This window comes from Rhinolophus ferrumequinum, chromosome 23, assembly GCF_004115265.2.
Source record: "Rhinolophus ferrumequinum isolate MPI-CBG mRhiFer1 chromosome 23, mRhiFer1_v1.p, whole genome shotgun sequence".
NCBI classification, from domain to species: domain Eukaryota; kingdom Metazoa; phylum Chordata; class Mammalia; order Chiroptera; family Rhinolophidae; genus Rhinolophus; species Rhinolophus ferrumequinum.
Genome location: NC_046306.1, coordinates 11,297,989 through 11,586,346, shown reverse-complemented (window position 1 = coordinate 11,586,346; position 288,358 = coordinate 11,297,989). Strand labels below are relative to the sequence as shown.

At 45.1% G+C, this 288,358-nt stretch overlaps 1 protein-coding gene and 1 non-coding gene across 5 annotated transcripts; one reads left to right on the top strand and one right to left on the bottom strand.

The window, feature by feature from the left end:
- Window positions 1-51,308: 51,308 nt before the first annotated feature.
- On the bottom strand, window positions 51,309-51,412 carry LOC117016357 (U6 spliceosomal RNA). Its single transcript, XR_004421882.1, has one exon. It is a non-coding gene; the product is annotated as a U6 spliceosomal RNA (small nuclear RNA).
- A 3,779-nt stretch (window positions 51,413-55,191) lies between these two features.
- EYA2 (EYA transcriptional coactivator and phosphatase 2) lies at window positions 55,192-280,185 on the top strand. 4 transcript variants are annotated; one of them, XM_033095320.1, is made up of 16 exons: window positions 55,192-55,325; window positions 124,714-124,832; window positions 138,977-139,022; window positions 140,795-140,937; window positions 146,047-146,163; window positions 192,832-192,899; window positions 194,764-194,941; window positions 204,061-204,203; window positions 210,182-210,265; window positions 242,130-242,219; window positions 258,168-258,226; window positions 262,895-263,055; window positions 266,527-266,641; window positions 267,578-267,699; window positions 270,886-270,986; window positions 279,390-280,185. In XM_033095320.1, the coding sequence occupies exons 2-16, from the start codon at window positions 124,724-124,726 to the stop codon at window positions 279,468-279,470; spliced, it is 1,617 nt and encodes a 538-aa protein (XP_032951211.1). In that variant the 5' UTR covers window positions 55,192-55,325; window positions 124,714-124,723; the 3' UTR covers window positions 279,471-280,185. The 4 variants fall into 4 exon arrangements, with proteins under 4 accessions (XP_032951211.1, XP_032951212.1, XP_032951214.1 ...); XM_033095321.1 differs by lacking the exon at window positions 55,192-55,325 and adding an exon at window positions 55,416-55,553; XM_033095323.1 differs by lacking the exon at window positions 55,192-55,325 and adding an exon at window positions 81,283-81,304.
- Window positions 280,186-288,358: the final 8,173 nt, after the last annotated feature.

The following is a 288,358-nucleotide window of genomic DNA, read 5'->3' as shown; positions in this document are numbered from 1 at the left end:
AAGGAGACAAGAATGAAGAGACTAGCCAGACACTGGAAGCTTCAGAGCTGTCTTCTCAAATTTTCCAATAATCATCATGCAAGAAAGCCAGCATTTCCAAACATGAAAGCTATTTGCCATCCATTTTCTAAAATGCCCAATGCCTACTCCTTCTACAACGGGACATAGGCAACCATTCTGGTGTGTTTGTGATGCATTTTTGGCGTGCATGTGTTCCTGTACAATTTGTTTTATTTTGTATACATGTGTATTTTATCTTCTGTAACTGGCGTTGTGCTGTATCGCTCTTACTTCTTCCACGTCACACTAGGAAGGACTAGGTTCTTAGGATCCAGCCATGTGGTGGTGTGTATCCCTCATCTGTTGCCTTAACAACTGCTCACAGTGGCCCATAAGGGAATTGCACCAGAACCTTGGCGTTATTAGCACCACGCTCCAACCGAGCTAACCGGCCACCCCCCTTAACAGCTGCTCAGAACTGTGAGGGTGCAGGCACATTTTATCCGTCTACTCACCCCATCCACACTCAGGTAACCTCCCTCTCCACACTACCCCACTGATGCTGGAATGACAACCTGATACAGGTCCTCTCATGGACCCTCATGAGAATTTGTCTAGGATTCATACCTGAAAGAAGAAGGTTGAGTCCTACACTTTTGTGCGCATACTTAACTCAGTGGTATCTGTTTGCTCTTCAGAATGGCTGCATCAGAATACCCTCCCACCAGAAAATTTGGCTTTCTCCATTTTTTTATTACTTTTTATGATTATGTTTTACATTTAAGGTTCCATTGTTCAGTACACCAACAATTAAAGTCTCCTTTTGGTGGGGTTTTCTACTTGTTCACATGCAATTTCCCTCTTTGTCCTTTTCAGAGCTTTTCACCTTGAATTCTATTTTGTGAGGCCCCAGAGTCCGAGCACTTCCCAATTTTCTATGCTGTCTTTCTGACTCAGAACTCGTGCCTGCTAATCCTGTGTGTTCAGGATTAATGTCAGTGGCCATAGCTCATGCATGGCCATTGTCAAGATGGGATGATTCCTCTTGATGGATTCTTCAAAACAACAATCTTTTGCAGGCAAAGAAAAAGAGACTGTCCGGGAGATGTAATGGACATCTGTTGTTTACGTCTGCCCGGAACACATTTTTTCTTCTTCTGGCCATTGAACCCTGGTTTTCATTGGGGATCCATCTCTCCCCACTCCACATGGTCTATGTGGATCCATGTGTTCCCCATTCCAGGTCCTGACCAATCAGATTATCCCACACTCCCAGCCACAGTGATTGGCTCGGCAATGGCAGGTGACCCAGGCCATTTGATAAAATTTTGAGCCAGGATATTAGCTGGAATTTTCAGGAAGAAGTGTTCTTTTTCTGCAGAGGTTTCTAAGATTGGAGAGTAAAGCAGGGAAGTGTTGGAGGCCACCTTTGCCATGACAGGGAAAATCTGTCTGAAAAAGGAAACAGAGAGAGAGAGAGACAGAGAGAGAGAGAGAGAGAGAGAGAGAGAGAGAGAGAGAGAGAGAGAGAGAGAGGAGAGGAACAGGAGGAGGAGAGGAGAAGAAGGGGAAGAAGGAGAAGAAGAAAGAGAAGAGAAAAGGAGGAGGAGAGAATCAAAAATTCATCATGATATCAACATCTTTTGAGCTACTGGATTCAGCCATGCCTGCAGCCCGTTACCTCTGTTTTTGCTTTGTTTTGTTTTGTTTCCGGAAACATGTCCCAATAAATTCCTCTGTTTCGAATCAGACAGCTTGAGTCAGATTTCCATCACATACAACTGCAAAGGGCCCTAATCCAGGCGGTTTACCCCAGCGCCTACTGAAAACAAAATATCCCTGTCCGTCAGTTGTCTATTAGGTCCCTGCCCGCCTCTTGAAACTTATGTCCTATTTTACATTCCCTCACCTACTCTGTCCCAGCCATTTCAGTCTCCTGGCTGTTCCTGGAGCTCACCAGCTTATCTCACCTCAGGGCCTTTGCACTTGCTGTTCCCTCTGCCTGAAGTGCTCTTCTGCCTGCTTGTCATTCAACAGTTTCCTCCTCATGCTTCAGGACTCAGCTCAAATATTGACTCCTCAAAGGAACCACCTCAACGAGCCTATCTAGATGGTCGCCCATCACCCTGCTTTTCAGCTTGGCACTGCAGTCACATTTATGCAATGTCTTCCTGTTTATTTATTCCTTTACTTGGTTGCTATTTGTCTCCCCAGTATAATTAAGCTGTGTTTTCACCATCATAGCCCTAATGTTTAAAACAATGCCTGATGCATGGAAAATGCTCAATAAATATATTTGGAATAATGAAGGAAAGAAGGGAGGTTGGGAAGGAGGGAGGAGATAGAAAAGGAAGAAAGAAATGAGGGAGGAAAGAAGAGAGAGAGAGGGGAGAGGAGGAGGGTGGATTTATACAAATGCTCCAGGTTTAAAAGTCATTCCCTTTGTCTTCACACACTCAGATTTGATCCAAACCAAACTCAGAAATAAGAGCCTTTGAAATCCTATCTTGGAATGTCCCTCTGGCCTGCTACTTAATTAAATGACCCCATAATGAAATTTCTCCCCATTGAGTCTATATTTAATAATTAATTGACGTCTTCAGCCAGCCAGGCTTGGAGTCTCATCAATTATGCATCTCTCCCTTTTGCACTCAACCTCCCAGGAAAATAGGGCCCAAGTAGGAGAGGCTCTGAGTGGTTGGAGGCTAAGAGGGCCCCTCTGAGGGGTAAAGGTCCCCCCAAACATTGACCTCTGGGGAATGGATGGGGAGGGGTGGGACAGGGGCAGATCCAGTCTTGGGCCTGAAGCTTTTACTATTTGAGGGGCCCTCTTTAAGAAGACAAAATTACTAATACCAAATTAGGCATAAAAATAAATATTTAGAGAAAAGGAATTGACAACAAATTACTTTTTAAAAAATTGACATAAAATACAGCAAAAAAGAAAAAAAGAACACAATATTTTTATTAATTAACTGCCTCTCCCCTCGGCTTGTTGATGGCGGTCACCTCCCTCTGTCTTCACATGGTCCCCCCTTTATGTGTGTCTTTCCCAATCGTCTCTTCTTGTAAGGACGCCAATCCTATTGGATTAGAACCTACCCTGATCACCTCATTTTAACTTCAGTACCTCCTTAAAGAGCCGAGCTCCGAATACAGTCACATTCTGAGGTACTGGGGGCTAGGACTTCAACATGAATTTGGGGGAGGGAGACACAATTCAGCCCAGAACACATACATGTGTAGGACAGTTGTCACATTCGGGAAAACCACTATCAAGTTTCTTTCCTACATGAGCTAAAACATTTCAAGGCATTTCAAGTTTTCTAAGCGCAGTGACTCATTTCAAATACATACTACCTGATGAATGTCAACAACCGCTTTTCGACGACCTCCATCGTCATGTTGTGATGATGACTCTGGAGCCATAGTGAGCAGGAGGAGTTTTCTGGGTAACCATTCTTACACCTGGAGGACAAGCAATGACTTCACCAAGCACAGAGAGGGCGGTGAGTCACATGAAATATCTCATGTGGCCAACTGAATGCAATCCCAACCAAACTTCCCTTTGGCTGGACCCCAAACATGTCATCCCAACACGATGGTCTTAAATGATAGTAGTTAAAATACTGTTACTTGTGCACATTCCACAAACATATGGCCCCATAAATGTGGTTGGGGTCCTTCCCATGGTTTTGGAAGGTGCCCGGGCAAATGACCGGCCCTGAAGTTCAAGCTTCTACTAACTTCACAGGAGATCTGCCTCCAAGTGGGTCCAAGTTATGAGCTTCCCCTCCTCAAACCCCACACAGTCTAGACCAGAGTTCCAGAGAGAGAGAGAGAAAGCCAACGGGATTTGGGGGGAGGGTGTATTCTTTTCCTAGGGTCACTGCAACAAATTACCACAAACTGGGTGGCTTAAAGCAATAGAAATGTATTCCCTCCCAGTTCTGGGGGCCAGAAGTTCAAAATCAAAGTGTTAGCAGGTCCACTCTTGCTCGAGGGAAGAATCCTTCCTTGCCTTTCAGCTTCTGATGGCTCCTGGCATTCACTGGCTTTGGACAGCATCACTCCAATCTTTGCCTCCATCTTCACCGTCCTTCTTCCCTATCTCTCTGTATGTCTTCTTTTCTGTTCCTTAGAGGGACACCTGTCGATGGATTTAGAGCCCACTCTAATCCAGGAGGATCTCATCTTGAGATCCTTACCTTAATTACATTTGTAAATACCCTTATTCCAAAGAAGGTCACATTCATAGGTACCAGGGTTAGGATTTGGACCTATCTTTTTGGGGGGACACTGTTCGACCCACTACAGGGGAGGCTACACTGTCCTCACCAGTCGTAACCTTAGGAGAACGGGCCTAGGTCTCAGCGGTTTCATTGAAAAGGAAAGACTGTCTCCTCAGGACTGAAATCCCACCTGTGTGGCTCTTCTTGATGTCAGCCCTTACCCTTCACCACCTGTAGGGGAAGCCTCTGCTAGCAAATACTCAGGAGACAGGGTTTTCTCCAACACAGCGGAGTTGCTTAAACTTCAATCAGACTCTCTACTTTCTTGATGGTTTCCGTCTTCTGCACTCACTTCCACCACATTCTATTGGTCAGAACTCAATTGCAGGGTCATGCCCAATTGCAAGGGGTGCTGGGAAACATAGTGAAAGGGTGGGCTTAACACAGATATTGGGGAGAACTAGCAACAAACAAACAAATATATGGTATGTCCAATGGTGATGAGTGCTACAGAGACAAATAAAGCCAAAAACACTGGATAAAATTCTAGCGTAGATCATGATATTATTAGGTTGGTGCAAAAGTCACTGCAGTTTTTGCAATTATTTTTACCCTTTTAAACCGCAATTACTTTTGCACCAACCTAATAAGTAGCATGGCCAGGAAAGGCCCGACTGAGAAGGCAACATTAAACAAAGATTCCGAGCATATGAATTTCTAAGGAACAGCGCTGCAGGCAGTGGGAACAGCATGTGCAGAGGCTCTAAGGGAAGGGCAACTGGGATGACTCGGAAGGACGGAGAGTCAGCCCACTATTATAATTTGTTTGCTCCATGTCTGTCTCCCCCACTAGAATGCCAACCTTGTGAAGATGGGATTTTTGTCTGTTTCATTCACTGCTGTCTTCCGAGAGCCTAGAGCAATGCCTGGCACGTAGTAGACCTTTTATTGAGGAGTGCTGCCCGAATGTGGCAGGATGAGTACATAGCAGGGAAAGAGAGGTGTCCTTGCGCAAGACCACTCTGACCTGTGGGCTATGGTAGGGTTCTCAGGAGTGAAGGACAAGCTCTGGTTTTCATTTTGAAAAGATCACTTTTCAAAGCAGGAGGATGCCGCTGACATGGAGAATGTGGGTTCCATTCAACTGGCCTCTGGGGCAGCCAAGGGAGGAGGTGTTTTGAAAGGTGGGGGATGGGACCAGGGGGACCCCGTGTCCCTGAGTTGTACTGCTAAGAACGGCCTTCTATCAGGCCTTTGGAAATCACTTCTAAATTAGCTCTCCTCTCAGTCCCAAGGACCAGGGAGCAGCTGCTGACGTGAGGAGGAGGTGCAGCCCCAGTTGGACGCTCTGCCCTGTTACTGGCCCGCCCTGTCTGCGGGGCCCTACGGAGCCATAATTGTACAAATCACTCCTGTAAACATCTTAGGAAAAAGTACGATTCGATTGTACCTGGACTGGTATTTGGTGGAAGACGGATGTTCAGAAGGGTTAATGCAGTCAACATAAACAGGTAAGATGGAACAGAATTTGAAAACCCTGCCACAGCATTTCATATGTATGTGCCTGGAGTAGCAAACATTGTTAAACATTAAAATTAAAAAAAGGAAAAAAAGGAAGTGGAGGGGTCACCCAACACCACTAGGAGTCTCTTGGGGACAGCCCTGGACTGGGAATCGCTGGAGGTGCTACCACTCGCTGGGTGTCCTTGGGTGTGAGGCTGGTCCCACCTGACTTCAGTCTCCTCCAGTGAGAGAGGTTTCAGGAGCTAACACTCCTTGGAGATCTAAGGTCCTGGAAGGAAGACACTCTGGGTGCGACAAAGGGGTTAGGGGTTTCTCTCCCCGCCCCCTCACCCACCACCTTTCCCTCCATCACTTGCTTTCTCTCTCTCTCCACCCCCCACCCCACCTCCATGCTGGAATTCCCCGGGGAAGCCGCCACGGTAATGACCCCTCGACAGCTGCGCTCCCACTAAGCAGTCGCCCCCTCCCCGGCCCCCGCCCTCCCGCCCCACTGCCTCCGGAGACAGGTTCGCACCTGCTCGGGGCCATTTCTCATCAATTAGGCCTTGGCAGCGCCTGAATGGGGCCCAGCGAGGGCGCGTCCTGGCGTCCCCCCACCCCCCAGAGCCGCCCCCGGCCTCCCCTGGCGGCCCCGTGCACACAGATGGCAGCCCGGGCGCAGCTGCCCGCCCAGCTCGCGGGGGCCACAATCGGCCCAGTGTTCGCAGCCCGCAGGTTGGGCAGGGGGCCGGGCACACCTGCGCGGCGCAGATGGTGCTGCCGGCGGCAGCAGGCACCGGAGGATCCTCCAGGGACCGGGAGGCAGAACGAGAGTGGGGCCCCCTCACGGCAAGGCGGCTCTTTAGGGGCTTGGAATCTGTGTAAGGGGCCACCGAGAAAATTGTATAGGCGGTAGGACCAAGCCACGCCCCCGGCCCTTCACCTTGTCACAACACGTGCCCCTGACCAACTGACCTCCCCCGTCCCCTTCACTGCAAAAAGAGTGAGTCCTTTTGGGTAGCCTAAATGCTCAATAATAGGGGAATGACTAGAAAATGTGCGACAGCTCTGCAGGGCACTCACAAGCAACTGTGGGAAAATATACAAGAAAGGAAAACCAAGACACAAAGCAATAGACAGTATTTGGGATAATCCTATTGAATTCTGGCCCCATCACTTTGGAGCTTGCTTGGTCAGGCCCCTTCACCTTTTCTAACATCGGTTTTCTCATCTGTAGAATGGTTTAATAACAGGGCTGTTGCAAGAGTTAAGTGCCTTGAAAGTGCCTACATAGGATCTGGTACACAGGAAGTAATTAATATTTGTTTTGTTTCTTACTATAAAAATAACACATATGCTGTTGAGAATTCACACTTTATCAAATTATATGAGTCAAAACTAAAGTATCCTATACTTTCACCTCCACCTGAGATAACCATTAGTAACAGTTTCGTGTTTTGCCCCACGATTTTTTCTACCTTACATGTATGTACATATGAAAATATAGACTCTGAAGTCAAATGTGAGGCAGTTTACCTTAGTGGTTAAAATCGTGGACTCTGGGGCCAGACTGCCTGCATTAAAAAAACAAAAAACAAAACAAAACAAAAAACCTGATTCTGCTGTTTCCCTGCTGTGTGTTCCTAGGAAATTTACTTAACTTCTCTGGGCCCGGGTTTCCTCATCTATAACCTTTCAGGAAGTCTATGAGATTCACTGACCTACTGCACACAAAACACTTCAAACAGTGCAAATAGAAATGATAGCTTTCTTGTAGATATGAAGATGTTTCTTAGACATTTTTCTGTGCCAGAAAAGTCAAAGCAATCCTATTCGTTTTATTGCTGTAGAGTACACCATCCTATGGCAGACCATCGCGTATGTAAGCAGTCCTCTCTGAGGGGCTTTGGGGTTGGTTCCCCAATGCTACAGTGAACCCCACAGAATGCATGTCTTTATGCCCTGTGCTGTGAGATTTTCTGTAGTGTCAGGTCCCTAGCGGAGGTGTTTCGGGGTCAGGCTCCATATGGTTTGGCTCCACCAGGTTGGGACTAGGGTGAGGTGACTAAGACACTCATTCAGGCACAAAATTTAAGAGGACACCACAAAAACTCAGTAATCAATATAAGTCATATTCGAATGCCATATTTTTAAAAACCAAAGTTATTGTTAAAAACAATCCAGGATGAACAAAATATCAAAATTTTGCAGACAGAATTCAGCAGGGCCACACTGAGCTCCATGGAAGCCTGTAGGCAAAGGAGATGGGTGCCTCTATATACATATTTTTATGTATTCTTTAATGATAATTTTTTTCCGGAACATTAAAGTAGTTGAAAAAACATACTGAAAAGTTGAAAGGTAGGCATATTAAACTCACAACATTATTTCATGTTTAAATATGCCCCAAAGAGAATTTGTATCAGTTTTATTTTCCTGGCTTTCATGGAAGAAAATTCACCACTAATATTTTCAAAATTACTTCTGTAGAGAAATTAACCATGAAAAAAATTACACAAAAACATAGATATTAGGGATGCACATTTTTTCCTTTGGTCTCAGGCTCTAATGTGGCTGAACTAGACACTGGATGGTGTCAGCTTGCCTTTTCGAAGGGTTATAACAACTGACACTCCTACTGACAGTGGACTCAGTTTTTCAAGCATCTTTTGGGCTTTCGCTGTTTTCAGCAGAGAGCCATTATCACCACATTGGGCCCTTGTCTAAGAGAAGTCAGGAGCTGTTTGCCTACCTGGGCTGGCTTTCTGTCCTCACTCACTTGTGAGGAATACCCAGCCAGCTCTGCCAAAGCCTGGGCAGCTCAGGTTACTGCAGGCTCTGATGCTGCCTTATCTCAGATCTGCAAAGCGGTGCACAGCGACACTTCATTCTCAGGAAAACCTTTCAACTCTGGGGTAGACAAACTCTGGGAACCCTGGAGCTGCCTTAGGGGCAATGAAAGCAGCTCCTGCATTGATTAGGTCTGGGACCCCTGCTGACATCATCTCATTAATGTTCCCTTCCCTGTGGCCAGCAAGAGCTACTCTGTTGGTTCACTTCCTTAGTATTCCCTCAGTGGACACCCTGTGCTGCCGTTCTGCGCAGCCTCGAGTCCAGCCCTGGGACCAAGGCGGTTAGTCACGGCCTCTGGAGCTCAGAGGGGCAGACAGGAGGGTAAACAAAGAGTTTTCCAGACCCTTTCATGTCTATCATTATCTCACCACATTGTCCCTGGAGAGTTAGAAGCACTTGAGCCAGATATAATTGGATATCAAGGGGCATCTCAATCTTCCGTCCGAAGCGGTAAGAGCAGTAGAAGTAATAATAATAATAATGAAGTAATAACGACAACGATGATGACGATGACAGACTGTGTACCACACCAGGACCGTTCTAGGTGCTTTGCATATCTTAACACTTTCAGTCCTCATCAGGACCCTGTCCTCATCGGTACTTTTTAATTCCATCATACGGAGGAAGAAATCGAGGCATGGAGGCCCTTCATTCCTACAGATGATAAATGGCAAAGCTGGGACAGGAACTCAGGTGTCTGCTTCCACACTCCGTGTCCTTAACTGTTACACTGTGTTCGTCAATTCCTCCTTATTCTCCCTCAGTTTTCCGCATCTTGGAAAAATGGCACCACCAAAAAAAAACCAGGCATTCTTATTTCACTCTTACCAACTTTTCATTACTGGCTTCTCATCACTCAGCTATCAGAGACACCTGACATTTGGGTTTCCCCAGAAGCAGTCATTGAGGCAAGGATTTGAGGACATGTCGTTTATTTGACAGGTGATAGGTGATTGTCGATCAACAGCAAAGAAGGGCATGAAACCGGGGAGAGAAGCAGCCAGTACGACATGCTTTAGCAAGCCAGCGACTACGTGGGTGACCACAGCTTCCTCCCTCGGACAAATCCTGGGAAATGGTACAAAGAACACGCCTCAGAATTATTCTACCCGAGGGACGGGGGGGGGCTGGGGTGTTTATACACTAACTCCTGAGAGTCATCGGTTGGGAGCTGCTGGGGAGCAGTGTTAACTTGTGGGCACTTCTTACTGCCAGCAGCAAGGCTTCCACAGTTTCAGGGCAAGGAGCTCCCAGGCACAGATGCTGATACTGGCAGTTAGAAGCTACTAGAGCATCCAGGGACCATTTTCGTGTCCCTCCCGTATTCTTCATCCCTTCTCTCGCCAATGGGAGGGTATTTGGTGGGGGAGCCTATGGGAAGTAATTAGGTCATGAGAGCAGAGCCCTCATGAATGGGATTAGTGCCCTTATAAAAAGGGGCTCTGGAGAGGTCTCTCACTCTCTCTGCCAATGAGAAGTCTGTAGTCTGAAACCCAGAAAAGGGCTCTCACCAGAACCCCACCATGCTGGCTCCCTGATCTCCTGTGAGAAATAAATTTCTGTCGTTTATACGCCACCCAGTCTGCAGTACTTTGTTACAGCAGCCCAAATGGATTAAGACGTAAGAGTAGACAGAGAAGAGAAGGAAGCCAATAAAGACGGTTACCAAGCAGGTTACCATTGTGGGCAGACGCAGTGTTATCCCACTGGGGTGCTCTGGGAGGCAGCGCAGAACTCCTGCCTCCCACAGACAGAGGGACCAGAGAGAGGTATTTATCCTCCAGTCTCCATCTGTCATTGGGTAAAGGCTGCTTCTGGGGGCATTAACTCTTCAGCACCCTGGCTTGCCCCAAACATGGGCCAAGTATGCTGCTGGGGCTGGGGAAAGAGCCTCAGGTGAAGAATTGCAGGTGTCTATAGTGAGCATTGTTCAGTGAGAGGAGGTGAATGCAAGAGAATAGAGATAGGACTCCTACAATGGCTGCTCCAAATAGCGTACTCATCAGAGGAGAACCAGATGACAACCACCCTTCGTCAAGCACCTACTGCTGGCCTGGCATCACGCTCAGTGATTTCCTTGTCTAATTTCACTGCAAAATTTGCTTGTATTGTCCCATATGTAGACGAAGAAGGCAAAACTTAGAGAAATTAGGACTTTGCCTAAAGCCACATACCCAGTCACACATGGAGGATTCAGGATTAAAACTAGGTCTGTCTGACTTGCCAGACCCAATATTTTCCCCCTCATGCTGTTTCTCTGGATTTCCCTGCATCTCTGAGATTCGTGATTCTCACCAGTCTGGCCCATCAGGGTAAAATGTACCAAAGCTATATGAGTGCCGAAGTGAATAAAATGCTAATCCTCATCAATAGATTAAACTGAGAAATGCTTAAACCAGAGATCTGCCTGCAATAAAAGCAATTGAGTTTTTTCTTTGTAATTTGACTGCTCACATGGGCCCAGGAACCTGCCTTATAGCTTTACAAATCTGTGATAATTTCCTTCAACTTTTCCATTTTATTGCTGCCATTAAAATCCCGTTGTGTTCTTAAAACAAAACAAAAAAATGATTAAAACAGATGTGGCTCTTAAAGTTACAATATGAATTTTACAACCCCAGGTTTTATGATACTGAGAGAAATTTCAGCCACCAGGGTCAGAGGCAAGAAAAATGGGACCGGATTTCTGAAATGGGTTTGGGGCGGAGGAAGGAGTGGGGGCCGAGGGTTGTGAATGACAAAGACAGCCAACCGAGCTAATTTCCTGACGTTTACTTCTCTCTCCAAACCCTGGGGACCAACTGCAGAATGTCACATTTGCAACACTCTCTCTGCAACCCAAAGCCAAGTCCCCACAGCTACTGAGTTTGGACCAAACCACTTTTTCTCACTCCAGCCTCGCTTCCAACCCCCTCACCCCAAATCATACTTTCCAGTGAAATAGTCTGCAGTAGTCTGTTTTATTTTTCGAGGCAGCATTTTGTCGTAAAACGAGCATGAAGATCCAAGTTCTGATCCCTGATCGCCAACTCATGCACCTTTTCGTGCAAATCACTGAACTCTGTGCTTCAGTGTCTTCGTCCACAAAACCAAGAACTCGTACTGGAGCTCCAGGTTCTGTACCGGTCCACTACCCCATGACCTCATCTGCAGGAGCCCAGTGGCTGGCACAAAGGACGCTCTGAACATTTGTTGCCTGAAGAAATAAATGAATTCCCAAATTTGTCTCCGTTTTTCTAATGATAAGCAAGAATTAAAACAATCACGAGATGGGTTTCCCTTTTTGAAAAAAAAAACAAGTGATCAGATTGGCAAAGATTTAAAGGGCCGTACACAGTGCTGGCAAAAATATGGAGACATAGGGATCCTTCCATATTGCCGGTGGGAATGTAAATGGTATAATCATGTCCCCTGCCAAAACAAAAAAAAAGAGGTTAACTGGGCCTCTTTATTTTGGATATTTACATTACTTATTCCATTTCCTTATATAATCCATTCTCTAGAAACTCTGAAATAAGTGTAGACAGTAGCCACCCTGCCTTATTTCTCATTTTACTAGGCATGATTCATATTTCACGGTGTCATAGTATGTGTACCATTAGTTTGTAGTAATTATTTTTATTCTAGTCACATACTTTCTTTCTATTCTTGGTTTTTACGTAGAGAGGTTTCCTAGAAACAGCTGTAGAATTTTATCAAGTGCTGTTCCGGCATATTTTTATACAACCTCTGGTTTTCCTCTCTTAGCTTGCTGATGTAATAATGTAATAAATTATATTGTCAGATCTCAGGGTGAGCCACTCCCACCTCCTGAAACAGATGCTATACGCTCACGATATATTGTTCTTTTAATATGCCACTGAATTACATTTGCTGACATTTTGTTGAGAATTTTAGCATCTCTATTCACAAGTGAATATGATCTAGAGCTTTCCTGATTGTACTCGGATAGTCAACATTGGCATTGAGGAGGTTCTTTGCTTTGACAAATGACAGAGAGAGAGAAAGAGACAGAGATAAAGATAGGGAGAGAGAGAGAGAGAAAGAGAGAGAGAGATACGAGTATGGGAATTGGCTCTTGTGATTGTAGAGACTGACAAGTCCCACATAGTCAAGGTGAGACAACAAGCTGGAGGCCCAGGAGAGGGGACGGTTTAGCTCCAGTCCAAGTCTGAAGGCCTTAGAACCAGGATGGCCAAGGGTGTACTTCCAGTCTGAAGACCAGCGGGCCCGAGCTCCAGGAAGAGTTGAAATTTTAGTTTGAGTCCAAAGGCAGAAAAAAAGCTGACACCCCAGTTCAAAGCCTTTATGCAGGTGGAATTCTCTCTTACTTGAAGGAGGGTCAATCTTTTCTTTCTTTTTCTTTTTTCTTTTTTTTGCTAAGTCAGCTCTTCAACTGATTGAACGAGGCCCACCAATATTAGGGATAGCGATCTGCTTTACTTGGCTTACCAATTTAAATGATACTATCGTCCAAAAGTACTGTCACAGAAACATTCAGAATAATGTTTGACCAACTCCCTGGGCACCCTGTGGCCCAGTGCAATTGCCACATAAAATTAACCATCACATTAGCCAGCGTGCACATCACCTAGCCCAGGCTATACACCCCCTTCGTACACTGTGCCTCTCTACAGGAGCACTGGCCACATTTTATTTTGTTCTACTTTATGTTGGTTTTATTTGCTAGTTTGCTGTTAGTCCTCTCCCCTATCTTATGCATATCCTTTGGACAGGTTAAACTGGCAGGAAATAAGCCCTGCTCACCATTACTGCTTTATCATTTAAGTCAACATTTACGCATAGTACAGGTTAACAACTGACTTTGAACAAACTGATTTGCCCCCTTTATCACAACCTAATGTTTGCCATAATAAGCTGTCGATGTGTCCCCATGAAGGCAGAGGATTGTGTGTTATTCATATCGGTATCAATAGGACTGGCTCTGGGACTGGCACCCAGCAGGTACTCAAAAGAAATTTGTTAAAGCGAATTCATCTAAAGTCAAGGATTGAGTTGGGGTGAGAGTCAGTCTCTGCAGAGTGGCACGAAGGGGACGAGAACGATGACGATCTCCGTATGAGGCAGGATGTTTTCAGTTGCAAGAGATTGAAACTCATCTCAAAAAGATGTAATTTAAAAGTAAACAGATGGGGGATATTATTGGCTCAAATAACTAGAACCATATCTAGACAGGGAGTTTAGGCAAAGTGGAATCCAGGAATGACTATGATATCACGAGAACTCACTGTCTCTCCATCTTGCAACAGGATCCCTAAGTCTGAACACCAGCAGCTCCAACGCTTCCATTCTGAAAACTCAGCACACCCTGTGGAAACAACGCCATTATGCTCCTGAGTCATTCTAGAGATGCCTCACTTTAGCTCATCCCTGAACCTTTGGCCAAGACGGTGGAGTGTTCCAGGTGGCCAAGCCTGAGTCCTGTATCCATTCCTGGAAGCTGGGTACAGGGTCATACTTTCCTGAATCTGGCCTTGGCCCAGAGTGTGCAAGGGTAAGGGGAGCATTTTATTAGCCATCAGCACATGACATGGGATAAGAAACCAAGAGAAGCGTTTGAACTCCATATGTAGCCCGTAGACATCCATGAGTCCCTGTAATTAAGAACCAGTGTCCCATTTAGAGAAACATCACCCAGGCAGAAATATCAATCTTCCTTTCATGACGCTAACAAATATTTGGAGGCGGGGGGTCCTATTTAGCCAGTGATGACTCTTATTTCAATCGTTGTGTTCTACTGTTCTCTAGCACCCTGAAACTCTACCTCTCAGTAATTTCGTGTTGTACCTTCTGTTGGGGCATTCACCTCCAGTCTCCTCTGCCTTGAGAAACCACTCAAGCAGCATTGTCCTTTCTCCTCTTTGGACAGCAGAAGGACAAAGAATACGGTGCATTTTGTCACCTCTTGGTGGCAGCATACTTGAGAATAAAACTAACAGAGGAGAGCAGAACCATGTAGTCCTGTGGGCCTGAATTCTGCCCAGACACCCTCCTACCCTCTGGCTCTAAGGCTGACCATGTGACTCAGGCAGGGCCAATCAGCATAGTTTATTTTCTTGGCCCCAGTGATTGGTTCAGGGATGAACACATGACACACACCAATGGAATCAGACTCAATTCTTGGAATTTGTTTGGAATTTTTGAGGGGAAAAAAAATCTCTTTCCACTGGAGTGGTTAAACTGACAGGAAATAAGCCTGGAGCTACTGGAGGCCATCTGACCACCACAAGCTTGCTTGAGAATGAAGCCAGTACAGAGGGAAGCAGATCAGAAAAACAGAATGAGAGCAAATGCTTATGACCTCCAGTTAGCACCTGGATCCAACCAGGCCTGAAGCCTTTGCCCTTGTACTTATCCATTGTACGAACCAAGAGAAGTCAGGTTAAGTTGAGTTTCTGTCATCTACAACTGAAAGAGAACTGATTCACTCTGAGGAGCAACCTATGAGTTCATTACCAATTGATTTTTTTGATCCAAAGAGTCTCCTCTCTCTCTGCTTCCACAGCCTTCGATGCTTCCACCATTGTGTCCCTAATCCCAAGGTATGGTAATTACTTCTTCTGTTCTCTGTCTCCCCCAAAAGACTGCAGCTACTTGAGGTCATAAAGCTGCCTTTTTCATTCCTGTGTCCCCTAAGCCCAGTCTCGAGTCCAGCACCCACAGTTCCTGAGAGCCTACAATGTGGTCGGCCCATTCTCAACATTAATGCTCCCCACCCCCTTAGGAAGTAGGTATTGCCATTCCCAAGTAACAGGTGGGGAAACTGAGGCAGAAAGCAGACACTTTCTTAGAAATTTAATGACTGACAGACTCCAGATTTCAACCCAGACTTTCTGATTTCAAAGCATCACTTGCTGAATGCTTGCTGAATGAATGAATGACTCCACAGGCCGACCTTGTCATTGATCTGAATGAAATTTTAGCTTGTTCTCACCCACAGATCCTGACATCGTTGAACCTTCGGAATTTTGCCAGAATGTGCCATGGGATCTGGAGTTTCTTGGACAGCTGGTCCACAGCGGGCTCAGGACCTCCTTCTCATCACTTCTTCGGGGCCGCCGATCTGCAGCCCCCAGGACTGCTGTGCTGAACAGCTGCCTCCGATCACTGCCTTGCCTCAACACTGGCATACCTTCCTTCTAAAGCAGCTCTCAAGTTTTGTTTTGTTTTGTTTTGTTCCTTCCTAAATCCCCGAGACCTTAATGCAACTTCCTCGCCATCTAGGACTCCAGAAAACCTCAGCCTCTTTTCTCTGTGACCGTTTTTCAAAAATGCTGACCTGAGTCCCATGTTCCCTGACCCCTGTTTGATGCCTCCCTCCTTTGGGCTCCTCAGGACACACTGAATCTGCTTCAGTCCACTGAAGGCCATGCCACCTCTCACATCAAGGTCTTTGCAAATGCCCTGCTGTCCACCTGAAGTTCTCCTCCTCGCCCCAGAGCTTGACTCTGCTTGCTCTTACTCTCTATATATTTGGCGAGATAGCTGGCCAAACAAACCTCCACAGGGCATTGCCCACGTGCCCCTGATCCGGGCACATCAGAGTCGCCCCTGTTACCCACGCTGAATGCTTTGTAGTGCTCCTTAAACCCAACCAACACCCCTGTAATTACCAACCTTTCTAATGCCTGCATAGCTCTAGGCTGTGCACACCATGGCGATAAGGACGCTGTCCCACTCGTGCTCAACTATGTCCCCACCCCTAGAACAGGGCCTGACACACAGTAAGAACTCCATACATATTTACTGACATTGGATGAATGAATCAGATCAACAAATTGGTGCGCAGGTTTGGAGGATTCTGATAGGTTAATAGCCCCCCTCTCAGATTACATGCTCATCTGCATGGCATCAGGCACCTCCCAAATCTTCCCCTGGCGCTGCAGTCGTGAGCATCACAGCAGCACGACTTCTCTCCTGGTCTGGGTTAGCACAGGAATACCTGCCACACCATCCCACCCCAGGCTGCCTTCTCTCCTCTAAGCTGAGGCCACCCTTCTCGTCTGTACAAAAATCCCTGTCTAACCTTTGCTGTTTCTCCCCTGAAAATCTCATCCCTTCTGTGCCTTTCAAGGAATAATAAGGATATACAGACAAGGATAATAACAACAAGGGTTTATCATGTACCAAGTACTATGCTAAGCACTTAGCATGTTTCAGCTCATTTAATCTTCCCACAAACCCTATAAGGCAGGATACAATTATTATCTCCATTTTACAGACATGGATACTGAGGCCCAGAGAGATTAAGTCAGTTATTCAAGGTCACACAGCTGGTAAATGACGGAGCCAGACAGTCTGACCCCAGAAAAACCTCACATAACCACTAAACTATATAATAATAACTTCCCAACATTTTTTACTGTGACTCACAGTAAAAAATACTTTTTATATCATGATCCAGTTCACACATAGGCACTCACCCACAAAAGACTGAAACAAATGTTTCATAAAGCAATAATTACTTTTATTATCTGCTATGTATTTTATTTCCTTAAAAATAAATGATGGTCATGACCCAGGGCAATTATTGGTCGTACATGTTCAGTAGGTTAAAATCAGGTATATACCACATTGAATGTGCGATGCTTCTTTTTATTAGGTTTTTTTTTAATTACGTTTTAAATGAAAATACATTACCCCTTGATTTGAGCCAATAAGACCTATGTCAAACTTCTATCCTATAGAACTAAACGACAATAAATTTGTGTTGTTTTAAGCCACTGAATTTGTGGCATTTGTTACAGCAGCAACAGGGCACTAATACAGAAAATCAAGAAACTGGTAACACTGGTGCCTCTTGGGAAGGGGGAATAATTAGTTGAGGGATAAGAGTGGGAAGGTATAGAGTGAAAAGAGTGTACTGTTTGAATTTTGAATCATGTGAATGAATTATTTTAATGTAAATAAAATGTTTGGAATGTTTGGGAATTCCCTTTAAGACTCCCCTGAACCCAGTCTAGAAACCATTGATCCACTCCAGTGCTCCTGGCGACATCATGTGATTTTGCCTTCTTAGCATGAAATTTTTTCCCTCTAATTCAGTCTCACTTTCCTTTCAGAAAATCTTTGCCAGGACTCTATCCACGTGGTTTAGGTAGGTCTGCTGACAGACCTGGCCTCCACGGTTGGGCATGTGACCCAGGCTCAGCCAATCAGCATTCTTCATTCAGCCATAGTGATTGGTTCAAGAGTGGACACGTGACATAAGCCTAGCCAATGAAAAATATTTCCTCTCCCTGTGCACAATGAATGATTGAGGGACTGGCGTGTGATCCGAGAAGAAAGAGTACCCTGGAAGAAAGAATCAGAGTCAAATTCAGGAGATTTGCTATAAGTATAAAGGGACATATTGAACTAGTGGGAGATAAACCTGGAGCTGCTGGGTCCATCTTTGCCACCAGCTTGGAGAAAGCCTATCTGAGAGTGAAATCAAGACAGAGATGAGAAGAGACTCCTGTCTAGTGACAAAAACATCTGGATCCATTTGTGCCTGAAGCCACATAGAGTTCCATAGGCCAATGATATCCCTTTGAGACTTACTTCAGTTTGATTTGTTGTTTTTATTTGTTTGGTTGGTTGGCTTTGGTCACTTACAAACAAAACAGCACTGATATACTCCTTATTTTGCGAATGGGGAAACAGACCCAGCGAAGGTGCATGACCTGTCCAAGTTCCCATAAGGAGGCTGTGGCATGGCGGGGGACAGAGCTTGTTCCTAATTGTCTTCTTGTTTTTGCCTCCAGACCACAATTGGCCTTTCATCCCACCCACCTTCCCTGCACAAACACACATCATCCTAAAGTCTGATCTTTCCTTATCTGGATTAGATCTTCTTTCCATGGATAAGGGGAAGAAGTAAGACATGCCCCTTAATGTAAAACAGAAAAGGTTTTATGAGGCACCCCAAATCTCCATGTTCCGGGGGGGTGGGGCGAGATGAAGCTAATGTCCCAAAAACCTACCCAGTTCATACTCAACATGGATGTGAGGCCCTAAGCTTGGGTCTGGGTGAAAAATCGCACTTTGGCGATTGTGAAAATGTGTTCAACTGCTGTGCAACGGCCTGGACAACTCCTAAACTGGGCCCTAAGATGTGGGAGGGTTTGCTGGTACAGCAGGACCCTCACACGGCTCAGAATGTCAGGATAAGAGAGGGTCACTTGGAGAAAAGAAGACTTACAAGCAAGAGACATAGCCCCATTGTTTAAAAGCAAATACAGTTCAGGCATCGACTAATCAGAACAGATGTGGACAAAAACCAAACCCATCAGAGCCATCACCAGGCAAAATCCACTGACACCTAAGAAGAGGGCCAGGTTGAATCTTGCCACCTTAGATGTATGCTGGGGAAGACTGAAAATCGTCGTAGCTATGTTGAGTGAGTGCCTAGTTTGTGCCAGGACAGGGCTGTGCCTTTCACAGACTCCAGCCCAAACAATCTTCATTCCCAACAACTCTTTGAGGTAAGTGCCATGTTACACTCCTTTCACAGGTGAAGAAACTGAGGGTCAGAGACATTAGTCAATTTGTCCAAGTCAAACAGCTGATAGGCAATGGAGCTGGCCTTCCAACCCACGTTCCAAAGCCCCAGGCTGGCGTGGCTGCATAATTGCTGGGTCCGGTACAAAAAGAAAATGTGGGGGCCCTTGTTTAAAATTTTCAAGACAGTGACAGCAGAGCATTAACCCAAGTCCAGGACCATTCTAAGCACAGGCCCTGTGTGACTGTGCAGGTCACATCTGTGAAGCTGAGACTGGCTCCAGCACTTGTGCATGACTTGGAATGGCCTCCCGTAAAGTCCCAGGCCACCCACATTTGGAAGAGCACCACACTGGAGACAGGAGATGAGGGAGGGAGTGTGCCTTCTCCCCAAGGCTGGAGATCTGAGAGGAGATCTTGAAATAACAATAGTGTCTAGACCAGTACTTCACCATTTTTCATTACCTCCTCCCTAAAGGAGCCTTTTTAGATTCCCCCCTCCCCCAATTCCATCTCCCTTCCATGGAATTTTAATACCACAGATGTACTACCGTGGTTCCCTGAAAATAAGACCTAGCCGGACAATCAGCTCTAATGCATCTTTTGGAGCAAAAATTAATATAAGACCCGGTATTATATTATATTATATTATATTATATTATATTATATTATATTAATTATATTATATTATGACCCGGTCTTATATTATAGTAAAATAATACTGGGTCTTATATTAATTTTTGCTCCAAAAGTTGCATTAGAGCTGACTGTCCGGCTAGGTCTTGTTTTCAGGAAAACACGGTATATATCTGTGTTTTATATATAAAAGAGTAAGATTTTTTTTATCCCTAAGACAAAATTCCTCCCTACTCCCTGTTGAGTATGTGTGGTTAGGATGAAAAAAAAACCATACCCTTTTTATGTCTGAAGAACATATACATATACAGTACATAAACAGATACATGGAATATCTGTGGATTAAAATTTTGTGGCAGGGGATGATTAAGAAAAAAATATCTAAAAAGCTTCTTAGGATAGAATATAAAAGCTCCTTAGCAATACTTTTTAGAAGAGTGGGAAACTGGTCTACACGTGTGGTTTGGAATCGCCCAGTGAAGACTACATGGGATCAGAAGTGTTGCAAGTGTCACGCCAGAGCTGGGCTTCTTTCCCTCGGACCCTGGACACCCGCAGGAAGCCCAAAACTACCCTGTCACTAAAGCTGGGGTCTCAAAGTGGCCCGTTCACATGTCTGTTTGATCCACCAAACAATTTTTAAGAATTTGAACTCACTGCTAGTATTTAAAATTGGGAGGTTTTTACATAAAATATGAATTTATGGATTTTATGGAAAATCAGAAGATCTGACAACACTCTGACCACATTTCTGCATATCAGCAGTATGGATATGATATTGGCTGGAGTTCATTAGTGACTGCACCGTTCACAAATGCATAACCTCTGTAGTTTGCCACAGTCCACACTCTTCCTTAATGTGCTTCCTTAATGCTGAACTCAAGTGTCTGTTCCATTTGTCAATTTGTACAGTTCATCTTTGTTCTTTTAATATGACTGGCGTATTTTATTTATTTACATTCCCTGTCTGTCCCCAGCACTAGGGCAAAGCAAAAGGAAGGGACTGTGGGAAGGAAGGCAGTTTCTTTCACACCCTTATTTCTATTTATTAAGGAGTCTTCAGCAATTAATAATAACTTTTATCAAACACTTGCCATGTGCCAGATACTGTAGGAAACACTCTAATCTAATTCTCCCCATATCTCTATGGAGCATATACAATAAAATTATCTTAATATTCCTGATTAGCCAACCTGGGCTCAGAAATGTAAAGTAACTCAGCAAAGTCACACAGCAAGTTAATGGCACATCCTAATTACTATTCCTGTATAAGAAACCACCCCAAACTTAGTGATGTAAAGGAACCACCGTTCTGTTGTCCTGGTGTATCCTGTGGGTTGGTAATTCAGAAAGGGCACAGCAGGCATGGCTTATCTGTGCTCCAAAGTGCCAAGGGCTCATATGGGAAGACTCAAAGCCTGGGACTGAAGTCATTCCTTACACGTCTGGTACCTAGGGAGGGAGGACTATCTCATGCGCCACTCATTTGGGACTGCCAACCGACGACAGCACCTACACATGGCCTCCCCTTCTGGCCACGGCCTCCCCATGTGGCTTGGGCTTCCTCACAGCATGGCAGCCTCAGAGAAGTAGAACTTCTTATATGATGGCTCAGGGCTGCAGCAGAAATGTCGCAGCAAAAGGGAACATCATGGGCTTTCCTGACATAGCTAGGAAGTCCCATAGTTTCACTCTGCCATGTTCTATTAGTTACAAGCAAGTCACAAACCTGCCCAGATTCAAAAGAAGGGGACATAGACCCCGACTCTGGCTGGGACGAGGGTCAAGGTTATATCGTAGGAGAACAGGAAGGATGGAAGATATTGTGGCAGCCATCTTGGAAAAATAGAATCTGCCATAAGGCAGAACCAAGACGCAGACTCAGGCAGATGGCTCCAGAGACGTTGTTCTTAGCCATTACATGGTGCCTTGCTAGGTGGCTGTGAGAATTAAAGGACAGAAAACATGGAAGGTGCTCAGGAAGAGGCATAGCACGTTAAACGCCAAACTCAATCAATGTCGCTTTCCTGATTTTATGCACTCTCTTTGACTGCCTCAACATCTGTGTATTACTTCACCTATGACACACCTGGCTACATGCTTCTGGAAACCTGGCATTCATTGGTCTAACTCATGAGAAAGACTGAAGTCAGCCCACTCCTTACAACAACTCTGGATAAGAATTTCTCTGAGGTCTTACCCCAGAGGTGGCAGGGCCATGTCTCTGAAAACCCAAGCAGAGCCAGAGAGCAGTGCCCCAACCCCAGGCAGATGACCCAGGGATCTGAAGTTCAAAGTTGAAGAGTTCAAACTCAGCACAGTTCATGAATGTTCCTGGGCCCCAAAGAGTAACCTGAGAAATTGTTTGTATCAGAGAGGAATGACTTAACTCTTGGCAAATCCTGGAAAACAGCCTCTCTTCCTGTTTCTAGAGGCCTTCCAAAGAAAAGAAACAGTTTAGGTTTTGCTCAGCTCTGTGGTGGACTGTAGGCTCCCACCCCATTCGGCAAGGGGAACCTGTGGGTGAGGTCTCGGCTCCCGGGAGCAGCAGGAGGGAACATTCAAGGAGTGCAAACCAGACTGTTTGGTTTTCTCTGGCCAAGGGGGCCTCTGAGTCAGCTTCAGAGACCCCCGAGAGGTGGAAGGGTCTTCAACACTACTGATCCCAGAATGTCTACTCTTTACTGCACCTTCCAACAAAGCAAGTATGGTCTCCTCACCCCCGATCCACCTCACCCCATTCCCTTTCCCACCGCCTGGCCTTCGCACACGCTGACCCACCTTCCTGAAATACCCTCCCTCCCATGATGAAACAAACCCATCTGAATTTTCAGTAACCAGGTGGAGCTCTCCATCCATCATGGGAAACTTTCCCTGAGAACCACAGTGCAATAAAAGCTTTCTTTCTCTCCCTCAGCTTGCTACACCAGTTAATCATTTCTTAATCCAACAGATAATTTTTAAGAAAGCAGTACTCAAGGCTTTTGGCCTCACGGCCCCTTTACACTCTGAGCCATTAAAGCGGACCCCAAAGAATTTTTGTTTATGTGGGTCCTAACTATTGATTTTTACCATATTAGAAATTGAAACTGAGACAGTTTTAAAATATTTATTAGTTTATGTGAAAAGAACAAAAACAAACCCATTCCGTGTTAATATCAGGGGGATGACATCATCACATGTCATGTAACCACTGGAAAACTCCACAACACACTTGTGGGAGAAGGAGACTGAAAAGGCAAAAAACATCTTAGTATTGTTTTATCAAAACAAAAATAGTTTTGATCCTGTAGACTCCCTGGAGAATTTGGGGGAGCCCAGGGTCAGTAAAACACACTGTGAGCATTGCTGTCTTAGGGTATTTGGAGGCGCTAAGATCTCTCTCTCTCTCTCTCTCTCACCAAACCTTCGTATCTTTTATGTATCACAGGCTTTTTGGGGTAACTTCAGTGTTTATTTTACTGGCCCTGGTTAGCATTTTTCAAAGGTAAATAGACAAGGATAGGAAAGGAAAAGAAAGCAAAGGGAATGGAAGGAAATATCTGGGTGCAAAGCACAGATTCTTAGTAAAGACTAAGAAGTCTCATCAGTACCTAAGTATCACAAACACTTTTGTTATGCGTGTTTGCAGACACAGACCAGGATACCCATATAGGTATAGATGTGGCTATTGATGTGGGTTTGTATTTGTTACCATAGGTTGTGATCATAACATTTTGAAACACGGTCTATTTCAAGGCCTTCTGTGGAGATTCCTCCTCCGTGGAAGGCAGTGTTAACCAAAGGGTGGGCACTGTCCCTTCGTGTCTGGGAAATGTTGTTTGGTTGCGTACTGCACATGGATATGCTATTCAATAATACTTTATCACATAGTGATAGTATTAATAATTCCGGCTCAATGATCTTTCAGTCATTCTGATTACATCCAGGAGAAGGTCTCACCTGGCCACTAGGCTGTCCTTAACATTCTCTAACATTTGCTACTTTCTCTGTGTAACCAGGACAGAGATGGCTTCAGGCTCAAAGCTCTCAGCAGGCCACAGCAGCTAGATGGGACTAAACAATATGGTTTGAGTCCATTAAAAAAAAAAAAAAAAAAAAAAATATATATATATATATATATATAATATTACAGTTACTGTCTTTGTGTTACAGTGATGCTTTCTTATTTAAGTAAAATTATTGCAGTAATAAAATCAGTTGTTTCAAAGAAACACTTTTAAGAAATTAATATTGAGGTAGTGGTGTGCGTATCTGGCAAAACGTGTGAGGTGAAGGTGGGTACTGAGTGAGGGAAGTTCTGACATACTCGAAAGAGCTCTAGATGGACTCAGATATGCGTATGGGTTCAAATTCCGGCTCCACCACTCACTGGCTTTGTGACCTTGAGCCAGTCCTATTTGCCCCAGCCAGTCTGGGACTCATTGCTCCTTTGGGCTCTGCATGTTTTCAAGGATCAAAGATATCCTCAGGTGACATCAGATAACCTCAGGTGAGAGAAACAGCCCAACAATTAAGTCCCACACTCGTGCTAAATAAACACTTCACAGCCATTATCTCGTCTTGGGCTCACAGTAACCTTGAAATAAGGACTTTATTTCTACAGTTGTGGAAAGAAAGGCTAAGAGGAAGTGTGATGACCTGCCCAAGATCACACAAATGGAAAGCGCAGAAGTAAGAATTTGAACCCAAGTCCATCTGGGGGTGAAATTTATTTTGTTCCCACTGCACTGCCCATCTTCATGGGGACAGTTCCAGAAGCAGGAGTGGCCCCCTGGCCAGCACTCCCTCCATCACCCAGCTCTCTCTGCCTCTCCCTCTGCCGATGCTACTGAATGTGGTGGGAAAAGTCAAGCTCAGTTTCCTTACTTCTGCTATAACCATTGCTTGTTTGTACTTGCTTTAATTTATTAATCATAACTTAGTTTACACTTGGAAAAATGTGTTTTTTCCCCTCATAAGTCCAAGCGACTAGGAAGATCAGTGAACTCATTGTCACTGAGCTAAATATTAATAGGCTGGTTTGTAAATTCACACTCAAGGTGATGTTAAAAAACATATCGTTGAATTGAATTTTATGAGGGCAAGTTGTAGAATATGAATAACTTGGGTAGAAAAGAAGCTTCCCATCCACCCTGCTTATATTTACACGTAGGAAGACTTCAAGGTCTGACTTACAAACATCCAACAGTTTTCACTCTTATTTGGATAACCAAATGTAAAGGCTGGCTCAGTGCTTTGTATTCTGAAGTACTTGCATCAACAGTTCAAAATTTCTTTTTTTATTAAGATGCTATTAAAAATGTGTGGCTTCTGACTGTAAGTTTAACTTTATTCAAGACAAAATAAAAGAATTTGGGACTATCATTTTAATTGCTCTCAACTAACCGATGATCTTAGTTTCAAATTCAAATTCCCCCAAGACAGGATCATTGCTGGGCATGGCTTTTACATCAAGGCCATTTTATAGTGGGAAGAGCACTCAGTCAGAGGGACAAGATCTTGAGCTAAGAGTGACTTTACAGTAAGCAGCAGCCAGGATGCTGGGGTGGCTGGAGCTGAGGGAGTGGGATAACATGGGGTCAGAGAGGTGCTGGGAGTTGGGAGGGAAAGACCATTCAGGACTCGCTCCCCGGGATAAAGACTTTGGCTTTGACTCTGAACGAGATGGGAAGCAGCTGGAGGGTTCTACGTGAAAAAACAGGATGTTCTGTCTTAAGTTTTAATGGAATCACTCAGGAAACTGTGTTGGAAATAGATCACCGCAGGGGAACTAGTGAGGATTCTATACAGTGAGCCACGTGAGAGAATATTGGCTTGGGTCAGACCAGGAGTTAGTTTAGACCTTGGGAAGTCTGAAATGACCAGTAGACATATACTAGCAGATGTTGAGGGGACAATAGGGGACGGAATCTGCAATGCAGGGAAAAGTTTGGGCGAGAGGTCAACCCTGGGAGCTGTCACCGTAAAGATTGTATTCAAGGCCCAAAAAGTTTTCACTAAATGACTAAAGGTTGCCGAAGGAAGAAAACTTTTCATTGAAAAGACAATTTGAATGCTTAAGAGTCCTGCTATGTACTGAATGTTTGTGTCGCCCCCAAAATTCATAAATTAAATCCTAGGCCCCAGGGTGATGGTATTAAGAGGTGGTCCTCTGGGAAGTGGATTGGGATTAGTGCCTGTATAAAAGAGGTCTCCCAGAGCTCCATCACCCCCTCTGCCACGTGATGTCACAGAGAAAGGCACCAGCTATGGAGCAGGAAGTGGGTTCTCACCAGACACTGCATCTGCCGTCGCCATGATCTTGGACTTCCAGCCTCCAGATCTCTGAGAAATAAATTTCTGTTGTTTATAAGCCACCCAGCCTCTGGTATTTTGTTATAGCAGCCCGAACAGACTAAGACAGGCATCCATGCCAGAGCAAACCACAAGCCCTGGCTGCAGATTACACCAGACATGTCTCCCGGAATTATAACTGAATCACAGGCCTCTGCCTCTATTCTTTAGAGTATTTTCCCTGCGATTCTGCCTGCTTCTGGCTTTCCCTCCCCTTCTACCTCTTTCTTCCCGTGGATCCTGATCAAAACAGCTCACCTCTCATGGTGGATGGTTTAATGTCCACAAATTCCTCCCGTCCAGAAGGCATGCCCCTTTGCAACGTGACTGCTCTTTCTACCATCCAGAGGTAGTCTTTTTCTCCACCTCTTTGAAGCTGGGCTTGACCTCGTGACTTGATTTAACCGATATAATGTGGTGGAAGTGCCCTTGTGTGAGTCCCAGAGCTTGGGTCTTAAAGAACCTTGAAATTTCTGCTTTCACCTTCTGGGAACCTTGAGACTGCCGTGTAAGTCTAGCCTCCTGGGGGATGAAACACTCTGTGGAGGAGAATTGAAGTGCCCCAGTCAACAGCCAGCCAGAACTGGGAGGGAAACTTTGAGCCCTTTCAGCCCCAGCCAATCTCCCAGATTTATGTAGCCACTTTGGTGAACCCAGCAAACCAATAGAGAAACCTCACAGATTTTATGAGAAAAAAACAATTGTTCTAACATTTAGTTAATATTTTCTTTAAATCCTTATTTCTTTTTTGTTTGGATAAAGTTATTGTTAAAAGGAACTCCATGTACTAATAGAAAGGAAATATCCCTTTAAGATATCCCTTGTCTTACACAGAGGTAACTGAAAAAATGATGTTCAGCGAGAGCCAAGCAATGTTAATAAAGTCTAGCTAAGTGCTTTTGACCCCAGAGGCTTTTCCTCTGTATTACAAAAAGAGATGGGTCAGCATAAGAGAGGTGTTAAGGACAGAAGAGCACCCCAGGGAAATTTTATCCTTGAAGGATTGAAGGAAAATTGGAGATGGAATAAATTTCTCTCCATGTGAGTCAATGTCATATAAAGCCAGGTCCATATATACCCAAACTCGCGCTCACCTAAAATCATTTTAGCTTCATACATTACACTGTGGGAAATAGGGAGGTACAGAGCATTAAGAAATGTGACATTTGTTGCTCACCTGAGTTGGTGGCCTGAGATTGACACCCATGACCTATGATTGACAAAGTTCAAAAATAATCAAAAGAATGATCTGCACCAGACCCTGTTCTGGGCATTTTACATGCATGGCCCCACTTTCAACCAACCCAGCAGGCAAGGTTTATCATTTCCCCCATTTTTCTAACGCAGCAATAGAGACATCACTTTCCAGAATCCGCCACCTCGTCAGTAACAGATTCTGTGATGTCAACACCTTTGCTGACATTGTCTCTCTGCACACACTCTCCTCCCAGGCTACAGGGATACAGGTTAAGAAGAAAGTATCGGAGCAGGTCTTTTGGGGCTGTTTTGCCCATTTCTCCTCCTGACCACCTGCCTCCCAGCCCTGCTCCTAGGTTATATTCAGAAAACTCAAAATGTCCAATTGTAACGTCATAAAAGTTTCCAAATTTCCCCAGAAGACAAAAGATTTTTTTGATCTGAGTATTTCCCACAATTTGCAGTGATTTGCCTTTTGAGACGCCCAGAATTCTTTTTCTCTCCTGACAAGTTAGCAAGAGCCAGTTCGTGTCTCAGGAGGGCTGAGTTTTAACGCAAGAAAACACTTGTGTGTTTTGCAAACACCGTCCAAATCAAGCAGAGATGTTCCAATCTTGGTTTCAGCTTTTAAAAAATTCAATCAAGTTCTTAATTTGAGATTTTATTTATTACAACAACTTTAAGCTTCCCCTTCCCTCAAGAAAAAATAAAACCCAAAACTTCAGGCCTTTATTCCTTTTGCTGAAAACATACATACACATTTCTTCCTGGTCTTGTTTAACCATTACCCGTGTGTCATTTGTGGGAAGAGCAATATAGTTACAGTTGCGTGGTTTGCTTTTTTACACTGGATAAAATATGGTATACACCAGGGATCAGCAAACTTTCTCTGTAAAGGGCCTAATAGTACGTATTTTAGGTACCGAAGGCCCTACGGTCTCTATTACAGCTGCTCGAGGTTGTCACTGTAGGGCAAAAGCAGCCACAGATAATAATAAGGAGATGGGTATGGCTGTGTTCCGATTTTTTACAAAAATAGGTGGCCCGCAGGCCATTGTTTGCCAACCCCTGGTATATACTTTTAAAAATACAATACAGCCACATAGTTAGGAACTGAAAGCTTGGTGCCAAGGGGAAGCCCAAGTTCCAACTTGGGCTGTTCCAGCCCAAAGTATAAGATCAAGTCGCACAAATCACGTAACATCTCTTGGCCCCAGTTTCCTCGTCTACACAATGGGAATCGTAAGAGCACAGTGTGGATGGGATTAAATGAGTACTGTGTATCCCATACTTGGCCCAGCCCCTGGTGCACAGCAGAATCTGCAGAAACGGTGGCTGCTATGGTGACCTGCTACCCTGAGCCAGGCTTCTTGTTTGTCTTCCATCCGTCGGCATGTTAGTCCGTTGAGTAAATACACTTTAATCTCCTTCATTGTTTCTCCCAGACTGTCTACTTTAAAAATCATTCGACACCCTTGAAGAGTTGAGGATGATGAGGAGAAGCTGATTTTCATTTTTGGACTGAATGTCTGAGTAAATGTGTGTGTGTTTGGGGGTGGGAGGGTGTTTAAAGACATAACAGTGAAATATTTGTGCTTGGGAAGAATTTTCCTCCCCTTCCTCGCCTCAAGAACGTGTCCACTAAAAGACGTGAATGCATGGCAGAATTCGCGTAGGTTAGGTAGGCCCTTCATTGAAAGTAAGAGAAACTTACATAAAATTGCAAAGGGGGTCCTTGCAAACAGAACAAAGGAGTTTGTTACAGGGAACCAGGGGTGTCCCGTGGTTTCCAAAGTCTGATCCTGCAGGCTGGCTGCAGCAGGTACAAGACAAGAATGAAAAGCTTTCGGGGCCCAGACAATGACACCCCTCATTCTGGGGCAATTCTCTCTGCAATTCCCTGCAGAAATAGGTGCATCCTGATTCTGCTCTTTAAATCTTATTCTGTGTGCAGCCTCCTTCGTTGGATCAAGCCTTGAGACTCATCACAACAAAGGGACAAGGAATCACTTGACCGAGACAAGGAGAGAAAAGCAGACATCTGTATCTTAACTTCCCACCTTGGGTTTTGGCCAGGAGACAGGGGCCTTGCCTCAGGAGACAGGATTGGGGAGCCTAAGGAAAGAGGACCTCCGGTCTCAATCTCCGTTAGTAAGGCTCTGAAAATGCGTCCTCTCTCTGGCTCCATCTGGCTGGCTTGTCCACCCTTGGGAACCGTCACACGGAGGTGAACTTTGAGTGGCAAGTTGGTGAGGTTGAGGGTGGCCTTGGCGTTTTTTGCTCTCCCCTGCTATTTCTGGTTCCTACGCCGCAAGGACGAGGCCTGGCAGTCCCTGGGGCTTTATAAAGTAAGACTCCGATGGCAGCTAAGTCGGGATCTGGCTCATCTGTCATGGGGTGGTAAGAGCAGCATACCTCACTGCAGAGCCTGGAATGGAAGGTGGACTGTCCCGGCCAGAGGGCCAGTGGAGGGTGTAGCAGCCACCAGCTGGTGGGGCAATAAGGATTGGCTCAAACAGCCCCAAAGCTAAGGACAGAGCGAGTTAGTGGTTGGGTTCTGGCTGAGCTGGGGAAGAACAGATGTCCAGCTACACCAACTATCAGCTTCCACTGCAGAGGCCCCAGGGCCCCACATCAACCCAAGGAGTCTTAGTAGCAGAACAAGGACACACCCCGCCCAGGCTCCATACCACTCAGGCCACCTGTGCTCACCCTGCCCCCAAACACCCAGAGGTCATCTTGGCAGAGCAGACACAGAACCAGGGAACCCGATTAACCCAAAGGCTGAGTGTTACTTAGAAGAACTATTTGAATTACTGAATTAGACTCTTTAGACTCTTTTTGTAAGAAAGATTTTTGTAAGAGAGATTTTTTTTAAATTTCTTCTTTAATGTGATATTTAAGGGGTCAGCAAACTTTTACTATAAAGACCCAGGTAGTAAATATTTAGTTTTCCAAGCTATATGGTTTCTGTTGCAAACACTCAATTCTGCTCTTATAGAGTTAAAGCCGCCATAGACATTTGTAAATAAGTTGAATGTGGCTAAGGTCCAATTAAGACTTATGGGCACTGAAATTTCAATTTCATGTAATTTCATGTGTCATGAACTATTCTTCTTTTGATTTTCTTCAACCATTTTAAAATATAAAAACTATAGCTTGCAGGTTAATCAAAAACAAGCCACAGGCAGATTTGGCCAATAGGCCATAGTTTGTGGGCCCCTACAACGTATGATTCATACAAAAATTATATGTAAAATATATGTTATAAAGAATAATCATGAATCAAAGACCTGTGAACCCAGCAGCCAACTTAACCCTCAAAATGTTACTAATACTATTGACTATATTCTCTCTTCCCTCATCACCCTGCCTCCCCCACCATCCTGCCCACAAAGGGGCCACCTTCTCAATTCTCCGTTTATCTTTCAGCTTTTTAACAATAGTTTTATTGAATATGTATGTCTCCCTAAGCAACATTTGTAAAAATTTTGCTTGTGTGGGAGCTTTATAAAAATAATATCACGTTGTCTGTAATTTAAAGAGACTTGCTTTTCAAATGTGCCATTTTATTGCTAAGATTTATCCATGTTGTTTCATGCAGCTGTGGTTCATTCATTCTCACTAGACAAAGTTTTAACCAAATAAAGATAAGAGTAAACATTTTTTTTTCAATGGAAGGAGGCGCACTGGTTCAGCAGTTAATTAAAAAATAAATAAAACTTCTCTGTACATCCACGCTCATGACCCACTGCCTCCCGTGCCCACCACCTGCGTCTGCATTGTTCCCTCTTTCACTTGCAGCTATGCTTTCCTTCCCCAGCAGGCATGTGGGCAAGCACGGCCACCTCCAAGCCTCCAGCCTCTGCACTGTCACCACTGACATCTTGGACAGTATCATCCTCTGCGGGGGCCTTCTTGTGCATTGCAGGATGTTAAGCAGCATCTCTGACCTCCACCCACTAGATGGCAATAGTTTCGATAACCAAAAATGTCTCCAGACATTGCACCCGGGGACAGTGTCATCCCAGGCAAGACACATTCGCTTGTTTTAAAATTGAGCAATAGCAGAGACCACTCAGTGATTGTGTGTCACATGTTCTAATTCCCTGGAGGGTAAATCTGATTGGCCCAGTTTGAATCAGATGCCCAACAATGGCCAAAGACAGGTTCATATGGTGAACACTTGGCCTCAGGGCTCCATACACCTAGGTCATTAGAGGCTGCTCTCAGCAAATGGGATTGTGGGCTAGGTAGATAACTGTAAAAGTGCATGTTACACCCGTTGATTTTATCAGTAAGTATCCACTCTCATATTTCACAGAGAGAATTTAGTGCAGGGGATTGATTAGTAAGGTGTTGGAAGGCTGGAGAAACAAGAGGGGGGAGTGAAGTTGCCAGAATCCATAGGTGTGGTGCCTTTGAGTCTGCTGCTGATTTGAATGAGCTGCCTGAGCAGGATCAGAAGCCACATGTCACCCCTGCCACCACTGTTGCTCTTGCTGCGGCCACTGTCACCTGTCAGAGGCATCACCAGGAGCTGGGGAAATGCCTCTGCCTTCACTTGCCTTCCACTGACCCATCAAGGCCTCTCCTTGGTAGAATCTGTAGGAAGCCAGACAGCAAGCACATCTGGGAATGTAGTTTGCAGCTTTCCAGCCCCTGCAGTAGAGTATGGCAAGTGGGGCTGAGAGCAGCCTACACTGCCCAGCTCACTCGCTGATTTCATTCATAGGAATTCTTGAAGCCTGTTGCTTATTTCATTCTTAGGAATTTTTGCAACCCTTTGATTAGTACAATAGCTTGTTCTCACAGATGTCACGAAATAACACTTTCATGGTATTAGTCAGGGTTCTTCAGAGAAGCAGAACCAGTAGGATAGAGATAGAAAAAGATAGATAGATAGATAGATAGATAGATAGATAGATAGATAGATAGATAGATAGATATTATGACCAATTGGATCACAAAATTATGGAGGTTGAGAAGTCCCCAATCTGCCATCTGCAAGTTGAAGACCCAAGAAAGCCAGTGGTATGATTCTGAATTTGAGTCTGAAGGCCTGAGAAGCAGGGAGCCTATGGTTTAAATCTATCCGAGGGCCAGAGAAGATGAGAGGAGATGTCCCCACTGAGGCAGGCAGGCAGAAAGCAAAAAAGAGGACAAATCCTTCCTTCCTCTGCCTTTTGTTCTCTTCAGGCCCTCAGTGGATTAGATGATGCCCACCCACTGTGCTTTACAGAGTCCACCTATTCAAATACTAATCTCATCCAGAGACAACCTCACAGACACACCCAGAAATAATGTTTAATGTGGGCACCCATTGGCCAGTCAAGTTGACACATACAATTAACCATCACAAGCATCAAGTAGGAAGTGCAGGAAAATGTTTTTGCATGCCTTTCTTTTTGTCTTTCCTAATCTATAAAATGGAGGAAACCATCCCCGGCCTTTTCCTCATTAGGCCACGGACAAGTGCTGAGAATGACTAGACGGTTACAGTATGAATCTCCAGTTTATCACTTTGAAAGAAGGTAAGTCTGTCTGCCAACAAATTATTATTGAGCAATTGTGTGTCTGATCCAGAGAAGTTAGTAATGCTTGAAAAGCCAAAGGTCTGATCCATGCCGTCAAAGAGGTTACAATCTAATTAAAGAGACCAGATATCCACTTATGGAACAAATAAAGAGCAAATAGCAATAATTCAGGGATAATACAAACCAAAGAAGGTGGTATGTGGCAGACATGCAACAACTCTTCATTTTCAGACCTGTGACAGGCATCACTAATCGACTGCAGCACTTTTTTCTTGATGAATCTGGATTCAATCACACAACTCTCAACACAGTGATTCAGACATCGACTCAGTCTCTCAAAATTGGTAACTGTAGCCTCCTAGATACTGGTTTAATGATTTTAATTAAATAAGTAATTTATCTGATTGACAAAAATTGCTCACAGCCTACTATACACAAGGCACAGAGCTGGCCACAGTAGTAACTACCATGGGAAGACACTCATACTTATGGCTCAGAGTCTAGGGAGAGAACCTAAAACATAAATAGGAAACAACTGTGCAGTGGTATGAGTATTAATATGTGGAAAATACAGGGTTCTGGGGATGTACAGAGGAGAGACCAGACCAGATTGGAGAATCAGGGAGGTCTTGAAGCTGATATGTGAGGGATGGACAAGAGTTAACCAAATAAAAGGGAGAGGGTATTCTTGAGGAACTGTTTAGTTGTAATTGACAGAAACTTAGCTCAAATTGCCTTAAGCAAACAGAGAAATACATTGGCTCATGTAACTGAAACACATTTGGCTCATGGAAATGGGAAATCCAAAAGTACTTAGCTTCAGGTATGGCTAGATCCAGCTGCTCAAGTCATCAGGAAGCTGTCTCTCTCTCTCTCTCGGATCTGCCCTCCTCTGTGTGGCTTCATTTTCAAGCAGGCTCCCGTCTCATGGTGGCAAAGATGTCCCTGAGCAGCTCCAGGCTGACATTCTATCTATTCAGAACCCCAGTGGGAAGGTACCTTACAACAATGTCAGCAAAATCCCTGACGTGGACTCTAGTTTTGTCACACTTACCCAAATTCTGTGGCTATTGTGCTTGGAACACTCTGATTGGATCCTCTTGAGTCACATGGTCCTGAGGTAGGAGAGGTGGGGCCATGAAATTGGCGGCCCCTGTGTGGGAGGACGGAAAAGAATGTTGAGTGCACAGAGTAACAGATGTCTCCTACCAAAGTCTTCAACACAATGGATGTGAATGCCTCCTGTCAATGCCTTTCAACTGAGAAACTTTAGAATCACATTTGTGAAATGGGCCCCTTTCTTACTCCAGGGAGGTTAGAGCAAATTCCATAAACCAGTCATTTCCAATCTTGGCTATAAATCAAAATCCCCTTGGCATGCTTCCTAAAATTACAAATGCCTGGACCCCTCCCCAGACCTAAAGAAGCAGAATCCCAGTGGGTGTGACCAGAGAGGGTATATAAAATTTGACATGCAGAATGGTAATAATTTTTCCCAGCCAGCATACATTCCCCTTTCCTCTAGAAACCCCAGTTTTCCTTCTGAAACCCCCTTCACCAAGTTTCAGTTCATGCCGTTTGGGGGTTGGGGGGTATGATTCCCCACCTTAGGTGAGCACATGACCTAGGCTTGGCCAGTCAGAGAATTTGGTCTCTCTGTCCACAGTGATTGGTTCAGGGATGCACAGTCAGTGCAACCTGAGCCCGTGAGCCCCAGTCCCAGCATTTTATTGGAAATCGTGGGAAAGAGAAGTCCTCTCTCTCCGTTGGAAGCATTAGCTGTGAAGGTGACGTGAACCTGCAGTGGCCAGGGACCACCACGTGGTGAGGGCCTACCTGACAGTGAAACCTTCAGTAGGCACAATCGAGCTGAAAAGGGAAACAGGTGATTCTAGAGATTCTTGGGGGGAGAAGCCCAAGAATGGGCCAACATTTAGAAGACCCAGAGAGCTGGGACTACCACAGGAAAAAAACGAGGCCATTCTCCTGTAGCCTGCTGCACCTCCAGACTTGCAGTTAGGAGAGCCTCTAACCTCCCTGTAGAGAGAAGTCCCTTTGGGTGGTGTTTTCCTATTACTTATAAACAGAGGCAAATCCTTTATTCGTGTTCCAAAGTTTACTCATTCATTCAACGACAGTTTGTTGAGTGTCTACTATGTGCTCAGCATTGTCGTAGACACTGAAGATACAGTAATAATCAAAACACACAGACTCCCTGTCCTTGTGGAGCAAGGAGGGTTGACAGGCAATCAATAACATCTATTTGAAACATGCATAAAACATCAGTAAAAATAGCCTATCAGGCGGAGACAATGAAAGCAGGGGAGGAGGATAAAGAATGCCAGGGGTGTGGGTGGGATAAACAGCGTCATCAGGGAAGGCCTCGCCTCCAAGGTGACATTTGAGCAGAGACTCAAGGAAGTAAAGAAACGAGCGAAGCAGATATTGGGGGAAGGAGGGTTCCAGACTGTGGGAATAGCTAGTGCAAAGGTCCAGACATGAGAGTATCTTCTAGGAAGAGTAAGGAAGCCACTGTGGTCCAGGGAATGTGGGTAAGGGGCACATGGGGATATGAATAAAGTCAGGGACATCATGAAGGCTGGATTGTATGTGTGTGTGTGGGGGGGGTCTTCAGAGCACTTGTGAAGACTTTGGGTTTTTTCCCCTGACTGAGATGGGGGCCGTGGGAGGATGCTGAGCAAAAGAGGGTCATGGATTTTGTGGCTTTGGGCAAAATGCTTCAGCTCTGTGGGCCTCGTTTGTCTCATGTATGAAATGTGGGTGAATCCCATTAGGCAAACACCCCAGTAATAATTGCTGCAGGCGAGATCCACCCACGAATGCTAGTATCAGTGGGCAAAAGTAGGCAGAGAAACAGGATACTCACATACCCTCAAAGTATCACCCCCAAGATATTTATTAATTACAAAGGGAAACATAGTAACTGTACAATGGTAAGACCCAGCAGACACCACCTTGACCGAGTGATCAAGGTTAACATACCCAGTAATGACACACTGACATCACCCAGCCCCTGACGAGAAGCCCTGAGGGTGCAACTTCACTGCTGTCCTGCTGTTCTTGCCAAAGATGCACAACCTCAACTTAATCATGGGAAAACACCAGGATAACCCACATGGAAAGACCGTCTTCAAAAATAACCAACCACTACTTATCACACATGTCAAGGCCATGAAAAACAAGGAAGACGGAGAAATTGTCACAGATTGGAGGAGACTAAGAGACAAAACATCCAAATGCAATGTGGGTTTCTGAAAGAGTGCCTGAGTGGGAAAACTGGTGAAATTTATATAAGGTCTGTAGTTAATAGTATTGTGCCGATGTTAATTTGAGATTGGAGCTTGGAACTTGATTCTTCTCCTTGTACTATGGTCATGTAAATCGTTCACATTAGGGGGAGCTGGGTGAAGGTATATGGGAACTCTATACTACTGTTGCTACAATTTTTCTGAAAGTCTGAAATTATTCCAAAATGTGACATTTAAAATTGGGGTGATTAGTAGTTCTTACTGTATAGGATAGAATGCAGATTGAACACCCAAAGTCCACAGTGCCCTGTTGGGTAAGGGTTCTATAAACGATAGTGATTTTTACTAGCTCCTTTCCATCTGTTATCAAACACTTCCATAGTGCCAACATGCTCACCACTGCTTGATGGTTTTCACTGTCTCCAGCCGTCAGCAGTGACTTCTCTGTTTGGGACGGAGTACACGGGATTCCTCAGATCAGTCCTAAAAATCAAGAGCTTAAACAAAAGCAAACTGTGCCTTCTGGCTGCCTGCATCACTCCGATTATGAAATAGAAAGCAGAGGCTCCTGGGTGCTGAAGGCAACAGACTAACAAACCCGCCCCCACTGCCCCCCCGGAAGCAATGGCATAATTTATTTGAAAAGGTCTAAGAGGAAAAATGAAGAAAGCATCCACTCTCGGACCGGCCTGCTGAAGTGTCGATGACAAAGGGAACATGTTTTGTTTTATCATGGATTACATTCTACCCTAAAGCAGTGGCCTCCAAACTTCTGATCAGGCAAAATGTTTTGCAACAACTCCTTCAATACTTATTTATTTACTTATTAAGTATGTATATATACTACTGTTTTTAAAATGCTCTCTCCATTGTCCAATTTTCTTTGAAAAAGCAATCCATTTCTCTCTCATTTTTCAAGTGCCACCTTTACCCTGAAGGCCCAGAGTAAGTGTGTGGCTGACCAAGCGCGTGCTGCGGAAGGAATGTAAACTCTGCCCTCTTCCCGTGCTCGCATTATTCCCATCATCTCCCCAAGGGATCTCTTTGGCCACTTGTCCATTGCCACTTGGGAAGGATTAGTTCAATTAAAACTAGAATAGCCACCCATCCGGTCCTCCTCCAAGGTGGCCTCTTCAGGGGGAAGAAGTTGGCGAGGTGAAGGGGATGCACATGCCCACCGTTCACACTCCTCTCCCAGACTGTGCACCTTGGGGTCCTGAAATTTCATTCCAGGGCTGTGTGAGCTGCTTCCCCAGGGCCATCCTCCCAAGAGCAGATTGCTGCAGCAAGAGACACACTCTGCAGCCCCATGGGGGGGCGCCAAGGGAGTGGGACTAAGCTTGGACATTCAGGCTTGTATGTGCAAACACGTATGCAAAGAGCCCCTGGTGGTAAGATGGAGCTGGAGGCAGACCGAAAAGGGAGGTGGGCTATGGGCTGGGTTACATTCTAAACAGAACACGGTAAAGTCCAAGAATTCCAAACCTGAACTTGTCTTTCCAGGGCATCATTTATAAAAGGAGGAGGCTAGAACATATTTAACATTTGGATATTTAGACAGTTGGATATGGTGCGTGGGCCTCCATTTGTGTCGTATAACTGACTGTCCCACAAATCGATGGGGAAGCTGATTGGGGGAAATTGGTGTCACTCATCTGCCTCCTCTACGTAGGCAACCACTTCAGAAGGCCATTCAATGGGGCTCTTTTCCCATAAGTGTCGGGCAAACTCTAACTTGAGATCTTTTTGTGAGAGGTCTCTAGGCAGCTGTTGGCCTGCAACGAGACAGTGTACCAGGATTGATGCGAGAGACCAGGGTGCCACCCCACTCAGGGAATGGTGGACAAGCATGGCTCGGAAAGCCTGGGCCTACTACCAAAATGAGGCGATTCTCTTTGGGGAGCTGGAAAAGAGAAAAGTTCTCAGCTCCTCCCAAAACCTAGCAACCCGTTGCAAGGGCTGCTCTAATGACTTCCACTGCCGACGTGAAAGACATTCCAAAAATAAGGGAGGAAATGAAAAGTTGTCTGAGAAATAGAGAGGGAACACATGTAATTTCTTCACAGCATTTGCTGATCTCTAAGTAGCAGAAGTTAATTGACTTAACCTTCAACACATCACAGAGGTAAATGAATGAGTGAAAGTGTGTGGCTGGCTCCCAACCCGTCGGCCTTGGCAAAACTCCAGCTCTGCCCTCTGACCGTCTCAGACACGCTAAGGGACTCAAGACATACAGTCAGAGGGGAAACCACTGCCAACTGGAATATTAAGTATTCATAAATCTGAATGTCTTTCTTCCTATTTTAGATTAAAATGACATATTAGAAATAGAAGTTCTTTTATTGTCTTTTGGGTCCCAGTGGATGACCTGCCCTACCTTCTCCACCTTGGTGACACTGCCCTAAATCATGAATTCCAATTAGAGGGAACTTGAAAAGCCTCAGAGTGGACTTTCTGCTCAAACAGATACCAAGCAGTTACGAAGAAGACAATTCCATAGTCCATTTTAGTCACATAATTGGAAAGAAATTTAGAGAATTTCAACTCCTAGTGATACATGTAGAACAACAGAAGCAGGGTCACAGCAGAAAGAGAAATCCCTTAGAAGTCAAAGAGTACGAACTTCCAGTTAGAAAATGGATAATTTCTAGGAATCTAATCCACAGCATCGTGACTAGTTAACAATATTGTATTATGTACTTGAAAATTGCTAAGAGAGTAACTCTTCAATGCTCTCACCACAGAAAGAAATGGCAATTCTGTGATGTGATGTGCGTTAATGCTACTAGGGTGGGTGATCGTATTGTAATATAGAAGTGGATCGAATCAATACATCGTGTACCTTAAACGTACACAGTGTTATATGTCAATTATACCTCAATAAATCTGGGGGTGGGGAAGAAGTCAGGATACCAGGAGCTACTTCAGTTCGGCCTCTACGTCAGTTTTCACAATTGTAAAATCGGAGGGTTAGACTTGATGTCCTGCAAGTTGAAAAGCTTAGATGTGCATCCAATTAAAGGCTGCGAATTCAAATACCTACAGGGGCTGGGGAGTGAAAAAAATAAATGAATGAAGAAGTCCCCGTGTGAGACGACAGGGAGTGGTGAAGACTGTGGTGAACTGGAGAGAATAACCACCACTCCGTTCCATCAACTGATGCCATTTAGGCAGGAATACAAGCCTAGTATTGACGGCAGTTCCAATTTTTCAGGAGATGCTAAGAATCCTCATGTTATATGAAAATGTCTTATCATTAATGATGACATCTAATTAAAAAAACTTTTTTTTTGGAGCCCTGGGACAAATAGTTTCATACATAAAGTTATATTTCAACTTCACTGGCAACAGTAGCTGGAAAGCACTTTATTTTGCTCTGTCCTAACACCATCAATGTTTACTTCTGCTGAAGATGTTTATTCGCCTGAGAAGTGGCTCCCTAACCGAAACATTTGTTTTAACTGTTGTGGCAAATCATCCATTTGCTGGGAGGCAAAGAACAGCAAAACCTTCTCCCCCAACAAACATTTTCATTAGGCCATTTTAGGAAAGCATTTGCAGATTTGTTTGTTTCCCTTAGCGAAAGAGGCTTGCGTTGGCTTGGGATGGGAGGACGCGCGCCTGTACAGATAGGGTGCAAGTTTACATTACGATGGAAGTTCCACTCAATCCTAACACTCACCTGTTCATGTGAAGAGCAGTTCTCCTCCCTGCCTCTTTCTTCCATCCATCTTTATTATCTGAGTCTGCTCCGTGGTTGACATTGCCATATTTTTTAAAGGATATCAGGTTAATTCCTCTCCTCCTTGCTTCACACTATTTCATGCAAATGATCTCAGCCTAAATGCACATTGCAGAGGGACTCGTTTTATTTGATCCTTCAATCTTAACTTTGCCCTCCAAGCATGCCAGAGTCACCCAGTACTCGATTTTTAATAGGGTTGTGCAAAAAAAAAAAAAAAAAAGGGGGAAAAAATAGAATCCAAATGATGGACTTGATTTTTTTTTTTAAATATTCAGGCAGGAATTAATTTTTCAGAATAATTGTCTAGAGGTGATTCTATTTCACATGCTCTTTAAATATGTATTTTTCAGTGCTCTATGGCTTGAAGGAACGATTTAAAATTAGTGTAGATAGTAGGCTCTGAATCATAAATAAAAATTCTAGCAGTAAAGCTTTGTCATCTTTGCTGCAAAACTCCATTTTGGAAATGAAATTCTACCTTCCTGATAAGTCCCCTTTCCTCCTCCCTACTCCACTTTCTAAATAATTTCATCAATGGAAAGATAGAAGATCGTTTGTTTTTTTTTTAAAGGATTGCAACTTAGAGATGTTGTGGCAGGCAGAATTCTAAGGTGGTCCCCATGAAATCCGCTTCTTGGTGTCAATGCCCTGTGGAATTACCTTCCCTAGTGGGGGTGGGGGGCACTTGTGACTTGCTTCTAGCCATGGGGATGTCAGTCCCTTAATTAGGTTACTAATGTAACCTATGGCAAAGGTGAAGGGAGTCATTCCTGTGATTATATATACTGATGTATATATGATTTGTATATATATATATAATTTGTATATATATATATAATTTGTATATATAATTTGATATGTATATAATTTATATATATATAAAACATATATTTACATATATATATCACAGGAATTTTATACATAAGATATGTATGTAGATTTTATATACATATGTATGTGTGTGTGACCCTGTCTTGCTAGCATGTACTAGAGTCAAGAGAGATTTTGGCCTATAAGAAGCAAACAGCTATGTGTGAACTCCTATGGTGAGTGTGAACTGCCTTTGGTGAGTGTGAATTGTCTATGGTGAGTTGAACTCCCTATAGTGAGTGTGAGCTCCCTACGGTCCGTGTAACTGTCTATGGTGAGTGTGAGCTCCTATGGTGAGCGTGAACTGCCTTTGGTGAGTGTGAGCTCCTATGGTGAGTGTGAACTGCCTATGGTGAGTGTGAACTGCGTATGATGAGTGTGAATTCCCTATGGTGAGTGTGAACTCCCTATGGTAAGTTGAACTCCCTATAATGAGTTGAACTCCCTATGATAAGTGTGAGCTCTCTATGGTGGGTGTGAACTGCCTTTGGTGAGTGTGAATTGCCTATGGTGAGTTAAACTGTCTATGGTGAGGACCACAGGGCAAGAAACTGCAGGCAGCCTCTGGGATCTGAGGGTGGCCTCTAACTGATGACTTTCAAGGTGGCCTCCAACTGAGGGACCCTCAGTCATATAGTCGCAAGAAAAAGAATTTTCCAACAACCAGAAAGGGCTTGGGGGTGGTTGCTCTCCTAGCTGTTAAGCCTCCAGGTGAAAACGCAGCCTGGTCATGCCTTGACTGCAGCCTGGAGACACTGTACAGAGGACCCAGTGAAGCCCTGCCTGAACTCCTGACCTACAGAAACTGTTATTAAATGTGTGTTAAATGTGTGTTATTTTAAGCCACTTTGTGATAATCTGTTACACAGCAATAGAAAACTAACACAAAGTTTATTGGTGAGAACTTTTGCAAAATGTGTCTAAACTTAGAATTTTAATGCTGAGAGAGACTTTAGTCCAACCCCTTCATTTTATAGAGAAGCAACTGGGAATCCGAAATGGGAACAGTCACAGAGCAAGTTAATAACAAAGCCAGGAACCTGGAATCCTGCCTCCTGGGAAATTGATTTTGTCAAAAATCACTTACCGAAAAATAGAATAACAATAGCTAGCATTTCATTATGTGCCAGATCTGTGCTATGTGATGTGAATATATTAGTTCTTTTAACCTAAAATATTTTCTCTTTTTAAAATAATTGGTTTTACAATTTATTTTTAATTATCCCAGTAATATATTAATACATTATCATCACAAAAAAAATCAAAGAAAATAAATAAAGTAAAGTCATCTTGACCCCACTTCTACTCTTCCTCTAAAACGAATACCCTTCCCTTTAAGTGATCACAGGTATTAGCTTTACGTGTACATTTCCAAAATATACGGAAGGAAGTGAAGGGAGGGAGAAGGAGAGAAAGATGTGTTTCGTGGGATTTTTTTTTACATAAATGGGACCATATTTTACATATTTGTCTTGTAATTCCTTTTCATTTAATGATATATCCTGGGAAGTTTTTATGAACATACACCTCTAACTCTACTTCATTCTTTATAACTGCTGCATAGAATGTTTGTACCCTAATTTATTTAACCAATTCCCTATTGGTTTAACTGGTTGGCAATTTTTTGCTATTATATTTTGATGAAGATGCTTAAATATGCCTCCTTGTGCCCCGACATGACTAACTACATGATATTAATAGAAGTTAAATTTCTAGGCTGAAAGGTTTGCACACTTTAAATTTATATGAATATATAAAAATTAGAACATAAAAGAATACAAATATATATAAATTTAGAATGTAATAGATACATACATATATGCATATATTTTATTGTTGAACTTTCTCCTACTGTTTAGGGAAATAATTTGCGTATCTCCTAATACTTTACGAGCATACCTGTTTCTTTACAACTTCATCCAAACTCATTATTACTAATCTTTTTCATGTTTACCAACCTGCAGGTACAAAAGGATATTTTAGTGTGCCTTATTTTGTATATTCCTGATTTTTAGTGAAGTTGAGCATGCTTGTTGGCTATTTCTGTTACATGGTTTGTTAATTGCATAGTCATACTCTTAATTCACTCTTAATTATACTGGGTTGTTTGTCTTTTTCTTACTGATTTGTAGGAATGTGATAAATGTTGATAAATGTATTCTGAACTATGAATAGTTTATCTGTTTCATCTTTAGCAAATGTTTCTTGTGCACTGCCCTTTATCTTTTAATTTGGAATTTGTTTTGATGACTGAAGAGAGGTAAGTATTCAACTTTCCCAGTGGAGAGTCATTTGTTTCACCAGAGTAATCCATGCCTTCCTCATTGAGTAAAAGATATTTGCATAAGTATGCGTTCGTGCCTAGACTCCATATTCTGCTACATTGATCTATTTGTCTCTTTATGCCAACACTTTCCAGTTTTAATTATTATAACTCTACTATCTGTTTTGATATCTGGCAAGGTAATTTGTTATTCATTTTCAAGATGTTCTAATCAGATATTTCCTCTTTCCGATGAATTATGGAATCAGTTTATGACACTCAAAAAACAGATGTAAGTGTCTGGATGTATATATGCACGTGTGTGTGTGTGTGTGTGTGTATGTATCTTGTGTGTCTGTATGTGTGTAATGTCTGTATGTGTTTATGTGTCTGTACATGTGTGTCTGTATGTGTATATGCATCTGTATGTGTGTGTCTGTATGTGTATATGTGTCTGTACATGTATGTCTGTATGTGTATATGTATCTGTATGTGTGTGTCTGTATGTGTGTAAGTGTCTGTATATGTATGTGTATATAGCTGTTTCCACTGAGGGCACCTGAGTACAGAGACACAACAATAACACGAGACAAATTAGCACCCAGATCTTGGTTTCTTAAAATTATTTTCCACTAAAAGGAACCAGAAATTTTTGGAGAAATAGCTAATTCCAGGACTGGGTCAAAACAAGAAGTTAAAACTGAACATCTTCTTTTGACAGAAAGGAAGAAAGTGCTCAAAAAATGATGGGGACATGTCAAACGGACACAGGAGCCAGCATGAATGGCTCCCCCTGGCCCAACCTGGGACAGTGTGGACGTTAAAATAAATAAGATATTAATGGATTATTCCCATTGAATGAAAGAGTAGAAATAAGTTAATAAATTGAAAGCTTGATGAGGAACAGGATATGTATATAGTCTCAAAGTGTCTCCCCACAAAATACTTATTAATTACAAAGGAAAAGAGTAACTTGATAGTGGAGAAGCCTGGCAAACACCACCTTACGTACTAAAGTTAATATAGCCATTAATGGGACCAATTGAAAACCTGTGATACACAGCACACCTCATCACTTCTATGGTGTTCTTGCCAAAGATGCATAACGTAAATCTAATGAGAAAGCATCAGATTAATTCAAACGAGGGGTATTCTGCACATAAAAGGAATTTTCATAGTAAATGATAAATAATACTATATTGTAGTATATAGTATTTTATATACTATATGTGGGAAAAAATAATTATTTTCTTTTAAAATAAATATTTTATATGTGTATATGTTTTCTTTTTTCAGATATAAATCCTTCTTCATCTTTTTAATATACAACTCCTTCCAGATAGTTCTCTGAATATTTACAAGTACATGTGCATACACGTGTATTCTTTCTAAATATGTGAACACTGTCACTTCTACTGTTTATGACATTCTACAAACTACATTTCCCATACGTATAGATTCACCTCCTCCTTAAGTAGCCAGTATGGCTGCAGAGACAGATATATCCCCAAAGTGGCTATTATTTGATACTTTTTTTTTCTCACTTAAAAGTCTGGGTAGGCAGTTGATGGCTGGTTTGGTAGCTCCACAATCGTCTAGGATCTAAGGTCCTTTTGTTTTATTGCTCTGCCATCAACAAGTGGCTTTGATTTTATAGTCCAAGATGGCTGCCCTAACTCCAGTCATCACATCTGCATTCCAGCAGCAGGAAGGGGGAAAAGAGCCATAGGGCTCCCTCCTTTCTCCTAAAGGAACTGCCCAGAAGTTGAATATATCACCTCCATTCACATCCCATTGACCAGAATTTAATGATTAGCTGCATGGGAGTTTGGGAAATGTAGACTTTATCTACGCAGACAGACAGTGCCAAGCACAAAATTGTATTACCCTGCTTCCCCAAAAATAAGACCTAGCCAGACAATCAGCTGCAATGCGTCTTTTGGAGCAAAAATTAATACAAGACCTGGTATTATATTATATTATACTATATTATAAGACCTGGTCTTATATTATAGTAAAATAAGACCAGGTCTTATATTAATTTTTGCTCCAAAAGGCGCATTAGAGCTGATGGTCCGGCTAGGTCTTATTTTCGGGGAAACACGGTACTGCAATAGGAAGTGAGAACAAATACTGAGCAACAGCTATCAGTCTCAGCCACATTCAACATTCAACCCTACAGACCACTTAGTTGTGTGTGCATTGTGATTTCTCTTGTGAAATATTCCTTGCAGGCTCAAACTGGTATGAACATTTAAGAGAGAAATTTTGAAATACCCATTAAAATGTAAAGTATGACCCAGGAATTCTATTATCCACCTTTTTATCTCTCGACAAACACATCAAGTAGTCTGCAACGAGCACGTGCAAGAAGATGTTCATTGAGCCTGTTTATAAGAGTAAAAAGATGGAAACAAATGGCAATCAAAGAGAAATAGCTAAGTGACCTGGTGTACCCATATTTGATCCTAAATAATACATTCACTGAATGCTGAAAGAGAATTATCTGGTGAGCAAAGAAATCATCTCAATCATTTTATTTGATTTTCCAGTAATTCTGCAAGGAGGAAAGTTTGTATATTGGTATTTAACTGCCATTAGCGTTGTAGATTGTTAAAAATGCTTATTGTAAGACTATTTTATTCCCCTTGGGAATTTTCTACACTGCTGGAGAGGGCAGGCCAAGGGATTCAGCTCTGCTGAAGGAACCAGGGGAAAATGCTGTCCAAACCAACTTGGGTTTTGGCAATGAATGCACATTTGTTCACCAGTTTAGCATTTGTTTAGATTTCACTGTTTTGAAAAATTAAGTGGTTCAGTATTTTAAATTTGTTCCTAAGCCCAGTGTAATAAATGACCTTTCTTCTTCTTAGGTCACTGAAAAGAATTTTCTTGTGTTTGTGGCTAATTCCTCAATGGCAGGGGCCCAAATAAGGGGACAGGAGGGACACTTAGGTCAAAAATAAACACAGGATGAGAGAAGGATCCTGGATTTCCACTGGTTTGTTCCATTTTCAATCATCCATATCGTTATATGTGAGTTTGGGTGAGTTTTGTGTGCAGAATAAGCTGTACACAAATTCTAGGAAATAATTTTGAATTACTAAAGTTACTATTTACCCAACCTAGTTTTCCCCTTGAGTTTTTAAGTTTCCTTTTTAAATCCATTGTTCGATTTCTAAGAATAAAAGAACAAAAATTAGCCATTGTTTTTAAGGAAGTCGTTGATTACTATTTGGTCCCATTTATAAGCTTAGCTAACTAAATACTTTCAAACATTGTAAACTGCATTTCTAAATTTGATATTCTGGATTTTCTTTGCAAGCACTTCAAGTGCCCAACATTTTTACTTACTCAATCCATTCTTATGAATCTAATAAATCACGCTTATACAGCACATTTGGACTTCTCCTCAGCATTCCAGTGATTGCTTATAAACTTAGTAAGACTTCAGTTTAAAAACTGCCTGTGTAAGCCATGATTCAATTACATTTTAAATTATAACCAACTAGTCTGACCAACATGTTACCCTAATAGTCCTACATCTCTTAAACATAAGTCTCTTAAAGTATGCAAATTACTAAATATGAATAGATTCCTTCTTAATGAAAAGATATGATGATGTTGAACCCTGTCAAACAGTTCTACATTGATTTCTGAATCTTACATCAGTTAAAATATGCTTACTGATAAAATCGTTTTCCCATTTTGCACATTTTTATAATTAAATATTCCTGGGCTTAGAGATGCTTACCTTCTAGGGAGATTATTACTTTCATTGTAGCTAAGGTTGCTACATGGAAAAATAGTATCTTTATTTTCACCTCTAACTGAAATTTAGCGTTCCCTTCAGATATGAATATGGCCACAAACCACAGTAGTATTTGCAGGACCTGTGACTCTATCACCAATAGAAATCACAGGTATCATCATGTCACATTATGGCTGTTACAAATACCTTAAAATATCTTTTATACTCAGCATTACTTTCAAATTATAAATTGTTAGGCTTGCTGCTAGGTCATATTTATTTAATGCATTAATAAAGAAACTCGTATGACTATATCACAATATTTTCATGTATTATTGAGACACAATTAAAGTATATTAAACTGGAAATAATTAAAGTGTTTCTTTAGGTAGGCCTTCATTGCTATGAATTTCCCCCTTAGGACTGCTTTTGCTGTGTCCCATGGATTTTAGGTCATTGTGTTTTCATTTTCATTTGTTTCAGGGTATCTTTTGGTTTCTTCCTTGATCTCATTGTCAACCCATTCATGATTTAGTAGCATGTTATTTAGGTTCCATGTGTTTCTCAGTTTTTTTTCTTGTACTTGACTTTTAGTTTCATACCATTGTGATCAGAGAAGACACTTGATATGATTTCAATCTCTTAAATTTATTGAGACTTGTTTTGTGGCCTAACATGTAGTCTGTCTTGGAAAATGTTCCACGTGCACTGGAAAAGAATGTATATTCTGCTGCTTTAGGGTGAAATGCTCTAAAAATATCAATTAAATCTATCTGGTCTAGTGTGTCATTTAAGGCCTCTGTTTTTGTGTTGATTTTCTATCTGGAAGATCAGTCCATTGGTGTCAGTGGGGTGTTAAATTCCCCTACTATGATTATGTTACTGTGGATTTCTGCCTTTATGTCAGTCAATATATATTTTTTATGCATATACATTTAGGTGCTCCTATGCTGGGTGCACACATGTTTACTAGGGTTATGTCCTCTTGTTGGATTGATCCCTTTATTATTATGTAATGTCCTCCTTTGTCTCTTATTATAGTCTTAGTTTTAAAGTGTATTTTGTCCAACATAAATACTGCTACCCCAGCTTTTTTCTCCTTTCTATTTGTGGGAAATATATTTTTCCATCCCTTTACTTTCAGTCTGTTTGTGTCTCTCGATCTGAGGTGGGTCTCTTGTAGACAGCATATGCATGGGTCTTATTTTCTTATCTATTCACCTGCCCTGTGTCTTTTGATTGGAGCATTTAATCCATTTACATATAAAGTGATTATTGATAGGTACATAGTTATGGCCATTTTATTATTCATATTTTTGGTCTTCGTTTGTTTGGTTTCTCCTTTCTTTCCGCTTAAAGGAGTCCTTTTAACATTTCTTGTAATACTGGCTTGGCGGTAATGAATACCTTTAGCTTTTTCTTGTCTTGGAAGCTCTTAAACTATCTTCATTTCTTTTTTATTCTTTTTTCTTTTTGCTGTTCTGATTGGGTGTTTTAGGCTACCTTGTCTTCTAAATTGCTGATCCTATCCTCTGCTTCATTTAATCTGCTGTTGATACCTTCTAGTGTATTCTTCATTTCTGTTATTGTAGTCTTTATTTCTGACTGATTCTCTTTTATGATTTCTATGTCCCTTATGTTTACTATCTCTTTGTTGAAATTCTCACTAAGTTCCTTAAGCATTCTTATAACCAGTGTTTTAAACTCTGTTCTGATAGGTTGGTTGCCACCATTTCATTTAGTTCTATTTCTGGAGGTTTCTCCTGTTCTTTTATTTGGGACATGTTTCTTTGTTTCCTCATTCTAGCTGCTTCTCTGTGTTTCCTTTTATGCATTAGGTAGATCTCCTGTATCTTTCAGCCTTTGCTGGGTGGCCTTATGTAGTATGTGTCCTATGTGGTTTAATGGCACAATTTCCCTGATCTCCTGTGCATGTGCTCCAAGAGTGTTCCTTGAGTGTGATGTGTGTATTTTCCTATTATAGTTGAGCCTAGAATGCTTTTGACATGTCAGTGGGTGGGATTGACCCCAAGCTGACTGAATGAGGGTTGGTTTCACCCACAGTGTATGAGCTGCTGTGTGGAGGCTGACCCCTCCAAGTGGGGTTCATCCCCATGGGCTCTTGTGCCTGTTAAGTCCACCCTTTGGGTGTGCTGCTTGTGGGGCCAACCAGGTAGTGCTCTGGTGTGGTCTGAAGCCAGTCTCTGGGTGTGTGGTCTCTGGTGTTTTTTGTGAGAGGCTCAAGAAACCTATTTCAGCCTTGCCTGTGACCGGCCCGGTGCTACCTGGTAAAAGCTATGCAGCTATATGTGGTGGGTTGCTGCCTGTGCTGAACCTGGAGGCATCACTGTGAACCTGTGGCCTCACTGTGAACCAAGGCCAGCTGCTACACAGTATTGGGCTTGGAGCAGCTTAGCAAAAGGCCCAGGAGTCCCTGTGCCTGTTGCCACCTGCCAGCTGCTCGTAAGGCTCAGCCATTAAAAAAGACTCCTTAGGTACACAGGACAGGCTGGCTGACCTAGTGTCAAGACTGCCCCAGCAGTGCAGCCTTAGGCGGGCAGGGCTGGATTCCAGGGAGTTACAGGGTATGGGCAGTGGTTTTTACAAAGTGAATGCACTTTCGTTTCTTGCACTGGTGCCGGGGCTGCAACCACTTCACGAAAACAATGCGGCAAGCCACCACTTGCCTCTGGCTCATAAACCCCTGAGAATAGACCAAGAGTGGCTATAGTGCATGTTTGGGGTCACTGCCCAGCACCAAAAGTTGCCCGGACTGCAGCAGGCCATCCGCTGCTATAAAAGGCTTCCAGAGCTCTTAGGCATGGCTAGCCACTCAGTAGCCAAGAGTGCCCCATCCCTACGCCCTGCGTGTGTTGGAGTACTAGCTGTGCTGGGCAGACACCCAGGATGTCACTACCGTGATGTGCGTGGGTGGATTTTACCAGACCAATGTGGTCTCAGATTTGGCCCTTTGGGAGAGGTTTCAACATAGAAAAGGTGGTCCCATGAGGCAGGCTACACAGAGGGACAAAGGCTGGTCCCTCCAGCCCTTGCCAAAAGCCACACAACTCAGTATTTCCCTGTATGTCTCTGGCACCTTTCGAATTGCTGCCCCTCCACCAGAGACCAGGTGAGTGTTTGCAAGCAAGTGAGTCTATGTGCGGGCCCTCTAAGAGGGCGCCTGGGTTTCTAGCCGCCTTCAGTCTCACTGGGACGGACGGGGTACTTGCTGAATTTCACGGCCAGATGTTGTGGGAATTCGTCTTCCCAGTGCAGGACCTTTGAGCTGAGGAGCCCGGTGTGGGGCTCGGAACCCTTCCTCCATTGAGGGGTCCCTCCCAGCATTCAACCACATACTATCTGTGGGTGTGGGGTCAGAGCCCATTTCGCGTCTCCACCCCTCCTGCCAATCTCTGTGTGGTCTCTTCTTTAGATCCTTAGTTGCAGGGGTTCTGTTCAGCTAGTCGTCAGATGATTCATGAGGTTGATTGTTCAATAATTTGTTTGTAATTTTGGTGTGATCCTGGGATGCAGCAGGCATAGTGTTTACTTTATCTGCCATCTTGGACCTTCCGATTTCTTGTGATTTTAAATAAAAATAAAAAAATTATAATGCATGACATATCAACCCAAGCCCCCAAATAATTTTCTAAAATGGAACTAAACTCTTAAAATACTTAGCAAGTATCAAACTAGCTTGTTACGTATAAAATGCTTAAAGCATGATTTTTCTAGTCACCAAATGACTACTCAAGTTTTCAACAAATAGTTGATGTGTGTGTGATGACATGCTCACATCCGATTGCATGTCCCCTTCTTCGCTTCTTGGTGCACTTTTCAAAATGGGGTTCAAGTGTTCTCTAAATAGTCGTTGAAAAGTTATTTTCCCTGTGTGTTATTTCGATAGAAATGGTACATCGAGTTTTGGGGATACAAATAAAACTTTTTCTTTATAAAGACTGGTCTAAAAAATTGTGAGAAATATGCCTTTATAAAGTTTGTATTAAAAACAAAGAGGCAATCTATTGGGAAACTATTTACTAGAGAGATGTTCAATATATGTTTGCATCTGTATTCTTGGGTTACAGAGGATGTGAGATATATATATATATATATATATATATATATACACATATATATATATATACATATATATATAATACATATAAGTAAATATATAATAATATTTGCTTATGTTTATATATGTAATATATAATAAAAAATATTTCCTTTTTCTTGGGTGAAGGAATATTGTATATTCCATGTATTTGCAAAAAGTCCCACCCCCACATATATACTGCATGACATATTACCTCTTCTATAAATACCCATGGGAAAACTTCTCTCCTGTACCAATATCAAGAAAAATCTGATTTATTCAAGTAGTCCTGTTTGTTTCTATCATATGGACATTGAGAATCATGAACACAGTGAAGCACTTTGAAATCCATGGCTTTCAATCTTGGCTTTGCAGAGCTTTCGGGGTTCCTTTAAGACACTTTACAAGTACCCACAGGAGAAAGGGGTAATGCATGAGGTTGGGGCTAGGATCCTTCACCTCCTTTTTTCATACTGAACTTCTGTGCCTTTTTTTTTCTTTCTAATTCATCTATAAAAATATGGAACAGTTCAAGAATTTGCATGTCATCCTTGCCAAGGGGCCACGTTGATCTTCTCTGTGTCATTCCAATTTTAGTATAGAAGCTGCTCAACACAATGTGGTTACTTTTGAATAAAAGAAAGTTTGAAAGCCACTGATGTAATTGATCACATTTTCCTCTTTGAACTGGCTGCCAGGAAGCTCAGTATCTAATCCTTAGTCCACCACTGACAAGCGTTCAGGATCTCTCAGCTCACATTTTGTGTGTAAACCTCACCCTTGACTTTCATTTCTTTTCCTCCCCATGTTTCCCCTTCACTGTTTTTCTTGTAGTCTTTTTTCTGCTGCTATATACGTGTTTTTGCATGCTACCTCAAATCCGTTTTGGGAAGAGCCAAGGTTTAAATGAATGCATTTTAAAAATGGAGTCCTTTTTTCTGTAGAGGAGATCTTTGCAGGTGAGAAAGAAATGTGTATAGAAACAAGGCATGATTTGACATGGAGAATACACGTGTGTGTTTGTAGAATATGACTATATGTGCTGGATACATTGTGAAGTTTGCAGTTTTCAAGATTCCTCTGATCTTCTGGCTTCAGAGGAAATTCACTTGGACGACTCAGGGGGGAAACAGTGTTTTATTCCAGGCCAGGCATTGCCTGTGCTCTACACTCCAAAGAATCTGCTTTAGGGTTTAGCATTTTCAGATTTTGTCTGATCGTATTATGCTAGGTCCTTGTAAAATGAGCCCAGATACTTACCAAGAAGAAATCAAGGTACAGAAAGGGGGCACTCCTGCCTAGGAAGGTGACTGGATTTTAAGCAGTCTTGAATAAAAATTGGGAGTCTTAAATCTTATTTCAATTTCTACCTCATCTGCTGTGAACCTGGGGTCAAGTCCTCATTCATCCCAAGACAGGGCTTCTACCCTCTGCTGCACACTGGGATCACCAGGGGAGCTTTACAAATATACTGATACCTCAGTCCTTCTTCCAGAGTCTCGTTTAATTGGTCTGGGGTGGGACCTCAGCATGGGGATTTTTAAAAGCTCCCCTGGAGATTCTAATGCACAGCCGGAATTGAGAAAACTGCTCTGAGAGAAGGAAAAAAATAAAATTAATAAGTACCTGCCTCCTGTTGATCTCTCAAGGGGCCATGGGGTGTGGCTGTGATGTATGAGAGAAGGAGCCAGATTCTGATGAAGGAGTAAAATGGTTCAAAGGAAACAGATTAACCCTTTGATTCCATACCCTTAGTTAATAAATTTTCTTCAAATTTCCCCCATGATCTGCAAAAAGAAACACGTTTCACGTCCTGACCCTGTACACACACACACACACACACACACACACACACACACACACGCACACACACACTTAATGCACAAAATTCATTTGGTATTTTCTATTCCAATCTATTCCATTCTATTCCTTTAAGAACAAAGTTCTGCTTACTACCCTGTTTCCCCGAAAATAAGACCGGGTCTTACGTTAAGTTTTGCTCCAAAAGACGCATTAGGGCTTATGTTCAGGGGATGTCATCCTGAAAAATCATCCTAGGGCTTATTTTCCAGTTAGGTCTTATTTCTGGGGAAACACGGTACCACTGTTTAAACAAGATTATATTAAGGCTCATGGGCCAAGATAAATTAAACACTTCTGAAGAGCATTAAGACGCTCAATTGATAATGACTTGGAGCCTTTTGCAAAGATGCGATGGGAAGTGAAGTTGTATGTACACTAATAAAATTTGTTGAGTAATTGCTAGTGCCGGTGACAGTCATAGTAGAAAGTGTTTTACAAACATAATCTCAGTGAATTGTCACAATAAGAATAATATAATAATAAGAATAATAATAATACAAGATGGGTGCTGTTATCTCCATTGTAGACATGAGAAAATCAAGGCCAAGTACCGATGTATGTTCTGCATCTAGAAAGCCAAAGAGTCATCTTCATCCAGAAGCAGCAGGTCTACGGCTTCCCTGACCCATGGGAGGACAATTGTGCTTACTGAATACATTTGATTGTCTGAAGTTTTGGGAGTAGAAAGGGGATGGAATAAGCGATGAGCAGAGGTGGATCCCGGGATAGTGAGGCCTGCTGCGTACATAATTTGGGGACGTTATTTAAGAAAAAGAATGCAAAATTATGAGTCTAAAATTAGGTACAAAAGTGAATATTTCTTTGAATTCAGAAAAAAGCTTCACAACAAATTCAGATTTTAAGAAGCTGAAAAATACCACAAACATCACAACGTCCCAACTCAACTTTCCCTTGTCTGGATCCCCAAAATGCCACTCCACACCACCCTATCTATGCAAGGTCAAGTGCTACAGTGGGGACTCCAAGTGAAAAGAGACCGTGGTCTCTGCTGATTGCTGCTAAATGTCAAAAGCAAATGATTTTTGTCAATTTGACATCAGCAAGCAACCATGTGAACACATTTCTAGACCCCTGTCAGGGCCTTAGAAAGTGGCCCAGCAAACCAGCGCCCCAGGAGCTTAAGTTTCATCAACTTACCAGTAACTCCACAACTGGAGTCAAAGGCTCCCTATTATATCTCAATATCAAGGGCTTTGGAGACAGCTGGACCTGAACGTCAGCCCTGGCTCAGCCACCTTCTGCCTTCTTTGAACTGAGACTTGATCATTTGTAAAAGCTTCTACCTTTCCGTCTCTTTGGGGGATTTAAGGAGATAAGGAAGGGTTGGGCTTCAAGTTGCCAGATTTAGCAAAGAAAAATATAAGACACCCAGTTCAATTTGAATTTCAGACAAACAATGAATACTTTTTTAGTATAAGTATGTGTGACCGATTGCAGAGGACACACTCATACTACACCTTATTCCTTGTTTCTCTGAAATTCAGATTTATCTCGGCACCCTGTGTTTTATTAAGCTTAACAAATGGCAGTGGTTGATATTGGTTTTGGACTGAAGCATCCTGGGCGTCCCACAACAGGGTTCATACACATTAGAAAGTGGGTGAGGGAAGAAATGCTGCATAGAATCTGTTCAAGACAGTTTTTTGTATGTGTGTGTGGAAGGTTGAAAGAGGTGGATATGACAGAATGATGTGGGGTGCCTTAATTTGAGGGTGAGTGTGGAGGGGCTTATACCAATTAAGTTCTCGGAACCTCAATTTCCCTATTTGTAAAATGGGTGCAAGGAGATCCCTGAACTCTCCTCCACCAGGAAGGGCACTTACTCATAATACAGGTGTCACCTCCTCAGAGAGGTCTTCCCTGACTGCCCTCCCTAAGATCACTTTCCCTTTGCCCCTGCACATGATTTCCCCCTCCGTAGTAATTGTAACTGTCTGAGATTGCCTGGATTCTTTGATTGTTGTGATATGTCTCCCCACGTGAATGTTAAGTTCCGGGAGGGCAAAAAAACTAGTCTATCTTGTTTTAACTGAATATCCCAGGTGCTGTGCCTGGCTCAGTAGATGTGCGATGTATGTTGCATGAATGAATGAATGAATGAATGAATGAATGAATGAATAGGTGGATGAATGAATGAATTCAGTGTAATTGCTGAGGTTCCTTCTAAGCAATAATTTCTTTCTCAGGGGCCGTAACTGGGTTACAAGGGGAGGAGGTGTGGGGTGTCGGTGGGTGGGGAGGAGGCTGGGCCCTCACCTCCTCCAGGACAGGCAGGAGCGAGCGTTCTCCGCTGGGCTGCAGGCGCAGAGAGCAGCGCGGCGGCAGCTGCAGGGCCCGAGACCCGCGCCCCGCGTCCAGCCTCCGGGGGTGTGCGCCCGCGGAGCCCAGCGCCGCGCCTCGGCGCCCCCACGCGCCCACGCAGCGGCGCGGGGACCCGGGCGGGGGCAGAGGGAGGGCCCGGCCCAGGGAGGGGAAGGGGCCGGTCCTCCCCGCGCAGGCAGCCGCGGCGGCAGCCCAGGAGGCGGAGGCAGCGGCGGCGGCAGAGGCGGCAACGTGCCAGCCGCAGTCGCCCTGCCGCGTCGGACCCGCGCCCACCCGCCAGCCCGCCGGTCTGCACCGCGCCGGGGCACCCTCTCCACTGCGCGCGGTGAGTACCTCCTGCGGCGCCCACCCCTGGCTGCCCACCGGGATTCACCCGGCGGTGGTGGACGCGGACCCCCTCGCCTTGCGCCTCTCTCTAGCACTCGCCCCGCCCGGGCCTCCGCAGCTTTCGGGGCGCTCGGGGACGCACGGGCCGGATCGGGGCTCCCGGGGCTCCCAGGACGCCTCAGGCACGAGGGCAGCGGGGACAGCAGGCTGAACCTCTTTCGAGAAGGTCCGTCCCAGGCTCCGGGCCTCAGTTTCCCCGTGCGTTTGGGGGTGGGGGTAACGACCATGAAGTTTACACTTCCGCGCGCGGGACAAGTGCATGGCGCGCAGGAGGTGTAGACGCGGCTGGGTTGATTACGTTTGGTTCGTTTTATGGCCGAGGTGGTTAGCGACGAGGGGTGCTTCCCCGATCGGACCGAAGAGGCGCCGGGAGCCGGATCCCAACTCACGCCCTCAGGCGCAGTTTATGGGGTAACCAAGGAGCAAACTCTGGGATCCCCGGGATGGGGCTGGAAAGGCCCGCTGAGCCTTCTCCCTGTTGCTGATTTCTTTTTTAAAGTCCGTCTGCGCTCGGCCTGCGCTGGTCCAGCTCTGGGGGTTTTGTACGCTTGCTGAAGTTGGAGTTGAAATTACAAAAACTTTACATCCAAAGGATGCTTAGAAGGAGGCGAGGGGTTTGTTGTAATGGGAGAAAGTGGAGAATGGAAATGTTTTTTAGGCATGCAGTCTGGAGGTTAACCGGCAGTGCTGGCCCTAGCTCTTTAAGTATATTTCCTGCCCCCAAATAAATAGTTTATAAGCTCAAGGAATACTAGGAGAGCTTGACTGGTAAAAATACTTGCACCACAAAATCCTCAATGCGCATTTCTCAGCTGTTGAAAGTGAAGCGCCTCGGCGGCGCGAGGTCCCTGCTACCCCCCAGTGAAGCCTCAGCTAAGAGTAACAGTGGGTAGGTACACTGCTGTATTCTGAATTATTTTTAAAAAGCAAGGTTGATACCGCCTTTTATGGATACCATTTTCTTTTCTTCCCTCTTTCCCCGAAATGCTACGTAATCTTTAATTACTTTTTTTATGACGTTGAGGTATAAATCACTCCTGGTGGAGGTACCTTTTAATTATGAGGTGCAGTGAAATGAGTGAACATCGTCCTGGGGAGTGTTCGTCAGAGCAGAGGGGAGGTAGAATGATTTACAAACATCAAGGAAGAATTTGAGTGCTGAATTAGGTTTGAGTTAGGGAGCTCCCTTCCAAAGGAAATTATGAGCAGCGGACAATTGTTGTATTTCAAACCGACTGTATTAATTTCATGAGCCCTTCCTTTCTTGCTTGAGTGAAATTTCTACTACCAAAGTACGAGTACCACATTACCAGTCGATGGCCCATTTGCAGAGAGAAAGAGAGGAACCTCCTTTCAAAAATAATCTTTGTGCAAAAAATCTTCCGGAAACTTTACCTAAGAAATGTTCATTTTTCCCCCCCCCACTTTTATCTTCCCATCACTTGAACATCTTGAACTTTGTACTTCCTTGCATTTAGACATACTCAGACGAAGGAAAGTTAATAATAAATTTATATAACAAAGGGTGATGGTTTGAATCTTGCTTTTGACTAAGCATAAAATGGTGTTTGTATTCAAAATCTCCTTGCTTTGGGAGGAAACTGTAAATTTTGCAGTTTCAACCAATGGGGCTAGATTTGAAAGGACCTGAACTTTTTTTTAATGAGTTCATGTGTCCCATACATAGTTAGTAGTTACTCCATTCTTTTCTTGCAACTGAAAATCACAATATTATTCTTTTATCTTAAAGGAATTAGCATTTTTCCTCCATCTTAAAATAGCTCACCTAGTGTAATGGCTGTGTGTATGAGAATATTGTAAAAATATACAAATTTCTTCCTTAATATTAAATAACTAAAGGAAGTAAAATAAAATACAACAAAAATGTTATCCCAATACTTGGGGATTTTCAGAAAACAGATGTTTTAATCACTTAAGTTTTAGAATCTTCTCTTCGTGCCTTTTGTGTTGTATTAAACACATCATAAAGAGATATGATTTGTTGACTTGTTACAGGATTACCATTTGGCCAAAACACCCAAGACATGCTGTTCCAAATCTGTGGTATTGCTTCTGCTTTAAATTGCATGTAAGAGATCGCAAGCCTTGTTCCAGACGGATAAATTGATAAAATGCTAGCTGCTGTGGGGAGAACAAAAAAGTCCTCAGCAGAAACGCTCTGTGGTGTAGCTAAGAACATTTTGAATTAGGTTTGAGCAAGCTATTGAGATCCCGGTAGCTTGTGAAAAAAAGTATACACAGTTCAATCACGTCCACTTTAAGACGAGTTGGGCTTCCCCATGACAAGATGAGTCCTTTCCCACAAAGAAGAAACCGTTTCCTTATTTTTTTTCAGTTACTTTTCCAAAGATAACTTGTGTCCAATGCAGGAGACCAGAGTTATGCAGAAATCCAACCGTAACCCGCTCAGAACGAGGACGCCTTCTCTCTCCTCTCACCAGATGTTTTTTAGGTGTCCTCAGCTGGAATGCCCAGTTTGAAACTAATTAGGCTAGCAATAAACTCCTTGTATAATAAAATTGCAGGCCGTTATGGTGCATAAGTGGGGTTCCCAACAGCTCATGACAGATGCCTCTCTCAGCAGAGAGAGAACCTGAGGCTGTCAGGACAAAATGAAGGGACTGGAGATATCTTGTTTAGACATTTACCCTTCCCTAAATATCCAGGCACACAGCAACAGCACATTATCTTCTGTAAGAAGATGGGTGGAATTTGCAACTGGGGTAGGGTTTTGTCTTTGCTGGGCCGGCGTCCTTAACGTAAAAATGCTTGGGGAAGAAGTAAAAGCACAAGTATGAGACAGTGGCCACAGGTCAGAGGTGCATGTGGTATGTGTTTGAGCATAGGGTGTTATGTGAGTGGGAGGGGGTGTGTGAGAAGGGGGGTGGGATTGGATGCGAAGGCCGCTTCTCACTTAGGCATAGATAAAATCAAAGTGGTCTGGCCTGACATGAATTCCTGGGGGAAGAGGGGACCCTCTTCCCCCAAAGATTTTATATAAAGGGGGAATTCGCCTAATTATGTCATTGTCCTTATCTGTGGGGTTTGTGGAGGTGAAGTGGCTGGTGATTCGGTTACCTCCAAAGGCTGAACCTTCCGATTCTTGCCAAGATTGAGTTTTATTGGTGGAAGGAAACTTTTTTTCTAGCTAGCTGCTCTGAAAAGGGAGTTGGTGGACTCAAACAGAATCTATTTACAGAGAATTAACCCTAGAGTTGAGAAAACACAGCCTGTTGACAGAAAACACAGATACACACTCACACATACTCCCCACAATGCCTTGCCCACTCCCCACCTTCCTCCCTGATCCCCACCCCCCAATATCATAACAGCTTTCTGAATGGCCCACTTGCCTCCCACCCCCACCCCCACCCCCACGATTTGTGGCAGTTCAAACAGTCCCTAACACACAAAACAGAAAGAAGATTCTGGAAGGGAAGCAATTAGTGGAGAATTCGCTTGAGACAATGCTTCATTTTTGCTATTTGAAGATCTTAACTGATCTAATGGTGTTTGACTAACACCTCTTCTAATCCGAGGATAACCCCCATCCCCCACCGCCACCCCCACCAATCAGGTGGCAAACACTTGGAGTGACTGGCTCAGACACACTTGTCTCAACAGTAAGTGCATCAGAGGGGCAGAAAGTTGTTCCTTACTGTGTGTGATTTAAAATCAGTTTCAAGGTATGAAAGTACCTGCCTCGTAGGGAAAAGAGGATGAAAAAAGCCACAGGCTTTTAAATGTACTTCTGCTGCTTTTTTTCCTTCTTTTTGCTCACTTTCGTCATATTCGTGCCTTTGCCATTTCTCTCCATTTGCAAATTATATCCTTGCGTTAATGATAATAACGGAAATACCTGCCATTGATTGAGCACTTACTTGTATACTAGGCCTGAAGTCAGCTCTTAACGTGTGTTTTTAGAATGGGTTCTCACAACAGCTCTTTGAGTTAGGTAATAATAATAATAATAATATTACAACTTTGTTAATGAGGAAACTGAGTCTTAAGTCCAGACTCACGAGAAACCACAGAGCAAGCGAAACCAGAATCTAGGCCTACAGACCTCTGCAGACTAGGCCTTCCCCTTGTGTCATTTCTGCCCCAGTTCTCTTTGCACAGAGGTGCTAAATTTGAATGGTTTTAAATGCATGGAACACAATTATTTTCTGACTCTGCCCTGATGTTCTTTTTTGTTGTTTTAAACAGAGAAACAAAAAATCATGTTAAGTATTTAGAATACACAACTGTGAGCCTTTGTGAGTCATGATATTTAGCAGGTTGTATATGGTTCTGTAAAGGAAAATGACTGTTTATTTACAAGGGCTAATTTGATTTCTTCCTTCCATACTATAACACCATGCATTTCAGTTCCTAAAAAGAGTCAATAAATTTACCGGCAGTGGCAAAGCCCTCAAATGTTACGGTAGGCAGTCCAAATGACGTTTACTGGAAGGGACTGTATTGCTATGGGTGGGTTGTTGTTTGAGGGTTAGATTATAAACATTTGGAGAACGAAGAATAATTTGGAACAGGTGGTCCCAAGAGTCAGGTAACTGAAATGATTTCTCTTTGCCACTTGGAAGGTTAAGGAAGGCCATGGGTTGCCTGAATCTGGGACAGACAGGCTGAGAGTCTGGGGGTGTGCCAGGGCCCCCACTTTGGGACGCAGCTTGGCAGGATGGATGAGAGGGTCTCTCCACATAGTCCTGCTCTGTAGCAGGGGCTTCGTCATCGCTGTCATCACCTTCTGATGATACTAGTTAGGGCGCAGATGTCCCTGCTTAGGCTTCTTTGAAAAGTCTGCCTCTGCGTTCAGATAGACACAGAAATTTACAACAGGAACTTAGATGAACAGCTAGCCAGGGAGACAAGTTTACTTCTTAACAGTTTCGAGAATGTGCCCCCGGTCAATGGTCTTGGTCTGATAATGTTCATTTAGACACGTTTTCAAATGAACAAAGTATTTAAAACAGGTTAGAAATTATGTTGTCATTTAGTATCAATAGTATTGTGTCAACGTGAAAAAGTGCGTGATTTCAACGACACTGGATTTTTCCCGTCTTTCTTTTTGAGCGTCTAGTCAAGTTAGATTTTAAAAATCTGCATTCCCAGTTGTAACGTATCGGTACATATCTCCTCACAGCCATACCAAGGAGAGTTGTCAATTTTCTGTGAATTTAACTAAAGAAAAATGATAAAATCCATTTGGGGATTTTAGCCCTCCTCCTCCGCCCCCCAAAGGATGAGAAACTGGAGAGTCTGACTACTGGATGAATATAGCAACTTACCTTTTGTCTCACTTCAGCTCAATCTGTCAGTTCCCCTTTCTTTTCTAGTAATTGCCCCAAATCGTCTTTCTGTACTGAAATCTACAGTGTGTTAGCCAAAGACGTTTTAATTTTGTAAAGAAAAATCATGCCTGAGACAGCCGAGTCTGTTTCAACCATTATTGTTTCTGTAGTGTGCATACTTTGGTTTTCATGGTAAGATGTGGGTTTGCCAAGAAAGAAAATTACAGCAAGAAACTATGTTGAAAACATATACACTTCTGTTTGAGAAATGGGAAAAACACGGAAAATTCTGCACTGTAATTGCTTTAACGTGAGTTTTAAATGTCATTGTTTGACTTATGTCAAAAAAAAGTACCTCTTAGCTTATTCTCATATATGCCATTCCCAAATATTTCACCTTAAAAATGGCAAATGTTGGGCTTAACTTTGATGATCTTTGAGGCTTTAAGAGATATCCTTAGCCCTAGTGGAAACACTCCAAATTTTTAGATTGCGCAGACCATTTTTTTAAGGGTACTCAGATATCGATTTTATTTTCTTGACCCAAAATAAGAAAACACGGGGAATTCTCAAAAGCTTTTTACAGGCTGCTATTATGAGAAGAGAAGCCAAACCAACATGTATTAGGTCATGAGCTTGAAGTGCATAAATAAGCCCTATGAAGGTCACCAAAACAGGACGAAAACCACCAGTTCTCCTTACCTCGGCCAAGTCCAAATTCCTGCCTGATAGATGTGTTTAGTTGAAATGGACACAGAAAGGGGGTTTCTAAGCCCACAGCCGAAAGATCTTGATTTGATTTGGACAATCAAAGATGTTCTTGGAGTCAAATGAGATAGGAGAGCTGGAATTCCCATCTCCTTTCATCACCACTCTCACCTCTCACTGTTCAGGAGGAAAAGCAGGTTCCAGGGCCACCTTTACTCCAATGCAGATGTTTCATTCCTGCTGTTTGGACACCAGAGGTCTAACATGTCTTGTGTTTCTTCTGGTCAGTTTCTTCACCTCCCATCCCCTTCCTGGAATAACTTTGTAGTGAAGGTATTAATCGTCTCCAAAAGAAATTTTTTTATTCCTACAAACATCTATGTGTTTTTGGCATTTGGGGTGCCGTAACATATAAGTACAAACCTTCAGGTCTTTGTTGATTGGCAGTTCCCTAAAATACGGAGAGACAGAGTGTCCACTGTGTCCCCGAGTTTGGTACCAACCCACGTGCTGATGGAAATTCCATGTAGGGAGAAAACCTCTTCTTAGAAGAAACAGAAAGGGTGTTGATGCAGAGAGGTTGTTTTCTTTTTTGGGTGTGTATTATTTACACCTATGGGGACTTTTGTTTCAAGGTGTTCTAGAAACATTTGTCTCCAGCAAAGGTCTGAATGTCCTTCTTGATTGGGAAGTGGGTGGTGGCGAAGTTGCAGAGGGGGCAGATTCCTGCACCTCTGGCCTTTTGTGTGATTGGTACAGTAGCGGGAAGTGGTGACTTGCTGCTCGGAGGGTGTCATGTGGCATAACAAGTTGTGACTTGCTCCTTGTGTTGTAAACAGAGTTTTGGCCCCATCCAGCCGTGAACAAGAATGGAGCCGAGGATATTATTCACCTCGTGTCTGCCGTGGGCCTGAGCTCTCCTCTTGCTAAGGACGCAATGCTTCCTGGAGATGTTGATGTTGGGGTGTGGAGGGGAGGGGGACGAGCGGGGAGAAAGAATGTCTTAAACCAGCAAATGTCTGAAACTCTCCAAGTGTCTTCAGCATTGCGCTGGCACCGGCAAGAAAAGCAAAGTGATAAAAGGACATAGAAACAGGGTTTGCTTTTTTTTGGGGGGGGGGGCACAGTGGGCAGAGAGATTGGGGGGCTTGCTAGTGGTTTGATCTAGAACGGAGAATTTTCTGATACCTTGGGACCCCTGGAATACCTCGGTGGACTGTCTTTGGAAAGCTGATTTTGAAACTGTCTCTTCCTGCAGCCTTGCTGTCATTGTTTTGGATGCTTATTTTTAATGAATTAGTTTTCTGTTTTTAAGAAAACACAAGACGTGTTTGAAAATAACCAGTAGCCCATATTTATTGAACATTTATTATGTACCAGGCACTGTGCTAAGCAAACACATATTTTTGTCTCCAAATAGCCTTAGATAGAATGTGCTATTATGATTACCATTATCCCTATTTTACAGAAGTGAAAATTGAATCTCAGGGAGGTGAAATAACTTGACCAAGATTACATGGCTTGTGTCACAGCCAAGATTGAACCCAGTTTTGATTCCTAAGCCTGTCCCTCTGGTATATAAGAGCTGTTTTCCCTGCATGTCTCTGCGTTGGAGAGCTGGATTTTAAAGTCAGTCTCCACTGGTCTGGTTTTACCTTGGGAATACGAACTGATGGTCAGGTACAAAATTTGTGCTCAGAAATGAGACACCTGCTAATTCTCACAGAATCTCCAGCCGTTCCTTGTAGGAATTAATGAAAGTTTCAAGTTGGAATCTGTTGAAATACTGCCTGCGTCACTGCAGTTAGCTGGTCTGAGCTGTTGCCTATGGCTGCTTTCATGTGAAAAGAGCAGAGCTGAGTGGTTACTACAGAGATCGCATGGCCTGCAAAAAACCTAAAATATTTTCTGTCTTTACAGAATAAGTTTGCTGACCCCTGATCTATTGCAATAGGACAAGACAAACTTTGTTGACAAGGAAGTACGTGCACTTGGGATATTTCATATGCCGTTTTACCGATTTATTATTTATCGAGTGCTCCCACGTGCCTAATGCATTGCATGTGATGGGAGAAAATTACAAATGCAGTCGTTCTTTCACTCATGTATTCAACAGTATTTATTGAGCTGTGTTCCAGGCGCGGGGCTGATTACTGAGGATCCAGTAATAAGGCAGGAATTAGTCATACGACAAGAAGGTCCCAATCTGGCACCTCTGACAGCAGGATCCCAATGTGTATTCACCAATATCACTCTGCCTCTTCTTTCCCATTGAGGATTCAGAGCCCAGTAATATGACTTTTGAGCTTTGCAGTGTTTAAGCAGCAGGATGGAGAAAAAGACCCAGCTCTACAGACCCTCACCCAAGGATGCCGTGCCTGCCTGGTTCCATAAGAGCAGTGCCCTGGCTTCTGGGCCTAGAACTGCGTCAGGCAATGTCTATGGCCCACTCCCTGCCTCAGACAGATGACAACCTTCTGCTTCCCTTAAGAGGTGGTGGGGAACAGGTAGAAGTCGGGGCAATCAGACGTCCTGAACTTTAGCCTTGGCCCTGACTTACGGCCTAGAGAGAAAGAGCATGAGCCCAGGAGCCAAGCTGTTTGGGTTCAGATCCCTGTTTAGCATTAACCAACTTTGGGCAAGTTACCAAATTTTTCTGTGCCTCAGTTGCTTCATCTGTAAAACAGGGTGGATAATAATGCACCTTCCTCAAGGAGTTATTGTGGCATCCATAAATATAAAGGGTTTGGAATAGCATATGGCAAGTAGTATGAATTATATCAGTGTCAGGGACTGGATGGTAATGATGACGATGACCTCGGCAAATGGCTTAGCTCTTTGGGTCTCAGTTCCCCTCTATAAAATCGGGGTGATGGAAATCATAACAATAATAACTGCTTCGAAGGTCCCTTGTAAGAATGTAAATAAGGTGGTACATGTGAAACACTTCGCTTTGCCACAGTGCCTGCCTCCATCGACTGTGCAGTAAACCAGCTATTATTACCCTTGAGATTATAGGGGATTGCATCCTGGCTCAGCGGTGTGCCTTTCAGCTAAGGGTCAGCCAAGTCCTTTGACCGTGTGTCAAGAGAACGTAGGGCAGTGGTGAATAGCGCAGACCCTGAACTCAGATCTGGTCTGAACCTTGCGTCCCCCACTCCCTCACTGTGCCATCTCGGTGGGCTGGGGGCTGACCCTCTCAACTTCCCAGACAGTGGAGGCAATGGGGTCGCTGTTCGTGGGGTGGTTGTGAGGGTTAAAAGAGGTCGCACACATAAAGCACGTAGCAGGGTGTTTGGCACATAGTAAGCACTCAATAAATGGTAGCTTGTATTATTATCACCCCCACTCCTCGCTGCACCCCCACCCCCAGGAAAGCACTGAATATCAGTAAATTTTAATTTGAAAATAAAAGAACACATTTTAAAACTGCCAAACAGATTTAAAATAATATTCATTAAACAAAATTAAAATATTCTATTAAAGCCAGACTTTGGGCTCAGACCAAATTTTTATAACCCAAGCTTAAAGGCCAAGGAGTCCCCCAGCCACAATGGGGACATTGTGATTGAACTTGAGCCTTCAACGCTGCTACTGAGCAGCCTTTGAAATGCACGTTTCCCCGTTAAAATAAAAGGGAAGTCATGGGAAGAAAAAAATGAGGTTCTTGCTCACCCCAGTGAACCTTAATGAATTGAAAAAGAAAAACAAAAGTTTTCTCCTGCTACCTTATCCTGCCAAAGACGCATGGCCCCCTCCTAACCCCAGCTTTGAATGGTACCCACTCAGAATGTTCCAGATCTGATATGCTCTACAAGCTAACCTAGTCTAAATCCTGCTCTTCACCAGATTTGCAGATGGTGCAGTGTATCATTGATAGCTGGGACTTGGGAGCCCCGCTACAGGGGTTCAGATCCCAGCTTTGTCATGCCTCACTGTGCCTCAGTTCCCCCACTCACAGAACAGAGATAAAATATCTGATTGTCTAAGCAATCCTTATGGACATTTTAACCTGGTGTTATTAGCTAATGAATGGAACTTCCCCAGACTTCTGGGACTTTGAAGAATTGAAGTATACTGGTATGTCTTTATCTGAGAGTTTTGAATCAAACTAGTCTCAATATTCGGGGAGGAGAACTGGAGAAGGAAGAAGTGGATTTAAAAGTCTCTCACGGAAGTTATAATGTGTCAGACACTTTCACAAAACTCATTTAACCCTCAACAACGACGACAAAAATGCTATGACATATGTGTATCCATTTAACAAATGGGGAAACTGAGGCTGGGACAGGTCAGTGGCTGCTCAGTGACATTCCATTCCAGGTCTCTCTGACCCACAGCACTGGCCTGTTGCCCCCACAGGACCTTCTAGAACAAGCACACAGACTTCACCCTGACCCACGGCCATTTACGGTCGATTCTCACGTTTCAGTAGCATCCTTTATCCTCAATGAGCTTGAGTCTTTGTGGCCTTCTACCTGCCTTAACATCAAGAGTGAATGGACTCTTTCTTAACAACAAATGGAAAACATAATGGCAGTGGGTTGAGACATTCTTCTCTAAATGACAGTCTTTTAAGAACCTCTGCAATTTCTTGCCAACCAGGGGACCGTGCCCGCCTCCCCAGCCCAGGCTGGGGCTTAGCTTACCAGGTGGGGTCATGAGACAGTTTCTCAGAGGTTTGGCAGCTGTTGGGAATGGTGTAGAATGGACTCCCCGCACCATCGCACACCTTCTGTGTGATGTTGGACAGGTCACTCGAGTCCCCTGACCCCAGACTCTAACAGTTCATGAGGCAAATGCTGTCTGAAGCAGATTTGTTACACAACTTAAAACTCCGATGGATGGGAACACAGTCTGCATGTCTGAGATGACATTCTTAGGGTATGATGGAATTGCACCCACCTCCAGAAGAATCAAAGGGGTGAAAATGAAGGTTCCTTGCCCCTGAGCCCATTCCTCACTGTTCTTTGGGTATCTACAGTTTTGGGATTTTATACTTTCTGAAAGAATCTATTAGTCTCTGAAGGGCAGTCTTGTTTTCAATGGGGTGTGTCCCCTTTCCACATTAACTTAAAATGTGCGTGAACTGGCTTTTCTTTTAGAGTTCTGTCTTTATTGTGCATTTGAAAAAGACGGAAGAAGTATTTCAAACAAATGGTTTCCCACCTTTTTACTGCTTAAGACAAAAATGGTTTAAAATCAAGCCCGTCAAATAATTACTACTTTGTTTCCCCAAAAATAAGACCTGGCTGGACAATCAGCTCTAATGCGTCTTTTGGAGAAAAAATGAATATAAGACCCAGTCCTATTTTAAAATAGTATAAGACCGGGTCTTACGTAATGTAATATAATATAATATAATATAATATAATATAATATAATATAATATAATATAATATAATAATATGATACCAGGTCTTATATTAATTTTTGCTCCAAAAGATGCATTAGAGCTGATTGTCCAGCTAGGTCTTATTTTCGGGGAAACAGGGTAGCAAAAGTGGCACCCAGGTATGGCAGAATTCATGAGCAGTGTTAGAAACACAAATCTGAAGAGGTGAAATTTTCTCTGAGATCTATTTATTTAAATGAAATCTGTTACTTCTGAAGCTCGTCCCTGCAAGCTGCTTACAACAAATGCCCCAGATAACCAGAACCTTCTACTAACCAGAATTGCTCAGCTGTACTCTGTTCTCAGGGGAATAAAATGAAACAAAGGAGATCTGTCAAGGATGTCGGTAAAGTTGTGTCAGGGTGTTGGTAAAGTTGTATCAGGCCATGTTAGTATCTGGATACATTTAGTCTGTATCTTATATCTTTAAAAGAAAACTGGCTAACCTTTGGATGAATACAATGTTAATAAAAATGACCTCTGAGAGCTTCTTTGATGCCGGGATCTGTTCTGAATGAGTATAGGCATCAACTCATTTATTCCTCACAACAATTCTATGAAGTAAATGCTATCAGTATTCCCATTTTAGATGAGGAAAATAAGGCCCAGAGAGGTTAAGTGACTTGCTCAAGGTCACACAGCGAGTAAGCGCCAGAGCCAGGCTTTGTATGCAGGAGTACGATTCCAGATGTTGTCTTCATAACCCCTGCACTCCCTGCCTCTTTAACCAGCATAGAAAGAATTAAATTTACCTTCTCTTTCACCTTCATTTAACTGGACAATTAATTGTTTTTGACAGGCATGAGAGGAAAACAAAGGGGACATAAGTCTTGATGGTAATTTTTTTGGTGTTTTACAGCAATATATTTGTGTTTCCTGTTAGCTTTAGGTGCAGCATAATACAGAGGTTAAGAGCCGGTCTGTCCAGGTTCAAATCCAGAGTCTACCGCTTACTAGGCACCTGACCATGGGTTTACGTCACTTCTTCCAGCTTCAGTTCCCTTATTTATGAAGTGAATCCACATTATAAGAGTTAACAACTATGACTAGCAGGGAAGAGCACCTGATACCCGGCAAGTGATTGTTAAATGCTATTGATTACCTGTTGAGGAAAAAGTTACTATAGAAATCATGTCTTCCTGCGCTGGCACAAATGGCATTTTGACATAGTCTGACGTGGAAGAGAAGGGAAAAGTGCCTGGGACGTATGCCTCAAGCTGGCAAACAGCTCAGGTTTTTCCAGATGACTTACGACACAGCCAGAGACATTGGCTTTTTGCGTCCCCACCTGAGAAGTTGCTCAATAGGACAAGTACTCAATAGGCAGCCTGGAAGTCCTAGTGGTCAGGGATTAGAATCTGTACAGATGAGGACATTGAAGCCCCCACGACAAGGGCTTGCCATGGTCACGTGACCAGCCGCTGGCAGAGCAGAGACCCCCACCCTATCCCAGTAGGAGTTGGGACTTTGGGCTACTCTTTGCCCTTTCTTCTCTCTAGAATGTTCTTCCCAGATATTGGCAGGGCTCCCTCACTTACACAGCGCTGTTCTCAGCGGCTGCCTGCTCATGAGGCCTCCCTCCCTGCCTCAGATACTTACTATCCACCTTCTCTTGAGTTTTCCCCACAGGCTTATCACCATCTGACATTCTGTGTCCTTTACATATTTGTGTGTTTGTTTTTGGTTTTCCCCCACCTAATTGCAGCTCCACGAGGGAGTAGATTTAGGTTGTTTTTGTTCACCGCTCTATTATTCTTCATGTCCAGAGAAGGGTCAGAGGCGGAGAAGAACACTTACCAAAAGCTTGCACTCCAAAGCTGCCATTGGCTCTAATTTCAGAATTTTCATTTTTCTTCTTGTTCCCTTTCTTTCATCGTGAAAAATGTCTTTCTCTCCAGAAGTATCAGTCCGATTTTCAGGGACTAGGTGAGCAGACTTCCTGGGTTTGCCTCCTTTCGCCTTCCTCCTGCACCTCGCCCCCACCTCCATTTCCTCCTGAATATGGAAAACTTCATTCATTCATTCATTCGAAAATATGTATTGAGTACCAGCTGTGTACCAGGCACACTATTCTGGTCATGAAGAATACAGCGGTGAACAAAAACAACCTAAATCTACTCCCTTATGGAGCTGTACTTAGGTGAGGAAAGACCAAAAATAAACACACAAATATGTGAAGAACACAGAATGTCAGATGGTGATAAGCCGGTAGGGGAAAATTAAAAGAAATGGATAGAAAGTACCTGGGGCAGGCAGCCATTGAGTGCAGCGCTGAATGAGTTGGGGAGCCCTGCCGATGTCTGAAGAAGAACATCCTAGAGAGAAGAGAGGACACGTGGAAAAGCGCTGAGATGTGAGCAGCCTAGAGGCTGGTGTGGCTTCGGCCACGATCAAGGGGGCAGGGCGAGGTGAGGTCCTGGAGGAGGGGCCAGATGGGATAGGGCCTGGCTGGAATCCAGCAGCCTATGTCAATCAGACATGACCGAAATCAAACTTATTATAATTTTTTGTAATGATTTTTTAAAAATACACAGAACCTAAATCTGAAGTCAATACTTGCAAACTCAGATACTCAAAGCAGCCAGACAGGTAACAAAGTTGATGAAGCGCACCGGATAACTCACCAGGAGGAAATCGGGCTTTATATTACCATGTGTTCTGATTTTTCAAAAGACAGTGAAATCTGGATTTTTATGAGGAATGTCCCAATTTTTGAATCACTACGAGGAACCACCAAAATGCACATATGGCTCACAGTGTGTGACCACTCTCCCCAACATGGCCTCAGACCCTGGGAATCTAATCTCAGTGAAACGGCATGGAGCCTTCTCTCGCTCTCTCCTTTTCTTTTTACCAGTTCCTGACCAGAAGGATGCCAAGAGATGCTAAAAATTGTTTCCAGGAAAAAAAGTAGGACTTGAGTCTCACGGGGATGGGGGCTGAGACTTGTTCCAAGGAGCAATCAGTTTGCTTCATTTTTATGTCTTTCTCAAGACTTTTTCCTGATCATCCCTCATCATGGGTAATGGCAATGTGGTCCAAATCCATCCTCCTTCGGGTTTTCATTAGTTTCATGATGATTATTATTTTGTCATCTGGGGTTGATTTAGGAGTGGTGAAATGTTTGCAGGTTTCATAAATGGTTGTCAGCCACTGTTTAGAATGGCAAGGAATTTCTTGTGTTGTTCACATTGCAAGCACTGGGGTGATAGTTTCCAATGGCTACAGATGTGAAAGGGGAAAAAGGGGGGAGCCTTGAAGGGTTCCACACCAGGAGGTTGGAAAGTTGAGTAATTAAGCAGGGGCAGGGGTGGGGAGGGGAGGGAGTGAGCTAAGCTCCCAGAGCTTTAGAGACCGGAGATGCCCAGGCTGACAGCGCTGAATTCATCATATGCCTTCTCCACCCCAAAGCTGGAGTTCAGCAAAAACCCGGCCAAGGGCCCACATAGCTGTCCAGATTGTTCTGCTTATAAGCAACAGGAAATTTACTTCCGAGGTGGTTTAAGTAAAAAGGAAATTTGTGGACTTGGGGAAATAAAAAGTTCAGGTACGGCTGGTTCAAGAACTCAAATGTGGGTGATGTGCCCATCTCTTTTGAGTAATCCCTTTTGAGGAGGATTCTGTCCTTTGTCACATGCAACCTCTGGAACTAGGGATGGAGTGGAAGAGAGGTAGGTTTCCAACTGAAGCCAGCAACATTCGCTGGAAGTGGGGGTGGGGGTGGGGGTGGTGGATTGCTTCCTTGTGGACCCCAAAACTGCATTCTAATGCACCTTTTGGTAACCCTTCTCCGTGCCTCTTCTACTAGGTTGCAGTGCCATTTGTGAAATTTCTAGTTTTTGCAAGCGCTGTGCTATATTCTGGGTATATCATTTCCTTTTCTCCTCAAACACTCCTATAAAGGTTGGAACTTTTGAGACATCCTACCGTTCTGCCTCCCACAGGCCTAAAGGATTATCTTTTATTTCAAGTAAGGAGTGTTCAGGGACGGTCACCTCTTTCATGGCATCTTGTACAAAATTCGCACTCAGTATTTGGGACCCTCCAGCCAACCGTGGGAAATGCCGTGGACTTCAGAGGGAAAGGTGGAAATGTGTCACTTGCAATGGAAGGAGAGGGCCTGGCTGTGCTGGGCTTACGTTGCTGGGCCCCTGATGGTCAGCCCATGTTTCCTTTCCTCCTCTGAGCTTTGCCCTCCATTCTTGCTTCCACTGCACTTTTTCACGTTCCAGCTAGTGGCACTGCAGTAACGTCTGATGCAACCCAGAGGCTGCAAGCTGGCAGCCAAGAGGCATTTTGTTTGGTCGGCACAACATTTAAAATAGGAAATGGAGCCAACATTTGACAATCTGGACATTTCACACAAACAGGCAGATTTCTGGCTTCCATTAAAAGATGAGAAGATCTGTCAACACTGTGCCCACATTTGTACATGACTTCAATTGACCGGGGCTGGGAAAATGACTGCCTCTTTTAGCTGGATGAGTTCTCAGTTCGCCACAATCCTCACCTCTCCCTATTGTCTCCCCAACACTGGGGCTCAGGGTTAGTTGCCATGTCCTGTTGGGATGGTGCTGTTAGTTGTCCTAGAGTAGATTTACGAGGACAAGGAAATCTTTCCTATGTCTAGGTGTCCATCAAAAGTATGAAAGTGAGGTGTAAACCAAGTTAGTCATTAGTGTGAAGAACAAAGAGGAAAAAAAGCACGTGTCTTTAGATAAGTCAAGATTTCTCAACCTTGGCTCTGTTAACATTTGGGATTGGACAATTCTTTGTTGTAAAGGTCTGTCCTGTGCCTACAGGGTGGCATCTAACATGTCCACATACGGATCTTACCCCTTTCTGAAGTAAATCATTTCCCAGGCTCCAAGCACCCATCCCCAGTTTGGTAAAAAGAGTTTTCTCACCACAAGTGAGAAAAACTGATCTGAATTGTGTCCCCGTGGGCCCAGCATGGGTGGTGAGGCTATGAGTTGGGTGATTTGGGTTTAATCGTAGGTGGACTTACGAACCATTGAGGCCCCTCTAAGGTGTTAGGGAAGGAATTCAGCATTGGATGAGAGGTTGACCCATCTAAAAGAGTCTTCGGAGAATTTCTTAACTTCTAACTTAGAAAGGCCACGGTGGATGCCACTTTGAAAAATTTTGCACACGGTAGGTTTTACTATGGAGCGTGGACCGCCATCGAAGCTTGTTGGAGAGTGGAGGGAGAGAACACGTGACCCTGGATGGCTCCTGCAGCTCTGATTCTGTGTGAGCTGCAGCACCAAGAGTGCATTTCCCCCCAAGACCGGTTCAGGCCTTTGCCCACTGCGTCCTCGCATCTTGTAACATTGGTCTGTGATGGAAACCCAAGGAGACATGAATGTCCATGGAGGAAAAACAGTCCTCTAGGCTAGTGCTGTGGGCCATGTGATGTTTTCTTTTTGACCTGTCACCAGTGTTCCAAATCCCATCGAGTGTCTGAAATACCATCCACGCTTAGGTTTCGCATAATAACCATAATAGGTGCCATTCATCCATTCAACACATACTGACTGAACACCTACTATGAGGCATGCCCTGTATGACCTGTGTTAAGTGCTAAGGGCGAGGAGGGAAAACAGGAAGTGTTGGGTGGAGGAGGGAAGAGTGGTGTTTTCCATTTAATTTTCATTTCAAATCGAGGGGTCACTGCCGTGGTGTGCTGGTAATCCATTGTGCTCATTGGAAATAAAAGGCACTGATTTGTAGCGTTTGCCACTTCTTATCATGTAAGTACTCCCACCGTGGCTGATTTCAAGCTACCAGTGGTTTAACAACCAGCTCGCCAAATTCCTGCGAATTTAACAACCATTTCTTGTAGTCTGGTCCAGGCCGGCTCCAGCCCATCAGTGGCACGGAAGGCCTCGCTGCAAACTATCCGGCAGAGGAGCTCGCTCAAAGCCCCGAGTGGGGTTGAGCCTGGTGTGTTCCGGAATAGGCGGGAGTCCACTGTTGCTGGAGCAGAGTCGGAGGGGAGGAGATGTGGTCAGAGAGGCAGCGAGAGGCAGACAATGTCAGGCATTTTAAGCCCCTGTCGGATTTTTGGCTCCTACTCTGAGTGAGGTGGGAGTTACCGGAGGGCTCCATGCAGTGGAGGGACAAGATCTGACTTACCTTTAGCAGAATCCCTCTGGCTGCCATCAGAGGCAGAGCAGGGACTCTAATGGGAGACTGTTTAGGCAAGAGGTGATGGTGACCTGGACCAGGGAGGCAGCAGCAGGGGTGGTGATAAGTAGATGGACTCTGGATATATGTTGAAGGTGGAGCCAATGGGATTTGCGGAGGGAATGGATCTGGGAGGTGCTCTAAAGCCCCTGGGAGCTGGGGGAGGAGCAGGTGGGAGCACCACCTGTGCACCTGGCCCTGAGCAGGTGCTTAGGCACCACAGTCTCCTTCCATCCTCACAAGGGGGTTTTCCCATTATTCCACTTTAGAGGGGCCGTGACAGGAACTCGAGGAGGTTTAGTAGCGTGTCCCCAATGGCCCCGCTGGGCCATGGCCAGGCCAGAGCTCCCACCACACCACCGCTCTGCTGTCCTGCCGTGTCTGCTGGGCTCTCCCGGCCCCATTTCTCCCCTCTGTTTGGAGGAAATGGAGGCAGAGAAACTCTGAAAAGGAACGAACTGGGGAACCGAAACCTTCTCCCTGTCCAGAAAGAGCTCGCCAGTGGTTACTCCATGCACACGGAGGTTCTGCCCGGTGGCTCCTTCGCCAGCCTCTTTCGATGGTAATCTTGTCGGATTGACCCCATGAAGATTGATATTTTAAGTAGCATTTATACTTAAGAAATGAGTAGTCAGTAGCTTAGAAGGCTTTGGTTTAGTGTGGACATCAGTTTAAACCTACCACTTAATAGCGATACCGGTCTGAGCCTCGGTGTTTTCATCTGTGGAGTGGGGATATTAAAGGATTGCTCTCAGATTCAGTGAGATAATGCACGCATGGCACTTCGAACTGTGCCTGACCTGGAATCCACACTCGGCAAATGGATGGGGAGTGGGGTGGCGGTGGGGGTGGGGGTGTCTCAGGACTATTATTTGCGAGAGAATTAGAAAGTTGGGTTTAATTTTAGACAAAAGCTGACTGACCTTAGAAGCTGGGGTGGGACAAGGGGTTGTGAAGCACATAGTGTCTGAGAGCTTTGTGGTTTGGCCTTTCCCTTTCTTTCTTTCTTTCCTTTTTTTTTTTTTTGGCGGGGGGAGGTGTGCTGGAGATTGGCGGCTTCTATGTGTTTCTGCTGTACTCACCAAGAGGCCAGTCCTCAGCCATTTTCTGGTCCCAGGGCTCCCAGGGGAGCCAATCTCGGGGCCCCACAGAGTCTCCTGTCTTGAGTCTTCATTTGTCGAAGACAGAACGGCATGTTCCCTCAACGAGCAAATCCCCAGATGTGAGCCCATTCCGAGGCGGCCACGTTTTTCCTGATGAAATTCCTGACTTGGAGTGTTGTGTTTTTTTAAAAACACGCCCACTGCCTCCGAAAACCTCAGCCGGGGAAGAGAAACATTTCTCGTTGACTTACTAGTTTTTGAAATGGTGTCAAATGATGCCCCACTTTCATGGCTTAGATTCACCACTCTTTCCATTTACCGATTTTGCGGACAGACCTAGACGGCAGAGCAAGGCTATTACGTAGGCCAGCCCTGGCGTTATACAGGTGGGAAAACTGAGGCTCTGAGACGCCAGGGAGGAGTGTCACATACTAAGTTGGTCTCTGAGCCTCGGCGAGACCCAGATCTCTGGATTCTAAGCCCATTTTCTTCCTCCTTAATCACAGGTCACAAACGGGCAGACTGTGGCCACCTCTACCCCACAGATGTGTTGTTTTTGGCCCATGAGTGTTTTAATTTGAATGACTTGCCAGCATTTAAAAATCAAGAGAATCCATATAAAAGACCAGATTTCTGGCTTCTCTTGGACCATTGGGAGATCAGCCAAATGAGGTCTACATTCCTGCCTGATGACAATTGGGGATCTCAGTAATGACCACTCCCTTTAGCAGGGCATGTCTTCAGTTTGCCACAGTCCACACCCCTCCCTCTAGCATCCCTGGACACTGGGGCTGAGTGTCAGTTGCCATCATTGCGCTCCCCTTCCTGGTTCTCTTATGGTGGAATTAAGAAGAAAGGAAAATACTTCTTGAAGTTGTGTTTTGACCAAAAATGAAGAAACAAAAGATGAACTGAAATGGCTACTTGTTTAAAAACTAATGAGACAAAGCATGATTACTTTGTGGCAAGGAAGAAAATTTTCTACAAATTTAATATGTAAACAGAATACATCTGCGTTGAAATAGCCAGCTTCTTTCCCTCGTTGACGCTACCACCCGCTTCTCTGTCAGCATTACTTTGGTGACCTCGGCCGTGCCAGTGCCGTACTTTCCACTTATTTTTTTTTAAGGCAGAATGAAACTTCTTTGGCCCAAATATGCCCCATTTCTCTGAAACTTGAAATGCTATTAAACCCAATTTAAAAAGTTTTTAAAAGTTTAAGTACTCTTTAACTGCTCAAGAAAGAGTGTGTATGAGTATGAATGAGTATGTGTGTGTGTATTTGTGTGTGTGTGCTGGCATAGGTGATGTGTTCTTGATTTATGGGATTTCCCCTGAATAGAATGAGACGAAAGTGTTTTTGCTCTGGCTCTGGGACTGGTACTTCAGGACCTTGCTGTAAATTTAAGCCAGGGTGCAAAGCCAAAATGGTTTTAACTCTCCTTTAATGGTGTATCAGTGAGCTGGGTTAAGGGTGGGTTAAGATTGACTTTCTCTCTGGGGCATATTGGGAGGTACGCGGAGAGAAGACTTGGGGACACCATGTTTTAAAAATGAGCATCGTTCTCTTTCCAGGAGAGTCGACTAAGAGAAAAGAGACTAACATTTGCAGAATACCTGCTGTGTGCCAGAACTTCTTGGGAAGATTATCTTTCTGCTTTCCAAAGTGAGCTTTGGAACTTTCTTTCAGTACTGACATGTTCATTTCGTGTGCGTTAGGACAAAAATACAGAGCGATAGCCTACAAAGCACATAAATGAGGAGTATTTCGTAGAATGAGGCTCAATTTACTTAACAAAGAAAAAGAGTCCATTTAAGGAAAAATATGTAAGTAGTACAGGTGGTTTGTGGATGTGACAAAATCTTGAATGACTGATTTAATTTAATCCTTACAAGACTCTGCAGTGGTCAGTTGATCAGCTCACCCTTACATTTATAAACCCTCCTAACGTCTTGTACTTCCTCAAAACACTTAAACTTGTCATTATATATGTAATTGTGCAATCTTTTGCCTAATTCTGTCTGACTCTTTCAAACTAGGGCTGTGCCTGTCACTTCATTGTTGTCGTCCCAGCATCCAGCAGAGTGCCAGACACACAGTGAATGAATGCATGGACATCCTGCGAGGCAGGAATTGCTGTCCCATTTTCTTGATGAGGAAATTGAGGTTCAGAGCGGCCAAGTGATTCGCTTAAAGTATAGCAGCTAGGGTAGGCCAGAGTCAAGATTTGAACTCGTGACTCTGAAGCTGCACAAAGCCTGTGGATTTTTGGCCGAACTCCAATACGGGGGACTCAGGTCAGACCACAACAGCTGGCCCTTAGCAAAATGAGGAAAAGGAGTGGATGCAGAGCGTTTCGTAAAGCTAGACTGGTTCCATTTACACAATGGTCTATTATTTTTATTTCCTTTCCCTTTCAAGGGTATCATGTTTTCTTTTTATGGATATATAAATTCTCGTTTGTTGTTTTTAAACATTTTACTTGACAAATCAAAATGGCAGCCCCTTGTGTGGGTCCTCCCAGTTTTTTCTTGGTTTTGAGATTTTCTGGTTGGTGGAATCCTGGCGTGTGAGAATCCTCAGACAACTTCAGTTTTCTCTTGAGATGTTACCAGGTCAGTGGATGAAATCTGTGATCTCTGCTCTGACTTGCCTCAGGTCCACTTGACCATTTCCCCTTCTCGGGGGTGAGGGCAGATGTGTCGCTGTCATTCCAGAAACCCGGTGACACAAAGAAAGCAGAGCACTGTCCCCAGGCCTCGTCCTGGGATGGCCGAGCCCTCCCACTGCAGGTTGTCTGGGGAGACAAGACCCGCCATTGCTCTGGAAGAAACAGGAGCTGTTGGGATGCCTGTGGTTGAGATGACATTTCTCCATGGCCTCTGCTCACCTGGTTTGCTTTCAGCACAATGCAGATTGTCTTTTCCTTTTCTAGACCAATCCAGAACCCTCTCATCTAAAGGTTAATCATGGCAAATCGTAACCGCTTAACAAGGTTTCACCTCTGAAAGGCTGCCTACTCTTGACCCCTATCTCTTCTTCCTAGCTTGGAAGTTGGCCGGGTGCCACCTTTCCATGCCCTGCCAGAACATCTAGCTGAGGCCAAACTTGGGCTGGCTTTTAACTGGGGAGCTTCCATGGTGGGGAGGCTGTGGCAGTCCCTGTGGAGACCTGGGGCCAGAAATACCCCATCCTCCTCTCAAGGAACTAAGAGACTGGTCGGTGAGACAAGAGAAGCACCGCTGTTTACGTGGGACTGGGTTCTAGGTCCTGTGCTGAGGGCTGCAATATAACCTCTTGTGCCTATACAACACTTTACAGTTTACAAAGGATAGCCCTAACTTACTTTTCTCTCTTTTCCATTTTCAGTCCTCTGTAATAGATAATCCTAGCATCCATCCATCTTCTGGTTTTTCTTTCTTTCCTTTCTGGTTCTCCTACTTTTACAAGATATTACCTACTCCCCTGTTCCAGGTGTTAAACCTACGAGCAGGTCTAGATCTTACTCCTAGTTCTGGGTATAGACCAGCCAGTCACAGCATTCCATCCCCCAGCCCTCAGGGATTGGTCAGGCACAGGTCCATGACTCAGGTGGAGTGCGACCCAACCCTGGGAACTTTGCTGGAAGTCTTAGGGAGAAGGTGCCTTCTTTACCCTGACTGGCTAAGCTATAGAATGTAGCCGTGTTGTTTAGAGAGGGGCTGCCTGAGAAGGAAGGCAACTTGGAGGAAAATAGAGGGAAGATAGAGAAGCAAACGACTCCTGAGGACATCACTTGAGCACGCGGGTCCAGCTCTTCTCAAAGCGAGGGCCGTGGTGTTCAGTTGTACGTCATTTACTTCAAAAACTTTGGACTTCCTCCCACTTGCTACAGACTAACTCAGTTGGCGCCACGTACTGAGTTGCCCAGCTTCCTCTGATCATAATAACACTCCCTTTCATGTATAAAGCCTTCTATCTCAGAGCGATTGGACTCATTTCTATGAAACAACATTGGCCCAATTTTACTGGTGAGAGGAATCTGAGGCGCAGAAGGGAACGGAAGCAAGTTAGTTTTTCCCCGCGTGGAGCATCATCACCAACTTTCATTTGGGGAGGAAGAACTGTTGTTACTACCCAGGGAACCTCTACCACTGGGGAGGGGAGTACAAAGGGATTTGATAAACAACCCGGGCGAGGTCAGGAAGACCCTAACCATATCATATAAGGATAGAACTAATATTAAGTAATTTTAGGGTAATACTGTAAAGGCGATGCTAATATTAAGTAATTTTAGATGCTTAGAAAAGTTCTGGAAGATGGGAGGGAAATAGTTAACTGCAGTTACCTATGGGACGTGGGATGGGGAGGGAGGAGACTTTTATTTTTCACTTTATAGACGCTGCTGTGCGTTGTGAAAACGTTTATACGGACATGGATGGTTTTATACTCAAATACGTGACGTTTGAAAGGTAACGATCACGGGCTTTCCTCTGGGACAGTTAAAGCCTCAAATAGTGAATTCCAAACCATTGTAAAACTACGAACCCATGAGTCTATACCAATAATAAATAGATAAGTAAATAAACAGAAGAGAGGGAGGTTTCTTGTTTACAGTAAAATGACCAGGACTAACTGGAAACGTGGAAGGAGGACTGGGTTAGAAACACGGCATGTTACAACCACCGTGGGAAGGATTCCGTCAGGAATCACCCATGGGTGCTGAATCTGGGGTGAAGTGTTGATGAGGAATACGATGTTTGCATTCTCTTCAAGGATCACCTCACAGACGGCTTATTCATTTCGAAGGGGGAAATAGCCTCTGTGCAGGGGCAAAATCCGATGACACCCTGAGCAGTGGGTCTGAATTACCATCTCGAGGGGAGGATGGATATGTGACACCCTGAGAAGCTCACCACCCGCCACGTAGCATTCTTGGCATAACGTGAATCAGATTGTGAGGCGACCAGCAGAAGAACCCAGAATGTGGAACGTTCTGGTTCCAAAAAGGCACCTGACTCTTCAAACATACTAATGTTGTAAGACAGAGAAAGGCAGAGGAAATGTTAAAGGAGCCTAGAGATGCACGAGAACCAAGTGCAGTCCCTAATTCTACACTGGGTCCTACACAGGAGGGGGAACGCTGTAAGGGACATTATTAGTCAGTTGACAAGTTAGAATAGGGAGAGTGGATTAGGTAGGATCCTGGAATGGTGTTAAATTGACTGATGCTGAGAATTGGCTCGTGATTATGTAGCAGAAAGCCCTTATTCTTTGAACACACACACTGAAGGATTTAAGGGTAAGGGGCTATATAACTTATCTAACTTATCTTAAATGGTTCATAAAAAATAGACGTGTGTGTGTGTGTGTGTGTGTGGAGAGAGAGAGAGAGAGAGAGAAACTGAAAAATCAAATAGGATGAGATGCTTATACAACAGGTGCAGCTGGATAAAAGATAGACAAGTGTTCTTTGTACTAGTAAGTTTGAAGTTATTTCCAAATAAAAAATATAAGAAATTATATCAGCAAAAATTATATATATCATAATGATAATAGTACGTGGCATTTATGAAACAGCAAGACAGGCACTTTATGTGATTTACTCCCCAGACACCCCCTGACGTCAGGCATGGTTAATGTGCTCATTTTCGCAGATGATGAAACGGAAGCTCAGGGAGAGGCCGGTGCCCCCAGACCCACCACAAGTCAGTAGAAAGCAGTTCTCACATAGTCATTATCTTCAGAACCCACACTCTCATCACCTAAACTACTATGTCCCAAAGCATGGGACACCTTCCATCTGGTGACTTTTAGGTGTTATGCCAATAAAGCGTTGGATAACATTAAATCACTTCGTGATCTTTTACATCTCATTGCCATTCACTTTCCATTCTTTTAAATTCGGAAGAAACTCTCCAGTTGGTGCTAGATGGTTCTTAACACCAAACACTTGCTGATTCTCATTGAATAACAAAGGGAGTCGCCAGGCAGGCAGCCGGCGCTGGAGAGAAATTGATAAGAAAACGATAATAATCTGTAAGAAAACTGGATGAAAGATATGAAAGGGACAAACAATTCACAGAAAAAGAAACACAAATGACTTTTAAATACGTGCAAAGACGTTCAGTCTCACTTAAAATAAAAGATAAGCAATTAAAACCAGGCCAAGAAGATGGACAAGCATCCCAAAGTACTCTGCTGGGGAGGCTGTGAGGAAATAGACGCTCCATCTGTTGCTGGTTGGAGTGTGTATCTATTAGGGTCCTTTCGGAGGGCAGCTTGGCAGGGTCCATCCAAATGACAAATGCACCCAACGCTTTAACCTAGTAATCCCACTTCTCAGAATTTATTACAATTGTCCATGTGTAAAGTAGCATGTGTCAGCCTTTGCTGTAGCATTATTTGTAACAGCAGAAGTTTGGAAACAATTCAGATGCTTACAGATAGAGAACTGGTTACATAGACTATGGTCCACCCGTGCAATGGAATACTATGCAGCTGTGACATAGAATGGTGATACTCTCTAGACACTGGTTTGGTAAAAACCTCCAGGAAAAAAAAAAATGTTACAAAAAGGAAGTAGTACAGTATGCTACTATTTATTTTTTTGAAAAGTGGTGGAGTGAATAGTAATATGCATTCATAGTTGCTTCTATTTACATAAAGACATTTTGAACAGTTACACAGGAAACGAATGGAAGTGGCTATGAGGGGACAGCGGGATGGGAAAGACTTTTTCACTGTGTCCCTTTATAATGGGCATGGAAAACCACCACTGCTTGGGATGGTGGCGTTACATGTGCTCACGGAAAATTGACCTCGGCTGTTGGGGTCAGCTGTCGGGGTCTCCCCTTCCTCCTCTGCCAGGTCAGGATGTGGATGGGTGGGAGGAGGGAGGGCTTTCAGGGACTGCTTTATGGAAAGGGTTCTAGATGGCTGTGTGGCCCGGAAGCGGCGCTGTGCTGATGTCGGGGGCCTCCACCTCGGAACTACAAGCAAATTCTTCCCTCAACAAGAGCACACTGTGTTTGGCCCTGCTCTCCCACCCAGGCTACTTTAAATGCGGCTCTCGCTGCCAACAGCTACTTTTAGTAAGGGCGGACTATCACAAGGAGAGAAACTTGTGAGAAAGTAGCAAAATGGAAGCATTGTTCCGGAGGGTTTGGAGCAGACTCAGGGCACTGTGGGATGGGAGAGGCCTGGGGACGTGCTTTGCCATCACAAGTAAGTTGTACCAATAATAATAATAATAATAATAGTAGGTAATAGTAATAATGTCACTTACAGTTGGTCCTCAAAGCCGAAAGGAAGAGAGGGCCAGCAAAACAAACTGTCAGAGGCTCAGGATCCCACGGTCCTGTGGAACCTCATCTGAAGGAGGTGGGAGTGTTAGGAGAAGAAAAGTCCTCTCAGGAGCCTGGAAGATGCACAGTGAGGTTGGAGTGAGGTGGGTGTGAGCAGGAGAATAAGCTTGTGGGTTGACAGCATGATGATGCACGACCCTTTTTGGATGTAATCAGAGTTCTCAGGGAGGAACTAGTAGCATGTGATAAAAGGTGGCAAGGACAGTTCCAACTCCACACTAGTTAGAGACTTTAATGCTGCAAGGGAGGCTGCCTCATGCGGTAGTGAGTGGACCGTCCCCAGAAGCATTCAGGCAGAGTCTGGGTGATGATACAGGGATTCCAGCTTTGAGCTAAGACACCAGACTCGGGCAGAGGTTCAAAAACACTGGTCTACGTTCTGGGGCAAAGAGGACCGAGTGTGAGGTTTTAATTGGAAAAATGGAATTGATGTTCACGGAAAGGACTGTCCTTTGAGACGATTCCCTTCCTATATGTGGATGTTCCAGTGTCCTTTATAAAATTACCAGTTTTGGAATGTAGAAGTCTGGAAATATCAGGATTAGATAATGTCCAAGTCTTTTCCATTGCTAAGATTCTGTGAGTCTATAAAAATATGCTTCTGATTTGGATGAAACAGGATAAGGGGAAGAGGGTAAAATCCAGCCTAAAACTGACACATCAAGAGATGGCTGTGTCAGCATATTATTTAGAGATGTGGAGTTCATTACTGGAAGGAACAGCTAAAAAATTTGACAATGGTTGCCCCTAGAGAACCAGGCTGGAGGTGATATTTCTCTTAAGTATTAATTCTGATTTATTACATGAATTTTAAAATGACATGCATGTCTTACATGAACTTTGATAAAACTCAAACACTTTAAAAAAATAAAAGACAGAAAATAGCTGTCATTTATTAGCTTCTGTGCTAAGAGCTTTTTGATATTGTTGTATTTAATCAATCCCATCTTAGAGATGAGGAAATGAGCCCCGCAATAGAGAAGAGTGTCTATTTCCCCACAGCCTTGCCAGCAAAGTATGCTGCGTACTGTCAGGTTTTCCTGATCTAAGAACCCAAGTCAGACTCAAAACTGAGATTCTGTTGTCTGCTGCCCAGGGTGAATGAGACTTCTGTGTGGTATGGAAGAGGGAGAGGACGGAGAGGTGGGTGATGCTACAGAAAGGACTAGAAGATAACTGGAAGGATGATGATGCCAAAAAAGGAGGTTGTGGTTTTGTTTCTAGATTGTACATTTTGAGAAATTCTGCAAAGAAAGCACAGAGTCATGTTAAAAGAGAAACTAATAAACAATTGCCCCGGACATTTTTGTTCTGTTCTCCTCTTGATGGGAGGGAAGCAGATGCAGACGACTTTGAAGAGTCTACTCTGGGCCAGATACTGTGCTAGGAAACTTATGTAAGTGTTAACCCATCTGGTCCTCACCATGACCCTGAGAAATAATATTCACTGTGACTTAGGAATGCCGACTGCAGGGTTTCTCAGCCTTGCACAGCTGACATTTGGGGCTGGGTGATTCTGTCGTGGAGGCCTGAGCACTGTAGGATGTTTAGCAGCACCCTTGGCCTCTATTCACTGGATGCCAGTAGCATCCCCCACCCTCTCAAGTTGTGACAACAAAAAGTGTCTCCAGACATTGCCAACAGCCTCCAGGGAGGCAAAACCAACTCCCGTTGAGAACCACTGGCTTCATGGGATTGGGCATGTCTTTAATCACCTTGCCAACTTGCAGTCATGATGTCCACTTTGCAGATGGGAAAACTGAGGCTGAGAGAAGGGGAGGGATTCGCCCAGGGCAATGTAGTTAGTAGTACAGCCGAGAGTCAAGCCGAGTCCTTTCAATACTGAACTTAGAAAACCAGCTGATGGAGACCTGGGCCCAGACTGGACCCCACGTTTACCTCAGGCTGGCACTAAAACACAGATTGAACCTTTTCTTTTTAAATGGCAGTGGACATCTTATAGGAGGTGCCGGTGTTTCATTAAGCTTTTAAAAATAGGCTGGACAGCACCAAATGCTGGTGAGGACATGGAGCAACAGGAACTCTCAGACATTGCTGGTGGGATGCAAAATGGTATGGCCACTTCAAAGACAGTTCGGCGGTTTCTTGCAAAATTAAACACACTCTTACCATACAATCCAGGAATTGCTCTCCTTGATATTTACCCAAAGGAGGTAAAAAACTTATGTCCACAAAAACATCTGCACACAGATATTTATAGCAGCTTTATTCATAATTACCAAAACTTGGAAGCAACCAAGATGTCCTTGATAAGGTGAATGGATAGACTGTAGAACATTACATAGTGCTAAAAAGAAATGAGCTATCAAGCCATGACATGATGTGGAGGAACCTTAAATGCATGTTGCTAAGTGAAAAATGCCAATCACATACTGTGTGATTCCGGCTATATGACATTCTGTAAAAACAAAAAAACAAAACTGGAGACAGTAAAAAGATCTGTGGTTTCCCCAGGGGTTGGGGGAAAAGAGGGATGAATAGGTGGAACAGGATCTTTAGGGCAGTGAAACTACTCTGTGTGGTACGAAGGGTCCATGTCATTATATATTTGCTCCAAACCCATAGAATGTGCACCCCCAAGAATGAACCCTAATGTCAACGATGGACTTTGGGTGATGATGATGTGTCCATGTAGGTTCGTCAATTGTAACAAATGTCCTGCTCTGGTGAGGGCTGTTGATGGTGAAAGCAGCTAAGCATTTGTAGGGGTACGGGGTATATGGGAAATCTCTGTATGGGAAATCAATTTTTCTATGAACCTAAAACTGCTCTAAAAAAAAAAGTAAAGTCTTTAGAAAACAAAACAGTATGCTCGTAGCATGGTGGCTGAAAGCATAGGCTCTGGGGCCAAATGCCTTTATTCAATCCAGTTACCAGTTTGGAACCCCTGGAGTGTTACTTAACATCTCTGGCCTCAGTTTTCTTCTCCATAAAATGGAGCTAATGATAATACCTCCTCATAGGGTTGTTGTGAGGATGAAGTGAGTAAAACAGTGCCTGGCCATTCAGCATCAATAAATATGAGCTGTTATTCTTATTTGCAAGCTTTTAAATCTTTTTCACATACTCAGACCCAGAACAGGGACCCCAGTGATGTATTTCAGGGAACCATCTCTGAAGTGGCTGACTCTGCTTCTTTGCAGTCAAGCTCTGGGGTTGCAATTTGGGTCGATTTTTCGCTGACCACTGAGCAATCATCTCCGGCCTGCAGGAGTAGCCAGATTTGGCTTGAGTGTCCTGAGGAGAAGCCATCCAAGCATTCGCCTTCCCCACCAATAGGAGTCTCAGGAGAATGATGGAAATATCTTTGCACATGGAAGAGATTAATTCATGTGGCCACAAATAGCTCGAACACTGTGTCCTCAGTGCTCTGATCTCCTATCCCCTGAAATTTACTCAGGGTGCCAGCTAGGCAGCCAGAAAACCCACAGGGCTGCCTTAACGACTCAGCGGGCCTAGCTAGGAAACCTCTCAGAAACTGTGGATGGCAGAATGAGATAATTAAGTAGCTTGATTGTTTTTAATTTCACACACCTCCTGCCACAGCCACAAACTACTTCTGCCCTCCCATACGTCAGCCAGATGGAATTGTTGTCTCTTCCCTCTAGGTTCCCACCTCCAGGCCTTTGTCAGCTAGTTCTCCCACCTGGTAGACCCTCTTTTTTATCCCCGTGACCACCTCCTAGTCTCCACATGGCTAAAGCCTTCAGTCCTGGTGCCACCACCTCTGCCTCCCCCTATCAGATCATACGTGGTTTTAGAGGGTGTGGGATCAGGAATGGGGCCTAAACGCCAGCTCTGCTAAGGATCGGCAAAAGGCTTACTCTCTATGAACCTTAGTTTCTGCCCCTGTAGGATGGGAAGATTGATCGTTACCTTCCCCATTGGATCATTAGTGATTTAAATGCGAGAAGGTGTGCCAAGTGCTTGGCGCTGTGCTGAGCACGTGGTAAGGATTCAGTAAATGTTAGCTCAAGGAGAGCGAGGCAGAAAGGAACCCCAACAGATCAGCTTGGTGCCAGCGCCCGCATCCCTAGTCCCTCAGGGCTTCCCATCCTCCAAAGTCACAGGATTAATTCTCACTGGTCCACATTTGCTCACGTGTCCATCTCTGAACCAACCACAATGGCCACACAAGGAAAAGGCTCTGATTGGCCAGGCTTCGAACACATACCTGTCCCTGAACCCATCGAAATGGCCAGGGGTAGGCAAGGTTCTGATTGGCTAGGCTTGGGACATGTGCCCATCCCTTCATAAATGGTGCTGTGGAGCTTGAGAGGGATCAGCTCTACGCAAACGATGTCGCCCGATCGTGAAGTAGGCCAGTTTTCCAAAGCAAGGTCGGGATGCTGTTGAAGAAGACAGGTACAGACAACGGGGGTCCACCAGGCCTTGGAAGACCACGGTTTATTTGCACCTGATTGTGCGGACTGAATGAGAGTTCATAGGCTGGGACAGGAGACCTGGAATGGGAAGGGAAATCTTAGGCAGAGGGAACAGCATGAGCAAAGGCTCAGAGGTATAAAATGACATATTTAGGAAACAGGTGCTCGCGTGAGTGGAGCACTGGGAGTTGGATGGGGAGGTAAGTAGGTTGGAGAATTGAGCAGGGGCAGGCGACTAGAGTCCTTGAACGTCCAGTGATTCGAAGAGGAAAGGGCTATCGTTCCATTTGTGTTTTAGAATTTATTCATTCATCCAACACACACATTTACTGAGCACCTAGTGTGTGAATAAACAAAGTCCCTGGTTATGTTCTGATGATACCCAAGAGCAGTGATAAGAGACCAGACTGGAGACACTGAGTCTGAGGCAGGAGGCCAGCGGGGAGGCTGGTGCACTAGTCCAGGCAGGAGAGGAGAGACTTAGCCCGGGTGTGGAGCACATTTCCCCTGCATCACAGCTCCACTCAAAGCCGAACTCACTCTACTTTGTACAGTGAGAGCTTGAGGCAGGTTTTCAGTCTCTTGTTCCATGTCCTTCCAGGGCAGTCTGCTGGGAACAATTTTGTAGCATCTGTTTGCATAGGCTGCCACCAAAGAGTTGCTCAGCCTGGATTTGCATCCTTGCCGCTCCATGGCTGTGTCATCTTTCTGGGCCTCAGTCTCCTCTGTTCCATGGCTTCCTGATACCTTGTGGGACCATGGTAGCAGAGTGCTTGTCACAGTGCTTACCACGTAGGAAATGCTCCATAAATGGCAATGTTATTCATTACTAGTATTACTGTCTTCAAGGCACACTGCCTCTCAATACTCATCTTCCTCACTCGGAAAATGGGGACCATGATGTGCTTTAGCGGAGAGGTAAACCACGTAGTGGCTGTGTGACCTTGGGCAAGTGACATCACCTCTTTGTGCCTCAGAGTCCTCATTTCAAAAAATAGGGTTAATATTAGTACCTGCTTACAGCGCTGCTATAAATTAAATATATCATGTTTGGTGCTTAGAAGAGTTTGTGGCACACAGTCCAGTCTCAATATGTGTCAAATAAATAGTGGCAGTAGTATATGTTTAATGAGTAGAAGTGACCGTGATAGTGAAGTTGTAACATAATAAGGGCTTATTAAATGATGCCTACAGTCAGTATCATTATTTTCCCATCAGATACTTTGAGGGGACAATGACAGCCTTTGGTTTGGGGACAAAAGGGACATCATTTCCTGCCACAAAGGCAGATGCCTTTCTCCTAGAACACATGGATATTAAATATTGCTCCGTGGGTGGGATGAAAAGACATTAACTGAGGAAAATTTCCCCAAAATTCTCTTCAATCTGGATGGAAGAATGGGGCTGTTTCCTTCTTCTGACCCACTTCTCTAGGATAGCTAAAGGGGTGTCCCCCACTCCCCGACAGTTCTGTCACTCCCAGAATACAACTCTAGCTGGCGTTTCGGTTTTGCGACTTGGAGAATTCTTTTCTTCCATGTGACTGGAATAATTTGTGGCTCCATTTACAAGAGCAAAGCTCTTGTGATCAACCTCACTCGGGTCCCAGAAGCAGTGATGCCTGAAAAGCAGTTTGAAAAGGTCAGTTGAGGGCAAAGTCCAAAGTGATTTTAAGAGGCCCAGCTAAGTGCCAGGCTGAATGGGGAGCCCTTTTAATTTATGACAGTCTTGCCCTGTGAAGAAAAAGACAACACTGCTCTGGAGCACTTTGATTGCAAAGTAATAAATCCCTTTGTGTATATAAAAAGCACAGACGTATCTAGCTCACATTTCCAAAGGAAAAAGATCTCTACTGGTTGGAACATGGGGTTGGGCTCATGTACATGAACCTATAGGAGGAAGTTAAGGGAGAATAAGGATTTTATCGTTGTTATACATTTTTAATTTACAAGGGCTTGATTTGAGACTGCCTGAGATCACAACTTCCCAAGCTGTGTGACCTTGAGCAAGTTACTTCACCACTCTGTGTCTCATCTGAACAATGAAAAGAATAATATTACTGGTTTCTAGGGTTGTTGTAGGATTAAAGGAATTGCTAGATGAAAGGCAGTGAGAACAGTGTCTGGGACAGTGGACACACTTGGTAAGGGTTAGTTACTAATTCCTTATACAGACTTTTGTTTTGGGGTTGGTGGCGATTTTCTGCCTGGCACATAGGAAAGCCAGTCTAGAGAATGGCCTTGTTGTTTGCAATAGAAAACCTATAATTGTCTGTTCTTCGTTGGTTTTCTAGCTGGGAGTCCAATGCATGCATTTCATCATGCCTTGATTTTTTTTTCTTTTTCTTTTTTAATCCAACCTTTCAGAACGTGCTTCCAGTAAGCCCTTTTGGAATTCTTGAATTCCAGAGAGATTTTTCTGGCCACATCAGCTAACAGAGAAACGCTTCAAAACCAAGAGAAGCCTGCAAACCACTGGTTAGAAAATTGACTCTTTCATTCATTCATTCTACAAATATTTCTTGCGGGCTTACTATTTGCCAGGTCTCTGTGCCAGGCTCAGGGTACAAAGTGAGAATAATGTAGTAAACTTGACTCTTTGGGGAACCAGGCCCTGACTTAAGAGCTGTACATCCATCAATCCATTTCACCATCACCACAGTGTTTGAGAGAGATTCAGTATTCATCCCCATTTACAGATGAGGAAACTGAGGCACACAGAGGTTAAGTAACCCATGGGCACACAACTGGTAGAGTTCAGATTCACACCCAGGCAGCCTGCCTCCAATGTCTATACTCCTCTCTTTTTCTCCCCAGTTTTTTTTTAATTTATTGGGGTGACAATTGTTAGTAAAATTACATAGATTTCAGGTGTACAATTCTGTATCACATCATCTATAAATTACATTGTGTGCTCACCAACCAGAGTCAGTTCTCCTTCCATCACCGTATATTTGATCCCCCTTACCCTCATCTCCCACCCGCCACCCCCCTTACCCTCTGGTAACCACTAAACTATTGTCTGTGTCTATGAGTTTTGTTTGTTTGTTTGTTTGTTTTTACTTAGACGTTTATCATTTATATCCCTCACAATGTGGACCCCCCCGCCCCCCATCCACTATCTCTCTGACATCGCACCGAGCCATCCCATTTCCACTATCTCCACTCCCAATGCTGTACTCTGCCTCTTGTAAATGTATACATACCTATATATACATATATATACATACATATATATATATATATATATATATATATATATATATATATATATATATATAATATTATAGTTTCTCCCCAGTTTTTTAATTTGGAAAATGTCAGACCTGCAGAAAATGTACCTGTATGGTATGTGAACATCATGTACCTGTCACATGGATTCACCAGTTGCTAAAAATTTGCCGCATTTGCTTTATCGCTGTTTCTCAATAACAGTTTTGCTGAACTATTTACTTGCAAATATCCTGATTCTTCACCCCCACATATTTCAGTGTCTGTAGTAATTATCTATTATTGCATAACAAAATTTGAAAAGCAAAATTAAAAAGCAAATATTTAGTATATCCTAGTGCTATGGTTCAGGAATCTAGATGCAGCTTAGCTGGGGTCCTCTGCTTTCGGGTCTGTCACTAGGCTGGAATCTAGGTGTCCGCTGGGGCTGGTTTCATGGTAGGCGTCACTGTGTTCACACATGTGGCTGCTGGCTAGAGGCCTCAGCTCCTCTCCACATGGGCCCCTTCGTAGGACTGCTCATGACACGTTGGCTGGCTTCCCCCAAAGTGAGTGATGAGAGAGAGAGAGAGAGAGAAAGAGAGAGAGAGAGAGAGAGAGATAAGGCACCAAGAAGCCAAGATGGAAACTGCAGTCTTTTATAACCTAATCTCAGAAGTGACATGTCATCACTTCTGCCATATGCTATTGGACACACAGACCAGCCTTGGTACCATGTGGAAAGGGACTTCACAGAGGTGTGACACAGACTAGCAAGCAGAGATCACCGGGGTGTCTTGTCTGAAGCTAGCTACTCCTAAGGTTTCCAGTTATGTGAGTCAATAAGTTCCCCTTTTTACTTAAACCAGTTTGACCTAAATTTCCTGTCATTGCAATGGAAGGGCTCCTGACTAATACATGCATGCATCTTCCTGGGAAAGAGAGTGACTTACTGTAAGTCCTTACCACAGAAACTAATTTGTTTGCAGTAGACGTTTGCTATGAGAAAGCACAGTTGATATTCTTAGAAATCAGAGTTCTTTGCTTCCTGCCTGCTATTTGTAAGAGATGATGCGATGAAAAGTCAAACCTTCCTACCTTCCAGTATGGGTTTGCCCACTCCAGGAAGTTCATCAAGTCCCAGTTGTTCCACTTATTTTTGCTGGGATCTTGGGTAAGACATTTAACCTCTCTAAGTCTCAGTTTCCTCATCTGTAAAATGGATATATTATTAACACGTAAAGTTTGAGGGGAGAGGAAAATAAGATGATGTATGTTAAGCATAGGGACAGTACTGGGACAGTAAGTGCCTCAATAAAACTTAGTCATTTATAATTATTATTAGATGAAAGATCTGTGTGCCCAATATTGTGCAAAGATCTGGGAGAAGATACACAAGAAGTCTAATATGCCCGGCCCAATATCTCAGAAATCTTCATGGAGGAGAAAAGGCATGATCTGGCCTTTCAAGGATTCACCCACATTTAAAAACAGAAATAAATAGATAGAGGGCTTCCTAGACAGAATGGGCAGAGACGCAAATCAATACTAGTAACAGCTAACATTTATTGAACACTTACGATGTACCAGGAGTGGTTGTAAGTGCTTTCCGCATGTCACCTCGTACAATATTCCTAACAGCCCTTGGGGTGGGTATCATGATGAACTATTTCACAGAGAGGTTAAATCATTTGCCCAAGATCACTTCAGCCCTAAGTGGGGACCCAGAATTGGATCCCTCGTGGGTGTCTGGGTCCGGAGCCCACATTCTTAGTTTAACTACTCTGAAAATACTATTCTAATAAAAACTAAAGGAAAATAACAATTACCAAGGTCACACAGTAACAGGCACAAAACTCGAATGGTGATAAGGACGTAAAAGAGAAAGCACAAAGATCAGCCAGGTATCGGGCCCTACTCTGTCAGCCTCTGGCCCCAAATGGGTTAAATGCTTTGTTCTGTGACAGTGGCCAGGCCCAAGCAAAGGACTCTGGGAGGGGAAGGCGACAGGCTGGCTGAGGGTGGGGTGGACAGCTCCAGGCAGCTGGTAGCTTTGGGGGCCATGGCCAGCTGTCTCCTGCTGACCAGGCCTGAGCACCCCCAGGCCTCTCCCGGGTAAAGCCCCAACAGCTGTGGAAAGGGAATGATGCGACCTGCGGAGCCAGCCAGTGACCCTGAGGTGAAAGATTTGCCTGCCGGCTCCTCAGCCTCCTGACTTGCCATCTGTCTCACCACCTGGAAGTGTCATTTCTGATTGTTCCCTTTAGTGTAAATGGGGAAACAACTAGGAAATACTGGGAGATGAGGAAGACATCCCGTCTTTCAAAAGCCCCAAGCCTGCTGGCTGCCAAGGTGTTTTTGGTTGAGAAGGCTGGTCAGGGGGCATCAGGAAGGAGACCAGCATGCTGGATGGTACAATGGAAGGAGCTGTGCCTTGGGATCCCACAGGCCTGGGTTCAAATCCTGGTTCTGCCACCAAGAGATGCCTGACTTCGCCTAATCTTTACCTCTTCTGTAAAGTGGGCACAGAGACCCCCAAAGAGGGACTGGGAAGATTTAATGAGATGACTAGGTTACACACAAGGTCTAGAATCATACTCGTGGGTTCGAATCCTGGCTCCGCCCTTCCTTAGCTCTGCAGCCTGGGCAAGCTCTTTAATTTTTTTGAGACTCAGTTTCTAAATTCCTAAAATAGGGTGATAGTATCAATATGCCAGGGCTCTGGTAAGAAAATAAATGCATTACAGTGTGTAAAGTGCCTAAACACTTTAGTAAGCGCTGTTAGGCAGGCAGTTTAGCCTGGTGGTTAAGAGTACAGGCTCTGCCGCCTACCAGCTGTGTGACCTGGAACAAGTTACTTCCCCTTTCTGTGCCTTGGTTACCTCATCTGTAACATGGAGATCCGCATAGCCCCCACTTCGAAGGCTTGTCGTAAGGATTAGATGAAATATCATAAAGCTCTTGGGGCTTAGTGGTGAGTACACGCTAAACATTGGCTTTTCATGTTATGAAAGTGCTTGTTCATTGTGAGATGGTTGCTTGTAGTGTTCTTATTAACATTCTTTCTAGAACATTTCTCACCACGGAGGGTACAGGGGTCCATCTGAGGAAAGGCACCATTTTATAGCAGAAAGACCCTCTTAGAGAAAAGATGTGGAATGGGGTAAAGGGCCCACGGACACTTGGGGACATTTTTCATGTAGTCAGGGAGCCTGAGAGTTGGATTTATCCAACTCCAAAACAGAACGTCTCGAAGACCTCCAGCCAGCAGCCTTGCAGACGTACTTACCCACAGTCAGGGGTGCCGGGAATTACACACCCGGACTCTGGGACGAGACTCGCTGGGCTCAAGTCCCCTCTCTGGTATGAGCTGTGTGACTTTGGGCAAAGGTAGGCAGCTTAACCTCCCCAAGCCGGGTTCCCCCATCATTTGGTTCCCCCAAATGAGGACACCCACAGACCTGCCTCATGGGGAAGATACCGTGAGTCAATCACGTAAAGCAGTTTTTCCCAACCAGGGCTGACTTTGCCCCACTTCCCAGGGGACGTTTAACAGTGTCTGCAGATGTTTTTGTCCCAACGGAGGGAGGGTACTACCGGCATCTAGTGGGTAAAGACCAGGGGAAGGTTGCTACACATCACAGAGTCCAGGGCGGCACTCGCAACGACGATCCAGCCTCAGGTGGAAGTGGAGTCACGGGAAATCCTGACCTCGTAGTTCTCCGGCCTTCGCACAGTGCAGGTAAACAGTACGTGCTCGTGTGTGTTGAGTGACTAAATGAACTTGCTCTCTCCAAGTCTCAGCTTCTGCTGGAGAGAATACATGTACCTCACAGACTTGCAATGAGGCTGGAGGAAGAAAATCCACTAAAGTGGCTGACGTGAGCCATGGCCCTCTCTGGGCCCGGTAACTTGTCGGTTGTGGAATGAACTGTTGGAACCGGGGGGCACAGAGAGTCCCAGATCTGGGATTTGGGACAGAAGGCTTACCCAGACAAAACCAAAAAGAGATGGCAGCAAAGCAAGCAGAAAGGAGCTAGCATCCATCTGGGCCCTGGTATTCTCCTCCTCGCTAATTTCTGAAGCTGTAAGAATTTTAAAGGAAACTTAATCCACATGTTGTTACCTCATTTTCGTGTAATTCATCAAAATGCCTTGCTGTAATAGAACCTCGTCGTGGCTTAAAGCCCTCCCCACACTTTTTATCTTTTTCTTCTTTCTCTCTCTCTCTCTCTTTCTCATTAAAAAGATGCTTTTTTTTCTCAAGTACAGGAAGTTGGCTTGTGCCAAAAACAAACAGGGTGGATGGTGAAAGCTCCTGGGGTTAGCGTGGCGCCTCCAAACACTGGGCCCCCTTCTACTAGAAGCCTCCTCCCTGTTTTGTCTTCTCTGGCTGCCCCAGGGAACCTCAGGAACAGCTGAGACAGGGAAGCAAGTGTGTGATGGGAGATGCTCACTCCAGCCCTGAGGACAGGGGTCAGGGCTGGGGACAAGAGGCCCAAAGGGCCCTTCCAGGAGTGGATGTCTCTGACGCCGCACTAGCTGCGGGCGTGTGGCAGTCTGGGTCTCCTCATCTGGGCAATGGGAGAGGAAGGGGCCTGTTCCGAGTGTGGGGCGAGGGGCCCCTGAGGAGGGGACACGGAGTGTGTATCGGACACCCGGCACTGCGTGGTGAGGGCTCAGCTGCTGCCAGATGCTGATGTCACTACATCGTCAGGGCACTTTCTGAACTTCAGCGTCTTCATCTCTGAGGTGCGGCGAACGTAACATCCCCTCTACAGCGCTGTGGGCAAGAGTCAACAAGCTCTTTGCTCTAAAGCTCTCAGTAGGGCCTGGCACCCAATTAGTGCTCAGAAGATGTTTGTCATGTGTATGTGTGTCTTCGTCCATTTGGGCTGCTATAACACAGGCTGAGGGGCTGAACCAGCCAACATTGATTTCTCGCAGTTTCGAAGGCTGAAAGTTTGTGATCAAAGTGCCAGCAGATTCGGTGTCTGGTAAGAGCCCCCTTCCTGCTTCATAGATGGCGGGTGGCTGCCTTCTCACTGTGTCCTCACCAGGAAGAGGCCACGGAGCTCTCGGGGGGCCTCTTTGAAGGACACTAATCCCACTCACATCCCGTCGCACCCTCCTGACCGAATCACCTCCCAAAGGCCCCGCCTCCAAATGCCACGACAGTGAGGATTAATTTTCAGTAGATGAATTTGGGGGAGACACAAACACTCAGACCATAGCATTTCACAAATCTTACCTAATTCGTGTCTACTGCAGACTGAGAAAGAGGTATCAGGTGGAGAAGGACAGCACAGAAGGTGAAGATGCTACATTTGCCGTTTCCTGGCAATTCATTTGGTTCTCAAATAAGAACACGCTGCCTGCAGTTAACAGTGGGAAGATCTCCCCTTTAACTGGGTGGCCTTAGCCTCTCTGGGCCTCAGTTTTCTCGTCTTGAAAATGGGGATAATTACTGAATCTGCCTCATAGGGCTATTGTGGACGAAATGAGATCTATACAAAGCACTTAGAATAGTGCCCGCCATTCCCTAAATGCTATGTAAGAGTTGGCCACGTTGAGCCAGAGTGGCTGGACTCTCAGTGACTGCTGGATTTTTAGGAAGCTCAAGCTCCCTGTTTTTAACCAACTCCAAGACATCTGAGAGTGTTCAGAAACCATGCCTCAATGTTTCTGTTCTATAAAGGGGCAATTATTGTGAGTTCCCACAGATGTGCCGTGTGGCATTTGCTGAGCCCCAGGAGCCTGCAAGCGTGCAAGCTGCCTCAAATGCTGTTACCATCACTCACAGTCTCCAGTGCTCAGTGGGGACTTGGGAGCTCAGGTTCCTCCACTCTGGTCATCATTAGGGCATTTGATGATTTTGGACGGGGAGCTGCCTCTCACCTCTGTGGCCTGCTGGGCCCTTCTGGGCGTGTTGCAGGAAGGGAATGCATCGTTGCTCCGATCTGCCTTGTCAGCTTTTGTAACAAACTCTTGGTATGACTGACGGTGGTGTGTTTTGATTTAGCTTTTCACAACTTCTGCAGGCTTTGCTGCAGAGGGTGGAGGGGCTGGGACAATCTGATCAAGCCATCAGCTGGCGACAGGGACCCTGGTGAGGTCTCACAGTGCAGAAGACGCTGAGCTGTCCCATTCTGGCTTGCGGTGGGATGAGCCAGTGTTCTGAGAGCTGACTCAAAACTCAGGCCAGAGCCTGAGCACTGAGGATCTCAAGATGAAGTGTTGGCCTCAGAATCCAGGTCCTATTTCCCCGTGGGAGTTGAATCTTCGTGACTGAGGTCGTCCCTCTCCAGTGCCTGCCTGTATTTGAACTTCCTCCTCCTCTGAATCTCACCCAGTGGGTCCCTGTAAGACTGTCAAATGCTCTGCCAAGACAGGCCATCGGTGGCAGGGGCTGCTCCCTCCTTACTTCTAAGATCAAAACCCTGGGAGGTCTTGCCCATGGACACGGGGTGCGTGGCTTTGTGTTTTATTACTATTTATTGTTCTTGTTATGTTAACATTGATGGCGCACGTCTTAGCTGTGAACTTCACTTCTTAAGCGTCACTGCGGTCAGAATCTCTCCAGGGTGCAGGGTCAGGGGTTACTTTGATTAGTTTTTGGCTTCTGCCCTATTTACTTTATTAAAAATATCATTCTGCTTGGGGCTCCCTTTGTTCTAAGGACTTTTCTGGATGTGGTCCTGGGTCTACACTAAGCCCCTACACACCGTTGTTTGAACATGAGCCTGGACATGCATGAGGACATGTAGGCCAGGCATCAGCAAACATCTTTTGTAAAGAGCCAGATAGTAAATATTTTAGGCTTTACAGTCTCTGTTGCAATACCCAACTTCACTGTCATTGCCATAGACAACATGTAAATGAATAAAACTTTATTTATGAAAACAGATGGCTGCTGGAATTTGGCCCACGGGCCATAGTTTGCTGACCCCTAATGTAGATAATGAGGGCTTTGTTTTAATTGGAACGCTTCTTTCGTTCTTATATGGATCTAAAATGTAAGTCCTTTTTCCTGCAGTTTCAGCCTGTTTCTACTTCTTTATTTGATCTCCTTGAGCAGGGGTCAGCCAACTTTGGCCCATGGATCAAATTTGGCCAGCTGCCTATTTTGTCAATAAAGTTTTATTGGAATACACCCACTCACTTCGTTATCGTTGGTGCCTTCTTTCCCTCTACCTTGGCAGAGCTAAATAGTTGCAACAGAGACCTTTTGGCCCTCAAATATTTACTATCTGGCCCTTCACAGAGAATATTTGCTGATCACTGCATTAGAGAGTCGGAGAATAGGTGAAAAACATCTTTGTGTGTGTGTGTACAGGAGGAGCATTCAAGCTAGCCCCTCCAAACTCACCTCCTTAGAACTTTTCTAATTCTCTTGTCTTATCCTCCAAATATTTCAGATGCTCTTTTCTGGACCCTAAGGTTTTTCCAAAGCTCTAGACCACTGCTGTTAAATATGTTTTGACTATGACCCTCAATACAAAGCATGTTTATTAAAACTTATAATGACATACCGAAATGCATAAACGCAGACATACCCACACACATACACATGCCACACGAAACACATATGTAAATGAGTTTCCAGAAACAATACTTACTCGGACTACATGTGATACTCTCTTGTGTTTTCTATTACTATCAATCAGTTCAAGCCTCTGTCCGTTAGGGTTACTTGTCATGTCCTTTAACACTACTGTGGCCAAAGCAACTCACATGACCATAACTTTAAACAGGGTTAAGAAGTGAAGCCCTACTATGGACCCAGAGGTGACCCCAAAATAATTGATGAACAGCCTTCATAACTACCATACTCGTTACTTATCTGAAGAGTTAGCAGACTTTCTGTCAACTGGTAAAAATATTTTTGGTTTTGCAGACCAAACAGTTTCTGCCACAACTACGCAACTCCGTTGTAGACAGCAGAAAACCCATAAACAAATGGGAGTGTCTGTGTTCCAATAAAACTTTATTCATAAAAACAAACAAGGGGCTGGAGCTGGCCCACAGACTGTGAATTACCGACTCCTGGTCCACTCTTTCATTTTTTAAAAACACTGATCACAACTCCCTAAATTGACTTCATTAACCCACTAAATGGGTGTGACTCCACAGCTTGAAAAACCCTGAATAACTAACTATAAGCTGCATGAAGTGAGGGCCTAATATTTCTTGTTATGTCTTTATCCTCAGTTTCCAGCAGAGGTGTGGTGCTGAATAGTATTGTTGCAAGAAGCAATTCAAAATCTTCTCCACTTTTTTTAATAGCTAACCTGTCCAAGACATACACACATTGTTGCTTAATCCTCAAAACTATTACCCTACTTTCAAGGTAATGGTCAATTCTGAACGTGTAGACACAAGTATAGCCTCACTTCTCTGAGACCACTAAGGTTTTTCATTCAAATTCAAGATGATTGCCCCATAAGTACACTGTTGAAATCTATACTCCTGGAAGCCCAGCTCGTCATATATCTGTTTTCTTCGTATGTATTTACTATTTATTGTGTCAGGTGTTTTACTATATACATTTAATTTTCTCAGAGAATGCAGGAGGGGAGGTACTAGCATTGTTCCCATTGTACAGATGAGGAAACTGTAGTTCAGAGGAGTGTACCCAAGGTCCTGCAGCGCATAGTTGATAGAGATGGGATGCAAGCAGGTCTCTCTGTCTCCAGAGTGTGGGTTGTAATCACTAGTCCCTCTGTGCTGCCTTCTGGGACATGCCACCAACACCAGGACCCACCATGCTCCAAACACAAGATTAAATTTCTGTTGTCACTTGAGACCCTACTTTTAAGAGGCTAAGGGGTCAGCTTGGAAAAGTACTATAATGTGCCTCCTAAGATGATACCAAACACATAGATAACCAGCTTCTTTTGTGGAAAAAGGATACGAAGTTAATGGTGAAACTGAGGAGTAGGGAGGGTTTAACTCTTTAGAAGCTGTCCTGCTGAGTATGAGAATAAGTCAGGCCAAAGCTACTGTCACAATCAAGGCTTTCAGTTACAAGTGACAGAAAACCGAACTCAAAGTGTCTTAGCAAGTCGAGGGAATTTATGGGCTCCAGGCACTGGAAGTCCAGGACACAGCGGGATCAGGGCTCAGATGAGGCAGGCACGACTCCAGCCGCTTTCGGACTCTTGACTGGGTTTTCCTCTATTTTTTTGGCCCCATCTTCAGACTGCACATGGAGCTAGATGGCAGAGGCAGCTCCATCATAGGTAGTGTTTGTAAAAAATCTTGGGGAATGATTACGTGTTCGTGTTCTGTGGAGAGGGCAGCGTTAACGTAGGGAATGTAGTCGGAGGTCGTCTACATGACAAATAAATGCATATAAGAACTAGTGGGGTTGGGGGTAGGGGACATGTTCCAAAACGCTGGCCTGGAGCAGGGCTCTCGACCTCGGCGATATTGCCCTTGACTTTGCTGCCCCATGTATGGGAGGGTGTTTGGCAGCATCCCTGGCAACTGTGTACTAGATGCTAGTAGCACCCCTCCACCAGCTGTAGCAACCAAAAGCATCTCCAGGCATTGCCAAGTGTCCCCTGGGGGGTAAAATCATCTGGTGGAGAACCACTGGCACAGATGCTAAGCTTACGGGTGGCATTTTTCCTTCCTTTCTCTTTCCTATGGTTTCCAAATTTCCTCTAATAGGCATGGATTTCATGACTAAGCAAAGAACCTCTCATTAGGAATGTTCATGCCACTCTCTTGTTCAAAACCTTCCAGTAAATTCCCAGTATTCTTAGCCTTCCCAAGGCCTACAAAGCCCTGTGTGATGTTGCCCCTGGCTACTTCATGGATGTCTTCTCCCATCCCTTTTTGCCCTCACTCACCACAATCCAACCGCTGTATTCTTCTTTCTGGTCTTCAGATGTGTCTGGCTCATTTCCACCTCAGGGCCTTTGCACATGCTGCTCTGCCTGGTGGTTCTTCCCTGCTCCCTCTTCACGTCACTTGTTAATCCACGTCTGTGCAAATGTCACCTCCTCCAAGAGGCCTTCCCTGGTCACCCTGTCTAGAATATTTATGTGCCCCCCAGTTTGTTGTCTGTCTCCCCACTGGAATGCTAACTCTGGGAGGGCTGGGACTTGGCTTTGTTTCTTGTTCCGTACCCCAAACCTAGAACAATACTTGGCACGTAGTAAATGTTCAGTAAATATTTGTGGAAGGAGAGAAGGAGTGAGGGATGGAGGAAGGGAAGAAGGGAGGAAGGGAGGGAGGGAGGGAGGGAAGGAGAGAGGACGAAGAACAATTAAGAAAAATAAAAGCAGTAAATTCAGAAGCTTACAGTAAAGGAGCAATCCTGCAGCCCACACAGCTGTGTTTCTCTCTAAATTCCATCTCATTTGGACTTGCGGTTTATGGACAAAGGTTTGCGTAGCAAACAGACTCTGGGCAGCTAGTTCCCTTTGAGGGAACACACTAATATGATTTTTGTGCTGCCTCTCTCCAGAAATACCATGCTGGTGAGTGACCTATGTTAAAACAGCAATAACATAAACAGATACTCCTTCCTCTGAGCTGGTGAGCGACTGAAGAAACTCTTGAGTTTCCTGGTGTTGTTTCCCAAATGCCAGGAAACACCCAGAGCCCCCTCGTCCTCATTGTGGTCACATTCTCAGCCTTGAGCAGAGCTGTGAGTTCCCATCAACCCTGAACTAGACCCATAAGGCAATGGCTCTGATGACGCTTAAGTTCTTACTACGAGGTGTGCACGGAGCCAAGGGCAGGCTGGACTGGTGGTCTGTGGGCTGGACATTTTTGACAGAGGATTTATTCTGGATTTTTTTTGTGTGTGCTTGGATTTTGGGGTGAGGAGAAGCAATAGCAGTACCTTTGTATATTCTAAAGGTCAGCATGCCCTGTGGGCATTTTCTCAGCCTGGGTTGATGTCCAAGTTGGTCCAAGCTGGGTGAGCCGAAGGAAGTGGGTTTTTCCTTTCCTTTTCTTTTCATTCTTTTGCTGTCTGATCCATTTTCTTCAACAGTTGTTCCTGCAGGCATCAGCCATTTAATGAGCACCTACTGTGTGCCAGCCAGACCCCAGCCTGGCATTTAGAGAATCTGAAGAGGTTAAAGAACCACATGACACGTTGTAGTTCCCCAGCAACCTTTACACTCTTTTGGATTCCAGTTTCTTGTGACAATTTTTTTTCCTTTATTGGTTTTCTTTTTCTTTACAGAAATAATTTATGTGCTCATCCTAAAATGTTAAAATGACACTGAAGTACATAGAGTAAAAAGTGGATGGTCCCCAGCTTTCCTCTTCAACAGGATAATGGTTGGGTGTGGACTCTTGCACATGGGTTTTCCTATATACACAAGCCATCGTACACACTCATATAGTTTCCTTTTTACAAAAATGGCATCAGACTTTGCACACCATAACTTACTACTTTCCACCTCCAGTTGTGGACGTTTTTCCATGGTAGCAAACGAGACCTCATTACTGATAGTAAGTAGTTCATTCTTCTAACCTGTGTTTTTCCTATGTCGGTCACCTGGCTCAAGGTTCAGCAGACTTTTCCTGTAAAGGGCCAAATAGTAAATATTTCTGGCTTTGCAGGCCATACAGTCTCCATTCCAACTACTCAATTCCACCAGCATAGTGTGACAGCAGCCATAGATGTATGTAAACCATGGGGCATGCTGTATTTCAATAAAACTTTATTTCCATCTCAGATAGTGGACCAGAGTTGGCCTTTGGGCCATAGTTTGCCGACCACTGACCTTTTAGTCTTCCACATTTTTTCTCATTCTCGTGTGTTCCTAAACAGATGGATTTAGGTTTGGTTTTTTTAGTTGGGTTTTGGTTTTTTGGGGGGCGATGAAGTGGGGGGGATGAGGGGGAAATGGACAGGGGAGGAATCACTGATTTTTTTTTAAAATAATGTATTACACATGCTTAGAATCTTATTTCTTCCTCTCAATGATATTCATGGATTTTGCCTCTGAGACAAGTGGTATAACTCTTATTGTCTTCAATGACTGCGTAGAATTCTATTGTGTGAATAGACTGTCTGTATTAGTTAAGGTAATGCTAGCTGCTGAAACAAATAAAACCTACGGTCTCAGAGCTTAACATAATCACAACTGATTTCTCAGTCACGTAAAGGCCAGTAACAGTGTTCCCGGTAGATGGCTGCCCTGCGTGTGGTCCACCAGGGACCCAGGCTCCTTTTATAGTATAGCTCTGCCTTTAGTGCTTCAGAGGTGAGTCCAATCAGCAGGTGGATGTCCCCAGCTGTGACAACCAAAAATGTCCAGACGTTGCCTAGTGTCCCTGGGGGCACACTCACCCCCATCACTGCATTAGCTGCTCCTAGTGAGGTACCGTCCCTCTGCGGAACCTCATTGCATACACACACACACACACACACACACACACACACTCACACACACACACCCCATCCTCTCCTTCCTCCTCTATCACTCTGCTACTTGTACCCCAATGCACACACATATCTCCTTTCAACGGTTCCCACTTTGGCATATAAAAGTGTCAGAGAATAAAGGTTCTCTGCTTTCCTCTCCCTCTCCCACGTACTAAACCTGAACCTGGCCACCATCGAGGGTGTCTCTACCCTCTGATAGTCTCCAAGCATCCCATCCCATTGAAGTCAGCAGGAACTTCAGATGCAGAGGGGTGGTGCAGGGGAGTGTCGGAAGCTGCCAGCCCTGTGTTTTTCTTTGCCGTTGGAAATCTCAAGAAGCTCTTGTGTGGAAAGAGTGGTAAGAAAACAACTTTAAAAAGGGCATCTCCGGCCACACCTACCAGATTCAGGCCAGGTCAGGACCCTGCACTCAGGGCAGGTGCCACAGCACACCCGAGTTCTGTTTTGATCTGTTTTCCTATCGGTATCATTCTGGGGAAGAATACAGTACTATTGACTTTGGCGATTGAGCACTTACCATGCACTTGGTGTATATTTGCTCATTTCATCTCATGGCAACCCTGAGGGTAGGTACTATGATGATCCCGTTTTACAGCTGAGGAGATGGAAGCTGAGGGAGACACTTTGCCCAAGGGAACACCTAGTAAGAGGAGTAGCTGGGATTTGATCTCAGGATTCTGCTTCCAGATGGTAATAGTAAAAGCAGCTAAGATTTATTGATGTGTTTACTCAATTCCATGTACTCCCTGGAGTGCTTTATATGTATTAATTTATCTAATCCTCCCCAACCACCCTACGATCTAGATACTTTTATGATTCCCATTGATGGGTGAGGGCACTGAGGCTCAGAGAGGTTAAATGACTTGCCCAAGGTCACATGGCTGGACTCCATTAGTGCGGCTTGTAAGTCCTACACTCCAGTGCAGAGGTGGGCAAACTACGTCTCAAGGACCAAATCTGACCCATTGCTTGTTTTTATAAATAAAGTTTCATTGAGACACGGCAATGCCCATTTATTCACATGGAGCTGCTTTAGACCTACAGAGAAAGTATGACCTACAAAGCCTAAAGTGTTTCCAGATATATTTTATGTCCCTTTACAGAAAACGTTTGCGACCCTGCTCTAGGGCCTTCCCTAATTACCAACCTGCCATCTGAGCAGTGGGACCCCCAAAGCCTGCTGGCTTTGGGGTGTATTTTGTAATACACCTCTGTGTAAGGTTTAAACAAGTGGAAAGAAAGCCAGCATCCTAGGAGGTGCTGCGAAGGATGCCTTCAAAAAGCTGACTTCTCATCTCCGTCATGTTTCTTGGAGGTTTGCCTTAAGATTCGACAAGCAACATGGATGCAGGCACCTTCCTCAGCCCTTGGGGACGGAAGTTAGAGGGATATAAAGAAATCTAAGACTCTTTCTTCTTGGTTTATTTAATCCCAGACAAGCAAACAAATAAATACATGCATAAGCTACTTTAGATTGTCCTAAGTGCTCTGGAGGAATGATGAAACAGGGTGACTTGCTGGACCTCAGGGGTCTCTGTATACGTACTGGGGATTTTTTTTAAGTGCTGATATTCAGGCCTCACCCCCAGCAATGTCTGATTCAATTGATCTGAAGTGGGGACTGTGCATTGGTTTAAAAAACAACAACAAAACTCCCAGGGTGGTTCTAATGTGTGGAGAGGCCTAAAGGTGGGTCACAAGTGAGGGCGAGGCAACATTCCATGCGTGGGCAGGCAGCCTCCCCGAGGAGGTAACCTTGGCTAAGCCAGATGGACAAACATGAAGAGTGCTTTAGGCTGGGGGAACAGCATGTGCAAAGGCCCAGTGGCAAAAGGGAATATGATGCCAGGGCTTCGGCATGACCAGAACTTGGGGGGCTGCCAGGAGAGGGTGAGGAGAGATGAGGTCAAAGAGCTGGCAGGTCTGGGTCTGAGAGCTCTTAAACCAGTATTGTTCAGACTGCAGGTCTTAACACATCATTGGGCCATGAAATCAATTTAGTGGGCTTTAGCCAGCACTGGGGGAAAATAGAAAAAGAGTAGAATAGAGTGTGCTCATGTGTGTCGCGCATGAGGTCAGCGTGGTTTCTTGAAACTTTTATTTCAAGTTTTATAAAGGTATACACTGTACTGCATTGTAAAATGTGTTTCTTACTGTGAAGTCTCAGAGATTTTGAAAGCCACTGTTTTTAGCCCCTGTGAAAGTTTGGAATTTAGCCCAAGAGCAATGGGAGCCATTAAAGAGGTTTTAGCGGGGGCATGACAAGGTCAGATTTATGTTTAAAAATCTCACTTCAGGAGCGTGGAGAACGGATTTGGGGGAGGCAGGCATGGAGGCCGGGAGGTACCCCAGGGGCAGCTGAAATCGGTCATCAGGGAGTGAGTGGTGTCCAGTGTGCACAGGGTTGAAAGGTTGAGTTTCAAGTTCTTCTGCCTCCCACCCTTCTTTGGGGAGCCCTGACCTGACTGGTCACCTCTCCTGTGACCCAGGTATTTCAGGCATGATGGACACTGGGCTCCTCTTTGAACACTTCCTCTTTGCCAGACACTCTGCTAAACACTTTGAAGTATTCACTTGTTTAATACCCTCACAACAGCCCCCTCGGTAGGTAGTTATTATTCCCATTTTACAGATGAGGAAACTGAGGCCAGAGAGAATAAGGTCACAGCTACCATCAAGTTGCATAACTGGGACTCCGGCCAGGCAGTGTGGCTCCACCGTGTACTGTGTTCTTCAGCATCTGTAGCGATTCTGTGGGAGCCAAATTGCCTGTGTTTGAATTTATGGGGTAATAATAGCCAAGGGTTGTCATGAGGATTTAATAAGCAACACATTCAGTGAGTAATAAAACACTTAGAGCAGTGAGTGACTGGAGCTTAGTAAATGTTGGATAGATGAGAGTTATTGGTGCTACTGCGGTTCCCCAACTTGATATAGCAAGTAAGCAGTAGAGCTGGAGTTCAAACCCACAGCACTGAGCTGCCTGGGTTCGAATCCTGCCTCTGCTCCTTGCCCTGTAAGTTGTTGATGTGCGGTTCCAGTGTTAGCTCTTGTTATTAGGTACTCCATGCCAAGTACGTAGCACTGAGCCTGGTCTCAGCGGTGACCCCTTTCTAAGTGTGAGCTGTTGGTCTTGCTGCTCAAGGTCAAACAGGAATAAAGTGCCAGGACTGGGGTTTGGGCTCGCAGCCACTCACTCCTGAGCAACTAAAATCCTGTTTAAAAGGGGCCAAGACACCAAGCTTGGTTTCTTTTCTGGCCCCTCAAATCCTAATGCCCTTCTCCCCACCCAAAAGTGGGCCCAAATTAGAGCTCAGGCCCATGGGGGGCCCCAAAGCCCTGGCCCATCTGTAGTGTCAGGAGGGTGCTGCTGAGTGACGGCCACGCCAGGGCCTGGGCCGGCATGTCCACGCCGCATAGTTCCGGGGCCTGACCTGGTGTGCCTTTTTCCTGTGTCGTCGGAGAACGGTTTTCCTTGGCACAGGATGGAGACAGGTGACCCCACCTGGTTGGTTCGGGCCTAGGCTTGTTCAACCTCCCAGACACCTGGTTTTGGCCCCTTGACTTCCCTAGATTGGCACAGCTTTGCCCTCTTTGGCTCCTGTCTTCCATGCCATTTCCTGCAAGTACGAGTGGCCCTTTCTAGAACGTGTTTGTCCAGTCAAGGTTGACAGACTTCCCAAGCCACCGTCTGTTGACTTTTGTGGGAGATTCTGGCTGCTGTGGATATTTCTCTCAAGCCTCATATTCTCTCTTGGGTTGTGGAGTCAGCTAAGGAAGCAGGGGAACTGGCTGTGGTCACAGGATCGTGTCTGGAGAGAAAACTGGTGCCCATGTTGGCCAGGACTAGGCAAGTGAAAGAACTAGAGCACCTGGTGAATGTTTGCGGGACTTTAAAATGAAGTATACAAGTAAACTCTTCTTGAAAATCAGAATACAAGCAAGCTAAGCTCTTACCGTCTCTTAAATTTCACTCCATTCATTCACTCATTTATTCATTCATTCAACAACATTTACTCAGCGCATGCGCTGTGCCAGGCCCTGTCCTAAGCACTAGGGATGGTGGTAGTTAGGGACAATGTAGTTAGTATCTCTGTCCTTATGGAGTGTGTTAAGGTCTCAAGCAGCACTGTCCAACAGAAATGTAGTTTGAGTTAGAAATGCGAGCCACATCTGCAATTTTAAATTTTCTAGTAGCCACATTCAAAAATAGAAAAAGAAACAAGTGAAATTCATGTTAATAATATATTTTATTTTATCTAATATGTCAAAAATATCATTTCAATAGATTATTCATATTTTTATTTTTACTAGTGCATGATTTCACATTATTATTTTTTTGTACTAAGTCTTTGAGATCCAGGGTGTGTTAGGACGCATCTCAGTTTGGACGAGCCGTGGTTCAAGTGCTCAAGAACCACAAGTGACTTATGGCTGCTGTGTAGAACCTAAGAGGAGAGGTGAACATTACACAACTAAATACTCAGCTAATTATTCATTGCAGTGATAATTAATGCCATGAATGCAAACCTCAGGATGCAGTGAAAACTAATCCAGTAAGGGGGGAGGGTGGTGGCAACCGTAGTAGTCAGGGAAGGCTTCCTGGAGGCAGTGACATTTATGTAGAAACCTAAAAGTGAGGGAAATAGGATGAGCATCAGGGCAGAGGAAACAGCTGTGCATAGACCCCCAGGTGGCAGGGAACAAACATTCCTCTAAAACAGTGTCTCAACCTTGGCACGTAGGACATTTGGGGCCACATGATTCTTTGTTGTGGAGGCGATTCTGTGCATTGAAGGATGTTTAGAAGCATCCCTGGCTTCTACCCACTAGATCCCAGTAACACCCTGCCCCAATTGTGACAACCAGAAATGTCTCCAGATACTGCCAAGTGACCTCTGCTCTAAAAGATGTTTTGGGCTCGCAGCCACTTTATCCTTGTGCAGCTTGTTTCATCTTTCTGGTCTTCACTTTCCTCTTCTGGAAAAGGGGGAGACAGTATTATTTATTTCACGGGTTATTTTGAGTATGAAATGAGCCAGTATATGCAAAGCACCTAACATAGTGCTTGGCACACAATGAGCCCTTTCTTAATATGAAGATTTGGCTCAGATGTCCCTCTGTCTTGTCTATCTTCAGCTAATGGGAACTTCTAGCTGGATTTTACCAGCACGAGTGGAATTCCATGATCCACAGTGAAATCTACCAGGATGTTGACTCTGGGAGTCAGGGGTGCCATCTGTCTTGCCCCCCACTGGATTCCCAGGAATTAGATCAGTGCCTGGCACAGAATGGGTGCTCTGTAGTGCTTATGGAATGAATAAGTGACTTACCCTTGTGAATATCTATGACGCTATTTGTGTAGATCTCCCTTCAGGTTTCTCTCGTGTTTCCCTTGTCTTCCTTAATATTTGTTTTTTGCTATTTTTTTTTTTGTCTTTTACTGGGTGTTTTTTGTTTGTTTTTTTGCTTTGTTTTTACTACAGCTGTGTTCTCACTACCCCAGAAATGACAGATCCTGCAGGTTCTTCAGCATCGCTGTCAGCTGAAACATCCTTAGCTGGGCCAGCCTAACTCAGGAGCCTCGAACCTGTTTTAGTAACCTCCTTGGCCGGTTTCAGCCCCCGACATGCCCTTTGGGGGTTATTTAATTTTTCCCAGCAGGTTCTGGCTGGCTGTTAAACTTGGCCAATGGCAAATCTCAGCGGAGGGGTTGTGCTTAAGGCTGTTGAGTTCAGGCTTCGTTTAGAATTTGGAAGTCCCTCCCGCTTTTGTGTACAAACACCATTGTAATACAATTTATTATTAAACCTTGGGGAGAGAAGGAATGCGGAGGGTCACACATGTTCCCTGAAACGTAACCCTACAACAGGAAGTATGCCCGACCATCAAAGTTAGGATATTGTTCCCATCTCTAAGTCAGTTTTATAAAACGCATCTCATGTTCTTCCCCTTGGATCCTGATGTTAAAAAAACATCAAGGGCTCTTGGGTTGACATGATACATTTGCAACCACTAACTGCAGGTCTTTGTGAAGAATCAGTTCTCAGGTTTTCATGGTAAACATGGTGGATACACAGTGAAAGTATTTACTATAATGCAGGGTGGGTATGAACTGATATTTTTCTCAAGTAGCCACCCTTTTGAAAACTCCACTGTTTCCATTTCTGTACTGGCCTCCCTTGTAGAAATGAGAGTGTTCTACTTGCTTAAGTGTGTATATTTTGCAGGAGAGGTGCTCAGCTGGGGTGATTCTAACCCCAGGGGACGTTTGACAATGTCTGGAGACATTTTGGGTTGATACAAGTGGGGGAGAGGGGTGCCACTGTTGTCTAATCAGGAGGCAACCAGAGGTGTTGCTCAACAGCCCACAACCCACAGGTAATCAATCCCTGCACAGCAAAGAATCGTCCAGCCCAAAATCTCAAGAGTACCAAGGCCGAGACATCCTGAGGTAGACAGAGGTTCACTGCATCATTGATTAAAATAGCAAAAAAGCCTGTGTAGAACCTCACTGTCCATAGCCGGAGAATGGCTAAATCAACTTTGGCACATCATTTCAATGGAACACTATGCCGCTGTTGAAAAGAATTAGGTGGCTCTATGTGTACTGATGTTGGAAATTGCCCACAGTGTGTTTTTCAATGGGAATAAAAGCTGCACAGCATATTTTGTTAAATTAATATCTGATTTTGGTGATATTAAGGAATTTTATAGGCATGATAATGGTATTATGGCTGTGTTTTCAAAAGAAGCCTTTGGTTTTGTGTGTGTGTGGTTTTTTTTTAAAGAAATTCATACTGAAGTATTTAAAGATGAAAGTATGTTATTGCTAGGATTTGTGTCCGAATATTATAAAAAGAGAAGTAGATAGGGTGGAAATGTGACTGGATTGGCCATGAGTTAATGGATGTTGGGGCTGAGTGTTGGGCATAGAAATTCATTGGATGAATCTGGGTATTTTGAGAATTCCCCACAATATAAAGTTGCCACACACATGCACACACACAAGGCATTGAAGAAAATCTGGTAGGAGATGATAGATGATAGATACAGACAGACAGACAGACACACGTAGATTTCGCTCTGTGTAACAGAGAACTGAACTCATAGGGGCATAAATAGCCTAGAAGTTTATTTCTCTCTCGCATGAAAACCTGATAGAGCAGCTCTGCTCTGCGAGGCCACTAGCACCCCAGACTGCTTTCATCCTTAAAGAACCGCCCTTTTCCACATGGTCCAGGATGGCTTTCCCATCACATCACATTCTAGCAAGTAGGAATGGGGACAAGGGGAAGGTTCTCTCCACTGCTTTAAGGATATGACCTGAATGTTGAATGCATTGCTTTTGATTCCATCCTGACCATAATTTGGTCACAGGACCACAACCTAACTGCAAGGGAAGTTGGGAAATTCATTCTGGGTGGCTGCATGCTCTGCTAAGAATCAGGAATTCCTTTCTGGTTAGAAAAAGGGGAGAAGAGAAAGAACACGGAGGACCTCCTAACAAACGCTGTCACAGGCTACCTCACACTGAATGATGGTTAGCATAGACGAGTGGGCCTAGGGGAACTTTATCTGTTTACTTTATATGTTGCTCTGTTCAACTCTTGTACCATGGTCATATATTTATTTTTCTTTTGTAAAAAAGAATTAAATACTAAAAATGCTATTGATCAATGGTGCATACATGATTCTTGTGTGTAAGACTATGAGACTGTAGGGTCCTTGTTCAGCATTCATTTAGCTGCTACCTATTGGCTGACTGTTTAGTGCCAATTACAGTTACTGCACTAGATGCCAAGGATGCAGGAGTGAAGAAGACAGACATAGCCCCACCCCCACCCCAGATAATGAACAAATAAATATGCAACATAATTTAAATAGTGACAGACTTGCAAAGTCAAATACCGTAGGGTCAGGGATGGAAAGTGGGGGAGTGGTGGTTGGAGACATGGGGGAATGGGTTTGATAATATCAGGGAAGGCAGTTCTGAGAAGGTAACATTTGAAAAAATACCTAAATGGAGTGAGAGAATGAGTCAGGGAAAGAGGATTTGTGGCGGAAGGACCAGCAAGTGCAACACCATGAGATGGTTTGAGTAATAGCAAAAGGGCAGTGACCCCGCAGGAGAGGCAGTAAGGGTGGAACTTCCAGGAGATGGATTGGAGGGGTGCTCAGGGTCCTCATCATGGGGGGCCTTGAACTAGGTGTTATATGAAGCCATTTATGTCATTATGGCCAAAAGGTGTTTTTCCTAATCATTTGTGATCATTTTCAAAATGTGGAAAAACATTCCATTGATATAACGGGATGCAGTGAAATGAGATGTTTTTTCCAGCTTTGCCTGTCATGAGCTGTGGGACCTGAGGACATTTATTTAATTAGTTGGCCTCTCAGTTTCTTCACTTGTAAGGGTGGAGAAAAGTTTACTCTGTATCCTATTCTGTTCTAAGAACTATATAAGTAGTCATTTCACCCTAGGAGACGGGTACCGTTTTTATCCCCATTGGACAGATGAGAAAATTGAGGCAGAGAAGTGAAGCAAGATCCCATACCACTGGTAAATGGCAGAGCCAGGATTTGACCCAAGTACCCAGGCACCTGAGCTAGCCTGCATATGTATTCACCCCACACTGTTCCAAATTCCTGCTGGCTCTGCAGCAACCTCACAGGCTGCTTGGGAGAATGCAGTGAAGAAAGATTTGGGACAGCAATTTGCAAGAATATGTATTAATATTCTTATAATAGTCTTCTCTCCTTAAAAATTTTTAAAGAATTTCTAAACCCTAATGAAATCATTGATTCAACCCATGAGCATTAGTGGATGAAACCATTAGATCAGAGGTTTATGGGGGACCTCAGAATGGAGGGAAGGAGAGTGGAGCCCCCCAGACCCACTGGCCCCTATCAGTATCGGTAAAAGGGGGGCACCTGGACAGCTAGCCCCTCCTGATGTGATCCAGTGGGAAGAACTCTGAAGCATTACTGCCTCCCCGCCCGCCATTAATCTGAACCTATTCACATTTTAAAGCTAATTTATGGGAAATACAATAGAAAGAGAAATAAGTTAACACTACTATGAGGAAGTAAACAGAAAAGTCTAGAACATGAGATATTCTGCAAGACAGCTAACCTAGTCCTTTCAGCATGTCAATTGTCTGTATAAACAGGAGGGAGAGGATATTCTAGGTTAAATACATGTAAAAAACACTATAAGCAAATGTAATGGGTGGACCTTGTTTAGACCCTGAATCTTACAAACCAACCCTAAATGGCCGTGTGGAGACTGTTGGGGACTGGGGGGTGTAGAACACGGACTGTGTTTAAGATGGCACAGGGAGTAAGGTGAATTTTGTTAGGTGTCATAGTGGAAAGCGTCCATATTTTTTTAATGAAGCGTGGCAGATAAAGAGACTTCAAGTTCAGATTTGTTCTTGAAACTTCATCAAAGAGGAAACGAAACAAAACAAAAAGCTTAGAAGAGCCAAGTGAGGTAAAATCTTGAAAATTGTTTAATCTGAGTGATAGGTGCCTAGCGATTCATTTTACTATCCTGTCTGCTTTTGCATCCGTTTGAGATTTTTTATTTTAAAAAAACTTCTAGCCCCTACTCATCATGTAGCCACCTTACAAAGAAAAGGGGGTGGGGGGAGAAAAAAAGTCACTGTATGAAATTGCATGAACCTCAAAACAAGAAGAAAAACATTTAAAAACTCATGAATCACTGCATGGCCCATTCGATTTCAGGGTAATGATGTAATTAGAGGAGATCAGTCATTAGGGAAGATTAATTTTAAGACATCTGCTGCTGTCGGTGGCAGATGGCAGAAGAGTAGAACATTCAGAGCCAGACATCCTGGCTTTAAATCCATCTCTGCTACTTATCGGTGATTTTAGGCAAGCGACTTAAACTTCCTGTCCTCACTCTTCTCATCTGTAAAATGGGGTCTGAGTTCTGTCGATCTCATAGGGGCTACTGGGAAGATGAAGTGAGCTCAAGCATGAATAGCACTTAAAACAGTGCTTGGATCCTAGACAGCATTTACCGCGTGTGAACTATTATCGGTTTCAGTTTTGTAGTGGTCAGTGCTTCCTGGGGGCTCAAATAATGAGTTGGGTAGAATGAAGATATTCTAATAGCCAGTTTTTAGTATTCAGTTTCGCTTACCATTTCTCCAGTATTTTTCTCCCATCCATTCCCCTTCATTCAAATGAAAACGCTCTGCTCTGGAGTCTCAGAATGAGTCTCTCCGTGGTTTAAGATGGTTTACAACGGGTCCAGGTCATTGCGGTCGGCTGTGATTGGCTGAGCAAGAGGAAGAGGGGCAGTGACTGCCAACGATGCTGCCGGGGTATCTACTGAGGGTGGGGACCATAAACGCAGAGCAAAACGCCTTTGCAGTCTGAGAGGCACTCCAGCTGCTGCTTGCTCACTTGCTTCTTGGGGGAGGGGGTGTCCTGGGGCTCCCTGTGGTGGCCTCCAGGCATTTGACATTCTCCAGCCATCACTCGCAGGGGCAGGCCTTCCCTTCAGTCAGAGTCGTGGTGTTTTGCTTTGTGCCTTATTTCATTGGTTATGGGTTGGGTTTGTTTTGTTGTTGGTTTTGTTGGCTCTGCATGAGAAATATTCTATAAAGTTCTACATTTTGCTCCAGGGCCCTGTTGAACCCAACCTGAAATCAGTAGAACGTGTGTGGTCCTGTCCTGTTCGGTCACTGCACATTGGGTACTTTTTTGAAGGTACCTCTTGTGGGCCTAATGAATATTGGAAAACACATTGTAAAATGCAGGCATCTGAACTTGAGTCATGTTAGAAAAAGAAAAAGAAAAAAAGCCAACCTCAAGAGGTCATATACTGTATGATTCCATTTATATAATGTTTTCAAAATGCCATCTTAGAGCTGGAGCACAGAGCAGTGATTGCCAGGGGTTCGGGCTGTTTGGGGGAACGAGGTTGGTGTGTCTGTGAGGAGACAGCACAAGGGAGATCTTTGTGGTGATGGAGTAGTTCTCTGTCTCGATGGTAGTGGTGGTTGCTACATGTGTGATAAAATGACACTGAGTTACACACTCACACACACACACACACACACACACACACACACACACACACGGCACCAGTGTCCATTTCTTGGTTTCAATATTGTACTGTAGTTATGTAAGATGTAATCACTGGGGGTAAATTGAGTGAAGGGTACCCAAGACCTCTCTGTACTATTTTTTTTATAACTTCTTAAGAATCTATAATGAAACCAAAATAAAAAGTTTTTTTTAAAAAAAACCCCGTGGACAGCAAAACTGGATTAGCGAAAACAAAGGGCCCTTGTTTTACATGCTATCAGGAATGAGGGAAGCATAATAAAACCCTCCCGTCGACCATTTTTATTCTGCACCACGTTCCCACAAATGAGAATGTATCAACCCTGAGTGAGACGGTTTGGTCTGGGGCTAAGATTCTCGGCCCCGGGCTGGTGGTCCTTTCTGACATGACTCCCTAGAACATATTCCTCTTGGCACAACGATGGTGCTAAGGAGTAGACTGCCCAGGAGACATATTAAAATCATTGTTTATGTCTTCCTAAGAGAGTTTGGGGTAAAAGCTTTCAGATCAGGGAAGAGAGGCCGTACAGGGGGTGAGGACGGGACACCGCCATTGGGACTATAAATGGGATCAGCCACCCTGAGAGGCAATTTGCAAATGTCCTTTACAATTTTAAAGGTAGACCGAGCAGTTTTCCTTTGGGGTATCATTCCTAGAGACCTATATGCATGTGTACCCAAAAAAGCCTGTCCCAGGCAGTGTGGCACTTAATGACAAAACTTGGGAAACCTGGGGACTAGCCGAAAGAAGTATGGTATAGACATACCTGGGAAGCCTATGCAAGCAGTGAAAAAGAAAAAGCTAGATCTCTGTGTCATGACATGGAAAGAACATCAAGATACTGTATTATTAGAGTGAAAAAAATCCTAGAACAGGATGTACAGATCCAGGACATTTATAAAAATACATTCATATAGCACATTTATAAAATACTGTGTGTCTTTCACGATGTAGGTGGATGTTTCTGTGTGTTTATGACTAGAAAAAAGGTCTTCAGAACTATTTATCCTGTTAGTCATTGTGGGTACAGCTGGTGGGAGATATAGCCAAAGATAACTGCAGTTTTATCTAAAATTTAAAAATTTATTTACAAACATTTTGAGGCATTACCTGGGTGGTTAAAATTATATGTTAAGAAAGAAAAGGTAATGTAGTTATTTTCTCAGTTCTAGGAGAATCTGTGCGGCTCTATAGCCCAGCTATCTGGGGTCACCCACTGGTGAATGCCGCCTGGTGGTGAACAGCAAATCCCACTCTCAAATGTCAGCTTCATGAGAGCAGGAAACTTGTCTGTCCGATTCGACACTGTATCCCCAGTGCCTGGAACAGTCCATGACCTTAAAAAAAAAAAAATTGACATATATTAGTGAGCAAGAACAGCCTTTCTTTTTTGGTATTCGATATGCATAGTCAGCGATTCTAAATGATTGGCAGCCTGACTCAGTGAAGGAAGCAGTGAATGAATTTGGTGTCGACTGTGTCCCTACTTTATCTGCCTTCTTCTTCGCTTTTGGAGAAGAGGCTGAAAGCACCTTGTTCGTCACCTGTGTGTCCCAGCCCTGATCCCATAATTTCTATTAAGTGACACCTTCCCCATTGAAAGGGAGGTGGGGTTGGGGAATGGAGATGTGGACGGGAGGAGGGGCTTGTGACCACACCAGTGTAGCCTGTGGGGTCCTTGCCAATGGATGGTAAAGTCGGCCATGTGACAGCAGTCACTGAATTTCACTGGCTGCGCCTATAGTTTATTCCTGCTCGTACTTTCACACTGAACTCCAAGGTTGTGATGCGCATGTATCGGAATGCGGGTCACAGTCTTCTAAGACTGTGCTACTCAAGCATAATCTGTGGCCCTGCACTGCCTTCCAAGGTTCAGTTCCAGTGGGACAGAGCAGCTCTTCTCCAGCAGTTCATCCTGGGCCTCTCATTGGTCCCCATTGACTCCTGACCACCACCCCTGAGCCAATCACTGTAGACCGAGCGATGGGAGATGTTAATTGCCAGGCTCAGGGCCTGTTACTAGTAGGGTCAGCCTCACTCAAGCCACATGGACTGAGAGGCAGTTCCCCCAAAGAAAGAAAGGATGCTGTTGCCACAAGACCTAACGGGCCAAAATGCCAGGCACCCACTGCCCCCGCCACGCTCCTTCTCAAGCCATGATTTCTCCTCTATGCTGTGGCTGTAGACATTTCTCGTTTCTCCTCCTGCTTTCTTAGCTCAAAGCAAGGCCATCATTTTGCTGTATATACATGTATCAAATCATCTCATTGTACATCTTAAACTTATACAATATGTCCACTATATCTCAATAAAGCTGGAAAAAAAATAAACCTACAGGGAGGGCGGAAAAAAGCAGGACTGCTAAAGCCATGACAGCCAGGCAGAGCTTAATAGTGTCATAACCATAATTAACAAACACATTGTGTCATTTGCACAGGAGCTTTTGGACCATTTCTCCTTTCTGGGATGGCCTGGGGACAGTGACATCCGACATCCATGTACTTGGATGTATGTAGGCCGATGACCTACATACATACAGTGCTAGCGCTGGGAAGAATAGTAAACCAGGGGGTCTCAAACTCGTGCCTGGAGGGGCCAGGCAGGAATGTAAACGAGTGCCCCGTCTGGGTGGTGACAATGGCAGTGACCCACACTTAGCGGGCACTCGGTAAATATTGCATTTATTCATACAGCACATTCATTCATTATACCACAAATATTTATTAAACAGCTCTCAGGGGTCAGGCCCTGCAGATTTTGAGAATGTAATGGTGGATAAAACAGACAAAATCCCTGCCATCAGGGAGCTTACAATCTGGTCAGGAAGACAAGTGGATATTAAATAACATACAAACATCTATAAAAATTGTTATAGTGACTGGTGCACAAAAGGGTGAGTTATGGCCCTGTGGAAGCTGCTGAAGGGGAAGGAGCCCTACTCAGGAAGGGCCTGGGAAATCATGCTAGAGCTGAGACCTCTGAAGGGTGAGCAGGAGGGAATGGTGTCCCAGGCAGAGGGAACAGCATGTGCAAGGACCTCACGACAAGAGGGAGCGTGCAGGAAGAGCAGGAAGGCCAGTGTGCTAGAATGAGACGTTGAGTGAAGGGAAGCCAGATCAAGGCTGTGTTCAGAAGTCTTTGCTTCATTCTAAGAATAACAGAAAGCAAGTGGAGGAGGTCATGAGTAAGGATGAAGTGAGAGGGGCAGGTTTGTTTATGTTGTCCGAAGTCCCTCAGGCCACTGTGCAGAGAACAAACCAGAGGGAGGACAGCATGGCCCCAGGGAGACCTAGACGCAGGCGGAAGTGGTTGTCCAGGACAGAGAGGGTGGTGGCTTGGCCCTGGGCAATGGCCATGGAAATGGAGAACAGTTGGTTCCATGGATGTTTGAGGAGGTGAACTTGATGACACCTCGTGATGGATTGGATACGAGAGCTGAAGAAGAGGGAGGAGGGGGACAGTCCTGGGCTTTTGCTGTAAGCAACGGCACCCCTGAGACGGGGGAGCCCGGGCAGAGCTCGTTTGCACTTAGCAGATGTATTTAGAACTGAAATCAAATGAGGGTGGTGGAGGCAGCCAGAAACGTCCAGGTTTGGGCCACAGCTGCTGTCTATCCAGAAGCCTGTGATTGCTGTCAGCAGGTTTGGGTTTCTAAGCCCTGGAAAGATGCTGGGAGTTGGCCTTCTTTAGAGTCCGGTTGGCTGACTGGCCATCTGTCCCCTCCATCCAGCAGGCAGGGCCACTGTTCTCAGCCAAGGTAGCCAGGGAGCTCAGGGGGGTGTGGAAAGGTGAGCCTCCCACCCGCCTGGGACCCTCCATCTGCTTTTGATCCTTTCCAGCCTTTGAAGTTGCCCCCACCCCCCACCTTCCAGCTGTCATCTCTCCGGCTCCTCTGCAGCCTCACGCTCCCCCAATGCTCCTCAGTCCCCCGGGACAGGGGTGGTGACAAGGGTAACAAATGGTGCAAGCCGCTGGCAGCAGCCGACCAAGGAGAAGGCCAGAGGGCGGGGCTTCCGAATGCCTCTTTCTTCCCTCTCCTCTTGGCCTGGTTCTGAAGCAGTGGGGGTATCAGGGGTTTTGCAACAGGGCAACACAGGGGGGAAAATTGTGTCCTAAATGAATCCCATGCCTCTGCTTCCTTCAGGAAAGAGAAGCTAAGTCTTTCTCCTCCCCCCAGACTCTATTAGACTGTCTGATTTCTCTCTTCCCTCCCCTGCAAAGAGGATAAGCTGGTCTCCTATTTCAGGTAATTGTGACGAGGGGAGAAAAGGGAGAACAGGAAGGAAGACTCTCCCCAAATTGCAAGAGAATTCAACTCTGCCCGTCAGGCCACAATAGGAACCAGTGGTTGCCCCGACGACGATCCTCATGACAATTCCCAGTGTCTACCTGGAATGTATGTTTTAAGCTTTTGTCTGTGTGAATGCAAATAATGTCAGTATTTGTTGACAATTAAAAACCCTTTGTTGAGCACCCACTCACTCACACCTTCTCAGACTTAATCCGCAGGATAACCTGCCAGGAAGGGCACTATATTATTTCTCCATCCTTATGGATGAGGGTCGGAGAAGTTATATAACTTGCCCAAGGTCATACAGCTGGTAAGACACGTAGCTGGGATTTGAGCCCCTGTAGCAGATGACAGAGCCAGTGCTCTGACTGAGTGGGAGCTGGATAGACCCTGGGTTCAGATTCTGACCCAGTTTGACTTGCAAGCTGTGGTTAAGACCTCAGACCCTGGAGCCAGACCACCTGGCTGGGAATCCTGGCTCCAGCACTAACTACCAGGTCACTCTGTGAACCTCAGTCTCCTCATCTCTACCCACTTCATAGGATTAAATAAACTGATTTGATGTATGCAAAGAGCTCTTGGCCCTAGAGTAAATGCTCTTTAAGTGTTAGCTATTTTTATTTCTATTATCTGTAAAGCAAGCACTATAATCAGGTCCAGGTTAAGACCTTCAAAGACCTCAAAACACCAAAGAGATCAGCCTCCCTCCATTACTTCCCCATGTAATTCAGTAATACAACAATCTGACCCATAACATACAAACACAAAACTCACCCTGAAGTGCTGAAATTTTAAAAGCTTCTTTTTAGATCTTCATGGCTGAATAGGATATGTTCACTAAATACGAATGATTCACATTTTCTTGGTGCCTATGCTTTGCTCAGACCTAAATCTGTGTTTAATATTCCGGTTGGGAAATAGAGGGAGGATAATTATATCTCCCAGGGTGGTTGAGAGAATTAAAGGAGATAATATAAAAGTGATCAGGAAAATTGCCTGGCATGTAATAGGTGCTTAGGAAATGAGAGCTATAATTAGACTTTTTTTGGAAGCGTTTTTCTCACTCTGTTCATATTGCTATACTTTTGGTTTGCATCTGCAAGATAGCAGTGGCCCATAAGCGATAGCTGGCAGCCGGAAAGAACAAATTGTCTGGTTCTTAAATTAAGGGCCTGCTTAATTCGTGAGGACTAACATTTCTATTGCTTCTTCTTTGTTAGCAGTATTTATTTGCCATGCAAATTAATTGGGGAAGGACAAACTAATTGTTATATCTTCGCAGGTTGATTCTTTCATCATTGCTTTATGTTCCTCTAAATCTCCATAATGGTTTTTATTTTCAAGTCTATTTGAAATTATTTCTGCTTTCTTTTATTTAATATTTGCTTCTTGTGGATTTTTCCCAATATTTAGCTTTGAGTCTTTGTATGTCTTTATATTTTAAAAGGATCTCTTGTAATAATCAAGTGTTTAGTTTTTTTAGTCTAGTCTTATAATCTTTGTCTTTTAATGGGAGTATTTATTCTGTTTACATTTAATGTAATTATTGATCAATTTGCATTTAAATCTGTCATTTTATCTTTTTCTGTTTGTTCCATCTCTTCTAAGTTTCTTTTTTCTTCTTTCTTGCTTTCTTTTGGATTAATCAAGTATTTTTATTATTCCATATTCTCCTCTATTAGCTTGTTAGTAGCCATTTATTATTATTATTTAAGTAGTTACCTTAAGATTACAGTATGCATCCTTGATAAATCTTAAAGTTTACTATAAATTAGTACTTTTACCACTTCCAGGAACATAAAATGGTCTTAGAACATGTTTACTTCATTTATCCCCTTACCATGCATGTATTTACCCTTTTATGTTGCTCTCCATTCCTTGCTGAGTTTTCAATCTTCTAGAACATTCTTTTGTAATTTACGTCTACTGGTGGCAAATAATCCTAATTTTGGTTTGTTTCATTCTGTCATCATTTTTAAAGGATTTTTTTTTTTTTTTGCTGGCCTAAAATTCTACATTGGCAGATGAAATTCCATTGTTTTCTGATATTCATCATTTCTGTTGAGAAGTCTTATTACTCCTTCTGTAAAGATATCTTGTGTTTCATTTCCCCTCTGGGCTGCTTTTAAGATTAATATGTTCTTACACATGTGCAGTTTGACTATGACATATATATATATATGTATGTGTGTATGTGTGTATATATATATGTATATGTATGTGTGTGTGTGTGTGTATATATATATACTCCCAGGAGTGTTTTTCTCTGTATTTATCCTGCTTGCAAACCACAGAACTTTTTTATTCCTTTGGCTTGATATCTTTCATCAGTCTTGGAAATTTATCTGTCAGTTTCCCATTAAATATTGTTTCTGACTTGTTTTCTCTCTCCTCTCCTTGTGTGGCCCCTATAACATGTATGTTAGACCTTTTCTCCATGTCCCATGTGGTTTATGCTTTTTTAAAAACCTTGTTTCCAACCTTCCTTTTGAGATTTGTCTACTGACTTATCTTCCAGTTCATTAATCTTTTCTTCTGCTATGTCCAATCTGTGGTTCAACGGCTGTATTGAGTTCTGAATTTCAGTTATTGTATTTTCAGTTTTAGAATTTCCATGAGATTTTTTTTTAAAGATTCAGGTTCTCTAGTAGAATCATTCTATACCTTAAATCTATTTTCTTGATCATATTATCAAAGTTGTTGGGGAGTCCATGTTTGATAATCCCAATATCTGAATCTTATTTGGGTTTGGTTTTTTTTGTCTTGGTTTTTGATCATTTGGTCTTGTCTCCTTGCATGCACAGTAATTCTCTTTTTTTAATTAAATGCTAAGCATTGTGTATAAAAAATTATGGGGACTCTGGAATATGACATCTCCCCCCAAAAGAAAAGTTACTTTTCTTCTGGCAGGTGGTAATAATAGAGGCAAATCATTTTTATCCAATAAGGGATTAACATGACTCAAGGCAGGATCTATTTGGTTTGCCCTTATTCCAAGGGAGTCACCCTTCAGGGATCTCAGTTAAAAGCCTGGTGTGTTTACCAAGGCCTCTCATCCTGAAGGGCCATGAACTCCAGTATTTTCCTCCCTAGTACTGGGAGATTACCAAAAGCTCTCTTTCATTTCCTGCCTTCTTAGCTACCCCTTTCTGCTTGACTTCTCTGCCTCTCACTCCACCCAGCTTAGGTATCAGCAAATGCCTCAAAGGTAATGACTGTCAACAATATTAGGCTCACTTCTCTGTGGTCTCATATCTCTAGGATCTTTGCTTGGGCTCTAGCTGCTTTAGTAGCCCTGAACTCCAATTTTTGTCTCCCCAGCCCAATGAGACTGGAAAACTCTAATCTGTTACTTTTCCCCTCTGTGCTTATAAATTGGCAAACGTCTTGCAAGGAAAAGTGGTAGAGGTCAGAGTTAACTCTGTCCATTTCTCATCTCTCTGGGATCTTGAGCCCTCAATCCCTGCCTTGGTTGCCCACCGATGCCTTAAAACAATGTTTTGTAGCTTTTATTTTTTATTGTGATAGTGAGATTGAACCAAAAATACAAACTATCTCATCATAGCTGGGAGGTAAATTCAGTTAGAGAGTTTAATACACATTAGGGGAAATGGCTTATTTTAATTTTCTCCTATATTGGAGAAAAGTGCAACTTTAAGCCATATTAAATGGAAGACTTCAGATGAATTGAAGACTTAAATATGAAAGGTAAAATTCCAAATCAATAGCTTAAAATGTAGGTAAACCTTAATATTCCAGGGTTAGGGGGAAAAAAATACATTTAGAAAAAGAAGAATTATTGGACAAATATGTAATAATTTTTTATGGCACACGACACCATAAAATAAAAATTAAAAAAAAACAGACAAATGAAAGATTAAGAAAAGAAATTTACAGCCTCTAAAGCCAGCAGTGAGCCAATACCTAAACGCTACAAGGCACTCCAGCAAATCAACAAGAAAAGAAAATCCAGTAGAAAAATGGGCAAGGATAATAAATATGAATAGACAGTTCCCAGAAACTTATATGCCCCATAATTATGTGAATATATGCTCAAACTCACTAGTAATCATAGAAGTACAAATGAAAACAAATATGAGATACCATTTTCTACCCGTTGGTTGGACAAAAATTAGAAAGCTGGACAATGCCAAGTGTTAGCAAGAATTTATGAAACGGGAATGCTTATGCACTTCTGGTGGCAATCTATATTAGCACTGGAATTATGGAGAACAGTCTGTTACTACTTGGTCAAGTCCAGTTCACATGCCACAGAAATTCTCCTCAAATATATATATATTCATTTTAAGAATATATGTGTGTATCTATAGACACATATGTAGATACACATCAATGTATGTTTTATTTAGATTAAGATGTTTATTGCAGCACTGTTTCTAGTGGCAGAGAGATGAAGGCTTCTTAGGTCCTCATCACTAAAGCAATGCATAAATGCGATGGAGTGGTTGGTGCACAGCATGGAATTGTAGCCACAAGCTGGATAACCATCCAGCAATATGTATCCATTTTAAAAATAGTGCAACGTGAAAAAAAGTAATAAACACAATGCGATCTCACGTACGACACTATTCGTATTAATGAAAACACGTCACACATAAAACAACATGGCATCATTTATAAGGAGACAGATTTAATACATTAGAGTCACTGTCTTCTTAGAATGGGGTAGATAATGAGAAATTTTTAAAAATCTTGTTGAAAGAAGCTGATCACTCAGTTCCAGATTTCCTCCCTCCCTCCCTCCCTCACTCACTCCCCAGTCCCTCTCTTCCTCCATTCCGTCCTTCCTCCCATCCTCCACCAGGTGTTAATCAGATGACAGAGTGGACAGGTCTTCTGTGTCAGGTGCTGTGAGGGAAGTGTAGATGATTTCCATGTTGCTCGGCCTCCCAGGACCTTAGGCAAGATGTGAAAACACCAAAAGTGGTCGCAGCAATCCTCTGTCCCAGAGTTAAAACTCACAAACACATTCCTGATCTGCTGTAATGTCAACAAATGCTGTTTGGATGTGCTAAGAGCTCTTGAGAATGACAGCAACACTCAGGAAAATAAATAAGCTATGTGACTCAGTGTCACATTGCTGTTTCTTTCCTCATCAGGCTTTTTCTTATGATATGTATGCCATGGCTCTCAAATGCAAAGGCCTATAGGGTCAGGAGGGAATATAAATGGAAAAAGACAACCAAATGTGATATACTAGGGAGGGGTGGGGACTGAGGCAAACTGAACCCATCTGCCTTGACTGACTTGATCCGTCACTGCCAGCTCCTGCTAATTGTTGTCATGCAGAAATGTGACAGTAATCTTCCATTTTCAAGAGAAGCTAAAAAATCTAGATTTTTTTAAATGTGAAATTGCTTCATTTTAAAATATTGGCCATGACTTCAAGTATTTTAAAACCCTGAAGAGGGGGGAAGATAATTCATTTTGTTTTTTACTGGATTTGGTCATTTAGCTTACAATTGGCTGCTAACAGATACCCATATGCATGGCATCTGTATATATAGAGACCAGTGCTATTTTTGGCATCATTCTTTATTTTTTAAACCTTGAATTATTTGTACATACCCAAAAGGATGAAGGGAATGAGTTTGGATAAAATGCAAACTTCTGGCACCCACCACCAGACAACAGGTTCAAGGTCTATTTGCTGAGTTCCATACAGTATATATGCGTTGATGTGTTAAAAGAAGGAGACGCCGAGACCTCTCTCCTGGAGTACCTGTGGCATTTGGGGGACAAGAAAACAGGCACACAGCAGGCATGTATACCTGGGAACATTTAGGAACCCAATATGTATCAGCTCCTGTAAAGATATACACAGTAGAAGCTGATTTGTGTGGAATTCTCTCATCAGATTTAAAAGTATATATGAAGTACTTCCTATGAGTAAATCCTGGGATAAGTGATTTCTTTCTTTTTAAAAAATTATTAAGTATTTCAGGTACACAAGAATGTATAGTAACCATACCATAGTGATATGCCCACCATCCTGCTTGCAAACTAAAACTGGGATTGGCAAACATTTTCTGCCAGATAGTAAGTATTTTCAGCTTTGTGGGTATCTAGCACCCTAATTCAGAGGTTGCAGTGTAAAAGTAGCCATGGACAACAGAGTAAACCAATGAGCAGGACTGTATGCCAAGAAAACATTACTTGTGGACACTGAAATTTGAATTTTACGTAATTTTCACATGTCATGAAATGTTAACCTTATTTTGATTCTTTCCCCAGCCATTTAAAAATGCGAAAGCCATTCTGAGCTCACGGGGCACACAAAAACAGGCTGGATTGGGATGGGCCACAGTTTCTGTCAACCCCTGAACTGAAATGTTCCACAGTTGAAGCCCCCCGGGTACCATTGCCCAAACTGCGTCCCCTTACTCTTCCCAGAGTTAGCCATTCTCCTGAAATCAGTGTGTGTCATTCCTACACATACTATGATCTTTTTATTGCATGTGTCTATATTCCTAAACAGTATATAATATTGATTTGTGTATTTTTCACTTCGCAGAAATGGTATCAGACTTTGGGTACCCTTCTGCCTCTTTGCTCCGTACTTCGTTTGGCAATCTGTCCATCATGCTGTGTACAACTCCAGCTCCATCTTTTTCACGGCTGTATTGTATTCCATTACGTGAGCATACTGCCTCCGTTTATTCATTCCTGTGGTAATGAATGGGCGTTTAGTTCGCTGCCTTCTAAGTCCTTTCTTTACACGTATCATCTCTTTTCACCTTCACCGTGACGTTGTCAGGGAGGTACTTTGATAATCCTCATTGTCCAGATGGGAACACTTTTGACTTAGAGCCGTCTGGTAACTTGTTCACGGTAGTGTGTAGTGACAGTGGAGTTTGAATCCACAACCTTTTCCTGGTGTAATCTGCGTTTATAACCGTGTCGCCATCAATCGATACATTGTGTTTTATTAACACAATGGTAACAGATCCTGGCCTTGGATACTGATGCCAGGCAACACACTTGGATACTGATGCCAGCCCTCTCTGAGGGCAACTTGAATCAGTGTCAAACATGGCTGGTTGTCGTTCAGTCCTTTGCACACCGCCACGTGTGATATTGTGCGCAATAACCAGAAACTTCGTTTCCTAACCACAGCGGGTAGGAATTTCGGAGGAATAAGTACTGACCTAGTACAAGAGGTGGAAAAGTCTTCAATAAAAAATGAGACTGACCCAGGAGACTTGTCCCTACTTTTCCCTCCCCCTTCCATAACATTTTATCAAAATCCTAATTCAGCAGCCAGTGTTTTCTTTCTTGGGAGGGACCACAGTGATGGGCTGTGAGTTTTGCTGCCCACAGGGGCTTAAATATCAATGACGCCTTTTGAGCCTTTCTCCATCTGTGTAAGTAATGCCATGTAACACCATGTCCGTTTTTCACTCTTAACGGCGGTCCAGCTTCTCCCCGTACCTCTGGCTTGTGAGAATCTAAATTCAAACACTCCCTCTCTACCTGTGAGCCCCTTCCTCTCCTGAGAAGTCTCCCTGGCTCGCTCCAGCTCATTCAGATGACATTTAAAAGAGACCAAAATATAATTTTTCTAATGGCAAAATACAGGAGGAAGGAGGGGAAAGTTTTAATCAAGTGGGCGTATTCTCCAGAGGGGACTGAGTACTTCATTTTAATTCCTCATTTCCCTTTGATGAAAAGTTTAGTGAATTTTTATTATGTAGAATTTATAAGACAACTGGGTTTAGGTAATCAGCTTTAATATTTATACTCTTAGGGAAAGAAATAGGAATCATTAGTAAGCATGCATAATTAATGAATAAATTACATTTCCCTTTGTCTTCTTTCAGGTACAAGGAAATGCTAGAACTAGTGATCTCACCCAGCTTTACGGTAAACAGCGCTTGTCCTGGTAAACTGAAGCTTAACCGTGCTGGCACTGATGTCTGGACTCTGAGTGACATAGAAGGTAGGCCTCCTGGCGTGCGTTTTGCAGGACCAGTGGTGGTCCCGCGGAACATAGCAAGGGACTGACAGACAGCCTTAGGCATGCTGCCTCCTTTGGAAAGTACTGTCGTTATGACAATGTCTCCTCCTGCCGTTGAGATTGTTGCCTCTGGACCAAAACTTTGGCATATGCGGCTGACAATTTTGTCTAGTCATTCGAGGTGAAAGTATGTTTGTTTGTGTTCTGAACTTCCTGTCTTGGTCTCCAGTTCCAGAAATGCTGACACTGCCACAGATGGTAGTCGGTTTCAGGTGTGTTCCAGGCCCGGCCCTGGGTGTGTCCTTCAGGGTCTGGGGCTTGAGCTGGGAGGTCCGTCCCTCAGCGCTCTCCTGCCATTGCAGCGTCCAGGCAGGCGCCTTGTGTACAGGGGTTTGACGTTGGGACAAGAACTCGTCTGCCTTTTGCTTTCAGGTTGGGTTGAAGTCAAGGAAGCAGAGGAGAGTTAAGCTGTTTGAAAAATTATTGGCAAATGATGCAGCCAGACTAGTTTTCACTAGAACAATTCCTGCTATTGTTTGCTTGTTTGGGATCTGTCAGCCTTCCTGTTAGAGCTGGAGTTAACAAAAGGCATTAAGCTATTATGTTTAACCATCAGGCTTAACCCGTTATTAGACCAGCTTTGGGATTTGCTTCTGGTGTTCTGGGATGGCCAGCTCTCTCCACGGCCTGTGTTTGATGTGAGCTCATGGGGCACACATGCTGTGTAACTGTCGTGGAAAACCAAAGAGACACGTATCTAGTCGAATGTAACATCGCGAGGAATTTGCTTTTAAGCAACTCCAGGCTTCCGGGAACAATTGTTGATGTCACCAGGAAAGTGACATTTCCTTTACATGCTGGTAACGAAGCTGAAACAACCCTGCTCTAAGTGCCACCAAGAGGGGTGGGGCCCCCATGCCCAACTGCATGGTAGAGACACACCCTCACTCTTCCTGGCACTTTGGAGTGTCCGTCTAACCGTCCTGGGCTTTTTGAGAATCTGAAAAAATGTACTGAGCCCTGCTCAAAGTCAGTCATCCTTTTCTTTCTGACAGAGACACAAGTCTCCTTAAGACTGTCTTCATTTGAGAGCCAGAAGAGATAGGAAAAGGCATAGACTGCCAAGTCCGAGTCCCAGCTCCACTGCCAACCAGCCAAATGATCTTGGGCAAATTGCTGAGCTTTCCTGAGCCTCAGTTTTCTCACTTGTCAAATGGGGGCATAATCATGACACCTCCCCTCCCTACTTCATAGGGTGCTTATTGCAAGGATTAAATGAGAAGGTGTTATGTAAAGTGCTTGGCACACCTCTGGGTGTGGTACAATAGTTAAACTTATTATTCTCTTGTCATTCTCCTCTGAATCAACCACAATGAATTCAAAACCATGGTTGCATACTGGCAGCTGACAGTGAAGTCTGACCCTCTGGTATGCCTTTGTTTGGTTTACACCATGTTTTAAGTAAAAGTGAACGTATAAAAATCAGGACAGAGATAAAAATCTGGATTTCTGGTTTCTCTTGAAATGCTGAATGCTTTAGAAACACTGGGCCCACATTCCCTCCTGGCTGCCACTAGTGGGAGCTGGGGGGCAGCTGTCCATTCCATGAGTCCCTGCCTTTTGTTTTTCATTTTTGTGAGCACATACTTTGTGCCAGGCACTGTCCAAAACAGTATACATCTAGATTAATTCTCCTCTTCTATCACCATTAGAGCGAACACTTGACATTTGCTATGTGTCAGGCATTAGTGTATTAACTCATTCAATCCCCACAACTCTAAGAAGGGATACTGTTATTAACCTCATTTTACAGATGAGGAAACTGAGACACCGAGAGTTTAAGTAGCTTCATCGAGATGGCACAGTTAAGTGACAGCTAAAATTTGAACCCGAGTAGACTGACTCCAAAGTGTATTCTCCTAATCGGTACACGGTACTGTTTCTCATGTAATTGTTACACCCCCATTAGGCTATGAGCTCATTTTACAGATGAGGAAGTTGAGGCACGGGGGCTGTTGAGTAACCAGCTTAAAGTCGCACAGATAGTGGCAGGGCCAGGAATCAAACCCAGGCGCTCTGGCTCCAGAGTCCCCACTTCTGAACTCAATGCTCACTTTCTGCCAAGCTCTCGAGAGTGTCCAAACCCCAGATGTCCATCCCACGGTGTGGCACCCACAGACACACCATCCCTCTCCTTATTGTGACCTGGAGCTGTCCGCGCCCAATCTGGCTGCCAAAGCAAAGGCTTTGGGGTGGAAGCAATGGGGCAGAGAGAGGTTGCTCCCAAATTCCAAGCAGGCAGGGCCCCGGGGGTTAGGTTACACACACACACTTTTCTTTCTCTTGACATGGGCGTGAGCTCTGGGACTCTGGAGGGGACATTCCACCCCCGCAGTGGCCTCCAGTGCCAGACCGGCCACTCTTGCTGCCTGGTCTCCTTGTCTCCCTCCTCCTCTGCCCTTCGTTCTGTTACAGGTTGTGCCTGAGTGACTGCAAGGGCCTAGCTCCGAGGAGGACCCCAGGGAGGCATGAGCCATGGGCCTACGCTCAGGGGACTCTGCAGGGAATAGGGACCCAAGAAGCCTCCCAGTAGCTCCCACTGTGCTCCGGCTCCACCTCTTACCAGGGGTGGGTCCCTGGGCTGGTGACCTAACCTCTTTGGTGTTCATTTGCTTCATCGGTTAAATAGGAATAATTATTCCACTGACCTCAACGAGTTGATGTGAGAATGAAATGAGTTAAACATGGAGAGGATTTAGTGTTTAAAAAAGTATAGAATGGGCGGCTGGTTAGCTCAGTTGATTAGAGTGCGGTGCTCTTAACAACAAGGTTGCCGGTTCGATCCCCACATGGGCCACTGTGAGCTGCGTCCTCCACAAGTAGATTGAAAACAACTACTTGACTTGGAGCTGATGGGTCCTGGAAAAACACACTTAAATAAATAAAAGTTAAAAAACAACAACAACAACACAACTTAACTTTAAAAAAAAATGTGTAGAGTACGATCTAAATTCCTTACCCCTGATCACCAGGCTGTACGGGTCTGTCCCTGCCAGCCTCTCAAACTCATCTCATCCCGCCCCGTGTGCTCAATGGGCCCAGCCCCTGGCCGGTTTCCTTTCTCTCTCTCACAAGCGTGACTCTGCCCTCAGAGCCGCTGTGCTAGCTCTGCCCTCTGCCTAGACCAGTCGTCCTGAACTACAGGACCACCCGCTCATCCTTCAGTTCTCATGCTCCTTTTGAAAGTACTCTTCATTCATTCACGCATTCATTCATTCAACAGATGTTCACTCAGCCACCCACCCAGCATTGTTTTAAGTTACTACCGTAGGAAGACAACAGAAAACCCCTGTTCTCCTGGAGCCCGCCCTACGGTGCCAGCAGAACAAGAGGCTGACAATAACAATAAATAAGCAAAATACAGTGCATGTGGGATGGCGATACTATGAAGAAAAATAAATCAGAGAAGGATAAGAAAAGCACGGATGTGGGTTTCAGTTTTTGTTAGGGTGGCTAGGAAAGATGTCAGTGGGAAGGTAACACTTGAGTAAAGACCTGAAGGCGATGAGGGAGGGCACGTCATGGTGACATGGAAGAAGAGCCTTATGTGCCGAGCAAGCAGCAAGTGCAAAGGCCCTGAGGCAGCAATGTTCCCAGAGCACTTGAGGAGCAAGAAGGAGGCTGGTGCGGCTGTAGCCCAGTGAGCAAGGGGCTGACAGGAGAGACGAGGTCAGACCATGAGAGATAACCAGGGTCAGACCGTGCGGGACTCTGTGAGCCTCTGGAAGGACTTTGGCTTCTGCCCTGAGTGAGATGGGAGCCACAGGAGGGTTTGGAGCAGATGAGGCATGATCTGATTGACATGCTGACAGGATCATCAGTCTGCATGTGAGAACGGACAGAGAGGGGGGACGGAGTGGGAGCCCAGAGACCAGAGAGGAAGCCATTACTGTAACCCAGTGAGAGGTGATGGAGTGGTGACCATGGAATGGTGAGAACGGGTCAGATTCTGGGCCAGTTTTGAGGGGACAGCCCACAGGACACCCAGCCGCGCTGTTCCATGTCCTATTTTATTTTCTTCAGATTCCTACTTTCTGTCAGAAGTTTTGTGTTTGTTTGTTCCTTGTCCATCTCTCCTAGAATGTAAGTTCTCTGAGGGCAAACCTGGCCCACTTTAGTTACCTCTGTATCCCCGCTGCTCAGAACAGGGTATAACACATAGTAGGTGCTTAAGAAGTACTTGTTGAATGAAGGAAAACAGAAGACAAAGCACTCTGCGAGACTAAGAACCGAATGACTGAATGAATGAACACTACTCTCTGAGGCCCAGGTGCTTCCTCAACTCACTCGGCACCTGCCTGGAGTGCCCTTCCTTTCCTTTTTTTCCTTTTGAAGACCAATCAATTTCTAGTCAACCAGTAATATACAGAGGGTGCCAAAAACTATATACACATTTTAAGAAAGGAAAAAACTATTAAAATTGCAATACTCAATATATACCGATAACAAAAGATGAATACAGGTCACGTTTGACTTCTGCAGTGACAAGAGGTGCTCAGAGTGGTTCCCATCAGCGTCCAGACACTTCTGATGACGGCCAACTACTGCTTGAGCAATGTTGTATCACTGCACATGCCATTTCAATTTCTTCCCGAAGTACCACCAGTGTAGCTGGGTTTCTATGCTATACCACATCCTTTAAGGTCCCCCATAGGTAGAAGTCAAGGGGTGTTCAGTCAGGAGAACATGGGGGAAACTCAGCCGCAGCTCTTTACACCTCTGGTCCTATCCATTGTCCTAGCGAATTCTCATCAAGGTCAGCTCTCATGTCTTGGTGGAAGTATGGTGAGGCACCATCTTGTTGGAAGTAAAATCAACCATTCCCAAAAAGTATAGGAATTGCAGGTAAAAGGGATGTGTGTGGCGTGTCTAGGTCCACTTGACCAGTAACGGTACCTTCAAAAGAGAATGGCCCTAATGACCATCCACACCGGACCCAGTAAATTGACTTCTTTTTCCACGAGAATGTGTGGATTTTCTGGAGCCCGTTACACACAATTATGTTGGTTTATTGTTCCGTCCAATTTAAACTGTGCTTCACCAGACCAAACCATTTTCCCCACAAACTCCTCATCCTCTCATACCGTGGCTTGGAACCACTCACAATACTGCACCCCTCGACTAGGGTCGTCTTCATTCACTGCATGTAGTCATCTTGGGATGAAAACTTTCCCTTTTGCTGTTTTAAGAATGCGTCGGATGCTTGTTCCCCTGTCTCACGTGCACATTGTTAGGTAGACCTATGTGGTGAGCGTGTGAACCGTTCCGACGCCAGAGCAGAAGCAGCAGGACGTGTTGCTGTGGGAGGCCTCCCGGATCTTCCCTTGGGCACATCACACACAGTACCATGCGTCTCACACTGATCACAAATGCATGCAGTTGTTAGGCGTGTTGGAGGTTCTGGTGCACACTCACGCCTCCATTGTCACTGTACTTCCACAGCATTGGCGAATTTCAAACACCACTTCAAACCAGTCCTGCGCTCCTCGAACGGCAACTGTGCTTCCGACATTTTCTTTGTCCTGCCTGTCGCATGGGGACGCTCGCATTCATCGGATCTTTTGAGCAAACGTCACACTACACATTGCTACTGTAATTCAATTCAGCTTCGAAAAGTAATACATAGATAACGTCGCTTAACATGTGTAGACATGTTTTTGGCACCCCCGGTATAAATACGTGATCCCTGTAAAAACCTGACATGTAGGCCAAATTCCTCTTTGCCACATCACCCAGTCTTACTCTAGTCTTCTCTTCCCTTCCCCAGCGGTAATCACTGTTATCGTATTTTCTATGCACGTTATTTAAGACCTTTCTCTATGCAACTGCATATGTACAAATGTGTATTTGTATAATTTCTGTATATGTATTTATAACTGTATATTTCCTATATCGTCTTGCTGGAGCCAATTTGGAAACACAAAGCTATCATACTTTCTATAGTTTGCTTTGGCCAATCAAGATGCATTACGTAATGATCAACCTCTTTTTTAAAAAAACTTCGTGGCATACCAAAGAATGCCCGTGCCCCGGTTCATTTAGCCACTCAGTCCCTTGCAGGTGAACACTGAGGTTAGTTTTAAATCTTTTGCTCTTACAAGTGGTGCTGCTGGGGGAATGGGCATGCAAGCTGCTCTCTGAACAAATGTACTGTTTCTCTAGGGAAGACACTGAGAGGTGCACTGCAGCCTCATAGGGTCCCCGTCCCCTTCCTTTCAGCCTCCCAAACTCCAGCTTCTCCAGCATCGCCTCTGCCTCCTTATGAAACCGCCCGAGCCCCTCCCCAGGGAGAGGTGGTAGTTTCTCTTTCATTTCTTCATTTCTCCGATTGTGTAGTCAATGAATTGTTTGATGCGCCTGCTGTGTAAGAGGCACTGGGATCGGGGCCTGCCTTCAGGGACCTCTCATGCTGACCGTCACTCTGCTTCCAGGGGAACGTTTTACATCCCCTTGTGGTCATTGCACATCACGTCCTCCAGGGTATGGGCTCAGCCAGGCCATGTGTGTATCCCAGCCCTGTCCTCAGCTCACTGTGTGAACCTGGACAGACTCCTACCTCTCTCTGCCCCTCTCAGTCTCCTGTCTCGATAATGAAGATATATGCGCTGCATGCATTCAGTCAATCAATTGTCCCCAAACGCCAGCTGTGGGCCAGGTCCTGGTGTAGGTGCTGGGAATGTAATGGTGACCAAGATGGACAAGTCCTCCCTCCCAGAGTCTATATTCTCGTGGAAGGGGCAGGTACTGAATTTTCAAGCCAGTAAGGGATTTCAGATAGTGGTAATTTCTATGAAAACGAAAGCGGGACCGCAATAGAGAGCGACGTGCGTGTTGCTTGAGCATGGTAATTGGAAAGGCTTTGTAGAGTGCTCGAGGCTTAGAAAACCCTCAGCAGAGGTCAGCTGTGTGTCTCTCCCTCTTTAATGTGCATACAATCACCTAGGACCTTATTAGATTGCAGGCTCTGATCCAGCCTGACAGTCTGCATTTCTCACAAGCTCCCAGGTAATGCGGAAGCTTCTGGTCCACCAGCCACTCCGAGTAACAAGGTGGTAGCTCCGTGGTTCTCCAATTCTCTTGTGCATCCGTTCACCTTGGAAGTTTTGCCAGCACACAGGTTGCAGAGTCCCACCCCCAGCATTCTGATTCTGGAAAAGTTTGGCCTGAGGTCCCAAGAATTTGCATTTCTAAAAATTCCCAGGTATGTTGATGCTGCTAGTCCAGCCACCACACTCTGAGAACCAGGCTGATTTTCAGTGCTGGTTTTAAACCTGGCTACACATTGGAGTCTCCTGGGAAGTTTAAAAAAAAATTTTTAATGCTAATGTCCAGACCCCACCTCCCAGAGAATCTAATTGACCAAAAGTGTGACCCAGGCGTTGGGATTTTTTGTAAAGCTCTCCAGATGAGTGTATTGTGCACCCAAGGTTGAGAACTATTAATCTAGGTACTGAATTCCTCCAGGACAAGGATAAGTTTTTTATTCCTGTATATATATTTCAATTTGTTTCTAATTAGCATAGAGTTCAGTGCCTGGCTTATGGTAGATTCTTAAAAATTATTTATGGGTGGAGGATGAGTGGGTGGATGGACGAATTAATGGCCGGATGGGAGGAGAATGGATGGGAAAATGAATGGAGGATGGATGGGTGGAGGATAGATGGATGGATGGATGGATGGATGGATCAGCAGGGGGGTGGGCAGGTGGATAGATAGGTGGGTAGGTGAATACAGAGTGGTCTTGAGGAATCACAAATAACTTCAGGTTGGTATTGGCTTTGAATCCTTAGTAAGGTTTTCTTTACTTCCCCCTGCCTCATTTCCCAGATCTGTAAAGTACAGGTAATAATGTATTCATTGGGTTGTTATGGGGAATAAAAGAGATAAGAACTATGCAGTCCTATAGCACAGTGCCTGACTTGTAGGAACCACTAGAGAAATATTAGCTACCATTCATTACTATTCATGGGAAAATTGGATTTGAATTGTATCCCATGTTTTGGAAGGAGGGGGGAAGTTACAGAACTAAGAAAGCAAAGCTGGATAGAGAAATTTTTTCTTTTAAAATGCAGATACATTTTGCAAAAGCCGAGGCTATAATCTCATTAACTGTTTCCCCTGGAACCAGCTGGGTTGTCATCTTCTCTCAGAATTCCTGCGCCTCCTCTGCCCTGGGCCTGCCAAGGTCTAATTTTGAATTTCAGTCTCACCAATTCCAGCCTGAGGCTGGCAGATTTTGATTCATTTCACCTAAGCCAGGTTGAGCTGCCCAGAGCTTTGCCCGAGTCCTCACCTGGGGAGCCACAGATCACCTTCACCTTTCCCACCTCTGAGCCTTTCTCAGCTGGCTTCTTTGGGGGACTTAGCCCCCGAAACAACCTCTACCTGCGTAGTTTTAAGGGAACTGCCAGCTCCTCTTTATGAAAAAGGGCACTGACTTACTAATTATCGAAAGCCCTCCCTGGATAAAGGACTTTCTCCTATGGCGATGTCTCACAAACTTCACACATTCTCAAGCCACTTTCTGCCATATAGTCATACCACCTATCCTGTCACTTGCTTACTCATTGTTCTTGAAAACAACTCCCTTTCAGTAAATTCATTTTAAAAGGATGACTTTAAACCTGTTCCAGAAATGAAAAATTACAATTTAGATAGTCTTGTTATGATTTTAATATGCATTAAAATATTAAAATAGATTTGTGATAATTTAACGAGAAGAGTATGTATGTATGTAGCCCTAAAATCCTCACACCCTGGGATATACTGGCCTCATTCCTTTCAGGTCTCAGGAACACCCCCACGATGGCCAAATGACTTGTTCATTGTCACATAGACATTCAATGAAAGTCAAAATTGGAGTGCATACTTCTGGACTCCTAATACAGCTGTCGCTGTCGCTGATCTGGGAGCAGTTTACGCCACCCACAAGAGGCAGATGAACTGATACAATTTATGGACATGCACCTTTCGTAGCTCAAGACAGCTCACTAGAAGTTGTCTCATCTCACCGGCATCAGTTAGAAGCGGCCCCTGGGGTCCAATTAGACAACATAATAGCAGTTGCTGCTTTCAGAATCATTAGCTTCTTAATCCTCCCGGTGAGAGATAAAAAAAAAGTGTGAACATTCAAATTGGGCTCCGGGATTTAAGTGGTTTAAAGCAAGGGCCCCAGGAGAATGGAAAGCTAATAATAACGCCTGTGTGTTGAGCAGTTACCATTTGGCAGGTACCTGCTTCTGTAATCCTTGCAGCAGCCCTGCCGGGTATGAGCTATCGTCCCATTTTGCGGATGTGGACACCAAGGCTTAGAGAGAGGAAGTGACTGCCACAAGGTCACACGGTTCTCTTGCAGCAGAGTCAGGATTTGAATTTGGGGCTGACCCCCTTCTGCCCACAAGCTTTCTCTGGAAAGAATACTAAGTTAACAAATTATGAGAGTTGGATTGTAGAGCTAGCCCACAGTAGGTGCATAATAAACATTTGTTGAATGCATGAAGGAATGAACAAAGTGGGTGTGTCCTTGGGCAAGTTACTTCGCACAATCACATACACACACAGTCACACATAAGTGTGCCCTGGCACACAGACCCCCAACTTTAGTTACCTCTTATTCGAATTGGGTGTTTGCTCATTTGTATTGCCTTCTTGGCCCCAATATGCGTTTGAGTTTGTGACTTCAGGAACGGAGATTTATTTGTATGAATCCAGAATTGTGATACTATTTAGTAATTTGCATGTGGTTCTATAGGTATTAGCCCGTGGTCCAAACTCGCGCTATACAAAGTGTGGTTCCTGGGCCTGCCGTGTCAGTATCACCTGGGAGCTTCCTTGACCTACAGACTTGGAGTCTGCATTTTAAAGAGACCCCCAGGCCAATTCTGTGCACATTAAGGTCCCAGGTGCACTGCCCTATACTGTCCACTTTCTTCCTTGCACCTTGCTGTAATTATAATTAAGTAATTATTTGTTTGCTATCCATCTCCCCAGTAAACAGGAGGGTCTGTGAGGGCAGGGCCCCTGACTGCTTTTGCTCACCTAGTGTAACCCAGTTTTTAGTACATGCCTGGCACATGGTGGACAGTGACTGACTGATTGACTGAATGAATGAATGAATGGATTCATCCCAGAGGCTCTGGCCATCCTTTTAGCTAATCCTTCTCCCTTCACCCACAGGAAGCAGGAGAGGAAGAGGAGGCTTAGAGTTTTAAATGGAGAAGTAAATGGAGGACATTCTCTGCCCCTCGCCACTTGAGAACTACCTGCCCCACTTTCTGTGCCAGCCACACCCCCCTGAAACACGTGGTGAGGCTAGCAGTAAATAGATTTGTCTATGTTGAGTCAGGTCACTGGGGCTGCGTTCACCGCTGGCAACGTAGATAAGTCACCATCAGTGACTCCTCCCTTGACCTCAACCTCATCCATCATGACGAGTTCAGTGACACTGACCAGGTGAAGAACAGGCACCTGTGATCAGTGGGGAGTCCATCTCCATCTGCCAGGTACCCGATCCCACAAATGTGAAAGGCACTGCTGCTGCTGAATATGACATTTCGCCACCCTGAAGGTGCCCGGGGCTCACCTGACGAGCGGAGTCACAGGGTCAGCTGCCTGTTGTACCAATGGCCCCGTGTTTCTTCATGGGGTGACCATGAGCAGGGTGACCCTGCCCCCTAGATTGCCAGCATGCTTGCCCCACCCCCCACACACCCACTGCAAGGGTCTGTCACGCTCTGGCATTGTGAAGGGAATCACGACCACAGTCCACACCTTCTTTACCCCTCCTGGCAGGCTGTGGTACGATGGCCATGCTGCCACCCAGAGCACCGTGCCTGCATCCAGCCGTGTTGCCAAGGCTATGGGCAAGATCATTCCTGAGCCACATGGGAAGCTTGCTGGCCTGGCTCTCGCGTCTCCCTCAATGTGTCTGTCTGGCTCTGACTGCCATCTGGAGAAAGCTTTCAAATACCATTGCATCCAAAAGTGGTGAAACGGGCATCTGGGGCATCCTGAAAGACATCCTGGGCTCCGCTGAGGACCAGGTGCGTACCTGGGACTCGAATGCCCACTCCTCCAGCTTTCACATCAAGGCTGGTGTTGCTCATGCGCCCACTTCCTGGTATGTAGATGGTGGCTGCACCTGCAGGTGGGCCTCCTGGTCCCCATGACCTCGAGGACTCACAGCCCTGGACCAGAGCAAGAGCAACAGAGGAAGGGAGAGGCTCTGCACTCCTGGGAGCCCCTGCCCCACCTCTTCGTGCTTGATACAATCCCACCCCAGGTCCTCAAAGAAGGGAAGGAGCTTGAGAGCCCCACATTGTCACGTTGTCACGTACCATCAGGATTCCCAGTGAGATCAACACCATCCTTAGCTGTGGACAAAGGAAGAAAGGAGGGAAGAAGATTATTCCATATATAATCCACTCATTTTCCAGATTCGCAATTCCCCCATGTGTCCCAGCATGAAAAACTTGCAGGTAATACCAAATTTTTAAAACAATAACAACCAAAAAAAGAAAAAGAAAAAAAAGGATAAAAGCCTATGCTTTTCCAAAATCACATAGTCCGCAAAAGGAAAATCTCTTTGCACTTCCCGAATGCCTCTTTCTCACTTGCACAATCTCAGGTTTGCACAGCAGGGGAGGGAGACCTGCCCAGGTGGGAAAGGCAGGGCGCTCAACAATTCAGAGGAACAGAGGAAGCCAGAGTGAGGCAAACATGCAAATCATGGCAGGGCGGTTGTGGGGGGAAGACTCTGGCTTCAAATTTATAAAATGCCAAGTTAATCCCAGCCCATAGGAATGTTTCCATAGATTTAGATTTTTTATGAATATGTACATATTTATTAAAGAAAACATATTCAAAATGTTTAATTCAGGAACTTATGTACTAAATGCACTCAAATCACTGGCTTTTACCAATAATGAGACTATGACTGCTTCAGAATGAGACGGTTCGTTCTCTAGTCCTGGGGGAGGATGAAAAAGAGGACGCATGAGGGCCTGCCTGGAGCAGCAAACCCCTAGTAGGGAAATTAGCATTGAGCACCTACTGTGCACCAGGGGAGTCCTTTAGCATTAGACCAATGTTGTTCCAACTTTTTAAAATACGACACATAGTAAGAAATGTTTTCACACTGCCTTTCAGCGCGCGTGCACACACACACACACCCAATACACACAACACATTCTCATGTCTATAACTGGAACAGAAGTTTCGCACAATTCCTTCTTATTGTGGGCAATACCTGCTGATATTATCTATTCTATTTGACCTTTTAATTCTAGTTGTAGTTCTCTAAATGGACTTCAGGATTCCCACCCTCACCCCAGTGGTTTGGGACTTGCACAGAATTTGGCTAAGCCAGGGAGGTAAAGGAATGGATTTGGCGCTCAAATAACCCTTGGGTTCAACTCCCAGGTCCCGTGTCCACAGGCTGTGTGGCTTGAGCAAGGCATTTAGCCTTCCCCAGTTTCTCCATCTGTACAATGGGGAGAATGCCACTACCTGCCTCATCCCGCTGTTGTGAGGACCAAATGAGAGCGTGCATACAAACAGTGAACGCATGGCCTGGCACATACTCGTACTGAGCTTCTGAGTGGGTGCGAATTGTTTTTAGGATGATTGTCCTTATGGGCTGCAGTGTCCTGGATGAGAAGACAAACTCTGGAGTCAGACTACCAGGGTTCAGATTACAGGCCATTAGGTTCAGGTTCAGATTACTTTACAATCTGTGTGGCTTTGGGTGAGTTCCTTCAACTCTCTGTGCCTCCAGCTCTTCGTCAGCATGGGGATGTGAATAGAACCCTCTTCGTGGGGTGAATATGAGGATAAAATAACTAATCCAGGTAACGCATTTAGAAGAGAGCGTGGCACATAACGAGCACGGGGTAAATCATCGATGTCGTCATCATCTTCTCCTTCAATCCTCGCCCAACGTTGTGAGATAAATATTTCCCCCCATTTCACAGGAAGGAACACTGAGGCCCAAAAGCTCTAGGCAACCTGCCCAAAGTCTCATTGCTACTAGGTGGTAAAATGGAAATTGCAAGTTGGTCTTCTGAGCCTCCAGCTCAGGGGCTGAGAGAGGCTCAGAACTCTGGGGACCTCGGAACATTTCTCAGGAGGCACAAGGACACCCCAGCCCCTGCCCTACATACCAAGAAGTGTGAATGGCAGGTTGGTGCAATCAATAGTCATGTTATCTAGTATTTTCCAGGGCTTCATAGTGAGGATATTCATTGAGTCGTGCTGTAAAAGATGACATAGCTGTGAACTGTCCATTTGTAAAATTAGCATCTCACAAGCATCTCTCCCCGCTTAACTCTCTCACCTTTTCATCACCTCCTGCATTATCGTTTCCCACCGATGGTTGGATGCTGTGTGCCCAGGGGTACAGTTGAAGCTCAGGCTGCTACCATCTCGCTGCTCCACCCCCTCGCTGGAGCCTAGGGGATGATCCAAGATGTGCCTTCCCCTCACTGCTGGGGCCAGCTCACTGAACCCCATGGACTGAAACTGGGGAGGGAGGAAGGGGACATCAAAGTTATATCATCAGAAGAAGGGAAATGGATGTTGGATAATCCAAACCAGCCAGTGCCTGCCATTCTGGGGTTCTCGGGGTTGCCTTCAAGGCAGGAAAGGGAGTGGTTTCTCCATCCAGGAGTGGAAATAGCACCCATTTGGGAATCAGCAAGCCAAGTTCAGGTACCAGTTGTGCTACTGCCTGGTCATGTGACCTGGCTCAAGCATGTTTTTTTCTGTCCCTTTGGCCTCAGTTTCTCCATCTGTACAATGGGTGGGGGGATGGATTCCCCTCTGATGTTTTGAGATGCTATACATTGTTTCTCTTTTGCCCTTCAATTACTACCTGGAGGCAAAACTTACCCAGAAAGGGTTTTCAAGGCTAATGCTAAGATGTTGTGCCTCGGATAAGCTTTTGTGGTTGAGAAAGTCCCTGGCAGTGAGTCTCTAAGTTTCTTCTGCTGAAGCCGGCGTCTGAACTCACAACCTCAGTGGAACATCACTCTGACAGCTAAAGCCCTTCCCATTTGTCTTCCCTCCAGGCGTCACCACATCGGCCCTTCCGCGTGTGTCCCAGCTCTTGGCAAGGTGAGTACACTTGCCTGGTCTCCTCATGCCCTCTCTCTTCCTTCTTGGAGGGCAGCTATCTGGAGCCAGACTCCTTGGAGAGGAATCACAGGGCCAGCACTTACTAGCTGAGCTATTTTACCTTCCAAGGCCTCAGTCTCCACATTTGGAAAAGGGGGACAGTCATGACACCTGCCCCATGAAATGAGCTAAAACATGTAAACACCACTTAAAAGGGGGCCTGGAACAGTGTTTTCAGAGTGTTGGCTGTTGTTTTCATCTTCTCTTTGTTCTTTTGTTCAGTCTTGCCTTCCTTTCCTTTCCTGTGCATAGACTCTTTCTCAGTTCCTCCCTCCCTCCCTTTTTCCCTGTCTCTCCTTCTCTTTTTACCTTTCTCCTTTCCTCTCCCTCCTTTTCTCTCTTCCTTCTTTCTCTCCCTCCCTCCATCTTTCTTTGTCCTTCTCTCTCTGCCTCTCTCCCTCCCCTTCCCTCTTCCCACCCCATCCTTCTCTCTTTCTTTCCCTCTCTTCTTCTCCCTCCCTCTCCTTCCCTTCTTTCATTCTTTCTTCCTGCTCCAACATCCACCCAACACTCCTTGGTACCAAATCCCCTCCCAAGTCCTGGAGATTCAGAGGTCCCTGCCCTTGGAGAGCTTCCAATCTAGAGGGGGAGACAGACCAGTAAATCAGAGATCTCAACACAGCTGGCAGGTGTGCAGAGAAGCAGTGGGGGCTCAGTGATAGACACGGCTTACCCAGGGCCCTCAGGAGCCTGACCTTGGAGAGGCACAGGTCTGCACCCCACAGCATGAGAAGCGCTGGGTTTGGCCTGGCCCAATGGTCACCACCTCCATATCTGGACTTGTCCTCCCTTAAAAACACTGGAGAAGCTGTGTCTAAGAAACACTTTCTCAGCCTTCCTTTCCCTCCAGAAGATGTTTTGGGGGTTGTGACTAGCAACTGAGGTCTGTTAAATCTTCCTAACTTGTTTAATGGCATCAGGGTTCGAGAGAGCTCCCCCATTCTTTCTCTGGATTTTCATTTTAGCCCCCGTTTAACCTGAGCAGGGTAAATTGGTTTTGATGGGAAGCAGGAGTTGATCACCTCAGATTTCTACTTTTCCTAAGGCCAGGTGTAAATTGGGGACATTTTTCAAATAAAGTTCTCTGCTAATTCCCGGCCCACTACATGCATTTCTAGATACCTCACAGAGCGTATGACAATCTTGCCTCATGTACTCACCCCTTGGCCAAGAGCAGGGCATCTTGATTGACAGCCCTGTCAAAGCTGCAGTCAAGTGGGAAGGTGTCTAAATGAGGACAGTCAGGATGGGATAGGCTGTGCTGTAGTAACTAATAAACCCTGGTCTCGATGGCTTAACACAACAAAGGTTTGTGTGTTACTCACATAAAGCCCGGTGCGGATCAGATGGAACTCCCCAGGGCAGCTGTCCTCCACACACTGACTCAGGGATCCAGGATGTGTGCCCTCCACAGTTGCTGCGGAAAGAGGAGAGAGGTTGGGGGGTGAGGGGTGGAGTGGGTTGTTTTATTAACCTGACTTGGGAATGGCAGAACCCAGTCACTTGGTCGAATCTGGCCGCAAGGGAGAGGAAATGTAATCTTCCTGGTGCCCGGGAAGAGAGAAAACGAAATGGAGTTTGATGAACACGTAAGTTGTCTCCGCCCTGGAAAGGGTAAATACCCAAAGGAAAATGGTGGTGTTGATACCAAAATAAGGGAGAAGGGATGCTGGGTTGGGTTTGGAGATTTAATCTTCTCTCCTTCCCTGCAGACCTTGCCCACGTGTCCTGCCCAGCCAGCCTCCCACGGCCATGGCAGCCTACGGCCAGACGCAGTACAGCGCAGGGATCCAGCAGGCCACGCCCTACACAGCCTACCCGCCTCCGGCACAAGCCTATGGGATACCTTCCTACAGTGAGTGCCAGACCAAGCCCTTGCTTTCCCCCTGGGGCCCCCAACACTGTAGTCTTTCTTCTGCCCTATTGCCTCCGGTAAATGCAGAATGACAAATACAGCCAGCCTAATTTTGTATTGCAGGTAGAGAATGACAGACACTTTAAAGATGGTTCAAGTTCTGTAGACTATATCAAGGCCTTTTTTGATTGCAAGAGTAAGAAACTTAACCCAGGCTGGCTTAGAGAAAATGGAAATTTAATGGTTCACATACTGGGAAAGCAAGCTAGCATCAGGAATGCCCAGACCCAGCTGCTCCAATGATATCAGGAGAAACACACCTCTCCGTGTTCAGCTGTTTCCCTCTGAGTCGGTCTGACTCCCACACAAGTTGGAGTGCCTACGTGGCAGCAGATGTGGTACCTATCAACTCTGGGTTTGCATCCTTTCAGCTCAGCACTCCCAGTGGAAGGAGAACTCGTCTTTCCCAATAGTTCCACTAGAATCCCATATTGACCCTCATTGGCCCAATTTGGGTCATGTGACAATACTTAGAGCAAGGCAGGGAGGTGGGAGTGAGAGAGATACGGAGGATGAAGCGCATGGATTGTATATATGAGGGAGGGATGGTTCTCTCGAAGGGATAGTATCAGTGGGAACACGGATGCCGGGAAGACAAAACAACAGACCTACAGACCTTGACTGTCAGAACCTTACTGCTAAGAACCAGGACTAACTTCCATTGCTCACCTGTCCCTGTCTACATGAGTCAGGGTTCTCCAGAGAAACAGAACCAATGGGATGGGAGATGGAGATGGAGAAGGAGACAGATATGAAGATAGAGAGAGATCATAGGAGTTGGCTCACCCGATTTTGGAAGCTAAGAAGTTCTAAGATCTGTAGTTGGCAAGCGGGAGACCCAGGAGAGCCAGGGGTGTCATGATACGCATGCATGTTATAAAGGAAGAGAAGGTCATGAGAGAGAAAGAAAGAGAAAGACTTAATTTATGTTCCAGCTCCATGCAGGCCTTTTAAATGAGCTGATTCAGCTGAGAACTGAGAAATGACCACACGCAAGCAAGCTCAGGAGGAAGAGCGTCCAGGCAGTGGGGACCACCGTGGGAAGGCCCAGGGAAGGGAAGGAATTTGGCAAGTCTAAGAAGCCCAGTGGCTGGAGCACAGTGAGGGGTGAGGTGGGTGAGGTGGGCAGAGCCTGAAAGGCCAGGGAGGGATTTGGGATTTTATTCCAAGTGACACAAGAACTCTCATTGGTGGGTGTGTAAGCAAAGCGCTGTAGGATACAGTCTGGGTGTTTTATGAATCACCTTGGCTGCTGTGAGGAGGTTGGATTACAGGGAAGCAGAGGAGAAACAGGAAGACCAGTTAGGAGACTGATAACACCTGGCGTCAGGTGATGGTGGAGGCCTGGCACAAGGCAGTGACAGATAGGAGTACAGATTCAAGCGCAATTCTCGAGGTAGCAGTGCCACGCCCTGTGGGGCGTCCGGTCAGGCGTTGGTAATGGTCACCCTCGTTGAGCCACTCACAAGTCTCGGTGCTATGTGTCCACTAGTTCCTTTAATGGCCCCTTAACCCTACAAGGAAGGTCCCATCGTTATTCTCTTTTGAGGGATAAATCAGTGGGGACTCAGGGTAAATAATGCTCCCAAGGTTACCCAGCTGGTCGAGGGCAGAGGTGGAATTAAACCTAGGCAGCCTGCGCTGGGGTCCAAGCTCAAGACCAAGCTCCATTGCCAGAGTGTGCATTCCATAAATCCTGGGAGATTACCTGTGACAGACCTTGGCCAACAGGTGTGGGCATCATTTTTAACTTTCTGCCCCTCTTATGCTAGAAGATTTGTGATACAATCACACGTAAGTTACCCAGCCTGGCTGACAGCCAAGAAAAATGAAGCCATATTATTTTTCAGCATAAAAGAGAAAACTAGCCCTGTTCCCAGACAAAACATAGCATCGGGTGGAAATTAATTGGGTTCAAAGTCATTTTATGGTCTCAGTTACTTGAGAGTCTGTATGCTGACAATACAGTGTAGGTGGTAAGAGCACACACACGTCTTACTCACACCCCACTGCTGCCCCTTGCTGGCCCTAAGACCCTGGGTGAGTTTCCTCATTCATACAATGGAGCGATACTAAGTCTGGCCTCCTTGTGGCTGTTGTAAGGATTCAATGAGATTGTCTACATAGGGGGTCTGCTCCCTTTTTCCATAAAGGGCCAGATAGTAAATATTTTCATCTTTGTGGGCTGCCCAGTGTTGGTCACAACTACACAAATCTGCCGTTGGAGCATGAAAGCAGCCGGACAATATGAGTGTTTCTGTTCCAATAAAACTTTATTTACACAAGCAGGCAGAGGGCCAGATTTGGCCCAAGGACCGTAATTTGCCAACCCCTGGTCTATATGAAGAGCTTAGCTCCCAGGGCCTGGCCCAAAGGAAATGCACAATCAGTGCAGTAGAAGCCAGGCTGCTACACACCCAGAATGTCCTTGTCACTAAATAATGACAAGTGGGATGGAAAGCCATTTCCCTTTGCACATGCCGGTGCCTGAGCAAGCAGTGTTTGCTCATTGTCTAGACAAACCTTGTTGAATCTTCTCAGGAAACTTTTTTCATTGCTCCTTGGCAAATAGCATTATTAACTGTGTTTAAATAGTTACAGGGAAATAGCACAATTGAGTAAACTAGAGGCAAGGAGGTTAGGGGTGTTGAGTATTTTTTTCTCAATTTGTTACGCAACATTTAAGGACATATGTAAAAACATAAAGAGTAACAGTACCAGCACCCGTGAACTGACCATCCAACTTAAACAATAAAAAAAAATGGAGGTTGTCTCCCTTTCTTTTCAGAGATACCCACATTCCCTGGATTTGATGTTTCTCTTTCCTCTGTATCATTACGTTTTGTAGAATAGGGGTCCACAGACATTCTATAAAGAGCCTGATAATAAATATATTTGGCTCTGTAGGCCACAAAGTCTCGATCACAACTACTCAACTCTACCATTGAGGCTTGAAAGCGTCCCAGATAATACATAAATGAATAGATGTGTCTGTGTTTCAACAGAACTTTATTTATAAAAACAGGCAACAGGTCACATTTGGCCCACGGGCTATAGTTTGCAACCTGAGGTAGAGTATTATTTTACATGTTTGTGGAATGAATGAATGAGCATATTCTTGTGGTTTTGTCTGTATCTGTTTAAAATGAAAAATGTACATACTCTTCGACTCAGAAATGTCACTTCTCATACACAATGTAGATAAACACGCTCACGTGGCATGAGCAGGCACGTCCATTCCATCATGGACTGTGATAATAAGAAAATTAGAATCAACCTAATGAACCATCATCAGAGGACTGGCTGAATAAGTAATGCTATTCCATGCTTTGGATTTCCGTTTGGTTAATAAAACAAATGAGAGTAGCTGAGCACACAGCTTGAGAAGAGTGAGCTCCTGGAGAAGGCAGAGGTCTGGGCGGTGAGAAGAGCCCATGTAGGACCTTGGGGCCACCCAAGGAGTTTAGATTTGGCTCCAGGCACACCAAGCACACCATTAACCATTCCTAGCAGACTGAGCAAAAGAAAGTGCTGTAGAATACATATGGCGAGAAATGTATAAGCAAGAAACTACTTGTCGTCATCGTTATTGTTCCTGAAGTCTTGCACCATCTATTGCGTGAAGTCCTTTTACACCCGTTATTAAGAGGCATCAAGAGAAGGAAAGGAAAACCTTCACTTCAGAGTTATTGGCCGATTGCAGGACCCTTACTGAGTGGCCAGGCTTCTTGAAACTCAGTTTTCACACCTTTAAATTGGAGAAAGCAATATTTCCTGTTCTGTGAAGTTAATGTGTGGCTTAAAGAAATGTGTATTGCTAAGTACCTCATTCAGAGCCTTATATGTTCATTCTTTCCCCTTCTTTTAATCTCCCAACAATGTCGGTGGGTATCAGTATCTTATTTCATAAGGGAGGAGACTTCCAAGCTGGGGTTGAAAGAGAAACCACCCGGGTCAACAAGGAATGAAACAAACCACCCAGGACTCTAGCACAGACCTCTCGACTCAAAATCCATCATTTTTACACTACTAAACATTCTCGTCATTTATGGGGGTGAGAAGAAGGGAAACCACAATTATAAAACCATCCCAGAACTAGAAATGTTCTTTTAAAAATGCAAATTTAAATAGTATCGAAATTCCATGTTGGGCCTGTAAGATAGACAAAGATCAGCAAAGTTTGTTACCTTTTCAATAAAAATACAGTGTATGGGCCACCGATGATGGATCAGCCCCCCTCCCTCAATACAGTCCCTTCTCCAGCCAGTTGCCCATGGAACTGGTGCTTGTGCTTTGAGGACGCATGTCAGAGTTTGGCCGAAACCGAAGGCAGATTTGTAACCATGGCCTTTGGAGCAGAGAGTGTCTTAGAGTTAAGTGGCATCATCTTTACAGAGGAAGGATGTTTCATTTAACACCTTCACCCAAACTCCTGGTGGACATTTAAGCCATACAGGTGCTACTCCGTAGAGTAAGGGGTTGTGAACTCACTACCCTCGGAGCCAGGCAGGAAGCATGTGCAAAAGATGAGGCCCCCTGGGCCGGCCTTTCCCTTCCCCACTTTTGATAGTATTCTAGGATGTAATACATACATACACATGTATGAATATGTGTGTATATATATCTGCAATGAAAAACTAGTACCTTAAAACTAGCCTGCGTCTTGGTACGGGATGGGATCCATGAAACACAAACTGGGAAGCTTATAGGGACAGTGTGTTGTCACATGGGAACGCGGGCTTGGCTTGGCATGGTGTTCTAGACCATCCCATTGCTCAAGAGAAACCGTAAGTCCAGATTTTTTTTTTTTTTTGGTGATGTCTCCTGATGTTTTAAAGAAAAAACAATTAATGTTAAATTTTCCTTAAAAATATGCAGGCTTAGCAAAACATGTCTGTGGGCTAACTTCAGCTCACAAGCCACCTATTTGCAACTCCTAGATTGGAAGCTGATAAAAGAGCACTCTGTGTTGACTCAGTAGCTGTTCTGCAGGTGACAAGGAAGCATCCTAATCATGTGTCTCTGGTGCTTCTTCTTCCTCCATCCAAGGCATCAAGACAGAAGACAGCTTGAACCATTCCCCCGGCCAGAGTGGATTCCTCAGCTACGGCTCCAGCTTCAGCACCCCACCCACTGGACAGAGCCCGTACACCTACCAGATGCACGGTCAGTGTGGCGCTGAGGCCCCTCCCTCAGGCATTGCCTGAGTTGGGTGTCTGATCATTCATTCATTTATTTAGAAGATGTATTGAGCACCTACTGTGTGGCAGGGTCTATCTCAAGTAGCAGAGTTACAGTGGTGGACAAACTCGATATGCGATCTGCCTTCGTAGAGACTGATGATACGCAAGGCAACAAATAAACCAGCTCATTTGGGAGGATTTGAGTGCAGTGAAGCAAATAAACATGGTGTTTGGATAGGGCGTGATGAGAAGTCGGGGGGGGGGGGGTTAAGACAGGCGATGTGTAACTTTAGATAGAGTCACCAGGGAAGGCTCTTTGAAGAGATGACACGAGACAGAGGCCCAACGGGTGAGGTGGAACGAGCCATGTGCAGACCTGGGGGAGAGCATTCCACGTAGAGGGAGCAGTCAGTGCAGATGCTGCGTGGAGGGAAATGTCTTGATGTTTTTGAAGCACAGAGCAAAGGCCAGCGAGGCTGGAACCCTGAAGAAGATGGAGGAGGAGAGAGTCCTGGGAGAGAGAGAGAGCAAGGCCAAATTACACAGGGCCTTGAGGGCTGATTTTAAGTGTGATAGGACATTGTAGACTCAGAGAAATGCTGGGTGCTGGGGATATTGGACAGGCAAGTAAAGGAGCTATTATTTCAGGCAGGAAGTTTGAGGCTTTGCACCTCCTTGGGTAGCCTTAGAAAGAGAAAACAGATTTCCAACGTATAACTCCCACCCCACATACTCTAAGAAGGTGGCGTTCTGTGTTCTCCTGTGCCCACCTCCATTCTTTTACCATCCAGGGGCCCCTTCTCTTCTCCAGGGCTCCATTGGAAGCATATTGGGGCTGGTGCATGGAGCAGAGTACTGGTAGAAGTCATTTTGGGAATCCTCATCCTGGCATTTTTTGCCTTCTTGAAAGCTGGTAAAAGTGACCACCAAGGATCTGAAAAGTAATATACAAAACTGAAGAGGGAATGAGAGGATGGTGGACTAATGAATGATTGTACTTTTCTTCCAAAAATACTTTTTGCAAGTATTGTTGCTTCATGTTTCTAATTAAGGAAACAATAAAAAGGAATGTCCAGGGCAGCCTTCCAGGAAAAAGAAACCTTGTGAAGGGACAGCAAATGATCTTAGGGGTATGTACGAGAAAGGCTGGAATAGGCATTAGTGCCCAGCCCTTGGCGTAGCTTCCATGTAAAGGTCTGCCTCAGTTTGTTGGTGACACCATCAGCTAACCTTGACCGCTGACCGCATGCCACCTGACGTTGCTCGATCATCTATGTAACCTTCATGACTCTCCATTGTACGGGAGAGAAAACCGAGTCATAGAGGGAATGACAGATGTGCAAATGCAGTGGGAAACGGACTGAGTCCTGTCTCATGGGGATCTGGTAGAATCGCATCGTCCTTCCTCCCCCAAAGCCATGCTTTTGGCTATGACACTGTCTTCCCTCCTCTTCCTCTGCTGTCACTTCTGTCATCCCACAGTGGCCCTTCTGAGTCCCACTAAAGGTTAGAAGATGCTGGGACCCATCTCCAACTAGGGAGAGAATTATGGCACCAGTTCCAATAATAAAGCCTTACGAAAACACTGAACTTAAACAGGCATTTGGGTCGATCTCAAGCCAGTTTTTTCTCAGCTCTGCCAATTGAAACAGAATTTACTGCCTCAGGGCTTCTAAGTCTACAGAGGTGGAACTGTAAACACAGTCCACCCTCCCCCATCTTACACCCTCTCCCTGCCCCGCTGTGTAATAAGTGAATTAAGTTAGGGAGGAGTGGCTCCCCATCCATCCATCCATCCATCCATCCTTCCATCCATCCATTCATTCAGTTATTCTGTATTACTGAGCACCAGCTGTATGCCTGGCACTTTTTTAGGTACTGGGGGCACAGCAGTCCACACAGTTCCCTTTTGGAGAGATGGACAATAATAATTAACAAATAAATAGATGGTTACAGATTTTGATAAAGCTTCTGAGAGACAAAAACAAGGCAGTGTGATGGGCAGTGACGAGGAGAGTGGTGATGGACATAACCCAGGTGGTTAGGGAGACCTGCGTGATGAAAAGGAGCCAACCATGTGAGCAGCTGCAGACAGTACAGCCCAGGCAGAGGGTACAGCAAGAGCAAAGGCCCTGGGCAGGAAAAGGCTCCCAGTGTCCAAGGGCTCAAGAGAGGAGACGCATGAATCTGGGTGGAGTGAGTGGAGGAGATGACATTGGAAAGAGAAGCGGGAGCCCTCCTCGGGCCAGGATTTGCAGAATAATGTTATTGCTTCTCTGGTCCTTAAAGCAACCCTGTGAGGTGGGCACCCTCAGCTCTGCTTTACACCTGATGGAAATGAGGCTCAGAGAGGGGAAGTGACTCACCAAAGATCACAGAGCCAATAAGTATTCAGAGCTGGGATTCAGCCTTGGGTTTCTCGCATTCCAGAGCCTGTGCTGATCCCCCTTGTGCTATTTCCTGGACTCTTTCAGGACCCCTAAGATCTGCGTATGTACCACTCCCCTTAATCCTCCCAAGAGCCTCATGACGTAGATTCTATCGTTATCCCCATCTTACAGGTGGAGACACTGAGGCCCAAAGTGATAACGTAACTTGGCCAAGGTCACAGGGCTGTGGCAGTGGGATTCGAAGCCAGGCAGTTACACTCCAGAGCCCAGGAACATAACTGCCACACCATCATGCCCTCCAACTCTTATAGATCCTTCTAGAAGATGATTCTTCATGGGTGAGCCCTGGCCTAGACCCCACCCCCACCTCAATCCTCGTCAGCCCCTCACAAGTGGAGAAACGTCTCTTGGTCTGTCTCCCGCTGCACCACCATGAGAATAATCCAGGTTCTTTTCTTATCTTCCTCACGGCCAACGTGCCAGAAGGGCCATGGCAGCAGCTGGACTTCATCCCAATTAAGTGCCGTCAGCCTAATGCAATGGCCGTTAACTGCTCTTGAGACAGCCCAGGCATTCTGCAAGCCTGACATATTCCTCCTTAAGTTTTTTGTGTTTTTTTTTTTTTTTTTCAAACACAAACACACAGAACGCTCTCACACCGTGCCCATGTGCTTCCTATTAATGTCTTTTTTTCAAGTTGCTCCAGAGGAGAAATAAACTCTCAACCGACTCCATGCGCAGTTCAGAATAGACGGCGGGCAGTGGTCGAGCTTAGTGTTTCAGACGAAGAAGGGAATGAAGAGGGAAACAGACAGATTGAGTTTGAGGCCTGAACGCACTGACTTGGGATGAAGTTGGCCCATGTTTAGAAGGTGAAATGGGTCTTTTCCTGTGTAAGAATTAAAATTAGGATTTTGTAGAAGCAAAAGAACCTAAGTAGGGAGCACCCCATCTATGGATAGATGAGTAAACTGAGGACTGGCTAGTGTACGGTCACAGAGCAAGCATCAGATAAGCCGGACATCTCCCCCTAGGTCTTATACCAAATCTCATAAACTTCCAGAAACTTCGGCAGTGCCATCGCCCCTCAAGGCCCTGGTTTGAGATCTGTGCCTGTTGGGATAACGCTGCCTCTTCACCGAATGTACAATAAACGTAAAGGAGAAAAGTTCATAGCACTCGTTCAGCCTTTGCATAATTGTTTATTTTCTTTTTTCAAGTTCACCCAGGGGTTTTTATAGCTGAAATGTATTTCTTATGAGTTTGATTTTTTGTTGTTGTTTCTTTTTGGCTTCTCTTGCAAAAACACTGCTATTCACAGAAATGACCACAAAGATTAAAAAGAGAAGGAAAAAGAAACCTCTGGAGAGTGTGTTGCTGGAGGTTAGGTGCTCTGGCCCTGGGCGGCCGTCAGTCGCGACTGTGTCACGCTCACCGTGGCATGACTCGTGGGAGCTGCTCGACTTCTCTGCGCCTCCTTTTCCTCACCTGTAGAACTGGCGTCGTAGCAAGAGAGATGACCTCCTGGGGCTGTCACAGGGACTCAGGGGAATGATGGCTGGGCACATCAGATGATGCCATAAAGGCTGGCTGTGCTTTTTATGATTCCCGTTATTCCTTTCGTAACATGGTAGTTGAAAGCAGTTACTCTGAAGTCAGACTGAGTGACCGCCCCAGTTCTACCATGTACCAGCATGTGACACTGAGCCAAGTTACTTCTTAGAACCTCAGTTTTTTCCCCTGTAAGATGGGGCTGCTAACAGTACCTAAGCCTGGGGTGCTGCAATAATTAAATGAGTTAATGTCTGTGAAGTCGTAAGAAGAGCACCTGGCACAAACTAAGTGCTCTACAGATGTTAGGATTAGTATTGGTATTATTAGTATCCTAATTTCAGATTTGATGGTCTGTGATCTTCCCAAATTCACTTCTCTTTCCTGAACTCTCAGTTTTCAGTAGCCGTAGTCAGAGAAAAGAGGTATACAAATTTGAGACTGTGGAGCCGTCACTTCCGCATAAACTCCCCATTTTAGGGGGACTTCAAAACAGTGGGAGCCCTTGTCAATGGAAATTCCTTTTGTATTTACCAAAGGCCAGGGAATGCAAATACTGACGCTCAGAACCCAACATGAGCCATTCAGAAGCAATGTGGAAATATGTCATTCAGGATGTGTAGGAAAACTGGGTCCAGCAAATGGGTTAATAAGCCAGTGATCTCAGCCCGAGTCCTCCGAGGCCAGTCTGTGTCAGATTTATGAAATCTAGCACCATCTCTGGCACCAGAACTCTGTGTGACTTTGGACATGTCACTGAACTTTGATGATGTTTCCCATTTCTGGCGCTTGTAAATGCTCATTGAAAAAATAAAGGGGTCAAAGAAGGTCATGGTCAAATACACCAAATACATGTGGTGAATAGGGTGTGGCATAATAGTGTGTCTTTGCGGCAGGACTTTTCTGAGTCTCTGCAGACCGACGTGCTTTGTGACTCTCCAAGAATACACTTCAGTGGTCGGTTTTCCCAGATACATTTGAACACAAACGAATGTTCTGTGCTCACGGGGAAGCCCCGGATGTGATGATCTTTAAGCTCCTTCCTGTGTTAAAATCCTTTGATTCTCATGATTTTTTTTCCCATGACAAATGTGTATATATTCCTTTTTTTTCTGTATTTTAATTTATCTTCTGATGAGATATAATTCATATACCGTAAAATTCATCCTTTGAAAGTGTATCGGTCAGTGGTTTTACTACATTCACAGAGTTGTGCAACCATCATTGCTGTCTACTTCTACAACATTTCCGTCACCCCAGAAAGAAACCCCCGCCCATTAGCCGTCACTCCCTATTCCCCCACCCCCGATGTGTTTCCTTTTGTAATAAGAAAAAGATACATTTAAAATTACCCTTCCTTTATATTAATTTTTTTGAGCAGGGCTATACATGTACCTAGTTGAAACACCTCCAGAAATCTCTCTCTCTCATCCTCATCCCACATCCACCAAGTTACCAAACCCCCAGAGGTGAACCCCTGGAAGCAGGTTCTGTGGACCCATCCAGAATTTCCTTTTGCAAATAGAAGCAAACATAACCACAATCTATTATACTGCATATTTCTATGACAGGAATTAACTCACATGTGAGTCATCAATAAGGAAATGATGCCAGTATAATTCCAAAGGTACGTTGGTTCATTTGCTGTTAAGATTTTTCTCCTTATCACTGGTTTTAAGCAATTTCATTTTGATGTGCCTTGGTGTAATCTTCTTGGTGATTCTAGTGCTTTGGGTTCTTAGATCTGTGAGTTTATAGTTTTTATCAAATTTGGAAAATTTTCGGCTATTATTTCTTCAAATATTCTCCCCCACACTTCCATGTCTTCAAGTTCACTACTCTTTTCTTCTGCAGTATCTGATATGCTGTTAACTACACCCTGGGCATTTTTCATGTCATACATAGTTTTGATTTCTAGTTTGATATGAGTATTTTTAAAATATCTTCTATCTCTGCACTTAACATGTCCAACCTTTCCACTGGCTCCTTGAACAGACAGAATACAGTTATATTAACTATTTTAATGTGTTTGTCTACTGACTCTGTCATCTGTGTCATTTCTGGGTTAGTTTTCATTCATTTTCCTCCTTGTTATAGGTCATATTTCCTGCTTCTTTGCATGCCTGATTAGTTTTTACTAGATGTGAGACATTGTGAATTTTATCTTGTTGGGTGCCAGATATTTTCATATTCCTATGAATATTCTGGAGTGTTATTCTGGGATGTAGTTAAGTTGCATGGAAATAGTCTGAGTCTTTCAAGTCTTACTTGAAGCTTTGTCAGGGAATGCTGAGCAGCATTTGGTCTAGGCCTCTCTTGACCTAACAAATATTTCCCACTACTAAGGCAAGTCTTTGAGTATTCTTCCTAATGCCTCCTAAATTACGAGGTTTTCCACTCTGCCTGGTGAGAATAGGAACTATCCCCAACCCTATTATGAGCTCTGAGGATTGTTCCTTCTAATGTTTTCAAGTTGTTCTCTCCCAGCCTTGAGTAATTTCCTCACAGGTATGTGCTAATCAGTACTTAGGTGGACACTCAAGGGAAATGTCTGCAAATCTGCCGAGTGCTCTTTCAGTGCAGCTTCCTATGTTCTGGTCCTCTGCTCAGCTAATCCTCACCACTTTTACCTCCCTAGTCTTGCAGCTCCATCTCCTCAACTCAGAGAGACCACTGGGCGCCAGCTGGATCCCCTCCCTAGAAACTATCCACACTGAGACAGTCATACCGCTCACCACTCATTTGCCCTCTCTCAATCATCACTGTCTGTCATGATCTGATGCCCAATGTCTTGGAACTCTAGTTTTGAAACTATTTCATGTAGGAGAGAAAATCCAGTCCCTGTGATTCAGTCTCAACCAGAAGTGGAAATACTGCTGCACTGGTTCATTTGCATTTTTCTCAGCACATTCAGTAACAGCAGCTGAATGCAAAATATGTAACACAGGTAAAGACCACCAGCCTTGTAGGAATATATTTCTGTCCCTGGTGCCTCTTGTCCTTCCTTTGACCTCTGTGTGGCCACGTGCTCTGTATTTGAAACACTTATTTTGTACTTCCCCCAATCTTTGTTCATTTTACCCTTGTTTCCTTAATTCAGCACCTCCATCGTCCTTCTACACCCTGCCATCAGGATACCTTTACCTGCTTTTTTGAAGGAAAAAAAAAAAAAGCAACAATCTCTGTTTAATGTAACACTTTACTGTATATTTCTTATTTACTTATTTATTTTTTCACTGTGCTATTATTTTTATTGGGATTGTCATTGCTTTTGTCAATGATCTGGTCACAAAGTTGTATGGCTTTTGAGCAGTCTGCCCACCCCTACCTTTTCTCATAAGCCCCATTATTTTAGTGCACAGGTTTGCACAACACGTGGCCTTTCAGGAAGACATTATCACATTATGTCAGAGACACTTGTGTATATTCTTATTTTCACAGGTCCCATACTATACACACTCTTCTGCACTTGGCTGTCTTCATTCAGCTATACACCTTGGAGAATTTCCTAAGTTGGTATATAGAGAGAGCTTCCTCATTCTTTTCACAGATGCCTATTATTCCATTGAATAAAGTGCTGGAAATGATTTAACCAGTTTCTTGTTGGATGTTTCCAGTCTTTTGCAATTACCAATATGGCTATGAATAACTCTATCTGGATATCATTTTGTTTTTCTGCAAGTATATCTGAAGGGCAAGTTTCCAGAAGTAGAATTCAGGGTCAAGGGAAAGATCCATATTTAAATTTGGTAGATATCTCCAGAATACCCTTCATAGGGAGTCTACCAATTTTAACACCCACCAGCAGTGTCTGAGAGTGCCTGTTTCACCAACCCAGTGTCATCTAATTATTGGGGTTTTTGCCAATCTGATGCATGAAAAACGCCATCTCAGTGTAGTACTAATTTGCAAGTGTGTTATAAAGTTGATGGTCTTTTCAGATCTTTGACCAATTTGTGTTTCCTTTTCTGTGAACTAAGAGATTAGGCTTGAAAAAACTATGCCAAAGAAAAGTGATGATATACTAGGCATACTAATATTTAAACATATTATAAAGCTTCAGTAATCAAAACAGCGTGGTTCTGGTATATGAATAGAATGATTGACTAATAGAGAAGAATTAATATGGTCTGAAAAGAGACAAAACGTATCGGGGAATTTAGCACATGGGCAGATGACGTTTTAAGTCAGTGGGAGAAGATGGAATATTCAATGAACAGAGTTAAAGTAACTGGTTAGCTCTCTGGGGAAAAAATCCACTCCTATTGCTATAAACCAGAAAAAATCCAAATGGATCAACAGTTTAAACGTCAAAAGTAAAACCATAAAAATAAAAGTACTAGAAAGAGAATTAGCAAAATTTTTATAACCTTGGAGTGGAAAAACCTTTTTTTTCCAACCACGACTCAGAAATCCAGAAGACATCAATTAAAAGATTGATAACTTTGACTATGGATTTTTATTTTGCATGGCAAAGAACACCAGAAGTAAAGTCAGAACAATAAAAATAAACAAACAAAACAAAAAAGAAATTGCAAACTGGAAAGAAATATTTACATCTCAAATCAGAAACAAATTGTTACTATTTTTTAAATGATTCTCAAGTTCTATGGATGGATCGAACCTGCTCTGGGATGTGATTCTTCAAAATAAAAGAGAGAAATGAGGAGGTATGATGGTACAGGGAGTGGGGGATCCTGTGACAAACTGGGGAGTACAGGCCCATCAGAGTTGGGGGCAGCTTTTATTCAGTTTCAGCTCATTGCTGCCACACTAGAATGGGACTCCAAAGAAGCTAGATCTTTCCATTTTTCAAGGTAATCCGCAAAACTATATTTTAATTCTTTTTTTTAAACTATATTTTCTTTCTTTTTTTCATGATTGGCAACTGATTTAAACACTCTCTTTAAAATACCTTGTAAAGCAGATGAACGTGCATAAGGCTGGTCTTTATGCCTCTGTCTTACAATCTGGTTCCATCACTTTTCTTAACCACAGGTCATGAGACCAGAACTGGAAGGAGACACTTCCAAGCCAAGTGGTGACTTGGGAAGCCAGAAAGATTGCTCTTTGTGGTCCCCACCTCTGGCTTCTTTCATCAGTGAGCCGTGTCCCAGAGGACTTGAGTGGTGGGCGTGGTTATAGCTGAGTTGGAACCCAGTGGCCTCCTGGTAAAGCAGAGTTGTTTCCCTATTTCTTCTTGGCAGCCGCAACTGTTCAGGCTGCCTTGGCCCAGCCAGTTTTGAGCAGGCTAAGTCTGTCTGGTCTCACTATGTCGGTCAAGACAGGAGCCAGGCTTGGCATCCCGCGGGTTCCTGGACTGAGGTCAGGTTTCCTGGTGTGAATCAGCAAGTCTTCTGCACACGATGACGTGGGTGAGGTTTTCCAATACATATCAGCACTCTTGCGCCGTGCAACACCTCCACCCTGGTGGTCATCTTCGTGTCGCCATGTGTGTTGGCAGTCTTGCTGCCTTCTGTTTGAGCTCAAGTCTTCTGGATGTAGGTAATAGAGAGGTTTTTAAATGGATGGTCTTTTCCCCTAGTTATATAACAAGTGTGATTTGGACACCCCCCATCCCAAACGCCCCTGGAGATGACCAATGGAAACAGCTGGAGAGATTGAGCATTAGTGTGAAGGGAGGTTAGTAAACAGCAGTTCACCAAGACATCACCTTTCTGTGATGATGGAAATGTTTCATATCCGTGCCGTCCAAGATGTTAGCCACTAGCTGTGTGTGGGTGGCTATCGAGCACTGAAATGTGGCTGCTGCCACTGAGGAACTGAATTTTTTATTTTGTTTAATTCGAATTAATTGTGCCGTAAACATAACTGTGGCTAGTGGTTACCATATTGGGCAGTACAATGCTCAGGGATGCTTAAAAGCCAACTTATAACCTGGTCACTGCTTGGGTGGGAAGAGGATAATTAGGAGGTGTTATGAACAGAATGTTTGTGTCCCCCTAAAATTCATACAATGAAGTCCTAATCCCAAATGTGATGGGATTTGGGGGAGGTAATTAGGGTTAGATTAGGTCCTGAGGGTGGGGGCCTTTGAATGGCATTGGTGTCCGTATAAGAAGAGGAAGAAAGAGATCTCCTCTTCTGGCACCCATGTGAGGACACAGCAAGATGGTGGCCATCTTTAGAAAGTCCCTTTACTATCTTGAAGTTTAATTTATATATAATTTAACCTTCTTATACATATTTTTAAAAGTCAAATAGAATGCCCTACCTGTAAAATAATTTATAAACTGTATTTTTGAACATGTAACTGCCCAGTCATGACCGCACTAGAGGACATAATAGACACACCCATGCATAGATTTCACAAGAGCATGGCTGGCAAGCCGGGTTGTGCGGGCAACACAGATATCACCAGCAGGGTGGTCATTGACAGCGTGACTTTCCATAAGGGGAGACAACTCGGTAGATTCCAAACAAAACAAAAGACAGCCATCCTTCTCTTGACAGCAGTGGTGGTGTCATCAGGAAATCTCCCTGATGCAGTGACAGCCTCCAGGGACATGTTATCCCAGAGGTCATGGACTTGCAGAGCAAATTAAGATAACCGTGTTTCCCCAAAAATAAGACCTAGCTAGACAATCAGCTCTAATGCGTCTTTTGGAACAAAAATTAAAATAAGACCCAGCCTTATATTCTGTAAGACCGGGTATTATATTAATTTATATTATATTATACCCAGTCTTATATAAGACCCGGTATTATATTATATTATATTATATTATATTATATTATATTATATTATACCGGGTCTTACAGTAAAATAAGACTGGGTCTTACATTAATTTTTGCTCCAAAAGACCCAGATGCTTAAAGCCAGGTCTTCACCTGTGTGAATGTCTGGTTGGACATTCAAAAGCCAGATGGGACCTGGGAAAATTCCTCATTTTTCTGGGCCATGCAGAATGTCTGGCACCTCTGTTGCCTGCCCATTAAATGCCACTAATGTCTGCAGTGAAAGTGTCTCCACAAATCTCCAAGCACCCTAGGGGTACCACAATGCCCTTGAGAACCACTGGTTTGCACAGAAGCAGGTACAGGCATGGGGAGAGATGTGTGTGTAGGAAAGTCCATCTGTCATTCACTCAGCAAACATGAACACCAGCTCTTTTTCAGGCAGCATGAGAGGTACAAGCCATACAACCCTGAGCTGACAGTCAGGCCCCGCCTTTATGGAGTGTATATCCCAGTGAGAGGACGTAGTGTATTAGCCTGCTTGAGCTGCCATAACAAAACACCACACACTGGGTGGCTTGAACAATAGAAATTTATTTGCTCACAGTTGTGGAGGCTGAGAAATCCCACATTGAATTGCCAGCAGATTCTGTTCCTGGTGAAAGCTCTCTTCCTGGCTTAAAGACTGCCATCTTCTTGCTGTGTCCTCACATGACCTTCCGTGTGTGCGCGCGCACGCGGACCAAGAGAGAGGGAAGAAGGGAGGGAGGGGTGGGGGAGGGAGGGAGGGAGGGAGAGAGAGAGAATCTGTTGTCTTTCTCTTCTTATAAGGACACCTGTCCAGTTGGATTAGAGCACCACTCTTATGACCTCGTTTAACCTTAATTATCTCCCTAAAGGCCCCATCTCCAAATATACCGTGTTTCCCCGAAAATAAGACCTAGCTGGACAATCAGCTCTAATGTGTCTTTTGGAGCAAACATTAATATAAGACCCAGTATTATATTATATTATATTATATTATATTATATTATATTATATTAATTATATTATATTATATTATATTATATTATATTATATTATATTAAAGACCCGGTCTTATATTATAGTAAAATAAGACCAGGTCTTATATTAATTTTTGCTCCAAAAGACGCATTAGAGCTGATTGTCCGGCTAGGTCTTATTTTCGGGGAAACACGGTAGTCACATTAGGGGTTAGGACTTCAACATGTGAAGGGAGGGGGGCACAATTTAGTCCACAACAGATAGTGAGCAGGGAAATGAGTCAATGCCAAGATGATGTTGGCTGTGATGAGTGCTCTGAAGAAAATAAGCTGGGAGAGGAAGCAAAGAGAAACAGAGGAAGGAGGGTTTAATTTGGAGGGTGAGCAGGGCAGGGTCTCTAACATGGTAACAGAAGAACAAATTAAGAAAAGCAGCCATGGGTCATGAGTGTTCCCAGCAGACCGGAGGCCAGTGGCGGGTGCACAAAGGAGAGAGGGATGGAGGATGAGGTCGGAAGTTGGGGGAAGCAGTCTTGTGGCCTCTTGGCCGCATTTGGGTTTTGTCTTGAAAAACAACAGGCAGCGATTGGAGGTTTTAAAACAGGAATGGTGATCTGATTTGCATCTTAGAAAGATCAGTCAGCAGCTGTGGAGCCAGTGAGCTATAGGAAAGTCATGGAAGATGCGAGGAAACCAGAAGCAAGTTCTCTCTTAGAAATGGGACCACCCCATCCTTGGTCCTCCCACCCCCCAGTCCTTTAGGTTGGAGCCACAATGGAGCCAGTGTTCACAAAACTTGCCTGCAACAACACCCCCAGGTCCCAAGGACTCCGTAAGGACTCAGTTTAGAAAATTCTAGAATCATCCCAACTTATCCTTTCACTCCTGAAGGAACAAAGACCCAGAGAGGGGTTTTGATGTTGTTCTCTGGTGTTATTTGTTTTCGTTTTTATTTCTAACATGTCAATGAAATAAGAACTGAGCCCACACCAAGATCTGTGTCTGCAAAATTTGTTTCAAAATGTCACACAGTAACACTCCCTGAGAATTGGGGTGTGTTGGGGTGGGGGAAGGAGAGTGGGGGGAAAAGAAAACAACAATGAATCACAAAACAAAAACTACAGACACAGAAATGGAGGTCCTATCTGAGGTACAAGTCCCCCCAGGGTAATCCTTTAGAAAGAAAAGTGGAGAGCAGTCTGCTCCCTGCCCCAGGGCGTTTGGTGGCCTTCTGCTCAGGAATTGAAAGGGATAATTAAGGGGTGGGCAGAGAGGGGAGGGAGGAAACAACCTCAGGCAGGGAGTCATTTATTAAGAGAGAGAGAGAAAGTGAGAGAGAGAGAGAGAGAGAGAGGCACCGAAAATCTGTCTTCACTCAGAAAGAAGCCATAGATAGGCTGTGGGATACAGAATTTGCACCCTCAGAGCAAATCTAATTTTTCCTGCTCCTAAAATTTCAGTTGGTAAAGGGGAAAACGGGGGGTGCTGGGAATTTCTGATTCTCTCGTAGGGTGCTCTCTATCCACATTATTTACATTCAGTAGTGCCCACATGCCCCAGGGTTAGTTCGCCAGACCCTAGACCCCTGTCTTTTTATGCTGGTTTTTAATTTTTCATGTATTTCTTTTAAATCAGATAAGTAACATCATTGAGTATCTTTCTGTAACTTCTTTATACACGTATATATGCATTTTTCCTCCCACAAGTGGAAATTTTTTATTTATTTTTTTAACAAATGATCTCTTGCTGTGCATCTTGTTTTTAAAATTGCCTTTTCTATTTTTCACTAAATAACATATCTTGGAGATCTTTCAAAGTCAGCTCAAATAAACCCTCCTTATTCTATTTTCTGGCTCCTAGTCCATAGAGAAAACTGACCCCTGGGTTTGAATCCCAGCACCACCAATTAGTGGCTGTGTGACTTCAGGCAAATCACACCTCTGAGACTTGATTTTCTCACCTGTGAAATGGGTCCGTAGGAGTAGCTGACCTCACAAGCTGTTGTGGAGCTGAATGCCGGGGGCTTAGAGACAGTGCCTAGAACAGGACCCTTCATTAGTGTTGGTTACTACTCTTACAGATACAGCATGGTATTTAGCCATTCCCCTTTGGATGGGCAATTAGACTGTTTTCAACATCTCCCCGTGTTTACCTCCTCTAAGCTCACAGTCTCTATTATACCTTTTCTGCTGCAGAGTAGAGGTTGCTATCAGAGTATTGGCTGCTGTGCTGGAACTTTGGGTGTCATGCTTTTTTTTACCGGATCCCCATCTGTGTGTGTGTGTGTGTGTGTGTGTGTGTGTGTGTGTGTGTGTGTGTTTGCCTCAGCCAGGGCCCCCTTCCAACTTCTGCGGCAAGCCTCACCAGGTCTCACCAGACCTTCCATCTCTTCCATTCCAGCCCTAAATCGCCATCTCCAAGAACTGGTTGCTCAGAAGGATTGTGTGCAACCCCCAAAACTGTAGCATGGGGCCATCCCAGCTGCTCCTGCATTTGAACCCTAATCAGCTGCCTGGTCTTTCAATTCTCTGACTGGTCTCATTATAGACCCCTGGGACCAAAATAGGGATGTGGCTCAAAGGATGCACAGGAGGGCTCCACCTTGGGGAAGAGGTGAAATTTGTGACTTCGGAAGCCCAGATTCTTAGGATTTGCTATTGCTGAGGCTTGGACTTCTCTTCCACCTTGTGACCTGCCATGGGGTCATTAATCATGTGGACATTTGATAGTGCACTCTCCTGGCCTGGAGAGTTGGGGCAGGTTCTTAAAGAGGGTGGTAGGCTCACCTTCTGGTGTTTGCCCAGCATGGGACCATATCGGGGATAACATACCCTCTCCCTGGGACTCAGCTTTTCCATCTGTAAAATGAGAGAGTCAGACTAGAAATCAGTGGCTTTCCACCTCCTTTGATCACAGTCAACACTAACAAAGACATTCTGCATCAGAGCCGGTACACACTTAATGCGCGGACATTTGCGTGCACGACTAGTTACAAAGGTTCTACAAAAACAACACTCGCTCTTGCTTTACGTTTTTTTTTCTTTTTTTTAGTTTCAGGTGTACAGAGCAACAAACTAGTTAGACATTTACACCCCTCACAAAATGACTACCTCTCTGACATCTTATATATGTTTTGTACTCTGATATTTTCTCTTCTGTTTCTTTTTTTTTAGTTTCAGGTGTACAAAACAACACAGTGATTAGACATTTATTGACACCCCTCACCAAGTAATAACCCCACCCAGTCTACTACCCGTCTGACACCATGCATAGCTATTAGAATACCATGGACTGTACTTCCTGTGTCGTACTTTACATCCTGTGAGAAAGTGGCAAAAAAATGTAGACATACTTTAAGAAAGGAAAACTATTAAAATCGTAATACTCAATATATACGGACAACAGAAGATGAATACAAGTCACGTTTGACTTCTGCAATTACAGGAGGTGCTCCAAGTGGTAACCGTCAGCGTCCAGACACTTCTGATTACGGTGAACTACTGCTTGAGCAACACTGACCAAAGTGTCCACTTGTATACATTTTTTTGGCATCCCCTGATATACAGAGGGTGCCAAAAAAATGTATACGCATTTTAAGAAAGGAAAAAACTATTAAAATTGTAATACTCAATATTTACCAATAACAAAAGATGAATATAAGTCATGTGTGTACATTGTTTGGCACCCCCCATATGTATACACATGTATATAATATATGTATGTATATAATTATAGTTGACATTCAATATTATTTTATGTTAGTTTCAGGTAGCACAGTGGTTAGACGTTTGTATAATCTATGAAGTTATTCCCATCCCCCGTCATCTCTTCTATTTCACTGAAGAAAAACAAACAGAAACAAACCACAGTTCTCTTCAATTTGATTTACAACATTGTCAGTCAGGACACATAAATTGATTTTGCATCTCACTAATGGGTTGTGACCTAGTGTGGGACTTGGGACAGTTGACCTCTAAGGTCCTTTCTGATGATGTCTTGGTGACAAAGGGCTGAATCTTTTTTAAATAGTAATTTCTTTCTGCTTGACTTGCAAAGTATTACATGTTCATTGTGGAATCATTGGGAAATACCAGAAAAGCACAATAAAGAAATTTATGTTAGTAATCTCTATTCCCACCCTTCAGTGAAGCTACTTTACTTTGTCTTTGGTTCTACCAGCTCCTTAATTTAAGTTTTTCATTTAGCCTGTTTTAGTTAACCTAGTTTTTCATTCAGTCTTGAACAAAGTAAGATTATATGGGATCCATAGCTTTAGATTTTGAAGGTTTTTTAATATTGTGTGCATTTTCTCATCTCACCGAACTTTCTTGGCAAACTTGTTTTTAAATGATTTTATAGTACTCCACTGAACCCACGTGCCATAATTTATTTAAGGAATCACATAATGATGGGGGCATTTAAGGAGTTTCCGGCTTTTTTTCTATCACATACAGGCATCAGCAAACTACAGCTGACCAATTGGCAGCCTGTGTTTATAAATAAAGTTTTATTGGAACACCACCACCATGCCTATTCATGTTCATATTGTCTCCAGCTGCTTCTCACTACAATTGCAGAGCTGAGTAGTTGCAACAGAGAACTTAGGGCCTGAAACGCCTAAAATACTTACTATCTGGCCCTTCGCAGAAAAAGTTTGCTGACCCTGACCTAATAGATGATGCCACAAAGAATATATTTGTATTCACATCATTGTGCCATGTTTGGCTATGTCCTCCCTTTTAAGGACATATGTTAAATGTATGGGAATGTAATTTTATAAAACCCTAAAATTTCTGGCTTGCTTTGGTTCTCAGAATGAAATGTAAATGATTAGATTAAAACTAAGAAAAAAAGACTTTTTTTGTATTTAATAGTGCTATCGTTGGTGTGACCATATAACTTATTGCCCAAACCTGGACATATTTTTAGTATGAAAGGGAACACCACTAATAATTATGCCAGGAGAACAGGATAACCCAGGGTGGCTGTGGGTTCACAGGACAAACAGGACACACCCTACCCATGAAGAGGGCATGGAATCTTATAGGAATCACTCTTGAATTATGATTCTGAGAAGAGTGTGGGTCCTGGTCTGCCCCTAACTGCTGTGTGACTTTAGACAGATCATGTGCCTCTCTGGTTTTTCATGTTCTCCATAGTCATCCAGCTACCCCCAGGTTCTTCTGCAAGTTACCAAAAACCCAGAGGAAAAGAGGCTTCTCTCTCTCAGATCCAGTTTCAGAAATCCCAGAGAAGATTTCCGATTGGTTCTTAAACCAGTCCTGGTGGTTGGGGGTTGTGATTGGCCCTACCTGGGTCACATGCCCATCCCTGGGGCAAGACGCAGTGGGGATCCATGGTAGGTAGACCAAAGCAGTAGATGGCTAATATTGAGTCCCTTCTGCCTACCAGTGAGCTCATGAATGGAGACGGCTTTTCCAGGTAAGAAGAGCCATTTTTAATTGTTAATTGACTCTCTGTAAAACATTCTTAATATATAGAGTTGCTGTGAAGAAATTAAACAGAGATGGGGATTCACACCTGAACTTTGGGGAAATTTTCTCGTCCTTTATGTAGGTTCCAGGAGTTTAATCGACAGGGTAGGTGTTTCATTCACTATAAATAGCATTAACTGGGAATGCTGCTGACTTCGGTCTCAAGAAGCAGAGCCAAGCAGTGGTCAAGTGAGGGCATGGCCTCTGGAGCCCAGCTGCCAAGGTCTAGACTCCAGCTGTGCCCCTTAGAAGCTGTGTGACTTTGCTCAAGTTCCTTAATCTTTCTGTACCTCAGCTTCTTCAACTAAACGAACAACAGTTGTCCCTACCCATAGGATTCTTGTAAAAATAAAAGGAGCTGGTGTTCATGTACTACATAGAATAGTGCCTGGCATGTAGTATGTGCTTGATAAACATAAGCCATTGTGTTCGAGGAATTCTGTGATACCCTTTGGAGAAGTTGTCTTTGATGTTAGTTGAGACTCAAGTCCATGGAGTATTGTTGGTCACTCAGGGGCAAAGGTGTAGAGGCCAAGAAAAAGCAAATGTCAAAACCTACTAGAGATCACTCAAGATTCCAGAATTCTACGTTTAGAAAGGATGAGAGGGACCATCTAGGTCGTGGGTCAGCCAGCTTTTCCTGAAAAGGGCCAAAGAGGGACTATTTTAGGCTTTGCAGGCCCTGCAGTTTCCATCACAACTACTCAAGGTTGCCATTGTACCATGAATGCTGTCATAGCCAATACATACACAACTGGCATGGCTGTGCTCCAGTAAAACTTCATTTACACAACCAATTGGCCAGCTGACAGGCCGTAGTTTTCCAGTTCCTGATATGGGTTGATTTAGGTCAACCCATCCCGAGGCCTGCGTGAGTTGCTGTGGCGCCATTACTGCTAGTCCCTACTTTGACCTAAAATGACCCAGAGTGTTGGGATGGCATTTCTTGCCCACCCTGTAGCTGAGCAGGGGTGTGGGAGAGAGGGAACTGATTAATTCTGGCCACTGAGTTGAGGATAGAAATGACCACGTCACCTCCAGTCCAGGGTATTCAACAGCAAACGTGAGACCCTCCAAGAGCTCTTTTCCCTCTGACAGTGTTTCAATTGGGGGGAGGGTGGGGTGCTCCTTTAATGAGTGCCCCTGAATGACTCCAATTTACAGAGCCCCTGCTGACCCTCAATGGATATATAGCCTGAAGAAGAAATCAACTTTGATTGTATTTAAGCCACTGAAATATTGGAGATGTTTGTCACCACAGCATACCGTAACCTCTCCTGGCTGATTTATTGGCAGAGATTTTTTTTACATGGCGTGTGAAAGTGGCAATAAAAATCATTGGTCCACGTAGTGAGGAAGGCATGCCTCTTTCTGTTTTCTGTCAGACTTTCTGATTCAATAATAAAGCAAGTAGGAAAGTCTCTATTTAGTACTCGTATGTCTTTAACTCCTCCTAATCCCTGCAAATATTTATTTTTAACAAACTGAGAGAAAACCCCAAATTTAGGGCCTTTGGTAGGCAACAGGATTTAACTAGAACTGTGAGCACTGGTTTTCTATGTATTTTTTATTTTTATGTTTTTATTACTGGTGGCAAGTGGTATTGATTTTCTCTTTACAGTAGTGAAATAGTCTTCTTCTCAGACACATTTATTTAAGTAAAAAGAAGGAGTGACTTTTATGGAAATTGTGTGTTAGGAAAAAGCTAAGTTTTACAAAACTGTGCATGAATCTAAAGCAGATTTAAGGAACTATTAAGGAAAATAATAGTACAAGTTCTCTGAAGATATGGAAAAAGCATAAAGGGGTAGGGGGATGCGTCAGGTCTGGGTCCATGAATCTAGTTAGCCATCTTCCTTGCACAGATGTGAAAATGGAGGCTCAGCGAGGCGACATGCTCTGCCGGGGGTGACCCACCTTCCCAGTGGCAGGGCGAGGAGGCATTTCTGAATTTTGCAGTTCAGAGGCCAGGCTGTCCTTGTGCCCATGGCCCTCTGCCCACCAAAGTTGGAAAGAAAACTGATAAAATGCCAGCCGGTCAACAAGATTGCCTGTGCTTGTTTCCTGGGGCTGCCATAACAAGGTACCACAAACTGGGTGGGTTAAAGAATATAAATGTACTGTCTCATAGTTCTGGAGGCTCGAAGTTTGAAATCAAGGTGTTGGCAGGGTCGGTTCCTTCTGGGGGCTGGGAAGGAGAATGTTCCATGCCTCTCTCCTAGCTCCTGGTTGCTTCTGGTATCCCTTGGCATTCCAACTTCTGCCTTAGTCTTTACATGACATGCTCCCTCTGTGTCCGCGCCCAGATTTCCCTCTTCTTCTAAGGACGCCGGTCACTGGATTAGGTCCCACGCTAATCCAGTATGCCCTCATCTTAACTGGATGACATCTGCAAAGACCCCCATCTCTAAATAAGGTCACATTCACAGGCCCCTGGGGTTAAGAGTTGAACACACCTTTCTGGGGACACAGGTCAACTCCCAACATCACCCACCTCGGGTCCCTGTCTGAGCAGAAGAGGCCTGGGGCTGAGTGCCGTGTTCTGTCCGTGAGATAGCCGGGCTTTGCAAACATTGAAACCACCCAAGTGAGAGCGGTCAGTCGAGCCTCTGCTGCTCAGCTGGCTTGCATTAGTCTCAGTCTAAGACTGTGGCGGCAACAGCAGTCCAGACCCCGGCAAGTTCACCGAGGAGAGGCCGCCGCCAGCAAAGGTCAGGGCTCACTCTTTACAGTATAAATATAACCCCCTTCCCGGCCACCCCCCCAACCATAGCCACACAATATCTCTTTCAAAGATCTCAAAACACCGAAGCAGACCGTACCAAATTGACTTTATTGTTTTAAAACTGGCCCCTTCTGTGTGCCACCGCCCGCCAGCCCCCTCGCCAAGGGGGAAATACTCGTAATAGATGTCTCCCCAGCGTGCACCTCTGTTCCCTTCTCTCTGATGGCAGCTCAGAACCCTGAGGCAGTGACTCTAAGAGTGAGTCCTAATAGCCAGCATTTGTTTGACAAATGCTGAGTGACCACCAACCTCATCATGGCCACCAGGAATCAATGGCCAATTTAGTGACAGGTGCTGAATGATCATAAAAATAGCTAACATCATAAAAGCAGGATGACCGCTTCCGGGGGGCCAGGTGTCAGGCTGAGCCTTTGGCCTGCATTCACTCCCTCGGCCCTTACCTAAGCAAGTTCATTGCCATTTGACAAATGAGAAAACCGAGGCTCTGAGGAAAGACGTCGCAAAGCTGGGAAGTGATATAACGAGGCTTAGGGCTGGGAAGGAAGGCATTCTCCTGGGTGCAAAATTGAAGGGAGTGCCAGAAACTCAGATCAATATTTTAATGCAATATTTGAAATAGTCAAAGTCAATGCAAAAAACCCCTGAGGAACAAAGTATCAACATTTTAAATGAAGATAGACTGTTGGTGTTTATTTGTTTTACAGCCTAGCATTATGGTGCAAGGGGAATAGCCGTCTGCAAACACCCCATGATTTTGGTACACACAGTCCCTGGGATCCTGCCAGGTGGGTCTGCGGTAGTGTGCAAACAGATTTGGCAACATGAGGCTTTATATACAGTCATGCTTTTTGATTGTAGGGTGTTTAATAACTCTTTCCACTCGGTTGGAAATATGGGAGGATATTTTGGTAAGTGCATATAGGAGCGAGCATTTTCCTTTTGCCTCGGGCTTGGCTTCTCCGACCAGGATTCTCCTCCGGGCAGCTAGAATCAGAAGTTCTTGTCTTTCATTGTTCCCTTCTGGTAGGTTATGCAACTTTGCACACACAACCTCATGTCATCCTCACAGCGAAGTGTGGGGGTTCAGAACATGGGCTCTGAGCCCAGACTGCCTGAGTTCAAATCCCAGCTCTACCATTTAATAGCTGTGTGACAAACAGCTTCACTTTTCTGGGCCTCAGTTTCCACATTTGTGAGATTCGGATTATCAGAGTCTCCACCTTGTCAGTTATGGTGTAAGACTGTCATGAGGCTTAAATGAGTCAGTATGTGTAAGACACTGAGAATAGAGCATGGCACAGAGGAAACACCATGCGTTCATGAATATTATTATAACTATAACTGATAAGTATTATTGTATTAGTTTTCTGTGGTTTGCTATAACAAATTATCACAAAAATCCGTGGTTTAAAACAGCACAAATTTGTTATCTTACAGTTCTGGAGGTCAAAAGTTGGACATGGGTCTCACGGAGCTAAAATCAAGGTGTCAGCAGGGCTGGTTCCTTCTGGAGGCTCTAGGGGAGAATCCGTTTCCGGGCCTTTTCCAGCTTCTAGAGGCTGCCCACATTCCTTGGCTCGTGGCCCCTTCCTCCATCTTCGGAGCCAGCAATAGTGGGCCAAGTCCTCCTCATACCACATTACTCCCGTCATCCATGCTCGCATGGCTCTCTGAGTCTTTTGTCTCCTTGGTCTACTCTTAAGGACCCTGCGGTGACATGGTACCCACCCGGAAAATCCGGAATGCTCTCCTCTGTTGAGGTCAGCTGATCAGCAACCTTAGTTCCATCTGCAATCTTAATTCCCTTTGCCGTGGAACCTGACATATGCACAGGTTCCAGGGCTCTGCTCACCACACTCACTCATCAATCAACAAATATTTATTCATGGTAATCACTGTGCACCAGGTTTGAGGTCACAGCAGTGATATAACAGATAAAAACTCCACCCTTGCAGAGCTGGCAGTCTAACGGGGAGATAAACAATAAGATTCTGTATTTTTATTTTTTTAAGTAAAATCATAGTGTTTTGGACAGTGATGGATTCATGCAACAAAGTAGAGCAGGGTTGGACATTGGGAAGCTGGTACAGAGCAGATTCTATTTTAAGTAGGAGTGGGGCATCAGGTAGAGCCTCTCTGAGAAGATGAATTTGAAGAAAGACCAAAGGAGAGGAAGGAGCCCTCCCTGTAGGAGGTCTGGGGAAGGGTATTGCAGGCAGAAGGAACAGCAGCTGCGAAGGGGGCCGTGCACTTTGGGTCTGAGGAGCAGCAAAGGGACCAGCGTGGCTGGAATGGAGGGACTGAGAGGAAGAAGGAAGAGATGAGGCCACGAGGTGGTGATGGGGTCCAGTGGGTGGACCACGTGATGGCTGTGGCTTCGCCTCAAGTGAGGTGGGCAGGGTGGGAGGAGGGACAGGCTGGGACTCAGGTTCTGTGCTACTTTCCTTGGGCTGCTGTAACAAATTGCCACAAACTGGGTGGCTTAAAACAGCAAAAACTTACTCTCTCTCAGCTCTGGAGGCCAGGAGTCTAAAATCAAGGCCCTGCAGCAATGCCACGCGCCCTATGAAGGCTCTGGGGGAGGATGCTTCCTGCTTCTTCCAGCTCCTGGGGGCTCCAGGTGTCCCTTGGCTCACAGATGCGGCCCCTAATCTCTGCCTCCACCCTCACGTCGTCTTCTCTGTGCCTCTGTGTGCTTTGCTGTCTCGTATGAGGACACGCTCATTGGTTTTCGGTCCCACACTAATCCAGGAGGATCTCATCGCAAGCCTTACCTTGATTACATCTGCCAAGACCCTATTTCCAAATAAGGTCATATTCTGAGATCTGAGTGGACGTGAATTTGGGGGAGGACACAATTCAACCCACTCTAGGTTCCAGCAGGACCTGCCAGGTGGAAAGTACTGCGTTGGCTGAAGCGGGGTGGCAGAGCAGGAGAAAGGGGGGAGCGTGGACCAGGTGAAGGGCAGGAGGAGGTGAGCAGCCCGTTAGCAGTAATGACCCTGCCCTGACCCTGGCTGGGAGACTCGTGGCTTCCTGTAACCCTGAGCAGGAGGGTTAAAGGTCAGAAAAGGGCCTCTCTGTCCCCTGCCATGCAGGAGGGGGGCTCACATTTACAGTGGGACAGATCAGCTGCTGCTTCTGCCCACATGAATGTTCCTGGGACAAATCCACAGAGGCCGGAAGAAACCCTGAGGGGCGTGTGTGTGTATGTGCGTATGTGTTGGTAAAAAAAACACATAATATAAAACTTTCCATCTTAACCATGTTTAAGCATACAGTAAGTATAGTAGTGCCAACTGCATGTGCATTTTTGGGCAACAGGTCTCCAGGAATTTTTCATCTTTCAGAACCAGAACCATATCCCTTGAACAGCCCCCCGTTTCTCCTTCCTCCCAGCCCCTGGCAACCACCATTCTACTTTCTGCTTCTAAGAGTTTGACAACCTTAGATTCCTCATAAAAGTAGAATCGAGCAGTATTTGTCTCCAGAGGGGCCTTTTTAAAGAAGAAGATAGAGACTTCTAGAAACAAAAGGGTAGGTGTGGACAAAAACTCTGTAGCAGTGCGTTTCAAATACTTTTGACCTAGACCAGCTCTGCCCACCGCCTATTTCTGTAGAGCCCGGGAGTTAAGAATGGCTTTTACACTTTCAGATGGTTTAGGGGATGGCAGAATCCAAAGGAGAATAATATTTCGTGCCATATAAAAATGATATGAGATTCAAATCTCAGTGTCCACAAATAAAGTTTTATTGGCACACAGCCACTTCTGTTCATTTCCCTATTGCCTGTGGCTGCTTTCACACTCTAGGGGTAGAGTTGAGTAGTTACAACAGAGACCATATGGCCAAAGCAGAAAGTATTAATTATCTGGCACTTTACAGAAAATGTTTGCCTGTCCCCTGATCTAGACCCACAGAAAGAAAGAAATACAGTTTATGTTTTAACAGTGTGCAGGTACAAGCATGGACATGGATAAACACACAATTGAAGAAAAAGTATCAACAAAATAACACTGACCTGAGCTAGAACCAGTATTTTCAGTTCTCCTCTATTGAGGCCGGTGTCTTGTATGATAAAGGATGCCCTTTGTGGAGCCAGCCCGCTTGGGTTCACATCCTGGTTTTGCTGTTCGCTGTGGGAAATTGTTGAAGTTCTCTGGGCTTCTGCTTCTTCATCTCTGAAATGGGGATACTATTTCCTGGAGTAGTTTTGAAGATTAAATTCCTTAGTAGACACACAACACTTAGCCATGCTTGTCGCAGACTGTTCACCAGACAAGTGTTAGCCATTTTAAGCGCTGAAGTTTATCTTTCCTTCAGTGGTGGTTCCATCTGCTAGATTCATTTCATGGTCCACTAGGGGGGTCTTCCCAGTTTGTAAATACTGTTCCACAGGGTAGTGGAAACTGTGTGGTCTTTGAAGAATGATATCGCCCAGTTAGAACCCATCTCTGTGTCTTCCTGAATGGGGGACTTTGGACATGTTCCTGCCGCAATCTGAGCCTTAGTCCTCTGACCTGTAGAATGGTGATAGCAGTACCTATTATTGAGTAGAGCAGCCTGAAGACTAGTAGGAAAATGCAGTCAGGGGCTTGGCAGCGGGCTGGCGCTCCAAGACACTCAGTACGTGCAGCCACCACCGCTTTTGTCATTTCCCTTTTTTTTTGCTGCACAGTGTCTAATACAATAAAAAAATCACAACCATCTAGCAGTAACTGTTCTTAGTGTACTACATGTTTATCAGCAATAGTACCAACAGGTAGGTACTGAAATTAGCCTCATTGGACAGAGGAGGAGACTAAGGAACAGAGACGTTAAGCCACTTGCTTGAGGTCACACAGCTAAGAAGTAGTGAAGCTTGGGTCTGAGCTCAGGACTGCTGGTCCGGATTCAGTGTTGTTATCACTGTTGAACTATCTCTAGAAATGGGAGTGTCTGAGGGGCAGAGGAGAGGAGAGGGATCCAGGGGCTTATCAGTTACACTCTTGGTGCCCCCAGCTGTGTGCTCAGAACTGCAGGGGGGCCAGAAGCACCCCATGGGGCTCCAGCAGGTGAGCAGCTTAGTTCTGGCTAGAGGCATAAACCACCCCCCGCAGCAGTGGGCTCTACACCCCCTGGCCTGCTCGAGCAGGACAAGGAGCTCAGCCACCACCCCCATCCTGGGGAGTTGGAGACAAACCCGGTTTCAGTTCTCCAGTGTTTGAAGGACCCTCTGATCTCAGGAAATCCAGAAACTTTGGCAACCCTAACCCACCAGAACCCCGCCCCACCTGCCGTGCCCTTTCCTTTCATGATATATTAAGTTTTTTGAAGAGTTCACACATGCCCCTGTCCCACAGCCACCCACGACTCGTCCCCCAAAAGCAGCCTCCCTTTACCAGTTTCTTGGGGGTCCTCCCAGAAGTAGTCTGTGAAAGTCACATTCAACAGTTTTTATATAGATGGGAAAAACCCAACCCGAAACCTACCAGGACTCGTAGCCTTTCAGCTGCTGCCAACACCTGCTCTGGTCTGCTCTTTCCATCACCAAGTTGCAGCGTCAGGTTCTGGATTCTGTCAGAGAGAACTGGACGGGTCAAGGAAGCCATTGGTGAATTTCATTCGATAAACATCTGAGGCCTTGTTGGCCTCAGGGGGAAGGTGTGTGGGATCAATTAGTGATGTCTGCCGTGACTGTGGGGGGAGTGGCAGAGTCAGTGCTACAGATTTCTCTCCCTTTGTCTAGAAAGTGTTTCTCAAACTTCAGGCACTTGAATATCATATTCATGACTTTATCCCGTTTAAGTACCAGCTGTACTATTTTTTTGTTTTTTGATTTACAGACATCTTTTGGCTTAAAATAAATTCATTTTTAAAGGTGAATTTATAGCACTACTTTAAGTGGAAAGCCAGCGTTGTTTGCCATACATGGAAGGAATTGATTAAAAAAAAAAAAAAAAAACCACAAATTCATTTAAAATAAAACAGTATAATTAAATTCTAGCCAAGTCTCCAAACCTGAAGCCTGTTCTCTCTTAGCTAAAAAGGGAGATTAGTGACTACTAGAAATTTTCTCCTTGACCTACTAGTAATTTAATACTATGTTCCAGGTGCTACCTCATTAACTGCACAACTACTATATAATATAGAAATTATTGTGTCCATATAGAAAAGGAAACTGAGGCACAGAGAGGACCAATAACATGTCAGAGTCACTTAGCTAATGAGTAGTGAAGCCAGGATTTGGACCCAAGCCGTCTAGCTCCAGAGTCCAAGCTCTTAACCTCTGAGCTAGGCTGCCTATGAGATAGATTAAAAGAGAATTGAAAAGGGAGTCATCTAAAAACCACTATGGAGCTCTGTCGCCTTGTGGGACCCTGGACTCAGGAGAAAGAACAAAACTAGACCTAAGCCATGAGTCTGGGTTCTAATCCTGTTTCTCTCTCTGATCCTCAATTTCCCCATCTATAAAGTATAGGAGTCGGGCTATACTTGGGCTTCTAGATGTCAGGAACCATCCCTTCTCTCACGGGAACCATGGCATCTGGCAGACACTACGAGTTCGAGCTCATTCACAGGGGCAACAGAAAACCCAGTGCCCCAGCTTTTCTCTGTCTGTCTGCCCTGCTGTCCTTAGCCTCTGGTTTCCCTAGTAATTCTCGTTACCTCCTAGTCATAAGATGGCTGCTTCACCTCCAGCCTTCACCTCCACATTTCAGTCAGGCTGAAGAAGGGAGAATCAAGAAGGAGGGAAGCCATGATCAGGAACTCAAACGTTTTCGGATTTTGTTTCAGTGTCTGGATTTGTGTCATGTGGCCACCCTGGACAGCAAGGAAGAATCAAGAAGTGATTATTTATATCTGGTTGCATTGCTATTCTAGCTGGATTCTCTTAACAAGAATGGGGAGGAAGCGGATATTGCGTCGGCAATCATGAGACTCCTATAAATGCTGAAAGAAGGAAAGGAGGGAAGGTTAATTCCTCAGACCCCTTCCAACTCTCTAGAGCTGTGATAAAAGATTATTCGTCCTCCTCTCTCTTACAGAGCTCAGTACCCAAGAGCATGAATGCTATATTTTTTTTCCATAAAAGGGCTTTTCTGTGAACTTCTGCATGTTGAGGCCACTTTTGTTTTTACTGGCAAACTTATTCCAGGGGAATGAAAGTTCACCACGGTGCAGATGTATATTTAAGTCCGGCAGGAGGCAGAGGCAAGGAACCCATGGAAAGGGAGGGTTTTAAAAGTGGAAGCAAGCGTTTAGCCTAGGAAGGTGACATGGAAGTCCCAGGAAGAATGTGTCAGGTGCCTTCCAACTGCAGCCGAGGACAGGAAGTGGCCTTGGAGCCAGTCTTACTTCATCCCAGCTGCCCACGGCCACAAGCGTGGACCGCACTTTCCACACGTCCTGCCAGCACCCTTCCTACAATGCTGCACTCATAAGGCAGTGTTTCTCCTTTCATTTGTGATTTGGCTTGACTAAGCATTTTTCCCCATCACTTTCTAGCTGGGTGGCCTTGAACAAGTTTCTTGACCTTTCTGACCTATTGTATGTATGCTCATCAGTACAATAGGCTACCCATACTACCCACTTCATAGAATTGTTACGAGGGTTGAATGAGTTCATTCATATAAAGCTCACAGAGACTTCCCTGGCACGTGAGCTGTCAGTTAAGGTTATATCATCATCATCATCGTCTTCATCATCATTGACCCACATGAGTGGGTCAACAGAAGATGACACCTTCCCAACCAATGTTGGGCAGCTTTTGAGTGACGTCATTGTTTGCAATAGTCAGAGAGAAGAGTTCAACATTATGCGATTTGGGATCTGAATGAAGTTGTCCAGAGGCAGGAAATTCCTTTAACCACGGACTTAAGTCTGTGGTTTTGGAGAGAGGGCATTGGGAAGGTGCTGGTGGGCCTTGTTGGTGTGGAACGGAGGTGGGCAGTGTTTATCAGCATAGCCCTTCCCATAGGGTCTCTGCTTTTGGTGTTACACGACACCAGGGGGCACCCTTCACAGCAAAGTGATCATAGACTTCCATGGTCGTCAGCACCATTTTCAACATGTGGCACCAAAATGCCTTAAAAAGTGAAGGGCCTCCTTCTAGTGGGGCTGCCTCCCATCTGATCGCGTCCACATTGCCAAAAGCCCTGGATCCCCAGGAATACTTCGTACATTCATTCATTCATTCATTCATTCAACAAATGCTTGTTGGCACCTATTGTGTGCTGGGCATGGTTCCAGACACTTGAGATGCATCAGGGAACAAAACTCTATTTTTGTGGTGGGAAAGACAGACAAAACCCAGTATAGGTAATAGAACAAATAAGTACGTTATATTGTAGGGTGATAAATGCTATGGATGAAGAACAAAGTAGAGTCACGGAAAGGATTACGGTGTGTCGGTGGGGACACCTTTCCTTTGAGTGGTCAGGCTAGGTCTCACTAAGGCGGTGACACTGAGCAGTTGGTTCATCCAGCCATCTGTAGCACTCATGTCAATTCGTTCATTCCTTCGCTCAACACGTATTAATTGAGGGCGTGCTATATACCATGCCATGTGTCTGGTATATAGTTAGTTAAGCCAGGTGCTTAACTGACATTCTCTCATTTCATCTCGCAAATACCTTGCCATGTAAGGATTAATAGTTCTCCCACTTTGTAAATGAGCAGAGTGAGTCCCAGGACGCAAAGTAACCGGCCCAAGGTCACAAACCAGGGAGTAGCAGAATCTGGTTCTGAATCCACGTCTGAAACACTCCCAGGTGTGCCCTTCTTACCACTGAAGTAAACTAAACAGGTAATCACACCAATGAAATGATTGCAGTTATGAACCCTGTTATGAAGAAAGTGTACAAGGGGCTTTGAGGAACTATAACTGGGCCTGGGGAAATACAAAGAAAAATAAAACGGTTCCTGTGTATGGCTTAGCTATTGCTATGCAACAAACCAGCCCCAAATTTAGTGGCTTAAAACAGCAACGATGGAGTCTCCTCCACATGGTCTCTCTGCCTCCAGGTGCCTACTCAGCCTCCTTACAACATGGCGGCTGGGTTCCAAGAAAAAGGGGAAAACTGCCCATTCTCTTAAGGCCTGACCTTGGAAGTTCTAGAACATCCACATGTTATTACTGGTCAAAGCAAGTCACAAGGCCAGCTCAGATTCAAGGAGAAGGGAAAGAAACCCCACCACTGGATAGGAGGAATGTCATCTATTCAGAGGGACCTCAAGGATTCTTGGCAGCCATATTTGAAGGCAGCCTACCACGTTCTGTCTTAAAAACTCCTTACAAATTTCCAGAGTAGCTGGACTGCAGTGTTCCCATGGATTTGTCACTGGAACAAACTTGTCTGGGGCTACCCCTGTCCTTTTCCCCCAACTTCTTTCCTTCAACATTTACATAAGTAATGGAATTGCTGTTGAACCAAAAGCACTTTCCTCAGAGAATTGACAGGGCCCTGTCTTGGAGTGTTTTGTTTGGCTTCAGTGGTGTATGAGGGTTTGGAAATAGCATGGGGAGCGGGGTGTTATGCTCAGCTGCTATAACAAAGACCAAAAGTAACAATGGTTCAACAGGCTAGCAGATTATTTCTCTCTTATGTAACAGTCTGGGTGGAAGAAGCTCTTCAGTGTTAGGGACCCAGATCCCTTCCATCTTGTTCCACAATCCTCAGCTGCTGCCTTCATCCACATGACCCAGGATGGCTCACATCAGCCCTAGTCCATCCAGAGGGAAGGGACATGAGGGGAAGGAAGGAGCCACACCTTCCTTTTAAGAGCACAACCCAGATAGATGCTTGGCCACACCAAGCTGCAAGGGAAGTTGGGAGATCGAGTATGTATTCAGGATGGCCCTGGGCCCAACTCAAACTTGCAAGCTTTGTTACTGTAAGAGAGAAGGAAAGAACAAACACTGGGGTTAGTTGTCAGGCTGGTTCCCCATGGCTGTGATGTGCCCAAGGGTGACACAGACTGAGTCTGTTGTCATCTCCGCACAGAGCAATCAGCTGCAGGATACCCACTGGAATTCCCAGCCTTTTCTTAGTATCAGTGTCCAGTGCGTGAGCTTTGATGAAAGGCTCGTGTTGGGGGTGGATTGGGTCCAAGTCCTCCCAGCCAAGTGTGGAATTAGTGCTGATCTGCTTTTCTGGACTAGCCCTTCCATCTGCTCAGAACATGTCACAAGATGGCTGCAACCACCAACAGCCCAGACCAGGGCCAGCTCTGGGCAAGGTTTGTTACTACAAAATGTGCCACTGCTTAAGTGCAGACTGTCAAGGTGGGTTCAAGAGTTCAGCAGCTTGGTGTGTTCCTGGAGGAGGTTCCGACAGATTTGAGCCACCTGACGGAGACATAGAACAAGCACGGGCTCCTACAGGAGCTGGCTTGCCTCTTACCAGCTGTGCAACCTCAAATATGTTACTTAACTTCTCTGAGCTTCACTTCCCTCACTTTGAAGATGACCAGGGTAAAGTATGATATCTATTTCCTCCAGCTTATTATTGTGCAAATAAAACTTAGATGACATTGGGACAACTTGTCCATTTTCTAAAATTTATTTTGTGTGTTTGTCGAAAAATATAATTTTTCTCTTTTCAAAGTGTTGCATTTAATCCTCTTGAATATCCACTTAGATTGTAAGATCCTTAAGGGCAGGGACTGTGTCATTCCCTATTGCATCCTCAGTGAGTAATTGTAAAGCATGCATGCATGCGTGAATGAATGACATCAAGCTCCTGGTTTAGGAGCAGCAAACACAAATACAGGAACAGAGCAGGTCACCCAAGTAGTAATGTGGGCTGAGCCTAAGAAAATTTAGGTGGCCTCTGCTGTATTTGTCTCTCTTATTTTTGTTAGAGGCGTAAGTACTCTTTTAGTATCTTATTGGTGCAGTCACAAATTACTGCGATCTTAGTGGCTTAAAACAACGCCAATTCATTATCATGTAGTTTTGGAGGTCATAATTCTAGAAACAAGGTGTCAGCAGGGCTGCATTCCTTCTGGAGGCTCCAAGGGAGAGTCCATTCCGTTGCCTTTTCCAGCTTGTAGAAGCAGCCTTTATTCCTTGGCTTGTGGCCCTGTCCTCCATCTTCAAATCGTATCACTCCAACCTCTGCTTCCATCATCACATCTCCTCTCTCAGTAGACCATCCTGCCTCGCTCTTAGTAAAACCCTTGTGATTACATTGGGCTCCCTTGGATAATCCAGGATAACCTCACAATCTCACTTTACATGACAAATCCTTCATTTAATCTCGTCTGAAAAGTCCCTTTTGTCATGTAAAGTGACATATTCAGAGGTTCTGGGGATTAAGACAGAGACATCTTTGGGGAGCATAATTCAGCCAACCACAGATACACAGAAGCATTTTTTTTTCTTTACTGTAAGAAACCTATCAGGCCAGGGATGGTAGAATTTATCCTTAGTGTTGGACAGACAGTGGGGAGCAGAGGGTCCCATGTGCCACCTAACCGAGCATACGCTACTCATTTGCAGCATGTGATTCCATGTGAGAAAGGAGGCGCCATTTTCCGGAGCTTCCCTCGCTTTTTTGTTCAAATGGAATTGCACACCTGAAACTATGAAAAAGAAAAAGAAAAACAATAGCCCTCTTTTAAAAAAGCACAAAGTCTGGATTTTTATATGAAATCATTAACTGTGTTCGTTTTTAAAATATTATGCAACAGTTCCCTGGCAGGTATTCTGAAATGTACCAGGTTGATGTGCTGACAGAAGACGCTGTACATGTTTCACCTCGTTGCCTCCCAGAGTGAGAGGAATAAGAAAAATGATACTAACAGTGGGTGACGTATGTTCTGGCATTTCTGAGTACGAGATACGGTTGTCCACACGGTACATGTCTGAAATTGTTTGATTCTCATAATAACCCCGTCAGGTGGGTGCTAGTTTTAATACCTATTTTACAGAAGGAAAGATTAAGGCACAGAGGGGTTAAGTAACGTGCACAGGGTCCCGTAACCAGTAAGTAGCAGATTCAAACTCTGTCCATTAGAATCTGTTTTTTCTTTTTTTCTTTTTAACTTTTGATTTTAAAATAAGTTTAGATTCACAAAAAAGTTGCAGACAGTAACTTTTGTGAACCTCCGCCCACCTTCCCTTGATGAGAACATCTTACAGAACCATAAAGCAGTCCTCAAAACCAGGAAATTAACAGTGGTACAATGCTTGTACCTGAACTACAGACTTCATTTGAAATTCACCAGTTCTTCCACCAACGTCCATTTTCTCTTCCCAGATGCAATCCACGACCCTATATGGCATTTAGTTGTCGTGCCCATTCTGGTCTTCCTTCTCTGACAGACCCTCAGTCTTTCATGACCTTGAGACTGTGATGGATGCTGCTTAGGCATTTTGTCGAATGTCCCTCAATCTGGATTTGTCTGCTGGTTTCTCGTGATTAGATTGAGGGTGTACATTTGGGGCCAGGAGACCACACAAGTGATGTCGACCACACAGAGCATCTTATCGGGGGCTACATGACATCAGTCTTTCTTATGACCGGTGATGTTAACCTTGACCCCCAGAGTCCATGCCCTGTAACCCCTTGGCTTAACTATTTCCTTGTGTAGAAAGAGGGGGAAATATAAACACAGAACATTCGGCAGAACTTGTGGGCAGGTCTTGCTCATCCAGCTCTTGGGCTGACTTCATACGTAGGAGGTTCTTTGTAAATGGGAACATCCTCCAAGTTTTAAGACAGCCTTAAAAACACCCGCTAGTGATGGCGGGAGTGGGGAAGAATGACACCCAAATTCTGGGGTTTTGGAAATAATTTAAGCTACAAAGATTGGAAAAGCTGACCAGAGAATGGGGAAATAAATCTAGCTGAGATGAAAGACAAGGTCCGCAGCTGCTCAGACCATCAAATCTTTAAAAGCAATGGGAGGTTTTAGGGCAAGGAGTAAATTATGGCTGTTAGGACCAAGGACAAGACAGCTTTGATCTAAAAGTGGGAGACATCTTAAGGGAAGCTGTGGTCTTTGCGTAAGTTATTCCCACATCCTCCTGGGGTACATTAGATGGACCCACTTGGAATTTACAGGTCTGCGGAAGGAACCTTACTCCTAATGGTAAACACTTGAAACGGGCAGCTTTGTAAGAAGGGTGGAGTTCACACTGGGAGGGAGCAAGCCCAGGGCTGCTGCAGGGGTACCTGGGAACAGCGCATCGTTTTACGAGGCTCATTGCCCACGAGGTCGGACAGATGGGGAATTTGTGATCTTATGAGGTGTTCAAGGATTGCCATGGGAGGTCATTTAGGTGAGCCCTTGACCCTTCTATTAGAAAAAGTATCAGTTTGGAGAAGGTTGTCTTTACTGCCAGGAAACTTTAGAGCAGAGGTTGTACTCTGCCTTTTGGGATGGCCCCTCTGTCACAAACCAGATGTTGGCCTCTGTTTGCCCCAGGGCGAGCCCCCGGCCTCCAGCAGACTTCCCCCTCTCTGCTGAGTGCCGGCTGCCAGGGAGTTATAGACATGCGCTCTGCAGGGCTTCACCAGTGCAGCGCAGCCATGGTGCCTGCCGCTGGTATCGCCAAACATTATCAGAACAGTCCAGCAGGCAGCCATCTGCTGGGGAAGAATCAGATCCCTGTACAGTGGGTACAGCAGCCGGGGGTGCCCTGGGAGGCAGAGGGGGAAAGGAATGTTCAGCTAGGTGCAGTCAAACACCCGCTGAAACTATTCATGAACCTTCCTGGGGGGTGGAAATTCCAGCAGGTCGGAGGTAGGACAACACTGAGATGAAAAACAACAGGCCCCAGAGTCAGACAGTCCTGGGTTCGAACGCCAGCTCGGCCACGTATAATCTCCGAGTTATAAATTACAAGTCGCTTCCCCGCTCTGGGCTCTGATCTCTCACCTCCTGCAAAGCTTTATTGAAATGTGGAACCTTTGCTGACCACCCCACCTGTACCCCGCATTCCTAGCTCCCGTCCCTGCTTTGGTTGTCTCCAGCTCCTATCACCCTCTATACATCCTTTTACATATTTATCCCCTTTCAGCCCTTGCCCACTGGGACGTCAGATCCAGTGAGGCAGTGGTTTCTGTTTTCTTGTCCATTGCTGTGTCCTTAGTGCTTAGGACAGGCTGGCACATAGTAGGTGCTCAGTAAATGTTGGTGAAATGATTGAAAGGGATCACAGTGGAGCCCACTTTGTTCTGTTCTCCTTGTTGGGTAGGGGATACACGAGGATAACCAAGGTAGGGAATTAGTTAGTGTTCCTGGCACATAGTAGGTGCTCAGGAATCAGAGACTATCAACAGTCAGTTGATTCACTTTTTAAATTTATTCATTCAATAAATAGCTATTGAATGTTTGTTATATGCCAGGTACTGTGCTAGAAGCTGGAAATAGTGCCAGCAACAAGACAGACATTCCCTTTTTTTTTTTTCCCCCAAAACTTGAACCAGGTCAGGATGGATGCAGGAAAATCAGAGAGGAAACTATGTAGTCCCCAGGCAAAGAGATGATAGACATGGAGGTGGAGGTGACGGTGCGAGAAATGGAGAAAAGCGATGGACTTGCAGAGTATTTAAGGGCCTGATTCAGAGAAATTGGTGATCGTGTTAGGGCTGTGAGAACATCAAGGATGATGATTCTGTCATCCCTCTAATTTTTCAACAGACATTTTTGGCATCAGTGAAAAGTGGGTATGTTGTCTCTTTTGAGAGGAGGGCAGTCACATAAATGCCCAGTTGCCTTTGTGGTGGCCCAATGGCTGCAGCAGCTCCAGCCTCTTTACCAAACCACATCTTGATATTCCCCCCTCCTTTGGATCTGTGTAGTTCTGATATGCGCCCCTAAAGCAATCACAGTGGTCAGAGGAATGTGATTCACGGATTGGTGTGGGTCGCCTCCCTGCCAGATTTCCACCAGGACAGCATAAAGCACGTCTAAGCTCAGTGCCTTCCCTGGGCACTATATCAGCGAAAATCTCTCTCCAGCCTCTGTAACTCGTCTCAGAAACTTTCATCTTTATGGGTGACCATTCCCAAGAATCCCTCCAGAGGAGACCCTTCGCAGTAAGAATAGTGCATTCGGTCTTGGGGTCCATTGTGACCCCCTGATCTTCTGTTCCCACCACACTGGGTGAAGTCACACAAGTCAGCCCTTCCCTGGGTTGTATCAGATCACGTCACTGCGCCCCCTCCCCCCGACTAAAAGCCTCTCTCTGAGCCTTCCCATCACAATCAGAAGCAAATGTCAGTGCCGTGCTGTGGCTTCCCCCTGCCAAGCCCTGCAGAGTTCAGCCCCTGGAGCCCTCTCTGAGCTCATCGTGGATACTGCCTCCCAGTCCTCTCCATTTCACTCACACTCACTCTCCTCCCACAATGCAAATAGCCTTTGCATTTTGCTATTTCCCCCAAGCTGGAAGGCACTTCCCCCAGACCTTCTCGGGGCTGCTCCTTCCCATCCGTTTAGCTTCTGCTCAACTGCTGCCTCCTCTGAGAGGCCCTCCAACCTCATCCGTCCTCTGCATGACTGAAATGAACAACGAGCCACGTTAGGTCCCGTGTGTGCTCAGAGGAGACTCACGACTCTGCGACCTACCTTTCTCCACCTTGCTCTGATGTTGGACGTCTTTCCACACCAGCACATATGGATCCTTATGTGACAGCTTCCCCCCCTGCAGCATCAGTGCCCCCCTCGGCCTCCTTCTCTCCTATCTCTGCCCCGGCATTATTCCGACTCGTGTGGCAGAGACACAGTGACAGGGCAGCCTATCTGAAATGGCATTCTCAGGAATGCGGATTGTTTTATTACCAGTTAAATATGCTTTATGCTACCTGTGAATGAGGCCATTGTGACATTTAGCAACTGATTTGATTAAACACAGATGTGGGCTGGACTCCACGTGGAGCAAAGATGCAGGACAGGCTGTGAGTGCGTGTTTGGATTTGTAAGATGGCAAAATGGACTAGACGACTCTGTGTCAGCCAGACAGATGCGGACACCTCTCTTCCTGGCATATAGGCCATGGGTAACTGTTGGTTTCAGAGCTGAGAGCTCAATCTGGGTCCCCAAAATCTTTTGTTTTCATTTGGAATCTGCTGTTTGGTCCTATCCAAGCTTTGTTTTCTTTCCTTTTAAGCTTCCCCGGATGCTTTTATTCCCATGAATATTTTCTTTAACTGGTGAATCAATGAAATGTTAGCACTGTCGGCATCACCAATGGTGATGCAAAGAATAAGAATCCTCGCTACCATTTATTGAACAGTTGCTCTGTGCTGGGCTCTGACCCTTAGATGCCTTATCTCCCAGAAACCTCATAATAAACCAAATGAATAAACGATGCTTAGTTCCATTTTACAGATGGGAAAACTGAGGCTTCGAAACTTCAACTACTTGTCCATAGTCATCAGGGAAAATAATTATATATGGATTCTCTGTTGTCTTCCACCCCCTTCCAGTTTCTAAGATCCAAGAAGACAGGACCCAGTTCTTTCTCAAGATAGAAATCTTGAGATTTCTAGGCACTCAGCAAAAATTTATTGAATACATGAGTGAATGCCTGAATGATTGAGCACAATATGTAAAGGGCGGGGCCAAGGCTTGGCCTTCACCACTTTGTATTCTGAGTAAAGAAATTGGCTTGTGAAGACCTGTGATTTGTCCCTTGCTAGAACCTGGGCCATGGTTGGGGCACTTGAGTGGGTAGGGTTTCATAACAGGCTCCCCTCTCTCTATCTCTTTGTGGCTTTTCCATTTTATGCATTATCTGCGGACTTTGTTTTATAGCACCCCCCAGCTGCATATCCAGACCTTTTTCACGTGCAGCCCTGGTATGTTTTCAGTAATTTTATTTTAATACCGGCATAAATTCAGATGAATGAATATCTGTCTTTGAGTGTCACCGTGGACCCAGGACAGCAGGTCCCTTTGCTATGGGGAAAGAAATTGTAAGGTGATTCCAAAGCAGGTAACATCAATGAGGGGACACTTATGCTTCGGAATTTTCCGTGAGGCTTTCTTTGCACTTCCTGGGAAGACATGTCAAACCTGTGGGTGACAGTGAAACCAGGATGGCCTAAAAGAACTGAGGCAGGCAGTGGCCTGTGCCACTTCCCACAGCTGCTTGGAAGGCTTGGCTGCATGCTGGCTGGGAGCCTGGGCCTTGGAGGCAGGGTGACCTGGGCTTGAACCCTGCTCTGCCACCTCCTAATAGGACCTACTTGCTAGGGTTGGGGTGGAGGTTAAACAAGATAGTGCATATAAAATGACTAGCACTGGGGAAGGTAATAAGTATTCAACAAATGGGGGCTATTATTATTATTTGTCCAACTGCTCATGCCGATAAGTGAGAGGCTTCCGACGGCTCCTATTAAGTTAAAGCTGAGCTTGGCCCAGGAAAAGAAGAGCTTTTCATAGTGACTGTCACCATCTCCTTGAAAAGAGGAGGAAATCCAGGAAGCAACAAGCCCAAGAAGGGATGTGCAGAGTCACCAGTAATCAGGGAAATGTGAATTCAAGACAACAAATGAGTTATCGTGTTAGTCCTATTAGGAGAGCAGAAATCAGTAGAGAGGTTATGCCAGCTGTTGGTGGGGGCGGGACGTGGGCAGATGGGAAACATTGGCACTGCCTGTGGGAATATGCACCTGGCAGCCATGCTGAGAGCTGTCACCCAGCCCGTAGGGAAACTGGGTCTGTACGACCTCAGGACCCAGCAGTCTCTCTCCAGGGGACACATCCTGAGGAAACTTACAGGCCCACAAAGAGATGTGTCCGAGGATTTTCATGCAGCCTTGTGGTGTGGGTGGAGATGGAGGAATCCCAGGTGATCTCCTGCAAGAATGAGCAAGGGAGAGTTGGAGAATACCCACGAGCGAGGACTGGGCATCTGCCAGGGTGACAGGTGAGGTGTCCCTACAGCAACGTGGAGGGAAGCTAAGAACTTAATGCTAGGGGAAAAGAAAAAACCGAGAAGCTATATGAAATAGAAAGTAATGGAATGTAACAGGCAAGACACATCTGCAGCCACACAGATGGGTGTTAAGAACTGAATGCTGGGTAAAAAAACTGAGAAGCCATGTGAAATGTAACATATAGAATTTACAGAAATTATATACCTGCCCACAAAACACTAGTGGCCTCTTTGCAAGAACACAAATAAACAAAAGGATATGTATGCCCAGACACACTAGAATTCTCACCTTTAGAATGACGGGGAATGAGAGGAAACAAACAGAAAAAGAGGGGTGTGGGTAGATGAATGAGGAAATCTCCATGAACTTGAATTAACTCCACATTAGCACCTAACATTTTGCAGGATGACAGAAGGGAATGGGCTGCCTTTGGCGGCAGTCCACACAGGTTCCCTGAATTGGTGGAGGCACCGTTCCAGGGACATAAAGAATTCTTCAGTCTGTTGTATAGAACGTATAACTCTCAATCTGCGAGCTCAAGGGGGTTAAAAATAGAGCTGACTTTATTTTCGGCATTTCAACATAACTTCTATTTTGAGCCACCATTCCCCTGGGTTGGTGGGAAAATTTCATCTTAGTCTTTCGGGGTTTTCCCCACACTCTGCAGAATTTTGGCCACGGTTCTGGAATCTCACTCAGCGCCGGGGTGTTGTGGTGTCGGGGTTCATCCAATCCTGCATCTTTGGGACCCAGTCTGCTGCCAAGTCCACTCTGTTGGTCCATGAGGCCCCTTCCGGTTTGGGGTTCTTCACTGCTGTGTGAACATCACAGACACAGGGATCTTTCATTGTTCTGTCTTCCTAGACCAGAGGTCACACACTAGAAACCCATAGGCCACATCGACCCTGCAAACATGTTTTTGTTTGTTTTGTTTGGGTTTTGGTTTGTCCAACTCATTTGTATTTTTTGCCGACGTTTAAAATAGTTGGGAAATTGCATGTGTAAATCCAAATTTCTGACTTCTCTTGAAAAATCAGAAGCCCTGGCTACATTCGACTCACAGTTCTAGGTGACAGAGGTCGGCCAGAGATGAGTAGCATTGTATCAGTTAGGAATGCTTTGGGCGGCAAGTAACAAAAAGCCCAGCTAACATTGGCTTAAACCATAATGACGCTTATTGCATATTTAGCAAGAAGTCTAGACCCCAAGGTTGGTTGGGCAGCTCGATTATATCTTCAAGGATCAGGTTCTTTTTATCCTTTCATTCCTTCAACCTCAGCATGTGGGTTTTTGGGGTTTTTTTAATGTTTGTGACCTCATGTCCCAAAATGGCTGCTGTAACTCCAGGCATTACATCCTCACGTAATCCAGGGGAGGAGCTGACAGGGGAACAAAAGAAAAGTCTTTCCCAGAAGCCCTCTTGGCCAGAAGTAGATAACATGGTCATCGTGGAGCTGCAAGGGAAACTGGGAAAGCAGAGAAAGAAGCTAGCAAGGGAAAAAGGAATTGGGAATGCCTAATGGGGAGCCAAATAATATCTGCTACAAACTGCCACCCCCTTAGATAGAAACTGTGTGTTCCAGTCTGCCCCAATCCCCACCATCCTCTATTGTTCCCCAATACCGAAGCTCTGTTTCGGTTGCCACTTATCTTTATGCCTGTACCAGCTTCTCCCCTCACCTGCGGGCTCATAAGGCTTTGAGCACCACCTACCTTAGACTCGGCCATTTCCAATGTGGGGGTCCTGCTGCTTCTCAGCAGTAGTGTGTGGGTGCAGAGAACAGAATCCCTCTGCCCCAGGACTATGTGCTCAGCCCCTTTCTCTTTCTCTACCCACTCTTTTCCCTTCCCTCCTGCCCTTCCCCATTTCTCTGGCCAGGAGAATTGCTCCTTACCCCCCTTTAAGAAAATCCTTCTTCATGTTTCTTATTAAGCCATTTGCCTACATCAGTCTAATTCTTAGCTGCCCCTCCAACAGGGGTCAGTCTGCAAACTGTTACTGGCCTGTGATGACAAAACTATGAAACTAAGAGTACGCATAAGAAACTTTCACAGCAATTAGATATTGCACCAACATTAAGGCCTGTGACCATGGGCTCCTCTCGCAGCACAGGGTGTCGGCCAGTTCAGGAGTTGTCACATCACATGGTGAATTGCCTGTGCTGTCAGCTGCTGGTACAGTGAACCTCATCTTCGTCCCCAAAAGGTTAAGCATTTAAACACCAGTCCTTCCCAGAGTGTTCGAGAAGCATTAACATGCTCCTTAAATCCTCTGGGGCCTACACTTTGGAACGTAATAGCAGGATAACTCATTTCTGCTATTGCTTCTGCCCACCTGCACACCCCAGCTCAGGGCCCATGACCCTGACGTGACTGTCCGGGAGGAGAAATCCCAGTGTTCCTCAAAACACTGCCCGACACACTTGCCTTCTTCCCCTGACCCTGGCCTCACCTTCCACCTCCCACTTGGGATTACGAGGTGGGGAATCCCTGGTGGAGGGAGGACGAGTGACATTCAAACCATCGCGTCAGGACACCATGGGAGTGCATTCTCAGCAGAGAAGTGAGGAGAAAGGTCCAGAAGGTGCTCATCTCCTCAGCGTTTTCACCAGTGTCTGTCTGTGAAATGTACCCCGATAGAAGCAGTTTCTAGTTGTCCGGCCCCAATGGAGTTGAGCAGACTACTCCGAAGTGCCCTCTCGACTGTACCATCCGCTACCAGGTTCACATTCTCCAGTGTCCCAGGTGGGAAGCCACTCTTTTATGCCATCACAGCAAGTCCTTGAATTAATGTCGTTTCCCTCAACATCATTTAATTGTAACATTGATGAGCAAAAAAAAAAAAAAAACCAGTCGATTTCCAGCCAGGGCCAGTGTCTGCGCAGAGTTTGCATGGTCTCCCCATGTCTGTGTGGGTTTTCTCCAGGGACTCCAGTTTCCTCCCACATCCCACAGTTGTGTCTGCATTGTCCCCGTCTGAGTGTGGGTGTGTGTGATGCGCCCTTGATGGAAGAGTGTCCTGTCCGGGGGGGTGCCCACCTTGCGCCCTGAGCTGCCAGGATTGGCTCTGGCCACCCGCAACCTGAACCAGAATCGGGGATGGAGAAGAATGTTCTGACATGTTTTTATTAATCTTCCTTAAATGTACGTACAGCTCACAGGTATTTCAGTATTTAATATTAGAAGTGTTTGGGGTCTTCATTTAGAAGTTTGGTGATGCTTTTGTGACCGGAAGTATGCCCTAGGAACATAACTCTTGCTTCTATCAATTAGCCTGTTGTCAAATTGGTTTCCTTATATATTGTTTCGCTTAAAGTCACAGTTTGGGGCTCAAAATGCTATTGGGCAAGTCATGCAACTTTTCCAACACCGAGTTTCTATAGACTGAGTGACAATATCCACCTTGGAGGGTAGACAGCAGCATCGAACGCGTCACCATACATTACAGCTTCCAGTGCTGGGAACGTCGTTTCTCGGTACCGAGGGCCACCTCCAGGCGGTGTCATCCAGTACCTCTCATACTCACTGTGGTGAAAGGTTAGGGTTTTTCCCTTAACTGAGTGTCATATTCAGTAAAAGTGAATCACTAGGACATGTATTCAATGGGGGAAATGTCACCCACAGGGGGCAAATAAAAACAGTGGCGTGGGAGGGTGCAAAAACCTCTTACTCCTTTTCAGTATTAAACACAACTGTATCTATAAATACGTGAACAGATATACAGTATATCTATGATATTAAAATTTCACCGGGGAGGGGTAATTAGGGAAAAAATGTCCAAAAGCACAGGGGAAGAGGAGTGGCAATCATGAAAAAAGACTGAGAAGCAATGAAATATTTTAAGAGACACAGATTTCAAGCCCTGATTTTTTTGTTATCAGATTCAGCAGAAAATAGAAATTTCTACACACTGGCTCTGGATTTCTATATTGATCTCATAGTGGATCGGTAACAAACAGTTTGCAGGCAGGCAAGCTTCAGTCCCCGGTTCCCATTTCAGTAGCACCATGCTAATGCATCACGGCATTTGGATGTGTCTGGAATTATCTTAACTCCTTGTGTATCTATTCACTTGATTGTGTTCTCTCTCCTTTCTGAACATAAACATCAACTCCTTGCTTACTGTCCTATCTAAAACAATGCCTGACACAGTAATAGTTGGTACATCATTAGGAAATGATTGTTGAATGAATGAATAAGTAAATGAATGTCCACTTAAAAATTGTTTTACGGAGCCAGGCATTGACAGTCTGTCTACTTTTACTTAAAACTCAAGAAAACCAATCCACCAAAAAGGAAAAAAAAAAAAAAATGATAGTTCTATGCTATGACATGCAAAAGAGCGATGTCTTCAAACAAGAAAGAAGCTTCTTTCTTTCTCACCTAAATGTCCAAGCTGATGTGGGGGTTCCGGCCTGCCAGTGTGGCAGGGGCCAAACTCCATATATCTTGTTGCTTCTCTGGATGATCCAAGAAGGCCCCATTTTCTGGAAGAGGGGCCCTTGCCCTTTAAGGGCGCAACTAGGAAGTTGCCAACATTAATTTATCCCTCTTTCCTTATCTAGAACTCATCACATGGCCGCACCAGCCACAAAGGGAGCTGGGAAATGTAGTGCTTATTCCAGTCAGCCATGTGCCCATCTTAAAAGCAGAGATTCTATTACTATGAGAGAGAAGGGGTGAATGGATATGGGGAGGCCCTGAGCAGGACCTGCCATCACCTTAAGAGATGTTTTCCTCCTCCTGTCCTTGCTTTCCCTAGTCCTCACTGGGCATTCCACCAGCCAGGCAGAGGCAAGAAGTCCCATGTTCAACATTCCAACTTAAGGCGGGTCCGTTTGCAAAGCCCTGCAGAGACCACATACTGTGGCACAAGATTTCACGAGCCCTTCCTCCTGGGTCCTCTGGAACGGGATGGATCCCTCCCTGCAGGGGCTGGGTGACTACCCTCCGCAAACTGCAGTGTGTTCAGTTGTCCATCCCTCAGAGGCCAGTCACAAATGAAAACAAACAAGAGGTTGTTTTGAACGAAGAATACCGAGAGATGGGACTGGGGCCTATTTGTTTCCAAACCTGCCGAGCCATCATTTAGAAGGTTGACACAAAAGAAAAGAGAAATCAGAAGGGAAAACAGTGCATCCAGGAGACTTCCTAAGGCAGCTGTGTTCCTACTTTTTGGGCAGGTAGGGTTGCCATGGTAACCAGGAGGGGCTGGGGAATGACCTTGAATGGAATAGGCTGGCCTAGACCTTCTGCCAGACATGTCTGGACAGGCCAGATCTGAGGGCAGAATGGGGTGTGGACAAATTCTGTGGTTTCTGGGCCTTAGTCAAGCCCCCATGTAATGGAGATCAGGAGAGAACTGCCGGCTTTGGCCATGTTCCTGGTTCTTGCTCTCTTCACCTGACTAACTCCTACTCGTCTTTCAGAGATAGTTCAGATGTCATTTCCTCCAGGAAGCCTTCCCTGGACCCATCCCCTCCCCATGTGGCATTTGAGAGCCCTCCCCTGTGCCTCCCAAGCTCCGAGTGAAAGCACTTACTGGCAGCTTACTTCTCTACTACTTTCCCAGTGCCCAGCACATAAACGCCCTCACTCCTGGATAGGGATATAGTTTATTTTATAGATATGGCTTTGGAACCATTTAAATATTTGATATAATTATAAAACACATTCAAAATAGTAATTCCAAAAATTTGATAGCAAACTTTTATGAAGCTAATTGTATATGGAGTTGGTGACATAACTACACAGAGAGGAGACTTTACCCATATTTTTACTTTTTCTTTTTCTTCCTTCCTGATGTTTCAAGATTCCTTTATGTATTTATTTTTTAATCTCTTGTCTGTTATAAGAATTTCTAGTACCCATTCTTTCAAGGTAGATTGGCTGTGATAGTTCTTAGTTTTGTTTCATTTGAGGATGTCTTAATTTTTCCATCATTCCTGAGGATATTTTCTCTGGGTATAGAATTCTGGATGGCTATACTTGAAAAACATTGTGCCACTTCTTTCTGGCCAATAGAAATTGATGTTTATTCTAAAATCGATATGTAAATGCCAAATTTATACATAGAAGCCGAAACAATCTTGGAAAAGAAAGACAAAGTTGGAGAACTTATACCATGTAATTTCAAAACTTTCTCTAAAGCTACTCAAGACAGAATGGAATTGGTATAAGATACTCATCGGTACATCAGTGGAACAGAAGAGAGAGTCCAGAAGCAAACTCTCACATTTATTATCAATTAATTTTTGGCAAAAGTGCCAAGTAATCCAGTGAGGGAAAGGATAAACTTTGTACAGTGGTGCTGGAACAGCTGGATATCCATATGCAAAAAGATTGATTTAAACCCTTACCTTACACGATCCACAAAAATGAATTTACAGCTGAATGATAATGAATGCCAACTATGATTTTATATATATATATATATATATATATATATATATATATGTATATATATGTATGTATATACTTACAAGAAGCGGAGTACAGCATTAGGAATAGAGACAGTGGAAATGTAATGGCTCTGTGCGATGTCAGGGGGATGGTGGATGGGGGGGTGGGGGTTCACACAGTGTGAGGGATATAAATGATAAACGTCTAAGTATTACTTTGTCTTGTACACCTGAAACTAATAAAAAAATTTTTTAAAAAAGTGAATTTACGTTAGATCATACCTAAACGTAAAAGCTAAAACTATGAAATTTCTAGCAGGAAACATAGGAAAGAGTTTTAATGACCTTGGGTTAGGCAGCAAAACAAGATCTATAGAAGAAAAAATTGATAACTTAAAAACTTTTGCTCTTCAAAAGATACCATTAAGAAAATGAGGGGCGGCTGGATGGCTCAGTCGGTTGGAGCGCGAGCTCTGAACAACAGGGTTGCTGGTTCGATTCCCACACGGGCCAGTGAACTACACCGTCTTCAACTAGATTGAAGACAATGAGCTGCCGCTGAGATTCCAGAGGGTCGCCCAGATGGCTCAGTTGATTAGAGAGCGAGCTCTCAACAACAAGGTTGCCAGTTCAATTCCCTCCCACGTGGGGTGGTGGGCTGTGCCCCCCTCAACTAAGATTGAAAACAGCAACTGGACTTGGAGCTGAGCTGCACCCTCCACAACTGGATTGAAGGACAATCACTTGGAGCTGATGGGCCCTGGAGAAAACACACTGTTCCCCAATATTCCCCAATAAAATTTTTAAAACAGATTTTTGAAAAAACGAAAAGACTATACAGAATGAGAGATAATATTTTCAAATCATATATCTAATAAAGAATTTGTGTCCAGAATATGTGAGGAACTCTTACAGCTCAGTAATAAGAGGACAAACCTCGCTTTTTTTTGTAGTGGGCCAGAGATTTGTGTAAATCTTCATCAGAAAAGATACATGAATGATTCATAAGCACATGAAAAGGTGCCCAACATGGTTAGTGAATTGCTGCTTAAAACCACAGTGAGATACCACTGAACACCTACTAGAATGGCTATAATAAAAAATACTGATGGTACCAAGTGCTGGAGAAACTGGAACTCTCATACATTGAAAGTAGGAAAGCAAAACAGCACAGCCAGTGTGGAGGAGAATTTAGTGGTTTCTTAAAAAGTGAAACATGCTCTCACCACGTGACTCCACAGTGCTCCTCCTAGGGATCTGCCCAAGAGACATGAAAAGATATGTCCACACAACGATGTGTACGCAAATGCTTCCAGCAGGTTATCCATAACAGCCAAAATTTGGATGTGGTACATCCATACCATGAAATACTCTTCAACAATAAAAAGGAATGAACTGCTGAGATGGATGAGTTTCTAAAGCATTATACTAAAGGAGAGAAGCCAGACACAAGTACATAGTATATAAGCGTATTTCTGTGAAATTTCTAGAAAAATCAAAGCTCTGGAATCAGCAACAGATCAGTGGCTGCGTGAGGCTAGCGAGGGCAGTGGGGTTGACTGCCGATGGGCAGGACGGAAAGTCGGGAGTGACGGAAGTGTTCTGAAACTGCCTCGTGGTGACAGCTGCACGATTATATCAATTTACTTTAAAAATAATTCAACTGACACTTACAATGACACTTTATAGCATAATTATACCCTCCAAAACAGCAGCATAATTTCCAATAGCCAAAAAGTGGAAGCAAGCCAAGTGTCCGTCAGCAGATAAATGGATAAAAAAGTGTGAACTATACGTACAATAGAATATGTGCTCGCTTCGGCAGCAGATATACCTACAATGGAATATTATTCAGCCTTAAAAAGGAGAGAAGTTCTGACACCTGCCGTAACATGGATGAAACTCGAAAGACATGATGCTAAATGAAATAAGCCAGTCACAGGAGGACAAATACTCCATGATTCCACTTACATAAGATACCTAACGTAGTCAAATTCACACAGAGTAGAAGGGAGGGTGCCAGGGGCTGAGGGAGGGCTCAGTGGGGAGTTATATAATGGGTACACAGTTCCAATTTAGCAAGATCAAAGAAGTTCTGGGGATGGATGGTGGTGATAGTTACACGGCAGTATGGATGTCCTTAATGCCACTGAGCTGTACACTGAAAAATGGTTAAAATTTCCATTTTCTGTACATTTTCCACAATTTTTAGAAATAAGGTGTTTTTTTCATGATCAAGTACCAGAAACTGTGTTGTGTGCACTCTCTCATTTATTTCTCACTACCATCCTTTGATGAAAGTGTTATTTCTTTTATTCATTGAGAGAAGTGAGGTGCAGAGAGATTTGGGAACTTCTCAAGGTCACAGTTTCCATCCCAGCCTCTCAGATCTCAAAGACCCCACCTTTCTGCCGCATGCTTCTCCTCCATGCCCCCCCCACCCCGACTGTAAGAAACCCTTATCTGTACCCCCGTTCTCCTTTCCGCAGGCACGGCGGGGATCTACCAAGGAGCCAATGGACTGACCAACGCGGCCGGCTTCGGCAGTGTGCACCAGGTAGATCCAGCAGCTGTCTCAGTTCTTACCTGAAGTTGTCCTTTTAAATCAGGGCACCCAGAATGCCTCCTCCTGCTCAAGCCCCCGCACCAGAAATCCAGTCTTTTATTCCCTGGGTTTGGAGAGCACAGGGGCCAGATTGTGCAAATAGCTACTGGGAAGATAGAGAGTAGAGGCAGAGAAATTGGAATTGCTAGATTTCCATAACAACAGAGGCAATGTAGTATATTCCATACTGACCTGAGCCCAAGACACCGACTATCGAATCTAGAATATGTGACTGCAAATGCGTGTGCTCTTTCACTGGACCATGAGCTTCTCAAGGGTGAAAGTACATCTTCTTCACCTGTGCGTCCCAGTGTTGAGTGCCCTGCACACAGTGGGGGCTTTATAAATGCTGGTTAAATCCAACTAAGTCACCGCTGTAAAGATGAATGCCGGCTCATAGTTTGATTCTCTTGGTTTCACTTAGAAAGTGAACTAAGAATGAACCTGCTAAAGGTGTACGGGAACTCTGCTATCTGTGCCCCTTTCCTCTCTGTCTAAAATTCTTTCAAAACAAAGATTCACGTTAACTTTCACGCTAGTGTTTAAACAAAACTACCCCGAGGTAGATGGGCTTTAGGAATATTTAACATATTTAAATATGAGGAATGCACTATTTCGTCTTCAGTGAGCTGAAAAAATCTAAATTTCATTTAAACCTTGGAATATGTGAAAATTGTTTTTCATATATTTTTGTATTTTTTCCAGTGTACTATGTGCATAGATTAAATTGTTGTAAATACAAGAGTACTTTTTAAGGTATGGTCCTTCTCTCTGGGTGTTTGTCCATTTCACCACAGGAGCTTGTCAAAAACACAGGCTTCCTAAATGTTGTCCCCCAGAAATTCTGATTCGATAGGTCTGGGGTGGGCCCAGGAAGCTGAACTTTCCGTGAGTTCCTTGCAGGGTTGAGAAGCACTGGTTTATGGTGGGGAGGGGGCGGAATATTTAAATGGGTATTGTAGGCGAGTTGGAAAATCTGGTTGGTTTACACAAAGCTTGATGTAAGAGGATTGGCATTCCTTGATTTGATCTCCAAGACTCCCTCATAGAAGATTCTGGATCTCTAATGCTCTGTGGATGCTGTTGTAGTTGCACCCCCCTCATGAACCTAAAATATCACCTAGTCTCCCGGGTGTGTGCTCTTTAATTCTCATTCATGTGTTCATTACTACCCAGTATGTACTGAGTGCTTACTTGTCGTATATGTGTCCAGCACTGTTTTAGACACTGGAGATACAGCAGTGACCAAGACAGACGCTGTCAGGGCCACACCCATGTCCCTCAGGGTGCACCTGCTCACCCCGGGGGTGATGCCAGTCTCTGCATCCCTGGGCCCATGTATGTGTTCTAAAACCAATGCACAGAGTAGGCAGGAAGAGCCAGGGAATTAAACCCCCCTGGAAGCAGCTCCCAAAGACTGGCTGGAATTGGCTCCATTGCTCCTTGGAGAGGCCGTTCTGAGATGTGTGTTTTATTCCATCCCATCATTTCCCCAGTAGAATTCACTCCAGTCCCCACTTAGTAGCCTCGGAATTGGCTACTATCTCTTCTTCCCTTCACTACCCCACTTTCCTACTCCCCAACTGGTATCTCTTTCACCCCCCAAATACGCTAATTGCTCTTGGATCCTTCTCTCAGTGTCTGCTTCTGGGGAAAGTCCCTGCCCTCATAGAGCTTTTATTCTAAGGGGAGACAGGGACAGAGACAGTAGACCCACCCAGGAGGCCCCCCGACTTCATCAGCCTGTGACGGGCCGACCTAAGGCCCATGCCCAGGGAGTCTTCCTCACTCACTGCCTCTGTGTTCCCCTTTCCAGGACTACCCTTCCTACCCCGGCTTCCCTCAGAGCCAGTACTCCCAGTATTACAGCTCCTCCTACAACCCTCCCTACGTCCCGGCCAGCAGCATCTGCCCTTCCCCCATCTCCACGTCCACCTACGTCCTCCAGGAGGCATCGCACAACATCCCCAACCAGAGTTCTGAGTCACTTGCAGGTACGTACCGTCACTGTCACGTGGTCATTCATGGCTGTGGTCTGAGCTCTTATAGGAAGGAGAGACTGGACATCAGTTCCAGTAATGAACTGGTCACTCAAAGGCTAAATCCAGCCCTCAGCTATATTTTGTTGGCCTTTCTGTGTGTGTGTGTGTGTGTGTGTGTGTGTGTGTGTGTCTGTGTGTGTGTTTAGTTGAACCCATGTTTAAAAGTCAGACATTTTTACCTAAACATTCTAATTTTTCAACCTGTGGAACCCCCCCCCAGATTATGGGCAATATGTGGAAGAATCCACATCGTGGCCCCTTGGTGGTACACATCACCAGCCTGTGGAGTCATTCATTCATTGCACAAATCTTCTACGCACATTTCTCCTCTTTTATGAGATGGTTTGGCTTTATCCACATTAAATGACATGACAGCAATAAGTTAGAAAGTCGAAATGGAAAGAAATAACATTGTATTTTGTTCTTTTCTTGTCTTTCCTGAAACCTACTGGTGTTATGGAGCTCTGTAGGACCTAAGCTAGCTAGCATGATGTTGTGTGGATATTCGTTCAATAAATATTAATTGGTTAATGGTTAAAAAAAGAACAATAGCAAATATCTACCTCTGGAGTTCCTGGAGTTCTTGGTGTAGTTGTTGCTTCTAGCCCTTATACTTTCGCTCCCTAGGGACGAGTTCGTTGTCCTAGATTTGGTGATAAATGGAGACAACATGACGAAGCATTTTTAGTCAACTTTTGAGGCAGTTTAGGACTTGAGTATTGATTTTGGTCAGTGTGTGATCTCATCACAGACTGCTTAAAGAATGCATGATACCTATGTAACAATTTCCTAATTGCTTTTTTTGAAGGGTGTGGAATTTAACAAACTTTTCTTGGTCATAATCCTGAAGTATCCTGCTTTTCAGAATGTGGCCTCTCCAAACTGGATGCAGAAAGGAAATATAAGCATCTTTAAGCAGATGCCCCTGGGTATCTATCATCTAATGTTTATCTGGATTCCAAGACGGACTTCACAAGGATTTGTGTTATGTGAGAAGGTCTTTTCTGTTCCTCATCAGAAGCGAACATAAAGCCTCCTTGCATCTCTGAAATTTGTCTTTCTTGTTTCCCCCTTTTCTTCATTTATCCATTAGTCTAAGGTTCAATGATACGTGGTTGAGATGGTTTTTACTGTGTGTCTAACAAACTCACATAAAATCTAATGACATAAATAATTGTCAGCTATCATTAAGAGGCAAGGTCTCTTGCCTCTTCCCCCAGTGTTTGTTATAAAGGAAGGGCATGTACGCATGTGTATCTGTGTACACACGCGCACACGCGTGCACACACACACACACGCACTCACTCACTCATGCACGCTCTTAAAATTTCCCATAAAAACTCCACTTCTGAAATTATCCAAGATCTCCTTGAGTGGTTGGTTCCAAACTCCCGAGGCCCAGGGGTTTATATATTACTGACAGCTCACACACACTCTGCGTTGCCTGATGCTCTTCTCCACCCTCAGCCCCCAGCCCCCAGCCCCACTGCAGTGCCGTCCGCACTGACATGCATTAACAGTTAGATGAAGCCCCAACAATTTGCAAATGATTGCAGGCCAATTTGCTGATGCAGAAGGCAAAATGTGAACATTTGACGCCACTCAAGAGAAAAGACAAATCATTAGTGGGTGCTGAAGAAATTTTTTCTTTAAAAATTTTTAAGTACAATATGAATTACCTCAAAAGAAGTTGGAGGGTTTTTGGTTTGTTTCTTTTTTTTAACTTCTGAGATGGTCCCGCTCTGTCAATAGAAGGAGAAAAGTTTTTTCAAATCTCTCAAGAAGAAATTTGGAACACTCTTCCATGCAGTTTGGCAATATCTACCAAATTTAAAATGCATGTACTCTTTAACTTAATTTTTCTACTTCTAGAAATTTACTCTGAAGATAAATTCCCACATTGATACAAAGACTTAAATAAAAGAGAATGTTTATTGCAACAGCATCAGAGCAAAAGACTGAAAACCACGTAAATATCCATTAACAGTAGTTGGGTTAAACAAATTATAATGCGGTCATCAGCTGCATTCCATCCATCTGTTAAAAAAGAGTGAGCTAGGTATATCTACACTAATATGGGTCTCTGAATGATGGTGAGAGGTGATAAAAGGTGCAAAAGAACTACAAGTATAATAGGGTCCTGGGTTGTTTTTTTAAGTGTCAGTGGTGTAATTTAATACTCATATTTGCATAAGAACTTTCTGGAAGGATTCAAAAGTAACTGTTAACATTTTCTCTGAGGAGAGAACTAGAGTTAAAAGACTAGATGTAACAGACAGTCTATAGTCTATTCCACTCAACAACCACAGAATACACTCTTTTTTTTTGAGACATTTACCAAAATAGACATATTCTGGGCCTTAAATCAACTTCCATTACATTTAAAAGGATTCAAGTTATACAAATAATGTTCTCTGAAAACAGTAGAGCTAAATTAGAAATAAATAACAGAAAGAGTTTTGGAAAAGTCCCAAATATTTAGAAGCAAAATAATACACTTTTAATAACTCATGTGTGATAGTTAATTTTGTGTGTCAAGCTGATAGGACTAAGGGATGCCCCAATCACTGGTAAAACATTATTTCTGGGTGTGTCTGTGAGGGGGTCTCCAGAAGAAATTAGCATTTGAATCAGTACACAGAGTAAAAAACGATGGCCCTCCCCAATGTGGGTGGGCATCATCCAATCCATTAAGGGTCCATGTGGAACAAAAAGGCAGAGGAAGGGCAATTTCACTCACTTCTTAAGGTGGGACGTCCATCTTTTCCCGACCTCACACATTAGGACTCTTGCTTCTCAGGCCTCTGAACTCAGGCTGAACAGTACCACTCACTGCCTTTCCTGGTTCTACAGCTTGCAGATGGCAGCTAGAGGGAATTCTCAGCTTCTGTAAGCATGTGAGCCAGTGCCTATTATATGTATATGTAGATAGATAGATAGATAGATAGATAGATAGATAGATAGATAGATAGATAGATAGATAGATTACCCTGACTAATACACCATGGGTCACAGAAGAAATCAAGGGGAACTTAAAATATATTATTTTGAACTTAATGAAAATAAAACACAACTTATCAAAAATTTTAGGACGTCACTAAAGCAGTATTTAAGGGAAATTTATAGCACTAAAGGACTATATTAGAAAAAAAGAAAGGTTTCAAATCAAAACCTCATCTTCCACCTTAAGAAACTGGAAAAAGAAAAGCAAATCAAAACCAAAGTGAGCCAAAGAAGGAAAACAATAAAGATCAGAATGGAAATCAGTGAAATCTAAAAACAAAAAAAAAAATAGAGAAAATCAGTGAAACCAAAAACTGGTTCTTTGAGAAGATCGATAAAATTGATAAAACTCTGGACTGGCTGATGCAGAAAAAAAGAGGAGACATAAATTACCAATAAGATGAGAGCAATGACATCACTATAGACCCTACAAATATTAAAAGGATAATAATGCAATTTTATAAATAACATCATGCTAATAAATTTGACAACTTAGATGAAATGGGCAAATTCCTTGGAGGACAAAAACTTCCAAAGCTCACTCAAGAAGACCTAGATAATCTAAACAGGCCTATATTAAATAAATTGAATTTTTTATTAAAAATCTTCCCACAAGGAAATCATCAGACCCTAATGGCTTCACTGATTAATTCTACCAAAATTTAAGTATAAAATATCAGTTCTACATGAATTCTTCAAGAAAATTGAGGAAGGACTGTTTCTCAACTCATTCTTTGAGGCCAGCATTACCCTGATGCCAAAACCAGACAAAGCTGTTATAAAAAAAAGAAAATGAAAGACCAATATCCCTCATAAAAATAGATACAGAATTTCTAAACAAAATGTTAGCAAAGCAAGTTCGACTATATATTAAAGAAGGATAATGCATCATGACCAAGTGAGGTTTCTCCCAAGAATACAAAGTTGGTTGAAAATTTGAAAATCAATATAATTTGCCATATTAATTAACTAGAAAGAAAAACAAAAGGGTCATCATGATAGATTTTTAAAAAACCATCTAATAAAATCTATCTTCTCTTCCTGATAGAAATCCCAAATTAGGAGTAGAAGGGAATTTCCTTTACTAGAAAAAGATATGCTATAGACTGAAAGTTCGTACCTCTGCCCCAAATTCATATGTTGAAGCCCTAATCCCCTAATATGATGGTATTTGGAGATGAGGTCTCTGGGAGATTAGGCCATGAGGGTGGAGCCCTCACAAATGGGATCAGTGCCCTTATAAAAAGAGATGTGAGAGAGATGATATCTCTCTACCATGTGTGGAGACAGCAAGAAGTCCATCTACAAACCAGGAAGAGGACTCTCGGGAGGAACCAAATTGGGCAGTTCATTGATCTTAGCCTCCCCAGCCTCCAAAATTGTGAGGAATAATTCTCTGTTGTTTATGTCACCCAGTCTATGGTATTTTTGTTAAAGCAGCTCCAACTGACTAAAACAGGACAGCTACAACTACCCCCAAAAGATCAGAAACAAAACAAGGGTGTCCATTCTTACCAGTTCTATTAAACGTGTACTAGAGGTTCTAGCCATGAGGCAAGAACAGTCAATCAAAGGCATCCGTATTGGAAAAGAAGCAAAAGTTCATGAACTAAAAAGAAGTAAAATGACATGATGACCTTTGTAGAAAATTGGATAGAGTCTACAAAATGGCTACTAGAACTAAAAAGTTGAGTTTAGCAACATTGCAGGGTACTAGGTGAATATATAAAAATCAATTGTATTTCTACATGCTAACAGCAAATGATAGGAAGTGCAATACTTTTAATGCCATTTATAATAACATCAAAAATATGAACTACTTGGGGATAAATCTGACAAAAGATGTATACACTTAAAACTATAAAACGCCAAAGAGAGAAGTTAAATATTTTAATAAACAGAGATATATACCTCATTCATAGGTCAGAAGACTTAATATTGTTAAAATGTCAATTCTCCTCAAATTGAGCTATCGATTTGACACAATCTCTGGCAACATCCCAGGCTCTGTTGTAGAAATTGGTAAGCTGATCTAAACTTCATATGGAAATACAAAGGACTTAGAATAGCCTCAACATCTCTGATACAGAAGAACAAAGTTAGAAGGCTGATACTACCTGATTTTAAGACTTATTACAAAGCCACAGTAATCAAGACAGTATAGTACTGGCATAAAAATAGAAAAGAAGATCAATGGACCAGAATAGAGAGTTCAGAAATAAATCTATATGTGTACGGGCAACTGATTTTTGACAAAGGTTCCAGGACAACTCCATGGAGAAAGGATACTCTTCTCAACAAAAGGTGCTGGACCAACAGGATATCTATAGTCAGAAAAACTGTTCTTCAATCCATACCTCACATAACATACAAAAATGAACACAAAATAGATCATAGACCTAAATATAAAACTATAAATCTCTAAGAAAACAGGAGAAAATCTTTGTGACTTTGAGTGAAGCAAAGAGTTCTCATCTATGATACCAAAAGCATAGACCTCATCTATGATCCAAAAAGAAAAATAATGATATGAACTGGATTTCATAAATAATTTAAACTTTTGCTCTTCAAAAGACATTGTTTGGTTAATGAAAAGACAAGCCACAGTCTGGGAGAAAATAATTGCTGAGCGCATGTCTTTATATAGTGGGAGTTATCCAGAAACAGAACCAGTGGGGGTGGGGAGAGGGAGAGATAAAAGGATTTATTATAATTGTCTCACGTGGTTATGGAAGCCAACAAACCCCAAGATCCGTCTTCTGCAAGCAGGAAAAGAAGAAAAGCTACTAGTGTAATTCAGTCCAAGTCAGAAGGCCCGAGAACCAGGAGCTCCAATGTCTGAGGGCAGGAGAAGATGGACTTCCCAGTTCAAGAATGGAGAGAAGCCACCTTTCCTCTGCCTTTTTGTTCTTTGGACCCTCAATGGTTGGATGACGCCCACCCACATTGGTCAGAGCAGATCTTCTCTACTCAATCTACTGATTCACATTCTAATCTCTTCTGGAAACACTCTTACAGATACACTCAGAAATAATGTTTTACCAGCTATCTGGGAATCCCTTAGCCCAGTTAACTTGACACGTGAAATGAACCAGCACACATGTGTATCCAGAATATATAAGGAACTCTCAAAACCCAAGAATAAGAAAACAAACAACCCAGTAAAGAAATAGGCAAAATATTTGAACAGACCCTTCACCAAAGAAGATACGGGGAAGGCAAAAAAGCACATGATTAAGATGCCAGTCTTAGTCATTAAGGAAATGCAAATAAATCCACAATGAGATGCCAGTGCATACCTGCTAGAATGGCTATAATCACAAAGACCAACCATACCAAGGGTTGGCAAGGATGTAGAACAACTAGAACTTTCTCACCCTGCTGGTGGAAACGTGGGATGGTTCAACCTCTTTGGAAAATAATTTAGCCGTTTCTTAAAAAGGCAAACGCAAACTGTACCATATGACCTAATAATCATACTCGTGAAAAAGAAGGCTTATGTCCATGCAAAGACTGCTATGTGAATGTTCATAGCAGCCTTATTCCAACCAAAAAACTAGAATCAACCCAACTGTCCACCCACAGATGACAGATTAACAAAGTGTGGTATATCCATATAAAAGAATAGCACTCAGCAACACAGAGGAATGAATTATCGATGTACATAACAACATGAATTGAATCTCAAAACAATTGTGCTGGCTGAAAGAAGCCAGACAAATTATATATATATATATATATATATATATACATATATATATATACACACACACACACACACACACACACACACATATACATATGTATATATATAGTGACTCCATTTTTTAAAAACAAATGGAGCTTGTTTTACAGTACAAACTAACTGATAGTGAAAGAAAGCAGATCCATGGTTGCCTGGGAAGAGAGCAGAGGAAAAGATTACAAAGGGATCATAAGGGAACTCTTGGAGATGCTGGACTTGTTCATTATCTTGGTTTCACAGATTTATACGTATGTGAAAACTTATCAGATTGGGCACTCTAACTATACCTGGTTTATTATATGTCGATTATACCTCAGTAAAGCTTTTAAAATAACTAAGGAAAAGCTTTTTTAAAAAAAATACAACGAAAAAGAGTAAAATGACTCCAAGAAAGGTTTGTATAAATTGCTCTAGCTTGTGTACCTCTGACTATGACCTAGAACTGGGACGCTTCTTTCTCAAGACTACATGAGATTGGGAAAAGGGTTGTGGGTTTTTTTGGCATCCCTAATAAATTGGCTCCACATATACCTTATGTAGACATTCCTAGGTAGCTGGTGTTTCCCCCTCTTTTTAGTAATATTTGCCTGGGTTATAATGGGGTGTACAAATGTTTTCTAAGGTCCCATAGCCTTAGACCGACCAAGTCAACCAGGATAAACCTTATTTACATGACTCTTAAGCATCTGCAAATTTATTTACCGCCTATTCGTCATCCTCCAGAAGAAAGTCTTTGCTAGGTTGATGTTTGGGAATCTCTAACACTGTATCCTGAAAATGATGGAAGTTGGAGACGGCCCAGCAGTCCTGACAACTCAAAATCACATCTCTTCTTAGTATGTCCTTAGTCTGCTAAGAAGTTTTATAAATATTATATAAACAAAGTTCTGTCCTTTGGGTTTTGGAGGGAAATAGTCCTTCCAAGATAGGGGGAAAAAAAAAAAACACACACACACAACTCAGTCCATTGCCAAATATTTTTAGACAAAAGCATTTCCCCCCGATGATCCAAGAACTGGTGATTATGGAAGGAGAGATGGAGTCCACAGGATACATTTGGGAGCTAAACAAGCAGCTGTAAACTGAGAAAGTGGGATGGGATGTCCTCTAAGGTGCCACGCTGGATTACAGTTCTGTCACTCAAGTGACAAGGGCAGGCCCCAAATTTTAGTTCTGGCTCTACCTCGGATATGCAGGGTTAACAACAGACTTCCGTCCTCTCACTAAGCCTCAGTTCCTTCCTTAGTTCAATAAAGTCAATCAAGGCTAATCAAAAGCTATTTATCTAAAACTTGCACGCGTAAGAAACAACACAACTCGGATGCTGGCTTTGGGACTCAAGTGCCACGAGGGTACTGCTCACTTGTTCAGGGCGTGAGCTTGGCAGCCTCTCAGCGCCCGTGTCCAGAAACACCACCTCGATGAGAAGCAGCAGGTGCCTGCCCTCTGCCCTGCCCCTTCTCACTGGTTTTCATGTGTATGTGAATCTAGTGAAGCCAGATCTCAATTCACATCATTTATTGACATCTCCTAATTGCCAGCCCTGTGCTGGATGCTTTCAAGTATATAATGTCATTTAATTCTCAAACGGACAAAGCTCTTAACAAGTAGACCTTAAAGAACTTGCTTTGAAGAGAGAATGGAGCAAGCTGCATAGGAACAGGAACATGGGGAATTCTCCCCCATACCCCCCACCACCACCACCACCCCTGCCCCATTAACCCCCAAGGAGGGGTCTCTTAATGGGTGAGGCCCAGCTACACAGAAATATTTATTTTCTTCCTCTGTTAGTCTAGGAATTCTCAGGCTTTAGGATATACAGAGAGTTGTAAATGCAAAACACTGTTCACTGTAATTACAGCTCCCCCAGCGGCCCCGCCCTCACTGCTCACTGTTCACAGAGTCTCAGATCCATACTCAGACGTCCCTCATCCATGAGGCCTTCCCTGACTTGCCTCATATAACTTAGTGACCTCCCATCCGATGTACTCTATAACACATGTCCCCACCGGGCATATTGTATATTTCCTTATTTGTCTAATGTCTCTCCTGTCTCTGGAATCTGGGTGCTGTGAGAACCAGCACCTGGAACCAGGTCTGCTGAATAAATCTTTCATGAATGATGAATGAATGATGGATGAATGAATGCTCATGAATGGCCATTTAAAAGGCTCTCTGGAGTAATTTGGATTCTGAATGGCCTTTGCCTTCGGTGCTGCCTTTGGGACCTACCACTTTGGCATTATATGGTTCTGGTGTGATATTTCTTAGAAGACACTCGGCAAAGCTTCTGATATGTCCACCTTCCCCTTTCCTCCACCAGCTGAATATAACACACACAACGGACCTTCCACACCTGCCAAAGAGGGAGATACAGAGAGGCCGCACCGGGCCTCCGACGGGAAGCTCCGAGGCCGGTCCAAGCGGAGCAGTGACCCCTCCCCAGCAGGCGACAATGAGATTGAGGTAACTCGCACGGCCTCTCTGTGCCTTGGGGAATGTGCTCTCCATCTGTGACCCGAGCAGGAGAGTGGGGGGCAGAGTTTTGTCCAAGTACATGGGGGAGAATGGCTCTTTGTGTTCACAAAGTGCATTGACAGAGAAAAGAGCACTTGGAGGAAAATTGGTAAGAATTAGATTGGCCACACGAAAGCACTGTTGACTGATGGGCTAGGAAATGTGACCCTGGAAATAGTAAAGAACGGTGGTTCTCAAACCTAGTAAGCCGCCGCAGGATCATCTGGGAGCTTCTGAAAACCCGGACTGCTGGGCCCCATCCCCAGAGTTCCCGATTCAGCGGGGCCTGAGACTTTGCATCCCTAACTAGTTCCCAGACGCTACCGGTGCTGCTGGGCTGGGGATCACTCTTTGAGATCCCCCATAAAGACGACAATGGCCAGTGGACCTTCCCTGCCGGGTAGAGTGGTTCTTAACCCTGGCTACATATTAGAATCACCTGGGATGCTTTTTAAAATACAGATGCCCAGGGCCCAACCCCAGAGTAATTAAATAAGCATGGCAGGGGTGGGGCAGTTCTCAGTGTTCCCCTAATGATTCTAATATGGCTTAGACATTTATCTCCCTGGAGACAGGAGGCTGGCTCGAGTGAGTGTGCGTCGTTTCTATGATTCTGAGTTTCTCAAAGAGTGGTTCTCAACCTGGGCTGTACCTTAGAATCTCCTGGGGAGCTTTGAGAAATCTTCATTCGGAAGCTGCACCCAGATCAATGAAATCGGACTCCCTGAGGGTAAACCCAGGCATCAGTATTTTTAAACTCCGCAGGCGATTTCAGTGTACAGTCCAGGCTGAGAACGGCTGGTGCCAGGGATGCACCGATCTTTATTGTAATAAAGCAAGTGTAGGATTATTGGTCAGGCACTGACATTTCCCCAAAACAAGCAAACAAAAAAGAACAGCATGCCCGAGAGAAGGGGGAGGGTACTAGTGAGGACAGAGGACAGACAGACACCCAAAAAACAGGTCGAAGCAACAGTTATCAATCAAGAGAGAAAAACGGCATGTACACTAGGTCGTACTTCTTTGCAACAGGCAGTCATTTGTTGGCTTGAGTGTGCCGTGGGTGTGTGTAGAGTACTTCAAAGCCAATGTCGGTGCCAAGAAATCCAAATGCATCATCATCACATCCCTTTTCATAATCTTGTCCAATAGACGTAGCGGCTACAAAGCTTGAGCCAGTTAGCCCAGTAACTCAGGTTTGCTAAGAAATACCATTTTCATCATTTCCTTAAAATCAAGGTAATTTTGACTCTGAGTCCCCATCCCATCTGGGTGGTAGGAAATTCCATCTCATTACTGGGGCACCTCCCCTCCCAGAACTGCATGAGAATCTCAGGGTTCGAGTGGTCTCAGAAATCAGAATACAAACTGCTGACGTCCGACTTGGCTTGGTCACTGCCACCTTCCTCACTGTCCGTGCCCACAGTGGTCAGTGAAAGTCCAGCCGTTCTCTGGGGTTTCCATGCCATACACCGGGCATACACAGCCTTGCTGAAGACAAGAATCTCGGAGTATGAACTGCAATCCTTTGGTTGCAAGCAATAGAAACCAGTTCCGGTTACTTAAGCAAACAGGAATTTACTGGGAGGAAGACATAAAACCAGGATGAGAAAGAATTGTAACAAAGGCCATGCTGAGGAATCCAGGAAACCTTCAGGGTGCCAGGCCCTGCTGGAGAGGGAACCGTTTGAAATTCTAGTGTTACTTCACTCGATGTTTGATTCCAAGGAGACTGCATCCCACTGGCCTTGCTTGGATCTTACGCTTGTTACCAATTGACACTCCCACCAAACAATGCACAATAGGCAAAGAAAACCAGGGGCTCTTATCAGGAGGGGGTAGATGCTGGGGGCACAAATGACAAATGCCCACTGCCAGGACATTTGACATTGAGCCAGTCTTTACTACTAGGGCTGAATTACTTCACCAGTCTTCACAATTAGGGCCGTGTCTGTTGTTTATGGCTGGTGTCTGTTCCAACCATCCTAGGTGTTAAATATTTTGAACATCACTTCTGTCCCCTGCATTTGATCAATCTCCAGCAGCCATTTCCTCTGAGAGCTTGACCACCCTGGGGACCTGCCACAGAACAAGTGTTTCTACTGCTCCTGGACTATTCTCAGTCCAGGGTCTTTTGTTCCTGCTTCTCCTCTTATTCTTAAAGGCCCCCACCTTCCAAAATTGAGGAGACTTCACACAGTCCCCTCAACAAAAGGGAAGAAGGAAGTTTATTGACCTCAGGTTGTCCTGGCTTTCTGCCCTCCCATATTCCTGAGGATTTTCTACCAGCTTGAAGTTGCAGAGCTATAGAAGTCATGGAGAGCAACCCATACTTTAATATTAAAAAAAAATAAAAATGTATTCGGTCACCTCACACGATTTCTGCTCTTGGTAGGAGATGGTGGGGGTGGAGAGACATTTTTCCATTAAATGGAGAAGGAGGTGGGGGTAGAATGGAAGTCAGGGATTATGGGGTGCTATTATTCTGGAAACATCTGCTTCTTGATTCCAGAGTAAGTACCACTGGGCAGGAACGGTTGAAAAGGTGTGAGCTGTGTTTCACTTCTGTACTTAATGTCAGCATGGAGGGTTTGCATGGGTCACACCTCTTAAGTCTTTGGCAGTTTTGCTAATGACTGAAGCCCACGAGAGACAAATTATGTGGAGAAGTGGAAAGGAGGAAAATTCTGAGTTTGTATTAGTTAAAAATCCCTTGGCTGCAGGTGCCAGAAACCAACTTGAGCCAGCTTAAACGAAAAAGCAGATTTTATATTAAGGATACAGGGATTCTCATAGAACCCAACGGCAGGGCTACAGGGGAGTGTCAGCAAGATACCGGCACCAGAGGTAGATGGGGCAAGAAAATGCATTTACACCTCCTCTCCCCACAAGCCACAGTGAAGGTGCTAGAATCGACAAGCCATAGTGACTTTTCAGTGTCCTCATGTACCGCTTCCCAGGCGTGGCTCTCCTCAGGCCCCTATTCTGCTTCTAACTGAAGCCAGATCCTGCAGACATGTAGTTGTTCCATCTCTCACCCCTCTGTTCCTGTCTCTCTGCAGACTGGCCTTCCTTGTGCTTCAAATCTTATGTCTACCAACATGGACCCAAAGACCATGAATTTCTATCTAGACCCCAATTTTAAGTTCCCAAGGAAAGGCCTCTGACCTAACTAGCGTCAGGGACCCACGCTGGCCCAAACCCCAACAGGTAGGGCTTAGGGTCACCATCAGAATGCCACCAAACACCTACCCACTCAGCAGCTAGGGCAGGGGAATATCATGGTGGGCTAGCGGGGAAGGGACAGAGCTTCTTCAAAGGGGGTGGCATGGGTAACTTAGCTGAGCCTGCATTAAATTGGAAAATATTCATGGAGTTTTTAAAATTCTCTTTCCAAAATTTCTAAGTTTAACTGATCCAACCCAGTTAATTCAGATAAATTAGGCTTAGCATATTTCACTCCCAGAGCACGCCTCAAAAACAGTGGTTTTCTAACATTTTTTTTTACCATGACCCAAAGTAAGAACTGTATTTAATATCATGACCCAGCACATACATATACGTAAATATAACTAGACAAAAAGAAAAAATCACAAAACGCTACTCAGGTCTGCTAATTGTTTGAAAACCCCTGCATTGGTTGACCTTTTCCCTTCTACCTACACCCTTCTCTTTATTTTTAAAGACGTGGCAAATGCTAATACGTAAATACAGCCACTGAGTTCCAGAAAGGTTTCAACGGTGACCCACTGACAATGGCACACTGAGTAGGTATTTGCCTCCACTCCCCTCCACTGCCCAAGCCCAGCCACACAGATGATCAATCAGGCCCTTTGTTCTTAAAAATAATGATCACCAGAAAAATGAGGAAAACCAACAGTATAAAAATATAAGATAAATATGTAGGACAAATGCCAGGATAAATATGTAAGGTAAAGGTCAAGAAAGGTAATTTAAGAAACAGCAAAGAACTTTGAAAAATTCTGATTGCTTTCCTTATAAAGATTCAAAGAACTCTTGCAGCCATAAAATAAGAAGTATAAGCTATTGGGAAAGGAACACTCAGAGACAAAGAATTCCTATAAATTTTAAAACGTCAGTGAGAATCGAAAGTGGAAGAGAACGTTTAAGAAATCTCTCAGAACATAGGTCAAAAAGACAACATTTTTTTTTAAAGATATCCAATATCAATCCACAAGGTTTAATTTGACTATTGGAAATTCCAGAAAAGAGAAAACAGTGGAAAAGATGGGAGGAAATTATTTCAAGAAATAAGATTGAAGACACTTAAGTGCTGAACACTATGAATAAAAAAAGACCACACCTAGATATATCCTCATGGAAATTGAGGATGCCAAGTATAAAGAAAAATCCTTAAAAAAACCCTAAAGAAAAAAAAATAACCACAAAGGACTGAGGACAAGTGAAACACCAGACTTCTCATCAATCATGCTGAGCACTACAAGATAATGGAGGAATTCTTTCAAAGATCTAAAGGACATTGTTTTCCAATTAGAATTCCGGACCCACAGGAGCTGTAGAGCAAAATAAAGGTACCACCAGATATGCAAGAATTCAGGAAGATTATTTTCCATGCACCCTATCAGAAGAAGCAACTTAACGATGTATTCAACAAGCAAAACAAGGAAGAAAACCAAGAAAGAGAGATTTGGGATCCAGGAAACAGTGGATCTGAACCAGAAATAACAGTAAAGGGAAGTCTCAGAATGCTAGCTATGCAGCAAATCTAAGGATGACCCAGTCTGCATTGGAGCATTCTGTCACTGAGGATGGATATCTTTGATATAGAGGGTGTGGCAGAATTTGAGATTCTAGTGAAGGCACCTTATTGGAAACAAGAAAATAATTAAAGCAACTAATAAACTCCAGCAAAAACAAAATGTTGCATGATTCCTACGTGAACACACTGAGATATGGCATGATTTTAATCGGGATAGCGTGCAAGAAAGGAGAATGCATATTACCTTGATGGTAGGAACAGTCTCCTTCAAGTGGCTCTGGGGTTAGGACATTGGACACACAGAGAAGGAAGTGAAATTCTAGCACGTTACTTGGCTCTGCAGTGAACAGTTATCACAAGATATAAGTGGTCTTTACTAGTTACCAACTTTAAAAATCAACATATAGACAGAGCACAGAAGACTTAAGTATAGTTATAAAACTAAATACACAAGCCAATCTGTCCACGTTGACAATGCAAAAGTAAAGCTAGAGCTGATAAATATCAGAGAGGGGAGGAGGTGGGGAAAAGAATAGAGACACCAAGATCCAATATCTTCCAGAGTGCGTTTACTGTGTTAACCAAGGGAGAATGTCCATAGCTGATGGAATGGGAAATAGAGGGGTTCACATGTGTGAAAAATATAAAGTTCTGGAGAAATGGTGGAGATTACCATGAGCTCAACCCAAAACTTCCAGATTGCTACGTCAAAAGATATTGTCTAAATTTGGCACATCAAATAAGTAAAGGTATAAATGTGTTATTTAGAGTTGTGGAGGTAACCACCAGAATTGCTGAAAACAGAAATGGTCAGAAGTAGCTGGACTGACAGCGAGCTGTGAATGTCAAATGGTAGTATTCATTTTGTCAAATGAGTTATATGATTTTTATTACTGTGTTTGGACTGAACACCTTTTTTGAGCTGTTATGTGGAAGGCAAAAACAGGCTTCTTGGTTCTGGCATCTATTGGGTTGTTAGGAGCTCAGAAATTGGCCATCAGCATCCTCTTTACACAGCTGAGGTTGGACGGGGACGCAAGGACACATCAGTAGGTTGCATGTTTTATAACTTAAAGATAGTGTTTTTCAAGACTCCTTTTTCCTCCAGAGAATTAATTTCTGCAGACATTAAGTCAGATGCAAGTGAGTCCATTTGTCTCCATTCTCTTCCTCTCTTTCATCACAGCGTGTGTTCGTGTGGGACTTGGATGAGACAATAATTATTTTTCACTCCTTACTCACGGGGACTTTTGCATCCAGATACGGGAAGGTAAGACTCCATTTGTCTCTTTTTTTTCCCCCCAACATGACTGTCTGTCCAGCTGATTTGTCCTGGGAATTGTGGGGCGGCAGTTTATGAGGCGGTTTCTCCAACAAAAGCTGCCCCTTTGGGTCCGCCCAGGTTTGAGAACGCCTATGGAATTTTCCCTTGACATGTGAAAATTTAATTAGCTTCCCCTTCTATTGTCTCCCATGCCTTTTCTTCCAACACGTGAAGCGTTCAGCGTCCACTTAATAGGATATAGGCTCATAGTCGTTGGCTGTCTCCCTCCTAAGAGGGCTAGGGTAGGTTGCAGCCAAAACTAGTAATCCTAGCTAAAATACGAGGTAAAGTCTTTTTCTTCTTCCCTGTTGTTTATCTTAGTGTCTCCAGCAGATGAATTTAATTTTCCTTCCATTTTTCTGAGACGAGGGGGAGGCATTTTGTCAGCTCCGGTATAGATCTTAGCAACAGCTTTGCAAATGTATTATCGACAAATTATGTTGGGGAGCCATCCAGTTAGAATTCTGGGCGAATGCTATGGGCTGAATGGTGGTGAATGGAAGAAATGTTGAAACCACCTGAACGATACAACAATGAACCCAAGCGCTAAAACCCAAAGCCTCCCGATTCTTTGCATTCATGCTGAGGGCTTCCCAACACACCACATGTGGACGCTCCAGACGTCTGCCATCTCTTCAGGGAGACAGGTGGGGGTGGCGGGGTGGAGCTTCAGAGCACCGGCAAGTTACAGTCTCATCCGAGGTGAGCAACCTGCTGGCAGCTGCTTCCACGCCTGAGTGGGAACCATGAGACTCACCAGCGACTGGAAAATATTTCTGTTTCTGTTTAGAGACCAGGAATATGATTTGACATCACCTCATGGCTTTTCCAGCTGCTCATGTTTTTTTATGGGAGTTATAACAAGCTGGATGTGTAATTAGCAAGATAGATTTATCGTCTGCCATTATGTTGTAAAGAATATGAAAATGGTGTTGGTGGTGCAGAAATCTCTTACTGTGTAAGAATGCTGTTAATATGTCTAGCAGTGCCTGCGGGAAATCCGGCGTGCGTTTTTGGACTGTGCATAGCTTAGGTAAAGGATGGCAGAGTCAAGAGCTGCTGAAAACACCTAAAAGTGGAGTTGGCCGCCATGGAAGAAAATTGGGCTGCCCCAAAGGGGCCACTACAGTGAGTTGCCCTCTAGGTCTGGGTGTTCCGTGGTTTTTCTAGCCACCCTGGTAAAGTCACCTTCCCTAAAAGGCATTCTTTCACTCTTCTTTCCCTTAGAGATAGCCCGCTCTGAAGTTCTACGGCTCCATGCAGCAAATTGGTTCCTTCAATTGTGTAGGGCTTTGTAATCTTAGGCATGATTTTGGTGTTTGCGTTTCACCACCACTCCTTAAACCAAATTGTGGGCTCCCTCAGGACAGGGACAAAGCCCAGAGGCCTTTGTGAGCCCCAGGCCACCTGGCCCTTTTGATTCCTCATTGCCAGCCACCTCTCTCCAATCCTACCACCTAATCCCAGCTGTCTTCACCTTCAGCTACCTCCTCTCTTAGCTTCCATTCTTGCCCTTTACAGCCCCCTCCAGAGGGATCATCCCAAAATGCAAGCCTGATTAGAGTCCTCCCTGGCTGAAACATCATCAGTGGCTTCCCTGTTGACAAACCCTACCCCCAACCTCCAGGGCCCTTTATGATCTGGCTCTTGCCCCCACTCTCCAGCACCGTTTCCTACTACTCATCCTGAGTTGCTTTCTGTCCTCAAACCTGCCATGTTTTCTCCCTTATCTTCTGGGCTTCTTCCAGAAGCAGAGCTTCAGACAAGCAGTGAGTGTGGGTAGTTTATTTGGGGGTAGATTTCAGGAAGCATCAGATGCAGAATGGGGAGTTGAGACAGGGAAGGGAAAGCAGCCAAAGCAGTGTGCATAAATAGTTTCTGCTGTGGGTAACTGGGGTTTGGTCCCACCGGGGACCCCTGGGAGACTGTGGAACACACCTCAGAGTTGACCCACCCAAGGAGGGAGGGTGCTAGGATAGTAATGTACAGATTCCCTTCCATCATGGGGTGAGGGCTTCTCCTAGGGGTGTGACCTCCCTGCCCTTCTGGCCTAGGGCACGTGCTAACAGTAGGAAGCCTCCGTGTGTACAGGAATGGTAACAGCTGAGGGGGTCTGGGGGGGAGGCACATTGGAAGCCTCTGCTATAATCTAGAATGTTCTAGAAAAATTCTTTTACTACGTCAAATCTTACTTACCTTTCAGTTCTCATTATAAATGTAGCTTCCTCCAAGAGGACTTTCCTAACCACTCCCCTCCGTCTAAATTGCATCTCTCCCCATAACTATTTCTGATTTATATTATAATTATGCCCTTATTGCCTGTCTCCCTTCTAGGCTGTATGTACCATGAGGTCAGGGACCATGAACGTTTATCAACCCAACTAAGTACAGTGCGTGGGTCAGAATTGTCCAATAAATATTTGTTACATGAATGAAGCAGGGCAATTCACTAAAATGAGAGCCGCATGACGACAAGAGCTCTTTTTCCTGTTTTGTTTATTGTTTTATCCCAAATGCACAGAACAGTGCCCCCCACATAGTAGGCATCAAATATTTGTGGAAGGGAGGGAGGGAGAGAGGAAAGAAGGAAAGGGGGGAAGGAGGGCAGGACAATAGCATCAAAACAAAAAATTTCTAACTGGTGGCCACTGGCCAAATTCAGCCTGCAGACATTTTTTAGTTTGGCCCCTTGAGTGCTTGAAAAAATGTGAATTTGTCGCCAGCATTTAAAAATCAGGAGATTGCACAGACCAAAACTATCCAGATTTCCAACTCTTCTTGAAAACTTAGAAAATTTGGCAATCCTGCATTCCCAAGGGGTAGCAGTCAGCAGGAGCTGAGTGGCGACTGCCCTCTTCGCAGGGGTGTACGCTCTCCAACCCATCCCCAGCCCCCACCTGGCCTGTTTAACCCGTTTATGCCACCCTCCTGACTCTATTGGCATCTGAGTGTCAACATTCATTTTAGAATTACAGAACCACAGAAGGTAAGAGCTGGAAGGACCCGAGGTCATCGTGCTCAATTCATCTCCATAGTACGTGAGGAAAACCTGAGTCTGAGAGAGAGCTCACCCAGAACAGAATGAGAGTCAGACCCCAGGCTCACTTGCCTCCCTATGTGCTCCCAGGATGTATAGGGAAAACTGAGGTGAAAAGCCCTTGGGGCCTACAGGTGTCCTGTGCAATCTTCATTACCCTTCTGGAATTTTCCATTCCCTCCTCCAGCGCTCTCTTAGATGAGGAATGAGTTTTTTTTTGGGGGGGGTGTTTTTGTTCTTGTTTTTTGTTTGTTTTTTTTAATTTGCTAAATCTAGCAACCCTTAGAGAGATTCAAAATAACTGGCTTAAACCAGATAGAATATTTTCCTTGTCTAGCAGTCCAGGTATAAGCAATTCAAGCTGATAAGGCTACCCAACACTAGGGACCTTCTGCCTGATTCTCTGCCATCCCTGAAGCATTGCCCTCATTGCCAAGATAAAACGTAGCTCACTTCCATGTCTGTACTCCAGCCAGTGAGAAGGGAGAACAGAAAAAGGGGAGTTTACCTCTCTTACTTTGTTTGTACTTTTTTGTCCCTCTCTTTAAGGGCCAGACCCAGATGTTGCACGTACCATTTGTACTCACATCCCATTGGCTGGAACTTGATCACATGGCCACATCTAGCTGCAAGGAAGTCTGGGAAATGTAGTCTAGTCACATGCCCCCTCAAAATTTAGAGACTGTTATTCTGAGAGGGAGAAAGGAAGAATGGATATTGGAGGACAACTATTATAGCAGTTTCAAGCACAAAGTACCATGTAATAAGAGGAAGAACAATGAAAAAATTATTAAGGAAAAATAAAATTAGTTCAAAAGGCCTAGAGGACAACTGGATTTGTGGATCTGAAGCTCCAAAGAGAGGTCTGGGCTACAGCTGATAAACTTGGAAGTCAGACAAGTATAAAAGACCTAGAGTAGCAGAAGTGTGAGCCTCGTTTTGTAGACAGAGTAACTGAGAGAGACAAGGAGGTTATGCAGTCAGTGCACTCATAACAGAACTAAAATGCATGGCCTTCACTTTGGGCCCATAGCTCTTTCTCTTTGTGCTTTTCCAGTAGCTGCAGCCATGTGGAGCTTATTATTAACAGCAAGTATCAAGCAAGACCCTCACTTTGAAGCACAGAGTATTTAAGCTACAAAGGAAACTATAATGATTGGATCACAAGAAATAAAAAAGCCAGGGAGGGGTATGTGGGATTCGGGTTGGTTTGGCTCCGGGAGCTTAAGCAATATTCTCAGAGCTTGGTGTTTCTGCACCCCTCAGCCAACTTTCTCCACGTAGTCACTTCCTCTCAACTAAGATCCCAACTAAGAAAGGAGACTGTCTACTTCCCAAATTCCAGCACAATTCCCGACTTCAATCTCACTGGCCCACACTGGGTCACATACGCATCCATCTGTCTCTGATTGGCCAGCTCTCTGACATGGAGAGAGCAGAGGAGCAGGTCAGCTCCATCCCAACCAAATGGACGAGGTGGGGGAGGGATGGGTCCCCAAAGGAAACTGAAGGGTTCTTTTCAGAAGAGGGTGAGGACTGTGGAGCTCCAGAACTGGCTCTAAAGGCTAAAACCCTCTGGACATCCATGCCAAGGACCAGCAGCTCTTCGCTTGTGGCCATTGTGTTGAGAACTGTACAGGAAGCCGAAATCATATCAACTGTGGTCCCAGCCAAAGGGGCGACTCACTGTTTACTTAGGGAAATAAGACCAACAGAACTACAATGATTAAGGGATGATTCAAAACAGAGTGTTTGAGTTTTAAAACAGAAACTGGGCTGTCTTCCTGTTCCCAATCAGAGCATGTGCCGCTCGAAGCTGTCGTCTCTCCACTTCCTTTCCCTCTCTTCCTACCCACTACTCAGAGCCAGATCATCCCTTTGGTAGCCGTTCCTCTCCGTATCTTGTGGATCCATTAGAAATTCCCTGGAGAGCTGGAGCAGCCAGTGATTGCCGCCTGTTTCCTCACCTCTCCTCCTCCTGACCCTCCTCCCTGAAGTCCCTGCGCTCTATTTTTTCCAGCGGGGGTTAGGCACATGCAAGGTGGTCAGGAGTATTTGCCTGTGGCCAGGAAGGGATTCTAAGAGGGATTAATCAGCTGTCCTCCTTGGGGTTCATTGTGGGTCGATCCTGACTCCCCCTTTCCTGCCTTGCCTTCCAGGTATCTCAGTACCAATCGGAAGCTCAACTCTAGACCCAGTTATGTGTTTTGTTTAATAACAGCTTGATGGGGATATAATCACATGCCACAAATTTACCATTTCAATGCGTACAATTCAGTGGCTTCTAGTATATTCACCGAGTTGTACAACCGTCACCCACTACTTAATTTTAGAATGTTTTCATCACCCCACACCAATGAACAAACATTCCCTCCCCCCGGGCAACCACAAATCTACATTCCCTTTCTATAGATTTGCCTCTTCTGGAGATTTCTTCTATACTGAATCCTACAATATGTGGTCTTCTGTGACAGGCTTCTTTTTCTCAGCACTATGTTTTCCAGGGCTGTCCATGCTGTAGCGTGTATCAGTACTTCATTCCTTCTTAATTGCCACATAATTTTCCATTGTACCACGTTTTGTCTGTGCATTCATCAGTTGCTGGAGAGTTGGGTTGCTGCCACTTTGGGCTATTTTGAATAATGCTGCTGTGAACATGTGTGTGTAAGTTTGTGCGGGGATGTATGCTTTCACTGCGCTTAGGTGTATACCCAGGAGTGGAATTGCTAAGTCATATGGTAACTCTAAGTGTTACGTTTTGAGGAACTGCCAGATTGTTTTCCAGAGTAGTTGTACCATTTCACATTCCCTTAAGCAATGTTAAGGGTTCCAGTTTCTCCATGTTCTCACCATCACTTGCTATTGTCTGTCTTTTTGGTTATAGTCCCGTTTGTGGATGTGAAGTGGTATCTCATTGTGGTTTTCATTTGCATTTTCCTAATGACTAATTATGTTGATTGACTAATTATGTTTTCATGTGCTTATTGGGCCATTTGTAATATCTTCTTTGGAGAAATATCTACAGTACTCAAATCCTTGGCCCATTTTTAATTAGTTTATTTGTCTTTTTATTATTGAGTTGGAAGAACTCTTCACATATTCTGGATACCAGTCCATTATTGGATTTGTGATTTGCAAATATTCCCTCCCATGCTATGGCTTGTCTTTTTCACTTTATTTATAGTGTACTTTGAAGTATCTGAAGTATTGCAAGGGGAAAGGGTTGAAATTAAATTTAAGGAGAGGTGGCCAGGGGAGGAGGCCTCATGGAGAAGGTGATTTTTTAATGAAAACTTGAAGGAAGTGGAGGAACAGATAAGACGGTGGAAGACCGAGGGAGCAGCCAGTGCCCAGGCCCGATGCAGTTCGCCTGGCGGATTTGAAGGGCAGCAAAGAAGCTAGTGTGGCAGCAGAGCAAGCGAAGGGCAGAGTAGTAACTCAGCTGGCTTTTACTCTGAAGTGGGAGCCACGGAGGTTTGGAGTAGAGGAAGGACAAGGTCCGAGTTATATTTTTAAAGAATCCCTCTGGCTGATTCCCTAGGGAGAATCGACTCCCTAGAAGGACAAAGTTTGAAGCAGGGAGGCCAGGGAGGAAGCTACTGCCACCGTCCAGCTGCAAAGTGATGGCTGTTTGGACAGGGGAGGTAGAGGTGGGTGATGAGAACTGTACAGTCTGGATGTATTTCGAAGGCAGAACCCACCACAGGTAAAGAATGAACGAATGAACGAAGGAATGCGATCCCTTCTTCTCACCCGCTAGGTTACAGAGATGCCTATTTTCTCTCCATGGGCTCCCTCTGACGGGACCTGATCTCTTCTCCCTCTGTTGCCAGCTAGCGAGTTCCTCTTGAACAAACTGCCCCGTGGTTTGCACATTCACTGTATGCCAAGTACTGTGCTGTGAATGTCCTTTTTTTTAATTTGAACTCAAATGCATTGTTGAGTTATTCACTTTGTACATATGGGCCTCTTTCTTGTTTCACATAGATGCAAATGGGTGTTTCCTTTTAGACCCTCCCGGCCCCCTCCCCATGCTTTCATGTGCAGTTTGTTTCCCTGTAAAATATGTATTTTCTTTTTATGGGCATTTATTTGTTATGCACATAAACGGCATTGTTTTAATACTCCATGCTTCTCAAGTTTCCCCCTCCGCACCCTTCCGCATCGCCATACGTCCCACTCTGTTGCTCCAACTCAGTGGTTCTCAACTGGACACAGTTTTGCCCCACCAGGGACAATTGGCAATGTCATAAACATTTTTGGTTGTCACGACTTAGGGTGGTACTACTAGCATCTAGTGGATGGATGCTAAACACCCTACTGTGCACAGTTGCCCCCCCCCCGCAGAGAATGATCTGGCCCCAAATTTCCCTAGTGTCGCTGTTGAGAAACCCTGCCTTTCTGCTTGACTGCAAGTTCCCACAGCACGCGGACTGGGTCTGATGTATTCATAGCTTCATCCCCGGGCACCCAGCTGTGCTTGGCACATCCACTTGACAAATATTTGTTGAATAAACAAATAAATAAATAGCTTGTGGGTAGGGAGTGTTCGGCATGTCTTATTGCAAGTACTGCAGAAATGAGATTCCAGGGTGCCTGCCCTCAAGGGAACAAATATCCACGCTTGTGACAAGACAGGGGCCTGTCAGCATCTCTCCAGGGCCAGGATGCTGGGTGCCAGCCTGGCCTGGTGTCACCCAGGGCATGGACCACAGCAGGGGCTCAGCAAAGGCTGTGGAGTGTTGAGCAAGTGGCCCCTCGAGGCAGACTTAGGAGCAGGGACCTTTTGACAGGTGGGTGACATGGGATGGAGCCAGATGACCCTTGCTGTCTCCCTGAGCAGAATCCTATCCGAAGTTTCCTTCCAGATCACCCCTTGAAGGGCCGGGCCCTGCTCGATCTAAAGAGATTCGAGGTTTCAAACTGGCAATCCAGGACCAAATCTGGCCTGAAGACAGGTTTAGTTTGGTCCCCTGGCATTTCCTTAAGTTTTAAACTCATTGCCAATATTTTTAAATCTGGCTATTTTACATAAAAATCTAGATGTCTTACTTCTCTTGGAAAATGGGAAGGTCTGGGAACATCAGGCCTGAGTTTTCAAAGAGTGGGGACCCTTGGACAGGATGTGTGCCCCGGGGCCACCTCTCCCCCTCACTCCCTGGAGTGGAGCGTTTCTCACTCCACCTGGGCTTGGTGTCGTGGAGCTGCTCCCTTCATGCACAGTGCCTCCCTCACACCGGGTGGTGCCCAGTGTATGTGGGGTATGTAGGGCAGATATTACTGGTCCCCACACCCTCCAGGTCCTCTGTGTGTGCTCTGCGACGTAAGGGTCCCCGCTTCCCTCCAGCCAGATTCCAAGCTTTGTCAGGTGGCTCCAAACCATGCCAAAATCCAGGCTATTTACTTGTTAAAGCTCCTCTGTCTTGGGAATCTGTTATCCCCGCTGGGGGTTCCCTCAGTGTGGTTGCAATCCCTACCGCCACCTCCCTCTCCCAACAGATAGAAGAGAAGCAGTGCTCCTCGTCCAATGCCACGTCCTCAGCAAAGTGTCTCCAACCCTCCTGATTAGGTCGACACGCCCTGTGGGTGGCTCTCGGGACCTCGGGGTTCACCACAACACAGTGGCAAGTGTCCATTTCTTGGGGTGACTATTTGATTGTAGAATAACCCCATCGTCATTGCTATTAAATGGCTGGGATTGAATTGTCGTTATAGCAGCACGGTTAAGGCCCGACCTTTATCCCTGTAGCCCTCCCCATTCCCCCAGGCATGATGGCGGGGTACCCGTGACACTCGGGGCTGTTCTTCCCAGTCTCCCACGTGTCCCCAGAGCCGTGGCCTGCTCGTGGACCCACCCTTGTTGACTTCCTTCCTTTTCCCCCTCATTTCCCTGGTCACCTCCCAGATACACTGCTTACACTCGAATCCTAGGCTCAGGGTCCGCTTTGGGGGAGCCCCAAACTAAGACACTGAAGGGGTCTGAACGCTCAGGCCTCCTGATGAATTCTTATCGAAACGGAAACGCCTCACTGCCAGACCCCGGTCGTAACATAAACTTCCTGGCTACCCCACATCTGTCAGAAATGCAGAGCCTCGGCTCCTACCATTACTAAACTGGAATGGACATTTACACTTGACCTCCAGGTGATTCCTTCACACTGTAACCTGTGAAATGAGGTGTAAGCCATAAATTCACCTGACGACAGCTATTCTCGTGGATCCAGCCAGCCTGCCAGCCCCTTTGTGTATCTAGAAGAGGCTGGGTAGAGAGAGCCAGGCCAGATCTTGGCTCCTTTGCTCCCTCGGACCAGCCGTGGTCCCCCCCCCAATTCCTCCGCGGTGTTATTACGATTCCAGCTCGGGTTCCGGAATCCAATACCCAGCTCAGTGCCATCAGGATTCAATCAGATCCAGTCGCCGATACACGGCTTGGCCTGTCCGTTACTGCTTTACAAACTGAGAAGAAAGAAAGAAAAAAAAACCTCGGTTTTATGACCTTGCAGTTAAAAACTATTTGTAGAAGTTGCTAAGGTTCAAATCAAAAGTGCCCTCCCTGGAGGACTACTAGTTAATTCAGGGCACCACAATTTCTTTCCTTTTCTTTCTTTTTCCCAGTCTACCTTGAGATGTAGCTCTAATTCACTTCTGCCGTTCAGACATCTAGAGCTTTCCATCCTTTGACAAAACACAAGCCAAAGTGCTTAAGGACATCTGTTTATTTTATTTCTTTAATGAGAAAACCTTCCCGTTTCTCCGGGCTCAGCTGTGTTTATTTACATTGTGTTAGCCCTGTGAGGCAAGCACCTTGGAAGTTTAAGGCCTGGCCGGGCCCTCGCCGCGGCCTCCAGCTCTGAAATGGAGTCAGCCCTGCCCAAGGAAAACAGAGTCCTTGGAACTCTATAAAATAGATTTTCAAAATAAATACTGCCTAATTCACTCGGTAGATGTGGATTAAGTCAAGATGAATACAATTTGGAAAGGATTTTCTGAGGAAGTTGGAGATTTCTTTCCCCCACTGGGGGTTAAACCTCGTATTTAAATCTACCCCCCTCCAACCCCCCCCCCCAGCTCTCTTTTCAGTTAAGTAAAAGGTATTTAGTCTCTATGGCTAATAAAGAAATAATGACTTTGATTGGCCTTCTCCAGCAATGATTATTTTCTTTGTAGGAATAGGAATGGTGACTTAACTCGTCACTTCATTCCACCCAGTAAGGGCAAGAAGCAGACATCTGCAGTTGTCATTGTGGCGGGGGTGGCTGAGGAAGAGTCTGGAAGTGCTTTGAAAGACGGCCTAGAGGTGAATGATAGTTGCAGCGGCCTGGAGCTGGGGGGTGGGACCCTTTGTACATTTAATCCCCAGTAATGGTGCTTCCCTGAGCCAGGGGGCCTCCATGCCAAGTGCCTCTGCTTATGTATTTTAGAGCATTAAAGGATTATTTCCAACATAAAATATATTTTAGAGATGGTTTGGGGTTGTCAGAAAAGTGCTCGTTAGCAGACACTTCCTTTGAAGCCCTGTAACTCTGCTGCTTGGAGAGCAACCTCAAAGAATCACTCAACTTAGGTTGAGGGTTTCGGGCTGGTTAAGACTCCTGAGTGCTCCTCATTTTCCGCCCGCAAATTTAACAAATGCCGACTGCTCGCCCCGGACTTCTTTTGCCAGCGTTTTTTGTGTTTTATTTTTTGTTTTTCCTTCCTTAGCCCCACCTTTCAATGAACGCTGAAGGGCATCTGAAATAATAATATAATAAGAGGGATTTAAACCTCCTCCTATGGAAAACTTACAACAAATTGTCGGTCGGGTTAGAGTGAGAAGCTCTTTTGTCTTCTGTAAATATAGGGGTTGCCGCTCACAATGATGAGTGGTGGAAACGAATCCCCGGTACCCTGCGGACCTACATAATGGGAATAATTTTCCTTTACACTTAACTAGCAGGTTGAGAAGCTGTGTCCCCCAGTGTTCCCCCTGCACTTTTTACGGTACTTATTTCCCAACAATAGGGCCCTTGAGCTGTCCAAAGATCGGTGGAATTCCCATGAGCCTTTGGTGACGAGGGTGTCACTCGGTGAATGGCAGGATGATGTCAAGGCGGCTGTATTTGGGGTTGACTTTGACAGGGAAATAGGCGGTTTCCCCCCCTCCATGCCTTCTTCCCACACTTCGCCTGTAAGTAAGTGAACTTTCCCCCCTCTTCTGACGGCAGAGGGGGAAAAGCTCCCCTGCAACACCCCCTGATGGGGCCCAATGCAAAGCAGAAATACGCAGTTTTAAGAATCTCTTTGGAAAAGGGCATCAATGGATAAATGGGTAAATACAGCGCAGGCTATTTATACGTGTACAATGGAATATTTTTCAGCCATAAAAAGGCATTAAGTTCCGATCCATGCTACAAGGTGGACAGATCCCAAAAACGTTATGCTAACTAAAAAAAGCCAGACACAAAAAGTCATCTATTGTGTGATTCCATTTATATGAAATGTCCAGAATAGGTAAATCCGTAGAGACAGCATACAGGGATGAGGGGACTGGGGATTAGAGACCAACTGCCTGATGGGTATGGGGCTTCTTTTTGAACTGGTGGAAAATACCATGTTTCCCCGAAAATAGGACCTAGCCAGACAATCAGCTCTAATGCGTCTTTTTGAGCAGAAATTAATATAAGAGCCAGTATTATATTACATTATATTATATTATACTATATCATATCATATTATATTATATAAGACTCAGTCTTATGTTAACATAAGACCCGGTATTATATTATGTTATATTATATTATATTATATTATATTATATTATATTATATTATATTATATTATATTATATTATATTAGGTCTTATAGTAAAATAAGACCGGGTCTTATATTAATTTTTGTTCCAAAAGATGCATTAGAGCTGATTGTCCGGCTAGGTCTTATTCTCGGGGAAACAAGGTATTCTGGAGCTAGATAGAGGTTTGCTTATCTGTAAAATTAGAATAACTATTCCTGCCCCACTGACCTCAAAAGACCAGTCTGAAAATCGTGTTTCCCAAAGGGGACTGTGGGTACTGTTAAAGAAACACAAACTTCCTGGAGCTAGGAAAAAATGAACATTTTTTTAGTTGAAAAATCAGGGTGTGTTTGTTTGTTTGTTTAATATTCTCTTCACCTGGTTTTGGTGTCAGGGAAATACTGGCCTTATAAAATGAGTTGGGAAGTGTTCCCTCGTCTTTTATTTTCTGGCAGAGGTTGTGGAGAATTGGTGCTAATTCTTCCTGAAACGTTTCGTAGAAACCTTCTGAGCCATTTTGGTTTTGGAGGGTTTTAACTATGCATTCAATTTAATACTTGCAGCTCTTTCATCCTGGGTGAGTTTTGGTAGTTTGTGGTTTTCGAGGAATAGGTCCATTTCATTCATTGTTGAATTTGTGCGCCTAGAGCTGAAAAAAAGTGTTTACTTTTACGGTGACTTTCAGTTTGTAGCGTATAACCCATACCCAGAAGCTTCAATTATAGAGATAAAAATGTTTCTCTCTCCCCACATGCATGAACCATCACCTTGGTCTTCAAGACAAACCTACAAGGAGACGGGGTGATCCCCATTCTACCCAGAAGGACACTGAGGCCCTGCCCAAGACTGCCAAGCTAGTAGGTGGCAGAAAAGGGATCAGATCCAGAACTGCAGAAGCCACTCGGAACCCTTCTGTCATTCAGGCTGACCACAGCCAATTACAAGGTCCCCAAGTTCCATGGCCAACCGTGAAACCTTCAGTCCAACCCCTATGCCAGACATCATACGGTAGGGAGAGGGGTCTGCAGGCCACACCTGACTCTCAAACATATTTCCATTGCATTTTTAAAATTAATTGCCAGTGTTAAAATCAGAAGATTTCACAGAAAAGTTCAGATTTCTGGGTTCTCTTAAAAAAATCAGAAGATATGACCAGGCTGCACCCACAGTCCCAAGTGGCATCACTGGGCTGGAGATACATACCAGCTGCCTTCCTTTAAATGAGGCAGGTGGTCTCCAGTTTGCCGCAGACCCCACCCTTCCCTGTTGCCTCTCTACCACCTAGGCCAAATATCAGTTATTACTCTCTCAACTTGCACTGTTGTCTGTAAGGAGACTTAAGGGGAAATTTCAATATTTCTTGTATCAAGAGTTGGAAAACGAAAGACCAACAAGGTCATGGGTTTCACCTGGACCGTTTCACGCATTCAAGTGAGGTGCTCCGTCTCAGTAACTCTTGTTGTCTTTTGTGCTTTGTCAGCAGAGTTAAGTGCACACTCTCCAGGCTGGCTTCCAGACCCTTTGTGGCCTTCTTCTTCTCCTCCTCTCCTGCCTCATCTCTCAGACTCTCAACTTCATATTTGCTACCGTCTTGCAGTCACAACAACAAACTCCAGGCTTTTATCCATGCTGTTCCCTCTGCCAGGATTATTTTTCTACTTCACCACCTGTCTGCCCACTCAGCCTCAGATCTTAGACATATACTGTGCTAGAAATATGCTAAGCCTCCAGGAAACTTTTCTTGACTACACTTAAGAGGGTGAGGTGTCCCTCCTGTGTGTTCCCTCAGCACCTTGTACTTGCCCTAAGAGAACTGTCTTATCACTTACTTGTCTCTCTCCCCAATGAGACTTCAGCACCTCGAGGGCAGACATCAGGTCAGTGTCTTAGTATCCCTACTTTCTAGCACAGCATATCTGTGTGCCCCATAATTAGTTGTCAAATTAATGTTCCTTCAATTATAAATAGCAGAAACCCAACTCAAGCTGACTTAAGCAGAACAGTGAATTTATTGACTCGGGGGCATTTAGCATCAGGCATGGCTGAATCCAGGAGCTCAGCAGTGTCACCAAAACTCGGTCTTTCTTCATCTCCTTGCTCTGTTTTCTTCTGATTGGCTTCATTCATTTCATCTGTGATGACGAAAATGCCCCCCCCCCCCCCCCCGCCAAGCAGCACAAGACCAGCATAGCAACCCCAGTGAAAAGAGAACCACTTTCCCAGTAGGTCCAACCAAGCGCCAGACGAAGGTTCCCTTGGCCTGGCTTGAACCAGTCACTCCAGGGGGTGGTTGGGGTCAGCCCCCTCAAAACTACATGTAGGGAGTGATGAAATTCTGGTTCCCCAAAAAACACTCAGAATCTTGTTACCATAAGGTTGGATGAGCAGACAAGCACAACCGACACTCACTTTGACATTTATGTTGTCAGACACATGGGGGCCAAGAGCTTACATGGCCGTCCCAGCACATAGTAGGTGCTCAGGAAACATCTGAAGTTGAAGTGTAATCTTCTGGCCCAGTTACCAGGGCCTGTGCCCGTAGATGTGGCCCCTGTACCTCTATGACCGTTCCTTCCCTCCCTCACGCTGCCCCGAACGCAGTGGCCTCCTCAGTGGTACTCAGACCTGCCAGATACACTCCACCTCAGGACCTTTGAACACTTGGTTCCCTCTGTCTGAAATGTTGCTCCTGCCACATGGCTTCCTCCCTCTCCCGTTGAAAATCTGCTCAAATGCTACCTTCCCAGCAAGGACCTCCCTGACCATCCCTATGAAATTGCAACACCTCCCAACACAACCCACATGACACAAATCCTTTGCTTGATTTTTCTCTGTAGTACTCATCACCTGCTGGCAGGGCATACTGCTGTGCAGAACGTGCATTGTCCATCTCTAGGAAACACCACTTTCATGGTGGTCTGTGTGAATGGTGACCCTGTAGTTGTGCAGTGCACAACCTGTGCAGCCATACACAGCAGCCCTGCCATCGGATATACAACAAATCTTGTTTTGTTCATTTATTTGTGACTATTTTGTTTGTGGCTGTATCTCAGTGCCTAGAACAGTTCCTGGCACATAGAAGACACTCAGTAAATATTTTTAAATGAAAGAATGGATGACTGAATGAATGAATGAATGAATTTTTATCCCCCTCAACCGTGCTGCATTTTGACAGCTAAGCTGGGGAGAGGAAACCTGTGTCCTGACAGATGCCTGTGGGAACAGTATACCCTCAGGACTGGAGGAAGCCCCATGCAGTGACCTCTTGCTCCTTCTTGGGCCCCTCCATAGATGCTAGGGAGTCCAGCTAACTGTGTTGAGTGCTCTGTTGCCATTCAAAAGGAAATTGATTTTGTTATGCAAAAGGATAAGAACAGAGTTGGTAAACTACCTTGTTTCCCCGAAAATAAGACCAGACCTTATACCGTATTTCCCCCGAAAATAAGACCAGGTCTTATATTAATTTTTGCTCCAAAAGACACATTAGGGCTTATTTTCAGGGGATGTCTTATTTTTTCATGTACAACAATCTACATTTATTCAAATATAGTCATGTCATCTTCTGGAACATCATCATAACGTACTAAATGCGTCCATCTGGCTAATGATCTTAACTGGGGCTTATTTTTGGGGTAGGTCTTATTTTCGGGGAAACACGGTACATCCATCCTGTGGGTCAAATCTGGCCCACCACCTGTGTTTCTTAAAGTTTTATCGGAACACAGCCACGCCCATTCGTTTACATATTGTTTATGGCTGTTTTCACACCACAACAGCAGAATACAGTAGTTGTGACAAGAGACCATATGGCCACAGAGATGAAAATATTTGTAGAGAAGTTCACCTACCTCTGGTTTAGAGCACGGCCTCTGGATCCAGACTGCTCAAGTTCAAAGCCAGCTCCACTCCCTAGCATGTGACCTCAGGCAAGTCACTTTGCCTCCCTGTGCCTCAGTTTCCACCTTTGTAACATGGGTGTAAGAGCAATAATCCCTCCTCAGGTCAGTGGGGAAGGATTCAATGAGCTAACACATGTGAAGTGCCTAGAACTGTGCCTGCTACACAGGAAACAGTTTTTGTAAACTAAATTAGTAAATATACCAATGAGTAGATAACTGTCTTTAGTCTACTCCTTTAGAAGCACGTTGCTGGTTGTGTAAGAATGTCCTTTCTATGGAAGGCGTGCTGAACTACCACTCAGACTGCTACTGAGAAGAAGAAGCAGAAGACTTACAGTGTGATAAGGACATGTCCATTCTGGACAGACCCATCCGGCACTCGCGGGGTGCCACGCTCTGTTCTGGGCCCTTGGTCTGAACTTCTGTAAACACACTGGTCTCCGTACCATGAACTGCCCCTGGGTGCTGGCCAGCGACTCACCTTAAGGTGATTGTCTCACCTGGGCCTGTCTGGAACTGTCCCAATTTAAACACTCACCATCCCAAGTCACCTCCTCTGTTGGGACACATCGGGGGGGGGGGGGTTCCCTACTCCACGTTAACAGCTCCGTTTATCTATTTATTTATTGTTTTTTTGCCTTTAAATTGATACGCTAAGAAAGACGCTTTAAAAGCTGCTAGATGGGGCAGCCGGATGGCTCAGTTGGTTAGAGCGTGAGCTCCGAACAACAAGGTTGCCAGTTCGATTCCCACATGGGCCAGGGAGCTGCGCCCTCCGCAACTAGACTGAAAACAACGACTTGACTGGGTGTTGAGCTGCCCCCCTCACAACTAGGTTGAAAAAAACAACGACTTGCCATCCTGGAAAAACACACTGTTTCCCAATATTCCCCAATAATTAAAAAAAAAAAAAAAAAAAAAAGCTGCTAGACACCTCTAGCTGAAAGAACATTTTTCAAAGGATAAAAAAAAAATCTAAGAGGCTGAGTAGTTGTGTAAAATTTTCAAAGAGGAACCAGTTTAGACATCTTTCTTTGTTCTCTTAAATTTGACCATGATTTTCATCATTTGTAGTCAGCGTGACTTGTGACTCAGTGATGACGGGATTTATCCTACAGTTCTTTTGGTCAAATTCTTGTCAGTACAAATAGACTCATTTGCTGAGCTAAGAAGATCTTTTCTATTTTCTGTGTTCTGTGAAACTGCCAAAGAAGCCAGGTTGTTGTTTTTTTTTTTCACTTGACTGTTCAAACATGTGAATCAGCCTATTTTTTCTTTACCACCATCATTTTCTTGTCTTCCTCTTTTAAACAAGCTGATCTGTTTTCCAGGAGTTTCCAAGTAATTAAACCCAATTAAAACCATTAAATTCTCTCTTTTAATGACAACTTTATTATTAAAAGCTCACCACAAGGAGGAGATTTAACTGGCAAAGGCCTCCATTGTGTGTTAATCCATCCCTAACCTCTGGCTGACACTTCCAAGAGATAAACCCCACTGAATGGTGAGGCTGGTTTAATGAATAGCTTTAATTAATACTTTTCTTCCTTGTGGCAGAGTAATTATTTGTTCAGCTTGTAAACAGCTACTTGGTGGTGATTTTTTTAAAGGCCCAGTTGGCTCGCAGGGTGTGATGGCTTTGATTGGCTTTGTGTGTTGGTGTGTTTTTTCTTTAAAGGAGAAGGGGGTGGGGAGAGGTCTCCGTTCCACAATAGGTGCAGGGCTCATTGTCCTTAAGTTTGGAACGTCAAGGGAATCAACACAGAAGAAAAGCGAGGCAAATGCAGGTGGCAGGCTGCCTGTATTTGTGAACTGTCTCCAGAGTGGGCAAGTCTGCCCTTTGCAGCAAAAGTCTGCATGCCCAGACAGGGTCCCCCCCGAGACACAAGCCTGGCTCACGGCAGTCTGGGCGCTGACAGGAGGAAAGGGTTGGGATGGAAAAATGCCAAGCCGAGCTCCAACCCTGCAACAATCCCCTGACCTTGCCTTCAGATCGTACCTGAGAAAGAGGCAGCCAAGGGCAAGTGCTGGATGTGGCCACTGAGTCCCCTAAGAAGTCATTCTGTGAATAAGAATGACTAAGCCACCAGAAATGCTTGCTCTGAGCCCGCCACCTATCTAAAGTGCTTTTTGTAATACCAGGGGTGTCAAAAAATTGTGTACACATGACTTGTATTTATCTTTTGTTATCGGTATATTTATGAGTATTACAATTGTAATACAGTTTTTTCCTGTCTTAAAATGTGTATACCTTTCTTCGGCACCCTCTATCAGCTCATCTACTCTCCCCGTCAGGTTAGGAGGGAAGTGTTACACTTACCCACACCACACAGAGGAGGAAACAGGCACAGCACCCGGCCTGGAGTCACACACCTTCCAGTAGGAAGGGCAGGGCCTGGCTTTGCAGACAGGTGTCTGGCTGCAGCGGTGGCTCTGAACTACTGGGTCACACTGCCCTTTGAGACAAGAAAAGAACACCTTCCACTGTGCCGGTTGGGAGATTTCGATTTTTTTTTTTTTTTAATTTAGCTCAGCACTTATTTAGAAAGCTAGTTTCATTAATAAGGTGCCCACCTGTGAGTACAAAATTGACTAACACTGCGGACCAAGCCTTTTCCTTATTTTAAAATCATTTAGCATAGTGCTTCTCTTCTCCATTGCCGCCTGGATACATGTGGCAATGTCTGGAGACATTTGGGGTTGTCACGCCTGGGTGAGGGGTGCTACTGGCATCTAGGGGGTAGAGGCCAGGGAAGCTGCTAAACGCCCTACAATCAACAGGACAGCCCTCCCCCCCACAGAGATTGATCTGGCTCAAAATGTCAATAGTGCTGAGGAGGAAAAACCCTGATTTACCGAATGCTCAAATTTTTCATTCTGGAGATATTTTGTAAACACACAAAAGCAGTATTCATACACTCACTTATCGGAACCCCTAAAGAACTAGGCCAAACCTCTTCTTTAAAAGTCAGTAAGTAATTATCTTAGTGACTTTCAACTGTTAACCAGGCCACCAGAAGTTTTGCAGAAACACTTCTAAGGAGCCAGGCATTCTCACCCAAACATTAGATATTGATGAACTTGCTCGCGCGTGACTGTTTACAGACCACTCCCCAATTCCCAAACCTCTACCTGTTATACAAGTTTCCTTCAGAAAGGTCTCGTGAAGAGTGCGAAGCAGGGTTAGCTAATTCATCAGCCAAGCAGCTGCGTGCCGAGAGAAATGTTCAGAAATCTGCAGGTGCCTCTTTGGAGACACGAAAGCTTTCCTCCCTCCGAGCACTCAGAGATGCACCTGAAGCGGGAAGGTTAGGCAGACAGTGCGGGAGTGCTCCCCCTTGGGACTGGGTCTGCTCAGACTGGAACTGGGCTCCATGCATAGGATGTCGGAATTCAAGCATCTCAGAATAAAGACTGTCCTCATGTTAAAGAATTTGACCACGGCATTCCCCCTGAGACACCCTGAAAAGGGTGAAATAGACGCACCTGCATGCAGCCGACCACAGCTCGCTCTGAGAACAAGACAGTATTCCAGATATTCCAGTATTTACATAGAGTTGTGGGGGTTTTTTTGGTTCGTTGGTTTATTTCTTTTCTGAGTTTCCTTTGGAAACATTGCATTTAACACCATTACTGGATCTAGAGAGGCTCTAAAGTTGGTAACCAAAATGAGTCTCCCCACAACACACCTCCTTTCGACTCCTACGAGGACGTCCTAAAAAGTTATGGGCTACCAATAAGTAGGGGGAAAGGCAGGGCGGGCGGAGTGGGGACTCGGAGCCCTCCAAGGCCAACTAAAGCGATCTGATTTCTAATCTCAGCCAAGGTGTCTGGTTCCCACAGAGCCAGGCCTGGCTTTGGGGGCGGGGAGGAGGCCAGTGAGTAGTGAGGGATTTACTGGGGAACTTTGCTTTTCCATATCAAGTCCAGGAAATGAAAGGCACAAATACTCAGAGGCAATAAGGGGAGATCCTTTCCTACCCCCTGGCCCCTCCTTTTATCCCTTCTGAAGCCCAATAGTTATTAGAAAGGAAAGCCAGCCTGAGACCTGAGAAAAGAATCACGGCTGATTTTTACATGGCAGCTGCTTGTCATTTCTTCCCACTTTGGAAATGTAATTTCATTAAGTGGATCATTTATTTCATTAAAAGTAGACATCAGTGCTCGCTGCGGCAGCACACATACTAAAAAAGTAGACATCAACAGTTTTAAATCAGGCATTTACAAAAAAAAATAATTCTGATTATAATCTGCCTTAAGCTCCTTCTCCCTAATAAAGTACCTTATGTGATGTTACTAGTTCCTACAAAGATGTATTCAGTGAGTAAAATGGTTCAGATTTTGGTTTCTTCTGCACCTAGTCCTGGGTTTGAATCCCAGCCCTGCCACTTATTAGCAGTATGACCCTGCGCGAGTCACTTCATTGCCTTGAGCCTTCATTTATCTGTGACACAGGGAAAAGATGTTTAGAGGAGGAAGTGTGCTAATGTACCTAAAGCTCACGTACACTCATATATTCATTTAAAAAATACTTAACTGAGCATCTGCTGTGTAGCGGGCTATGTTCCAGGTACAAGGGACATAACAATAGCTCTCACAGAACTTGCCTTCTGGTTGAGGGAGAAGCACCAAAAATCATAAGTAAAAAAGATCATTTCAGATAATGATCAATACTACCCAAAACTATCACAAGGTCATGAGATGTAGGGTGAGTGGGGGGTTGGCATTGGGGTTACTTTAGATCGAATGGTCAGATAAGGCCTCTGGTGCTGAAAGTCAGCACCGAATGTCACAAAGGAGCCAGCCTGCCTTGAAAGCAGCTGGGGAAAGGGAATTCCAGGCAGAGGGAACAGCAAGCGCAAAGGCCCTGAGGCAGGAGCAAGTCTGGCATGTTCAAGGAGCAGAGAGATGAGCTAGCGAGAAGTAAATGGTGGCCACTGAAGGATGCTGGATTTACTCAGAGGCCACGGGAAGCCTAGTGGATTTTGTGTTAAAAAGAGTACTCTGGCTGCCATGTGGACTGCAGACGTGGGGGAGAGGGAAAGCTACCGTGTTTCCCCAAAAATAAGACCTAGCCAGACAATCAGCTCTAATGCGTCTTTTGGAGCAAAATCAGCTCTAATGCGTCTGATTGTGTGAATGCACACAATCAGCTCTAATGCGTCTTTTGGAGCAAAAATTAATGAAAGACCCGGTCTTATTTTACTATAAGACCGGGTCTTTAATATAATATAATATAAGACCGGGTCTTGTATTAATTTTTGCTCCAAAAGACGCATTAGAGCTGATCGTGTGGCTAGGTCTTCTTTTTGGGGAAACAGGGTAGCTGTCTTTACACATAGCCCTGCATACAGAGCTGCTTGTTCTCTTCCTCCCTGTCAGGACAGGGTCCCAGAGAGCAGTTTCCAGGCTCTCAGCCTCACGTGGAAAGGTGCTGGCTCGGGTAGTAGATGGCCATCAGCTATGACTAGTTGGCCGTCAGCTGTAACCAGTTAGCCATTAGCCACTGATATAACTGCCGTGGCTACATTGGTTGGTTGATTGGTTGGTTGGCAGAGAAGCAAACAGCGGATTGCAGTTAGCAAGGGGTTGGTTGGTTGGCAGAGAAGCGGAGGGCAAGTTGCGGATTGTGTGGCTCCTGCTTCCTGTGTCTCCAACCCAGCCACCAGCGAAAATATAGTGGTGTGACTCCCCTATCTATGGCTCCGTGGCTGTTCCTTTTTGGCCTCACCACGTCCTGTGTTCTTGTGCGGGGAGCGGGACCAGAGACCCTGCATGACACTCCCTCACCATCTCCTTCTCTAAATGACATGATGCCAGTAAAGGATAGAGCACAGGGACCAGCACACAGCAGGCCCTCAAGAGCCAGGAGAGCTCTGATAATGAGTATTATTATTTTGAAGAAATATCTCTTAATCCCTTGCTTTTGAACATGTCGGAGTGAGGCATAAGAACAAAGTAAAGTGTTGGGGAGGGCAGAGTACATTTGAGAATTGCAGTCACGTGCTCCCAGGCCCCCCAGCCAGAGAATAACCTGCCACAAAACACACCGTATGGAGACTGTGACATAAGGATACCCAAACCTGTAAAGAATTTTTATAAAATATATTTGAACCAAACAGAGACTATCCCTGGAAGCAATATCTCAACAGACTGAGAAAAGTGCTTTAGAGAATGGCAGTGTGCAGCTTCTTTTATGCATTTGGAATTAAGGAGAGAACATAAGGAAGATTACATGAAGGTGGGAGAAAGCAAGGCGCACTGGATCTAAGGAGGCTTAACAAGATTATGTGCTCTCTCGAGGGTGGTTTCTCTTCTCAGGGGTCTGAAAGGGGGTATTTCAAAGGTGTTAACCTAGATATACAGACACCATGGACACGGCTTGCTTAAGGCAAAGAGAAACCTTTTACTAAATAAGTGATATGCCTGGGGTGTGACTACCCACGCAGCATGATCTGCCCAGTTGGGAATTCATGATGTGACGTTACTTTCCATAGAACCCCTTTTTCATCCCCAAGACAGAGGGGTGGCAGTTGGCACCAGGATTTCAGTCACTGCTTCAGCTGCCACACATCCAGAACCCCCCTTTTTAAAAAAAAGTATCTTAAAATGCCTCTTTTATTCCCCTGAAATGAAAATCTAAATAATATAGCCCATCCACTCACTACTTTTTTTAAAAAATGAATATAATATCCTGTGATATAAAGGAAGGAAAGTAAAGAACATTTATGTTTAAAAAATATGTATTTCAATATGTAAGTGCTCAGGCCATGACCACGATAGAAGATATAATGAAGGAATCTGACATTTGCACCTACTTCTCATTTAAAAGGATGCATTTAAGAGAAATAAGAAAATCTGGAGCCATTTTTCTTCCCCAAAGTAAAGGAAAATGGAAGAACAGAGGCAGGCAGAAGTGGACCGTGAAATACAATCAAATGTATTCCGTATATACCAGCGGTTCCAAAATAATGTACACAAGTGGACACTTTGGTCAACGTTGCTCAAGCAGTAGTTCGCCGTAATCGGAAGTGTCCGGGCACTGATGGTACCTACGTTGAGCAGCTCTTGTAATTACAGAAGTCAAACGTGACCTGTATTCATCTTTTGTTATCGGTGTATATTGAGTATTACAATTTTAATACATTCCTTTTTAATACACATTCTTTTCTTAGAATGTGTATACATTTTTTTTGGCTCCCTCTGTATATATTTCTTATAAATCACAGTATCACACACCCCCAAATGCCACTACTCCCTCCCCAATTATTATGACAACCAAATATGCCCACCCAAATTACCGAACTACTCTCTCGGAAGAGGTGGCACCTATGCTGAGAACTACTGCCTTAAAATGGGGTCCCTGAGATGATGTTCCCAAAAGAGCACCATTTTGTAATGTTGTGGTTGCATGCTGTGGTCGGCAGACGTGTGGCCTCGCCACTAAAGCTGTCCACGTCCCAGTCCCCAGAACCTGTGAATGTTACCTTATCGGGCAAAAGAGACTTTGAGATGTGATCAAGTGATCCCAATGTAATCACTGGGATCCTTATAAGAGAGAGGCAGGCAGGCAGACTCGTAGGAGATGGGAGTAAAAGGAACAGGTTGGATGGAGAGACCCCATGCCAGGGAAGGCAGGTGCCTCTAGAAGCCGAAAAGGGCAAGGAAATTGATTCTCTGAAGCCTCCAAAAGGGACGCAGCTCTGCTGACACCTTGATTTAGACTTCTGATCACTAGACCTAGAAGAGGATAAATTGTGTGGTTTTAAGCCCCTAAGTTTGCAGTCATTTGTTACAGCAGCCATAGAAACTAATACACGTGTGTATTTTCATGGTTACCTTCAGTTATGCTAAGTGGAACAGGTTTGCCATTTCTAGTCATGACAACAAGTTTCTTTCTAAACTAAATATATTTAAGTTTGGGGGAAAAAAGGGCGGGGGAGAGGTACCTGAATGAAAGACAAATAGTATTAAGTTAGCATAACAGCTGCTTTGCAAAACCGTGTGGCAAAACTTGCAAAAGTGTTACGAGAGTGGCCATGGTTTGGAAATGAAAGGTTAAATTAAGGTTAAACCATTGCATGGGAATTCCTAAGTGGGGCTAGTTTTCTGATGGAAAATTCTGGACCCTGCTACTTTTTGCTAATAATACCTAAGCACCAGGCACAAGTCACATCACATGCACTGTCCTACAGGAGCCCTAGAAAGGACTCACAGCTTGTATTTAGATGAGGAAACGGGAGGGTGATGCTCTCGACCTCTTTCTTTCATGGAGCTTTCTCCCTTCGGTCACTTTCATGCACACCTCGTGAATGGCAGAGGCCATTTGTGGTGGTCTTTTGGGGGAAGCCATTTATCCCATTAGATAATGTTTATATGTAAGATAGATTGTTGCCCTAAGACCAAATAATAAGTGGGACCCTTCCACGCACTTGGCTTACCTCACCTTGGGGGTGGAGGGATTAGAGGTGCCATCAGAAGAGAAGACATTCAGTCCTTCTGAAGTGCTGCCTGGCAAAGCTTGATTGTTGCTAAGATGTGTGGAAGCCCTTGAGCTTGCCCACTGGGCCTTGCCAATGTTGGAAACACCTGTTTTTGTATGGACCTGGGGAGGTGGCAAGCAGAGTCAAGGATCTTTCGATTATAAGCAACAGACACTCAACATAATGTACATTAGTATAAGCCCAAAAGGAAAATCTGTTTGCTCATGTAACCGAAATGTCCAGACATAGACTTCAGGAATTATGGAATCTGATCCCCAAATACTTTCATATGAATATGCGTGCATTGTCAGGGAGGCTCTGCCTGTGTTTGTGACAAGGATGGCTGCCGGCATCCGCAAGCTTAGGTCCTACCAGCTCAGCCACCCCACAGCTAGGATGGTGCCTCTTTCCCAGTAGTTAGAGCTAAAGTCCTAGAGCCAAGTCTCATTGGCTCCCATTGGCCACATGACCATCCCTGAACCAGTCCCTATGATTCTGGCCAGGCCTGCATTATAAGATCATCCTGGAAGGCCAATAATGGCTATTATCTTTACTAAAAATTATTGACTGCTAATTTACAGACGTGAAAATTCATTCCCAAAGAGATTACGTAGCTCCACAGTATCATGCTGCGTCTCTTTCAAGGTCTAATAAAGGCTCTGTGGTGGGGGTTCCCAAGACCACTCTCGGGCTCAGTGAATAGTTAGTAGGACCCACAGGATTCCAAAGCTATTATACTCATGGTTACAGTTTATTACAGTGAAAAGATCCAGATTCAGATCAGTGGAGAGAGAAAGGCACATGGAATGAAGCCCAGGAGAAACCCTGCACAGCCTCCCAGGTGTCCTGTCCCAGTGCAGCTCCCACACTCCAGTTAATTCTCCCAGCACTGACTGGGGACAGACAACATGTTGGAAGTGTTGCTAACCAGGGAAGTTCACCTGAGCTTTGATGGCCAGGGTCTTATTGAGGTCACTGATATAGGCAGGCAGTGCCTTCAGGACTGACCTTAGCTAGTCAGAGGCCAGCCCCCTGGAACAAAAACAGGTGTTCCCCCAAATCACACAGCATCAGCTACCTGATCACCTGCAATTGCGTGGCCCTGGGGCTCAAAGCTCACCTACCAGGAACCATCCAAAGGCCAGTCTTGAAGCCAGATGTTTCTTAGGAATGTGAAGGGTTTGAGCAACCCAGCCTGCTGAGTTGACCCTTTCCTGCACAGACAGTCTCTAGATCTTCACAGCAGGGACCCCAAATAAAATCAACTAAATGGTTCAGCTCTATTGGAGACCACCAGGTACCATGGAGACCTTGTGCATGTGGATATTCTAGAGAGGACCACCTCTTTCTAGTCATGCAATTGACCCAGGGAAGGAAGACAAAGCAAAGAAGCCGTAACAGGCTTCATGGCATAACCAGAGGATTATGGAATCTGAGTCAGATCAGACCAGTGCCAGCCCCAACACTGCCTCTGACAAGCTGAGTGACCGTGAACAAGTCACATGGTAATAACAGTAATACTCATAGCTATACAAATAGTAGCTGTCATTAAACTAACATTTATTCAGCATTTGCTATGTTCCAGGCATGGTTCTAAGGTCTTAACAGTCATTAACTCACTGTTTTTAAGTTTCTTAATACGGTCACAATAAAAACACATTTTACATCATGACCCATCCCCTCTCTCTCTCTCTCTCTCTCTCTCTCTCTCTCTCTCTCACACACACACACACACACACACACTCTCTCTCTCTCCAACTGAAACAGTTCACCATTGCTGCATATGACAAACTCTGATATTTTGTCATTTATTCTAGGAATTGACAAACTTTTTTTATAAAGGGAAGATAAATAGTTTAGGCTTTAGGGTAGGCTCTGTACCATTAACTCTGTAAAACAAAAGCAGCTTAAATATTACGTGAACAAATGGGCATGGCTGTGTTCCAGTAAACCTTTATTTATGAAAGTAGCCCGAGGGCCATAGTTTTACTGACTCCTGAATTTTCTTGTATTTCTTCTATTCTTTTTTCTTTTTTAATGCTGGTCATTAAACTTTTACTAAATGGATTATTACCTGCAATTTGAAAAACTCATTAATCTGTATAATAACCCTATGAGGTAAGTAACCCCATTTCACAGATGACACATTGAGGCACACAGAGGTTAACTGACTTGTACAAGGTCATCCATCTGGTAAGAGGTAGAACTGGCCTGGCTTATAAGCAGTCTGGCGTGGAGCCCATGCTTTTAACCTCTACTCCAAAGCACTCAATAAAGATTGGCTATTGTTATAATTGTTGTTATTATTAGTGTTCAACCAGCTGTGAAAGAACCCAAATGTCCATAAAAGCTGATTTCGAGATGAATTTGGAGTGTGCCTTCCTTTTGTTCAAAGGGCTGTGATGCTAAACAGTGTGTAGATCTCACTTCTTTGAATTAAACACCCCTTAGAACCATCTATTATAAAAGTGCTACATGCTTAAAACAGAAAAGTTGGAAAACTCAGAAAAAGTAATTTTTTAATGGACAAATAGAGTTATGGTTCATTAAAACAACTTTTTGGTTAAAAAAAAAAAAAAACTTGGGCTGCTTTGGAAATAAAATGGTTGCTTCCTAATGTATCTGGATTAGAAAGTTAGACCTCAAGGAATACAGCTTAAATTGGGGAGCTTGTAAAGTTGGGGATGGTGGAGACCCTTGATAGGACGCAACTGCTGTCCTCTTACTTAACCCTGATGAACTTGGACGTTTGGATTTTGAAACCCCCAAGAGTCCACATGCTGTTTTCTTCATTCATGATTGTTTGACATCAGATTGATCTCGTTTTTTAGAAAGACTTTTTTTTTTTTTTTTTTTTTATGCTCTTACCCTCTCCCCTGCATCCTGGAAATACAGCCGTCCATCACAAGATAGCTTACCGACGTACGTACGAGGCAGATCTTAGAGCGGTCCATATGGCGAAAGTCCTCACCATCCTCTAATTAAGAGACCTTCACCAAGAATGCGTAATAATTAGGTTACGGGGCTGCATCCCGTAGCCCCGGGGTCACAGCATCTGCCTGGGGGGTGGGGAGGGGGTAACCAAGGCTTGGAGCCTCCTCAATGAACCTATGCATTGCCCACCTCACATCATCAAAACCGAACCCTGAGAAATCTGTAGAACATTAGAGCATATTGAAAAAATCTGCAGTGCCTTAGTCTGATTTGTACCTTCACTGGGAAAGAACCACCCACAAAGGTGACATTCCATCCACCCCCACGCCGCCAGCCCCCAGCACGGTCCTTCGATGGACAAGTTACCCAATTGAAGCCTTTTTTGGAAAAACTCCCCTTTCTCAGTTCTCCATGCTGGTTTAAATGGATTGTTCTTAAAAGCAGATCTGTTTCTGCTGTTAGGAAACTAACCACTGATTTTTTTTTTCCTTTACTCCAAAGAATGAGTAACGATGAAAAAAGAAAATGGTACTTTCATTAAGGACCATCTGATTGTGGGTGTTCCTGCTGGGTTTACGGAAACGGGTTCTCAGCGTAAGGGTGCAAGAAAGTGGATTGGGGGATTTTGACCAGGACCCGCTTGTGGCAGGTCTGCTGCATATCAGGGTGGGTGTTTCCACATGAGCTATCTCATTTAATGCTCACTGCAGCGTTAGCTGGTAGACGGTTCAGGTGAACTGGAATGGGTCGTGGGCCTTTTATCAGCTGCAGAACATGGTGTGATGGATTCCATATTTTAGGCTTTATTTGACTGGGTGACGTGCTAGGTCAGACAGGGGGCCCTCCTGCTCCAAGCTACCCTGGGCGACCAGGGTGGTGTGTTCATGGAGTATATTAGGGACGCATTCGGCAGGCAGCTCACGATGAAACCGATGGCTTTTGTCTTGCCCTCACTCCAGATGTATTTCACATTAATTAATGCTGAGTCTCCACCAGGTTTATTTCCCTTAGTTTCTCAGTCTTTGCAACCCTGGAAAAACATTTTCTACTTGGATAAAGTGGTCTGGCCCAGGGTAATGCTCTGTTACTTAACTCCTGGGACAGTTGTGCTTTTCTTGGGCTATTCCAGACTTTTCCATGTCTGTACAACTAGTTTTATCAAGTTCCTTGAAAAGAGGTCCCACCTATGCAGTTCAAAACAATCTAATTAGCAACATGCAAGCAGATTTTAAGAAAACCAGAAATAATGAGAATATCCAAGAAATAGATAGGTATTCTAAGGGTTCACCTCAGAAAATTTGGGCGTCTTTAAACTTTTAATTTTTAATTACACAGTAAATATCTGAATCCCTTTTCTTTTAAAAAAAATTTAGAGTATTCTAGATAATGGTAAAGTTCACTTTGATCAGCACCTCTAATTCTTGTTCCCTCCTCTCTGCCTGCCAAAAGCAATTACTGTTCTGACTCTGGGTGTATCCTTTCACCCAGATATTTATAAATACAGAAGAGCCCATGGAAAATACATAGGAACAGCTTATGTGTTTCTAATAAATGGAAATAACATGTGGTATATAATTTTCAGAAGATTGTTGCATTCACTCAATAAATTTTTTTTTTTTGGTGTGTCCGTGTTAATACATGGGCATCAAGTTCGTTTTTTTCCATTGAATTTAGTTTTCCATTGTTGAATACACGGCTGCATTTTATTTCTCTAATCTCCTTTGGCTGGATAGCTAAGTCATTTCCAGTATTTTACTATTTACAAACAATTCTGTAATTAATATCTTCTTCCATGTCCCTTGCTCACATTAATGGGTTTTCTAAGATAGGTAATGAGAAGTGGAATTACTGAGCGTGTTTCTGTTTATTTTTAATTTAGTTTTTTTAATCTAATAAATATATACATATCATTTAAAACTCATGTAGTCCTCCAAAGGGAAGTATAATGAAAAACATCAGTCCCCAATGACCCCCCCCACAAACACCAGCCTTTCTTTCTGCCCAGAGGTAACAACTTTCAACACTTACTGACTCTTTTGGTACTGTCCTCCAAATTTCTAAGTATCCTGTTTATACTACCACTTCTTGATTTTTTTCTGTTTTAGGCACGATCTCTGGCTTCCCAAACCAGAAGACAAGACTTCAGCTCTCTTTTCTCATCCTTGCCCCCATCACACACGTGCAAGCTCTTCCTTCACGTCCTCCCAATATCAAGAAATCATCCTTTCAGCCTTATCAATATAGACTATTTGCCTTCTTATAACTGTACAGATACTTTTCATAGATAAGCCGTCTGGTACACAATAATTACTTCTCCTGTTTTATGTGCTGTCCTGGGAGTTGACATTTTTCTAAATAAATCCTTTCAGCGGATGAGTCTGGATGGCAGCTTCTTCTTGCTTCTTGTCCAGTACCTTGAGGGCTAGTCATCAGTGGCGAGGGTACAAACAGCCTCTCTGAGAAGGAATGTGCAGTTCTGCAGAGGTGAAATGGTTTGGGTATGAGTAATGTGTGGAAACACCCCCGAAACCTTTTCCCAGGTCACACAATGATTCCTCCTTGGCCCTTAAATGTTTGTTTTCCTCATTTTCTCTTCATTTTTCACTGAGTCTCTACCCTGCGACTTCCAGCCAGGACCTGGAGTGCTGAGCTTTGGTGGTTGGGGCCCTGATGAGGTGTTTCGCCTAATGGCTGTGTTCCTGGTTTTGATTCTTACAGTTGTGTGTGTGAAGCTGAGATCACCAGCTCCCTTGCCCCCCTTCCCCTTTTTTTTCAAGAGTCAAGAAGGGTTGATGTTGTTAATTATTTATTTTTGTAATAGAAGTAATACAACCTTTTGGTAAAAAAAAAAAAATTCGAACAGAAAGGGAAATGTATAGATGACAGTACGAGGCCCTCTTTGCTCCTCAGCCAGCCCTGGCCACTCCAAGGCCTCCTCAGAAGCTGTGCTGCCCTGGCACCAGATTTCCTGGGTTCAAATCCCAGCACTCGGTAACTCTGGGGCCTTGAGCAAGTTACCTAACCTTTGTGAGCCTCAGTTTTCTCATCTATAAAATGGGAAAATAATAATGCTCACCTCAAAGAGATTTTTGTGAATTAAATGTTAATATTTATAAGCGACACAGAGAAAACACTTAATAGATAGTAACCAGGAATGTAACTAAGTGTTGTATTTCCTTTTAGACCAGTGGTTCTTAACCTTGGTTGCACACTGAAATCACGTGGGGAAGATTTAAACATTCCTGATGCCTGGACCCCCTCCTCAGCAATTCTGATTTTACTGGTCTGGGGTACAACTTGAGTCTCAGCATTTTTCAATGCTCCTCACATCATTACTGTGTACGGCCAGCGTTGAGCATCTTTATGCTACCTATTTTCCATGTGTATCAGTTGGGATAGGTGAGGTTATGCTGCAGTAACAAACATCCCCCAAATCTCAGAAACTTCTCATTTATGGTACATGTCCATTGTGACCTATTGCACATCATATTTACTCTGGCACCCAGGCTGACAGGGTAGCTTTTATCTGGAATACTTAAGTCTTCTGAAATGGGAAGCGAGACAGCATGGTGAATCGTGCACTGACTCTTAAAGCTTCTGACCAGAAGTGCAACATAACTTCTGCTCATGCCATTGGCCAAAGCAAGTCACATGGTCACCCCTGAGTTGAACAGGAAGGGTCTATATCAGTGGCCGGCAGACTGGAAATGGCCAGATAGTAAATATTTTAGATTTTGCAGAATGTATGGTCTCTGTCACAACTACTCAACTCTGCCTTCAAAGCACAAAGCCGTCATAGACCATACACTGTCAAAAATATAAAAATCATCCTTAGCTCATGAGCCATACAAAAACAGGCAGCAGGCCAGATGGGCCCATACGCCATAATTTGCCAATCCCTGATATTTCTCATCCTCCTACAGGGAGACGCTCTTCAGGAAAGGACTCCAGATATGGATGAAGAGTAGTGCAGTCTAGTTATACCATATGTATAGAAAAGTGAAGGAGAGCGAGAATGGACCCTTTCATTGCATAGCTGTGTTTCCTACATTATACTGCAATGCTTTTTTACTTAATACTGTGTTTCTTGGTGATAGTTTCATGTCAGTAGCTATAGCATGATTTCACTTTTTTCACGGCTGCCTCATTTTCCCTTGTATGGATGCACCATGTTGGGCTTTGTTTGTGGGATTGTTTTTATAATTAATCCTCTATTGTTAGATACCAGTGACATTTTAAATATCCGGAGGAGGAAGGCAGCCTCCATAGAGAGACTTGTAAAGAGAGAACCAGCATCCCAGCTCTCCCAGTGTTGATACATGGTTTATAGCACTTTCCCTGAAGTTTTTCTGGCCTCCCTGAAGACACCCATTTCCAGGAGGCCCTCTTTGTTGTTACAGCCATTTCTGGTCCTTGCAACACTGAACACAGCCGCAGTTCCAGTGGCATTGTGGGGGAGATTATACTGAAGAGGGTAAATATAAGTGACAAAAAACTAGAAGTGAAATCTCCGAAGCTGCACAACGTACTCACTCTGACCCCACACGGAGACACGTTTTAGGTCATGTGCGAGCCGTGCAGAGGGAAGACCAAAACTGCCTTTCAGAGGTGGGACGGGAGGGGAAGGGAGGCTAAGAAGACTACAGCCCATTCCCATGTGCTGTCCCCCTCTTCCTTCTAATAGGACACCACGACATCCGTGCGTATCGGCCTGATGATGGAAGAAATGATCTTCAACCTTGCAGACACGCATCTGTTCTTCAACGACCTGGAGGTTTGGAATTGCTTATTTCATCTTTTCCGTATCTAACCACCTGCATCTGGTTTGGGGAAAGAGACATTGCCTTTTCTTTTTCTTTTTTTTCCCTTTTTCCTTTTGCTAGCAACCCCCAAAAAGGCACAATTTTGTGGCCAGCGACAGTTTATTGAAAACACACTTGACCGGATTATCTCCCCAGCTTCCCTGGGCAGTTACTGGGCCTTTCTCTCTGCTCTAGTGGTGATGTCCACTGACAGTTTTACTAACCCAATAAAGGCTGTGTAGGTTCTCCCTCCTGAAATTTGCTATGTGATGAGTTGATTAAGGCAAATTATTACAGATCCTCCTGGGTCAATGATAATTAGCAGTTGTCCAGGAAAGAAGCTTTTAAAAACTATTTACATTCCCCTGAAAACATGTTTTACAAAGCAGGAAGAGCAAGCAGAGGGTCTACGCCTATTTAAAGTATCTGCTCTTCTGCCCCTAAGGAAATATCAAGGGAGATAGCAAATGGGGAGAGGAGCTTCAGAAATAAAGTGAATTCACTTGTTTATACCCAGCTATGTCAAAAATATTTGGGAATAATTTCAAATAGAAAACATATTTAAAATAGAACGATTAAAGCAAAGACAAAGAAATAGAAAGCTAAGTAATGAGTAAAGGTAAGGTATTGTACCAAAAAAAAAATCCAGCTCAGGCTAGCTACAGCAGTTAAGTTCAGAGTTAATTTTTGAGCTTCCTGGTAGCCAAAGCAAAGAAGGAAATACAATGCATTGCTTACCTCGAATGAAAGAGCAAGCAGCATTCTCCAAGGTGAGGAAGGGCTATTTCATTTTATTTTATGTTATGTTATGTTATGTTATGTTATTTTTGGCTGATGAAAGGCGTAATGTGGGGATCTTCTGGCTTGTTTGCAGTATTGGTTTAACAGATGGAAAAATAAAAGCAACCTAGAATAACCTGTATGTGAAAGAACAGTTCTAGTTATCCTAGTAGGAATATTCCCCCCGCCCCCCAGAATCTGGGAAATCCCTGTGGACTAACCTGTGAAGTAGAAATATGAAGACTATGAATTCCAGATCCGCCCTGACTAGCCTAGAGCAGCACTCATGCTCATCATCATCAGGAAAGGACATCGTTTTCCTTTCAGGTCCGAGAGGCAGACAGGGAAATCTTGCTGAAAGCAGCAGTCTGTGTTCCATCCAGTCTAGGCAAGCCATTTGGGCCTCAGTCCTCCTATGAAAAGAAATTGCTCTCTGCCCAACATCTGGTTTAGAGAGAAGTTCAAGGTAGAAACTTTTTGAGGAAGAAAGAGCTTTGGAGTAGTGGAGGATATCATTCGCATCAAGGCCCAGGACTGTCATTTTAGCAAAAAGCAGCTTCCTATACAATGGCCCCTCGTGTCTGAGGGGAACAGGTCGGGGAGAGGGTTGGAGAAAGGGAAAAGGAGAGAACTTACCAGTAAAACAAAACAGAATCAACATGGCAGTTGACTTCAGCAAGTATTTATGCAGCCTCATATAGTAAAGACTCAGCTGACTACAAATAGCAAAACCCTACTTGCTTTAGCAAAAACATGCAAATTATTGGCCCTTATTGTTGAAAAGTTCACAGTAGATTTAGCTTTTCCATGTCTCCTCCTTAGAATGTCAGTTTCATGAGAGCAGGGACATCTGTCTCCCTCACCCTAAATCCCCCAGACCCAGGCAGTAACCAACCAAACAAATCCGTAAACAAGAAAGTTTGTGATAGTGGAAAGGAGGTGAAAAAAAATAAAATGAGATGTGATGGGTGACAGGAATAGGGTGGGGGTGGGGTCAGCATTCTCCAAGGGGTCAGAAAAGGTCTCTCGAGGAGGTGACAGTGGAGCCAAGGCCTGAATGAGGACAGGAGGCAGCCATTTAGGGAAGGGGATCAGCAAGTGCAAATGCCCTGAGGTGAGAACAAGCGTGAAGTAATCCAGGATCAGAGAGAGGGCCACCTGACAGTAGTGGAAGGAGTGAAAGCACAGGGTGGCTGAGATAAACGAGCCTGGAGAGCGAGTTGTGGGCCAGACATGGCCGCCGACGTCGGTGTTTATGGTAAGTGCTGTGGACAACCGTTAGGCCAAAGAACATGGAACAGGAAAAGCCGCATGACCTGGTTTATGTTTTAAAAAGACCACTCTGGCTGCTGCGTGGAGAATGGGCAGCAGGAGGGGAAAGGTAGAGGGAGGGACACCAGCAGGAGACTACTGCAGCCGTCCAAGCAAAAGAAGAAAAATGTGTTGCGTTGAGGTGGGGCACAGATGTGGGCTTCGGGACGGAGGTAAAGCCCAGAGGACTTGCTGGTGGGTTGGTGTGGGGATGAGGAGGGAGAGGATTAAGGGGGACTCCTGGGCTTGGTCTGCCCAGGGCAGCGGTGCCAGTCTCCGAGACGGGCAAAACAGGGCAGGTGTGGGGATGCAGTGGGGGATACCCATCCTTCCGTCGTGGGCACGTGGGGGTTGAGATGTCGGGGACACCCCAGTGAAGACACCCAATCGACAGGCAGATATTCAAGTCTGAAGCTCCTATGCAGTAAAAATGCCAACCATGTAGGAAGCGCTTTGTCAATCTTGATTGAACACGAGACTCAGAGTTTGGTATTTTGCGTGACTGGTGTGTGTTTCGAGCGACGTGTCCGAGTCTTGCCCGCTCTGCTCTCCCCCGCGGACCCCGAAACTGAAGTTCACCTCTTAGAGGAAGCTCTTAATTACCAGCTATTCAGGGAAGCCAGTTTGTTTTTCTTCTCTAAATTTTTTTCAAAAATGTCCCCAGTACAGAAGCCCCCCAGGGCACCTCAGCAGGATTGAAACCATGTTGCGCAATGGAGAAGCAAAGACTCACACAAGTGAAAACATACTGGTTGCTGGGGCTGGGATCCCCTGTCGGAGTCTAAAGGGCGCCTTCTGTGACTCCCGAGGAGGCCGTTCGGGAGGCCTGGCCCTTGCACGGTGGTCAGTGGGGTTTGGGGAACAGCATCAGAGCCCTTTCTGCTCTGAGCCTATCGTCCGTCGGTAAATAGGGGGCCATCTCTCACATGCAGCCACGATTTGTGGAGAACTCACCGTGTGCCGGCCCTCCTCTCCGGGCTGTGGATTCTGTGGCAAACAAAACACAGCAAGTTCCCTGCCCTCAGGGCATTGAGCTTCCAGTTGGGGAGGCAGACCATAAATAACTGAATATATAAAGTCAGATGAAGTACTCCGAAGGGAGGCAGCAGAGTCAGGGAGAAGATAGTCACAGAGCTGTTATTTTATGTGGTATAACCAGGGAAGGCTTCCCTGCCGTTTGAGCAGAGATGTGAAGGAGGTGAGGAAGCGGGCCATGGGGGTGTCAGGACGAAGAGTGTGCCAGGCAGAGGGAACAGCAGTGCAAAGGCCCTGAGGTAGCTTCCACACCCTGGGCGGCTGGAGCAGAAGCAGAAAGGATTGTGGTGGACAAGGGGAGTGGGAAGGGAGGGTCATATGGAGCCTTTCTGCCATCGCTAGGCTTTGGATAATAGTCTAAGAGTGACAAGAAGCCCCTGGAGGGTTTTGAGCAAGAGGGAAGTATGATCTGGTTTGCAGGTCAGAGGCTCCCTGGGGCTGCCGGTGGAGAACAGACTGAAGCGGGCAAGGGCGGAAGCAGTTCCCTGAGTTCAGGGCACGCCCTTTCTAGTCAGTTGGATCTGCCTTTGAGTCCTTGCTCTATCATCTCCAGGCTGTGTGACCAGGGCAAGTTTACTTCATTTCCTTGAGCTTCAGCTTCCTCATCTGTTAAATGGGTAGAAGAAAAGCTCCTACCTTCCAGGGTTGTGATGATGATGGGAGATGGTTGAAAGCAGTCAGCACACTGTACATGCCTCTCCACTAGAGGGCTGTAGGTGCCACTGGGACTGTGCAAGGGGAAGGAGGGCAAACTGTGGAATTTAAATCATTAGATATTTATTTTACTAAGAGTTAGAAAACTACAGCTAGCTTGCCCAACCCCTGATTTTACAATAATTCAGTAATAATACTGCAGTACAGAGATACGACAAAGAGTACGACGGGGTGAGCCTGGCCCTGAATCACAGCTGATTGCTGGACCTGGGGCCCACATATCAACCACCACATCTCCCGCTACCAGCCAACTTGCTGTTGTGCAAGAGCGGCTCATTTTGCAGTAAAATCCAGGGCAGAGGAACCCTCGTCTGCAGTGTCGGCTGGGTTGTGGGACAAGGGTGCAGGCTCGATTGACCCTCATGGGCCTAGTGTCAAAGGCTGTGGGAACCACCCTCAGGGCCCACAGAGACCTTAGAAATGGACCAGTGCTAGAAGAAAAAGGATGTAAAGTGGAAACAGCAGGGGAAGCTGATGCTCCGATTGCAGGGTGTTAACTACCAGCACGTCCTACCCCTGAGGTTCTCTGGAGATTGGTCATCACGTCCGTGACGTTTGGTGGCCCTAAAGAGCATAGCAGCACCCCCCATTCTCTTGGCTACAATGGCAGGCGAGCTGACAAGAACTGCCTTGGGTGCCTCTTGCCCACCAGCTTCCACTTCCTTCTTGATACGTTTTAAAAGAACACGAAATTTGCAGGAAGATGTCGCGGGACCCTCAAGGGGACCGCCTCACTCTGTGTGGCCTTAATGAACAGCCTGCTGATGTCATTGTCGGGAGGTGTGAGTGGGTGCGGGTGCCGTCCCTGGGGAAGAGAGCCAGGGTCTGGTATGATGAGGGCCGGGGTGAGAGGGAGGCAAACTGTTTGGCCCCAGGAGGGAGGTGGCAGGGACAGTAAGTCCAGGGGGTGAGATCGGTGGATCCAGCCAGGAGAAGGCGGACACGTGGTGCCCTTCACCACATGGTCCAACAGTGCCACTACATGCACATTCAAGGGTACTAACCAGAGGTGGCATTTGTAACTTCTGCTGACATCCCATTGGCCACAGCTTTGTCACGTGGCCACACCTTCCTGCAAAGGAGCCGGGGAACATAGTCTTCTTCTGAGCATTGCCATGCAAGTGAAAATTCTGATACGGTGGGAGGGGGAGTATAGATATCGGGGGTCAGCTTACAGACTCAACACCCTTCAGTCTTCTCAGCAGAGTAGCCACAGTGGTCTTGGTGAGGGGAAAATCTGCTTAAAATTCTTAAAACTCTTCCATGGCCTCCTGTGGTCTTAAAAAAAGAAGACATGACCGAGCAAAAAAAATAATAAAAAATAAATACAGATAAAACATTCATGGATTGGCCCCCACCTACTTCTCCAAACTCTTTTCCTACCATTTTCTCCCTCATTTCCCCCACTCCAGACCCACTAGGCTTTTAGGCTTTTTCCAATCCCTTGAACATACCATATGCCCTCCTATCCTGGGGTTCTGGGCGTGCTCTGCTCACTTCCCAGAACAGTGGTCTCTGAAAACTAATCGCCACTCATCATCTTCAATGTGTTTATCTAGACCAGTGCTTCTCACCCAAGGGTGGTACCATCCCCGAGGGAGGAGTGTGCAGTTGGAAATGGGAGGGGGCTGTTGGTTGTCATGTAAGAGGAAGAACTATTGGCTTAGGTAGGCAGGGCCAGGGGTACCAAATAACCCAGTCCTCTGGACAGCCTTGTACATTGAGGAATTGTCCCGCCCCAAATGCCAATGGCACCCCATTGAGACACACTGCACTGAGCTCTTAAGAGCTGTCAATCACTTGCACAGTATTTACGGGTCACCTAGTATACAGCACACCCCAGGCTCCACGTGCCTGGCTTTGACTTGAAATACCACAAAAATGGGGGGTGGGGTGTTTATGTTTGTTTGTTTATTTTTGTCTCACATATTGTTTTAGGGAAACAGTGACTGGCACATTACATCAATGATTTCTTCGGTGATATTGCTTAGAATGAAGCTAAGGTTTTAAACATTTGAAAAGGAGAGTCTATTTAAAGGTAAATGAGAAGTAAATGAACGAGAGGGGCTCCTCCGCGGGAACCTCTGCCCTGGCGGCCGCCCCTCCACTGAGGAGCCTTGCCTTATGGAAAGACTGCGGGTGCTATCCGGAATCAGAAGAAGCCAAGTTCAAGTCCTAGCCCCACTCCTTAGCTCTGAGACCTTGAACAAGGTACTTAATTGAGCTGAGTCTCCACTTCTTCCCCTGGAAAATGGGGGAGCTCCCACATGGTAGCTATGGGAACTAAATGAGGGAATGTGTTTACAATACCTAGTCCCAGCCTTGGTTGTCACTTTCTCTCTTTTCCTCACCCCTGCTTCACATCGTGCAGGAAACGCTAGCATTTTTCAAACAGTAAACCATGACCCACTTAAAGGGTCAAGACCAGCATAATTTCTTAAATAATTAAAGAGTAAGGAATAAAATAGAATAGGATAAGGTACACCACAGATAGTAGTTTAAAAAATTCTGTCAGTAATATAAATTACGTCTCAGTAATTTAAATCTCTATGTGATAGAAAATGCATTTCTTTGGTTTTTTTGGAAATGTATTTCTTACTGAAGGTCACAGTCAAAACCGTGTGAAAGCCAGTGCTGTCCAATAGAGTTTTCTGCAGTGATGTAAATGTGCTTTTCCAATACAGTAGCCACGAGCCACATGTGTTTATTGAGCACTTGCAGTGTGACTAGTGCAACTGAGGCACTGAATTCTTAATTGTATTTCATGTCATTAATTTTAATGTAAATAGCCACACGTGGCTGGTGGCTATCATATGAGACAGAACAGGACATTTGCATCATTGTAGAAAGTTCTATCAGATGGTGCAACTCTAGAGTCCTAAATCTGTAAGATATGAACTACATTTTCGATTGTGATGGTGGTAATAATTAATAACAGTAATCATAGCTGACACTTACTGAGTGCTTCCAAGGTATCAGGCACCGTTCTGAGCAGTTCACAGGTATTCTCTTGTTTGACCCCTCACACACACTAGTATTATCCCCATTACTCAGGGATGGCTTATAGACTGGGTGACTTAAACAACAGAAATTCATTTTCTTACAGTTCTGGAGACTGGAAGTCCCAGATTGAGGTGTCGGCAAATTTGGTTTCTGGAGAGGACAGTTTTCTTGGCTTGTAAAAGGCCACCTTCTCGCTATGTCTCCACGTGGCCTTTCCTCAGTGCGAGGGGGTTGGGGGGGAAGCCTAATGTCTCTTCTTATAAGGACACTAATCCAGTTAAATCAGGGCCCCGCCCTTAGGACCTCATTTAACCTTAATTACTTCCTTAGAGGCCCCACCTCCAAATACAGCCACACTGGGGATTAGGGCTTCAACATATAAATTTCGGGGGGCTTGTGTCATTTGGGAATGACACAAATGTTCAGTCCATAACATCCATTGTACAAGTGAAGAAACTGAGGCACAGAGAGGTTAAGTGAACAGCCCAAAGTCACACAGTTGACGGTGGCAATATTCAGACCCAAGCAGCCTGGCTCCAGAGTCCTTGCACTTAACCGCTTGCTGTACTGCCTCTCCCAAGAAGAATGATTGCCACTGGGTGTGAGAAAGAAGATTCCCAACAGGAAATCTAGACTCACACGTACTGCAAATGGTGGGTCCAAAGGAAAAGAGAGAGCAGGGAAGGTCGGAGTAGCTAGCAAGCCTGGAGGACGATGAGCAAGTTCTGACAGCAAGAGAAGGAGAAATTCCCATGATAAAAGTCAAAGACAGAGATGAAAAACTCCTCCATGAATTAGCATCTCATCTTCTCATTATCTATGCAAAATAAAAGTCAGCCAAATAACAACAACCAAAACCTCATTGAACCACAACAGCACCCTCGGCCCCCCACCGTGAAGGTGAGCAAAATGAAGTACAAAGGATCTGAATGCATTTCTAGAAGGAAGGCTGTGGCCCGTGGTTGGAGCTAAGTGGAGGGCACAGAAAGGAATAATAAATACAGTCGCTGCAGTAGCACACGTGTACTGCATGATTCATTTAACCTTTACAACAGCCACAGAAGGTAAATACTGCCATGTATCCCCATTTTAGAGATGGGAAAACTGAGGTACCGAGAGGATAACCTGCCCAGCACTGACATGTGTTGGGCTCTTACCCAGGCCAGGCATCATACGTGCATTTTCTCACTGAAATCTCACAACAATCCTGTAAGGGAGAATCTTGTTGTTTTTTTTAATCTCAGTTTTACAGATGAGGAAACTGAGGCCCAGACAGGTCCCTTTCCCAGGGTCATATAGCTAGTGTGGAGATTTGATCCCGGGCAACGCTGACTTCTAAGCTGGGACATTTCTCCTTCATGGAAGATCCAGTTTTGAGATGCACTGTGGAGCGGAGAAGGGACACACACGGGTCAGCAGAGTGAGTGGAAGGAAAGAGTCCCTCACAGGAAACAAGATTAACTTAAAGGATTTTGGCAGAACGTATCTCTGGCCAGGCAGGCGGGTAGGCTGGAGGGGGAGCGTTTCAACATGCTGCCAGAGCTGTGGGCAGGATCTTTCTGGAGAGACTCAGGAGTGGCTGGAATCTGGGCAGGCCGTGGCTGCGTGCCTGACACGCGGGCCTGATTGCTAAAGGCCTGATTTACGGTTGTGCAGGAGCTATCAGGGAGAATAATATTTCACTGTGTCAGCGCTGAGCTGCTCTCCAAGGCGTCCTGCCCAACTGGCCATTAACACAGTGTGGCCCAAGGCCTCTTTAGTGCTCTTCAGATAAGTTAAACATTTAGACAACACAAGAAAGATGGCCCAGGTTTCCCTCCCAGAGAACAGGCCCCTCTCTGGCTAGTGTAGAGGCAGCATTAAGCAATCCCACTTAAATATACTTGCCTTAAAGAAAAAGGAGTGGCCAGGGAGTCCGTCTGGGCTCTGAGGAGAATCATTTTTCTAAAGCAAATTTGTCAACAATTTCCTTTCTGCATTTGTGTCTCCAGGCAGCCAACGATGAAAATTAATGGGACCGGACCACAGTAGGGCAAGTTAAGGAAACCCCAGCTGTCGCCCGCTTAATCGGAATGGGTTTCCATAGATATTTTTCACTGAGCTTATTGTTCAGAAATGAGCAACCATGAGAATACTAAGTATCAAAACCTGTGGGATGCAGGTACAGGATGATCCAGACAGACACATACAGCCTGAAATTACATTTGTTAGGGAAACTAATAAGAACTGGTCATTGAAAAGACCATGAAGGGACATAAGCCTTTGGCGAGTGTGAATGAGAAAAAAGAAAGGAAGAAAAAGAAGAGCTCGACAAATAATACCCCGAATGAAACGGTGGACATTACTACAGATTCGGGGGAGATGCAAATACCATATACAATATTATACCAATGAATTTGAAAACCTAGATGAAGTGGACACTCTTCAGGAATACATAGATTACCAAAATGAACCCAAGGGGAAATTTAAAAATAAAATAAACCAATGACCTGGGACATTGAAATGGTAGTTTAGCATGTTCTCCCCAAAAAAGGTATCCAGTCCAGCTAGTTTTAAACAGGAATTCCACCAAACATTGAAGGAAAAGGTAAATCCCATCCCACACAAACTACAGAGCAGAGAAAAAGGTGGGATACTCTCCCATGCATATTATGAGATCAGTGTCATCCTGAAAACTAAATCGAGACTTTGAGCACATGACAAATGGATAAATCACTGTCATCGCTGATGAAAGGTGGAATGCACCTGTAGTCCCTCCAATACCTTCAATGGTGCCCTGTGACTCTTCACCTGAGTTCCACTTGGGCCCTGTCCAAGCTTCAGGTGAAAGACGGGTCTGGACTATAAGTGATACCATTTAGTAGGCCTGCCACCTGCCTCATAACATACCTGCAAGAGGATGCATTCACCATGTTTCGTAATTTGGAATAACACGACAAAACTGGAGGCCTTGCTCTGTCACCAGAGAAGGGCCCAGAAACAATGACACTCCTGGAGCAACGAGAACACCCAGCACCCAGATCCTGGTTTCTAATACCATTTTCCAGTCAAAGGAACCAGGGCTCCTTGGAGAAATGGCTGATTAGAAGGCTGGGGGCAGGGAAGACACACGATAAACATGGAGCATCTTATAAGGAAGTGCTCAAAAAAAACTCCACCATGATGGGGTGTGTCAAAAGGATACAGGAGCTAACCAGAAGGGTTCCCACCGGCCAAAGCTGGAACAATTTGAGAGCTAAAACAAATAACATCATATTGGGTTCTAACCGCAACTAGAAAATAAGTACCCGTGAATCCATACTGACACAGATAAATGATTCAATAAATTAAATACATACATACATAAATAAATAAGTGAGGGAGAATAGACGTATCTCCTATACAGGAAAACTCCAGTTTATTTAGATTCTCCACCCTTAATCGTGAGCTTTACATAATGACACTCTTCCAAAGAGTATAATATGGGAAGGTGGGGGAGAGTGGCTTTACAGTGCAGAAACTTGACGAACAAGGTGATCAAGGTCAACATCAGCAGCGATAAGTCCTGTTGATAGTATGTGATGAGAATGGCATTTCACCTCTGTGATCTTCCGGCCCAAAATCCATAACCCCAGTCTAACCATAAGGGAAGCATCAGACAGATCCCAAGTGAGAAAAATTCTACAAAATGCCTGACCAATACTCCTTTAAACTGTCATCAAAACCAAGGAAAGTCTGAGAGAAGGCCCAACAGGGCAGAATAGAGTTAAAAAACAAAATAAGCAAACAAACAAAAACTCATATACACAAATAATAATGTTAGACTATATGAGGAAAATAGAAAAAAAAATTGTATTTACAAAAGCAACCAAAAGTTATAATTTTTAGGAATAAACTTATGAAAACTATTTTTTTAAAGAAAAGGAATGTCTGAGAAAATCTTGACTTTAGGCCAGAGGAGCCTAAAGAGTCAAGATGACAAAATGTAATGTGATACCCTGGATGGGATCCTAGGAGAGTGAAAAAGGACATTAGTGGGAAAATTAGGGAACTCAAAATAAAGAATTGATGTTAGTTAATAATAATAATATAGTGACATTTATTTATTAGTTGTGACAAATGTACCATACGAATATAAGATTTTAACAGTGAGGTAACTGGGTGTGACTATATGGGAACTCTAGATAGATGGGAACTGTCTACACTATAGTCACAACTTTTATGTAAATCTAAAACAATTCTAGAATTAAGAATTTATTTAAAAAAAAAAACAAAAAAAAACCCTTAAGACTCAAAGGTATTAAGCATTTTGCCCAAGGTCACACACCTAGAAAATGGCAGGAACCCAGGGAAGGGCCTTTGAACGCCTGCTGCACCATCTCGGGCGTCTCTACCCTGGTCCTCTTCTTCCTGGGAACCTGCAATGCAGGAACGCAGTGTCCTGCTTTGCTTCTAAATGGCCTCCTCAGCAGTTGACCATGACCCTCTCTCAATGGTGAATTCAATTCAATTTGACCATTACTATACCGGGCAGAATTTAGGCCTATAGAATTCAAAACAGTAATAACAGCGATAATGACACCAAACGTGTATGTGGCACTGTCTATGGGCAAGGCACTTTTCAACGTGCTTGACCTGGAGCCTTCCAACACCCTCTGTGGTAGGTACCATTCCATAGCTCGGTGACATTCTCCAGCCCCCCTCTTTTTTTTCACACTATAGGATGTCTTGGAAATAATTCCATGTGCTCACATAAAAATTTCCCTCACTCCTCTGAGCTGCTGGGTAGGAGTCCACTGAATGGATATACCATCTTTCCTTTAGCTGTGATCCAACTGAGGGAACTTGCGGCATTTTCCAGTTTCTCCCTGGATGATGGACGTCCTTGAGTAAGGCTCTTGGCAGGTGTTTCTCTGGGTGTCAGCCCCACTGCGTGTCACCCATGCTGTGGCTGTGGGAACCCTTCCTCTGTCTTTGCCAGCTGGGCCCGCTCAGACGCCCAGCACAGTCAGTCACACTGGCCCAGGGAGTCCAGAAGCACCCGGGCTGTGAAAAGCCAGCATCCTGACCTTTACAGGCCTGCCCCACCCCCCGTGCCGCAGAACTGAGAGGCATCAGATCCACTTCCCCAAGAGCTCAGTACCATCGTATGTCCTCTGCACTGTCCCAGCCCCCTGGTTGCGGGCTCAGCGGGTAACTCAATCCAGGTCAGCTGGTTGCGTATGAGGTAGTGTCTCGCTGAGCGTCATGGTATTTTATTAACTTCGAAATGTGATCGCTACTGTTGTCACACTTTAGCACCCCCAACAATCCCCGTGCAAATGAGAAAACCAGTGCCTCCCCACATACCTTTCCCCTGACATCAGGGAAAGAACAAGGAACCCTACCCAGGGGCCTGAGCCTGTGTGACCCCCAGAGCAGCTTTGGAGCTTGAGGGACGGACTGGGGGGCATAGGGAGGTGTTTTTCCAGTTTCAGGAAGAGCAATGGACTGGGCCGCGGCTGCGGGAAAACCTGCTATTAATTTTGTTGTCTCTGTGCCTGGGTCTGCGAAGTCCACGTTGGCTTTTAAATAGTTTTCATTACCCTGTCGGGAAGCTGTCCCTAGGATCCTTCCATCTCCCATCTCTCCGACGGCTGTGGATCAGAGCTCTCAAACTCGGATGCCAGCAGGGGCCAAGTGATCAGGTGATGAAAAGTGAAGAAAACCCAGTAGACACTGTGGGGAACTGGAAATGGGTGTCCAGACAATTGATTGTCAGTGTATAGGAACGCAAGCCCGACATTGCCGGGACATGTCAATTCTCAAAGTAGCTGAAAATCTGGAGAGAGATCCCCTGGGTTTCCACACTGGCTATTGTGTCAAAATATATGTTAAGCACAGTGTGGCTAAATAAGCTATGTCTCCAGGCAAGCTTGCACTCTTCCCTAATTGAATTTACCAACATAGAAGACAAGCTGTCAGCCTATTTCTTTTATCCCTCTAGAACAGCGCTGTCCAATAGAATTTTCCGTGACGATGGAAATACATGCACCATCCAGTACGGTAGCCACTGGCTGGCTGCAAGGAGCGAGTGAGCACCTGAAATTGGATGAAGGAACTGAATGTTTATTTTTATTTAATTATAATTAATTTAAATGTAACTGTAAATAACTGCATGTGGTTAATTGCTACGATATTAGACAGTGTCATGATAGATTTTTAAAATTCGGGTGTCAGGGGAATTTAAAAACTTGGGGTGTACCATTGAGCTCAGCTACTTCAGGAAAGGACACCCCTCTTGAAGAGCAGGGAATACATTATACCTGAGACCACCAAGCGGCAGTTATAGTCCTAGGTACATGGAAAGAAAGGAAATAAGGAATAAAGAGCAAAAAAGAGTTGGGTGTGAGCCAGGTATCTGCTGGCTCAAGTGTAGTTACTCAGTGTCCCCCCAGTTTTTTTCCTAGCACTCTCCAAAGAGTTTCTCAACTGGAGGCACCATTTAGCATCACCACGTTCTTTGCCATGTGCTCTGACTCACCCCTACCCATGGCTGACCCCTAGGAAGCCACTTGGTGAGACTTCCCTGCTGCCATCAGCCTATCAGAGCCCACCACTGCCCATGCCCACATGCTGTCCTGGTCCCACAGACATGCCAGGTCCTATGCAGAGGGACAATGGCAGCTCCTGGACTCACTCATACTTTGTCACCGTCGCAGAGCTATGGGCTAGAGTGTGCCAAGGACCCTAGAAACAGACGTCACCTTCCAGCAAACCTCTTTCCAATCCAGAGCCCCTTCAGGGGCCAGAGAGGGGGACCAGTGGCCACACCACCTCAGCTGCCATTCTCCCCTTCTTCTCCCAGGTTCCAGCCTCACTCCCCACAAAGCAGCCCAGCCTGCCCCCAATGCCACTGTCCCCAACCCAGCTGCAACCCCACGTCTCCATATCAACAACCTTCCCTCTACGTATCTTTAAAAAATGAAGGAGGGAAGGGGTTTCCCATCACCCCCACCAACCCCCTCCCTAGCTAAGCCCCTGTTCTCAAAGAGGAATTCAAGCCTGTTTCTTGTGTAAAAAGAGATCTCAAAATGTTGAAAACATCTTTTTTCCCCGAGCTTCTATCCCTCCATAAAGGATGTCCCAACCAATTTCTTTCCTCAGAGGTCAAGCTCAGAGTTCCATGTTCTTCTCCTCTCCTTAGCAGTCTTTGCAAGAAATATCTGCCTCCTGAAATTACATTGCAAACAAAATATGGATGTGTATAAATCTTAATAACCTAATAATAAAAATGGATGCAGCACCTACTGTGTGCCAGGCACTGTAAAGCACGCTGTTAATGTAGCATCTCACTTCTCCTCACGTCAACCCTGTGAAGTAGGTTCCATTACCAGTCTGATCTCGGAGGTTCAGGGTGGTGATGTCGCTTGCCCAAGGTCACACAGCTGGAAAATGGTTGGATTCAGGATCCAAACCCAGGCGGTCAGATTCGGGAGCCTGAGCTCTAAAGAGGACCCTGGGGGCTGGCACAGCAGGCTCACAGTTTTTGCCGTATCAGCCTATCATCCAAATGTGCTTTCTGGTGGAGGTGGAGTCGACAGGATTGGTGTGTGTTGTGCGTGGCTTCCGTGGGGGGACATTGCATCACTCTTAACTCCCGGTTGCAAAGTGACAGAAATCCAATTCTGCTAACTCAAACTGAGAAGTCCGGGCATCAGTTTCCTATGGCTGCTGCAACAAATTACTGCACACTTAGTGGCTTAAAACAACACAAATGTACTCTCTTACACTTCTGGAGGCCAGAAGTCCAAAATCAGTTTCACTGGGCTGCAGGTGTCGGCAGGGCTGGTTTCTTCTGGAGGCTCTGAGGGGAAATCTGTTCTTTGCCTTTTGGACTTCTACCTGTATTTCTTGGCTTTCAGCCTCTTCCTCTATCTTCAGAGCGTGTGGCTCCAATCCCCTTCTCCCCTCGATCATCAAATATCTCTCTGCCTCTTACTTATAGGACCCTTGTGAGTACCCCAGGGCCACCCAGAGAATCCAGGATAATCTCTCCACCTCAAGATCTTTAACTTAATCACATCTGCAAAGTCCCTTTGCCATATAAGGTTCCGGGAATTAGGGCGTGGACATCTTTGAGATGTATTCAGCTGACCACAGTCAGGATGGCCTAGTTTCAGTTGTGGCTGGATCCAGGGGTTCAGACAATGTGACCAGGGCCTCATCCTCTCTCCAGCTCCCAGACCCGCTTTCCTGCAGCCCCTCCAGGCTGAATCCCACCCTTCAGCAGCCCCAATGAAAGGAGAGCGCCTCTTTCCCAGAAGTCCCAGCCAGAGTCCCAGGGCTGATTCCCATTGGTCCAGCCTAGACCACATGCTCGTCTCTGAAGCAATAACTTTAACCAGAGGGATACTGAGTCCCTCTGATTGGTTGAGACTGGGTCATGTGCCCATTTTTATCATCCCCTTCCTTGTGGTCTTAACCCACATTTGATAAGGTGTTTCCCCAAAGGGAACTGAGAGAGTTATGGGTGGTGGAAAGCAGCATGTCATTGGAGTCCATTGAAGGGCAAATCCGTGAGATGGTGCCTGGCAATAAATGATGATCACAGATCATGGGACACAGAGGGGAACTTAGGAAGCGGGTAGGTCCAGAAGCTAATGCTTGAAGAATACAAGGTTCACTAAGTAGATGAAGGTAGAAGAGCATTCCAGGCCTAGAAAACACTTTGAACAAAGCGAAGGTTTCCACGGTATGTCCTGTCGTAGCTGGGGACAGACGGGGATGGTCCCATTTTGTGCCTGTCCTCCCAATGTAATACTAACAGCAGCCCCTTTTACTGGCAAAACTATCTCAGTTTGCATGATCGGTTATATGGTCACTCCCCTCCCTTACAGCCAACCTGCTCATTTATAAAGAAACCAAAGGCAAAAGAGGGATGATACTTCACCCACGGTCACCTAACAGTTAGTGGAAAAGCTCTGATTAGAAGACAAGACAGCACCTCCCAGTCCAGTATTCATTCCACCCTTCAGTTTATGAAACCAAATTTTAAGGGCAGCATCAGATTAACGAGTCACGTTTCTCTCTTTCTTTTCTTGCCAAATTCTCCGTAGGATTGTGACCAGATCCACGTCGACGACGTCTCATCTGATGACAATGGCCAAGATTTAAGGTAGGAACTCGGGAAGGTCAAACATGCCCCTTTGGATTGGTTGTCAAGCTCTCCTATCACTGGGAAATAGAGAGAAGGGGTTGCTGGTTATCAGGGCAAGAAGCGCCTGCCTCCAGCCCGAACTGGACTATGTTTCTCTGAGCTCGGAAACCACGCCCCCCACCCTGCAGCCTTTTCTGTACGTCCTCCTGTCATTGAGGCTGAGATTTCCACAGATTCTCTGTGACTCTCCTTGTGTTTGTCTCTCTATGTGTTTTTCCCCTTCTTATTAAAGTAATACACGCATATTATAAAAAATTCAACCACTCCTGACCTTGCCTCCCTGAATCACCGTCGTTAAGAGTTGATATACATTCTTCAGAGGTTTGACTGCCTTCATTAGCATACATACATCATTTAATAGAAAAATTAATAGAGTCGATACTCAAAAAATATATATTTCTTGAATGAATGAATAAGTGGTATGTTTCTGGCTTCTAGGGAAAAACACTCCCAGGACATGGATTCCAGAAATCAGGTGTCCAACCACTGAGAAAGACAACTTCCAGAGGAATGTCTCTGCAATGTTCCATACCTGCCCCTGGGGAAGGGTTTATGAAAACAGAACCATAGTTAATCTGTGCTTATCCAAAATTATCACAATTCAACACCTCCAGGCCCATCAAAAATAGTATTAGACCAAAGACCAAATAATGTTTTGCTTACGGGGCCAGTTGTTGTAACTTCACTTAGTGATTGTTTCCTAGGTACGTCTTTTAACCTTCTCCTAAAAAAAGAAATCAGAGTTTTTGTTACTGAGCCCTGCAAGTCTTTGCAAAGCCCAGGACAATGAGAAGTGACAGGGGGCAGGCACCTCCTTCATTTTAATTAGCCATTCAGAAAATCCCTCTGCCCTCAGGACTGGCAGGGGAGCAAGGCTCCAGTGCCAGCGGGTACTTCTCAATTTATGGAGTAAATCAACCCAAGATCAAGGTTAACTGTGTCCTTTCCAAGAAGTCATCACTGAGAACCACTGTCCCTTTCAAGGCAATGAGCAGCCAGGGTTCCGTTTTAATAAAGTGTCCCCCGTAGCTGTCTGGACTGGAATTTAATCCTCATACTGAGCTGTTTAAGAATCCACAATCCAAGGGTGTCTCCCCCGCCCTGAAACCAAATTCCCCATTTATTCATTCAAGAAATATTTATTGAGTACCTACGATGTGCCGGGCACCAAGCATCAGTGCCCCTTGGTTTTTGTTTGTTTCATTTTGTTGGTTTTCTCAGTTAACAATAGAAACCAATCTTGGTAACGCCCTCAGGTTCTGCCATGCCCTGTTCCAGATGCTTTACATGGATTAACTCACTGCCTCTTCATAGTAAACCTAAGACAGGTGTTCTTATCATCATCCCCATTTTACCATCAGGGAATGGGAGGCACAGAGAAGTTAGGTAACCTGCCCCACCTCACACAGCTGGTAAATAGGGAAGGCAGGATTCATGGATGAACATCCAGGCAGCTCCCCAGGGTAGCCTCTGAGTTTCATCAGTGTTCTTTCTCAAGGATAAATTACCTAGCCTTTCCATACTACCGGGAGACGGGTCCGTATAGCCTTATTCTGGGTTCCTGTCAGAACTTAAAGGGAAACTTTCACACTGTCCAGAACCCTCGATGAAGGAGGACAATGTCCTCAAATTCATTGCAGCAAGAACTCAGTTAGGTGGCACCTACCTGGACTTCCAAATGGAACAGTCATCTACAAATGGAAGAGTGACAGCATGTGCATCATAAATCTGAAGAGACTCTGGGAGGAACTTCCGTGGGCAGCTCGTACCAGTGCGGCCCCTGAAAACCCGGGTCAGTGTCATAGCCGGTGAATACCAGCCGGCGAGCTGTGCTTCCGCCACCAGGGCCACCTCTGCTGCTGACCTCTTCACTCCTGTTAGCTTCGCTAACCAGATGCAGGCAGCCTTCCGGGGGCCGAGCCTTTGGAGGTTACAGGTCCCAGCGCTGACCACCAGCCCCTCAGGGAGGCATCTTATGTTAACCTGCCCACCACTGCTCTGTGTCACAGACTGTCCCCTGTACTATGTGGACACTGCCATCTGCACAACAAGGGAACTCTCTCAGCAGGTCTGATGTGGGGGTGCTGGCCCAGGAAGTTCTGCGCATGTGTGGCCCCATCTCCCGTGAATACCCATGGGAGGTCATGCTTGATCTCTGTTTCTACAGAGATCCTGAAAAGGAAGAGCAGACCACTGCTGAAAAGGCTGCAACCATGTTGTAACGTCAGGGTGGACGGGCTGCTTCAGCTCCCAAGTTCCCTGCTGCTCAGCCTGAGTCACAGGCACAGGTCCCCTCCGTGCCTGTCCAGCAGCTCCGTGCCTTTCGAGAGCGCTCAGCCTGCAGCCCCCACTGCTCAGGCCGCTGAATGGGCAGGAACAACCCCTGAGGGGTCTTAAGCTGTTCTTCCACAGACGCTTCAACAGGAACAAGGTTGATGGAAAAGAAACAGTTTCATAAAAAAAGAAAAAAAAGAAAGAGAATAAATTATCTAGCAAGATGGGAACCTTTAAAGTAGAAAGGAAGGACCACAGGGCGATTGAAAGTGTAGGTTCTGGAACCAAGTGACTGTGAGGGGATAAAGTCATATAGCCCCTTCCTCATCAGGTTAGGAACATGCTGGAAAAGTGTGCGGCACAGTGAGTCCTTGATAAATGGCTCCCTGCCTCTCTGCCCTCATGATCAGATGTGGTCTGCTCCCTTTCACTCGTTGGGAATATTTCATTTAGCTTTAGCCCCTGGTCACCACCACCCAAGGGGGGAACTGAGAAGGAAGAAGAAGCAATGTGTCTGTGTAATAAATAAACCCATTGACACCTTTCGTGGGGAAGAGGACGTTTTTGTGCAAACAAGTTATTAGAACCGTCATGTTGTGTTCTCCAGGGGTCTTTTAAATTTTGAGTAATTCAGTAAAAAGCAGGGAGGATAATCACCCATCTTCCCAGCATCTCAGACTAACTACTTTCTGACATTATGACTTTCTTGCTTCCAATTTTATACACACTCACACAAATACTGTGAAAAACAACATGGGCAAATGTGTGTGTATTATATGTTTATATGGACATACATGTGTATATATGAGTATTCTTGTCTGTTGATGGGCAAGAATTTAAAGATGTCTAAAAGACAACTCCTGTCAATCACCTGTCCACACGACCTGCTCTGGAGAGAACACCAGAGCGTACATTGGAGACCTCTGAGATTAAGTTTCAGGGACCAGTGTCCGCCTGGCCTGTCTGCCCCAGGGAGCCCCTCATGGTAAGATTTGCTGTTGAGTTTGAGACATTGCCCACAGCATTTCTGTGGCTCCTGCAGGGTTTGTGCTGTCCCTACCACTGCCTCTTCGCTGAGAAGTTTTCCATCCCTGCACAGAGGCCTGGCCTCTGCTCAGAGTACGACTGAGCCACAAGCTTGGTGGGTGACGGCAGCATGTCACATCATGCTGTGTTCTGGCACTCACTTCACCCCTTTCAACTTCCTTTTTATCTCTACCCGTAGCAGTGGTGTGAAATTGGAAGTACTTAAGATGCAATTTCCAAAGGTTGTTTCATTCCTGTTGTGTTGCATCTTTTTAAAAAACAAAATGCCTTTCTTTTTCCATTCTTAAACTCATCATAGAAAATCCAGCAATACAGTACAAAGAGAAAAAAGGTCAGCCAAACCCGCACCCTGAGACACCATGGCACCATATTGACCTGTTTCATTGCACTCTTTTTCTCTCTGAAGAGACTTTCATGTTTGTCTTAGAAGCTTCTGGTCAAACTGCACACACCCCTTGTTACAATCTGGCTTTTCCTTGCGATGTCATGGTGTGAGCATTACTGCTGTGGTTTTGAAAACTTACAAAATGGTGGTGGGAAACACAATGGCGTTACCTGGAGAGCTGGGGTTTCCATCCTCACACTGCAGTTGCTGTAGGTGGTAAATCGCCCACACTTTCCCTTTCTGGTCCCCAGCTGCCACCTTTGTCGTTAACTTTGTAGAACGTTCTGGCTTGTCTCCAATCCACGAGCAGAACTTCTGAGCCCAGCGTGCTTCAAGGGGGTGGAGGGTTATATGTGCCAAGCACCAGCAATCAACTCTGCCTAATTAAAAATAAATTAAAATAGGGAATGTCTGTAGCAAGATATGGAGATGCTTGCAGAATGGGAAGAAAGAGTCAACAGCCAGGCCTTAGAAAGGAGGGGAAGCGGGGCAGATTTCGGGTCAAAGGAACAGGAACGAAATGAGGTTTTCTCCTGCACTCTTCTGTCAGGATGAACCAAATCCAAATCCAGCCATTTGTTTTGGAATTCTCTTCTAGCCTCAAATTATAAAGGGAGAAAGAGAGAGGCTTTCCCTAGCTTGGGCCACTGCCGGTGGGGGGCAGGATAGTTCTCCATACAAGAAAGCAGACATGCTGTTTGATACCAAAAGAAAGGGAAATGGACACTGAGTAGGCAAGTGCAAAAGGTGCCACCATTCTTAGAGAAGCCGGTAAGGGCTGTGGTCCTGCCCCTCCCGGAAGTCACGCGCACGCAGCGCCCTTGCTCACTCGGGGGTGTGGATGCCCTAAGCCCACCCCACCCCCGGTGAAGAGCCCCACACTAACACGGCCTCTTCTCCTCTCCTGTCCCCGTCCCCAGCACGTACAACTTCTCCGCCGATGGCTTCCACAGTTCGGCCCCAGGAGCCAACTTGTGCCTGGGCTCCGGCGTCCACGGTGGCGTGGACTGGATGAGGAAGCTGGCCTTCCGTTACCGGCGGGTCAAGGAGATGTACAACACCTACAAGAACAACGTTGGCGGTGAGTGAGTGGGCTGTCCGTGGGGGTCACGGCTCTGCCCGAGCTCGGGCTGCCTCCTGGACCACGGGAAGTTCATCAGGGATGGACGCTGTCACTTACGGCGCGTGCTCTGTGCCAGGCTCTGTTCTGAGAGGGTTAAAGACAGCTGCTCACTCAACGGAGTCCTCATGACATGCTCTGGGAGAGGGCACTCGTGTTGGGGGCATGCGCGTCGCTAGAGATTACACAGCCTACCCACGGTGGGGATGGCATGGGGTCTGACCACAACCGGGGGTCTCACAGTGTGCTCCTCGGCCAGCAGCATCCATCAGTGTCTCCTGGAGACTTGTTAGAAGTATAGGTTCTTGGAAGCTCAGGGGCGGGCCTGAATATCTGTGTTTTAACACCCCCTCTGGGTGATTGACACTCGCTGGAGTTTGGGGACCAGCGGCTCCAGCCCTCATGCTCGGACTGGGGTCCGTGGACCAGCCGCATGTGCATCCCCTGGGTGCTTGTTAGATACAAAGACCCCCCAGGTCATCTGTGGAAACGTTAAAATGAAAGAAGCACTGGAAGCCACTGGTTCTCACACTTGGCTCATGTGGGCACACCTGAGGAATCTGATCTGATTTTCTTGGTCTGGCTGCAGCCTGGGCATCAGAACGCACAGTTCCCTGGGTGATCCTAACGTGCAGCCGAGCTGAGAGCTGCCGGCGTCGGTAGCCGGAGAGCATTGCTTTATAGCACTGAACAAGAAGTCTGGAGGGGCTGGGGCACGGTTGGTTGGCTCAGCAGTGGCCAGGCCCTAGATCACGATTTCTCTAGGAATTCTCTAGGCCAGTAGTTCTTAACACGAGGTGATACTCCCCCCCAGGAGGCATTTGGGGTATTTTAGATTGTCCCAATACCTGGAACTAGCTATTGGCCCATAGAGGGGAAAAGGTTTGAGTAGGCAGCTAATAGTATCTCCCAGATACACCTTGACTCCGAAAGCTTCAAGGGCTCCTTCCCTCCACCCCCCAAGAGTCCCGGGAAGAATTTAGGGCCTCAAACTGGACAGAATCCACTTTCTGGACAGAATCCACTTTCAGTACCAGAACTGATACTTTCTAGCTATGTGACCTTAGGTAAGATACATAATCTCTCTGAGCCTCAGTTCCTAGGTCTATGGAATGGGCCTAAGGATGGTTCTGTGTTCGTGGATGATGGAGAGGTTTGTTGTTGATGCATACAAAAGGCACGTCTCCATGCCTGATGTGTAGCAGGCACTCGATAAATGGTAGCATTTATCACTATCCTTTCACTTTTGCTCTGGAATCTTTTGGGTTCTCCTTTGTCTTCTGCTTTCCCCAACAGACCAGCAGTTCCTTGGGACGGATGTTTCCATTTTGTCCGTGGCTGCAGACCAATGCAGTGCTGCAATAACTCATGTTTATGAGCGCTTACTGTATGCCAGACTTTATTTTGTAGACTTGTCATCTAATAGAGTCTTTGCTCTTCACAAAATCCCTATAAAGTAAACACTTTTATCATCAGTGTTGTGTGAATGTGGAAACTAAGATCAGAGAGGTTAAGTAACCTGCCCAGCATCACACAGCCCAGGCAGCAGAGCCACGGTGGAGTCCCAGGTCGGCCACTCCACCACCTCTGCCCACACTCTGTGGCCTCTCACATCCAAATCTGTTGACTACAGGAGTGAAGCAGAGAGCCTGAGGGTCAGCCCTACAGGCTCACCCACCCCTACATGGAGAAAGTGGGGGAGCAGGTGTGCTTGAGGTAGGGGAGATAGAAATGGAGTCAGCCAATGGAGGCCATCAGCTCCCCATCCAGTTAAGCCCCAGGAAATGCCCAGGGCTTCTGTCAGGCTGCTTTGCATTCCCATAAACCAAGGAGAAATTGCCCGATGTGTCAACAGATGGGGAGCTCACAGCTAGCAGGATGCCCGTGGGCACCCGCCTTCTTCCCCTCCCCCTTGTAGTCTCTGCTACCTCCTCTCCCCACATCCCCCTGCATCACAGAACTAGCCTGGTGAGGGCCGGGATAGACCCTGAGGAATGTAGTCTTTTAGCCTGTCAGCCGTGCATTCAGCTAACAATCAGGGTCCTCATTACTAAGAAGGCTTTCTTTATGTTTTTATTAATTGCTAAAGAGTCTAGCAGTGTCTACCGTAAATAGCAAATGAAAAACCCGATGAACAAAGGAGTTTGATGCTTTTCAGGAAGATGAAAAAGGCCAGTGCGGCTGGAGCGAGGGGGCACCTAGTAGAGGAGGGGATGAGAGAGGCGGCGGTGCCCAGATCCTGCCAGGCCTTGTAAGCCACAGGAGGAGTTCACACAGCTGAGGTCTTCCGTGTGCAGAAGATGATGTCTAAATAGCACAGACACAAGGCAGCACTTGGTCCCAGTAAATTCAGTCTTCCTTCGACAAACTTGGACTCAGCACCAGCCATGTGCCAGTCCCTCCTATAGGGCCTGGTGCTCTGGTCCTGACCCGTACCGCCTTGGTTCCTGCCCTCATAGAGCGTACAGTCTAATGACCAAGGCAGCCAGCAAACGCATAATCACACGGACATATTCTCAATTAGAGTCGTGAGGAGTGCTATGGAAAAAAGGTACAGTGTGTTGGGAGACTATAAAATAGAACGAACTGACCACACTAGGCCTTCCAGAACACATGACACTGGTCGTGAGTGTGGGGAATTTAGGCAGCGAAACAGGAGAGGTAAGATCCTAAGATTTGTCCGGGTTAGGAACTGAGGTATGCAAAGGTCCTGAGGCAGGAACATACATACGTGGTGTTTCCAGGAACAAAGAGGAGGCCACGAGGGCTGGAACAGAAGGGCATCCGCACAATAGCAAGAGATGACATTGGCAACTAAGTAGGGGCAGGCTCATGAGTATCGAGTCTGAGCTTTATCTTCAGGGCCCTGACGGCTGAGAGAATGACAGTCAGGTTTAGAAACGTATATGTCAATTATATCTCAATGTTAAAATAAATAAATAAAAAGAGTGTTCACCTCCAAGGTCGCTGTGAGAATGAAGTTAAATAAGTCATGTTAGAAGCACAGGGTCCTGCACACAGTAAGCACACAATAAATGTTAGTCATTATTAGTTTCCATTTTATTAATTTGTGTCTCCATTGTAACGGTATAAGCTCTATAATTGGCGTGTTATGTGCCTCTTACAATATTGACTCTGTAGCAGGCCCTTCTGGATTTTTTGTTGGATGGATGATGGATGGATGGATGGATGGATGGATGGATGGATGGGTGGATTATGGGTGGGTGGATGGATGAGTGAATGGATCAGTCAAGAGATGGATTGATCAGTCAATCAATCCCCAAATAAGATTAAGATCACTGGATTGAAGTTGACCCTGATTTGAAACCTCAAGGTGCAGTAGCTAGACACCCCTTCCCAAGCCCTACCCTACCCCTCTCCCAGACCTTTCTAACACGATAGCTACCACGTCTTTATTTCTGTTATCCATAGGCTTGATAGGCGCTCCCAAAAGAGAGACGTGGCTGCAGCTCAGAGCTGAGCTGGAAGCCCTGACCGACCTCTGGCTGACCCACTCCCTGAAGGCACTCAACCTCATCAATTCGCGGTAAGTGGGAGCCCTCGTTTTCCTTTGCGCCACTGAACTTTCTCCCAGTCTAGGGTGGTGGCTCCCCCATTTCCACACTTGAGGGAATAGGACTCCCAAAATTTTTACTTGCACACTGTCCAGAGGTTTGATAAAGCTGAGGTGTGCAAACCACCCTGGACACCTTGTGCCATCACTGAGCAAAGAGCCTCAGCGACTTAGGACCCAGCGGAGCTAAAGGCCTTTGTACTTTGGGTCCATCTGGTCCCACCCACCCGTCACAACATCCCCCTCTGAAAACCGTTTTAGAGAGCGTCACGGTCATTTACGTGAGGGAAGGAGGGTCCGGTTTCATTCTGAGCCTCCCACTAAATTGCCTCTTGCTCTTAAATCAGATCATCTGGGCCAGAGAACAAATTACTCCCCTGGTAACGCAATCTTGATGGCCCAACACATGAACGGTTACAAAATGGCAGCCCGTGAGCTGCATCTGGTCCCGATGACATGTTTTGTTGGATACACACTTTGTCCCCGAGACTGAGAAAGTTAGTCCCTAGCTCCAGGTTTCTGGGCTCTCTCAGAGGATCAGAACTGGCATGTGCCCTCCCGTTGAACCCCAGTCCCCACCTGTCCCTGACACCCTTCACTTGTTCCATATCATTTACATTACGGATAGGCTCCTGCAGCTATTTAAGGGTGTGGCCCCTGCAACAAACATTTGCTTTTTAAATAAGAAAGTGTTACACTCACATTACATTTCAACATGTCAGGCAGCTTCAGGCTTAAAAGAGAAAAGCAGCTGGAGAATCCTTGGGCCCTACCCTCACCTGAAGATGACTTAGCCAGAGCCTCCAAACCCCACCTGAATTCTTGCCGGCTCCAGGCTCGTGCCACAGGGTCAGGAGGCCTGGCCTGTGGTCCCCTGGAGTTCTGATCCCCAGTCTCCTTTGTCCTCAGGCCCAACTGTGTCAATGTGCTGGTCACCACCACTCAACTAATTCCTGCTCTGGCCAAAGTCCTGCTGTACGGACTGGGCTCCGTGTTTCCTATTGAGAATATCTACAGTGCAACCAAGACAGGTAGGGGGAGCCCCGACCTCAGGTGACGCGGGGCGGGAGGGCGAGGTCGGCATTTCATCCTGACGTGGGCATGGAAAGTGTAAGGCAAACGGCACTGGGGAAGCTCAAGAACGTGTCCGCAGGCGTGACTCAGTCCCAAAACAACCCTCACAACCTGCTTGTTTGAACCAAGGGAAATTGGTTAGGACCTCAGTTTTCCCAAGTGTGTGTATTAGGACACTTGCAAAGCTGGTCTGACACACACACCCCAAATGCAAGGGTTTACATCACAGTCAAAGCTTATTTCTCTCTCCCTTGTCAACAGACCAGAAGGTAATCTAGGATGGTGGGGTCACCTTCTCCTTATACTCACCCAGGAACTCAGGTGCTTCCAATTTTATTTTCCACCATCCCTTGTAGTTTTATCATGTGTGGTCAAATCAGGGTCCTGCCACATCAGCATTCCGGCCCATGGGAAGGGTGGAAAGAGGAAGGAGTAATGCGTGTCCAATATTTTAAAGCCAAGACTCAAAAGGAATGCACAGTACTTCTGCTCCCCTCCTATTGCCCGTCTTAATCTGTGGCCACAAGTAGTTGCAAGGGAAGCTGGGAAATGTAGTCCATAGCTGAGTGACTGTAAGCACAGGTAAAACTCATGGAATTCTGTTACTAAGAAAGAAGGAGAAAACAGTTACCACCACAGCCTGGTACATAAGGGGATTTTAATTTAGGTGGTACAAGTCATCAAATTACCTCGAATTTAACCTTGAACCTCATAGAGAGAAAATTGGGTTTTTTTTGTTCTCATTTAGGGAGCAAGTCTCCACTTGGCGGCAGCCGGCTTTAACGCCCCTCTAACACTTGTTTATCTCCCTTACTAATAAAGAGAACAAGCCGTAGGCTCAGAGCTTTTATGAGATAATAGAATTTAGTAACTAGAAATGAACAGCATCGTTTATCATCAGGGCAGGTAATCCTGGTTGGTTTATTTTTTTATGTGGAGGTTGCTGACATTTTTTTATTCTTGTATCACCTAAAAATGTCTAATAATGCAAAATAAATCTAGTTAGCTAAGATGTTTTTAATTAGAAATTGTTTACCCTTGTTTTTTTCTGGAGCAAGAAACAGATTTATAGTACTTTAGAAGAGTGTTCTTAGAGCAATTTTGCCGTTATTAGAGTTGTAGGTCTGAACATTGTTGTAGGTCTAAAATGCCTTTAATTTTTAAAGTCACAGAAATTCAGGCCCCAAATGGCCATTAGAGATTCTACAATGGGACCTCTGTGTCAGAGGAATCAAATGCCATCAGCGAAGTGGTGGCATGACTCTTGTTTCCCCCTGGGGAGCCTGAAGTTCAAAGACCTGGAACTAGTCAAGGAATTTGTTTTCCTCTTTTCCCCAGTAACAGAATTCCTGAGCACTCACAGTCACTCAGCTATGGACTGCGTTTCCCAGCTCTAGCTCCCTGTTTTAACTTAAAATTCATATTTTTTTCAATAGTCAGTTTCCTGCTCTGATAATGGTGCATAACAAACATCTCAACACTCAGTGGCTTATAGCAACCAGCTTTTATTTCTCACTCTTTGGTTTGTGAGTCAGCTGTGGCTCTGCTGGGCTTGACTCCAGGTTCTGGTCTGTTCCACGTTATTTCCCTGTTACGAGACTGGCAGCCATCCAGGGGCACATTCTTCTCATGACAGATGGCAGACGTGAGGGAGGCCAAGCCAAACCACCCATGCCCATTTCTCATGGCAGGTCCCTAACGTTCCTTTGATCAACATAGGTCACATGGCCAATGCACTATCAATGGGGTGGGGAATAGCTTCCTATTCTAGTGGGAACCACTGCAAAGTGGTGTGGCAAAAGACTGGGGTGTGTGATTCTGTTAACTCAGAAGACAGCTATGATCCTCTGCTTTGACCCCACCTCTGCTCCCGCAGAGCAGGAAATGGTCTGCAACAGAGGTGATGGCTACTAGAGCAGTATAATGGAGGAGTTCAGAGCTCACGCGCTTGAGACAGGCAGTCTGAGTTCGAGTCCTGGCTCTATGCTTGCTAGCTGGGTGCCCTAAGGCAAGTGACCTCACTTCTCTGTGCCTCAGCTTCCCAGTCTGTAAAATGGGTGATCACAGTACCTCCCAGCATATGATAAATAGTGCGTGTGAAACACTGAGCAGTTCTCAGCAGAGCACAAGTGCTCAAAAATAGAAGCTATCTTACGATTATTATAACTTCTCCTCCTACCACATCCCTCACCTTCAAGACACTTCAGAACACTGAGCCTCAGTTTCTTTATCTCTAAAACGAGGATTATGTTGATTCCAATTTCATAAGGATTGCTTTGTTAGTTAAATGAACTAATGTAAGTCAGCGGTTCCCAACATGTGACAAAGCGGGGAGGGGGGTGGGTAATTTGCCTCCTACGGGATATCTGGGAACATCTGGAGACATGTTTCATTTTCACAACCGGAAGAGTTGCTACTGGCATCTAGTGGGTAGAAACTAGGGATGCCACTAAACATCCTGCAATGCTTGGGGCAGCCCACACAGTGAAGAAGTATCCGGCCCCAAATGGTAATGACACCAAAGCTGAGAAATCCTGATGTAGGTGAAGTGCTTGGCAGAGAGCCTAGTATATAGTAAACTCAGAGAGTGACAGCCATGACGATTACTGCTGCTGTTGTTGCTATTTTCATTATTGTTATGGTTCCTAAACTTGCTGACACGAGCAGGATGAACTAAGATCTGAACCCAGTATGTCTGGATCTATGCTGCTGCCCAGACAGTGGGAAGAAGGAGAATACGGGGAGGTGGTTATCCAGGTGGACCTGTGAGTGCCCGCACCTCTGCTTCCTAACTCTGGGACCCTGGGCAAGTCGTCCTCACCACTCTGCCTCGTGTCTGCAGCTGTAAAAGGGATCAGTCACTCCTACCCCAGACAGCTGCACAGATTCTGGAGCCTGCTTCCGCCCCCTGCTGTGTCACCCTGGGCAGGCCTCTTAACCTCTCTGCACCTGTGCATTGTCATCTGTCATGTGGGGATGACAGCAGCGTGCACCTCAGAAGTGTGCCGGAGGGTGAAATGACTAATACCTGGCCCTTAGGAGGATGGCTGCACACAGCAGACACTGCATTGGCGGCCATTATTCGCCACACTCCTGGTCCTCATCGAGCGTCTTGTCTTTCTTCCCTTCTCCCATATGTACAGGGAAGGAGAGCTGCTTCGAGAGGATAATGCAGCGATTCGGCAGGAAAGCCGTCTACATCGTGATTGGTGACGGGGTCGAAGAGGAGCAGGGAGCAAAAAAGGTACTTCTTCTGTCTTCTGTCTTTCGTCTCGGGCTGCTTCTCCTCTCCTGAGTCGCCCTGTGGTTTCCAGGGCTCAGTACGCGGACTCCTCCACCGCCTGTCACTGGCGGGGTCCCGCCTTCCCAGGCTCTGTGCTTGCTGGTCCGTTCCCATTTGCACGTCACAGGGCGGCCTCAGTCATTTCCTTCTGCAAATCCCGCTCTAGGCTTGGCTGCCACCCCAGGTAGCCCCTGGATTGTTTCTGGGACAACTGCTCGGGAACCCAGAAACACTCTGGCAGGGCAGCCTGGTGGGGGCCTGGTGTGTGGTGTGGTGTGTGTGTGTGTGTGTGTGTGTGTGTGTCTGTGTGTTTTATTTAATACTTACTAATCATATGTTCCAGGAACCCTTCCCAGTTAATAAAGACAGCATTAAGCTAATGAAAAAGAAAGTCCTGCATTTGTGATCTCAGGCCCATGAGGAGCGGGGCAGGGGGTTCTGGGGCTGCAGCTCTGTTCTTGGAAAAGAAACAGCTGCCAAAGTCCTGGGTCTGGACCTGTCAACAGCATCCCAGAGAGCCTGCCACCCCCCACCCAGAGGCCTGGGGAGTGGATTGTTAATGTCACAGAGCTTAATTTAGGGGACTTGGTTTCCCCCTGGCCTCCCCAGCAACAAATTCAAGGAAATGCAAAAATGTTTAGGGTCTCAGTGGGCGGAACCCATAAGAAGTGGGAAGGTCCCTAGGCTCTGAGAGTGGGGCTCAGGAGAGGGGAGCTTAGAAGGCTTTAAATGTTCTGTTCTATCCACGGGAAAGGCTCCTCCCCTTTCCCAGCTCATCCTTCAGGCTTCAGCTTCAGCAACACTTGTGCTGGGAAGAGTTCCCTGACCAGCTCCCACTCTCCCACTCCAGCCAGGCCTACCTGTGACTCCCTGCCCCAGCTGTCCTTACTCTTTCTTCAGGACATTGTCCCCTCTTGTCATGAAAGGATCACCCGTGTGATTGGTGGCTTAATCACAGATCCACCAGCTAGTGTGTAAGCTCCATTAGCTGAGCACCTACTGTGTGCCAGCCACTGTTGCAGGAACTGGGGATCCTGCAGTGAGCAGAATAGGTAGGGCCCTCCCCTCTCACTCAGCTCACAGCCCGATGACAGGCAATAAACACATAAGTATAACATGAGTGTCAGCTGGTGAGCAGAGCTTTGGGGGAAACTAGTGTAAAGAATGGTACGGGGGTGGGGGGCAGTGCAGGTTGCAAGTGTAGGAAGTAGTCAAGGCAGGCCTCCGTGCGAGGTGACATCTGAGCGAAGATGGGAAGAGGGCAGAGGAGGAGGAGTAAGCCTAGTGGATATCAGAGGGAGGGCATGCAAGAAGTTCAAAGGTCTGAAGGCAGGAGCTTCCCGCAGGGAGCCAGCTTGGCCACAGAGGTGACCAGGTGAGTCGGGAGTGGTGGGAGGTGAGGTCAGAGAGGACCTGGGGACCTTGGGAGCACTTCAGCTTTTACTCTGAGCTCATCTTCTTAAGGCATATATTTTTAACTTTAAAAATAAAGTGATTTAGAGGGGAAAATATTAAGTAAATTGTAGTAATAGAGGCAATACACAGGCTATGGCCAAACAGTGGTATGATTCATATGAATTATCACATGAATTACTGGGGTTCCAGAAACACCGTGCCAGGTCGTGTCTATACGGTACGGCTGCCTGAAGCCCACTGCCAGGGCCCCCGGGGGCATCCAGAGCCCCTCTACCTTCCTTCAAGTTCAGATATAGCTCAACCCTTTGCTCTAAGCCTATGACAGCGATCCAACTATGCTTTGCTTATATCGAAGTTGGACTGGAGGACAGGTTAGGCCTGGGGTCCCGTGCCTGCCCTGTTTCTTACCTGGAGAATGACAGGGACAGCCGTGGAGCAGCCCATGCCATATACACGCCTTCCCCCCAACCGGAGAGGCAGCAGATGCTTTAAAATGACCCCTTCATTGTCCTGAAATGAAATACGGTTGGATAGTATAAGCTACGTCAAACCATACTGTCCAAAAGGTCTGTATCTATGGTAATGTCAGAGAGAAATAGAGCGAAAGTCATTTATACTCAAAAGAACGTGGGCTTCAATAGGTGAACGTTTGGGCACAAAATTCCAATGCCCACATCCACACTGCCATTGCTGTGGATGTGACCTGGCAACCGCAGACCGACACAGGTGTGCAGCCTCCCGTTCATGAACCAGGTGAGGTGCTGCGGCCGCAACCTGACTTCTCCAAACCGCTAAGCAGCTCATGGAAAGGTTCTGAATAAAACAAAATACAGGCTTCCCTTGACTTACCCAGTAGGTGCACCCCTGGAAAATTTAGGTTTTGTTAAAAGCATGCAAAACATACTCTGTATGCGACGGTACTCTGTATTTATGTGTAAGATGGAGTTAAGAGTCCAGGCTCAGGTTATTATGATCGAGTTTTGTACTTGGTTGACTATCTGGCAGCGCATTCGAAAATCATTTAGGCCCAAGGTGTGTGGGATGAGGCAGGACACCTGCCCCCTGCCACAGGGTCCCCAAATCATGACCGTCAAAAATCACACGGCTAGGAATTTCCACAGTGACCACTAGGGGGCAGGCCTTTCCTCCTTTGAGAAGTGCTGGTCTAGCGTCACCCTCCTGGACGGTGCCAGCTGGAAGGTGAACCGAGGGAGGTGCCTCATTAAATTTTGTGTCCTAGGTATCTTCCTCACCTCACCTCTGCCAGTCCTGCTCCCACAGAAACATGCGACCCAGAGCGGGGGAAGAGGGGAGTTTTGCCCTATATCCTAGCTCTGCCATTTATGGCTGTGTGGCCTTCAGCAGATGACACCCCCTCTCTGAGCTGTCTTTCCTTATCTGTCACTGGCTGCTGAGAATATGCACATAGGACCCAGCAGAGGAACTGTGCATGGTGTGCTCTCAATAATCCAAAGCTCTGTTACTATTACTCCTCGGGGCCGAGGGGTTGGGGGAAGAAAGAGAGGGGGTTCTCTTTCCTGTGGCACCAGAAGAGAAAGGAAATATGAGTGCTGATTTGCACATAACAGGAAAACTCACTCAAACTTCTTGTTTGCTCAAAGCGCCTGGGAGACGCATGTTGCTGAGGGTGTGGGTGGGTGGTCTCTGGCAGGGCTGGGTCAGCGGGCCACAGCAGGGCCAGTGATGCCCAGGTTCTGTGGAGTGGGGTGTGAGTTGCCAGAGATGGCGGCTTCAACAAAAGAGGTTTCGTCTCTCATGTAAAATGTCCGCAAGCCACCAGGACTGCTGTGCCAGCACCAGGGACCCAGGCCCCTTCTGTCTTGTTGCTCTGCCTGTCCCAGTACTACTCTTTCCACAGAGTCCAAGGTGGCTCCCACCACCCCAAGGTCATACTCCAGCCACCAGGAAGAGGGCGGGGTAAGGCACCTCTTCCCTTTAAGGGCACAGCCGCTATAGGTGGACATCACTGCTGCTCGAGTTCCATTGGCCAGATTTGAGTCACATGATCACACCTTGCTACATAGGTAGCTGGGAGATGTAGCCTTTATCTCAGCACTATATGCTTAGTTTTAAAAAAAAAGAATGGGAGCTTCTGAGAGAGAAGGGGAGAACGGAAGTTGGGGGGCAGCTGGCAGAGACTGGCACAGCTGGCTGTGACTGGTAGTAGGGGGGCTCGAGCTAACCGCATGCCCTACCCCACTTTATTACTGACATCATCATTTTGCTTAACCCTCAAACCTCCCTGCAAAGTGGGTATCATTCCATTTCATTTTGTGGAGGATGGATTTGAGACTCAGAGAGGTTAATTAACTTACCAAAGGTCACACAGCTGATACATGCAAACTGATGTGTGTTTTGCTCCAAACACCTGGCAGGAAGGGGGTGGACTTAGGAGTTTCAAACACTGTCAGTCCACACCCCTGAGTTGATCAGACAAGAGCAGAGTCCACCAAAGAAGACGAGGGCACACCCCTCATACACTGAGCTCCCCCCCAAACCTCTGCCAGTGTCTGAAGCAGCAGCACAGCCCATTAGTTAGAAACGCTCTGCACCAGCAAGTCTCCCTGCCTGATGGATGGGAGTCATTAGCCCAGACCACCAGACACCTGAGCAGCCTGAAATATGGCAACAGGACAAGGGGCTTTGACTGTTTCAGCCGACAGGGTTGTTAATATCTCCATTTTAGTGGGTCATTTGTCTCAACCTCTCCACACGTGATAAATCCACCTGTGCTCTGGAGCCATCAGGCCTGGGATGGAGGCAGCTGAGGCGTTCTCTTCCACCTTCACTCATTTCCTCCCGGAAAAATGAATTACACTTTTTAAAGGGGGAAAGGATTGGCAAGGCGGCGACCAGAATCCATCTTTGCAGAGAAAGGAAGGCTTGGCTGGTGAGGAGAGGGTGGGGGGAGCTGGGGCAACTGGCAGGCGTTAAACAGATGGCATGTGTTGTCCATGATGGATAGCATTCTGCTTTCCTTGAGAAAAAGAGAACATTCTCACTGTCGAAGACTGGTTCTAGTAGTCCACAGTCTGTAAAGAGAGAAAAAGAGAGAGAGAGAAAGAGAGAGACAGAGATTGCTTGAGAAACTCACCTTCCCTCTCTACTTCCCTCCCTTCCTCTTTTCATTCCTCCCACGAATATTTCTTGAGCACCCACTGTGTGCCCGGAGCCATGCGATGTAGCAGTGAATATGACATTCCAAGGTTGAACCCACCTCAGAGCCTTTGCACTTGCTATCCTCTACCTCAACTACCCACCCCCCACATGTTTGCATGGCTCCCTCCTTCTCCTCCTCTGGGGCCTGTTTAAGTGTCACCCTGCACCCCTAGAGAGGCCTTCCCTGACCCAGCTAGCAAAAGTAGACAACCTCCCCGCCGGCTGCCTTCCACCCCCTCCACGCTATTTCCTTCACAGCACTTACCATGAGATGAAATGACCTTGTTTATTTCTTGTCTATGGATTTATTATCCATGACTCCAGTGACAGCCCATGAATGTGTGCCACCTGTGTAGAAGGTCCCTTTGGGGACACACCAGTCCCTGCCCTCTGGACAATGTCCCCATGTCAAGATCCTCTTTAATCACATCTGCAAAATCCCTTTCACCATGTAAGGTCACATATTCACAGGTGGTAGGGCCTAGGATGTGGACATCTTTGGGGGCTATTATTCTGCCTCCCGTAGACCAGGAAGGTGAAGATGAACAATTGTGGTACAGAGCTGGCAGAGTAATAAGTACAAAGCCACCAGAGGCAGGAAAGCGTTTGGCGTGCTCTGGAAACCAAAAGGACACCTGGGTAGTGGGCATGGAACCTCACGCAGCAGCAGAATTACCACAAGAACTCTGGGCATCCATATGTTTATCACAAATCCTCTTTTCATTCAGTAAATAATTTAAGGCCAATGACTGTCTTGAGGAGGTTCTGCATCTCTTAGCAGCAGGTTGCAGAAAACCTAGGTATTGACGACTTACCACTTACTCACCAAACAAGATTAGAAGTAGGTGTACCCTAAGATGTTCCAGTGGGTCAGAAATTCATCAAGCCTCCTTTTCCATCATTTTGCTCTACCTTTCTAACCACCCTTGGCGTTTTGTTTTCTGGCTTGACCTCAAAACGTCTGCCACAGCTCCAGGCATCACATACTAACATGATGGCATCCAAATAGGAAGGGAAGTAAGGAGGAAGTTCTCCTCAGGTGCTTCTCTCTAATCATGGAGGAAAACCTTTCCCGGAAGCCCCCAGCCAACTTCCTTGTTGGCTTCAACAGGTCCCAAGTCAGGAAGGATACAGGACAAACCCTGACACACAGGGCTGGGATTGTCATATCTCTCTTAGACAATCACAATTCGTCCCCTACCTCTGGGCACGGCGCTGCCAAGCTCAGCGTTCTGGAATCCAGGAAGAAGGGAGGATGGCTATTGAGCAGGCAACAATTTTAGCCGATGGTTCAATCTTCCAGTGACAAATATGCAGCCAGGTTTCTTCTCTGGAGCCAGACATGACCCCTCTGTGGCTCCATCTCCTCATCTGTAAAATAAGCACATACAGTGCCTCTCCCAGAGGGTTACTGATCAGATTAAAAGGGGTAACGCACGGGAAGTTGTTTAGCACAGTGCATGGCACATAGTAGGCACTTCATGATTGTATTATGTATGATTCTTCCTGGCTTGCCACTAATTTAACTTTGGTTAAGTCCATTTTCTGTTCTCTCTGTCATCCCCTACTTGAAAAAAGATGTTTATGTTTTTGTTTCTGGGGGTTTTTTGGTTTGTTTTGGTGGTTCAGTGAGATAATAAACAGTGTCTGACTCAATAACGGTTGATTTAAAAGATTATTATTTAAAACATTGTGTATCACAGGCTTACACAATGAAATCCAAACTCTGCATCATGACACACAGGAACTTGACTCAACCAGCCTTTCTCCATCCCCACCCCTCCACACACACACACACACACACACACACACACACACACACAGTGGGGACAGAGTCCCAGAGAGCAGTTTCCAGGCTCTCGGCCTCACGTGGAAAGGTGCTGGCTCGGGTAGTAGATGGCCATCAGCTGTGACTAGTTGGCCGTCAGCTGTAACCGGTTAGCCATTAGCCACTAATATAACTGCCCTGACTGACCTAGCAAGCGCGGATTGCAGTTAGCAAGTGAGGTTGGCAGAGAGAAGCGGATGACAGGCTGCGGATCGTGTGGCTCCTGCTTCCTGTGTCTCTAACCCAGCCGCCAGTGAGAAGATAGTGGTATGACGCCCCTATCTATGGCTCCGTGGGTGTTCTTTTTTGGCCTCGCCATATCCTGCGTTCTTGTGGGGGGAGCGGGACCAGAGACCCCACATCACACACACACACACACACACACACACACACACCATGTCAAAACCACTTCACATGGTTTTGTTCTCAAGTCACCGTCCCCCACGCACCCTTGTCTGTCCTTGGCTCCCCCAGGGATGCCCTGCCTGGGACGTCCTTCCCTTCAACCACCCGCCAACCATGAAATCCTCATTCATCCTTCACGGCTCAGTCCCCACGCGCCTCTCTTCCTCTGGGACACCTGTCCCAGCCGCACCCCATTCTCTGCCACCAAAAGGGAGGCTGCTTCCCCTTGTCGGCTTCCACGACATTTTATTTACACCGACCTTAATGACTTTTGAAGTCCTCATGATGTAGTCTTATTTATTATTTTTTAAACTACTGAAAACACCCAAATTCATCCCTCCACATACATAGCCGTTTGCCCTGCCTCCTTCGTGCTTTGTCTTAGATTTCTGCAGCTATGTCCCATGTGCATAGACAGGCACAATAGCGGCCGTACATACTGAACACTTGGTATATGTGTCTGTACCAGAAGGAGCTGCAACAGTCGTAACAAGCAAATATTATCCCCATTTTACAGACAAGCAGTAGAGTCAATTGTCTAAGGTCACGCAGCTGATGACAGCAGCGAAAAGCTGGGGGAAAGGCACTCTGCTAATGCTTCTGCTATGGAAAGGTTCACAAATTTCTCTCCATCTGAGTGACTTCTCCCCAGGATCCACGTTAACACTCCACTTCTTACACCAGTCAAAGCTTTTGTTGTGTCTGTATAGAGTCTATACCACCATCTACTTCATGTGTTCCTTTCAAACAACTCACTTCTGTTTAGAATTGAAAGCTTGATCCCATGGCAGTAACGCAGAGCGAATATCAGCTGCTATAAAGAAAACGATAAAAACAAAAGTGACAAAGAAAGAAACTGATTGTCATCCTGTGCACCGGGGCCTGTCCAGCCCTGTCTGTTCAGATGGAGATTAGCAGGTGGTAGGGAGGGTTAAGGACCCACCAGCACCTCGCCGAGACTTGTTGCTTGAACTACCGTGTTTCCTGAAAAATAAGACCTAGCCAGACAATCAGCTCTAATGCATCTTTTGGAGCAAAATTAATATGACCTGGTATTATATTATATTATATTATATTATAATTTTATTATATTATACCGGGTCTTATAGTAAAATAAGACCAGGTCTTATATTAATTTTTGCTCCAAAACACGCATTAGAGCTGATTGTCTGGCTAGGTCTTATTTTCCAGGAAACACAGTAACAGGACTGAGAACAAATGTATAAAAAGGAATAGCTTCCTCACTGGTCCCAATGGAGGGAAGAGGTTCAGACAGGCTGATTGGCAGCACAGGATGAGCCGATCAGAAAAGGTGCAGAGGGAATAGAACCGGTGTGGCCAGGCTGGTGGGTACTGGCCAGGTGGTAGTTTGCCCGATGACATTATGTGTCTCCCAATTTGGAAAATGCCCACATGCTCTGCTGACCGAGTTGATGTCTCATAAGCCGCTAACTATGGGTGCGGCATCCAGGGGGCTGCAGGGAGCCACGGAGCGGGGCTGTCACTAACCCTGTGGCTGGTGTTCTGTGTTCCAGCACAACATGCCTTTCTGGCGGATATCCTGCCATGCCGACCTGGAGGCACTGAGGCACGCCCTGGAGCTGGAGTATTTATAGCAGAACCCACAGCATCGCCACCTGCCATCACAGGTGCCTCCACCCACCCAGACCCCTCACCTTCCCTCCTCCCGCCAGATGCTGGACACTGGGCAGGGTCCCTACAGCCAACAGGACGTGTCTGGTGACCACCTCAGAAGCTGGCCTTTCCATCCAAACACGGATCCTGAGAAGCAGAGTACCCAGCAGTGGTTTTGGAATATTTAACTTTGGGGAAAAGGGCTGGCTGAGAGTCCAGACTTTTCTGCAAGACTCACAGAACAAAAGCAAGGAATTGCTGATTTGGGGGAGGGCTGGTGATGAGGAGGGGGACAGGCTCGTTTTTTGTTTTTTGTTTTTCTTTTTAATTTATGGACTAATCTCATTACTCCGGTATTATGCTCTCGTACCTGTGTTGTTGGTTTTCTTAGTCATTGGTTTGGTTTGGTTTTTTTAAACTGGCATGTGGGGTGGTGCACAGTTCTAATTTAAGCATTCTGCTCCAAGTTGTGCTTTGGGGGGACAATCATTTTTCAACAATTGGTGAGGGAGGCGATTCGGGGCTGTCGGGAAGACTATCGCTTATTTTTGTTTTTAATGACCTAACCTGATGTCATGTGGACAGTGCACGTGCCTTATGCTGCCATCTTGTTTTCTAGGACGAGGGACCCTGGGGAGGAGGCGGTACTTTGTGACAAATAAAAGGCATTAAATAAAACCACGTTTACATTTTGAAGTGGGTAGGGTGTCACTACTTTATTACCACTCCTGAGGATTCTGAGTGTGTTGGTCTTTGCAGAACCTTCTCAGTTGCAAAGGAATAAAATCTAACTCAAACTGGCTGAAGCTAAAAAAAAAAAACAATCTTCAGAAACTTTAGGTGCTATCTGTCTTCCGGCATCCCTGGATGCAGCCAATCAAACTATTTTCTCCTGTGTGGTCTTACTTCTCAGGCAGGTTCTTCCCTATGTGGGAAAGATGGCTCCAAGAATCTTTTAGCAAAACCACACCAGCAGAAAGAGAGCACGTCCTGCAAAGGGTTTCTGACAAAAAGCCCCAGGATTGTGTTTCATTGGCCAAGCCTGAGTCATACGCTACCCACGGAGCTGGATTCTGGGCTTAAGCCCTCAGGAACAGAAAGCTGGGAGAGCTGGTCACCCAAAGAAAAACTCCGCGGGCTATTACTATACTAAAAGAAGTAGGGGAGATTAAGGTTGGGCTGGAAAATCCATTCCTGTGATAAGACTGTATTTTCCAGTGGGTGAGCCAAGGATCCAGTGGATGGGGCAGGGAGGGACATTTGGAGACGTTCTGAGGACATCTTGAGCACGTTTACTGCCCACAGAGTTCCAAGCAGGCCCTGGATCCATCTGATTAGATGCTAAACGTAAGTACAGGCTCCTCCGTCTATCCATGTTGGTGAAATCCAGGGTTAGCAGTTGGCTGGTGTATCCATGTCGGTGGAGATGGGAGATGACTCGGGGCTTGGAGTGTCGGAGCTAGAATCTCTGATGGATAGGAAGTCATGACCAAGGATGAGAGAGACTCCCCCACTAGACTCTGAGCTCCCTGGGGGCAGGTTCTGTTGGTTTCATCTCTGTATCCCCAGAATCAAGCACAGAGTGATGAGCTTGGAATCAACCCACAGAGGGAATGCTGGCGCAAATTGGACTCCCATGATAGATGAGATGGAAGGAAGGAGGGAAATAAAATTGGAATCGCAGTCAGATAGACATCTGGACAAATGGATGAATATATGGTTAGATAGTTGGGTGGGTGAGTGGATGGTTGGTTAGGTGATTGGTTGGATGGTTGAGAATTGGAAGATGATTGGCTAGCTGCGTGATTGGCAGATGGATGGATAAATGGATGGATAAGTATGTTGGGATGACTAGATGGATGGTTTTATATAGAGAGCATATGGGTGGATGGAGGATTGGATGGACGACTGAACTGGTAACCAAATGGTTGTGTGATGAGATGAATGGATGGATAGTTGTTTGGATGAGTGAGTGAATGGTTATGTGGTTTTATGGAAAGACAGATAGATGGTTAGGTGGGTGAGTGATTGAATAAATGAGTGGGTAGATGTTTCGGTGGGTAGGTGGAGCTTGTTTCTAGCCACAGTTGCCCCCCAAATGACGACACTAGCCCTTTCCCCGTGGGTCCCATGATGCTGGTGCAAAAGCTGAGGAAAACAGTTCTGTAAATCAGGTGACTTCTTGCCCCCTCCCAGGAAGCCTCAACCTCACTGAGCCACCATTGCCAAAGTGGGGCAGTGGTGGTCTCAGAGGCCTCCCAGGGTCAGGCACACCTGAAAGCCCTGTCAGGTTTCAGAGCATCCTACCTGGTTAAGCCGGAGTTGACCATTTACCAGGTGCTCTTCTTGACTTTCGGATGCAGACAGAGGCAGTCCTGACCCTCATGGAGCTCACTTTCCTGCACAGGGAACCCACCAGAAAGCAGGCAGAGGAACTGTGAGACGCAGGCTTTCTCACTCACCAGCCTTGTCCTTCAAGAAGAAACGCGGAGGGGCCGGCCTGGTGGCTCAGGCGGTTGGAGCTCCATGCTCCTAACTCCGAAGGCTGCCGGTTCGATTCCCACATGGGCCAGTGGGCTCTCAACCACAAGGTTGCCAGTTCAATTCCTCGAGTCCCGCAAGGGATGGTGGGTTCCACCCCCTGCAACTAAGATTGAACACTGCACCTTGAGCTGAGCTGCCTCTGAGCTCCCGGATGGCTCAGTTGGTTGGAGCGCGTCCTCTCAACCACAAGGTTGCCGGTTCGACTCCCGAAAGGGAGAAAGGGATGGTGGGCTGTGCCCCCTGCAACTAGCAACGGCAACTGGACCTGGAGCTGAGCTGCGCCCTCCACAACTAAGACTGAAAGGACAACAACTTGACTGGAGAAAAGTCCTGGAAGTACACACTGTTCCCCAATAAAATCCTGTTCCCCTTCCCCAATAAAATCTTTAAAAAAGAAGAAGAAGAAAGGCGGAGAGGGCTGGCCAGAGCAGGAAACCAGCACATACATCCAGTTCCTTCTCCTTCACATACCCCGTCACAGGCTTGCTTCTCCCCTTGAGCCACAACCTCAGTTCCCTTCCGAGAACCTTGAGGTCAGGAGGGGAGAAGGGGCTGTGTGGCCCCCAGTGGGGAGGCAAAGGTGGATCTTGGAGGCCTAAGTCAGCCAACTTCAAGACTAGTTGAAAGGGATCCTGAGAGCATCCATTTGGAAGAGACCATGTATCTGTCCAGTGAAACATTCAGAGTCTATAGGGTGGTCCCTGTGTTTGTCCCACAGGTAAACATGGCGGGTCTTTTTGTTGGCTGAGATTTTGACTTTCAGAATACATGATGTCTCCCTGTTCTGCCAGAGATGGAGGCTGCTTTCCTCAGTCAGGAAGGGAGCACTGGGGTGATGTGATGCAGGGTAAACGGAACCACATGGGGGCGCTGTGGCCGGGCTGGTCACCTCTGAGGAGGTGACATGTGAGCTCAGACGAGGACGACGAGAAAAGCTGGGGAAAGCATTCCAGGGAGAGAGGCACATAAAGTACTGAGTTTCAAGACAAGCAAGAGGGAGATTTCCAGCTGGAGGGAAAGAAAGGAGGCCAGAGTGGCTGGAGACCAGGCCAGGGGTCAGCGGGCAAGGCCGGACCAGATCTGGTTGGACCCTTTGGGTCATGGGTTTGGATTTTATTCTAAATCCAACAAGAAAACACCAGAGTTTTAAGCAGGAGAGTGGCATGATCTGATATTCATTTGAAAAAACCAGCCCATCTGCTGTGAGGAGAATGGTTTGGAGGGGGAAGGATGGAGGCAGGGTGTCCAGTCAAAAACAACAGATCATGCGTTTCCTCATGAACTGAAAGGGGATTTTCCAATTTCATTTTATAATTTACACACAGTTTAGTGCACAAAACACAAGTATGCATCTTGATGTATTTTTACCTGTGATTACACTTGGGTAACCACCACCCAGATCAAGATGGAAGACAAGACTTTCCAGGCCCCCAGAAAACTCCCCTGTGGCCCTTCCCAGCCTCTACCCCACATTCCACAACTCTCCTGGTTTCTGTCACCTAGTTTGACCTGATCTAGTTCATATAAACGGACCCATACAGAATGCACCCTTCTGTGCCTGGCTTCGTTCACTCATGATGTTTTTTGAGATGCCTCCAGCTCGTTGCAAGGATCTGCAGTTCGTTCTGGTAAAGGAGAATCTGAGTTGAGAACTCTACGGGACCGTTCTCCCCACGGCACTTTCAACCCCCGTGTTGCCAGCTAAGGGTAGGCGGAGCTATGCCCTCCGGTGACCACGAGAGGGCAGTGCGACCCCGCAGCCGGGCCCAGCCTCCCGCAGGTGCCTCCTGAAGTCAGGCGGGTGAAACAAGGCAGGATTCCGAAAGCATCTCCTTCCGGCCGCGCCCAGGCTTCAGTGATAAGTTAACTTGCCTCGTCCACAGTGGGGATCCCAGCAGAGAGCTGTGTCTATGCCCGGGGACAAACGGGCACTGCGGTGACCTCCGGAGAAATCCAGCACCACAGGGCTGGGACGTGCCTGTTCCTGCCCAGCTTTAAAAGTTGCCGGCTCCAATTTTTAATAATGTGATTGTAATAATAGTTTAAATTGTATGAAAATTGGGGGGATTTATTTTTATATCCAGAAATTCATTTGAGGATGCTGGTAAGCTGGCTCCAGCCAAACTGCTTTTTAAATTCCATCATTAAGTATCTGGCAAAAAAAGAGTATTAGGTGAACTCTGGCTATAGGTGAGGAGGGAGTTTCTTTGCCCTTGAAGCCCCCACCCCACTCCATGGGTATCTGGGCCACAGAGACTCAAAGCCCTGGGATCCTACTGGCCTGCTGGTGTGGTTGAATGAAAAGCTGCAATTATAAGTCCTGCTTCTAACATTTATTAAACACCTACTATGTCCACAGCACTGGGCCAAACCCTTAATCTCCATTAGCTCATTTCATCCTCACAACCACCCATGGCCCTGTCTGGAGAGGAAGGATAGCAGGATGGTTAAGATGTGGGCATTGGATCAGATCCCAGATCTTCCTTTTACTACCTGTGGGAACATCACCTCTCTGAACCCCAGCTCTTCAGCTATAAAATGGGGCTGACAATGAACCAACCTCACACATTTGTTGACAGCACAGAATGTATTCAGACATGCACAACACTTAGAACAATGGTTTTCAAACTTTCTGACTGCCCTCCTCCATAAGAAATGCACATTACATCAAGACCCAGTAACACAAACATGCATGTGTATATATGAGTGTCTGTCATGTGTGTATAGAACCAAAATGTGTTTCACAAAGCAATGCCTACCCATACTGCTACGAGACATCCTTTTTTCCATCCTGTTCTATTTTGTTTTCAAATGATGCAAGTCACAATCAACTGAATCAATTTCAGAACCCATTATTTGGAAAATACTAGTTTAGAAAAAGGCTTGGGAAAACCATGTTGTTTTTAGAAGTCTCATTTTACAGAGGGAAGGAAATGAGGTTGTGGCTTGTCCACAACCTCTGAACTGAAAGGTGACATAGTATAGACTCTGAACCAGCATCTTTGACCCCTAAATTCATGCCCTTCAGCCCGAGGTTGCAAAATGGGGGCTCACTGGCCAGATCTGGACCACCGATCAGTTTTACTAATGTGCTCTTCACATTATGTTCTCCATCAACTGTTTAACACTTGAGAGATTTAACTGAAAATCTGAATTTTCAACTTCTCTCCAAAAAAAGTGGCCCTGGGCCTACACTTGTGTCATGCAGGGTATCGTGAGGGATGTCAGCTCCCACTCCCCACATAAGAATGCAGGACATGGTGAGGTCAAAAAGGAACCACACGGAGCCATAGATAGGGGAGTCATACCACTATATTCTCGCTGGCGGCTTGGTTGGAGACACAGGAAGCAGGAGCCACACTGTTCGCAACCCTCACTGCACCGCTTGCAGGCTTAGCCACTATCTTCTTGCTAGCCCCCATTTTGCTAGCAAAGCCATGGCAGTTATATTAGTGGCCAATGGCTCACTGGTTACAGCTGACGGCCAACTAGCCACAGCTGACGGCCATCTACTACCTGAGCCAGCACCCCTCCACGTGAGGCCAAGAGCCTGGAAACTGTTCTCTGGGGCTCTGTCCCCACAACTTGCATATAATCAGCTGCAGCAGGTGATTTCCAGCCTGTTTGCCACAGTCCCCACCTCACCCTACTGCCTCCCTCACACACACAAAGCCAAGCATCAGTTGCCATTTAGCATCACACATGCCTACTGTGTTTTTCCACAGTGGAGAAATATTTTTCTATCAAAAGTAGTAAAACAAAAATGAAACCAAGGGACCTACATCTTTCAAGGTGAAAATCAATGCACAAATCTACTCTAACAAGTGTCATTTGCAAAGAAAACATTTCTATATCGTCCTTACCCCCAACCCGATCCACAGGTTTCTATTCCCTGCCTGGTCCTGGATGCAGAGTGTAGAATTCCCATCTTAACCACCACCCTGTATCTACCTGTCTGTTTTGTCCACTGCTATGTCCCCAGCACCTGAAACTGCCCAGCTAAGAACGGGTGCCTAATTAAGAATGAAGAAGTGGGGGCGGCCAGGTGGCTCAGTTGCTTAGAGTGTGAGCTCTGGGCAATGGGGCTGCCGGTTCGATTTCCACATACACCAGCAAGCTGTGCCCTCCACAACTAGATTGAAGTCAATGAGCCGCTGCTCAGCTCCTGGGTGGCCAGATGGCTCAGCTGGTTGGAGCGCGGGCTCTCAACCACAAGGTTGCCAGTTCAACTCCTCGACTCCCGCAAGGGATGGTGGGCTCCGCCCCCCCCCCAAAACTAAGATTGAACAGGGCACCTTGAGCTGAGCTGCAGCTGAGCTCCCGGATGGCTCAGTCGGTTGGAGCGTGTCCTCTCAACCACAAGGTTGCCGGTTGGTTCGACTCCCACAAGAGATGGTGGGCAGCGCCCCCTGCAACTAACAACGGCAACTGGACCTGGAGCTGAGCTGCGCCCTCCACAACTAAGACTGAAAGGACAACAACTTGACTTGGAAAAAGTCCCAGAAGTACATACTGTTCCCCAATAAAGTCCTGTTCCCCTTCCCCAATAAAATCTTTTAGAAAAAAAAGTAGAAGTGAATAAATGAGGCTTTTATACAAAAGTTTCTCCAATAATGACAAAGATATAGTAATGGTTAATAGCTGGCATTGTTTTATGTCATTAGTCTGTGTCGTGCAGGGTGTCATGCGGGGTCTCAGCTCTTGCTCCCCACAAAAGAACGCAGGATATGGTGAGTCCAAAAAGGAACAGCCACGGAGCCATAGGTAGGGGAGTCATACCACTATGGTCTCACTGGAGGCTGGGTTTCCACGATGAGCGACCTGCTGTTGTCCGCTTTGCTGCCAACCGACCCACTCTCCTCCACTCTCCCTCAGTCTCCTCCTCTCTCCTCGACTTCCCTCCGTAGCCGCAGCAGTTATATTAGTGGCCAATGGCCCAACGGCTACAGCCGACGGCCAACCAGCCACAGCTGATGGCCATCTACTACCTGAGCCAGCACCTTTCCACATGAGGCCGAGAGCCTGGAAACTGCTCTCTGGGGCTCTGTCCCCACAGTCTGGGTTCAAGTCCATCGTCAGTCTGGGTTCAAGTCCAGCCTCTGCCACTAACTAGCTGTGTGACCTCAGGCAGCTTCCTCAGTGTCTCTGGGCCTGATGTCCTCAGCAGCAAAACGCAGGGTATTAGGATGCAGTGTATGTAAATAGCCTGGAATGTAGAAGATACTGTGTAGATGAAGTTCCCTTCTTCGCCTTCAGTTCATCAAGGTGAACCAAGGTCAAACTCAATTGTCCTAACGAGCTGTCTCTAGTGCCCACCTGGCCTGGCCCTGGACTATCTGCTGGGCCAGAGAAGCAACGGTTCCCATTAACACATCGTGTCCTGAAAAGAGCCCTGGGCAGAGAAAGCCCTGGGCAGAGAGAGCCCTGGGCAGAGAGAGCCCTGGGCCAGATAGCAAAGCCAATTGTTGAGTCCCCGGCTGTATCTCTGGGTGAGAACTGGCTTGTTCAACATCCCTCCTCCTTCTGCTGTATTTTCCTGAATGGAGGAAGCTGGGAAGCTGCAAATTGTTCCCCAGACCCCTTACAGCCAGGGGTCCGGAGCGGTTAACGGCCCACCAATCAGCTGCGTTCACAGAGACTGTATGTGGCACTGAGTTAAGTGGGGAAAAAGCCGGCTGCACAGAGCCTGCAGGCGCAGACCAGAACGAAGCTGGTGCAGGGCAGGCCCCAGCAGCTGGTACATTTGCTCGAGTCAGCAGCCGTGCTTCCTGAGCCTGTGGGAGCAGCGCCACCTCCACGTCACCCCACCAGCAGCGCAGTCCTGCAGTGTGGCTTCCTCAGCCCTCCTTGTCGTTCTGTAAATGGTCATGTGTCAATCACATCCATTCAGGGAAGCAGTCAGATCTGGCCCATCAGTGTGGGGCAAGTAATTTACGATGGCAATTAGGCCTTATACAGTGGGAGGAGCTGGGGAGGTGAAGGTCTGAAAAGGGGCATCTGGCGTCACCAACCAGGCACTCTGAGAGGCCACGAGGCACCTCCAGCCACCCGAGTCTGCAGACAGGCACGGGTAGAGAAATTGATGGGGACCCATAGCCTGTGCAGACAGACATCCAGAGGTGGGCCCAGTGCTGACGTCCAGGAGCCAGGAAGAAGACGTGGACTCAGTGCGGAGGACAGCAAGGACCAGCAAAGCCTGCCAGCACGTCTGCCACTGTCTGTCACCATATCTGGCCTCAATGACTTTGCAAGGAAAGAGGCTGCTGCTTCGTTTCCACCTTCAAAAATCTCACCCAACTTGCTCCTTTTGGTCAATTCTAACTCG

What these genes read in the sequence shown, in the direction of transcription:
- EYA2 (XM_033095319.1), top strand. An exon ending in CTATGGGATACCTTCCTACA is followed by an intron (nt 140,938 to 146,046) that starts GTGAGTGCCAGA and finishes CCTCCATCCAAG; the next exon opens with GCATCAAGACAGAAGACAGC. An exon ending in CTACAGTGCAACCAAGACAG is followed by an intron (nt 267,700 to 270,885) that starts GTAGGGGGAGCC and finishes CCATATGTACAG; the next exon opens with GGAAGGAGAGCTGCTTCGAG.